The 285,876-nt window shown below is 41.6% G+C and overlaps 20 protein-coding genes and 1 long non-coding RNA gene across 62 annotated transcripts in view; 7 read left to right on the top strand and 14 right to left on the bottom strand.

Annotated features, from left to right (window-relative positions):
- Positions 1-888: 888 nt before the first annotated feature.
- LOC119017699 (protein mono-ADP-ribosyltransferase PARP6) lies at positions 889-27,284 on the bottom strand. Of its 12 annotated transcripts, XM_037094576.1 has the most exons (25): positions 27,099-27,284; positions 24,943-25,087; positions 23,202-23,297; positions 21,547-21,713; positions 20,944-21,021; positions 18,565-18,674; positions 18,224-18,284; positions 17,926-18,016; positions 17,686-17,752; positions 17,313-17,462; positions 14,918-15,068; positions 14,447-14,578; positions 13,956-14,051; positions 13,629-13,721; positions 13,271-13,396; positions 13,050-13,115; positions 12,591-12,658; positions 11,119-11,167; positions 10,861-10,973; positions 9,478-9,550; positions 7,075-7,144; positions 5,683-5,762; positions 5,297-5,360; positions 4,282-4,366; positions 889-3,467 (listed from the first exon to the last, which is right to left on the bottom strand). In XM_037094576.1, the coding sequence occupies exons 4-25, from the start codon at positions 21,547-21,549 to the stop codon at positions 3,365-3,367; spliced, it is 1,929 nt and encodes a 642-aa protein (XP_036950471.1). In that variant the 5' UTR covers positions 21,550-21,713; positions 23,202-23,297; positions 24,943-25,087; positions 27,099-27,284; the 3' UTR covers positions 889-3,364. The 12 variants fall into 12 exon arrangements, 9 of the variants coding, with proteins under 9 accessions (XP_036950471.1, XP_036950472.1, XP_036950476.1 ...); XM_037094577.1 differs by lacking the exons at positions 24,943-25,087; positions 27,099-27,284 and having other exon boundaries at positions 13,050-13,112; positions 23,202-23,518; XM_037094581.1 differs by lacking the exons at positions 24,943-25,087; positions 27,099-27,284 and having other exon boundaries at positions 14,447-14,500; positions 23,202-23,518.
- A 196-nt stretch (positions 27,285-27,480) lies between these two features.
- pkma (pyruvate kinase M1/2a) lies at positions 27,481-45,435 on the top strand. Of its 2 annotated transcripts, none has more exons than XM_037094584.1 (11): positions 27,481-27,635; positions 35,119-35,303; positions 35,581-35,672; positions 38,350-38,481; positions 38,594-38,780; positions 38,898-39,168; positions 39,353-39,503; positions 39,735-39,887; positions 42,290-42,456; positions 43,783-43,964; positions 44,125-45,435. In XM_037094584.1, the coding sequence occupies exons 2-11, from the start codon at positions 35,147-35,149 to the stop codon at positions 44,229-44,231; spliced, it is 1,599 nt and encodes a 532-aa protein (XP_036950479.1). In that variant the 5' UTR covers positions 27,481-27,635; positions 35,119-35,146; the 3' UTR covers positions 44,232-45,435. The 2 variants fall into 2 exon arrangements, with proteins under 2 accessions (XP_036950479.1, XP_036950478.1); XM_037094583.1 differs by lacking the exon at positions 42,290-42,456 and adding an exon at positions 41,740-41,906 and having other exon boundaries at positions 27,482-27,635.
- A 695-nt stretch (positions 45,436-46,130) lies between these two features.
- LOC119017706 (trans-1,2-dihydrobenzene-1,2-diol dehydrogenase-like) lies at positions 46,131-51,297 on the bottom strand. Its single transcript, XM_037094598.1, has 7 exons — positions 50,521-51,297; positions 49,918-50,029; positions 49,529-49,692; positions 47,619-47,871; positions 46,929-47,053; positions 46,576-46,726; positions 46,131-46,315 (listed from the first exon to the last, which is right to left on the bottom strand). The coding sequence occupies exons 1-7, from the start codon at positions 50,608-50,610 to the stop codon at positions 46,206-46,208; spliced, it is 1,005 nt and encodes a 334-aa protein (XP_036950493.1). The 5' UTR covers positions 50,611-51,297; the 3' UTR covers positions 46,131-46,205.
- A 146-nt stretch (positions 51,298-51,443) lies between these two features.
- Positions 51,444-56,944, bottom strand: LOC119017704 (trans-1,2-dihydrobenzene-1,2-diol dehydrogenase-like). The gene is made up of 7 exons (XM_037094597.1): positions 56,665-56,944; positions 55,185-55,296; positions 54,784-54,947; positions 53,280-53,532; positions 52,924-53,048; positions 52,558-52,708; positions 51,444-51,630 (listed from the first exon to the last, which is right to left on the bottom strand). The coding sequence occupies exons 1-7, from the start codon at positions 56,866-56,868 to the stop codon at positions 51,521-51,523; spliced, it is 1,119 nt and encodes a 372-aa protein (XP_036950492.1). The 5' UTR covers positions 56,869-56,944; the 3' UTR covers positions 51,444-51,520.
- Positions 56,945-58,362: 1,418 nt separating this feature from the next.
- On the bottom strand, positions 58,363-62,891 carry LOC119018266 (trans-1,2-dihydrobenzene-1,2-diol dehydrogenase-like). The gene is made up of 8 exons (XM_037095787.1): positions 62,796-62,891; positions 62,255-62,515; positions 62,008-62,119; positions 61,758-61,921; positions 60,500-60,752; positions 59,690-59,814; positions 59,332-59,482; positions 58,363-59,004 (listed from the first exon to the last, which is right to left on the bottom strand). The coding sequence occupies exons 2-8, from the start codon at positions 62,342-62,344 to the stop codon at positions 58,895-58,897; spliced, it is 1,005 nt and encodes a 334-aa protein (XP_036951682.1). The 5' UTR covers positions 62,345-62,515; positions 62,796-62,891; the 3' UTR covers positions 58,363-58,894.
- Positions 62,892-75,711: 12,820 nt separating this feature from the next.
- hcn4 (hyperpolarization activated cyclic nucleotide-gated potassium channel 4) lies at positions 75,712-152,915 on the bottom strand. Of its 5 annotated transcripts, XM_037095399.1 has the most exons (9): positions 152,786-152,915; positions 150,784-150,830; positions 126,638-127,061; positions 114,527-114,688; positions 110,817-111,035; positions 99,030-99,176; positions 98,481-98,721; positions 88,208-88,372; positions 78,190-86,325 (listed from the first exon to the last, which is right to left on the bottom strand). In XM_037095399.1, exons 3-9 carry the CDS (start codon positions 127,040-127,042, stop codon positions 84,014-84,016), a joined length of 3,651 nt encoding a protein of 1,216 aa, XP_036951294.1. In that variant the 5' UTR covers positions 127,043-127,061; positions 150,784-150,830; positions 152,786-152,915; the 3' UTR covers positions 78,190-84,013. The 5 variants fall into 5 exon arrangements, with proteins under 5 accessions (XP_036951296.1, XP_036951294.1, XP_036951292.1 ...); XM_037095401.1 differs by lacking the exons at positions 78,190-86,325; positions 150,784-150,830; positions 152,786-152,915 and adding exons at positions 75,712-75,806; positions 146,201-147,743; XM_037095397.1 differs by lacking the exons at positions 150,784-150,830; positions 152,786-152,915 and adding an exon at positions 146,201-147,743.
- Positions 152,634-211,779, top strand: rec114 (REC114 meiotic recombination protein). Of its 5 annotated transcripts, none has more exons than XM_037095418.1 (8): positions 152,634-153,032; positions 155,194-155,283; positions 155,845-155,907; positions 158,882-158,965; positions 159,345-159,518; positions 160,588-160,665; positions 160,905-161,099; positions 211,648-211,779. In XM_037095418.1, the coding sequence occupies exons 1-7, from the start codon at positions 152,949-152,951 to the stop codon at positions 161,067-161,069; spliced, it is 738 nt and encodes a 245-aa protein (XP_036951313.1). In that variant the 5' UTR covers positions 152,634-152,948; the 3' UTR covers positions 161,070-161,099; positions 211,648-211,779. The 5 variants fall into 5 exon arrangements, with proteins under 5 accessions (XP_036951313.1, XP_036951314.1, XP_036951312.1 ...); XM_037095419.1 differs by lacking the exon at positions 211,648-211,779 and adding an exon at positions 192,447-194,040; XM_037095417.1 differs by lacking the exon at positions 211,648-211,779 and having other exon boundaries at positions 152,638-153,032; positions 160,905-161,730.
- On the bottom strand, positions 161,295-192,410 carry nptnb (neuroplastin b). Of its 3 annotated transcripts, none has more exons than XM_037095415.1 (10): positions 190,007-192,410; positions 189,721-189,909; positions 178,823-179,170; positions 174,229-174,403; positions 172,996-173,090; positions 169,884-170,017; positions 169,431-169,704; positions 162,700-162,709; positions 162,520-162,593; positions 161,295-162,427 (listed from the first exon to the last, which is right to left on the bottom strand). In XM_037095415.1, the coding sequence occupies exons 2-9, from the start codon at positions 189,794-189,796 to the stop codon at positions 162,533-162,535; spliced, it is 1,173 nt and encodes a 390-aa protein (XP_036951310.1). In that variant the 5' UTR covers positions 189,797-189,909; positions 190,007-192,410; the 3' UTR covers positions 161,295-162,427; positions 162,520-162,532. The 3 variants fall into 3 exon arrangements, with proteins under 3 accessions (XP_036951310.1, XP_036951309.1, XP_036951311.1); XM_037095414.1 differs by having other exon boundaries at positions 162,700-162,721; positions 190,007-192,408; XM_037095416.1 differs by lacking the exon at positions 178,823-179,170 and having other exon boundaries at positions 162,700-162,721; positions 190,007-192,393.
- Positions 195,612-198,976, bottom strand: LOC119018063 (UDP-glucuronosyltransferase 2A1-like). The gene is made up of 2 exons (XM_037095408.1): positions 198,846-198,976; positions 195,612-198,554 (listed from the first exon to the last, which is right to left on the bottom strand). Exons 1-2 carry the CDS (start codon positions 198,929-198,931, stop codon positions 196,973-196,975), a joined length of 1,668 nt encoding a protein of 555 aa, XP_036951303.1. The 5' UTR covers positions 198,932-198,976; the 3' UTR covers positions 195,612-196,972.
- LOC119018064 (UDP-glucuronosyltransferase 2B15-like) lies at positions 200,135-202,957 on the bottom strand. 2 transcript variants are annotated; one of them, XM_037095409.1, is made up of 2 exons: positions 202,387-202,957; positions 200,135-202,038 (listed from the first exon to the last, which is right to left on the bottom strand). In XM_037095409.1, the coding sequence occupies exon 2, from the start codon at positions 202,029-202,031 to the stop codon at positions 200,457-200,459; it is 1,575 nt and encodes a 524-aa protein (XP_036951304.1). In that variant the 5' UTR covers positions 202,032-202,038; positions 202,387-202,957; the 3' UTR covers positions 200,135-200,456. The 2 variants fall into 2 exon arrangements, with proteins under 2 accessions (XP_036951304.1, XP_036951305.1); XM_037095410.1 differs by having other exon boundaries at positions 200,135-202,040; positions 202,390-202,957.
- Positions 203,107-206,737, bottom strand: LOC119018065 (UDP-glucuronosyltransferase 2A2-like). Of its 2 annotated transcripts, none has more exons than XM_037095412.1 (2): positions 206,626-206,737; positions 203,107-204,906 (listed from the first exon to the last, which is right to left on the bottom strand). In XM_037095412.1, exon 2 carries the CDS (start codon positions 204,877-204,879, stop codon positions 203,305-203,307), a length of 1,575 nt encoding a protein of 524 aa, XP_036951307.1. In that variant the 5' UTR covers positions 204,880-204,906; positions 206,626-206,737; the 3' UTR covers positions 203,107-203,304. The 2 variants fall into 2 exon arrangements, with proteins under 2 accessions (XP_036951307.1, XP_036951306.1); XM_037095411.1 differs by lacking the exon at positions 206,626-206,737 and adding an exon at positions 205,446-205,602.
- LOC119018062 (UDP-glucuronosyltransferase 2C1-like) lies at positions 207,181-213,310 on the bottom strand. 5 transcript variants are annotated; one of them, XM_037095405.1, is made up of 3 exons: positions 213,295-213,310; positions 210,451-210,615; positions 207,181-209,233 (listed from the first exon to the last, which is right to left on the bottom strand). In XM_037095405.1, exon 3 carries the CDS (start codon positions 209,231-209,233, stop codon positions 207,650-207,652), a length of 1,584 nt encoding a protein of 527 aa, XP_036951300.1. In that variant the 5' UTR covers positions 210,451-210,615; positions 213,295-213,310; the 3' UTR covers positions 207,181-207,649. The 5 variants fall into 5 exon arrangements, with proteins under 5 accessions (XP_036951300.1, XP_036951299.1, XP_036951297.1 ...); XM_037095404.1 differs by lacking the exon at positions 213,295-213,310 and adding an exon at positions 212,440-212,558; XM_037095402.1 differs by lacking the exons at positions 210,451-210,615; positions 213,295-213,310 and adding exons at positions 209,425-209,468; positions 209,690-210,379.
- On the top strand, positions 212,735-221,140 carry chrna5 (cholinergic receptor, nicotinic, alpha 5). Its single transcript, XM_037095413.1, has 8 exons — positions 212,735-212,954; positions 213,315-213,453; positions 217,475-217,626; positions 217,778-217,822; positions 219,101-219,210; positions 219,442-219,619; positions 219,700-220,386; positions 220,612-221,140. Exons 2-8 carry the CDS (start codon positions 213,363-213,365, stop codon positions 220,768-220,770), a joined length of 1,422 nt encoding a protein of 473 aa, XP_036951308.1. The 5' UTR covers positions 212,735-212,954; positions 213,315-213,362; the 3' UTR covers positions 220,771-221,140.
- A 1,981-nt stretch (positions 221,141-223,121) lies between these two features.
- LOC119018071 (UDP-glucuronosyltransferase 2B20-like) lies at positions 223,122-224,693 on the top strand. The gene has a single exon (XM_037095424.1). It carries the CDS (start codon positions 223,218-223,220, stop codon positions 224,691-224,693), a length of 1,476 nt encoding a protein of 491 aa, XP_036951319.1. The 5' UTR covers positions 223,122-223,217.
- Positions 224,694-225,685: 992 nt separating this feature from the next.
- LOC119017620 (UDP-glucuronosyltransferase 2C1-like) lies at positions 225,686-239,495 on the top strand. Of its 8 annotated transcripts, none has more exons than XR_005074494.1 (3): positions 225,686-225,755; positions 238,753-238,841; positions 239,359-239,495. XR_005074494.1 is itself a non-coding variant. In XM_037094398.1 (3 exons), exon 3 carries the CDS (start codon positions 227,798-227,800, stop codon positions 229,388-229,390), a length of 1,593 nt encoding a protein of 530 aa, XP_036950293.1. In that variant the 5' UTR covers positions 225,738-225,755; positions 226,365-226,489; positions 227,029-227,797; the 3' UTR covers positions 229,391-229,634. The 8 variants fall into 8 exon arrangements, 7 of the variants coding, with proteins under 7 accessions (XP_036950293.1, XP_036950298.1, XP_036950296.1 ...); XM_037094398.1 differs by lacking the exons at positions 238,753-238,841; positions 239,359-239,495 and adding exons at positions 226,365-226,489; positions 227,029-229,634 and having other exon boundaries at positions 225,738-225,755; XM_037094401.1 differs by lacking the exons at positions 225,686-225,755; positions 238,753-238,841; positions 239,359-239,495 and adding exons at positions 225,773-226,480; positions 227,029-227,112; positions 227,791-229,634.
- Positions 232,384-235,279, top strand: LOC119017624 (UDP-glucuronosyltransferase 2C1-like). Its single transcript, XM_037094406.1, has 2 exons — positions 232,384-232,874; positions 233,024-235,279. The coding sequence occupies exon 2, from the start codon at positions 233,025-233,027 to the stop codon at positions 234,615-234,617; it is 1,593 nt and encodes a 530-aa protein (XP_036950301.1). The 5' UTR covers positions 232,384-232,874; position 233,024; the 3' UTR covers positions 234,618-235,279.
- On the bottom strand, positions 235,344-238,395 carry LOC119017627. Its single transcript, XR_005074496.1, has 3 exons — positions 238,360-238,395; positions 237,223-237,293; positions 235,344-236,763 (listed from the first exon to the last, which is right to left on the bottom strand). It is a non-coding gene; the product is annotated as an uncharacterized LOC119017627 (long non-coding RNA).
- On the bottom strand, positions 238,705-240,350 carry LOC119017625. Of its 6 annotated transcripts, XM_037094412.1 has the most exons (6): positions 240,252-240,350; positions 240,119-240,151; positions 239,717-240,031; positions 239,322-239,642; positions 239,044-239,248; positions 238,705-238,819 (listed from the first exon to the last, which is right to left on the bottom strand). In XM_037094412.1, exons 1-6 carry the CDS (start codon positions 240,298-240,300, stop codon positions 238,720-238,722), a joined length of 1,023 nt encoding a protein of 340 aa, XP_036950307.1. In that variant the 5' UTR covers positions 240,301-240,350; the 3' UTR covers positions 238,705-238,719. The 6 variants fall into 6 exon arrangements, 5 of the variants coding, with proteins under 5 accessions (XP_036950307.1, XP_036950303.1, XP_036950306.1 ...); XM_037094408.1 differs by having other exon boundaries at positions 239,717-240,151; positions 240,252-240,336; XM_037094411.1 differs by having other exon boundaries at positions 239,044-239,068; positions 239,159-239,248; positions 239,717-240,262.
- A 3,980-nt stretch (positions 240,351-244,330) lies between these two features.
- Positions 244,331-253,040, bottom strand: chrna3 (cholinergic receptor, nicotinic, alpha 3). The gene is made up of 6 exons (XM_037094404.1): positions 252,296-253,040; positions 251,614-251,753; positions 249,158-249,202; positions 246,936-247,045; positions 245,410-246,610; positions 244,331-245,300 (listed from the first exon to the last, which is right to left on the bottom strand). Exons 1-6 carry the CDS (start codon positions 252,354-252,356, stop codon positions 245,172-245,174), a joined length of 1,686 nt encoding a protein of 561 aa, XP_036950299.1. The 5' UTR covers positions 252,357-253,040; the 3' UTR covers positions 244,331-245,171.
- A 3,098-nt stretch (positions 253,041-256,138) lies between these two features.
- chrnb4 (cholinergic receptor, nicotinic, beta 4 (neuronal)) lies at positions 256,139-265,714 on the bottom strand. The gene is given in 7 exon segments (XM_037094405.1): positions 256,139-256,309; positions 257,695-258,748; positions 259,903-260,012; positions 260,233-260,277; positions 261,002-261,147; positions 265,394-265,465; positions 265,468-265,714. Coding segments are annotated over 7 exon segments (1,650 nt in total). The 5' UTR covers positions 265,526-265,714; the 3' UTR covers positions 256,139-256,144.
- A 17,890-nt stretch (positions 265,715-283,604) lies between these two features.
- LOC119018021 (ubiquitin-conjugating enzyme E2 Q2-like) overlaps positions 283,605-285,876 on the top strand; it is a 13,554-nt gene continuing 11,282 nt past the window's right edge. The window contains exons 1-3 of one of the 2 annotated variants that reach the window (XM_037095347.1): positions 283,605-284,073; positions 284,174-284,357; positions 284,749-284,853. In XM_037095347.1, coding sequence (XP_036951242.1) covers positions 284,199-284,357; positions 284,749-284,853 — 264 coding nt within the window. In that variant the 5' untranslated portion in view covers positions 283,605-284,073; positions 284,174-284,198. Of the gene's footprint in view, positions 284,358-284,748; positions 284,854-285,876 lie in introns of both variants that reach the window. The other variant, XM_037095346.1, reaches the window with a different exon arrangement.

Genomic DNA, 285,876 nt, shown 5'->3' with positions numbered 1-285,876 from the left:
CGGTCCGCCCTGCACCGCTTCCCTCAGGAGGGAATCAATACGTTCTGAAATGAGAAATCTGTTTGACCTGTGGTGACATGTTTAAAAACTGAGGTGTGTTTTATCACGTGTCCTTAAAAAAAGATGTTTGGTGTGTTTGTGGTGTAGAGACAGACTAACCATCCGTTTTTCATGCATCGCTCAAGTTAGTAGATGAATGTATATTATGCACGTCAGTGTTTATATCCACTAGCTTCTCTCCTTATATTTGCACAGGATATATATTAACAATGTGGCGATAGCAGGGCAGACATTTTGTTTATCAGTCAGGCTGTGATTATTATTCACCCAACTTTTTTTCCCCTCCGTCTGTCTTCATGCATCGATGAATACTATTTTCAGGCGAGAATCACTAGAGCAGCATGTTCTGTCACGCGTGGCCAACATGCTTTGTGACAAACACAAACACCGGTGAATTATATCTCAGAAGCACGTTTCAATTAAAACCTTTTTTTTTTTAAATACGGGACATAATGCCTCTATGAATAGAAGTGCTGATTGCAGATAATTGATTTACGTCACTGTGTGAACTTCTGAGGAAATCTGATTCACGTGGAAAAAGAAAAGGTCCGCAGACTCAGAACATTATAATTCACTTATAATTGCATGAACTCTCGCAAGTAATTATACACGTGAGAGTTATGAATGCAAGAAGGAACAAAAAAAAAAAAAAAAAAAAAGGAGTCTGGTTTGAGTTTCAGTCTAGACATCAAATAGAATAGAGGACTCAGGTGGTTTCAGGGGTGTGTTGGTGGAGTAATGGTGCCCCCTTCTGCTCACAGACAGACAATTCAAACATTTAATGACCAAACTATTATCCACAGAGAAATCAAAGAAAAGGAGACTGTATATAAAACTGTGCAAAATCAGGCTTTATTCTTTTCGTCATCGTCATCATCATCATCATCATAATCACCACCATTGTCGTCAACATCGTCCTCGGAAAACAAACATTACTCACCGGAGACAGACAGCTGGGTGGGGGAGAATGGATTCTCAAAGTGAATCTTGCTGCTCAAATCTCTCGCCAAAAAAACAGGCATCAGCTATTAGCACAGACAATGCTCACACAATGAGTGAGCTGTACATGTCCGTCTTTCTTTCTGGGCAATGCATTTCATTTCAACAGAGTTTTTCCAATGTCCTTATTTACAATTCGCTCTCGCTTTCAGTGCCTCAAAAGTCCATTCAGTAGTCAGAATTTTTTTTAGTTCCAGGAGACAGGAGACTGAAAGCCCGTCTCGGCACAGACTTGGTTAAGATGTTGGATATTATAGTCTCACTGACTCCATAAATATATTTTTTTTTTCCTCTTCTTTTTTTCCTCCACTACTACTCGTCTGTCGCAGGTCTGAGGACAGCGCATCTTCTCCAGTTTAGGCAAACGTTGAATAAGTGCAATGTCTAGTATAATGTCAAGAAAATACAAACCCACACGTACATACATACATACAGTACATGACTAACTGATAAACTCGATTAGCTATACAAGGTTGCAAATCTCCGAGGGCTGAAACCGTAAGAGTTTGCACATTAATGCGGATCTATGTCATCCAGTGTCCATTAGTCAGAGCCTGGGAGGACGTGAGCTCCTTGACTGGATACTGTCAGTAGATAGTTTGGTGAAATTGTCCATGAATTATCTGTACAGTGGATTTTGTAGGTTGTGAATCCAATGTGTGGCGTTGCTCGTACACAAAGAGATTCGGGGTTTTTTTGAAAAATGAGATACTCACCACTTTAAGAAAAAAGTGATGAACAAAATATCCGCACAGGACAGATTGTGGTAGTTTTTTTTTTTAAGAACATAGAACAAAAAGCAACAGATATATAACGTGTCCACGGATGAAATCAAATCCACGGTTTTCTGTTTTTTTGTTTGCAGCCAGAGTAAGACGATGGTCATATGTGTGTAATTTAACTGTGATATTGTATCTGTATTGCTGTTGTTGAGAGTTAAACCAGTTTAAGATACGCCTGAAATATCCTCCATTGAGCAATTTCTTGAACAACTCTGGGGGCACCAAACTCACTGCGACCAGGTCTTGACGCACCGTTTTCATTTCTCAGCTCTCGTGAATATTTTACATTAACGCAGATTCGAAACGTTACGAGCCCTGCAGCTGACGGATACGACGACATTTTATCTGCGGTTACCGTCTTCAAAATGTCAAACTGCTCAAACCTTTCTGGCAAGTACGGAGAAAAAACATAGTACTCCAGTTCCATATTTCAGCTTTTCAGGCCAGACAAATTAAAGCATACCACTGCGAACACTAAAGAAAAATAAACTTAAAACATTGGTGAGTGCAAGAAGCTTCAGACGTGAGTGTTGATTCGCAGTGGGAGCCCTTTTGCCTCACAGAATATAATTTCATTAATGTTCACACCAGAAATATTGAGGAGGAGCTGTGAGGATATTGTACGACCCTGCCTTGTTACTCTTCTGTCCGCTCTCTTTGACCTTTTGGGGGTTGTGAGGTTTTTGAAAAGTGCATCGTCAATCAGAACCAATTTAAGTTCTGAAATAAAAATCATAACACTGTTAATAGCTGGATTTTTACACTTGATAATGTTATCAAAAAGTGCCTACAGTGTTAGGCAACTTGAGTTCAAGCCACACCTCGCTTTACTGGATTCTGGAAGCTCCGTCGAGTGAATCAGGGATAAGCGACGGAGCAGAGCTCGCCCCTCGGATAACAATATGATCATGTCACCGGCCTTAATTCATGTCATTTGTCAAAGAATATTAAATAAATGAATCAGAGATAATGCCTTTGCAAACACAATAAGAGAACAAACTTCAATGTGCATGTAAATCCATCACTTATTTTCCACAAAGGGATCTAATTATCACTTGGAATGATGTTGTTTTTTTTTACAATTCACAAAGAGAAATGATAAATAGAGATAATTAGTCCAAAGGATCAGTAAAAGTGCAGCAAGTACGAAGAAAGCCCAGCTGACCCTGGGTTTGACAGTGTGTCTTTGTCTGGTGGAGCCACACCGGTGACTTCCTTTGTCGTCATCAGTGTTTTACAGTTCTGATGGAAGGTGACGTGAACTGAGAAAAAGCAGACCGACTGACTTGAACCACGTGAGACCAAAACCGAAGGTCTAACGAACATATAATGCGTAAAACCACTTGGAGACGAGGAACAAAGGAGAGAGAGGAAAATGAGAGGACCAGAACAAAACGACTTTAGAAATAATGTGCTCTAGAGCGCCCGCGGCCTTCAGCATCAGGCCTGAGGTCAGCTCGCCCAAACATTCGCTGTCTGCCTGCCTGCGTGCCTCTGCCCCAGAGACGAATGGAGAACCTCCATTAGCTGGAGTAGATCTGGGTCCCAATCACACGCATGATCTCCTTCTGCACCTTAGGCTCCTGGGTGTTGATGTTGGCATCTCCTACTTGGCCGTCCTCATACCTGCACACACCAGAAACGTGAGTCGACATGAGGATATGATATCCCTTCTGTTTTCTTTTCATCCTCTCGTCAACAAAATAAAAACCTAGCATCTTTACGGTTTTCTCTGATGTGTGTTGCTGCTCGTTGGAATAAGGAACTAGGCTGAAGACTAAATAAGCAGACACACAGTTTAGCATTATCCTTATCTTATTAACAAAGCAAAATACTGGTGATAAAGAAGTTATTTTTATGTACAGAAGTGAGCCTCTGTGATTTATTTTTGTCGAGGAAGCAGAGAAATTGCGAGGTCTGACACGTGAAATCATCCTGTTGTTCTTCTATCCGATTCTTCAAACTGAAAAATACAACCGCACACTGAGCGCAAGTTCAGAACTCGATTATATTTAGCCGCGATTTAAATTTGATTGCGGGCCATCTCAAAATCCAATTTCCAACTCGGAAGACAGCAGTGGACATAATAATAGACTTGGCCATCTGGTGAATGAGCGCGTGTCCAAAAAGCTTGGACATCAGCGGCCATGTTTTTGATTTGCCGAGCCACAAAACACAGCGTTAAACATCCATATTGAAAGGCTATGACCTGAGAGGGACCCACTCGAGTGCAGTTCTAGCGCCGCACACCCATCAGCACAAATCATTCACTGCTCATTTTAAATGATAATGGGTGACATGGGACGACTGCAGCATATACAACCTTTTTTTTTTTTCATTTATGATTAACAATGCGTTATATAAGCGTGATAATGAACTTAAGATTTACTGGCTGCTATACAAACTCCTGCCTAATGTAATGATACTTGGAGACACTCACACAAAAAAGAAGCGAGTACAGACGTGGTCGGACACCGGACACACCCAGATGTTGCCGTGTTTCTGCAGATCCTTCGATGTGATAACTATTTAAAGGATAAAATACACACGTTACACCAACAGTATCAAACACGGTCTTATTGTACTTTCTTCTTCTATTGTTATTTTTATTTTCAGTTGCAGTAGTGCTGATATGCTGTTGTTTTTGGTATCATACACTAACTTAAATTAAAATACATGACACCTTAAGTGCTTAAACTCAATTCTTATCTTTAGTGTTGTGCTTTATTTCACCTCTTTGTTTGCATAATAATCATATTGGTCTATTTTTTAGAACTGGTATACATGTTTTTATTATATTCACACACACTCCTCAAATAACCCAGGTTTATTTTAAATTTTCTGATGCAATTTTAGGGTGTTTCCTTTTCGCCTTTTAAGTTTTTCAACTGTCTTCTTTTGCCCAATTTGATGAAAGAGACTTACTCATATAAATCATGTCTGAACAAGTAAACATTAAATTAAAATGATCAGAGACACAGGCTTCCGTGATATACCGTTATTGATGATAATCCTGATATTTAAAAACGAAATACTGATATTGTGCTAATAATACACATGTAATAATACTGTGTGGATACACATCGCCTCCTAAATCATTTCAGCCTTCTGTCCCTTCTTGTTATGTGACAGTAGGTGGCGGTGATGCACCTTAACTCCAGCTGCCACAGAACGGTAAATATGTTCTTTTGTAAAATTCTGTACATTTATTGTCACAGATTGTTTCTACACCTCCCCAGACTTGTAGTTTAATGTTATACATTTGCCAAACAACAGATAACACACTGAGTTAAAGATAAATTTGACTGAGCATATCTTTTTGTACATATTTTCTGTAGGTATTGTGAATTCTTTATGCTGCAATAAACACTCTGTGAGAATCTGATATTGTGACAGCCCTTATATCCATCATTATTTCAGCTTTCACATGTATTATACCCTCCGCTCGTTATTACCTTCGCACAGAGCGATGCAGTTCAGGTTTCGACTCTGAAGAAACCTCGATTGTATTGGACGGCTCTATTGAAAGAAAGAGGCAACAGTTAAATCCCGGCAAGCAGCTGCAGTAAAGACCGTGCTTCAACTCTAATGATCTCAAACACTGAAACAATCAGAACCGAGACACAGCGATTGTAAGAAACATTTCGTTTCAATATACAAAAAATTGTCCTCAACTGGAAACCAATATCTTTCAGCGCTTCTGTTCCTTCCTTCATTTTCTTCTTTGTGTATAATGGGAGTCAGGATTCACGGAGCCCAACTATCTTTTCAAAGGATAAAGTATTTCTATTATGTTGTAAATCCCGTACGTGCGAGGCTGTAATACATCCTGTTCACTCACCTGTGGGATGGTGTTCATTCGGTTGTAACGCTGCACCAGTTCATCTTTGGTGGGCATGCGGTGCTGTCCTTTCCCCATTCCTGCAAGAAGTAGCACACAGAGAGCAAACAGCCCTGAGTCAGAACGACCTTACCTCGAGTCACTCAAGCTGTGAAAAACCTTCCTCTAGTGGTCTTGAGCTCCTTGTACAGACAAATTATCACCCACGGTGCTAACCTTCATATGAAGGTTACTGTCCCAAATTACTGATGAATATTTCAACGTGAACTGCAACTTTCAGTACGGAGAGAAAGAAGGAGATACAGCAGGTAGCGCTGTTAGCATTTTCTGATAATTTGTCCCAATAACTTAAGTATTTATTTCTTGGTTTTCATTCAAAAGATTATTGGTCGTATGTCCAGCAGCTGATTTTTTTTTTTCCGTCTTTAGATTTCTACACCCATCTATAAAGGCAGGAACAGTGTCTGGTCAGATGCAACTTGTAAAGTCTGAGAGTGTTGGCGGTCTGAGGATTGGACGCCATTGGATACTCTGATTGGCGGTGTGCTAGTGAATCAGCGAGGTGTGTGGGAGGGGTGGAAGTGACGATGGTCTGCACTCTGTTCCGTCATTTCCTGTTTTCATGTTTTGGATTACTGGCACGAGACTGGTGCCACCCAATGTTAAGGAGACTCAATGCATCTCGCGCAAGCGCAGAAAGTACATGCTCCTGTGTAGCTGGCAGTAGTCGAGGTGGTATGTTTCAATGCAACTTTTCTGCTGAACGGGTCAGACGAGAGGCAATGGAGTGGTAAGATAAAGGCAGTTGGTTTGAGTCTGGGCGGTGTGTGGGTCCCTTAAGACTGGGAAGCCATTGCTCAGAGGCTTGTTTCTAGTTTGGTCCTTCTGGCAACTGGATGACCTCCTGTCCACATAACCAGCACCAAAACCAGACTACCATAGCAGGCTCCAAACCTAACCCCAACCCTAACCTCTGAAATTGTGTTTCAGCAGAAATATGCAAGGAGAAGTAAGGTGAGGTCTGTTTGATTTTTTACATGGTTCTACAGCCCCACCCCAAGAAAAGAAAACAATATCAAAAAAGCCAACAAAGTACAAAGCGACACACACAGATCCACTGACAGCCCCAATTTACACAGCCACAACATAATGCATGGTATGGTACGTGCCACGCAAGCTCAGGTAAAAGGCCCAAGGCCCCAGCACCCCAAAAATGGACACACAACACAGAGCAGGACGATAGCGTTTGCATGGAGAGCTCCCACAAGTGAAAATGAAGTATTCCACGGTGATAACCAGGCCATGTTACAAACACAGAGCGCACGCAGTCAACACGGTGGAAAAATTAAAAGAAAAAGGGGGGTTGGGCGGGCCGGAGGGATCGTTTCCTACCTGAGTATCCAAAAGATATGCTGGAGATGGGGCTCAGATAGATGCCCTTTCCGTACGCTGCCCCATGCAGCTTGGGTTTGAAAAGAGCAGGAAGGAAGTTAAGGGTCACTGAGCAGTTGCACAGGCCAACTTCACACACTCACACACACGTGGATGCACTCCCACATATAGTGCATACATACCAGTCGTACTGTAGATAAATCATGGAAAGACACGTATAAGTGGAGCTAGGCAATATATTATGTTGTTATCATTGTATCATACTTGTTTTGGATGTTGTTATATTGTGATATGCCAGAAGTGTTGTCTTGTCCTGCTTTTAAAGGCTACATTACAGTTAAGTGGTGTCATTTTCTGAACTTAAACGACTGTTCAACTTGCCTAATACTTGTCTTTACCCAGTCATTTTTTAAATGTAATGATGCTTGATTTTCCTCGACCAGTCCTAGCATTTATGTAGTGCTTTTGACATTCTACATTATCAAGATATTAATTTGAAAAGTTGCACTATGTAAGAATTAGAAACGTGGAGCTAGTTAACGAAGTTAGCTCTGTTAGCCGTGCAGTTAGTGGTCCGGGCTGGGAGCTCTGAGCACCTGGGACAGACCAGAGCTAGGTGATTAGCATGTTAAACATTGGAACACATAACATGGACGTCATAACATCCAAACTGTCTTTCCTCCACATTCTGTTGATCATTTTAGTTGAGTCTTTTCAACCATAATTCTTAAATAATGCACCTTTGAGGTCATATTGCCCAGCCCTAGTTAAAAGTCAGTGTTTTATATGTGTCTGTGACAGTTTACCAGTTAACCCAAGTGACTAAGCAGACTTAAAACACACACAGACACACACAACACACACACAATTAAATCCAAAGATGGTGGATGGTACAGAGCCAAAGAAAGAAAAGAGAGTTTTATTATTCCATTTATCTGGAAACAACTCCATTAATCTCCACAGGACCACCTTAAACTACCAATATATTTTCTTTCCACAATGAAGATTGTGTGATGCTCTAAAATCTGGTGTGAAAAATGTCCAGGTATTCAAGCAATGCTGATGAGAAATGAGACCATGTACGATGACTTTAAGGTAAAGATGATAAAGAAGCAAGAGGATGACTGATAATGATGATAAGCCTCCAAACATGAATGTCCAGAATGAGAGGAAAAAAACGAAAGGACCACAGGTGCAACGTGGACGAGTGTTCATGCGCCACAGTGAAACCAGAGGAGAAATGAGAGGAAGGAACAAAGAGCGACTTGAGAATTTGGGAACAAAATGTGAAGGAAGGTGGAGGTCAGGACGTGGCACATCTGGAAGAAATCAAAAGCAACACTAGACGAAGGGTTTTGTGTGATGGCTGAAGCTGGAGGCAAACTCCTCCTCCTGTGACACACAATGACAGAGGAAGGGGGTGGTGTCAATGCTCAAGGTGAAAAGGAGAGGAGAGTGAGAGAGAGAGACGAGCACTGAGGCGAGATCAAAGATGGAGAGTTCAAAAGTTGGAGAACAAAGGGGGGCGTAAATGAAACACATCAGCATGATAGAGCAATCACCGGCGGCGTCAAAGTCTCAAAGATCCTTGAGATTTCACATTTAAATATGTTTAATCCATTTCATGACACGGAGGTGTATCTCCAAGCACTCATTATCAGCCGTGTTGTGCAAAAGAGACAATCTGGCGCTCTCTAGTGCTCACTTTTTTCTTTTCTTGCTTGACTATTTATCTTTTTGCAGGCCTGGGTCACAAAGTGCAACAGCAACACTGGCAGAAAAATATAAAGATGCAGATGGATGCAGACCTGAGTCCAACAGGAATTCATTTTGCTTCGGCCTTGAAATGATCTCTATGGTTTGGTCTACTGCACCAATACAGTATCATTGAGATTTAAATGAACTTTAAATGACCGCACGCTACTATTTGACCCAGGTCTGAAAAGGGAATGAGTGGTGCCAGTTACTGACCTTTTCTGGATCAATCCTTTATCACCCACAGGACGTCTATACTCACTATCATGGAGCTTGTCCTTTGCATCCTTCAGCTTCAGACCTAACCTACTCAGTGCTCTAGGTGGTTAACCCCAACAGGGCACACAGGCAGCCTCCTGACATCACAGCCGACACCACAGCCCCCTCCCTTTGTCCTGCAACTGGAAGGGACGTGCTGTCCGCTGCTGCCGGCGGAGGAGGGAAATAGGTGCCCGGCATCGGCCAGGAGAATCTCCCAGTGTGCCCCGCTCGCTAAAATGCCAATTGCAAAGCTGACGAAAGGGAAGCTGGCATCCATTAACTGCAAAAATGAATCAGCCGGACAGCGAGCCTGCTCTGCCCGAGAGCAGGTTCACTGTCCGAGAGGAGATGCATCGTAAATTCCAGCCAACTGCCAGGGTTACGTACCTGCAGTTTGGTATAAGAGGCATTGACTAGTCCATTTCTCAGAACAGAGTGCCAGTTCTCTATATGGGAACCACTAGAGCAAGTGTAGAGAGAGGGAGAGATGGGAAAGAAGAGATATAACAAAGTGCTGTGTGAATACAAATGGTGTGGATCTCAGTGTGCAACCATTGACGTGTAGCGGCCAGATCCATAATGTTCAAGTCTTCAAAGTTGTGATAAGTGGAAATTCGCTATTAGTTCATTTATCTTTATATGATATACTGTTTTTGAAAATGCTTTTTACTACTAAAAAAAGTATTTTTGGAAAACTGAGATGACTCAAGAAGAGTTCTCTTCTGCCAACAACCACATCATCTATTTATAAAATTTGTTCGAGGATATTTTGGGACATTCTGTTATATGATCAAAGTCGTCTGTATTTATATCATTAAAAAAAAAAAAAAAGGTATTAAAAGTGTTAAAGATGAAGATGAAAGCAGACAGTCGTTCTCTGTGTTCTGCTGAATCCATCTCCAGGATCTGGACTGTCTTAAAATAAAATGCGGTGTCATGACTGCTGTTATTTTTAACTAGTTCCGAAGCAGTATGAACTTCTTGTTCCCACAGTCTGATAAACTGAACAGGGAAAAGTTTGTAATTTCACAAAGCGGCCGTTTATGGATTCCCTTCAAAATCTCACAGATTGTCATTAAACTGACTTTGAACCTGTATTTATAGTTCCTACAATTCTATTTATATCAACATAAAATGATGGCAGCCAAGCTGACATTAAGAATTTGGCATTAACTACTGAGTATTATGAAATTTTCAGCATTAACCAGCACAAAGAGAGACTGTTAGCACTGCTCACGAGTTAGTTGTACCCAGCGAGTGCCCAGATGGGCCGTGTGTATCTAAAATATTCAGCAAAGCCCCATCTGCTACAGTACAAATCTCTATCTCACAGATAGCGCTGGCTCCATGTGCTGGCTTAGCGAGGTGGTTTCTCCGTCCAAGAGAATGGCCACTGCTCTGTGCTGTTGTTTGTTATGGGTCCATAAAAATCTGCTAGAGTGGTTCCTTCCATCCGCAACATAATGACCAGGTGTTACACCGAGACGTGTTCGTGTTTGACAGAGTGTACCGCTGTAATGCTCAATTATGTATGCATTTTTAGTCACTATGCTTGATTTGAGATCAATTATTTACAGTAAGTGATTTCTCACGTTTCTCGTGTGCCCAACAGCCACAAGCTCGGCAATAAAATTACCTCAAATTATTATTCTGATATTTTTATAACAGTCTGAATGGTTTTAAGCCTCGAAGTAGCCATTCAATAAAAACACAAGAGTTTTGATTGCATGACTGCTGTGTCAGCTAATGAGAGGAACGGGGAGGACTCACTGGAAGGCGAAGGTGCTGCCGTACAGCTTCTTGGCAGTGCGAAAACGAGCCTCCTTGGCCGGGGGGCTGCTGAGCAGCAGGAACTGGTGGGAGGTGTGCATGAATTTCAGTTGCTATCAAAATGATACGTAAGAGACGAGTGAGAGCGAGAGAGAGACAAACAGACAGAGAATGAGTATGAGCCGTCAAATTACATCACGTAGCATTAAAAACTCATTTGACAGAGGACACTTGAGGGGATGACATTCTGGTTCCTACCCTACTCAGAGGCAGCTTGACGATATGGGACCTGTTACTGGAAATAATCCTGCGGAAAGACAAAGAGAGGATCAAAAGATAAATAACATAATGTGACACAGAATTTAGAGTACCAGCCATTTTGCTGCCACTTTGTTTGAACCACAATGGGCCTTTTTCACAGCAGGCGTTAAAACGGCACCAATTTTACACAATTTCTTTACAGGTCTTGAAAAAAGTAGCATAAAGCCATTTGTAGCTCCAGAGAAAGCTTTATGTAATATGACAAAATCCTGACTAATGCAAACTGCAACATTATGGATAATGAACCAGGTTGTGAAAAGGAAGATGAATGCATGGAACAGAGTGCTGTAGTAATAAGTCCTAAAACCCAGATATCAGGTAGCGTTTTTGCATTTCGGTTTTGTCGTCTCAAAGTCTGTGGCTTTTTTGAATAGGTTTTCAGTTCAACACCTCACATAAGGTCTGTGGTTTACATGTTTTGTTCTATGGCATTAAATGTCCCACAATTTAATTACAAAATGCTTATGTGTCTTAAAAATGTGGACATTAAATGCTGTCATGCCAGACACAGAGACTCATCTACTCTCTACTCTGTCTTTACAGGTCGACTACAGCTTGTAGATTGATTAGTTTAAAGAAAAAGTGTACAGTCATTTTTTTGTAAGACACTTAGTAGTGGTGATGTTTATATAATACGACCGCAGTGTAGTCTGTTTATATATATAACACTGGCTTTTTACTTGCAGTGTTTTAATTTACATTTCGGACAATCACAAAAGTGGAGCTGATCTGTGAAGATTATGTTGCTGAACAAAATGTGTAAGTATCATAAGCTTGTGCTTGCCAGAGAGCTTATTTTCAGCAGTAATCCAAAATCCAATAGGCTTTTAATCGAGGACATCAGGGCGATGCTAACTTCCGAAGGTGATGTCTCTGGTTCTGCTGAATTGATTGTGATGATTTGTTTTTAAACTGTCCATTATGGTTAATGGATAGTCTAGATTGATAATAATGGAAACTAACTGTGTTGCTGGAGTGCAAAGCTAGACCAGTGGACTAGGTTTCAAAACATGGCACCTACATCACCCACAATGAAACTGAACAATCACCGGAGGTAATTTATCTGATTACATATATTCCAATATACAGCAGTACTGCCAAACCTGTAAAAATGATGGAATTAACCTTAAAGAAGGCTCCGCTCAATTCACATGTCCCAGTAAAGCATGCCAGTGTGGTAACGCAGGACAATGAGTGAAAAGCAGCTAAATTAAACTGGGCCAACATCAAACATTTTTTTGTATCTTCCATGATAAAGCTCATTAAGCATTATAATGTTCTCCACAATCATTTGTTTACTCTCTGCAAATGAGCACTGCTGTATTTTAGATTCTGGAATCAAATCAAATCCTGTTAACGTTCAAAGCAGAAGTAAGCCCATATTTTCCGAGCCGCTCCCGTCTACTCACCACTGTAGCAGAGGGTGGGCCAGAGGGTCAAGTTTGTCCATCTGTTTCTTGATCTCTAGATATGAGCCCTGGGAAAGAAAAAAAAAACACAACCATGTGTTGTTTGCAGTGTGTTTCTGGTTTTCCACAGATTTCCTTTTTTTGTTTTTTTTGTTTTTTACATAGTCAAATGAGCAAGTGTTTGAAAACGCATCCATGATTCCTTTAATACATTGTACAAAAGCAGTCAAGCCACAGTGGAAAGAAGAGTGAGGAAGTATAGAGACGAAAAACTAATCTGCAATTGTCACTTAGATAAACAACGACCCCACCCATGCAGCTTGAACACCACAGTCCAAAGTAAATACTACACTGAGCTATATTAAACTAAATACAGTCACAGTGAAACATACAGGGTTGATGTCATATGGACATATGGAAAAAAAACGTCCTTCTCCCCCTCCCATCTCCTTCTTGTACCTGGGTCATTTCCCGGATGGACATGACGCTGTCCAACGCTTTCTGCAGTCTCTCATAATTCTTCTTCTGTGTTCATCGGTTGAGCCAAACATCCATTGTATGCAATGAGAGTGGGAGCAACATACAGATGTCTAAAATCACTTGTAGAGGTAACAATTAACAAATGTATGTGTCATCTATTGATTTAATTGGTAATCACAATGAGCAGTGAGGATGCAGACCTTTGGGTTGAAGGCAAGCGTCTTGGGGTCATTGGGGTCCACGACTGATGGGTAGGGCTCAAAGATGATGCTCTTGCGGGGAGACTCGAGAGCAGCTCGACACATAGCCACCAGCAGGTCCACCACCTGGGGAGAAAATAGATTTTATACTTTTATTTTAAGCCTTTACTGACTCATTTTCAGGGTAATATGACACAAGAACCTGCCTCAGTTTCAATATTAACTAATCAGAAGTGAACATCATCACAGCTACCGTTACAGTCTAATGTGTCAGTGCAAAAAGAAATCTTTGAGAAACGACAATGAATCACTGCAGGAGCAGAAAGATACAAATAATCTATTATATATCCGTTGTCACCTCCGCTCCGGTCGCCACTTCCTCAGCAGCTCCAGACATCACACCCAGAGTGTAGAAGGAGAACACACACAGCTCCCTGGTGCACACAGCCGGCTTCATAAAACATACAAGAAAACAAATGTGTCAGAAAAAAAGTACACACTCTTTCTCACTCTTAATCCTGCTCCCTTCACAGCTTCAACGGTGGGAAATTAATTTACCGATCACGTAACTGATTCAATTACAGAAAGAAAACTTTATGTACATGCTGCTCGTAACTTTTCCTGATGTCTTTTTAGTAAATCTATACTGTTTGTTTCTCCTCCTCCTCCTCCTCCTCACTGATACCTTCAGCATGGATCCATTCTGAAAGACGTGCTGCTCGTCACACACCACGCAGTACTCGTTGAGCGTGGGGATCCTCTGCTCTGAGTACTTCATTATCTGCGAGGAGAAAAGCACAGTGGTGTCCCCTGTTATCACTCCCACCTGCAGCACTGCCATATAAAGCCACTAGTTTTTGGCAGCAGAATTGTGACAAAATTACGAATGTGTACCGCAATTATGGCTGTCTTAACTTGTTTACGAGGTGCTAGCACAACAATGCACTGTGGGCCCAACCATTTGTCCCTGCCGGCTACCAGCAGACGCACAATCCCCCGCGAATAAACAGCTAATACAATACAGCCCTCACATCCAAACAGATTGTATGGTTGGCTTTTATTGTTGCTCACACGTGTACAGTACACGCAATTGTTTGTCATGTTTTGGACTGCAGAAATGACTCTGAACAGACAGGCTGTGTGAGTGGACTCCATTCTCCCCCCCGGAGGTCTAACCTGCACTAAGAAGCCGTACTCCAAGGTAGGGATGTTCTTGCAGTGGCCGCCGGCCTGGGATGAGAAAAACAATTCAATCAGCTGCCTCGTGGTAATCTGCGCTGGGGCCCTGGCCGCCGGGACAGCCACAGTCTGATGGGTCAAGTGAAGACAAAGCATTATGGGAAACGGCGCAGCAGCCATGTTACGGTAGGGGTAAGGAAAGGCTCAGGTGGGAACAGTGCAGGTGGCGGGTGACTGAGAAGAGGGTCACGGTGGATTAAAACAGAAGAGAATGATACAGCATCATTTATCATCAAGATTTTACAGAATTGTGGATGATTTTGAACTACTTATCAGAGTTTCTATATCAGCAGTGTTTCACGTATGGGTGAGGAGTGTAACTCTTCAAATCAGAAATGAACATGAAAGGTATCTGACTCCAAATCTGAGAGGTGTGCGGGTGCTGAAGCGTCCAGACTGGCTCCTCACCTGGCTGTTTGGTGGATAGCTGAAGAGTTCCCCTTTAGGGTTCTTCATGGTGCACGAGATAGAGCGATTCATCAGGCGGGTCACTCTCAGCTCAGGGACGCTCAGCTTCCCTTTTAAAACCGTGTCTTGGATCAGAGGAAAACTTGGAGACCTGGAGGGAAAAAAAGTGGGACACAATTCATGTGCATTACTTCACCAGCTGTTACTTTTCAATAATGAGAAAGTGCTTATGGCGTTTTTTTTTTTTGCAGAAATGCAGCTTATTATCTCACTGTTTCCAGAAAGACAATTTTATTTGCAACATAGCTCAGCGGTGTGTATTCTTGTATGAGGCGACACACTCACACTGCACTGATTTGATCTCAGATAACTGGAATCTGTTTGGGCAGCAGCTCGTGTCACTCACTGTTAATATACAAGAACCAGTGTTCACTTCCACCGTGACCCTCAGCGCGCTATCCGTGTACACTCTTGACATGAGACTCCTGTCAAGTTGTGAGGTTGTCAAGACAGCCTAGTAGTTAGTGAAGCTGACCTCCATCGAGCGGGCCGGGATTTCAATCCCCATGCACCCATAACTGTCAAAGAGTCCCAGGGAAAGACAGAGTCCGTGAAGAGTACTTCCCCCCTGGGGAAATTGGTTGAGTGTGTCAAATTTTGAGTTTAAGTCAATCTGCAGTCTGCTGTGTCAGAGCTTCCTCTCCCTCGCTTGTCTTCTTTGCTACAGTTCATCTCTCGCAGACACAACCTTCACAAAGTGTTTCTATCTTCCCAGCTTGACCAGATGGGTCGCATTTTTTTACCCTGATTCTGTACTGATTTGATCACGCCTGTTTCTACTATCTATAGCTGAGATGGAGTGATTACGCACCTGCCCATGAACTGACTTACAAGTGGCTAAAAATGTTGCTGCCAAGCTTCTGACCAACTCCTCTAAAAAGGCTCACATCACACCCATTCAAATGTCTTTTCACCTGCTTCCCATCAAAGCTCAATATCACATTCAAGATTCTCGTAATAACGCTCCGAGTCTTTCATGGTCAGGCATCTGTCCACATCGAAGAGCTCACTGCTGGCATATAATACCAGCAGGAATCTCAGGTCCTCTGATCAGAGATTTGATGGTTGATTCAGGCTGACGACAAAAGAAGACAGTGCTTTTAAGGTGACCCTAACCCTAAAAAGCAGCTCCAGACGTGCATGATCAGACTTGTTTTGTTTAATACGTGTTGTTTGTTTTTTGTCCTGCCTCGTGTTTTAGGTGGTTGTCTGACTTGAGTGTCCTTTGCATTGTCCCTTATTTGCTTTTTAGTCATTTCTTCCTCTGTGAAGCACCGAGTGATGTTTGCATTTGAAAGCTGCTTCGTAAATAAACATATTACTGTTACTATTTGTGTTATTATCCCTCACAAAATATTGTATCTCGTGTTTAAGTGTGTACGACAATAAAATTCATTTATATTGCATTTTTCTAGATCAAGAGTGAAGAAGAAAGGCAAAAGAAACATATTTAGTAGAGAAACAACCTAGAAGTAATTAATAAAACAGATAATACTGAATGAATTGAATCGAAAATACACATAATGATGTGTAAAACAGGATATTTCTTTGAAATCTCTAAGTATAGGGATGCACATTAAATTGTGAAACCTTATTTATTCTTTAAAATGAACCGTCCATAAGCAATAATAAGCCGTTTTCTAAATTACTATTACTAACCAACTGTAAATTAGTAAATGAATCTGCCATCTGTTATTTCCTTACTACACTTGTGACAACTGAAGAAAGCAGAATTCACCCTTTTCAATATTTATAAAAACCTGCCCTCACTTGAGTTACAGGAATACTTTCAAATCTACCTCCTGTGGAGAAATGCAAAACATTACTAAACATTATACCAACACAACACTAATTAAGTCATAATTGTTACAAATGTTTTTCTCTACTTAAGCAAATTTAATCAGTGAACTTCTCCTTCAGCGATTACAGACACTTGGAAACAGTGAAGTACCAATCAGGACAATAACAGTAACTAATAAAACTGTGTTCTTAAAAACATAATCATCGGGACAAGCGTAAAAAGTCACAGTCACAGGTGAACATAAACATCTGCATTTAGTGACCAAAGTAGCCTGCGTCAGTTGTCAAAAATATCAATGTCTTGCATCCCTTCAACTGTATCCTGTCGATATACAACACATGATACAAACACGCAACTTTGTTTAGGTGAAAATGTTACGAGTAATGATTTACTGGAGTGGACTGGAGTGTCGGTTACCACCCCAAAATGTGCCGCAGGCTGTGTATGAGACAAAGGCGCGGTTGTGCCGAAGCCTTGAAAGGGGATGCACAACATTAGAGAGAGTGAGAGTGTGTGAGAGAGAGAGAGACCAACTTGGGTATGGGGGAGAAGATGCTGAGCCCGGCACGGAACTTCTTGATGGTTCCTCCGGCTTTGAACCAGCTGTGCCGCTTCTCCTGCTGTGCCTTGAGGAACTCATTACTGAGGTGCTTCCACTGCTGTGAGGTGAACGTGCTCAGGATCCTGTCAGAGGGAAAAAAAAGGGGGAGAGTGAAGGAATGTCAGCGAACACGCTGGTGTGCATTATCATTTTGTGGGAGAGATCATTACAATTAAATGGTTATATTTCATGAATCTGTTTAGATAGGGATTTGTATTTCTGACGCTGCGTATTTGGTTATGCAAAATGTTTTGTTTTCAACTATACACAATTTCCCTATGAAACATTGGAGGTGACATGACTTACTTTTTGAGCTGCAGGCCCAGGCTGAAGCCTTCTTTATTGGAGGGCTGGAACACTTCCACTGACGGCTCTGAGTAAAGATGACTAACATTATTACACAGCGCACGGATACACACTCACGCTTTTCTTTCACTCTCCCTCTTGCATTGCACATATTGTACTCACCTCCTACGCTCAGTGAGTGGCACAAATACCTAAAGTCCCTCCCAGAAAACCAACATCCACACTGACATCTTTACTCACCAGGTCCATCGAGGTACTGAGAAAGAGAAAAGCGCAGTCTCAGAATAATGGGCTCTGTTCTGATAACTTTCCAAGCTGTCGCAACCTCCTCCTGAGTCAGACACACACACACATACACACATACACACAAATATACAGAGTTAGCATCCTAATTAGGGCCATTTCTCATTACATAAATAAGTTATGAGCAGCGCGATGCATTATAAATGATGTGTTACTTTGCAAAATGTCAACGTCGGAATAGTAAGAGGCGAAAGACGGAGGAGGTGTGTGCAGGGAGAGAGGACTGCTGACTCACATCTAAGAAACCGATGTTAATATGAAGATCGATGTCCACGTCATCAATTGTTCCATACTCCCTGTTTGGAGACACAACAACAGATAAAGTTAGTTTATCATAATTAATGGGATGCATTACACTCCAACCCCTTTCAACTGATTATCCCTTGAGGGAGAAAAATAAGGGTTGTTTTTTTGTTCTAATTTGCCAGACACCACCTCGCTGAAATTAGTACACAATGTATCTGAGTCATTCCTCTGTACAGTGTGTGCTAAATGAAGACGTACTGTACCGCACACAAAATAGATCCAAACAAATTGTATAACAGTTGCGTATGTGTGTGTGTGTCAGTACTGTACCTAACAGAGACAGCGCTGTCGGTGTAGATGTCTTTTACCGCCTCAATATCTGCGTCCAGTTGAGGATGGCGGTACAGGTCGGCGGCACAGCTCCCCTGTAACAAGCAGCACTGTTCACAGTTACAGCACATGAAAGGTTACGGAGCAGTGGTTCTGTTTCTTCATCTGAGCTAAACACACAACAAAATTAATTCAAGTTGCCTCAACACCACTCAGCATGTTTATATGAATTTTAAAAAGTATTTGGAAACAGATATTATTTAACACAGCTCACAATTTAAACTAGATTCTGAAACATATAATGTAATATAATTTCTAGTCAAGTTTGCGTTTGTAGTGCTATTTATCCATTACTTTTAGCTAACTATTTTAATTGTCTGTTACTTTTAGTTGTCAATTTTCATAATTTATCTAAGACTGGTAACAGTTTCAACCTTAACTATTATTATTTTTAGCTGAATGAAAAATCCATTAATCTTATTTTCTTATTTAAACTAATTATTTTCTACTTTTATGGACCTATTTCAAACACTCATCAATTTCCATAAGATAACTATTCTATCCAAATTATCCATTAATTTTATCTCACTATCATAAAAATATTTCAAATGTTCATCTATAGTCTTTAGTCTTATCCGCCATTCATCCTTTTAGTGTTTAGTTTTAGTTGTTTATTTACTAAGTTAAACTATCAATTTCCATCATTTGTCTATGACTGTTAGCTAATAATTTAACTATTATGAGCTATTCAAGCATGTATCTATTGTTTTCCACTATTTTAGCTAACAAGCTAGCTTGAGCTAGCTGACTATTTGAACCAGTTAACGATTATTTTAGCTTCTTATTTCAGACATGTATCCATTTCATTTCTCTAACTGTTACAACTCTTTATGCTGCACATTAAATAACAATTCATTTTAAAGCTATTTCCATCATTCACCCATTCATTCTATTACTGTTACTGGTTTTTAACACACTCAATCCCAACACATTTTTCAAATCACCTGAGCAGTTTCATACTTCACCTCTGCAACACACACTCCAGATCAGATCAGATCCGATCAGATCAGATCAGATAATCGCATCATGAAATACAATCCCAGTTGTTAAATGTCAGAACTGTCCAGGATCATTTAATCTGTATTTCCTAGCTGTGATCCAACAACAAGTTGTATCATCATTTCTTATTTGTGGTTACAGAATATGATGTTTGATAGAATCATTTTGTGAGCAACGACAATCTGTTTGAATGAGATGAGTTAGTGTTATCAAGATCTCAAACAGCAGGAGTGAATTTTCATGTCGCAATAACATTTTTTCAGAGATGGTTTCACATCCTCTCATTTCATATGTTCTGGGGTTACCTCACCAGATTTGTCATCCTCCGTACATGGCATTTTTATGTATTAATAATAATGGTTGACTTAAGTTTGTTTTACATATTCTTGGTGTCTAGACTTGAAGTCAGACTCTCCATCTCCTCAGCTCTGAGTGAGTAGAACAGATCATGTGCTTTCATCCTTATCTTCAATATGCTGCTTTCATGTTCTCTGACTGCATAGAAATGAGCTTTAAGTCCCCAGACTGGATTTACATTTCAATCACAGGACTTGGGGAGATAACGGTAAAAAAAGGATGAGTAACAGATTAAGATCGTCTATGGAATTGAAGCATTGGACATGAAATGGCAGCCACAGAAATGGATTTGCCCGTGTTGCTTTGTTACAAATGGCTGCAAAGGGTCAAAGTACTAAACCTGTTTAAAAAAAAATCACATTTGAGACCAAACTCCTTACATTTTAAAAGACTTTCCTGCTTCAGATGAATTTAAGTATGCCCTGCTAGCAGCGAGACATTAGGGTGTAAATGTCAGTGAGCCGGTCCATCTGTTCTGCACTACCAGAGAAAAGTCTCCACAATTATTCACCACATCGCCATGACATTTGGTCTAAATATTCATAATCCCCAACAGAATGATTCCTAAGATTTCTGGTGACCCTCTGGTTTATTGTCTGGCACCACAATCGGGTAGAACGAAATTCACCTTGACCAACAATATTTTAAAAAAATTGCTTGTAAATGTTCAAAATTGTGTGTTCCTCTTTTGCTGCCAACACATTTTAGCAGTAGATTGTGCAAGTCAGCAAAACACGTCCTTTCAGAAGCTCTTTTATTGTTGTTGGGGGAATAAAATATTCATACTGAGTCCCTAGGTTATTATGTTTTGTTAATTATGCTGTGGTGTTGTTTTGAAATTAAAACAATATATAAAACGATACTAACTAGCATCAGCACTTTAAGAACAACATTTCACTATCATGCAAACACCATATTAAACATATACATTCACTGTAGAAAGTGTAATAGAGTCTGCTCTACCTGAATACCATACAGGAACTGTTCCGACTCGTTCTCCCCGTCCGACTCCTCATCTGTCCAACACTGGCCTTTGATGTCCTGTGGGCCCACACATCGTGAAAAGGCCATTATAGTGAAGTGGAAAGAAAATGCAACCTCTTTCTATCGTCCTTTCATCTTGCATCCTTTCTCACATCTCCCTATTTAGCCTCTCGTTCAAGGGGCTTCAAAAACACTGCTTTATATAGCATCTCAAAGAGAGCGAGAGAGAGAGAAAGAGACGGAAAAAGGCTCTATTTAATTCCAACAGACAGGATGTTGTCTGAAGAATACTCGACAGACAACTAAACGGGATGTGCTAATAAAAATTTCTTTTTTTTCTTCTTTTTTTTTTTACAAAAATAACAATGTCAGCTCTTGTCACTTCGGGAAAAGCCTGAAGCCTGGAGATCCTGGTGCATAAACAGTACAGTATCTAACTTAGATAAAGCCCGTACAAGATTTAAGTTTCTATGTAAAGTCTACGTTAAGTTAAGCATTTTCTACATCGTTATAAAAACATGAATGACTGACAGAGCCTAATCGTATTCAGGGATTAAAGCAATAGGATCGTAGCTGTCTTACCATTGGGTCTGCTGTTCATAGAGCTCACTCAGACAGGTTTAGGCCTTTGAATACTGCCAACCATTGCAGCTTATTTCCAGTTGGAAGGAACGAAAACAGAAAAAAAACCAGAGCGGCCCTTTTCGACAGACCGCTTCTTTTCCTCGTACACTCCGGAACCGCGAAACCTTGAAAGAAAACAGAAATTTCGGTTCAGTGCGGGAAGAAAACATGAAACAAAGAGGCCATTTCCAGTGATGCCATGCTTTGTAAACGGTGCCCTCCTCCTCTTTTTCTTTAAATGGTCTGCACTTCACCTTGCCATGTATCCTAGCAACAGCCATCTCTGCCTCCATTCAGAGTGGCATTAATCACTGTGGAGAGAATGTGTGGGAGATATGTGCTGTACGTTCGGTACCCAGGATGTCTCCATTTCTTTGTTTTGTTTTTGTTTTTTTTACCCAGGAACTTCATCTATTAATATAAAAAGCACCAAAGGATGGCGCACCTTCATAGACGCACGGTGAAAAAACAGCCCATCTGCTGGTGTCAGTGCATTGTTGGACTGACGTTTTTCATTTGGAAAATAGAAGGAAGGATGTATTTGAAACGCCACGTAATTTCCTGGGTTAGCATGAGGAGAGCGCTCTGTGGCAACAGGGTGTTGAGTGAAGACATTTCTCAAGAATGTAACATAACAGAATTAAAGGGTTCCCATAAAAGTGGTATGACAAACATACAGAGAATTTATGACACAATCAGAGGAAAAGCCAGCAAGCGTAAACAACATGACTGACATCACAGAGGCAGCTACAGCACACTGTGTTTCATGGCAACCCATCACATTTTGTGTCAGGCATGTAAACAATGAGCATGGTGTCCTTTTAACAGGACTTGCACATCTGACACTGCGGTACCAGAAAACACATTAAAATGTACATAATGTGGTGCATAGTGAACTAAAATAATATAGGAATGAGAATTTCTGATATTTTTTCAGGACTAAATCCTGAGACGTGCAGATGAAGACGGGATGGAAACGAAGCTTTGGCACCACAAGATCTCCACAAAACCATCGGGCATGAAGGCATCTATGCTGTTTCTAGGTCAACAGAAGTAAATGAACACTGATTATTCATTTCTTTGTTGTTTCTCGCAAAGAACATAAGGCAGTTAGCTCGTCTCTATCTCAGACTGAGCCATTATCTGCATGTCAGTAATCTCAACACTGTGTTTTTCTCTTCCTGATTATCTCTCCTTTTTTTTTTATGTTAAGGTCTGGCTCCTCTTGAAAAACCCTTCCAGACATCAACTGCACCCTACTGAATGCAGATCTGTCCTCATTACCGCACCTTCCACTCCAGCTCCTCTGATTTTCTTTATGTGCTTGCTGCCCTGCCATGTCCTCAACACTGCTAGCATCTACACCCCTCTGCTTCCCCCCACTCCCCGCCATTCCCACAGCCTCTGTCGTCTCACATACCAACAGTCGCCGACAAAGTGCCCCCCCTCCCTCTGCCAAACCCCCCACCCCCACCCCCCACCACCACTACCACATCCACCATCAACGTCCCCATTCCACCTTCTGATAATATTCAACACAAACACAGATGCAGTCAGGCGGATTTTCCCCTCCCCCCACGCTCTGCACCCCTACCCCATCCATCCACACTTACCTCCACAGAGGATGGAGACTCGGATGCTGTCCTTGCCTCAGCTGCTCCCCCTCTTAAAGGGCACACCTGCCCCTCTCTCTCGGTGGCTGTTTTCCGCTGAAACGATAGATGACAATAAGCCCATTAAAATAAGAAATCAGAGAAGCCAGAGCCCACAATCCAGTTCTTCAGCGTCTTTCCTCTTAGTGCTAATGGTGTGTATGTGTGTGTGTATCTGCGAGCAATCCAGCCGGTGTGTGTTAGTCTGTGTGTTTATCTATTGCAGATCTCTCTGCTCCTACTGCTGTCTTATATTTTGCCTGACAACACTGAGGGGTCTGAGCATGCTCAGTGAGATCAGGCAAGCCAGTCATGTGACCTGCAGCTGACTGCACTGCTGCTGCTGCTGAGAAATCGAAGGAAAAAAATGGAGGAAAATGGCTCTGCCTGTGTATATGCGCCCGCCTGTGTATGTGTGTTTTGTGTTTGTCTGGCTGCCTAAGTCTGTGTCTATGTGCAATTCTGTGCTGGGAGCCACTTCTGGTTGATATTAAAGTGTCTAAATGTATTAATTTTTTGGAAATAGAATGAAAAAAAAGAGAGAAGGCACAAATATGCTTGCTCCATCTGACCACACTTAACCTGCAATGAATGATGTACAAAAGCAGCTAAACAGAAGCTGAATTGATCTAATATTCAAATTATAATTACACATTTCATTTACATTTCTGAAAAATTATATAACAGAAAAAATATCACATCTGCTGTGTCTGTGACACGCTGCCATTGTCTGCCTGTGTGAGATAATGGCCATTAGGCTTTCGAGCTAATCAGTCTTTACCCTAATTATCTCAGGTATCTATTTAAGAACTGACCTAAAGAATGGACGGATTAATGAACAGGTGCTCGGCAAACCGTCTGCTCCATGTGTGGCTGCAGTCAGGAAATGAAAAGAGGAACTGACGGCATCATATAAATATGGGAAAACGTCCTGGCATCATGCCATGGTTGCTTCGTCATGCAACAGCTAAACCGTCTGGTACTTCCCCTCAAATGATAAGGTGCTCCAGGTACAAAACAAGTGTTCACTATGGCAGCAGCCTGGTTATCATCTTCCACTTGTAGTCCAACTGTCCTTAACTGTACAACAACAGTCATACGTGTTATTTCTGCAGCTGAATATGCAGATTGTTAAATAATTCAGTCATCTGAATTACAACATCTTTCTTTTTTGTGAAATAAATTAACAGTTGAGTCTTAAAAAATGTAAATATGCTATGTATATAAGGTTTGCTCAGATAAGAACACACTTTATATACACTTTACTACCAACCAGTAAAGCAATAAGTCCTTTGTCTAATTTTTTTTTCTTGTTTCTTTTTGCACCATTGATGAATGTGTCCAGTATGAGACAGCAGGGGAGATTTCTTATGGATATTAACCATCACCAATGGCCCCCATTAATGTTATTGTTTGTCTTTTTGTTATATTACGATACATAATTAATTTGTAATTGTGCTGATGTGGTTATGGTATTGTATTGATTGTCTTCCCCTTTTAGTCCTTGCTGTACTCATGCACTAATAACACAATTAAAAGCATTAGGTCGTCCGTCCGGCTCATCTCTAAGATTTATCTGAGCATATTCCCACAGTGTCTTAACCGTACCTCGTGTTCCAGGGGTGATCAGCCATTAATACTGACTGACAGCCAGGGGCTTGGCCAGTGGACAGGGCGACTGGCTGTCAGGTCTGTCCCTCACCTGGACAGGTGTGACCATTGGCCTCAGGTTGTGGAGTGAAGTGGAGTGGAGTGGAGTGGGGTGGAGTGGATCCAGGCAGAGGCTGTCAGCAGCCGGTAAGACAGCATCATGGGCAGTGGAAGCAGCAGTGCTAACACCACCACAGCTGTGAACAGGTGAGAGCAAAGGGGGGGCACAGTGGGATGAGACACGGATGCTAGAAATTGAACCTTTACAGTAGGTCACTGGGAGTATAGGCAAAAAAAAAATGGCTGTTGCCTTTTCTCTTTGCATTTGCAATGTAATAATAATTGTAGGAGTATCTTTGCAAGATTGATTTGCGTAATCTCGGCTGCAGAGTTTGAATGTTTAGATTTGAATGTCTCTGTGGTTGAAGCAGTTGTGTCTGGGGAACGGATTTAGTTTGTCTGCCATCTCCTTGGCCGAGCTGATTATCATAACAGCAGAATGAATCCTCCCTGGGAACATCTGCGACATTAGCTGTCTGCAGTGGACAAACAAACATTATATCTGCAGTTACTGTCTGTGGTTATTATACCACAGCTGACTGGTTCTGTGATGACATTACACTAATCATGTTGAGGAAGTCCAGTAACACAGTGCACCTCCAACAAAGACTCTGGTGCTCATGCTGTGTGGAGATTACATAATAATCATTATGTTTTGATGTATAATACTGGTCCTGTTGTTTTTATTTCTACTTGTACAATGTTATGGTATCAGTGGGTCTGTAGCAACATTAGCTGAGCACTTGAAATGTGTCACTTTTGACTTATATGTTGTGAAAATGTAAAAATCAGTAAAATATAAATGATGTTGAAACTGAAACTACACCTAATATTCATGGTAACAGCATTTTTTATTCCTCTACATGAAGTACCTCAATGCACCTTAATTTATATCATTGGAGAAGATAAAAACCTCTTAAACCTGTAATCTTATTTTTCATCACTAGATGGAGGTATTGCCTCAAACACTGTACTTGAACACCAGGCGGGCCCTTGATTCATAACTCATTCTCATAGTCTAGTGGGAAGGCATCCATAATCTTGACATACAGAAGTATGTCTTCTATATTCTCTAAGGTCTCCCTCAAAGATAAAGGACTGTTTTATGAACATATTTCACTGAAAAAGCAGTTAAATTGAGAGATATTGTGAAAAACCCCATAAATAAAAGAAGTACAGTGGGAGATGGTGAACTTTAGTAATTTCAAGACCCAAGCTTTAACTGATCCCAAATGTGGTGTTTTTGAAAAAAAAAAAGTTTGAAATACAGAATGCAGTTCTTTATACAAAGAAGTACCACAAGAGGAAATATCAAATATGAAGCGTGTTGATGGACAAGCTGTGTGCAAGTCAAAGGTGCAGATAACAGAGAGAGAAACCTCAGAGGACCATGACAGTAACCAGGAAGAATACAATACGAGATACAAGACACATTTACAGTCACATTTTTGTCTTATCATCTAATGCGATGACAGATTTGTTTATCCCAATCTGTGCTATAACACAAATACCTTATTCATTAACATATTTAAACTTATATTATGCTAAAAAGAATAGATTAAAATGGATAACACTTTATAATTACTGTCAATCATGAATGGTGCATTTGTTTAGTAGCTTTAGTTCAGTAATTTCACTGTTTGGAATCAATGAAATGGTTCATAAAACATATTTTAAGCAATCCTTAAGGTTAAAAATATAACTCTCTAATAGCCATCAGATTATGTTGATAAATGAACTACACAGTATTTATTAACCATTTACATTAAAGTATTATTATAGTATATATGTCATGGCATTGTTAACAGGGAAATAACTGGTAACTAAAGTTAATTAAATACACATTTGTCAAGAGTTTATTCTTAATGATATGATTGCTAGTAGATATCAAAGACTGAGATATCCTCAATGATAGCTAGGGCTTTGATTATTACAGCTTGGGTTATGTAATTAAAATGACTGTTGAGGAAAAAACATGTACAATAATCAATTTAAATACGTGGGAGAACTCAAGTGTGTTATCATTAGCCTCTGCTCCGTTGATGCATTTGCACAGTACTGGTGTGTCATTACTGCATTACCAACTTTTAACATTTAAACATTGGAGGAGGGTGCACATTTTTTCTTAAAGCCTTTGAGACATTTTACCGTTTATCCCACGAATCATTTCGGCAGCAGGATAATGGAGCAGAAACAATGATGCACCGCTACTTATCTCAGTTTAAGGCCATTAAACTGGGCAAAGCGTTGAATTGTCACGGAAACCTGTGACACACTGCGTCTTTCAGGAAGCTCCTGTCCGCCATCCCCAGTCACATGTCAGACTCCACGAGCCACTGATGTATTCAAGCGCTCTGATTGGCTCCCAACTTTACCGAGCACTTCCACCGCGCACCCGCGTATCCTTCCGCGTCAAATTAATTTATTTGACTATTTTCCGATCCACTTTAATCATATTGAACAAAAAAAAAAAACATACATTTGAATACTCCGTGATGAGTGCTGTTGATGTAAACGAGCGACAGCCGCGTATTGGTTTGTAATCGATCTGTAGTCAGTCGGATGGATATGTCTCAGCATCCCTGCGAAGTAGTTCCCAGAGTAAAGGAGTAGAGAGATCACCTTGAGCTTGGTCTCACTGTGACGGCAGTTACATCGGTCCAAGCAGTAGCCCAGAGACGTAAGGTGGGTATCCTCAACGGGGACGGCAGGTTATCGATCCTATGAAGTGATACTGATAATTTGCGCTGCTACATTACTGCCTTTTACACCATTTTGTCTTCTATTTGTGTCTGTAAGTTAGTTATCGTTAACATCGTGCGAGCTGGTAAGTCCGGTAGTATGAGTCACTGGTAGCTTGTTTCCACGCTTTTACTCACTCATCTTTTTCTTTTTTAGTATCGTGATCACGTTTAAACATGCCAATGCACCTGGGCGGCGTATGTGAGGATGTTTGATAAAGCCATTTTTAGCCCTTCTGTGGGAGTTTTGGTAACTGGCTCATCAACGTTGTGTGTAAAAAAAAAAAAAAAAAAAATCGCTGATAGATTCGGGTTGGGATTTGTGCCTGCTTAGCGCACGTCGTTCTTATAAAAGCCGCGGACATCCTTTTATTAGAAAACACAGTTTTTACGTCTAAAACGATGGAATTAAAATGTGATGCGTGAAGTGTTGAGCGTTGAGGAGGAATCGCTTCCTGTTGCCTCCTGTTGTGGGTGTGGCCGCTGCGTCTTCTCGGCCTCCCATTGGCTCGTGTCCGTGATGTCTTCAGATCAGGAAAATGTGACGCAGGATGAGAACGTGACCTCTAGCGCATCGTCTGCTCACTGTATGAGTAAATTATGATAAAATACTAATGAGTTTTAACTAGTTACATGATTGAATCAAGCTTAAAAACTCCTATCTGTTATAAAAAAGTCGTGTGTAATCGTTGTATTCCTCCCTGTGGCAGCCGGTTGTATAAATTCAGCACGTCCATCCTTTTTTTTTTTTTTTTAATCATTCATATTGCCTTACGTAATTCCTCACTCAGCTTTGTTTGATCGTTATGCTGTCGGAAATAACCAACCTGCTATAAATAAGGTTTAAACGTGTGAAGATTACCTTATCAGCTTCACTGCAGTAGCTTGCTGCAGTGCTGCCATAGATAATAGGCCTTGTTGACACCTAATACATGGAAGAGAAGGGCAGGTCTCACCCTCCCTGTTTTGAATGAAAAGCTGCTATGTCTTTTAGCTCTCTGTCTACCAGAACTGTGTCCTTGGAATGTGATCACAACGTCTTGTTTTTAAAGACGTGGATTTGACAGAAGCAGGGTTATAAGTGTGCATTTTTGAATGTGCAACACTCTCATATCCTTTGTTAAATACATCTAACTTGACAGACTTGATACATGATATTACTTAGGCTGTGTGATATTGCTTGCATAGGCTTTATGTCATGAGAATTGATTGTCCTGTGTATAACGAAATTATGGAAGAGACATTCTGTCATTGCGATGTCCGTTCTTGGCAGAGGGCCCTCTTGACAAAATTGAGGTTTTTTTCTCAAGGGACCAGTCAGGCCTTACTGTCAGTGTCAAGAGAAGAGTTCCAAAAAAGGGAACTGCGCAGTGTCTTCCTATTATTTCAATGCAGGTTGCTGACCAGGAACAGAAGCCTTCAGAAAAATGTTGTATTAATACTTTGCTCAGGTGGTTAAATGTCTTATGTGATAAATGAACCCTTACACAATAACTGTTAACTTATTTGATAGCTCTCACGAGTTGATCCAAGTTTTTCATAGAGTCCAGACGCTGGAACTTACTCCTCCTCAGATATGAACAGCTAGTGAAACAAACAACAGCATGTAAGTATATACAATTAAGTGATAATTTTAGCTGTGGCTGTTGATGTTTTTTCTACTTTAAGAAGCACTTTGGCCAGGCAGGTAAGATGATGATGATCCAAGTCGAGCCCATCAGCTACTCAGCCATTAATGGGTGTCAAAACAGCCATTACATGTCCTTGACCTGCTGTTGTGGCGAAGTCGCTGAGCTGGTGGTCAGTGCAGCAAACTAGTCTGTTTGCGGCTGGCAATGCTCCCAGGCCGCAGCTCTCCACCACCCAATTTGCATGTTTGCTGACTAATGCTACGTTGAGCCATGACGTGGACACACTACCCATTATGGGTGTTCCTTTGGCATCGCACTACAACTAACTAACTACACAGAATACATTGAGTGTTATCAATGTACACAATTTGATGCAATGTGTAACTGACTGCATTAAATATGCAGAGTAGTCTGTACCTGTCCTCAACCTAAACCTGTGCAGTACCCCACCTCAGGTTTGTTTTGGAGTTTAAAAGCCTACATAGTGGAAATACCATCATACGCTGCTAGTATTGGATTACTACAAACAGACATGGTGTGTTATTATTAGCCTTTGCTCCATTTTAGACCTGGGGCGTAGTATGACCTATGCTAGTAGTAACATTAGTGTCATATGGAACTGGCGTTTTGTAGGAGAAGGCTCATGTATGCCTACTCTATCGGGGCATGGCGGATGCTTGGTCACAGCAGGCACTCGCCATGTCCTTTATCCTCATTGAAAGGATTTACTCTTGAGCTCCTGAAAGTGTGGTACGTTTGCACGCGCGCTGCAGCTGTCAGTTTTGCTGGGACTGCTGTTGCAGGGAGAAGATCGCTGACAGGCAGTAGAAGCTCCAGCACACTGGGGTTGTTGCAGAGGTCTTTGGTAGCGACCTGCCTGTTTGTCCCCAGGAGGAACAGGAAGATCTACTGGGGGTATGTAGTGCAACCTGCAAATGGTGCCTTGGTTGAGTCAATGTGACTGATAGAAACTGTCTCTGTGAGCCACCTAGGATTAGCCCAGTGTTACGTCACATCCATAGATAGTAGTAAATGTCATGTCAACCTGATAGCAATGACACTATCGCTGCTAATGATTGTGCAGGGAAGATAAGTGATGAAGAATGTGTTTGGAAAGACCGTAGATGATAGTTACTAAGTGTATGATTACAATAAGAGAGTATGTTACAAACGTAGAAGTTGTGAGAAGGGATTGAAGGGGATTATAAGCAGCCAGCTCTAAAGTTAGCCCTGCATCTGTGTCAGGGTTACTATGGCTGCTGTTAGCCTGTGGTGGCTGCTCACTGGCTGTCCCAGGGTCAGGCATGTCAGACCTGTCTTTCCACAACAAGCAGGAGCTGGCGAGCTGGATCCACCAGACCAAGAATATATACTGCACACGGGGAAGACTTCTAACTTATAGCAGGAGGATATGATTCTTTTACCGGCCATATTCCCCCTGATGGCTCCAAAAATAACATTTCACCTGAGGATACAGGCAGTATTTGAGGATGACAGGCTGTGACTTGTTCGCTAATGAAATGTGAGCCGTGAAGGTAATGCAAAGACATCTACGCATGTATCAAATTTGCTTAGGGAAGACATAAAACAATCACTCTTGTAATCCATTGGTAGGCCTTGATTCAAAGGGAAAAGGGGCAAAAAATGTTGGCATAAGAATTCTAGTATATATACCTTTCGACATGTCACTGTTCTGTAGCAGTGGTATTCAGAGTCAGCTAAGCGCTGATGTATTGCGAGTGAATTTACATATTTCTTAACATGTATCTGATTTGTAGTCCATGTATGGGTCCAAGTCGCAAAACGGCTTGTAAGTGGATCTGTCTGAAATTTCATGTCAAGAGAATAATCTCTTTTAGACAGATGTGCATCCGCTTTCAGTTTTGCAATTGCAAATGTCAGTGTTGCGTTGTCTTTAAAGTATGTTAAACCCATGACCACTATACTGGTCATGCTCCAGAAGTAGACCCATTAACAAAGATGCTTCACCAAATGGCAAACATAAGCATGTCTGGATAGTTCCTTGTCTTGGTTACTGTAGCCCAAAAATTATTAATGATGCAAAATATGCAACGGGACAGGGCAAAAACATGGGCTCTCTTTGAGAAGCTCTAGCAAGCGTCTGATATTTTTATTGGATAAAATGTAATACATCTGATTTGTTATATTTATCATCAGGTGTTTTTTCATCCTATCATTAAATTTTGTAAATACATGCCAATGAAGCATACGCTTTAAAAGTTTAATCCGAAAGAAAATAATGAATGAATAAAACAGGGAAACTATTTTGAAATAACACACACAACACTTCAGACTTAGACTCAGACTTTCCCCCCTATGCAGTCTTTCCAGTGGTTCAACCCACTCAGATGCCTGCCTTCTCCAGGCTGTGTGTGTGTGTTGCAGTAGTGGGATGTGACTGTGCTCACGTACAGCACTGGTCTGGCACTGGTCTGCCCCATTGACTCAAGTGTTACATCATCAGCAGCCCCCGTTGAAGGAGCGTGTTGGTATATTGGCTCTGCCTGGAATCCCCCACTATGATGCCTTTTGTATTTATGATGTGATGAGTAAGAGAAGGTCAGATGGCTGGTGTCAACATATTTTCCCCTGAGAGACTCTTAGAAGCCATCCATCTATAATTTGCTATCCCTGTGTTTAGTTTCTACCTCCCCCTTATACAGTAAGTACTACATTAGTCTTTGCAGCCTGTTATAAATGGAAGTACCTATTTTGTAATAGTAATGTGAAACCATCCTTGGTACCTTCAAGTTGTTCTTTATTTTTGTGGCTTAGGATGGAGAGAAGAGCTAACATAGGTACTAAACTTTTTGTTTATTTATCGTATATTGCATCTCCATCGCAGTATTTAACAAAGTTATCACACATTGCATTTTTTCCGCATATCCTGCAGGCCTACATGCTAGCTGAGTCGAGATGTACGTGCAGGGCACCACGCTGCAACCATTAGTCACAAGACCTATTCTTTCCAAAAGAAATGCATCATGCAGTTTACGTGGCCGAGATATAAAAAGAAAGGAACATCATGCTCATGGTGTGCTCCAGCATTTGCTGACTCGACCACACGCTTTTGAACATAAAACACGGGTAAAGCTCAGAAAAAGCACGCAGCATAAACTGTGCATTGAAAAGCACACTGATCGAATTACCGTTCCCATGCCAGCAGCATATGAAAGACAGGAATCTAGTAATGGTATTAAGTAGTAGCAGAAATGACAATGAAATGCAATACAACCTGTCACATCAACGAGGAAGTGCTACCATTTACCACATGTAAGACTCGCCTTGAATTGTTGAAAAGAACAACAGTAAAAGTGAATCTGACTTACAGCAATGACACAGCTTGTGCAGAGGTCACTGGAGTTTAAACCAAAAAAAGAATACCTCAGGACAGATAAAGCATTCCATTTATCCGTCCTTGGTAATTGATAATGATGACATTGATGTGTCAACCCAAGATTGCAAGATTGTCAAATCAAAGGTTGGTAGATATTCTTATGGGCTATGTTTAAGTCCAGCATGCGTTGAGGGGACCAGAAACAGTTGAGGAGTTGTTCCTTTTAGAGATATTCAAGTTTGTACCTGTTGTTCCACAAAAGAAGCCGGCAGTGAGAGTGTCGCATGTTGAATTGCATGTTAATTTATAATTTAAACTGTGGGAACCTGATCGCTCCGCTGGGTGGTTTGGACAGCGGCATTTGTTCTGAGTGGCCTGGTAGCCAGTCATTATAATTTTGAGGCAAATGAGTAAAATATATAAATACAGCCTGAACTTAAAAATGATTATATTAAACATTGTTGCACTGTGTTGATGGGAAATGATGATAATAATAAAGTACAAGTGGTTTGCACATCTAACCCCGAGTAGGTACAGGTAAAGAAGTCATTGTATTGCAGGTGTTTTGATCATTTTTAGAGTCACCTAAATGAATGAAGTGCTGTTTAATAAAGCAGAATACCTGCTTGTTGTGAAGCCCAGTTTATAGTGTTATAGTCAAGTTTGGCCAGTTTCCACCCATCTAATTATTGCTCAGGCCCACAGCTTGAATCTGACATGTTTATACTAGAGACTGTGCCATCAGATTGGCTGTTCAGCCAAGCGTTTCAGCCTCAGTCAGCCGTGTTGTAGTTATGTAACCACCACAGCCAGAGCTGTAGTAGAAGCTGCATTCCTTGTCGTTATAGTTTAGAAAGGGCACACTCTGCTCAAATAAACCTACCTTATTGACTGTATGCTGAAACATTCCAGATGTCAATGTATATGTGCAGTTTCACATAGTTCTCATAGTTCAGTGTTTCTCACATGTGGCCTATAATATTAAAGAAGACCATGTATGCTAAGATGGGGGAGGCTGCCCTGGTATATTTGTTGACCCAAGTATAGATAGACTGATGGAGAAAAAAAGAAGTGTCTCAGGCAAGCCACGTATCCCTGCACTTTGTTTGCACTTGACAGTATTGACCAATGTATAACCACTCAGGATTTGATGTAACATCACCTCAAGAGTTCACCTTTTTTGGCCAAAATAGGAGTAATGAAAGTGTCGTGATGAAAGCCTGGCAGTCCCAGCCCCGACGATGAGCTCGGTGATGGTGCTGTTGCCATGGGTGACTCAGGGAGAAGTGGGTGGGGGGGGGGACAGAATGTACAATATGGTGGAGCAGCTCAATAAGCTATACTGCTCTACTCTCAGTGTGAGTATGGAGGGCGGAACGACATGCAAAACAAATCATGTTGTGAGTATCCTGACAAATACTGCAATTGAGATTTGAGTCACAGTTTTACCTGGAATGGTAGTGAACTGAATTTCATTTTCACAGAAATGTTTTTTTTTTTTTTTTTTTAAATGATCTGATTTTTGCTGGAGTCTGTATCAAACAAGCATGTTCCTTTACGTTATCGAAGAATATGATTGTGACACATTTACCTTCATCCAGATATTGCAGATTCTGTGATTTACATTTTGAGCTTGACTGTATATTATATATTGTTCCATTTTATCATTCATTCATTCAGTGCATGCTCTTTTTTGCATTTTTTGGCTGATATTCATGTATTTGTTATCAGAATATAAGCAGCTGGAAGCTACCAGTAAGAGCAGGAGTGTTACTTCACAGTCAACATTAGCGTACATTTATCCACCATATAAGCTGCTGATTGTGCAATCTAAAAGGCAAATAGTAACTCAAGATAAGTCAGTGATGTGCAAAGTATGTCACAAGTCCCCATTATTTGAAAACAATGTCAGTGGTCATATTTCATAACTTAATCTTAGTCTTTATTGTCCTTAGTCATGGTTCGCTGAGGGTAGACGGAGATGGATGTGCTGCGAATGAATAACAGTTCTTTGTCTGGTTGTCCACTTGAACTGCAGCAGTCAACATAATTAATTGATTAACTCTCTTGGCAATTCTCATTCCCTTTGGCTTCACTACCACAAGGTCGGCTGCACAGCAGGACTGGTTACAGTATGCTGTTAAGAACACTCAGTGGATTTGGGGCCTTTCAATAGATTGCCAGTCTGACCTCAGTGGGACATAAATCCCCAACTCTACATCTCTCAACCCACCTAGTTATGGATGAATACAACCAGCCAAATACCATCACGCTTTGACTTTAGGTGTACCTGATCTTTTGAAAAGATCTTTTGAAAAGATCGAGGAAGTCAAGGAATCCTGGACAAAACTTACCAGTCAAAGAAAGCTGCCATTTGCCATCACTGTGTCCCCTGTTATACCTATGATTCCATGTTTTGTTGTTTTTTTTCCCTACAGGATTTCTACAGTTGCACCATCAAACACCATGCCTCAAACAAAGACTCAAGACATGGGCTCTGCCTTCATCCAGACACAGCAGCTTAATGCTGCCATGGCTGACACCTTCCTGGAACACATGTGCCTGCTGGACATCGACTCCGAGCCCACCACTGCACGCAACACTGGCATCATCTGCACCATCGGTTGGTCCTCACTATCAGTTAGCGTTTTAGTCACTGAGGGATATGGTTGCTTTTGATAGATACCTAACAGAGATGACCCATTACGGCATTTCTCTTCCGCATAAACTAGTGTGTCTTCGAAATGCAATCTGGATGTACATGCCAGTGAATGAAATAAAGAGAATCCCCACAGACAAAAAATAAGCATTCCACTATTGATCTAGTTCTCTTAATGACCAGCTAATATTTCTAAAGTTATGCTCTGTCTTAATCCTTTACTTTCAATGACTGCCTGCAGGGCCAGCCTCCCGGTCTGTGGAAATGCTGAAGGAGATGATCAAATCAGGAATGAACATCGCTCGCATGAACTTCTCCCATGGCTCGCATGAGGTGGGTTTTACCACAGTTTTGTGTACTGTGTAAATGTCTTGGACGGGTACAGCTAACCGATCACATTGTTAAGTCACGTTGTTAACTGTGCAGATAATTTTCATCAAACAAGGTTCTGTGCTTTATCACAGAATGGGTTTGTTTGGTACGTTGATCTTTGTGGCAGTCTTTGCTTATCTCGTCTAGCCTTTTTTCTTTTTGGTAACTCTGAATGAAACAGCTATGGTGAAAGTAAATGGTCAACAGTGCTTGCAGGAAACAAGCACGTAATTCATTATGAACTCCAAATCAGTTTTGACTTTAAACAATACTAGGCAAGCCAGCATGAATGGGAAAGCATAGTAATGCTAAGTTCAACTCAAATGATGTAGCCTGATTTAGGCTGTGTGTCACACAATGGCAAGAATTTGTACCTTCAGTTTTTTTGATAAGACACATGATTAAAGTAGCTTAGATCAGTTACAGATCTCATCTGAAAGTGCAATTGGATATAAGCCAGTGAACTTCAGTGGCACGATTTTTAAAGCAATATTCAAACGTAGCCTTCAACAACATGTACTTATTTTTTCCTAAAACAAACTGGATTTAAAAAAAGGGGGTTGGATTATGATTCTCATCTACCAGTACAAGTTCTCATTTAAAAGCCAGTTAAGTTATAAACTTTGATCTCTTGGCTTGTCCAATGAAAAGGAAAAAACGGTCAGGTGTTTTGCTCTTATGCCGCAACCCAGTTAAAGGAAGGACACAGAGGGAAGATACACTAACACAAGTGTTAGTCTCAAAAAGCATTTGTTTCACTTTTACCAACCCAAACAAACCCAAGAGGTGGAAGCCATGGGAGAAGGAGACTGACTGGCTGCCACCAGCGTAGTCAGTTTGTGTGACCTGAATCTCCCTGGCAACTCGACTCTCCTGCTGGGCGAAATAAGAGAATCCTGTCTCTTGGGTGGTCATACTTATCAACCTATTATTCAGTCCAAATCAAGAGACACACAAGAAGTGGTACTCTTCAAATACATTTGAAGCCTTTCATAGTGTCACATTCTTTGATGGTGCACTGTTTTTGGCATTTTAAAAAGACTTTGTTTGTATGGATACATAAAAATCACAAAGATTTAACCAGCCAGGATAAATGACATAAATGATCACATCTGACACCTTGAAGTCCTCCCCTATCAGTTTGTGTGGTTTGGTTTGTTACAGCAAGGTGCAAAGTTGGATTCTAGATTCGGAGAACTGCAAAAGTAACCAGGGCTTTGTTGGCTTGCGGTGCTATAAATACGTCATGTGTAGCTTCCTGCCCAGCCTTTATCTCCTCAGCAGGCAGCATGCCTAGACTCTTAGTGTCTGTGTGTGCACACAGAGCAACACCAAGGTCAGTCCACTTTTGACTAAAGTGGGAAGTGGAAAGTAGATTATGTTGCAAATCCAGAAAGTCACATTTCTTAAGGCCTCTCTTGATGTTAATTAAATCGAGTTTCACTAAACACTTAACTTGACAACATGGATTATAAATTCATTCACTCTGACCTATACATGGTCACCTGCTCTGCATTCACTGCCCTACCTAGGAGTGTCTACTGTGTCTCTGTCTATTACTCAAAGTCTGCCACACATCATCCTTATGATTGACTCTGGCCTCAAATCATGTAACTAAAACTTGCTGAAGCTAACTTTTCCAACACCATAGCCTCAGTGCTGGACTGTGTATGTGTTTTAGCTCTGTGTGAAAGGCAACTGATGTGATTACCTGCCACTTAAGCCATTACTGAAAGCTCTGCTCACCCATGTGGTCCACGTCAGCCATGTGCAGCAGACAGACGTTTTTTCAAAGCCACAACTGCCAGGCTACGTGTTCATTAGCCCGCACTAATGTGAAAAGACTGCTGCATCAGTCTTGTGACAGGACAGAACTTCTCAGCACTTCCTAAAGCATTGTGTAGCCGAGTTTGTCATTTCCTGGGCAAATGTGCACCTACCTTCATTGTTTCAGGTGGAATTTTAGGCTGTGGATGGTTTGAACAAAGTCAGACCCACAAGTCGTTTGGAAGTCTGTTTACATTACTAATTGTAATATGATTTAGATTTATTTGGTTTTGTCGTGTCTATTGTTCAACGCCGACTTTACTGAGGAATTTCTTCCTGAGGAGTGCTGCACTTCCTCAGCTCGCAGTTTCATAAAAGATTGTAATCCTTGCAAGTGGTAAAGAGAAACATGTGCTCAAGGATATTTGCTTACGATGACACTTTATATCTGTATATTGCTACTCTTACGGGCTACTGTATGATATGTAATCAAAGGACTTGGTTAATGAGGTTTTATTCAAAAGCCTTTTAAACTTGAGGGCTGATTCCTCAATAAAACTAAAAGAATGTCAGTAAGTGTGATAGAAAGAACTGTATGACCTCTTTGTGATGGTGACAGCATGACTCATGTTTATGACTGTGTGAGTTGTCAGACGCACCTTATCTTTTAATTACCGTGGCCTGATTAAACCTGTATCTCACTTCAACTATATTACCACTGCCTGCTGCCAAATTTCAGTCTTCTTTTTATTCAGTGTGTTTGACAGCAGCAGCATACTGTTTTGAAATCACTGCAGTTCAGTATCTTGCATAGTTTTCTCTTGATATGCATATTTGTTTATTTATGTTAAACTTCTCTTCCTTTCTTTAGTACCATGCAGAGACCATCAAGAATGTGCGTGAGGCATGCGAGAGCTTCGAGCCTGGCAGTATCCAGTACAGGCCTATTGGTATTGCCCTGGACACCAAGGGCCCAGAGATCAGGACTGGCCTCATCCAGGGAGTGAGTTCTTGCTTTGCTTGTTCTTATAATGGCTTTAATAGCCGCTATTGACAATCAAGAACATTTTCCATGAAGATGACCCACAAACGTATGTGTGTTAATGATTTGACAGAGCGGTACAGCTGAGGTGGAGCTGAAGAAGGGCAACATGATCAAGATCACTTTGGACGATGCAAATATGGAGAACTGCGGCGAGGAGCTCCTCTGGCTCGACTACAAAAACATCACCAAAGTGGTGGAAATTGGCAGCAAGATCTACATTGATGACGGACTCATATCTCTACAGGTCAAGGAGATTGGTGAGTGGAGAGCATAGCTGTTAAAATCTCTCACGATCCTTTAGAATATTTATAGAACACTGTTATGTATGTATATCACCGGATGAGCAATCAATTCGTATATATCTTGTTCTCCAGGTTCTGATTTCCTCATGTGCGAGATTGAGAACGGAGGCACCCTGGGCAGCAAGAAGGGAGTGAACCTCCCCGGTGCTGCCGTGGATCTGCCTGCTGTTTCAGAAAAGGACATCAAAGACCTGCAGTTCGGTGTGGAGCACGGAGTCGACATGGTCTTTGCCTCCTTCATCCGCAAAGCAGCCGATGTGCACGCTGTCAGAGCAGTGCTGGGAGAGAAAGGCAAAGACATCAAGATCATCAGCAAACTTGAGAACCACGAGGGTGTGCGTAGGTGTGTGTGTTTGTATGAAATGCTGTCATCTTCCTTGGTTAGCTTAGTAACAAGGCCAGATCATAAGCTGTGAAAAGCAGTGTTTCATGAACCCGTCCCTTTTACAAGGCCTTAAAACTCTTAACCATCGACAATGATTTCCAGTTTTATTTGATCAAACTTTCATTTTCTGTCTTCTGTGCAGATTTGACGAGATCATGGAGGCCAGTGATGGCATCATGGTTGCCCGTGGTGACCTGGGAATTGAGATCCCCACAGAAAAGGTCTTCCTAGCTCAGAAGATGATGATTGGCCGCTGCAACAGAGCTGGCAAGCCAATCACATGCGCCACTCAGGTTAGATTAAAGCACATGCTTTATTTCTTCACCTTTGTTTCCCCTAGGAGCTGAAGTATCTGGCAGCTTATAAGTGTCAGTATCCTCAGCCATGCACATGTGAATGAGGGCAGTAAAACCTCCATAAAACGCATTGTAAGCGCATTTGTTATGTTTGTACCACCCAAAAGATTACGAGATCTGTTTATTTGTGTGCGTTACCCTCTAACACGTCACATAAACCCCATTCAGATGTTGGAGAGCATGATCAAGAAGCCCAGACCCACACGTGCTGAGGGCAGCGACGTTGCCAACGCCGTGCTGGACGGAGCCGACTGCATCATGCTGAGCGGAGAGACTGCCAAGGGAGACTATCCCCTGGAGGCAGTACGCACACAGCACATGGTGAGTTAACGTACCCCAAATACAACAGCAGCACACGTTAGAAGAAGAGTTTCTGTGTTCTCCTCAGCACGTCTGTGGCTCACTCAGTTTCCCAATGAATCTTCTTTTTTCCCACTTGGCCTGTCAGCTGCTAAAGAAAGTTTCACTAAGACTGTTCTGCCAGCTGGAAACGCCTCCTCTATAGTCTTTTATCTATCCGCTTATTGCAGTTAAGATATGCTAATGAATAATCAGTTATTAACTGATTGATCACCATTAAACATTTTATCAGTTTAAGATAACGTAATTGATGGTGCACAAAGTTGGAACAACCTTATTCATGCATCCCTGAAGTATTCCAGCTGTGCAGATGATTTAAGTGGCCCGTGCATTGTTTCCATATAATAGTGGAAAGTGTAACTCTCCTTAGTGACATTTCGGGACATCTTAGTCCACCCAGACCGAGGTAAACGCATGTGGCCTCCTCCTCTTCATCTAACAAATTCACCACACTGTTCTTTACCATTTCTTATTTTTACCTGGTGTCCCCAACCATAGATACATTTATATTCTTAAATAACAAGCAGAAACAGCCACTTTAAGTGGTGCCACCCTCCAGAAATTAAACATTTCTACACATTGGGGCTTCAAATGGTGCATTTATTTAGGATAGATTGTGTTTATCTGTATTTTATAAGCTTTTAATGAATTATCAATTGATGATCATTGACAATGCTGATCAAGGTTTCAGAAAACTGCCTAAAATGTGTTTTTCTGTGATACTATAATTGTTTATTGCGTATTGCTAGTCAGGGACAGATACAGGTAGAACAACTTTTTGAAGTCTTAGACCCGTGACTAATCATTCAATCTTACATTAATGTCACAGTTGGTATCAGTCAGTTGCATGGATGGATAATGCAGTCAGTGCCGTCTTGCCTGTCCTTCGTTGCTCGGGCCTTTCTTGGCTAACCTCCACTGTTCTCGGCTACACTGTTTCTGCACTGCTATGCAGATGCAGGAGTGACTCAGCAGAGCTGCAGCTCCTGCCTTTGAGCTTGTCGCCCTCACACTGATGCTGCATGAGATGCCTCACAGTCCAAAGTAAACCACACTTACTGACCCAAAACCAGACCTCTTTACCAATTCTTATAAAATCATACTGACCAAATCTGCTCTAAGCTGCTTTTGCTCTCAGGCTGTCTTTGTTTTTTTTCTCATTGACTTTAATCTGTGTAATGCTTTTCTTGTGATTGCGCTGTTCTTTCCTTGACTGTCTGTAACCGTGTCTTCATACTTGTGTGTGCAGTGTGTGGCATTTCAGCTCCCAGCTCCCTTTATTAACCTCCAGTTGACTAAAAGGAAATTTCCCTGTAGTTCAAGTATATTACTGTCATTTTATATTATAAAGCTCAGCTCTGTTGATTTTATTTCCTGATTACTTGATTTGGATTATTTATTTACTTATTTATTTTTTAATCATGAAGTAAAATAATGCTTTTGAAAATGTTACTTTCAGTAGTTCAGTTGTCTTACACCAGATTAATATGGGTTGAATTGTGGTTTTTTGGTGTAATAGCTCATGTAAATTGCTGTGGTTAAATTTTAACTCTTGGATATGTTTTAATGATGGTGTTTCCCTGTTTCCCCGCACTAACTGCACACCTAACCACCTCCATTCACTGTTCCTCCTGTCCTTTCCTTCTGTCTGAACATTTCTTAAACTTCTGTTTGTCTCTCTAACATTGTCCCTCTCTTGTCCCATGACCCGGTCCTCTCTCCTTTTCTTCCACCCATTTTCCTCATATTCCATCTGTGTGTGCCTGGTGTGGGAATGCCTTTGCTTGATGCATCCTACCCTCACTTGTGTCAGATTGCTCGTGAAGCCGAGGCAGCCATGTTCCACCGGCAGGTGTTTGAGGACCTGCGCCGCTCCACGCCGCACTGCACAGACCACGCTGAGGCTATTGCAATCGGCGCTGTTGAGGCATCCTTTAAGAGCTTAGCCTCTGGGATCATTGTGCTCACTGGCTCTGGAAGGTAGGCAGGTTACCTGGTCCTGGCAGGTCAATGAGGACAATGATGGCGGTACTTGAGCAGTCTGAGAGGAAGGGTAGGGCCAGACAGGGACTGACTGTGGAGGTAACTGGGAGAGGCTGGCAAACACTGCAAGTAGACTGCTGGTTTCTTATCTGTGAACAAATTTAAAAAATGTTGTAAAAAAGCCTTAGACAAAAAGTTTTACATCCAAACTACCAGTTAGCTTGTCATTAAACCAACAGCTAACCTTTTTCAACCAGGAGTGTACCTATCCATTTGCCAGTCACTCCCAGTGGTGTGAATGACTCCGGCGTGCAGCAGCAGCCTTGTGTGTGATTGAGAGTAACCCCACGACCCTTCCCTCATGGTCCCTGTGGGCTCAGATAGCACGGGAGGCCGAGGCGGCCATCTTCCACAGGCAGCTGTTCGAGGAGCTGAGGAGACACTCCAAAGTGACCAGAGACCACTCTGAGGCTGTAGCTGTTGGCGCCGTCGAGTCATCCTTCAAATGCTGCGCTAGTGCCATCATTGTTCTCACCAAGACTGGGAGGTAAGACAGAGAAGCATAGAGGGGAATCTGATCTGGGTCCCTGAAGGTAAGCTGTTGCCAAATACGTGACAACCTGTTCCAACAAAGCTCCTGATTCCCCCTCCAACACCTAACGTGCTCTTATGCGCCCCCTCCTATTTGTGTGGATATTGTGTGTATGTGGGTGTGTGTCTGATGTGTGCTGTTACAGAGGGTGAGTGGAGATAGCAGGAGTGAGCGTGAGGGTTGTCATCAGCCTCATCCCAATGTCCATCCTTCACAGACTTAGATCTGTCACATCTCGTGATATTAAATAGAGTGCTACAGCTTCATGTAGTGTATGAAATCACTGGAAAGCATTACTTGCACACACAGTGCTGCTAAATGAGCTACTTGTGGATTATTTTGGGACACTTCTTTTGGCATCCCTGTTTTTAACATCGTACCGCTGTGGGTAAGCAAAGTCTGCCAACTGCAGTTCTGTCCCACAGAAGGTCAATTACACAGTGGAAAAGTCCTGAGGCCTCACTGGTTTAATGGGGATGCACATTAAACCAGTGATGCGCATGTGTGTGTTGGAGTGGACATTTGGACGGGGACACCGACTGTGACTTTAAGCCGAAGTGTTATCACCTGTTTCCCAGGATTGATTGGACGTATTTTTTTCAATTCAGTCATGTTGAGCTCTGCAAAATTCCAACAAGAATTCTAAATCAGCCAGACTGTCTGAAAACACCTGTATATGTGGGATGTGGTGTTTATAACCACACTCAACACTTTGTACATGCTGATTTCTTGCAGATGAGTTCTTGGTAGAATTGTATTATTGTTAATGGGTAATACAGTGCTAATAATGTTATTCAGTCTCAGGTTGTATACAATAACAATTTCAAATTCTGTTTTTCAGTGTATCTCTGAATACTCTATACACTTTATCTAAACAGTCCGACATGCTGACATGATATCTGAGCAGCTTAGGGTTAAACTTAAACCACTTCAGGTCAAGGAAGACCTGCTACTTTTTGGTTCCTATTTTCTAACCTCATGGTGGTAGAAAAGTGGCATTTGTGATATTAACACCAAGACTGAATTATTAATAGTTACGTAATGAACCTGTTCAGCTGTACACTTCCCTAATCATCATTTGTCCCCTGACGGCCATTAAAGGCACATGGAGTAGTTGTACACAGATGCCAACAAGTCAGATAGAATAAAATACACTAAATAAACTAATTATCAGGTCATACAGCTGTAATCATCATTAGTTTAAGGAAAAATACTCCACATGTGATTAAAGTGAGGTAATCCTGTTTGCTTAACTGAGCGTTTCTGTGCATGCGTGTGCAGGTCCGCCCACCTGATCTCCAGGTACAGGCCCCGGGCCCCCATCCTGGCCGTGACCCGTAACGCCCAGACAGCTCGCCAAGCCCACCTGTACCGCGGCATCTTCCCAGTCCTCTACACCAAGCCCGCCCACGATGTTTGGGCAGAGGATGTCGACATGCGCGTCAACTTTGCCATGGACGTGGGTAAGTGTCTGCAGCAGTTACGGTCGTATTGTGCAGCTGTTTAACGATGCAGAAGAACATGAAAATAGTGAGCTTTGAGCCAAGACACTGCTGAACACAATGTAACACAACAGATAAGCAATGTTAAGTAAATTGTGTCTTTTATTTGTTTAATTTCCAGGCAAGGCTAGAGGCTTCTTCAAAGTGGGAGATGTTGTCATCATCTTGACCGGCTGGCGTCCAGGCTCCGGTTACACCAACACCATGCGCGTGGTTCCAGTGGCTTGAACAGCCGACAGGGCTCCTCCGCTTCCTCCCTCCTTCATATATCTGTCATAGCTCTCCACCCCACAATGCACTCCAGCTCATAGCCCTTACTTATCCAACACCTGGGCTGACAGAGTCATCCTCTGAACAATTTAGGCAATAAGGCGGAAAGAAACTAAAAATATAAAGTATAGCCCTCATGGGAAAAAAAGAGCTGCTTTGGGTGGTAGTGGAGAGCTTGATCCATGCAATTCCACTTTACTTCTCCATTCCTTTCACATCGATTCTCTCAATCAAACCAGTCTGCAGGGCCTCAGATGTAATACACCCCGACCAGAAACTGCTGTATTTATTCACTCCAAAAAAAAGTTGTGTGTTTATTAAAAGTGAAGCAGTCTGAGAGTGAATGCATCCTGGTCCGTGTGCATGCGCATACTGGCTCTCGTTTAGGTGGGGCGGGCGGCGGGGCAGGCTGAGCTCGGCACAGAGCGCCTTGAGCACTGGCACAGCTTACTAATCGCACTCCTCTTCCAATAAATCGAACAAACTTGTGGCATCCTGAAAAGTCAAAGGGCTCCTCCCACAGCGCAGCCTCGCTTCCACCACTCCACCCAAACGGGTCCTTCTGTAGTGCTGTCTGTATGAAGTGTCCTCTCTTAGTGCCAGCTTTCATTGTATTTACTTGTAAGTGTTGCACTCCTAATCTACTCCACAATGTTTCATTCGATATTATACTTGACTTTTGTGAGTGGTGAAGTTGTGTTTCTGGGCATCCGATACTACTTATATTTTGTCTGACTATAGAGAAATGTTAGTTTTGGATGTCCGCTCCGGAGGTGTTTGAGCTAGTTACTGTATTCGTGTTGTTAGATGTGACATAAAAGCCTTTACATTTCTTTGCATTTGGATCATATCTAAGTTGGCACTTATGAATCATGTGTGGTTCACTAAAGTTAACTGATATGAATGAGCACTTTGAAGTTTTTTTTTTTCCACAGGGATCTGATGAGGGGGTGAAGCCCTGTCCCTGATGGACAGAGCTCCACTGCTCGTCGTCTTCTCTCATGTTAGTGAATCACTGTAGCTGTCTTCATATGTCTAACATGCTTTGGATTGTACCGCTAGAGTGTAAGAACTAAATGTAAAGGATTATTCTAATTTTAGCTGGTGTACTGAGCTGTCCTTAAAGGCTGGATTTCCATCAATAAAAGAGATGAGCACTTACCTACCGCTGTCTCGTAAATCATTTGTTTCAAAATGAATAATATTTGTTATACTTTAATTCTGTTGCATGGGAAGTCCTGAAAGTTAAGAGAGGTTAAAGTCTGCACCGAGAGAAGCTCCTCTCTCCCACAGAAAACTGTGCTCCGGAAACGCCTCATCAGTAGTCCCGCCTTTGACTCTTTGAGTTGATTCATACCTTTGGATAATTTGAGTCTGGTGTATGTGAGCTGACCAATCAGAACAGACTGGATATTCAGGAGGCAGGGCCTTAAAGACTTTTATGGGTGGCACCATAGGACATTTACATGAGGTGAAGCTTTCTAGTGAAGCATTGACACAAAACTAATAAATATAATTGAAAATACAGTACAGACCTTTGTAAGACTTCAGTGCAGCAGCCTTTTTGGCACCATCTTTGCTAAATGATGTAAAATCATTGTGAGGAGCATCAAAACTAAATAAATGCCTGGTCTTATGGTTGTAGTTGGTCCTCAATGAACTTTTTTAGTTTTGTCTGTAAACCCAGAACTAAACAAATACCTGCACAAAACTCTTCCACATACCTCTGGGAAACACTGCAGACTGTTTACATTACTTAAATCGTTCTACAATGTTGTTTATGATGAACTTAAAAATGTCAAGTCTTCATCTGGACACACTGAGATCATGACCAGCCACATCAGAAAAGAGAAGATGCAGTTTGAACACAAATGATGATTTATTCTCCACCATGAATGTGCTCCTCACAACAAGGGAATGTGACTCAGTGATTCAGTGGCTGTCTTGGCTGTACACCACCCCCATCTGCCTGCGGACCTCATCCTCCACCTCAGCCAGCAGCAGAGAGTCGGCGTGGGACATAACTGCGCTCTCCTTCAGCCCTACATGGGTAAATCATAGATATGTGAGAAGACATGCAGCGTACTGTGAAGTCTGCACGAACACAGTGAAAGAACCATGGAAGAGTTCAGTGTTTCTGATGCCACCCTGTGGTGTGTATGTGTATAACAAGTAATGGGAGGCCTCAAAATTCATAAATCTGACAGTATTATTGCACTTGTTTTGAATATTATATTAACAGGACAATACACACGTGTAGTGACAAGACATGCAGGTTAAAATGTGCTAAATGTCACAGTACCTTTGAGCAAACACTGTCGAACCTCCTCTGCCTCGTAGCGCATCCCTGTTCCGTTGATGAAGTTGAGAGGCAGATATGGTTCTGGAACTGGGTACTTGGTCTCCTTCCCATTAACCACCAGTGTCGTGGGGCACCACATGTTGCCAGGGATCTAAACACAGGATGCAACAAGATATTTTCACAGTAACAGTATGTGAATACTTCTTTGTGTTACACAACTTCCTAACTTCCCTCTTAAGTTGCTTCACACTGGAACTTGCATTACTGTATTATCATCACATGGTGTGAATGGGAACAGCATTTCAGGCTATTTGAATTGTATTTGAAAACGCGGCCCTGCAGTGTCGACCTACCCTGATGGTGCCCTTTGTGCCCACAATAACTGCATCGTTGGGCAGCTCAATATCCGAGCGACAGATAAACACTGCCATCCTGTTGTTGGAGAACTTCAGAGCGACAATGTCAATGTCATCCACTCCTGCAACAACACACAAATAAATGATTCACACTTGATGAAGAAACCAGAAAACTAATGACACTGTTGTAGTGTTTTCCATGTGTCGTCTGCAAATAAAAATAAGTCACTTATTTCTGATGTGTTTTGTATTGATGGAGATGCCTGTGTGTATGTATGAATGGTGGACAACACTATCAAACCTTAACCTTTAATGTGGCCAGGTAACGCATGAAGCAACAGAGATAAGAGTTGAGGTCTTATCAGACTCCCTCACACACTCCCTTTGTTAAAAATTCCCAAATCACACACAGTAGGAGAGCTGAAGTAAAGACTTAATAAGCTCCAACTTAAAACCTCCCATCTGCTGTCATCTTAGGAGCTGCAAACCGATGTATACAACTGAGGTCAATGGGTAACTGTGTGACCTGATCAAAGAGAGACCAGCGGTGGTGAGGAGGATGACTTAAACATTACAACAGGTCGCTTAGTGTACTTTTGAACCCAGAAAGAACCACTCCTCCACACATTACTGAAGTGACTTAAGAAATCATATCTGTGAGATTTTATTGGTCTCTTTTTCCATCACCTGTGTCCAGGCAGGTCCCGGTGGCCTGGATGCTCTCTGGCTTCTCTCCATTGTACACCATGCACGTGAGCTGCAGGCAGTAGACGCCGAGATCTAGCATTGTCCCTCCACCCAGCTCCTTTTGCATCACTCTCGGCACACCATGCAAGGGCATGCCAAACTCCGATCTCACCATCTTCACCTCGCCTATCTCCCCCTGGGCCAGCAGCCGCCTGATCTCCACCGAGACCGGGAAGAATCGGGTCCAGACGGCCTGAGAGCAAAGGACAGGAGCCACCATACAGTTTTATTTATAGGCACTAACCTACAGCTTAAATTATTAACAAGGGTTGGCATGAAAATCACATGAAGGCACAGCTTTTATTTACAGTGGGGATGCTGGGGACATCTCTCTACCACTTTTCAAAATGGATACATTTTCCCCCATCACAAAAAAAATGTAAAAAGGCTCTGAAGAAATAGTTTGCACCAAGAAATGTTAACTAACAAATCACAGCTGCACCTGAAACTGGCTGCTGCTGAATCATGACAGCACGTACAGGAACTTATTGGATAGTAGTTGTGAAAAAAAAAAAAAAAGTATATATATCGCAATATTTGTATTAGAGCACAAATAATAAAGATGCACATTTAGTTTGTATTCACTGTAACAAGAAAAAGGTTGACATGTGTTGACATGTTGCAAACTTGAGCCTCCAATGTATTTAAACTCCCTCATGTCATGTTTAGATGTTATTTAGCCCTTGATGGAAGTACTTATCAGGAATTTTAAAGGGAACATGAATAATAAATATGGTAAATGCTGTTAATAATTTCCAGAGTGACAGACTGTACTTTCTTGCAGTTCCTTTTCCTGGCAGACATTTGGAGGCATAATTGGTGGCTCCATTCTATCAAGCATCCTAGTTAGCATGCATTAATACCAGAGCCCTGAGACCAGCTCATCTAAATGGAACGTGGCCATCACTGATCGTACAAATTTCACTTTGCTGCATTTCTTACGTTGAAAAGTCAAAAAAATATCTGCTGTGAAAATGGTCTAAAAATTACATTTAAGTGGGATGAACTCCTCTTCGGCTTGTTATGTTCAACTTCTGCAAATATTAGAACAAGACACTTATTTGGTGTCCTGAGAAATTACAAGGAAACGGCTCCAGCCAGATGCTCAACCTACAGAGAACTGGTACAATATAATCCATGAAATCTTTGTAATGGAAAGAATTACCATTTCAATGAGGCTCCAGGAACATGAATTTGAGGAAATTTGGAAAAAGAGGAAAATATTTATTTCCCTGAAACACCCTTATTTTGTTTGTTTGTTTTTAAAAAGGAGAAAAGAAGTGTTTATTCATCTCTTCAGAGCTTGTCTATTTATCTCTTCAGAGCTTGTCTATTTTTTTTATTTATCTTCTCAAACTCAAGACAGCCCCTGTTCTGTTTGTTTTGTTTTTGTATTAAAAACTGTTTTACTCTATGTAAGGACATATCTAAAGATGAATATGGAATTGTCGTGAAGATGTGAAACCAAATAAAGGAGAAAATGTCAACTTTTTGACATTTTTGTCCCCATCATTTCATAAAGCATAATTTGTTCAAAATGTTATTCAAAAAAAGACGTTTTTATTTCGTCAGCATAAAGTCATTTTTGAATAAAATGTTACTGGTGAATGAAAAAAAGATTTATTTGGTTGTCATATTTTCAATTTAAAAATTGTAATAAAATAAGTGTCATTGTAAAAAAAAAATAGTGAAAAGCTCAACAGTTTGTTAATGATTTCCACAGTAACAGACTGTGTTTTCTTAGTTTCTCAGATGCATCACATAATAATACTGCAGTCATTGTTCAGTCACTCTTTTTCAACTAAGGTGCTGTTAGCTCCAGTAAGAGCTCTAACAAGCACCGTCTGTACCTCCATGAAGAAGACGTCATTCTTCTTGGCAGAGGCCAGGATCTGCTTGACCTCCTTGGTGTTCATGGCCAGCGGCTTCTCACACAGCACGTTCTTCTTGGCGTTCATAAAGAGCAGACAGGTGCTCAGGTGGTATGGATGGATAACTCCGATGTACACCACATCTGCAGACACACACACAAATAGCAGGGTGCACACTGTTGATGTGAAAACAGTCAAATATCAACAGGAGATTCAAACAGCTGTGGGTCAAACTGAGCTGGAAATCAGTGAAGATTCAACAGATGGCTGAGGGTTGGTGTTTACAGTGTGTTTTAGCTTTGACTCAAGTGCGCTGAGGCTGAAATATCCCAAACATCTGCTGCTCAAATGGTGTGACAGAAACTCACCTACGTCCGGATCTTTGGCCAGCTCCTCGTAGCCCCCATATGCTCGGGGGATGCTGTGCTTCTTGGCAAACTCCTGTGCATTCTCTAACTTGCGAGCTGCCACAGCCAAAACCTGCGAATACAGTTTGGAGACATGGAAAAGGCCCCAACTTACTATCCAAGCATTGCTTTAAATCATTACTAAACAACATAACTGGCACATGTTTAATTACATTTGTCTGATGAGTCAGTTAATGGTGCACCATCTGATGCTTCCTCTGGGTCATTTGGCTGCTGTGGCAAACAATTTCCTGTTCGTGGGGCAATAAAGGAATACTGATTCTGATAAAAAACAAATGGAGGTCAAAGTCTTCCACATGTTGCAGACTGCAGCCTCCATTGTATTCAAACTCCCTGATGTCATGTGTAGGTGTTATTTTGCTCCTCAGAGCCTCAGATTAAATGTCTCAATCGTTTCATTTAGGCCTGGTTTCGATGGTGTGAACTTCAGATCCTCTAACTTGCGAGCTTCCACAGCCACAACCTGTGAATACACTTTGTATACCTGGTTTATTCTGAAACATGAGGTGCATTACATGTCAGTGAGTCCACTCATACTGATACCTGGTGTTCTCCGGGAGGAAGAGATTTCAGGGCCACCGTGAAGTCGTGGCTGATCTTCCCCGCACTGCAGATCCCCCACCTGGTTGCCATGTTGGACTGACGCTGAGCACCTTGAGTACTGGCACAGCTTACTAATCACACTCCTCTGCCAATAAAACAAACAAACTTGTGGCAAAGTCAAAGGGCTCCTCCCACAGCGCAGCCTCGCTTCCACCCCTCCACCCAGTAGGTGATTTGTTAATTTCTAACAGGGGGGATGGCCCAGTGGGAGCACCACCCTGCCCCGACACACCTCTGTACACCTCCCATAGCACACTGTTGCAGGACACCTTAACCATAACTGTGACATTTCTAATTCTGCAATTCCATTTTATCCAGTTATCTTCCTTCTCCCCTTACTACTCTTCCGGATTTCCATCAGTAAAAGAGATGCGCATTTATCTTAACGCTGTCTTGTAAATCATTTGTTTGAAAATGAGTAGTATTTGTTATACTTTAATTCTGTTACATGGGAAATCTTGAAAGTTAAGAGAGGTTAAAATCTGCACCGAGAGAAGCTCCTCGCTCCCACAGAAAACTAATAAATATCATTGAAAGTACAAAACTTTCTAAGACTTCAGTGCAGCAGCTTTTTTGGCACCATCTTTGCTAAATGATGTAAAATCATTGTGAGAAGCATCAAAACTAAATAAATGCCTGGTCTTATGGTTGTAGTTGGTCCTCAATAAACTTCTTTAGTTTTGTCTGTAAACCCAGAACTAAACAAATACCTGCACAAAACTCTTCCACATACCTCTGGGAAACACTGCAGACTGTTTATATTACTTAAATCGTTCTACAATGTAGTTTATGATGAACTTAAAATGTCAAGTCTTCATCTGGACAGACTGAGATCATGACCAGCCACATCAGAAAAGAGAAGATGCAGTTTGAACACAAATGATGATTTATTCTCCACCATGAATGTGCTCCTCACAACAAGGGAATGTGACTCAGTGATTCACTGGCTGTCCTGGCTGTACACCACCCCCATCTGCCTGCGGACCTCGTCCTCCACCTCAGCCAGCAGCAGAGAGTCGGCGTGGGACATAACTGCGCTCTCCTTCAGCCCTACATGGGTAAATCATAGATATGTGAAAAGACATGCAGCGTACTGTGAAGTCTGCACGAACACAGTGAAAGAACCATGGAAGAGTTCAGTGTTTCTGATGCCACCCTGTGGTGTGTGTAGGGGTGGGAATCGAGAACTAGTTCCGACTCAGAACCGGTTCCAGCTGACCAGTTCCATTGGAATTGTACGCCTCTAACGTCATCGATTCTTCTTAACGATTCTCTCATTTCCCTGCCTGCACGAGGTTTTCCAGTTTTCCTGAAATTTTGCGTTGCGGTATATTTGCGTCACACTCTCTGCCAAGACTCAGACCTTCAACTGCGAGGCAGCATCATTGAGAGAGGGAAGTGATCTAAAGCCTGGCTGCATTTCACCAAACAAGATGATAATTCTGCCGTATGTAATCAGTGCAATGCTGTAATATTGTGTAAGGGTGCAAATACCACCAACGCACTAAAATATTTGTCTACCCAGCATGCTAAGTTAGCACTCGTACGCAGGTGGTCCAAATAATTTATTAACACTATATTTTCTTTGTACAGTAGATCTTGTCAGAGTGTTGTTCAGTATGTTGGAGTTGAATATGTTCATGATCACAGTTTTGTGCAGACATAATTTTGGGAAAAAATTAAAAGGTTGCTTTTGGTGCAGAAGACTGCGTAGAACTCCTTTTTTGCCACTCAGTGAACTACTCAGGAATCGATATGCAAATTGATAAGGAATGGGACTGATAGGCAGAGTCGATAGCGGCATTGATATTGATAAAAACTCATCAATTCCCACCTCTAGGTGTGTATGTGTAAAACAACAAACAGGAGGCCTCAAAATTCATAAATCTGACAATGTTGTTGTGTTTTTTTTAACAGGGCAATACACACGTGTAGTAATAATCCATGCAAGTTAAAATACGCTAAATGTCACAGTACCTTTGAGCAAACACTGTCGAACCTCCTCTGCCTCGTAGCGCATCCCTGTGCTGTTGATGAAGTTGAGAGGCAGATATGGTTCTGGAACTGGGTACTTGGTCTCCTTCCCATTAACCACCAGTGTCGTGGGGCACCACATGTGCTCAGGGATCTAAACACAGGATGCAACAAGATATTTTCACAGTAACGGCATGTGCAGTGAATACTTCTTCTTCTTCTTTGTGTTACACAACTTCCTAACTTCCCTCCTAAGTTGCTTCACACTGGAACTTGCATTACGGTATTATCATCACATGGTGTGAATGGAACAGCATTTCAGGCTATTTGAATTGTATTTGAAAAGGCGGCCCTGCAGTGACGACCTACCCTGATGGTGCCCTTTGTGCCCACAATAACTGCATCGTTGGGCAGCTCAATATCAGAAGAAGAGATAAACACTGCCATCCTGTTGTTGGAGAACTTCAGAGTGACAACGTCAGTGTCATCCACTCCTGCAACAACATACAAAGATAGAGACCAGAAAACTAATGACACGGCTGTTGCAGTGTTTTCCATGTGTCATCTGCAAATAAAAATGATGATAACTGTCGGTCTGTGTGACCTGATGAAAGAGAATACAGTGGTGGTGAGGAGGATGACTCAAACATTACAACAGGTCACTCCTCCACATGTTACTTAAGAAATCACATCTGTGAGACCTTACTAGTTTCTTTTTCCATCACCTGTGTCCAGGCAGGTCCCGGTGGCCTGGATGCTCTCTGGCTTCTCTCCATTGTACACCATGCACGTGAGCTGCAGGCAGTAGATGCCGAGATCTAGCATTGTTCCTCCACCCAGCTCCTTCTGAACTGCTCTCGGCACGTGATGCAACGGCACGCCAAACTCCGATCTCACCATCTTCACCTCGCCTATCTCCCCCTGGGCCAGCAGCCGCCTGATCTCCACCGAGGCCGGGAAGAATCGGGTCCAGACGGCCTGAGAGCAAAGGACAGGAGCCACCATACAGTTTTATTTATAGGCACTAACTTACAGCTTAAATTATTAACAAGGGTTTGCATGAAAATCACATGAAGGCAGTGTGGATGCTGGGGACGTCTCTCTACCACTCTTTGAAATGGATAATTTTGTCCTCATCACTTTATAAATGCATAATTTTTCCTTAAAAAATGTTCTGTGAAATGTTAACTAACAAATCACAGCTGCACCTGAAACTGGCTGCTGCTGAATCATGACAACATTTTAACTGACAACACTACAACAACTGTTATTGCTCATTTACTAGTAGTTGTGATTAGCATATACTGTAAAATCACAATGTAATTCATTAGGTTGATGAACTAGCATGACCTTAGATTTGTTAACATAGATCACTTCAACTTGTTTGCCAGATTGTGTGGAACATAATAAGATAGTGACTTACAATTCAGAGCTACTTGCTAAAGAACGCCTCTCCCTTTGTTCAAGTACAGACATTAAACAAGTAGACTTAAAAATACAAAATTAGATCAGAGAAAGACAGATAAAATTTAAAAAGGACTACACGCTCCGTGCATTATATACAGGAGGCAATGTGCATTGTATACAGATAGTAAATGTGCATTATATACATGTAAATAAAGTGTAAAAGTATTGCCTTGTTGAAGGCTGGATGCATAAATAAATACAGTGTCTGAAATAAACAGACTCAGTGTAAGAATATAAATATGTAAAAAAAATAAAATAGTATTATTGCACAGGATAACTGCACAAGATGGTGGAGGTAGAAGTCATTACATTAACAGAAGTATAACAATGCTGCCTTTTGGTGTAAGATTTATGAGTTAAGTTTAGTTTATTTCGAACATGTAAATGAAAAAATAAAAAAGAGAAAACCAACCACCATTATCAAACAAAATGAAAAGACATGCACCACTCAAAGAGAAATGAAGGAAAGAAAGGAAAGCGAGAAAAAACAAAAAACAAAAAACAAAACAATTCAGATATAGTTACTGTATTTGGGAAAAAAAAAACATTTAAGCGGGATGGACTCCTCTTTGGCCTTTGGAAAAGAGTGGTGAAAAAAAGTGAAAAGCTCTCCAAATTTTGTTCATGAGTTCCACAGCAAGACTGCGTTTTCTTAGTTTCTCAGATGCATCACATAATAATACTGCAGTCATTTTTCAGTCACTCTTTTTCAACTAAGGTGCTGTTAGCTCCAGTAAGAGCTCTAACAAGCACCGTCTGTACCTCCATGAAGAAGACGTCATTCTTCTTGGCAGAGGCCAGGATCTGCTTGACCTCCTTGGTGTTCATGGCCAGCGGCTTCTCACACAGCACGTTCTTCTTGGCGTTCATAAAGAGCAGACAGGTGCTCAGGTGGTATGGATGGATAACTCCGATGTACACCACATCTGCAGACACACACACAAATAGCAGAGAACACACTGTTAAAAGATATCATCATGTAAAAACAGTCAAATATCAACAGGAGATTCAAACAGCTGTGGGTCAAACTGAGCTGGAAATCAGTGAAGATTCAACAGATGGCTGAGGGTTGGTGTTTACAGTGTGTTTTAGCTTTGACTCAAGTGTGCTGAGGCTGAAATATCCCAAACATCTGCTGCTCAAATGGTGTGACAGAAACTCACCTATGTCCGGATCTTTGGCCAGCTCCTCGTAGCCCCCATATGCTCGGGGGATGCTGTGCTTCTTGGCAAACTCCTGTGCATTCTCTAACTTGCGAGCTGCCACAGCCACAACCTGCGAATACAGTTTGGAGACATGGAAAAGGCCCCAACTTACTATCCAAGCATTGCTTTAAATCATTACTAAACAACATAACTGGCACATGTTTAATTACATTTGTCTGATGAGTCAGTTAATGGTGCACCATCTAAGGCTTCCTCTTACTCTGTTAGCCTCAATTTATTCCTTGCTGCATTAATAATAAAAAAAAATAAAAAATCGATTTTTTAACACTGAGTTAGAGCACAAGAAACAACTGGATTCCCATTTAGTTGATATTAATGGTAAAAAACAAAAAATGTGTGTCTTGCTGGTATAGAACTCATCTTTAATAACTTTTAATTTATTTCTGAGTCATTTGGCTGCTGTGTAAAACACATTTCCCGTTTGTGAGTTAATAAAGGAATACTGATTCTGATAAAAAACAAATGGAGGTCAAAGTCTTCCACATGTTGCAGACTGCAGCCTCCATTGTATTCAAACTCCCTGATGTCATGTGTAGGTGTTATTGAGCTCCTCAGAGCCTCAGATTACATCTCTCCATCAATTCATTTCGGCCTGGTTTTGATGGTGTGAACTTCAGATCCTCTAACTTGCGAGCTGCCACAGCCACAACCTGTGAATACACTTTGTAGACCTGGTTTATTGAGGTGGTTTCGTTCCACCTTAATGAAAGACCCTAATGTGGTACTGAACCTGTTGTTAGTCTGTAAACTTGACCGGAGGCTGATGTGAGGGCTGTCTGACTGCAGATGATGTTCTCTTCCCCATATGACATCCATACTGACATATCACACTTTCTGCATGACTTAATTAATAAATGTGTGTATCGCTGAGATAGAACTCACCTTTAATAACTGCTTTAATTCATTGCTGAACACCTTAATTGTCACTTTCAACTACATTTGTGAATACATTTGTCTGCCAATTCCTTTTAGTGTGGTAAATCAGTTAATGGTGAATAATCTGAAGCTGCTTCAATTCATTCTTTGATGCATTAATAGTAAAAATAAAAACATTTGGTTGGTTGTGTAAGGGCGCATTAATAAACCAAAACTAGATGCCCATTTTTGTTCATCTTTACGGTAAAAAAAACAAAAGGCGGTCCAAGTGCTCGACATGTTGCAGACTTAAGCCTCCTTCGGATTTAAACTTCCTGATGTCACATTAAGTTGATATTTAACTCCTCAGAGCTCCAGCTTACAACATGTCCAGCGTTTCATTCCGGCCTGGTTTTGACGGTGTGAACTTCAGCGCGTCACAAACTGCTGACACCTGCGCCCGGGCGGGGCGGCTCGAACAAACCTCGACGTCTCTCTCCGACATCCCGCCTTCTGAAACATGAGGTGCATTACGTGTCGACGCGTCCACTCATACTGATACCTGGTGGTCCCCGGGAGGAAGAGTTTTCAGCGCCACCGTGAAGTCGTGGCTGATCTTCCCCGCGCTGCAGATCCCCCACCTGGTTGCCATGTTGGACTGACACTGATTGGGTGTCGGTGCCGGCCACAGCGGCCGCTCCCCGCCGCAAGGTGGCGCCACCGCATCAGTTTTGACTGTGTGACGTAGCACAAAAACAAACATCATGATGTGGCCATGATGATGATGATGATGGTTTGTGCTAACAGAAGCAGAAACGTGACCTCCAGATAATGATCATGAGACAAATATAACTTTTGTTCTATTTTATTTTGTTTTTCTTTGATTTGCACTTTCAGCTGCATTAGATGTATGAAAGTTGCTATTTGAATAAGATTTATTATTATTATTATTATTATTATTATTATTATTATTATTATTATTATTATTTAATCGTTTGTCTGCTATTAACCATTTTACAGTTATTTTTATTTTACTGTCATTTATATATTTGATAATAAATATTTTTTATGTCTTATGTTTTATGTTTTTGGTTTGTGTGAAGCACTTTGAGTCACATTATATGTATAAAAGGTGCTGTGTGAACAAAATTTTTTTATTATTATTATCCAGTAATTTCGTTATTTACTATTTACTATTTTACAGTTATTTATTTATTTATATTTATATATATTTTATATGATATGTTTTTCATGTGTTTTATGTTTTTGTTTTTGTCTGTGTGAAGCACTTTGAGCTGCATGTATGAGAGATACTGTATGAATAAGATGTATTATTATTATTATTATTATTATTATTATTATTATTATTATTATTTAATAATTGTAGTAGTATTAGTATTAGTATTGTATACTATCTGCTATTTTACAGTTATTATTTATTTATTTATTTATTTGTACCTCAGTCTGCATTTTATTTTTATGGTACTACTCACTAATAATGTGAATTGTTCTGTATCGTGCTTCACTGACAATTTCCTGTGTGTTAAGTGAAGTTACCTAATAATAAGAAGAACAAAAATAATAATAAATAACACACTGATATTTTTTACTCTGCACTGCATCTCTTGTGCTTCTTTTTTTCAGGGTGACATATTTTTTTTTTTTTTTTTCATGCAGTGACCAAAACTTGTTAGAGGTCAGCCACAAAACGGCCTTCCCAAAAGCAGACATGTAGAGGGACCTGTCACTTTGTCCGGGCTGATATTCATCATATTGCATAAGCCTGGATGGTCCGTGTATGAAACCCCTGTATTAAAATCAGTACATGTGATGGGGTAGAGTTGTGGCACAGAAACAGGACAACACGTATAGAGAAATATGTGCAGCATTCTGTAGTCATTCAGGAAAAAGAAATAAAATAGGCAAAAATAATGTTGATGAATTAAAATGTGCCATTTTGCATTCAAAGACTGCATCCTGCATGAACCCAGACAACCTCCATTTTTTTTAGGATCCCTGTGAGCCCAAAAGGTTGGGAACAAGTATTAAATGAGGCGTGCTCTTTGCTGACTCACAAAGGCCTTTCTCTCTGTCCTATCCTTGAAAAAGCGGACAGTGCAACCTATTTTTGTTTCGGAGAACATGAATCTATTTGTACACGGCTGCAGGGGTCAGACATGACAGAACACTTTGATTCAAATGTGCCACTCCGAGTCTCTTCTCTCCTCTCCAGCGGATGATATTTGGAATGAGACAAGGCTTTCACAATCAGTCCTTTATTGGATTCATCAATCACACACTGCACGGTGACAGCTGTGTTTGTCTTTAAAGGGCCCAGGACTTGATGACAGGGTGGTTACACATGGTTGCTCTATTTGTTTACATTGTGCGATTTATCTGGATTGTTTTCTACCACTTTTTATTTTATTTTTTTTCCCACTGACAGTGTTTGTGCTCTGTGTTACAAGGACCTACAAGGTGTTTACATGGTGGCTCTGATGTTGAATGACAATTTTGCAAAGATTTTTACAAAGAGGTCTGGGAAAAAAAAGAAGAGAAAAGAGATATGTTCAATTATTTGCCGATTGTATCTTTAATTCAGTGGCAGCTCGCTGTGTCATCCAAATCACAGTTGCCTCAGTGACGCCGCGTCTGCTCAGGCTTTTGTCACCCGGCGACATGAGTGATCTTCTTATACCAAAGACCCAAAGCCTGCCTCGAGCAGCTCCCTCCTTTTGTTCCATCTGAGTAGGTTTAGGTCAGGTGAAGCAGCCGGGACTTTTTGAGTGATGTCACTGGCTGTCCTGGCTGAAGGCAACTCCCACCTGCTTCCTGATTTCATCCATGATCTCTGTCAGTAAGACGGAGTCCGCCAGAGGCATCCGTGGGCTCTCTTTAAGTCCTGAAGGAGAGGAGGAGTTTCAAAATCACATTGACTGAAAAGTCTGTTTACAACCGCGGTTAAATTATGCACATATTTACAATACAAGCATAAATTATGTCAAAGCGGGGCTGTAAGGATTATGCTAATTAATATAGGAGGCACAACCATACGGAGTGTATAAGCTAGAGGACACACCAAGGACTCATAACAGCATTGATTGTGAATCAATCTGCAGCTTCAGGAAAGGAACCGTTTCGCCAAACTGCAGCGTCGCTCTTTCACAACACTAAAGTTTACCGTTGTGTCTGGAGATAAATACACAACTTCCCTCTCGTTATGACCCACCTTTAAGCAGGCACTGCCTCACTTCCTCCGCCTCAAAGCGAAGCCCGGTGCTGTTGGTGAAATTCAGAGGGAGGCTGGGTTCAGGCAGAGGATACTCCGTTTCCTTGTCGTTCACCACCAGCGTGGTGGGGCAGTGCATGGGGCCGAGAACCTGGAGGGGTCGAAGAGGAAATGCACTTTGCGTTAATCCAATCAGTCAACTCGTAAATCATCAAATGCAGAAGGGTATGGATCTTTGTCCCGCATACTTCAATTTAATTAAATGTGAAAGTAATTAGCAGTCAACTCAGTTTTTGCACGTCTCAATCATCTCCTAATTAAGTCAAATGTTCCTGTACAAGACTGTGGCATAGCCTACTTTAATGGAGCCCTTGGTGCCGCTGATGACGGCGTCGTTCGGGAGGCGAGTCGAGATCGAAAAGGCGCAGAAGGCCATTCGGTTCCTGGAGAACTTCATCGCCACGACCACTGACTCATCCACCCCTGACAAACGTTTAAGAAGAGCAGTAAGCAAATCAATGTAAAACCGGTGAGCAGCAGAAGGATGGATGAGTGAATGAATGCTAACAATGCTGCTGTTGATATCAGTCAATTCGGTTCACTTCGGGTCAAATCAATTTATTTTTTATCAGCTCAGAGTTAATTTAGGTAAAAGCAGCATTTCTATTCTGCTTTATTTGCACGACTTTGTGGTTAGAATAGACAAGGTCACAAATATTCGCATTCATTTTTTTGCCAGTTGTTAAATATGCTCCGTAAAGGTTAGTAAAAGATGAGAAAATGCTCATTAAATGCACTGCGTGATGTGATGGTCTTACACTGAAGGATATCTTGCTGTAAGACATGCACTTACATATTCCCCTGCCTCTTTTACTGTATTACTGTATTCTCAGGGGGGGGATTTGGATTAGTCTGACATTTTAAAGATAAGTCTGGGATTTTCTGTGTGAAGAATTCTTCCCTGAGGTGTTTACATTTTGGACAGTTAATAAAAAAAAAGTGATTTTCCGTCTAAGTTTGGCAACTCAGCAGGGATTCCTATTCTCGTCTCTTTCCTTTGTGGTAAGTAGTTTGGATTGGCGGTTAGTGATCACTGACTGACGCTCTGTGGTTAATGATACTTATTGACATCCCATCTCCGCTGCGTGATCCGCGTGCTGAATCACACCTGAGTCGAGCAGCACCCCTGTGGCCTGGATGGACTCTGGCCTCTCTCCGTTGAACACCATCAGCACAAACTGCAGACAGTACACACCGATGTCCAGCAGCGCGCCGCCGCCAAGCTCCTTCTCCACCGAGCGGGGGATGTGGAGCTGAGGGGAGCCGAAGTAGGCCTTTACCAGCTTCACGTCCCCCACCGCCTCCTCTGCCAGAAGCCTGCGCACCTCAGCGTGCACAGGGAAACAGCGGGACCAGATGGCCTGAGAGGGACAGAGCAGACAACCTAGCACCACTGCAACAGTAAACAGAGATTCACCCGAGCAGCAGTTTATTACCACGGTGCTTCACTCCCTCCACCTCCCATGATACTGTGGCAGATGTGCTGGTCAAACATGACATGACATGATGTTTTTCTGTACTGAGTCATAAAATATTCCCAGGACGTTCATGGTTTTTGCTTCCTACATGAATCTCCTGTGCTTAAAATATCTGCGCTCATGGCACTACAATGCAACCACTGACCTTAAACTTTAACACGTGTTGACTGCAAAGCCTTACAGCCAGCAATGGTGTTTGAAACAGTTTGGGAGTTATGCTTAATTGCTTTCTTGCCCGTAGTTTGGCGAGAAGATTGATGCTTTTCGATTGTCTGTGTTCGGTAAATTAACAACCAGCTGCTGGTTAGCTTATCTGAGAACAAAGACTGGAAATACAGAAACAGCCAGCCCTGTTCTTTCTGAAGGCAACAAAATCCATCAACAGGGACTCTATCGCTCCTTAATTACCACGAGAAATAATGTTTATCTAGTCCCCGCAAAAAACAAGTGTAAAACAGACGAGGTGCAGATGGGACTATTTATGGGACGGCAGGAGAGGAGGCTGAAGTTGTTTTTTTTTTCAATCTTTTATGACCCAAGGAACTTTTTGACCCAAACACTTCTTTCTGTCCAGTTTATATGGAAACAACCATACTCACTGAGGACAGTAGGCTACTGCTGCTGATGTCATGTTGCTGACAGACACAGATCCAACACGTACATCTACATACATCATTTAATCAACAGATAACAGATAGATAATAAAGGAATGGTTGGGCTAGCTGAAATTGCACCATGGTTTTATTAACATGACACAGAAATAAAGCTAGGCTAAGCTAAATCAACTGATCACTGGCTCTAATTTTGCTTGCACCTGTAATAAAACACCCACAGACAGCGAGTGGCCTCTGGGCAAAGGTCTACGCTTAGTATCCCCCTCAATCTTACCTCCATCAGGAAGACATTGTGTTTCTTGGCTGCGGCGACGAGGTCTTTAACCTGTCTGGAGTTCATGGCGAAAGGCTTCTCGCACAGCACGTTCTTCCCTGCCTTGAGGAACAGCAGACCAACTCGCCAGTGCTCCGTGTGCAGCACTCCCAGGTACACAATGTCTGCGTGGACACAGATGTTCCAGGCTCAGCTTCAAACAGCAGCACGCCATTATCTCTGCCTGTGCAGCTCATCGCTCTTTACTCACCAATGTCTGGGTTGTTGGCCAGCTCCTCATAGCTGCCGTAAGCCTTAGGAATACCATGCTTCTTGGCAAACTCTTTGGCACGCTCCAAGCTCCTCGATGCAATGACTGCTATCTGCACGCAGGAGAGAAAAAAAAAAATACACAAACACACTCATTACTGTGCTGCTCTGTCAGCAGCTCTGTTCACCGCGAGGGTTGACATCCTGCGTGACCATGAAGATGTAGTGGGTTTGTTTGGATAGAGTACCTGGTGGTCTCCAGGAGGCAGAGTCTTCATGGCCACGCTGAAGTCATGGCTGATCTTCCCCGCACCACAGATTCCCCACCGGGTTGCCATGTCAGACTGGATGGTAAGTGACAAATGAGCAGGTTGCTGCTTTAGTAAAGATCTGAGCTGCTGGCGAGTTGTGACCTTGGGAAAGGTTGCACGTTCGGGGGAAGAAACGCACTAAACTGTCATGCCTTGGAGCCAGCGGCGCTTGAGCGAGAAGGCTCCTGCATTTATATGCTGGGGAGGCAGGATGTGTCACCTTCCTTCTGCTCCCACCCTGAGGTAGAAGGTGCAACACAAATAACCCCCCCCCCCCCACACACACACACACACACACACATACACAGTGCTGTGTTGTTGTTGTGTTGTTGCTGACACGGACCTTTCAATACAGGCTGAGGTGGTTTGCACCAGTTGTCTCTAACAATCTGTAACAGGACCATCAGCGGGGCCCTCATCATTAACGCAAAGGAAGGGAAAAAATGCACAGTCTAATGAGTACAGGGCGAAGGCTCACCTTGCCCGTAGATCAGCACTCTCTCACACCAGTACAGGTCATGAATTGGAACCAGGCACTGCTTTGTTTCCTGCGGAGAGAGGCACTGATTAGCCTGTGATGGTTTGACAACTACACAGGAGCCAATGATTAAACCAGGGTCTTGTGGGGCTGGCTGGGATAAATAGATACACTGGGTTCACAGAACGCTCATCAGAGTCCACAGCAGGGCAATTTAACTGGCCAGTAAGCTGAGCCAGGATGACTATGGAAAAGCATCAGCTCAGTTGCCCTTGAGCTAAATATTATCCGTTTAGCAGGACAGGCGGGTGAGTAAACTTCCTGCCGCATGCTGCCAGCAGAGGACACTGTGTTGTCAGCGGAGTTTACTTTCTCTCTCAAGCTCTGAGGATTTGGCACATGGCTTGTTGTGAGGAATTATATAAAGGTTTGCAAAAAAAATCAGGTGAGCCAAGGAGGAGAGGCATGCACCTTGGAAAGTGTCTTCCAGAGGTCAAGGTGGAATTTGTATGATGAGTTTTTGTCAAGAAAAGAAAAAAAAAATGCAGATTGTCACGTCTGGATTGTAAGATACCAAGTGTTTCAAACATATTTTTAATGACTGTGAACATGCAGCAGATACAAACCCATTTAACATACCACTCAATCTGACCTACATTCATAATCATTATCTAATAAAGTATATGACTTTTTTTTTTCTCATTTCCTGCAGGTACTGTACGATGATTGGATTCACATGAGAACATAGTGTCAGTAACGTCTTCATTACAAATGAAAAGGAATTTTATCAATGACTCCTCGTTGGCTGCCTTCCTTTTGTGTTTCACTTCCAAATGAATTCTGGGAGCTGTGTGCCGTTGTCATAACAACAAGGTGCCAGCTGGGCAATTTGTATGCAAATGGCATTGGGCTTGGCCTGATATTCCTGCCTCTACCACAGGACCTGGTTGCCATGGGAATGCCCAACTCTTCCTCAAGTCATTTTTACTTTTATCCTCACCCCCCTTTCTTTTTTTTTTTTTTTTACTTTGTCGGGGGAAAGGACACGGCAGCGTTTCTCAGGCATTGCTGCACGGCGTCATCCCCACAGGTGTTAAGAAAAGAGGAAGAAGTGTGAGTGAGGAGGTACAACTGGATTTCTTGAATTGGTGTGAAGTGATGATTGGTTCTGTGCTGCCGGACTCGACGGACAGCAGACGGGGGCAGAGGCTCAGGTGGTCGGCGGAGGGGTGTTTTGGACAGGGTCAGCTGACAGCCTCTCACAGGGACCCCACCGCTCTCACCCATCAGCTGAGCCATGGATGCCTACTTCTCAGCGGAGACTGAAAACTCAAAATGTCCTGCTGGGAGCCGCCCTCCCCTGCATGAGCTCAAGGTCACGACGAGGATCGGCCTGTAAACTGAAGAGAAGGATATCACAGGGTGGCATTTGGGGGCCCTGACGTTCAGACAGTAGAGAAAAGGCTCCGGCAAGTGAGCGGTGATGAGCCGAGTCATTCAGAAACCTGGCATGCGGAAGGAAGCTGGTGCCTCATTAATTCAGCATGACCAGGACGATTGCCTTCCACTCCTATCACTTCGCACTGTCTTTATTTGATTATGAATTCATGCATCAACCCTTGTCTGCGTCCCCGCTCCACCAGGACATAAGGCAGAATGGCATCCGAGGGGTCACGTGCCCCGGTCACAACATTTTCCTCGGAGGGGGTGGATAATTCTGCCTGTGAAGGTGGTTGATCACAGCGGACAGTTTTGTTTCACACACTGTCACGTCATTTCATCTGTCAGAAAAAGAGTCTGCCCCCACTGTGTCATGGACGGCGGCGATGCATCAGTGTTACAATAAAGCCTCCGCGCTAACACTCTGTTAACGATCACGCCGATACATCAGCTCTGTTATTTTTACAACAATATAAATGTTGTTGTCTTTTTGAATTCGATTTATTTGTCGCAGATAGCAAAAGCTACATTGTATCCCTGCAACCCCAGTTACCATTCAACGGCTCTGGATTTCATCAGCAACTTCAAGTTAATGGGAAATAAAAAGGACCAGAGAGAGGCACCCTAATCCTATTTTGATTGATGCGGATATGCAGAGGGTTTTTTCCCCCCCTCTTCCAGCTGTCAGTGTAAGTGAGAGCCATCTTGCCGCTGTGTATTTTTTTTTTTTTGTTGGTGGGGGGGGGGAACTGTATTGCAGCAGTTATGGGAGCACCATCACTCCTTCATCTCCGTCTCAAGGTCACTGCAGAGGAAGGGTGACAGGCTAGACAAGCGCCAGGAGGTGCCAGCCATTTTGAGGGGAGGTTGGGAGCCTGATGAATCCAGGGAGGGAGAGGGGAAGTGTGCGGCGAGGAGTAATAAGTCATTTTGTCAATGCTACAGCATGTTCTGATGTGTGGGCCGGGTTATTTTTTTTCCATTAGAAGAAGTGTGATAGAGGGAGAGTTAGAGGAGCGAGCAGGAATGGGAGCCTTTGAGCCGCCCAGCATTGTGCCGGCCCTTTGAGAGTCCTATCTTTGTCCGCAGCACACACACACTGGGAGGCTGAGCTGTGGAGCAAGAGCAGGCTGGACCAGAGCTGACTTAGCAGCCCCTTCATCTGGATGTTACTGCCGATGGGGAGGGGGAGCGGGATGTTGATTGAGTACAGCCACACGTACAGTAGAGATACCACATCCAGTTACCGTTCTTCATTCTCAACGCACACTCGGGTTTTGTCAGCCAGATGCACATTCACCATGGTCACAGCGAGGCGAGTCCTCTCTGTATGCTTTAATGTGGCGGAAAACACCCATGTTCAGTGGACAGGGAAGCATCACATCAGCTGGTTGGGTATTGGTTTATTGTTTACTTATAGTCAATATTGTGCATTTACACACAATGCATATTGCCCATTGAAGGTCCAAATTTAACCATTTTAATGACTCAGTAAAGAATAAGCTAGCAGTGCACATTGATTCCCAAATGCACCTGAGAAATATGGACTTGGTTATGGATTAAGTCTCGCATTCATGTTTCCTTCACTTGGGTTACTTTTCCTTGCGTCTTCTTGTGCTTTAAAGTGCCGTTGGAATTATTGGAGAACACATTGCATGTGAATGCCCTCTGAAGGCAGAACAACAACATGGAATGTTGAAAAATGTCAGTACCAACTTTACGAGCTGACGCTGAAGCATGGCAGACGAAAGTAAACACCGAGTTGGTGAAACTTTTTCTGAGGTCGTTGTACTGTTTCCTCTGGTCTTCCTTGCGATTCAAATACTGGAAATAGCTGTAAATGTGTTGTCAAAACGCTCTGAGCAGTAAGATGCAAAAAAACACACCGTTCAGTCAGTGAACCGTCTTGTAACCTCTGGGCAAATCAGTCTGCTCCGACGTCATGAGGGAGCAGTTGTCTGGCGTTGCACAACAATTGCGGCACCCATGGGGAGGAGATAGGATGTATTTCTAGACAATAGTATTTGCACTAGTCTCGTGAATGCAATACCTAATTACATATCCCAATATAAAAGCGCTGTGAAATAAATATAATAGCGTCTGTTACCTCGTGTGTCATTATCACATCTGTAATTCATTTATATTTGCAAGGTGGCGGCTCTGCTGAGGGTTCAGTTGTGTGCACGTCTGCCAAAGACACATCATCTTGTTACGGTCAGCCAAGTTTTTGTTAACTTCTGGCACCGTGCAACTGGAATGCCTGGAGGTCAGGAGCTGGAAATGTCAACAAGGAAATTTCAACCTTTGACTTTGACTAGAAAGCAGCGTTAGTCCCTCCAACTGAGGATGCATGGAGAGACACAAGGAACCCAGCGCGAATAGGGAGGAAACGAGGAAGCGCTTCTTAAGAGTAATGAGACGTCTGCGTCATGTGAAGCAACATCTGCCATCTCGCCAGATGCAGGGGCAGCTGAAAGTCTTCCAAGAATCCTCGCTTTCTAAGGGATCTCCTTCTCGCTCCTCAGTGCGGGAATAAGAACTTTTTGGGAGCCTTAGGACTTACCCCCTGAGAACCAACGCTCAAAGCACATTTCAAGCTAAATTTACTTTAATGGAACCCTTCTAATGTCCTACTGAGGTTAAATCTTTATTTCTAAATAAGTAATAGCAGTTGTTATTGCTTAGGGCAACAGTTGCAGGCAGAAATACAAGGAGAATGGGTTTAGCATGGTGAGGTTTCATGGTTGTAAGCGTGCTAAAGTATGTCTCCTCTTTTTCCGTAATGTTTACATCTAATGGAGCTGAAAGAGGTTTTTCCAACCAACAAATAAACCCCTTTGAGGAGAGTTTTTGCCCCTGTGGTGACTGTTTATTTCTGTTTGAGTGCTAAACAAGGAGTGTAGTCTATCAGTGCTGTTGTTCCACTGGAGTAAGTACTATCTGTCTCCATTAACAGCTGCCTGAATCCAGGCAACATGGGACACACTCACTGTCGCTCCCTTTCTCCTTTTTCTTCCTCTGTCTCTCTCTCTCTCTCTCTCTCTCTCTCTCGCTCATGTACACGAAACCAAAAAGAAGTTGGGTCTCCATCCAAGTCCACAGTGGTGCCGCCTTGTATCAGCTGGCTGACGCTGTGTGAGGCGATATGGAGTCCATCACAGAGACCCCGACCTGAGGTGGACATACCAGGAGACAAGACAGGGGGCAGATACCAACATCTGTCACCCAGCTGATAGTTTCCATTTGAGTTTGAAGAACGTCCATTACAGAGTGTAGATGCATCATGTCTGGAGGGTGGAACAGCATCAGGGGGATGACGTCTGTGTGCAAAAGCTTCCTGTGATCTCAGATCACAATGTCTGTCCTCAATGTGGTAGTAACATGAAGTGACATTCACATTACATTATGACCTGACCGTCATATTGGGGGCCGGAGAGGACAGTTAAGTCAAGTTACAGGTGGGGAAGTTGGGGAGCTCTGAGTTTCAACATTTGTGTGAAACCTCTGGATATTTTTAAGGCGACCTCGGGACATTTTCCAGCTGCGTTTGTGGAGACCAGTATGTTTATTGGTTGCAACAATTTTCTCATTCCAAGTTTGTTTGTATAAAACTGTATTTAATTCTCCAGAATCGCTCGTCCGACCTTTGAGCTCACTCACATTTCCACTCTATGCAAGAGGCTCCCTCTTACATATCTTACATACTCATTTTATATATTAAATTCAGAGAGAAGAATATCCATGTCCATATATCAGCTCCATGAGGAGGATAAAATAGTGCATAAAACCATTCTTAACAACAGGGTTTATGAGTCTTAATTAACTGATGTATTATGATTGATAAATCATTTATTTATGCTCTACAGGTCAGCAGGCAGCGAGTCTGCAGTTGTAAATGTTATTAAGCTGTCGATAAGTGGATTGTGGTCTGTATGCAGCCTTATCACCCAGCGGAGAGGCTCAGATGACAGCGAAAGTTGTTCTTTTTAATGGATCATTACAAATCTTTAAGGCACTGATAAATTAACGTTTAACACACCCATTAGTTACAACTTGCCAACCATTTGTTAGGAGCTGGAGAAGACCTAAAATTACCGAGAAGGTTTAGAGGGAGAGCGGCAGCCGAAAGGATTTCTCACAACCTGGCAGCCCAAACATTGTTCTCATTAATTGCTTATTGCTGATGAATAAGAGATCACCAAACAATTCATGAACCATTAATGGAGCTACGATTTGAGAACCTATAAATTATGAGTTGTTTGAAAGCTGTAGTCAAACGATCCATATTTTATTCAAATATGTTTATGCACACTGATAATTAATCTCTTGTAATATGCAACTTGACTTAACAGTTTAATCCTATTTTCTCCACGGAAACATTTCCTCGGTGCGTGGTGAGACCTCCCGGAGCAACCCTCCGACCACGTGACAGGGAAACTGTTCACTGAGACCAATGTAACTGCTTCACCCACCTTCTGATTTCCCACTCCATCAGTGGTCTGTATCCCCCCTGTTGGCCAGCCACCCTAGCTCCTGCTCGGGGAGGCTGAAGCCATTAAGCAGCCAACACACTCCGCTGCTGCGTCTCCCTGTTTAATTGCCTGATAGGGCTTGTGATATTTTTATCAGCCGTCCTGCGGCGGATGGCTGCCGAGAGGGGAGCTGTGTACGTGTGTGTGCGTGCGTGTGTGTGTGTCTTTACGTGTCATGCCTCGGTACACCTCTGACAAGAGAGCTGCCTGCTTGCTGCAGGAAACCCTGCGCTTCTGTGCACCTGCATATCAAACTGCGTGACCCAGCCTCTCAGCCGTGACATAGCACAGAACGTCCATACCTAAATTGGGCTTTGGCTCTGACGCCTCATCATCACCGTGCCACAGATAATGAATCATGTCTTCAGCACTTTGGAGCTCGACACAAATACAAAACACTGAGAAATTATTTTCCCACGTACGGCAGACAGCTGTTACTCCGTGTGGCCCATAGGAGGACACTCACCACGTTTGAAAAAAGACGTCTCTGGAAAAAATATGGTGGATGGCTTTATCACTCCGAGCTGCTATCAGTATCAGATATGGTGCTCCTTCCTCCCCCGAGACTTCATATACAGATACAGTAGGTTAGTCTGGCCCTCTCTGTCTCACACACACACACATGCACATATGGGCAAGACTAGCACTTCCCTGCCGGCTGTTAGGTTTATTAACTGGATGTTTGTCCACAGTCAGAGTGATTTAGGGCTTTAGAGGGAGGTGAAGGGAGGTAGAAGTGTCAGTGGGGGAGCCACAGAGAGAAAGAGAGAAAGAGAAAGGTGGCACAGGATCCTTAATGGAGCTCCGGAGCCTTACTGCTGACCAACATGAGAACAGGAAAAAAAACCAATTCTCTCTTCTTTTCCAGCAGAGTCTTTTTTTTTTGGCAGGGGATTAGGAAGTGGATTTCACCTCGCTGGGATCTCTTTTGAGTGCGAGCTCTGTCTTATGTGGGAATTATTGAATTCGTTCAGCAACTCCCTTCATGCGGTTTAAGACATTTTTCACCGCAGTCACTCCACACGCTGATTGGATACAGCCAGTTAGTCACACCGCCTCACAAAGCAAGCGGGCGCAGTTTTCTCCTAAAAATAGACTCTGAAGTGTAAAAACTCTGAACCCTGAAATAAATAAATGAAGGAATTAAATATGCACCCGTCTTTCATTTTCTGTTTTCTTTTTTGGGGCAGCGGCATTAGAGCTCGCTCTCATTCACAGCAGTTACTGAAAAAATATAATCAATCAGAATCTGCTGCAATTTGAGAGGAAGTAGAACAAGAATGTTGATTAGCTAAAAGAACTGGAGCTCGATGCGCTTCAACATAAACTTTCCGCGCCTGGTCACGGCTGCTCGGCTGTGATTGGACAAAAGCAGCTCGGGGGGTAAAGGGTTAGCGAAAGGCCAAACGGAAACAGGAGGGCAACTACAGGGTCAACGAAGAACACCGCTGACTCTTCTTGTGATCGCAACAGAAAGGAGCACGACACCGGTCTCAATTTCTTTGTGGCTGACATATAAGAATCATGAAATATTCAGAGTTGAAGCGCCTCCTTTAATCCCGACGGCTGTGCCGGGATCAGAAAAAGGAGAGCACAGAAAAACACCGCCTCTCTCTCTTCCTGTCTGCCCGTCTCTTCCTCACACTCTTCGGCATCACACCCCCTCATCGCTCGGCCGCCGCCTCGCAGGTCTTTTCCCCTCGGCCCCCTTCCACGACCCTCTCACATCTTCCTCCTCTTCCTCCTCCTTCCCACACTGTCACTGCTCCGGGTGCTCTCCTTCACCCCCTCCTCCATCCCCCTCTTATCACACACAAAACACACACATTTGCACATACTGACATACTTACAGCTTCTGTGTCCTGGCACACACACACACACACACACACACACACACACACACACACAGATATATACACACTCATAGACGCACACACACACACACACACACACACACACAATACAATTTTCCCTTCTCCTCCCTCTTGTTGTTTTTTCTCTGTTTGGCTCTGGGGAAGTTGGCACCGTTACTGTAACCGTCTATTGTATTCATCGCTGAGAGCTATGTGGTTACACATTCACACACACACATACGCACACACGCAGACAATTACATGCAATATAAATCTTGCACATTTTTGCAAATAAAAAATGATTTCCCTGTGAAACACCTAAGGAGGAGAAAACATCAAAGGTAGAGCCGCTCAGAAGGATCCACTCCCGCTAATGAAAGTGAGTCATCCTTCACACAAATTAGCATCTGCTTTCTCCGCGTTATGTAAAGACTCTATAGCTTCTGTGAGGCCTCAGTTATAGATGGGTGCCGGTAATGATACAGGCAGGTGCTGTAGATCAAGTGCTGTAGGAGATCCCTGAATCTCCATCATGGCACGATAGAGACAAATGTAAAGCAACGTATCTTTACGTTTAAGTGACAAATCCCCCGAGCAGCTGCAGGAATTATTCTTCCTGTGTATCAATATTTATATAGGCATTGTCTTTATGCAGCCATAAAGCCTGTAGAGGGAGTTCCTGGTGGTTGAAAGGGTCATTTTCCATTTTAGTATATGATTAAATCTGCTAACGATTATTTTAGACATCGTCGTATTTTCAATTAAATTCAAAGGCGCTTTATTAACATGGAAATTATAAGAACAAAGTTGCCAAAAAAGGGGAAATTTATCCAAATATCCAGAACGTACACAATAAAATCAAAATAAACATTTAAAACCATCATTATTTTATAACCATTACACTGTGCAATAAATACTTAATGATGATAGGTTAAAGCATAAATATTGTTTATTGTCAATTTAAAATTGTTATAGTTTTTTACTCAAACCTTGGTGGAAAAGCGACAGGCAGAAGGAGAGATCAACAAATGCCTGAATGATCTGCGCACATCTTCTGTCTGAAGTCACATCGGCCGAAAAGCGAAGAAATCATTTCAAACTGCCCTTTGCCACGGCCGCCAAAAGAGGACCTGACCTGGTCAATACGGAGTGTCAATCAATACACAGGGGTTTTTTTTATAATTTAGATCATGTAGCCAGGAGTTGCACTTGATTAATTTACTTTTGAGGTCATCCTCTTCACCCACCTTTTATATTCTTCTGTCACCTTCCTCACCCGGCCCTCTCCTCCTCCTCCTCCTCCTCCTCCCTCCCTCCCTACACAGCCGATTGTTCAACAGCCCTTAAAGCCTTACGGTGAAATCTATTCCTGACTCCAAAGCAAACCAGAGATGGTCAGCGACGGGGAATTCCACTGTACTAAGCCCATCTGATCTCACTCGGCCGTGGCGTATGGAACGGCGCTGTATGCAACATTATTACATTACAGGCCAGAAGGAGGGTGATCACACATGTTTGGCTTTCACGCTCGGCCTTGTGCGTTCCGTCTGTTACCTGGACGATTAGGAAACATATTGTTTATGTATTCGGGGCATAAAAGAAAGAAAGCCGAGCGCCGGGATGCCTTTGCTTGTTTGTTGTCATCTGCAGCCCATTCGTGGAGTGGATTCCAGTCACATTCGGTTTGGGAATCCACTGCATAATTAGGCTGCACCCCCCCCCTCCGATCAGCAGCAAAGACATTCTTCTGCAGGTGAAGTGTGGAGGTTGGTGACATTCTCCACCACTCTGCTCTGCTGACTAGCTCTTCAGCAAAAAAAATAAAAATAAAATAACTACAGGATTCAGTAATGACACTCAGAAGATCTTAATTATCCTGAACAATGGCTCGTCCTGCACTGGTGTAATTAAGCCTTTAGATGCATACGTGGGGGATGATCATTTCGATCCCGGCTCCCCCAGCTCCCTCGTCGACATGATTTCATCTCTATCAACATACTGCGCTGTTAATATTTCTTTAGTTTTTTGCAGAGAAAAGAGAAAAAAAAATGTTAAAGGACCCTGTTGTCTTTTTCTGATCTCTGTCGAGGCTGGAAGAAGAGCCGTCGCAGGATCACAAGCCTACTGAGACAGCCAATCAAGACGCTCCGTCCTGAAGCCTGGCGATGGTTTAGCACAAGGCCATTTACTGTCAGAATTTAAACCCACATGATTTATGGTATGGCCGCACTGGTCTGTTTTCCTCTGCTTAGTTCAAAGGATGAGTCTGGCTGCAAAATGCTCAAGGGCACGGGCTAATATGATAAACAGGGAACAGAGGCTGCAGGCTGTTTGGATCTGGGGGGGGGGGGGTGCTCACTACAGTTTACCCTCACCCTTTGAGAGGCGAGCGATGGTGTGAGGGATGAAGCCAACGTGGGGGGGAGAGGGATGTGAGGAAGGGAGATCTTCCCCCCCACATCAGCTCTCACTGGGGGGAAGGAGGGAGTAGAGGAGGATGGCGTTGCAGGGATCACCAGTCATGGAGGATTATAATTGCTAAAAATAAGAAAATGGTATTTTCCTCTCTTTCAAATGAATTCCTCTGGGTTTCTTTTCTTTTTTTTTTTTTTTAATATGTATTATTTTAAGCAAAGATAGAGAGAGAGAGGGGGTGAAATATGCAGGAATCATCCACTGAACTATATAGCATGCTGATATATTGAAATGGTTTCTGTGTTTGTTGTCGAGGGGGGGAAAACTACATCAGCTTACTGCCGAGCATTTCAAAAACACATCACTCTCTTTTAAATTAATATCCCCCCCCAAAAAATATCCACTGGAATATTCGACTCTCATGCTAGCAATCAGTTAAAGCAGAGCAGGGGTCATATTTTGGAAAAAAACGGATATCACATTTCGGAATTAATCTCTGCAATTCAATCTGAAGGACTGATTCAATAAACAGTATTTAAACATTTTATGAGCACTGCAAGATGGATTTAACCCCCCCCCATCAGAAATAGGCAGCTAGCTGTATCCGCCTCAGAAGAGTTTGTCTGCAGGGGAGATTGTCCGTGCTTCGAAACGGACATTTAGGACGGACTGTAAGCAGATGGCGTGGTGACAACTTGAGCCGCTAGTTCTTGTGTTGACATATCACAGCGGGTCGCGGCTCGAGGCAGCTCCCATCATCGCATCAAAGTCTGTCTGTCCGAGTTCCGATTAACACTTGCAAAAACGACATGGGGATGACCCGAAAAGGGTTTTTTTTTTTTCAGTTTTTTTTTTTTAAAGTGGATGAAGTACATTACATGAGAACAGGATGAATATGGCAGTGGTGGAAGAAAAACTCGGATGCTTGACTAAGCAAATACCACAATGTAAGAATATTCAACACAACTAGACGTTGGAGCTGCTCTAAACAGAAATACAACATAATTAAAACACAGATGTAGGAGTATAAATTAAGACAGATAATTTAAATAAACACAAATGTCCTTAAAGTACACAATAAACTATTATAGCATGTTTCAAGAAGGCGACCTAAAGTGCGGGTTGTAAACATTAATTGTATCTTCCATCAGCTGAGCTGTAACATTAGCTATTTATGTAAGCTAGCCTCTTGTCCATGAGTAGATGCTAACTAAAAAAAGTTGCTGCACTCAACAAGGTCTGCCTTCCCTGAAGTAACCAGGTCATGATTTCCTGAAAGAGACACTGCTGTTGAGTTTTTCAAATGTTTTTATTTTTCTTTGTTGTACCATCTAGGTCCATTTTAGCCAGAAAAAGGCAGACATCTCTCTGGCTGATATATGAGAAACTTGTCAACTCACCCCAAAACTATCTAGATGGATTAACAGCACTTATTTTGGGTGAACTGTCCCTTTAACCCTCACAGACCTAGATGGCCACTGGCAGATTAAAGTAGCTAGCAATAGCTATTGACGGGCTAATGCTGTCGGTCAAGTCCAGTGGTAAATATTTTGGTCATAATTTAACAACCTTTCTATTAATGCTTGGTCAATATTATTTTGGAAGTATAAAACACCCAAGTAGAAAAAAAATCTTTTAAACTCATCTATACTCAGACGGCGTGGTTAAATGTCATAAATCTGGGATTTTAAATGCGTCTGACTGAATGTATAGTTACTGTCCACCACTAGAATACAGTGTTGTAAAAGCCCATGAGTTTATAATACACGGGGAAATCCAATTTGACAGACACGCATTCACCACTGAGGCTAATCCCATTTCACGTCTTCCCCTATTGATGGGAACTATCAGCGTGGCCCATGAGCTCATGTTATCAACTTTTATTTGAGTCACTCAGTTTTGTCAGCACTTCCCTCCACCTCTCTAAAGTAGGACACATATGGCCCATTTTTTCTGACCATCGTGATTTTTCAGCAAGGGGAGGGGAGGAGCGAGCAGGAGGGCCGGGGCTTTTGGCAACCTGTGGCCATCTTTCTGATGTTATCCATGCGTATGCTTTCATGAACCTAATCCCAGCAGGCACACACACACACACACACACACACACACACACACACACACACACACACACACACACACACACAAATGCAGAGTCACCCACGTGCATGGGCACACATATACACACTGACACACACAAAAACTTTCAGCCATGTGCATCAAAAAGCTGGAGCATCGCGAAGTTGGCATTTGGACAATATTTGCGAACAAACTGGCAGATGTCAAAAGGCTTTGACGGCAGGGTTTTAGAGGGGCGAGAGAGAGAAAAAAAAAAGCACTAATACGGATGTGCTGTAGTTACTGTGTGTGTTTTTGAGTGCTCTGAGCCCTGGGCTGCCAAAAAATATAGAGCCAGGCCTGCATGCTATTGAGCGTGAGAAGATATGGAAAATAAATAAATAAATAAAAGCATGCTCCTTAAAAAACAAAGATAACAGCTCTGTAAGACAGGAAGGAGAAGAAAAATGAAAAAAATGTCGAAAACGGGATAACAGCACATCTTTATGACCTGAATTCAAACAACCGTTCCACTTTTGATCTACTCTTTCTTTGTACAGATCTTTGAAACTTCAGGACACTCGAGTTTCATCCCGCTGGCCGACTGAAATCCTTCCAAATCCCTGCGTCCCTCTGAAATGTCGCTATAAACCCAGTCTAATGTATGCAGAAGTCGAGCCATGCCCCATCACCCGGGTGGAGTTTAAAGGGGCTATCTGGACAAGAGAGGAAAAAAAAAAAAAAAAAAAACTTGAGACGCGCACATATATACAGCACTTTAACCCTGAGGCCTGCAGGGTAATGGTAGGATTAATTACTGTTGAGTTTGACCCAAGGAGAACTAGAGCAGATTATCCCAGATGCTGCAGAGGAAGGCATTAGTGCTGGTCGTCCCTCCATGGCAGCCAGAGAGACAGCCACCTCAACTGCGACGATGTCACCATGACCTCGCTGATCTGGCCCGCTGCACAAAACCACACAGAGACAGCAGCATACAGGGGGTGGCTCACGTGGCAGCAGCGTCCGTGCACTATTCACACCATGACCCAGCTCGTTTTTTTTTTTTGTCGCCTTCAGATGCGGAGCGTGGCGGCTGAGAGCCGGCTCCTCTCCTCTCAGCAGGCAGGCAGGCAGGCATCAGAGGAGGAGAATAATGTGTAATTACAATAGACAATCTAAAACAAAGCCCTTCACTTTCAATGAGTTCCTCTTGGAGAAGGGAAGGTTACCTCAAGGGGGAATTCTAATGAAGCAGATGGCTGAGTGCTCACAGGGGCAGACGCTGACTGTCCTCCTTTTTTTTTTTTTTTTTTTTACAGTCTGCCAACAATTCCAGCGTTCTGAGGAGCTTCACCTGTCTCTTGACCGCTCTCTGCATGCATCTGGGGAGCGAATGTGTCTGCGTGATAGGCTTTTGCTTATTGACACCTTTCACAAGATGGAGGGGGGGCATAATGAGTAACAGCACAGAATCGCTGTTTCCTGCATCCCGCTGCACACAAAAAGCAGAACTAAAGTGGCGTATCATGCATATTGTACCGTGAAGTGCAACTGAGAGCGTGCAGCTTGTGAACATTCCCTTTTTTCTCTTACTTGTCCCTCTCCTTTACCCCCTTTCTCTCTCCCCACCCTCAACAAAAATAAACAAAGAAACACAAAAGGAAAAAAAGAAAAGAAGAGAAAAGATAAATGAATAAATACAATGAAAGAAAAACTTTCCCCCACATGGGCAGGCTCTCGTCCGTTTCCTCTCACTGCCAAGAAAACTCAGCCAAGTATTTATTTACTTTTATCTTTTCTTTATCATCCCACACACACACACATACACGCACACACACATACATGTCAATACCACCAACAGGGCACTTTATATCTCTACTATCTAATAGGGGACCTCTGTTTCTGCTCATTTTGAAAAAAACAAAAATAGTATAGAAAAACTTCTTTTAAGGTCTTTTACCATGATATTACCTCAAATGTGTTCTTTTAATATTTTTAAGAAATTGCCAAAAGAGAAACTTGCATCCACATTCATTGTATTCAATGTTTGTGTGTCCTGTCATAATGGACTTAACCTGTGATGTTTTCTAATGTGCCAATTTTTTCTTGTTTCGTCTCACTCGTAATGTCTTGCATCGCTGAAGTAAGTCCCTTTGCCCCCTCTCCCGACTCAAAAAAAGAAAGGAAAATGAAAACGAATCGAATACATAAATGTAAGAACTGGGAAAGGGCTTCTTCTCACATGGGCAGGCTCTCTCTCTCGTCTGCTTTCACTTCCCTGTTTGAATGTTTCCCATAAATACAGGCAATGAACACACAAACAAAAAAACACTCCAGGCAGGTGTTTCTTATATTTTATTCTATACCGTTTTATTTCAACCAGTATGTGTGCTTATCGAACAATGCAGTTTTTTTTTTGCCTCTCTCCATTCACAGCCACACAGACTTCGGAGCCACAGCTACTGTGTGTGTGTGTGTGTGTGTGGTTGTCACATGGATCGGCGCAATGTCCCCCGCAGGTAACACATCCAGTCACACCATACGTGTACAGTTTCCCTTATTGCTTTTTCCCCCCATAGTTCCTGTGTTTAAATGCAGAAAAAATAGATATCCGTTGATCAATAGCAAAGCGGTCAAAATACTGTCCTCCCCCAAAAAGTCGCATGTCCTCGTAAAGAAGTGTTGAACCAGTCACTGCCTTCATGGAACAAAAAAAGGTCGAGCCTTCAGGTAGAAAGTCTTGGTGCCAAGCATCGTGTAACGAAAAATGTCCCACTCCTGCGCCGCATCAAAGTAGAGAGATTATACAATGTAAATGACATGTTTCCTTAAAAATTATGGACATGTTATGAGCTCTGTACATACACACAGGTTGGTGAACATTGCTTATCATTATCTGTTATGGTGATGACATCACTTATTAAGAGATTCTAAAATAAATACAGAAATATAAATAGGTCCTATGGAAATATATAAATCTGTATAAGTAAGTACCTTGTTGAGGTTACGCTCCCAACATCAGATTAAGTGGAATTATAGTACATACTCCAGCAAATGAAAGACAGCTTCGAGAAGCAGGATTTCTTTTTTTTTTTTCTTTTTTTTTTTTTATGTAAACCCTCATCTCTCCAAATGCAGTATGAACATGACCTTACTGTTCCCACACACACGAACACACACATACACACACACTTTAATCCAGTGAAGAGCAGCCTCACCTTTGGCTTCAACTCAGGATTTTATGATCAGCTGCAACCAGTAGAGGAACAAATGAGACCGTGTATATTCAGAACCAAATCTATGCATCTAATTTGAGCGACGTGACGACTATATCGACAGCTAAGAGGGAGAATCCTGCCAGTTAGCCATACAGTGCCGTTACCCTGAAGGATTGTTGGGTGACACAGACTGAGGAGTGAATTTACCCCGCTGTTGCATGGCATTCTTAAACTGGGTCATATCCAGGTTACACTGTCCAACAGCCCACTTCGTGGTCAAAATAACATTAATGTCGTGTTATTCCATCTCACTAGAGCAGCAGCAAAAGAGGTCAGTTGTATTAGACGCTACGATAAACAGAACTTTTCACCACACATAGCAATCTTCATATCATATCCAATCACTCTGAGGTACGTTGTCATACGGAACACCTGATTCTGGTGCTTGTGTGCAAAATAAATTGAGCGTTTGCGGAAAGGGGACAGAGGAATTTGTGGTCATGAATGAATAAACGAGGGCTTTCGGGAAAACCACACACACGTGTGCCTTTTTTTCTCCCCCGAGAAATTGCAGGTTCGATTCCGCTGCTGCTACATCTAATCCTCAATCACAGCAAATGATTTCATTAGTGTGCATCGCTGATTCACGAACCCATATTCATGGGCGAGTAGGGCGGCACAAAGGGAGAGGGAGGCTAAGATTAGGCAGCGAAAATTGGAAGCACACCAAACAGAAATCTGAGAATGCTGCGTTATAGAAACAACCATGAATTGGAAATGGTACTGAGGTGCCCGCCAAAGCTCTGTGATGGCTGTCGCGCTGAGGCAATTTTACAAACCTGCTGGCTGCTTCACAACACATCTACCAGGGGTCAGAGCTGGGCAACACGGGTTTCATGGTAAAGACACGGCAGCCCCTGACCTAGATTCGATTCAGATAAAATAGAGCAACCAAGTCATTCCAATGCATGACATTAAAACGAAACAGAAGCACAACACACAAATACCAGGTGCTTTTCCACTATCTCCTCTGTACTGGTTTCCTAACTGACCACAATGGACACAACCCCCGGCAGCTGATGTACTCCTTCGACTGGCCCCTCATTTCCCCTCTTGCATACAGCTGTTTTCCTCCCATGTTTGGTGGGGTGATACGGGGAGACATAATGAAAATAGTGCCCTGCATGAGTCACAGTTGTTTTTCTTTATTCGCTTTTTCTCAGAAGACACAAAGTTTCAAAGCCTCCTTATCTAATTCCCAGCTGATTCCTCTGAAAAACACTGTCTATATACTACATTACGCTACAGATGAGGCTGCAGCAAATAGTCTGGGAGGATGGAAATAGCAAATCCCCTTGAAGAATAAACATTGCCGTCAGGTGAAAGTCTTGTTACTCCAATTTCTGTTATTTTCATGTCTTGGATTGTAGGATTACATGGTCTTCTGTGACTTGAGAAAATGAAAATGAAACCGCTTTTCTAAATACTCCACTACTGAAATTCAAAGCTGCAGGGTCAACAATCAAAAACGGCTTTTTTCTTGCATTAAAAACTCCCAGACAAGAGATTTTGACCATCACACAGATTGTATCTGCTCTCTAACTGACAGTGACAGATTCAGCTGATACCCTGTGCGCCCACCCAACCCTCGCCTAAACCACTAATCTGCGATGATGGACCAGACTTAGTACAGGCCAACTAATCAATCCCCGTCCAATGTCTGTCTCTCCCTAAGCTATGACCTGTGCCACTCTGTCCCACCCTCCTCCGATAGCGTCCAGCCCCTGCCATCGACCTTGCCAAGAAGTGTGGGAAACATAGTCACACACATACACAGCCAAACACTATCTGCTAGCTACATAGTTACACTCACAGCTCTCCCTCATATCCTTCCAATCAATACTGCACTGACAATCATCAACTACCACTCAGGGACAACCATGAGGAAGAGGGTGACATGCTGCTAGTCCCAGAGAAACAGCACTCTGTCACGCGAGTACACTATAGTCTATAATTCCGGCTACATCATCTCTCAGTGCATCAATGTTTCCTCACATTTCCACCTTTGTCTCGCCAACCGGCTGCAAATTGTTCCCCGACTCCACGCTTTAATAAGATCATATTGTGAGGGAAAAAGGGGGACTTTTTTCCTGATGTGCGAGGCACAGCAGTCTGTCTGCTTTTGTGCAGTGCAAGACTAGCATGTACAGGAAGACCGAGGTTTAAAAGCCTAGACAGCTGCAACTCCAGAGGTGAAACAGTTTAACTCCATTCCACTAACCTCTTCGCCTCTCTGGTTGTTGGTATTAAGAGTCCTTCTATGAGATATTCCCACTGACATACATCCGACCATTAGGTGTAAGGCCAATTTTAATGTTTTACTGCCTTTGAGATGACTGTTTACTGCAGAAATAGACAAGGTGTTAAATGTGGGATAGGCAAACAAAACATAGCTCTATCCATTAGCAAAGCCTACTCAGTGTGCGATGAAGACTATGTAAAAGGTCATGTGTATACAGATAAAAGCTATGACCCATTATTGATTTCACCTCTGTTATGTAATGACGAGTGAATCCGTAATGACATCTCAAATAATCAGAGCGTTCATGCTGTGTTCACTTCTCTTTCTGCCTCATCCTATTCTGGGTCCGACGTTTTTAATTTTAACATAGTAACTGCTGGTGACATTGATTATGCCTGGATGTATTGCATTCAGCTGTTGGTTTTATATGCCAATATTTGCATATCACTCTTGTCGAATTGTATTGTTTGAATTTGTTCTGTATTGGAGCAATCTTGACATCACAAAGGGAAGCCTGGATTTGACTAATAAACTAAACAAAGATAAGGAAATACATCACCAATCAACACAATGAACACTAATCTCTGGTCCTATCGGCTATCACCTGACAACTATTCAGCACCTGGGGACAAAATTTGGGACTTCCAGTGAAGCCAGGGGATATCAAGACAACTGATATCCATGTCAAGACTTCCCCATTCACCCTTGTTGTATAACGTCTGGTTGGCAACGTGAGGTGAGAAAATGGAGTTGGAGACACATTTGGGTAATCTCTGTAAACGGATATCTGCATATGAACACTGATATTATTCTTAAAAAAGGGATTCAAACTGTAAATTGGTTTGCGATGATACGCGCAAGCAACGGAAGCCGGCTCAAATGTGATAGGTCAATACTACTCGAACTACGGTAAAAACTAATATGAGAACAAAATATTGTTTGATGCTTTCCACTGGAAATCAGAAGTTGGAAGTTGGACATTCTCAGTCTGCACTTTCAACTGGACAGTCCCCTGAAGTCGAATTTGCGGCTTGGAAAGTCAGATGCACCTCACCAAACCTGATCTAAAAATTCAAGTTACAATGTTTATTTAAAATGAATGAAAAACAAAAACAAAACTGAAATTTGGTATTAAATCTTCTTCGGTGTATAGTTCATGCCAAAATTCACATATTAAATCCAGAATCAGCCATTGGCTTTATAAATTGGATATAACTGATCTGAATGCAAGAGTGGAAAATCAAATCAGTCATAGATTTGCCAACATAAAATGTGCATAAAAAACATGATTGCTGAATATTTTCTTATAGTTACCATGAGCAGTCATTACGTGCTGTTGTGGCTGTGTGCATGTCTGTAAATGTGCATTCGTGCAGCTCCGTGTCAGGTCATGTGTGTCGCTATACCTTATTATAGGGACTTCTGGGAGCTGTAATGAGAGGAGAGCATGGTCACTGTGCACCTCTGTGTGCGAGTCCATGATAGCCTGCGAGGGTCAAGGGATTACAGACATGTCTTGTTAAATTAGGCTGCTGAGGCTGAGTGCTGTGACTGAGTTAGGGACTCAGCTGTCTGAGTGGAACCCGGGTCTGTCTTGCTGATGAGCTACGGACAAACATGTAGAAGCATATCACTGCTCTTCTCCTCTGGGACTTTAGTGATACCGTCCTCCATGGTGTATTCAGTTTTCTTGACCACTGTATGGCTCTCTGACAGTGTTACCAGAATTTGAATGGATACACATACAGTATAGACCTATTCTTATTTGTTTGATTTTGATTGCAGACAGCTAAATCTATTTTAATGATGTCTAGTACATTTGAAAATCTTAATTTGGTTATTGTGAAGTGCAGCAGTACATAAATACTTCGTGGAGAATGTTTAGTAAGGAGTGGGCTGGTTCAGGCAACTTACTGAGTCATTGATCCAGATTGCCTCGCAACAATTTTGTCTGTATCGGTTCTGTGTCTTGCAAAAGGACACTTGGGCAGGAAAAATGGCTGCTGATGAAAACGCCAAAGATATTGAACCAATGACCTTTGCAGTTATGGAACAGTCTTGAGACCCCCCTTGGGGCAATGTGCCTTGGGTGCATCAACCATAGCTACAGTACTTACATTTAGCAACAACAAACACACATACATTCAGATCTCAAACACATCACTGGCCTTCAATGAGGACACAAATCTATGTTGACCATATAGCAGCTACAGCAGAAAAAAAGAAATACACAAATCGAGTCGCAAATGTTCATTTCCAGCACTTTTTGGATTATTCAGCATGCGTACTGTATTCACTGTATTTGCTTTTGGGGTTATTGTGTCTATGACTATTTTTCTTGAAAATGATCTGAGTGCTACACAATGCAACACACAAGCTGTGGATAATGGAAGTCCTAGTTTTTTTTATTGATCAGTCCAGGGAAGAGTCTTGCCTTGCATCCGACTGTTCCACTGAATCACATGCTTATCCTCTTCAACATTCACACATTAAGAGTTGCACACACTCAGGAAGAAAGAACAACGCATGCTTTCTACACAAAAGCGGCATGAGCTTGGAAGACAAAGTGAGCTTGTAAGGACATGGTTGAGGACTCTGCAGACAGCCAGTCGCTCACACACTGTTATATCTCAATATAGAGATGGAGGGTAGCTCGCTGGACCCCTCTCCCCCTGCCTCAAAAAACAGTATTTTTAGGATAAAGTGGTATAAAATAAGGATTGACGGGCCAAGAGGAGGTGAATCATTATTACCCCACAGGAAAAGTCTTTTTGGTTTCCTAAAATCTCTTCTCAATCTCTCATAAGGTTTTGAAAAGTTTATACAGTGGATAAATAAGTACAATCTAATAGATACATTTAAGGATCAGCAATATGTGATCCTGTATGAGATGGTACAAGAGTCTGCCTGTCTCAAAGCATGTTGATTTAGCTAAAAATGAAGATTTTTTTTTTAAACACACAAAAAGCCTTTATACATGCAGGTATTAGTGCATAGGTTCCTGCTGAAAAAGAGTATTACTGTGTAGTCCGAAGAGTTGTCTTCCCAAACATCACCAGATGAATTTGGCATAGTTATAGAAATAAAGAAAATGACTGTCCTTTAAATGGAGATAATTTTCACACCCTCCTAGTCCCTTGACTAACTTAGCATTTAAATATATCTCTATCTATATACAGTATGTATGAATAAAAAAGAGGACAAAGCATAAAACAAATATAGAGTATTCTAGAGCTCCGAGTTACCCGGTAAAGTGTCTTTTAAATCACAGTAAATGTAAGATCTTGGTAAAATGAAAGGTGGAACACAGTGAAGTCTGAAGACAGAAAGAAAACAATGCCACATATGGAGATAGTCTGTCTGTGTTTCAGTTTGGAGGAGCACAGGAGGGTGTGATCAATCCTCACAAATTAGAAGGGAGTTTAGAGCGGACAGTTTGAGGTTCTAGATCTGAAGAGTAAGCAGCAGAGCCCCTCCGTAGAGGTGAGCCCAGGGAGGCCCCAGGGGAATGAGTCTGGTGAGGGTGCCCTGGAGACATCTGGATTGGAGGAGTCATGCGCCCTGGCACTGAGCTACAGGGTTTGGGCACAAGAGTGGGTGAGGAAAAAGGTGAGGGGTAATATCCAGTTTCCACAGAAGCGCAAGGAGTTTGGTGGCCCAAGGCATGGGCCACCTCTTGTGGCAGGGATGGGTGAGAGCTGGATAAAAGTTTTAAGTCCTCAGAAAAGCGACCCAGTGGGGAATCTCTCCCCGTTGGGTTTGGCTGGCTGGGAAGCTGTGAAGGTATAGAAGATTGAGGCATGAGCAGAGAACTATGGGATCCTGTGGCACTGGAGGGGTCACTGTAGTGAAAAGTCCTGCCTGCCACTGGGCTTTGAATAGTAGGGCTGGGTGCCACTGGGGTAAGGCAGGGGGATGCGTTTGCTGAACCATACTGGGCCAGGGAGGCCAGGGCAGACCTCTCCAGGGACATCTGATGAGGCAGGAAGCCAGATTGGAGGCCTGCCAGGCTAAAATGGCCAAGGGAAGATGGGGAGCTCTCAGCAGGCTGCTGGCTGTGCTGTCTTCTACTAGACGATGGGGAGCCTGGTGGAGGGGAAGGGAAGAGGTTTAAGCCACTGGTAGTCCTGCCTCCTCCAGCAAACTGCTGCAAAGGAGCCACTTGAGGAGGTTTGGGAGATGGCTGGCTATGGAAAAGCTGAACAGGCATAGGACTGGACGAACCAGTAGATATAGGACTCTGACAACGGGAGGAACCAATAAGTCCAGCTGTAATTCCACCAGAAGTCCCCCCTACAGGACAAGCTGTTGAACCTCCAGTATGGCTCCCTACCGCCCCTGCTGCTGCTCTGCCAATATATCCTCCAATCACCCCTCCCCCTGACCCATTCGAACCTCCTCCTATATGGCTAGTTGTTGATCCAACAGAAGCCCTTCCCAACGATCCTCCAGGGTTAAGTGCCATTGAATCACCAGAAGTCCCACCAATTGGACCGACAGAGGCTCCTATTGTCAATCCCCCAGAAACCACTCCCATTGATCCACCAGAAGCCCTCCCTAACGATCCTCCAGTAGTCGTCACTACTATTGATTCCCCAGAAGCCCCTCCCACTGATCCCCCAGATGCTCTTCCCAGTGATCCTCTCGAAGTCCCTCTCAATGATCTCCTGGATGCATCTCCCATTGGCCCACATGCAATGCCCCCCACTGATACCCCTGATGCCCCACCTGCTACCTTACCACTAGCAGCACCCAATGACCCTTCAGATATTCCTGCCATTGAATCCCCTGAGATCTCTCCTACTGATCCACCAGTAGCTCCTCCCAACCCAAAGTGGCCCCCAGGAGCCAATTCTGTCATTCCAGTTGTAAAGTCATCTCCAGCCCAATTACTATCACCTCCAGTGGCTCCTTCCACAGACCCTCCAACGGCTCCACCTGAAGACCAACCTGTAGCACCACCACAAGCTCCAACGGCCCCACCGCTTATTCCTGACCCTGTGCTTCCACTTGTAGATCCTTGGTGGAAGAGGTTCGAGAGAGGTGGGGTGTTGGAGCGGAAGGGTTGCTGATGCTGTGGTTGTGGGTGTAGCTGGGCCATACTAGATGAGGGTGAACAAGAGGAAGAGAATGGTCCAAATGGGAAGGCAGTGGCCCCTCCTCCACTGGACCCAGACGCTGCCCCACTAGGTCCACGTTGGCCTTCGCCACCTAAGGCCTGTTTGTTAGAGCTGGTTGTCCCTGTAACTGACGTCATGTGCTGGGCCCGAAAAGAGGCCAGCAATGGCATGTCCACCCCACTGCGCAGTTTTGAGGGTGTACTAGACGGAGAGTCCCCAGCAGAGCCCGGTGCTGTGGATGGAGGAACAAATGTGTGGAACTTCTTAAGCCGACTAGAAGGGTCTTTTAGGGACCCCAAAACAGAAACTGGAGGCCTGAAGAGAGTTGGTGGAAGGTGAGGATGGTGTGTCAAGGCAATGGCTACTGAGGTGGTGGCAGCTGCTGCTTGAAGAGGAGCCTGGATGAGGGGTGCCCAGATGACAGGGGTAGGTGAGGGAGGTGTCTGGGGTGGGACATTCTGCAAGAGGTGGGCACAGTGGGCCATGTCCCTGTCATGCTGCACAATCTGCTGGATGATCTCATTCTCCTGGTAGTTAAGTACACCAGAGCTGAGGTCGTGTTGTACCTTGTGCTGCAGGATTGAGTTTTTCTTGCCTGTAAAAGCACACACACACACACAAACACAGAAACGTACAGAATGACAGGTGAGAGAAGAAAAGAGATAAAAGGAGAATGAGCATAAATCTCATAGGCAGTCAGGCAATCAGATTGACATTTCGATGTACTCGAGAAACCACCCAATTTTCCAACCACCTTTTCTGATAGAATATGCCAGCAAAGACTCTGCTTTGAAAGGAGAAAATAAAGCATGAATGTCTACCTGAGAAGACAAGTGGGAAAAGGGGGGGAAATAGATTTAAGAATGAGACAGGGAGATTGAGCAGAAGGGAAAAGAAAAAGGATGACAGAGAACAGAACAATAGAAACAGCAAAAGATAGGTGGGGGTTAACTACTCAGACACTTAAGCGCGTTGTGCACGACAGCCTATAAGGTGTAGGTGGTGTATGATTTACTAGTTCGTGATTCCCTCTGTGGCAGGGAGAAAACATAAAGCAAACATTGTACCACGAGGTGTGACCTGGGATAGTGTGAGCTGCATTGAGACAATGGCTCAGTGGGCCAAGAACTATCTTTTTACCATCATGTTTTCTTTCCTGTTATTGGCTGATGGATATCAAAAGAAAGCATTTTATAAAGCTGAATAAAAAAAAAACATAAAGACATATTTTTTCTGAGGGGGTAAGCCATTGAATTACCTAAAATACAGCAATCCTTTCTCCTTTTTGTTTGTGTTCCTTGCATTTCTCAGAAGTCCCTGTGAGCTGTGCACAAGGTCAAAGAGACAAGCTGGTGTTGCGTCACTGTGACAGGCATACAAACTGCTGACCCAACCTCTGACAGAAATGTGCGCTACTCTGACCGCAAAGTCTATTAGTCATTGTTGAATGGTCGCACTAGCAGTGACAGGGTTAATTCACATGGGTGCCATTTTCAATTTGGTGCTAACAAAAGGCTATGAAATTCAGAGATACTGTAAATGCAATTAGGCCTGGATCAATCTTTCCATTTTCTGTTATGACTGGTGGCAGATTAGTAGAGGTGTTGCATTGAGGTATCATCCAGCTCGACTGTGGCACTACCTGACCCTTTATCACCTGCACACCTCCAATCAGATTGTGCAAAGTCCATCAAGATAGTAATTAATTTGTGGATCATTGCCGTGTGAATGACTTTATTAGGGAGGAAGAATCTACATGAGTATCAAGCCCAGGAGAAAGGACATACGCAGGAGACCATCTCACAGAAACATCACTATCAACCCACCACATCTTTTCAAAGCAGCCATTTTCTACAAAGAGACCCCCTAAAGCAATTTCTCTATCTTCCATTCTAAACATAGCAGAGGATAAAACAGAGCATGCAGTGATGGCTGAGTGATGATACAGGCATGCCTTTCATTGTGAATTTTTCATCTGCTCAGGCTGAGCCTGGGAACAGTGATGGATATGGAGAGAATATCAATTGTATGCGTATGAGAAGTCACGCAAGGATTTCAAAACCAGAGCTCTATCTGCATGTTTATATGCAGATGACTTTGAAAGTAATTTCAGTCACTGAGTATCAGTGTGAACATTCTTTTTACAGACCTAAAGTTTTGTCGTTGGCTCTGGTTTGAAATACTTGTCTTTTTTCCTGTCAGTGTCAGTGCATACAAACTGAGTAAATAAAAGTAGAAAGAAAAACAGATCCTCGCCTTAGTCAGTGATGAACCTACTTATTGATGTGCTGGCTGGGTAAAACTACATAAAAATGAGCTTTATTTGCAAGTGCTAAAAACAATATTTTGATTATAGTTCATTTCTGACACAAACAGACACCATGTCCTGGTGTGGGGCTGCAAAATGCTGGAATCCTGCTAACAGTAGTTTATAAAACTCAAGGTCCAAAATCATTATCTAAATTTGAGTTTCTTACCAATGCGATCCAGCCTGTCCAGGGCAACAGTCTCAAAGGCCCTTCTCATCATAGGATACTCTTCCAGCACCTCATTGAAGTTGTCCACAGACAGTGAGTACAGACGACAGTACGTGTCCGCTCGGACACTGGCTGTCCTTCTGCCCCGCGTCAGCAAACAAATCTCTGCAAACAAAACACAGCACAAAACAGACATATAGTCATGTAGTGGTGTTTAACCAAGAAACATTTAAGTTCGACTGAGAGTAAAAGATGTTATACTAGTAATACCAAAAAAGATTATTTGTATTCTGTGGCAGACAAACCCTATACATAAAACGACTATGTTTTTTGTATATTATCAAAGCAAAAGTATCCCCCTATTTCGCTTCTTATATAGGCAACCAAGTTACCCCTGATAGTTTCATTAATAAGAGAGTAGTGCATATTAAGATCAACCATTTATCCACTGACTGTAACAGCTCTTTTAATTACCTTATTTCTTATAACATAACTTAAAGCATAGGACATTACTTTTTTTTTGTAATTATCTCCAGCAGATACTTCATCTTGTACGATGAGGTGAAAACACACTTTCTGAGCAAACTGTGAACTCTCGAGTTGTTTTGTTTGAACTTTTCTGTAATCCATTGGTGCTGCACTTAGTGCCATTTTCAGAGCTTAGAGGTCTGCCAGCCATCATCTGCTGCGGCCGCTCAGGAAAACATAATGCTCCATTTAAACAGCTGCACTGCTGTGGAGCTCGGGCACAGAGTCAGTGTGTGTGTGTGTGTGTGTGTGGGTACAAATGTGTCTCTACTGTATGCAGATGTCGGATGTGGCTGCATGCACTAGTCAAGCTGGATGTGTCTACTGTACGTGAGAGCCTGTGTCTGCACTCGATGTGTGTGTGTGTGTGTTTCAGTGTTTTATTCATGAGACCAGGCATTGTAGGAGAGTAAGTCCTGCTGAAATAGAGGATATATATATATATATATATATATATATATATATATATATATATATATATATATATATATATATATATATATATATATATATACTTTTTATATACTTAAAATATATATAAATAAACCTACATACAATTCTATATATTTGATATATATGTGTATTTATATAGACAGGGGTTGGGTGACTTTGACATACATATCAGTTATTGTGCCATGTGTTTGTACACATTCCCTCATGTCTTTTCCCTTCATCTCATCTGCTGCCCTCCCTTCCTATGTTTGTGATCACACTCCTTCTTTCTCAGAAACCCATTTCCACCTCATCCAACACACACGCACACGCACACACACGCACACAAACACTCAATTCTCCCACGTATTGCGAATTCCAAGTTCCCCCCCTCAGCTTACATCAAATTTTAAAGAATCCAACTTAGGAATCTCATGAAATATATGACTGTCTCTCCATTGTCCTCTGCTTCAGCTGTACCCTTCAAGATATTGCACATCTATAAAAATGTCTGTTTGTTTCCCTTACCTGCAGCCAGACACTCACACTAGGAGCATCCCTGCACAGTATGGGGCAATGTCTGCTTTAATCACGAACATGTGTACCCTTGTTTGTTGTCTATGTTTTTATATATGTGTGAGATGATGATCTTGAGCTGTCTGTGCCAGAGTCATTGAAAATGAGGCTGTCATTGAGCCGGGGTGTGTTCGGGGTTGGTACCAATCACCACCTTCACCTCTCCTTTAGAAGCAGCGCTCATGTTAAAGCTACACATTAATTTGAATGGCGTTTGCTTCAGTATGTCGATGATACAGTCATACTGAACCTGTATGAAAATGTTTATACTGAAGTCTTCACTTTTAATGTTGTTTTTACAAAGCAAATAAAATAACTTGGCAAAGGCAAGGAAAACATCACAGTCTTGAAAATCTGATTACTTTAGATGTGAAATTGTACCCTGTTATGTTGTTCATTATGTTGTATATATTTTGTTTATGAGCAATGGGCACCCTAGGATTTTTTTGTGGCCCCTTCTGCCCCCCCCCCCCAAAAACATTTCTGGCTGCACCCCTGCACAAGTTCACCCATGTAACACTTTTGCTGATGTTTACTGCATAAACTAGGAAGCTATGGAAGTGCAACGATAAAACTGTATAGTTTGATGTCAACAAGAGCGTATAAGTCGGTGTGCAAGTTTTAGTCAAACTAGCCATCTATAATGCACTACGCTCACATGGTGGAAAACTTTGTGTAAAGGATATCTGTATCAGGCAGCTGCATAAGCACTCAATTAAGTTAAAGGGAAAGTCTTACAGCTAATTAGCCACAGCATGCTAGCTGTTGTCGATGCTGATGCTGATGAGCACCAGATATTTAATCTTCACTCAGCCTCTCTGCAGAGGTGGGAAGCAAAAAAGTACAAATACTCTGTCACTGTACCTGTATCTATACTTTACTTGAGTGTGTATTTCATGACAACCTCTTTAATTTTTATCCCTACATTCCCTATTTCTATTCTGCATTAGCTTTCCACAGAAATGCACAGCAGGAATGTCCTTCAGGGGGGTACACGGTACTTTTATACTTTGAGTAAATTTCAGAACCTGTACTTTCTCACTTTTATTGAGTAAAGAAGTTGAATCAGTGCTTCTACTTTTACCAGAGTTTTTTTTTTTTTTTATTACAAGTATATCTACTTCTCCTTGAGTAAAGAATGTGTGTGCTTTTTCCACCTCTGCTTTCCTGGCATCACTGACAACTATCAGATTTTTTTTTGTCTGTGTAATTTGATACGTATGAGTTTAAGTTAAAGTTGAAGAAAGTGAAAAAGAAAGGTAAGAATTACATTAAGTAAAAGTGTAAAAATGTGACCTTGGAGGGATCTTTAGGGGAGGGCACTGTGTGCTGTGCAATGCCTTGGTCGCTGTCTCGGGTAATGGCATGAAATACTTCCATATATTGACTCCAAAATTGCATTGCGCTGCCCGATTGCCAATGACGCTCACCTATACTGCACTTACTCTCCTACTGGCATGGTACCAAAATATGCTCCATAGCAAGGGAAAAAAAAAACTATTAAAATGCCACCTCTACACATATGGGTTTGAGCTAAACTGGAGCAAATGCAGTTTTTAATTGCAACTTTTTTACTGTGGTGACTTATCTGGCAAATAACAACTACTGAAATTAGACCTCATGTTACAGTGTCAGTATTTCTGTGAAAGATACATCTTAGAATACATCCTCTGGGGGAACGAAGAATAGAACCATCTTTATATATACAACTTCAGGCTGTTTAGTTTTTGAAGAGACACCCAATTTACATCGATATATATAGAGTGACTTCAAAACACCTCTCGATATGATGAAAGTGAATAAAAAAATTGACCAATAAACAAGACCTGAAAAATGGCCATGAAGCTGAGTGAACACTGAATGTAGCATGTAGCGGTTGTATTGGTTTGCATTTGACTGCACAGGACTTGATATTTTTCTGGTCACTGAGTGTAAAGTGGTGATGAGTGTGTGATGGTTTGAAAAACTGAGATGGGAGAACAGATAGAGGGAGAATGCATGATTTGACGGTGGATGAGGACTATGTCCTCTATATATGAAGCATAAGAAGAACCTCATTTGCAGTGTGTTATGGTTTGTGTGTGCATCTGTGTGACACAGATCATGGCTGAATGGCCAAGTTAGCAGGAGAGCTGTGTGGATGTGGAAGTAAAAAGACCATGCTCTTCTGCCTGTGTGTGTGTGTGTGTGTGTTTGCTCTAAGTGTGTGCTAGCAGGGCAGCCCTGGCTGTGGCTGTGCTGGGGGTCCATTTCCCGCAGCACTGCTCCAGTAATCCCCTCTGGAGAGGAGCATCGCGGCTCTGTATTAAATCCTCTTGTCCCGTGGCTTTCTGGATGAAGTCAATACTGCCAAGATGAGGCGGTGAGCTGCAGTGAGCCCTGTGGCCTCATCTAACTGTCTTTTCAGAAAGCAAGCGAAGCCCAGACACTTAGCGGGGCCATCCAAACTATAAGTGCGAGGGGAGAAAAAAAAAAAAAACATGGCATGATTTGGGTCTGGCGCAACCTGCTCTGAGCTAAACAATAAGAGATTAGCGGACCTCTCTGAGTGCTGAGCGGCTAAATGCAGGCGGCTGCGCTGAAGCCCGACACTGTCCTGAACATCAGGAATTGAAATTAAGAGCTGGCATCAAAATAATGCGGTTTTCTATGAGTGGATTTACTTTAAGTATAAATTATACATGTTTACAATGACACACAAAATGTTAACTGCATTTTTGGAGAGAAATAGAAAATCAGCTTGAAAAAAAAAAGTTTGGTGGTCATCTGACAAAAAGTCAGTGGATCTACTCACCAAACTGTACAAAACATAAAATAAATAAAAAAATCTATATTTTTTTACTATTCACCTACTGCTGAAAAATTCATTTCAGGTTGTTGAGTTTCTCTCCAAAAGGTACATATTAATTTAATGCAAAGTTTCAAAATGTTCAATATCAAATATATAAATAATATCTAATAATAACTCCAGTTTGATTTTAGAGTGTATTTGTTTTAACTAGGTTTATTCATATGATTCCTTATTTAATATTTATTCACCTCATACTGAACACTGAAGACAGCCCATGCTGCTGTTAGCCTGCTGACCGCTAACTGAACTTATGCACTGAACCGACCAACTCTAGGTGTCTTTTGCCTTTGGGTCATGAGTTACAGTTTATCTATGAATGCTCGAATTCCACCGCTTACTCACATCTCCTCATGACTCATCGCGCTGCTCCCCAAATCCTGCATGAAATCATAGAAACAGGCTTAGTGGGTGTAGCCAGTGTAGCCTGTATTTTGTAAGGGGCGTGTGTTTTTCTCCTCACACTGACTGCCACTTCCATAATTATCCTTTTTCTGTGTGGTCTTCACTCACAATAAGATGATTCATAATAAGCCCAAAATTGGGGGCTTTGTCGGCTCAAATTAGCAAAGCTAATCATATCGTCATGACACAAGACAACCGACTGGCTGTGAATTAAACATGGCATTGTACTCTGATTCTAAAAACAGCATTTTTGGAAAAAAAAAAAAAGAAAAGAAAAAAAAGGATGTGTGATTATAAATATGCAACTCCCCCCCCACCCAAAAAAAAACAAACAAAAAAAGAATTCCAAAGGACTACTTGATAAATCTCCCGGTCTTGTTGTATATGACTGTTTACAAAACTGTTCTGGACACAAAGAGGCCTCAGCTTCCAGAACACAAACTACTTCTGTGCACTACGGGATGTTACTCTGCCATATCGCCCCAGTGTGTTTCATTTTCGCACTTAAGTGACAATGCGCTCATCAAACTTGAATGACAGCAATTAAAATTGGATGTTGCTCAGGGTAAGGAGGACTATCACGTCATGTGCTGTGACCTTGGTGGGAACACACATGACTGGTCTTTGGTTGCATGGTGCAGCCCACGTGTCCTGGGCTCTTACTGGAAAGATGCTTCCCTTGAGTCCCCTCTGCATCGGGCTCCCAAAGTGGAGAGTAGACTGCAAGCCATGCAAGATATCAGTGTGGGGGTGAGTAAGTAGTGGATGAGGGACGTCATGTGTACATTGCTGTCTTTGTATTTTTTTAAAACCATATGCTCAATAATCAATATTATCATAATCAATTTCTGTTATTAGAAATATCATGTAGAATTAATTAATCAATTAATTAATTAATGTAGATCATGAGAAAGACAAGATATGGCTTCACTGCTGTACTCAGACAAAACAGACAACTACCATAAGACCAAGACCAGGCTAATATTACTGCCTGATCCGGGATATGGGTCTGCTAATGTTACAGGCCAATTACTTTGTTTTAATGTAAATTATAATGACTAAATTCCAGGTGAAGTTTGCTGTTTCAGTGCACTGTCATTTTGGAAAATAAGGTTTATTGTTAAAATGTTAAATATCCTGCCTTTATGTTATGAGATATGAGGTAATATTTTTGGATGTATATCACAACCAAAACATAATCACAAAGATATTCTGCAAAAGTGTGTAGAAACATTGGAAACAAAGATGCTGCAGATTCAGCATTTAGAGCTCAACCTTTTTATCAGTTTGCCAGTATTACCGGTAAGTTTATTGTTTCTGAAGTCTAGTCCAACAACAAAGTTATATATTACATTCTAAAATATTCTCTCTCTGTTCTATACATATTTGTCACAATTTTGTGATAGCCACATTTGAAGGGTCACTGCCAAAAATGTGCATATATCGATATTGCTGAATTATTTTACCTCCTAAAATTGCTATTGTTCCCCAAAGTCGAGAATCAGTTGGGCTCTAACAGCAGGCTGTATGCGTACTTTTGCAAACGGCCCTTCCTACTTTCAAACTGCATGAAGTGAATGCAAATTTTGGCCTTTGGATGTGCTTTTACATAGATTTAAGTCTGAGTGTCTTATGTCTGTACGCTATTCTAAGTGTGTGCCCGCCTTCCTCTCTGCTTGCAAGTGTGCATGGTTGTGAATTAATGAGTTTGAGCAGCACTGCTTGGTCTGTGATAAAGTATCTGTGTCCTGCAGCCAGGTCTGGCAAAGCTCACCTGGACTCTGAGTCCTGCTGTCAGCTCCCATCTCCCTCCCCGACACTGCCCCCAGCTTACGAAGCGGACATTCTCTAACCTTTGAAACATCCGCAGTAGGCTGCCTGATTCCCCGTGACATGCCATGCTCACTCCCTCACAGCATTAGCATAGCCGCGCAAACACCTCCCATTTTGCTAGCATGCATAGACAGGTAGGGGATATCTGGTGGTTTTTTTCTGCACCGCGGCTGATGCCAGGGTCCCGTCACATCTCATCGTTTCTTTTTCACCCCCTGAATAGAGGCTGGTTGTGTTAGTGAGGGACAAAAGACACAATAACAAAACATCCATGGACCAGAACATGTTTGTGTATGTGTGCAGATGCAAATCCACAGGTTATCGTTTGAAATGCATCAACAACGGCTGGAAGCATTGCCACTATGTTTTTCCTCAAGATGAATTATAACAACTTTGGTGAGGGCTCTATTTTTCGTCTAGCGCCACCATCAGATCAAAATTTCTTTAGCTCACAACCAAATACCTGCAAAACTAATGACAGTCCCAATAGTCTCAGCTGTACTTAGTGTTTAGAGCTAATTAGCATGCTAACACAACAACATGCTAACGTGAAAATGTTAGACACTAAACCGGCTTAGGATACTAGCATTAGCATTTAGCTCTATGCACCGCTGCACTTAACAACAGTGGCCCAGAGTGATGGGTAATGCCAGGGCAGCATGGTGTTGAGATGGTTGGCGTTGTAAGAGAGAAAGATATATTGCTGTAAGTCACTCATCTCTGTGTTTAACAGGGAGCACAACTGATGATGACAACACACATCCAGGAAGGAGGCTGGTAAAGTCGCTTCCACTGTCATTATTGCTTTTATTGTATTGTATAATAACCTTGTCCTATCCAATAACACCGTGCAGGCATACTTGTACAGTATATGTGTATTATTAAGAATTATGCGTCACCACATCGTGTTCCCTCTCCAGTCATCTGCATTGCACCTTTAGTGTCTGGATGACACAGCCCCACAATGTTTCACCGTGTAACGTGCTGTCTCAAAACACAGTATTATATCGTATATCATCCTTTCCCATCCAAACTGTCATGTTATATAAGACCACTCTATATATCATCGTATCCCCCATTCTGTCACTGAGTCAACTGCTGCAGTGCTTCAATCTTCAGCTGATACTGCTCCAGTGTGAGAGGAGCAGGGGTGTTAACTGGGTTAAGGACCGGGAGGATTACCTGAGCCTTTGCCGCTGCCAGCCCCTCTCACTGACTGGCTCAGTCAGGGTGGCTATTTGGCTGCTCTACAGCACAGCCGGTCTGAGCCCGGAGAAGGGGAAAAGAAAAAGGAAATTGAGGGGAGATGGGAGGAGTATTACTCTGCGAACCCAGGACTTCACAAGACTACAGATTAAGAGAAGACCATTCAGAGAAAACCAAAAAGATGACACAGGAGATTGCAAACTGTGCAGTCAACTTCCTCCCCTCCTCAACCCCCCTCTCACTCTCTGACTCCGTCTCACTGTCTTTTTTTACCCCCACTCACAGAGCCGCTACAGGCCGCTCACTCACAGGCAAAGCGAGCCATCTTAGGGGCGCAATCACAGGCAGCTTTTGATAAGCACCTCTGACTGGCACGCCAGGCCACCGCAAGGTCACCGAGCTCTACTCCATCCGAGAGAGAGGCGCAGTCTGCACTGGCTACACATCAATTACTGTGGGCAACAAAGGATGAACTATAACAACACAATAACCTGCTCTGTCTGGGCACTGAGAGGGCAACAGAGATGCTGTTCAGATAAGTGTTTCAATACTGGACTATAAGGAGGGAAAGAGGGAAGTGGAGGCGGGGGGTGGAGGGTGCATGTTTTCTTTCTGAGCCCAGAGCAACGTCCAGAGAACGGGGCTTGGCAGAGATCCATGTGTCCCTTGGCGTTAGTACTGCAGTCACATTACATTTCCCCCTCTCTGCTGGATTGCTGTGTGCCCAGCCGACGCTCCCATCCAGGACATGTCGTGTCCACTTTAGACTTTTGGCTCTCTGGCTCGAGCTAATCCAGCAGCTAACAAACTGGAGCAGACTGCTGAGTATATAATTGTGTAAATAATTCAGGTCGTCTGTGAATGAAAGAGTTACGGTACATGGTTTTGCTGAGATGGTGATGAGCATATACACATGCCATTTGCTGTAGTGTAAACTGGAGCCTGCAGACACTGAGTGTGTTTGACAAAGACGGGAAGCGCTCAGACGACGGGACCTCCGCTGCTCTCCATGCTTTACACCGCCAACTACAGAGAGTGAAAACCTAGCTGTCCACGTGGAGCAGGTCTCCGTGTTCTGTACATAATTTTAAAAAAATGATTGCTTTCGACTTCCTGCTTGCTGCTAGTGACAGCCGCGCTGAGATCCACTTGTGCCACACACTCCCCGTACTGATCCTGCACCAATTAATTTCATGAATGACTAACTCGTGTTTGGTAACAAACTCCCAGTGGCTCTAGGCTTACCTCACTAGCCCCCACCCTTACAACCCCCTCCAGAGGAGTGCCACTGCCAGGAATAGTCACAGGATAATGGAGTCAAAAGCCCTGTGCCTATAATGTGCGAAAAAGGGGAAAATAATTACAGATCTAAGGCTTAAGATTAAAGTGAGCAGGCCAGTTTCTGTTTGTGGGTTTCACTACTCACGACTACTCAAGGCAAAAACAGGTCACATGCATCTATTCAAAGGCATTTAGATGACATTGTCGTCAAGAGTGCGCTCAGTTCAGCAACTCTGAGTGGCAGAATGTCACAAACTGTGCCATTACCGAGATGCATGTGCTAACAAAAAGCCTATACGCTCCCTTTGAATCCGAATTCTGCCTTGCTGAGGACATTTTTTGGACAACATTTGAGACAACATGGCCCTGGAGAGAGCCGGGGCCATGTTGTCTAAAATGTTGATTAGTTTTGGCATGTGTTGAGATAGATTGCCTGCCATCTTTTCATTATTTCCGCAGAACCCCCGGAGAGAGGGCATGGAGATGGACTTGAGCAGGCAAGGCGTAATTAAACTTCCACAGGCAGGTCATGTGCTGTTAAACGCTTTGCCACCATTTCTCATTACTTAACAGTGTAGTCTAAATGATACGCTGTCACTGGGCAAATTAATTGGTATTTGGTGAGGGCAGTATGGCGGCATTGTCTCCTACATGTGTCATAAGCTCTGTGGGACCATGAGAAGACTACGCATTATCTGACCCCGATTAAGAACATAACAAGAGTTAAGTACATAACAACTGTGGGTTATCGCACACGTCTAAAGCATTCACATAGTATGTAATTTCACAGCTATCTGACCCCTCTGACCTTTTGAGTGCATATTTCTTAATGTGTGCTAAATGCAAGTGCTGTTTTCTTAATTTGGATTTGCCCTACATTTGGGAGACAGCTCTCATGATGTGATTTAAGGGGAAAGTCCTGCATAAACCATGAAGCAGAATTTTAAGCGAGGTGACAAGCTCTGCACAACATACCACTTCATGCTCCTGACGAGCTAATATCAGAGCCAAATGCTGTGTTGCCTCGCACAATCAAAATTTTAAACCCGGACCGACCTCTAAAGGTGCTGAGCGTTATTAATAATAAAACAGAGCAGATTTAAGCGCCGCAGAAAGATGTGACCTTTGAGTTGGTAATTCTGGCGCAGCACCAGCTCGTCTTACCTCCAAAGTAGGAGCCATCTGAAAGCTTGGTCTCTTTATTGCCTTTGGTCAACACGCTGACAACTCCGTGCTGTATGAAGTACATCTTTTTGCCGATGGTGCCCTCTCTGATGATATAATCCCCGGGCTGGAACACCTCGAACCTCAGCTTGGTGAGCATAGAGGTGACGAAGTTGGGGTCGGCGTTGGCAAACAGAGGCATGGACGCCACCAGCTTTCGACAGTTAAAGTTGATGATTTCCTGCATGAGCACACAGAGAAAAGCAGTTAGCAAGAGTAGCAGAAAGGAGCGGGTGCTTTACAAAATGCATTGGCCTGTCACAATCTCAGACAAGAGGGATATTAGAGTAACAACAGGAAAAATGTCAGCCATGCAGGACTTTTTTTCTGAGCTCCTCTCAGTTTTACTCTTGTTCAGATATGGCCTCAAGAAAAGGGAGAAAAAAAAACAAAAAAACCCAAAACAAAACAAAGGAAATGTCAAGCAGTATACAAGCTTTTGAATGCATGTCCATGGGATTCAAACGCAGACAGGAACACTCAGCCCACCTCACGCAGCGGCTCGTTGAGCTCTCCCAGGATGCTCTCCTCGTCAAACATCTTGCCCTGGTAGCGGTGCTCGTAGTAGTCGTGGATTCTCTGTCTCATATCTGCCGGCAGCTTGTGGAAGGACATGTACTGCTCCACCTGTTTGTACTGCGGGGACATGGAGACACACAACAATCAGGTTACTCAAAGGCCATAGTGCTGTAGCACAGATACACAGCCACAGGGAACAGCTGGAACTGAGGTCAGACAAAAGAGGTAATGGAGACGGATACATGGAGGCCATCCAGTCTCTTGCAGGTTACCTTTTCATGATATGTGACTGAATATCATCTTTGATTTTGGTTAATGTTACATTGTGATAAGGCATAATGGTTGTCTTTAGGGATCTTAACTGGTCGTAACAACACACTCATCACTTAAATCTTCTTAACATTTTCTACCATACTGCAACAGGACCTTCTGTCACTCGCACACATTTCAAAATAAAGTGCTCTGTACAGATAACATCCAACTCCAGGTGTGCTTTATGTAACTTCTACATGCACAAGAACCTCTCCTTTAAATTCAAAATGAAATGAAGCATGAAATAGTAAAGAAATATACCAAAATACCAAAGCCACTCAAATGAAATCAAGATAAAAACTAATGAAAAAATCAAATAAATTTTGTGTGATAACCATGCTGTGATCTTACTGATGGGTCCTGTTGATAACTCAGGATAATATTTACACTGTGTATGCAAGTGCAGTGTTGCGATTATATAACAAACAAAGCCCTGTAGCTCTTCAAACACAACCTACATCAGTGTATTCAATGTATGGTTCACAGTGCAGACAGTGTGTGTGTGTGTCTGTATCCTTCAGTCTTTATGTTGTTTGTTTAAGATGGCCTTTCATTGATACTATGATATAGGAAGCAGAGCCGCACATCAAAGCACACTGAGACCACCTCGGGAATAATAGCAGGTAAAAATCCTTGACCCAAATAATGAAGGAAAAAAGAAGAAATTATCCATTCAAAGGGCCACGCCGGAGGTGCTCTTTGATCACCGTTTCTACGCTGCCTAACGGCCACTCAGTGACATGGCTGACCTCAGATGTCTCCCTCTTTGTTAACCGGCTCTCATACTCTAGTCACTACTGATCTCAGAGGAGATCATCAAAAGGGCAATCTTTTGAGAAATATAGCACAGTAAATAAGGACGGCTGTCTCATGCAAGTCAGATTATTTTTTTTTTGTAAGAGCAAGAAAGCTGTCAGGCTTCCTGACAGTCAGGAGGTGAAAAACACATACGAAAGTCTAGAATTTTAAAATATGATGACAGACGTAACTACAGTACAACCACTTTGGGACGACTCTGTTCAGATGCTAACAAGGATTTGCAGGTTGCGTCTTCTGACCCTCTGACATACTTGTTGTCTGTAATCCTCCTCTCTGCAGACCCCCGTGACACCCTCTACCATGCTCTGTTCTGCAATGATCTCTTTTGTTTCCTGTGCTCCCCTCTTTGCAGAATTTGGATGGACATTGGATTTCTGTGTTTGACAGGAGGCTGTGAGTCTGGAGTCAGTCTGTGTATGCCGATGATACAGCTCCCTTGACTGTGGCAAGGTAGCCACAAAGTGTTGCATGCCCTGGCTAATAATCAAGATTTTTAGATACATTGTTTTTGCCATAAACAAAACCATAAACACCACAGTGTATGCATGCATCTACAAGTCCAGGGAAATACTGCGTGCATTGTTTACAACAAAAAATGCTGCATGTGAGAGGGATTAGTTGAACTACTATATGATACGTCCAACACTAAGATTTTGCATCTTAAAAGATGCCTGAATGATGAAATATTTGACAATGTATGTGTGTAAAGTGACCTGGAAAATTAAATGCTTGCACAAGCAAGAATAAGACGAGGAAAGAAGCTTTTAGATATCCGGTCTCCGTGCATTGGAGATGGATGAGCTCTGTCATGGGGTAAGGGTTTGAGTCTTTATCCCCACAATCCCTTTGGCATAAAATTGAGCATTTACTGATCTGATGATGAAATAGAATCCTCGCACAGAGAGGAACTTTTAGCTCCTCTACTCCGAGTGACGGAAAGCTCCAGAAAACGATGGCAGATGTCTCCAGCTACAGTCCCATTGGCTGCCGAGCACCGCTTGTCTGCGTGTGATGCCACGGTGAAGATGACAGGTGTAACCCACATTCTGCATCTTGTCTAGTGTCTTTATGTCTCCGACATTAGACATGCCACAGCATGGCGCTGTGTTTCAAAGGCGTGAATTATCATCTCAGAATGTCTCCTGACGCCCCCCCCCCAACATACTTCTTTTTACATTCATAAAAATGAGATAATAAACACTGTCGACACGTTAAATAACCATTTATCCTCAGCTTTTCAGCAATTTGATTCTCCCAGCATGAAAAGGGGGCATTAAGTGAACAAATGCAAGATAATGTCCTGTTGCTTTTGCTTTGTGATGAGTACAACTGTACTTCATAGATGCTCCGTGTCCCACTCAAAGGCATTTCATATTTACTAATCGCTGCTGAGTCAGAGGAGGAGCTGACGGGGATGTAAAGACACCGACCATAGGGGGGTTACGGTCTGATAACACCCCCTGTGACAGGAAATTATCTTATTGCTGCACAGCTGCCATCATGCTGCCATCAGGAGGATCAACGCTCTCCTGCTTTGCTTGGCTAAATCAACTCATAGTCAGCGTTAAAGAGGAAATCATTCCACCATCAGCCTCTCTCACATGAGTAGCTGAGGAGAACCACAGTCTCGATTCATCTGTTCTTTCTTTCTTTAGTTTGACATATTGGGAAAGATAGAATTTGTTCAGATGAGAGGATTAAAACCACTTTCATTTCTGTAGGGTAACCGCAAGCATCTGGTTAGCTTGGAAAACAGCGTCTTTGGCTTTTTCCAGAGGTAAAAATCCACCTACAAACGTCTCTATAGCTCAGGCAACAGAGACTCCTCCTGCCAGTAATTAGCAAAGTCTGGCATCCTCTCGATGATGACAAGACTCCAGGATGTTACTGCGCCCACCCGTGAAAAAGTTACATAACCATGTTTTACTTACACTTTTTGTACTGAATAAGCAAATAAGATATAATGTGTTAATTAGCAGAGCTTTAGAGGGGCTGGTAGGTGGACTTTGTTATCCTTGGACAGAGTCAGGCTAGCTGTTTCTCCATGTTTCAAGCATTTGCTTTATGCTCAGCTAACTGGCTTTATAGCTTGATATTTATTGGACAGAGATGAGATTGGCATCAATCTTCCAGTCATGTAACTTTTGAGACAGGAAATAAGCAATAATCTAAGTCTGACAAACTTTAATCCAAACTTTGGTGGTTTTACATTTACAGTTCTGCTGTAGATTTTGATTTTTTGTGTATCTTTTCAAGCATGATAAAAGACAATTATACAATGTATGCTGCATTGTTCAGCCTCTTTGTTCAGAAAATAACTTTTCCTTTCCATGTCCATGGATGATGCAAATGGACTGTTCAGCTGGCTAGTACACAAACTATCCCTGTGACCCTCGTATGTGCTGATGATGATTTATGACCTGTCAAAAGTGAAGTGTGCATCTGTAAGTGTCTTACTGTAACTCGTTGTCTTCTAAGTACATAACAGTAAAGAGGTTTGTGTGTGGGCGAGCCTGTTAGCTCCCGGCCTTGGCAATTGTACAGTACTGTAATATTTAATTCCACAAATCCTTTTCCCTCTTCCTTTCTCAGTTTTGATCTTTTTCCAAATGGCAATTCTTGGTCACTTTCCCATTCATACTTTTTCTTTCTTCTCTCTTTTATCACGCTTTTTAATTTTTGTCAAATTCCCCTTCTCGCTCATGCAGCTCTCCAAGCAGATGCAAATGTTTCACGGAATAAAATATGAATAATTCATTTCCCAAAAGAAATGTCAGCCACTTAATTATACTTTCTAAACATTTATTTTTCTCCACTGTTCTCTGTTTCCTTGTCTATAACCTTGGGTTTCATGGTCAAAGGATTTGGGTCATATAAGTCAGTCTGACTTTAGTCACACAAGTAAATAAAATGGGCATCACAGAAAGGGAGTTATGGATAATTTAGTGATATATTATTTAGTGTAATGTCATCAGGCCACAGCTGGTCAAGAGAGAGTGTGATTGGTCAATGGTCAATGTGGTGCATTCTGGTTAAACAAGCATGGACATTCCCCTGTTCTTCACAAACACCACGCTGCCACTGCATAATAAAATGAGACAAGCTTGACATCAACCCAGCAAACACTGCAAAAAGCATAAATTTGCCCTGACATTAAATATAAAATGTATTGACAATGGCTGCATCTTTGATTTGGTCTTGGTTATGCACTCAGAGAGCGGGTATTTCATGGAGCACCTCTGGGGCATGTCAACAGTCCTTGACTCAGCAGTGAAAGTTGTGTGGCAGACAGGGAGGAAAAGGGAATGTAACAGGGTTTAGATTAATGCCATCAGTCAGGTTCCGACTAATGAGAACGGCTCTTACTGTAAGGCAGAATCAGACTTAAGCTCCTCAACTTGTTGACAGCTGTGTCCTTGGGTTGCCTGTATGGGAAACTCATGACTTAACCTCGACAAGGCGCCACAAAGTTTTTGCTATTGTTGGAAGGAACCTACATCTTTGTCGTGCTGAGGATTTTTTAAGGCCTTTTAGAATCAATCAACGCAGTATATTTAGCCCAAATAAGGAGAACACTTAAACTGCATGTTTTACTTGTTCCCTGACAGCATTAATACATTTCTTTCCCTCTTGGGAAGAAAGTCACAACTCTGTAAGTGCAAACATAGTCTCCCTCTGATGACTACTTACTGTATTTCCAAAGGTCTTGATTGGTGGATTGACGTGGGGGAACAAAAGATCTCTAGAGCCTCTACACCCTCAGAAAATCAGCTTTGGGCCTCTTATTAACTATTCCCCAAAGTGCCTTGTTTAATTGCCGAGTGTTAATTAGAGATTTAGAGGGGAGGGGCTGCAGCACCCCACTGCCATTTCCTTCTAAAGCCATTTGGGACAGGCATGCCACGACACGCGACTCATACACAAGTCCCTCCTGGGCATTCCTGATTTCATAACCAACTACCAACAACAAACAGAACAGCACTCAGACATCCCACGCTGAACAATATTCGTCATATGACTAAAAATTAAAATCTGAAAAACCTGAAAGGATCAGAGAGCTTCTATAAAGACAGATAGAGACATTATAGGCACATGTTAGTGACAATGAATGAGATTATGTCCTTTGTTTGGTGTTCTCATTCCCTTCTCTCTGTAATATATGCATTTCCACTGTAGAGGGCCATAGTGGCAGATAAGCAGCGGCTTACAGAGAGCTGGAGTGGCATGCATACCCTGTATGCACGGTCACATGTGCAGCCATCTTGTGGCCCCAATCTGGAGAGATGTAATTCTCTTTGTGTGATAATGGTTCTCAACATGCCCAAGACAAGAGGGAGGAATCCTTTGGGGAATTGGCAGATTTGGCAGATGCTTAACCCACTACAGCTCACAATGTTTTAGACACGGTAATACACGAGTTCAATGTGGGGATGAGAGACCCCAACAGATTATTGAATAATACCACAGGAGTCTATAATAAAGGAAAATACTGGATATCAAGTATTGAACCGAGGGAGATTACTGGTATTGAGAGAGTTACAGTAGATGTGTTGTAAAAGAAAAAGAAAAAAAAATTGCTGTTGAACTTACCAGAAGAAATGCATTAAGTTTTCTGTCATAGTTTACTAATTGATATCCAATGCTGACTTCAGTAGTTTGGGGTTTTGAACTTTTATTTGGACAAATGTTTTACAATCCTCCCATTTTACACATTAACTATTAATTGTTTAAATAGAAAAATAACTGACCAAATGATCTAAATGAGTCTTACAATCTGATTTATTTCACAGTGTTTGATTCGGGCAACATTTTTCTGTCTGAACCCGGTCGAGTAGTAACCGAACCTGACCTGAACGCGACAGGCGTTCTGTTTTTTTTTTTTATGTCTAAACCCGACTTGAGCCCAGTACCCACATGAACAGTGTGTAGATGACCATGAAGGTGATGTTTGATGCACACAGACATGAAATTAAAAAAACAAAAAACAAACATATATCATACGTCATTTGCCGTTACTGAACCCGAACCCAGATATAATTAATACATTTTTATTTGACTTATTTAGTCATTCACGTCCTGTCAGGTTCAGGTTGGGTATCCATGCTCTAGTCCAGGGTTGCCCTGCAGGCCAAAGACAGATGTAGGTGTGAAAAAACAAACAAAAAAAAAACAAATAATCATGTATATATGATTAATGCTTACTTTTGGTACATTTAGTTTTGGATTTGACCAAAAAGACTGGGCAACCCTGCTCCAGTCAGAGCACTTAAACTCAGCTCAACTAGCACTGATTACAGAGTTCAAAATAGAGCTATCAAAATCCGAAATGCTACTTGAAAATGTGACTGAAATCCCATATATAGAGCACTCTGAAACGGGCCCTTTGCACCTCTAGCACATGAGAGTCTCTGAGTAGAAAAAATGCAGCGCTCTCGCCACGTCCGGCTTTTAACTGTCTCTGTTCCATTCAGATCTGACAGGCACCCAAACGAATCCATGCAGTCTGATACATCGGGAACAAAAAAGGATTGCAAACGGGTGGAAAACGCACACATTTAATTTGCCTATTTACACCTACAGGCTCTGCTTACACACAGCAAAAGACAAGCATCAGGCATATATCTTCAACAGAGTGATAATGAATCTAATAAAGCTATTTTTCATCTCAGTGGGGCCCCACATCCAACCCCTGGTATTTAGTGTGATTGTTGCGCTCTCTACTTTGTGTAACAGTTAACAGGCTTCCTGATTCCTATTAAAGAGCTCATTTAAGTCTGCTTGCAGGCTTCTGACAGACCGGGCATTTATCACATGGTGCCACATTGTAATAGAATTCTATTCAGAAAAGATTATACTCTGGCTTTCTGATGATAATTTTCACCATCTTTGACAGCAGAGCCTCCCCCCACCCTTCCTTTCTTATTTCCCATCTGTACATTTCTAAGAGACCTTCATAGGCTAATTTTCAACATAGCCCCCTCCCCAGAGGGATTTCACTGTTTTGTTTCCCATCTAAATTTAACCTGTTACCTGGACATTATCACCTGTGCATGCCAACTGGACAGATGGCCTCTCATCTTGGCCATACATACCGCCATGCGTGTACGACAGATTCCACGCTCTACTTTTTACAGCTCATTTACTGCAGATGAATACAGAAGGCCGTGCCACATAATGACCAGCATGAGGCAGTTAAACGTGGTGATGGTGCAGCGCGGATCAACGCTGATCTTCCTTTTTGTATTCTTTAAGACACTAAACAATAATCAGTATCTACTCTCTGTCCCAATGTGACATTATGGGGTGTGAATTTGTGTTGATGACTACTGACTGTATGAGTACAAGCTGGATTGAGGCAACTGCAACATGCAACTGTAATACAGCTCCTAGGTAGTTAATGTTGAATCGTAACTATCAATGCACATACCTGTGATCTATGGAGTTGTATAGTATCCATATTACAGATGAGGAACTCACAATTCATGCTACTTCATAGACATCTGGTGTATGCAAATGCTGCAGTTTTGTAGTCTCGCTGACAGCATCTTTTGAATATCAACACGGAGGATATTTGGCTCCCGAACACAAAAACTCTAAACTGCAAAGTGCACAAATCTATTTCTCAGCTCGCCACCAGCCAACAGAACAAAGAATGGTGGTGGCATTTGCAGCACTGACTAATGACTCAAAATGTCTAATTCCTCATATTTCACAGGCTGCTACACATGTGTTGAGTCAGCACTGCAAATGAAGTATTGAAGGAGCATTTCTGAACACTGTGATGTTGTTTAGAAAGCAACAAAGACCAGAAATGAAAGAAATACAAAAAACATTTTAATTGTAGGTGAAGTTATTATTTTTCTCTTAATTTCTTGCGTGTTAAAAAACCAAACATGCAAGCATCTGATCTGCTCTTCAACATATACAAACTGCTTTTGATGAAAATTAAAGCTTCTCAATGCCCTCAGAGACTGAGTTTGTGCATTGAATTACACCCATTAAAGTGCTCTGACAGGGAACCACACATTAGTATCAACATGTGCAACATGTGATTTACTGTTTGCAATCAAATGTTGTATAATTACCTGATTTCTGTCATGTCACAATCCTCACATTGTGCATGTTTCATTGAAGGCTTACAGTAGGAGGGTTACAGTAGTGACAGTAAGCCCACCATCACATCTTCGCATCGCTGCCTCTTTAAGAAACTCTTTAAGATTTTACATTCACTGACTGTAACAAATGAGACACCAGGGAACTTCTCACTGTAGCAGACAGGCATGTAGAGTGTTGAGTGGTAACATATAAGGTGACTGGGAATATTATAAGAACACAACAAACAGAATAAACAATCTAGATTGCATTTGAAGAAATGTTTATTCAAATTAAAGTTAGCTTTATTATTTAATTTAATTTGTTTTGAAACAGCTTCCCACACAGCACACCTGTAGTTTATGCCAGTGAAAATGATGCAAATGCTGGATATGCACAATGATTTTTTTAATTTGCATTGACAATAATAATAATAATAATAATAATAATAATAATAATAATAATAATAATAATAATAATAATAATAATAATTGTGAAACTAAAATATCTGTGCCTTCTTTTTTATTTTTATTTTTTTGGTATGAACTGCAAATTTCTGCAAAATAATCCATTTGTTGTGTAATTTCTCTGCAGTAACTGACCACATTTTACAGTATTCTGACCCCACCCCAGGCGTATATAATGACTTGGTGTGTGATGTCGGGCAGGGCTGACTGGCTGCTGTGTTGCTGGTGTCTCACTTAGCAGATTTCTCCCCAGGCTGAGTCCCGGCGGACAGGAACAGCTGTCCCTGTCATGGCGGCCCAGTGGCCATCTGAAAACAGCCACCTGTCTTCGCAGAACTCCAGGGATTGACCGATGGATTGTCCACTTCTTGAGTGTGTGGATTATGGTATTAGTCTAACACGGAAAAGGCAGGAGTGAAATCTCCAGGAAGAAGATCCCATTGTCACACAACTGATGCGGGGGGCCAATGACAAAAAGGTTTATGTCTTTGAAGGAAATAACCCTGATAAGCAGAAGGGAGGAGTGGGTATAGAAACAGTGTGGTAGAAATGACTACTATCTGGCTCCCACAGCCAGATGAGCACGTATTGACAGTGCAGCCAGAGAGTGCCTTATCAGCGAGGCATGTGGGAAGATAAATGAGAGAATCCGCGCTCTTTAAAATTAATTGCAGTCTGCAGTAATAACCTTTCTGCAGGCTGGCATCGTGGGAAGCTGTGGGAGCACAGGGGAGCCTTTTTAGCTGGCTGGGGGATTCTTAAGGCGCCTTAGGGGGTGATCCCAGAAACGGCAGCAAATGCTTCGGTAGTGCCTGCTGACTGGTGCTGAGACGGGCCAGCTGTTCAGTCTACTTGGCAGCGAGGCATCTGTAAAGCTGTGCAGCAGACGAGTGGAGAGCTCTGAGCTGGGAGATGGTCTGCTCCCCTTTCATTAGGCGGCTACTCAGATCAGCAGCATTAGCCGTGCACCGACTTGAATGTTTTTACTTTTACAGAGTTTTCAGTTGGTGAGAATCTGGTGAACTAGTCTCTGCGTTACTCACCCCTAGATTTGTGAGGCGTTCATTTATCCACTGCAGCGTTTCTCCTTTTGAAGACCCATTACGTCAGCTAATCTGTTCCTCCGATCGTCTGCTGGGGCCTTTCTCTCTGCCCTCCTTCCCTCCCGCTCTCCCCTCCTTCGTTCTGGTAGGGTCTGTAGAGCCTCTCCCTTCATTCCCGCGAGGTCATCCTCCCTCGTCTCTTGCTCGCCACAGACAGTGGGCAATGTGGCAGCTTTGCAGCTCAGCTCATTATCACGCACGCTGGGCCCACAGAGGGCATGGCACTGTGGAACACGACTTGGCCTTTGCAGCCAGCTGTCAGGGCTTTCCTTTCACTGAACCGGGCATGTTGGGGTTCCTGTCTCTTTGTGGATGGTTCCACGGACAAAAACCCCATCCTGCCAAAGATAAATAGCCAGCTTGCAGGAGCTGAGGAAACGTGAACATGGAGCTCAGTATGTCCTATCTTTTAGTAATTGTGCTTTCTGTATCTGTTGTGGTCTATCTCTCTGAAAAAAAAGAGTAGTTATTTAAACTAATCACAGTCATCATGGAAAATAAGGTCAGGAGGAAGCTGTTTTTCGATGGCATGCACACAAGGAGGCCAGTTTTGCTTTAAAATGGCTAAATCCTTGCAAAAGAGGGGGTCACAGCTGCTAGCCTGTTTAGCGATCAGGTGTGTGTTTGGGTAACCTGCCATGTTCAGCATGTAGGCTGCAAAGCTCAGAGGTTCTTGCTGTTTCTACTGTACAGATGGCGATATTGAAAATGGTAACAAGCAGGTAGTAGACAGGAGACGAATGTTGACTAAAATAGTCCGCCAATTGCATTCTTGGATGGTTGTAGCTCAGAAGTAGAGCGGGGCGTCCAGTAATTGGAAGGTTGTTGGTTCCATTTCCTTCCAGCTGCATCTCGAAATATTCCAGAGCAAGATACTGAACCCCCAATGCTCCTAATGAGCAGGTCAGCACCTTGCATGACAGACTTTGCCATCACTGTATGAATGTCTGCATACATGGGTGATTGTGACAAGTGCTGTAAAGTGCTGTAGAAATGCAAGTCCATTTATCATTTATTCCGACAGTGTAAATCAGGTGAGTTAGACTAGTTGCAGTGGAAAGAAAATGATCGGTCAAGTGTTCCCTTGTCTTGAGAATGTCCCCGTTCTAAAGCTGTTGTAGATAAAGCAATTTTTAATGGTTTATCTAGAATAGCCCTGTGAGAAAACTGAAAAATGAACACCAGAAAAAAGGACAATTTGTTTTAGCATTCATGTGCTGCTGTGCTGAAACTTCCTCTCTTAGTGGGGAAAAAAAGTCCATAAATATGACAAGAAAAAATAAAAACAGATAATATTTTAAATTTCCCTTCAGAATTTGCCTGAGAATCATCCTGTTTTTAAGTTTTCTTTGGTACCAAAGCCACATGGTGATATTTGTTTATACATCCATGAGTTGATTAGAAACAGGAACTACTTTTTCAAGATACTTTCTTTTTAAAAAAAAAAAAAAAAAAAGATGTAAACAAATAGAGGCTGAAGTTGTAGCCATTGCAACATCATACTTCCTCTTTATGTCCCAAAAATGTTTGTGGGAACCATTAAAAAAAAAGAAAAAATAAAGCACTCCCATGACTATTTAATAGTGCCACAAAGACGTCTTCTTCAGTATACACATGTAAATGAAATGAAATTACCGATGACTGCATGTTTGACTATCACCAATTTAAAATAAACCAAATAATAAGAAGAATGATTTTTCCTTGTTGCACTAATCTACTATTTTTAGAAAACAGACTGAGTCTGATGGTGCTTGTTTTCCCTCTTTGGAAGAGTTATGATGTTAGTGTGTTTTTAGTGGTTGTAGAAAGCTTAAAGAAATTGAATTTTGGGCTGAACCAATAAATGACAAAATAAAAGCAAGCTCTAAGCTGATGGGCCAGCATCCTCCCCGTGCCACCACCGTCCTCTCTTCAACATAAATCACGCCAACAGCCGCTGTCAGCAGCGCGTCATCTTGACTCACCTTCTCCTGGTACTGCCGTCGAGACGAGTCTAGAGATTGGATTAGCGCGGTGGCGTGGCCCACAAACATGGCGTAGCAGGTAGCGCCCACAATCATGCTGAGGATGGTCAGCCACACGTCTGTCATGCCCACCGGGGGGTACATGCCATACCCAATACACAGCATGTGGCTCATAGCTTTGAAAAGTGCGTAGGAGTACTGCTGTCCCCATGTGTCATTCTGCATGAAACAGAGGAGATGGGGTGAGTCAGGGTGAGTCCATTGGAACACTTTCTATCTTGCTCACTCTCTCTCCCTCTCTCATCAGGGTGTTGATGGCACATTAAAGGTCAATGAGCACCCTGACAGCTCGCGCTCGCGCAAACACACACACACACACACACACACACACACACACACACACACACACACACACACACACACACACATCCAATTACTTAAGACAAAACTAATGGCAGATGTCCACTTCAAACTGTCTTGGTCGAATGCAGGGCAGCTGGCAGAGCAAAACATACTTTTCAATATGCAAACATTTGGAGCAGGCAGACATTTGGGCGAGAGCCTAAAACAGAGCCCTGAGAATGGGCGGATGGAGCGTGAGACACTGGAGGCTTGCATGACAGTAAGTAGGTCAGCTATTTAGAAAAATGTGATTTCTCTGTGAGTTTTCTCATTTGTAGATAAATTGCCCCCTTTTTTTCCTTTAGATCCCGGTGGTAGTTCATGGCAAATCAATATCAACTCTCTCCTGGGGGTGACATGTCCAAATTGCTTTCAAACTCATTTCCACGGCGGAAAAAGCCGAGAGAGATAGCAATTTTATTAGTGCCCTCCTGAAAAAAGGTAAGGAGCAATGACCCAGCGCTATAATGGGACAGCTACTGTAAAAGAAGACGAAAAATGTCCCGTAATGATTCTAATCAGAGCCGAACCAACCGTGACTGAGTCAATACTAACAAACTCTTCGTCTACCAGGTGATGTGGGCCGAACATGAGGCGCTTTCCAATCTGAGAGGTGCCTGCCTGCGAGGCTTGAATTAATTCAGAAAGATATATTTGTTATTCTGTCACACTGAGAGCCATTCTTCTACGTAATGCAATTAATTAGACAGTGTTTACTGTCGGAAACACAACAAACTCCATTTTGATGTTAATGAGAGGCTACATCCCTCACACAGGATTTGAAACTAAGTACATTATGAGTGCTCTTCCTCACTCTGCACTCCTAGATGCAAAAAAACGGCAGTCTTTTTTGGGGAGGTGGGGTGGGGGCAGAAATCTGCGGAGGCAACCTCTGTGGAAGTTTTGAACTGCATGAAATCATCCTGTGACAAGGCATTTGGCATGTGAGCGCATGTTGCAGAGGTATTAAAACATTTAAGAAAGGACGACTTTTTGTAAAGGTTTCAGCAGCAGATAGCGGAGGTAAAAGTAGGGTTGTTGTCGAGAGCATCGTGAAGGCAATAATTCAGGAAAATAGGCAAAATATGCAAATATTTAATTGCATTTTGGACTACTTAAATCTGACTCTTACTGGTTTGGCTTTGTGTATAATGCCGTATTATCCCTGCATCTGCAATGTGCTTAAGGTTCACGTACAGCTTGTTTTTCACAATAAATCACAAAGATTAGTACAGCAATCATGTCCTTCTTTTCACTGCTGTGGAATAAGACATCAAATCAAATCTTAATCTGTGCATATTGTATTGTACCTTAAGACAGAGTTTACATTATGTTGCCTGACAGATCAGCCTTATGTAACTTAAGATAATCCCCATGCAACTCGTCTCCATGCATATTGAACTAGTGGTAAAATGCATCTTTCATGGCCAAGAAGGGAATAGAAATTTAAAAATGGAAGAGGAAATGGTGACGTTCTAGAGTCCGTATCTTTAATCCATTTTAATTGGTTAAACTGGAAGATTGATCAACCAGTTGCGGTTTTGAGCTGCTGTCCCTGCGCAGGACCACATCGCCTGATGACTGTGCGTATCCGTGCACAGACAGGTATGGAAAACAAAGCTAAAATTAGCTAAAGTGTGAAACATCTCAAGGGACAGTGGTTTGCAACATCTGTCGTTTCTTATGATTAAATATAACAAGTGAGCATGTCAGGGAGGCAGCGAGGCATGATGAACCAAATACATCATACCTTGAGCGATGTGAGTACTCATGTGACATCCGCTCTGGCACGGAGAGCTGAACATACAGCTGACTGGAAGCTAGTTTATGTAAAAGACCTGAATATGTTGTTTTGTTGTCAGCTACCGTTTCTTTTCAATCTTTAACTACTCGCTTGTAATTGCTTTTGTTTTTATGGGCTTTTGAAGACAATTTTAATGTCTCTCTATGCTCCTGTAGCACACTTTGAATTGTTCTGTGTCTGAATGATGCTGCATAAACAAACTTGCCTAAATATTTATCTTTTTTTTTTTAATCGTTCAGCCTGTATTTTAAAGGTGCAAAATGTAAGAATTGTCCATCAGGTTAAATCATAACATCATCAGCATATTACCTGCTAACTGCTGCTAACTGGAGCTGCTAGTAAGTTCATGTATCTAGTGGATGATGGTGCACCGTGGGGGTTGCTGGTGTTGGGGGGCAGCTTAGCAGCCTCTGAGTGAACAGGCTGGACAGCATATCAGCATATCACCAAAGGAATCACCTTCTGCTCTGCTGTAGATACTAGCTGCTGTTGGCTCATTAGCTCAGTTAGCCATGCGGCTAGTGGCCCTAAGCTGACTCTGAATCTATACAAACAAGAAGCTTTGAGTAAGAAAACGGCTCAGCAGCCTCCTTCACTGACATGATATCAAAACTGAAATGTATTCACATCCTGATGATAATTTGTGTGAATGCATGAATCTTACATATGAATGCACCTTTAATTATCAATTTCTGATGATTTTTTTTTATTTACATTTTTCTACAAAGGGAACTGTGACAGAGATTTTTTTCAGTTTTTCACTGGAATGACTTGCCATTAAGCCCGACCATCACCCTATTGTCACTTAGGTTTACTGTATATTTACAGGCCGTCAGTTAGTGTACCACTCTCCACAGCTGCAGTCCTTAAGGGTTAAATAAATGTTGATTTATTGCTATGTTACACTGAGAAGAGAAACATTCTCTGGTGTCAGATCCCCCACCACAATCTCTGACGGTAACTCGTAATCCTCTTTTATAACGCACTAAGTTAACATGAGGCCATCAGCTGCGGGTGATTCAGACTCGCATCAGGTGTGACACAGTCCGCTTCCATAAGCAAATAAGAGAGATCTCTATAATGATTCAGGCTTTAACAGAGACTCTACTCTGGCAGCTGTTTTAACAATACAGCAAAATTAAAGCACAGCATGAGCGCTCGCTGGAAACTGTCAATATTCAACCGATATTGAATAAGGGCCGCCTGACGTCCTCAGGAAAATCAATGTTCTCTGCGCAGCCTAAGTGTCTCTCTCCTTTCACAATAAGGACAGATGTCAAGAGCTCCAAATAAATAAAAATAATGAGCAAATTGAATAAATGCGGGCAAATGCGGCAGATAAATATATTCGATTTAGGGCTCAAAATGACAGATACGCGAGGCAATCTTTCCCAGGATGCTAAAGGGTTTTAGTACAGTAATTACTGAGGCTGATGGATGAGATAAGACAGGGCATAATCTGATTCGAACAGGCAGGAGGGCTCTGTGCAGGAGAAGCACTTACCACCATCTTATTTTTGGACACCCAGCAGTCGGCGGGGAAGTCCTGCAGCATGGGCACCAGGAACTGCAGGCAGCCGTCCCAGTGACACAGCAGCAGCATCATGCCGATCAGGTTGACTATCCTCACCATGGCGCTGGCGAGGTCATAGGTCATGTGGAAGATCTGAGGGGTGGGAGAGGAAGTAAGCAGGAAACGTGGTTAGGGTGGGATGACTCAACGCGCTGGTGGTCAAATCCCTAAAATCTCTCTAGATTGCAAAACACAGACACACACACACATACACACACACACGTCCTCAGGGGAGATTTTCCGCCTCCACAAGCAGTTCAACGACTTCTTGGTCTTTTTCTTTGATCATGTCATGCACAAGCTTTCTGGTTTAGGAATTGGACAACAATCTACATGGCCTGTGGAAGCCTTAGCTTGTTTTTACATTGCCGACAGTTGAGCTGGTGGATGCAGATGTTGCTGTTCTGAGAACAGTCCGCTGGGGATGGTCAGCAGTCTGGGACCAGAGCTTTACCTCCCCGGCTGCTGATTCGCTCTTATCGCCAGCCACTCAGCCAAACACAATAATGGTACAAGGGTAGAGGTGGCTGCGCTCCTGGGGTGAGAGCGTTCGCAGGCTTGGTTTTTTAATCCTAATGATAAATATACTCATAAGGCGCTCCAGGACTTCTGGGCTGGTGTAGATTTTAATGGCCTCAACAATTCAAAGCCTCTTAATCCCATTGAAGACCACGGTGTGCACTGCTAACCACTCCTCGCCTTATTAAAATCCACTCAGTGCCTTTTAAGGGCCTGTGACTGAAAGGGGATATTCCATCTTTACTTTGTTTTTCAGCAGTAGGTGATGAGGAGGAAGATGAACATATTTGTCGCCCGCATCTTAAGTTCCTGATGCACTTGGCTTGTTTGTTTTTGTTTTTTCTTTTTCCATCTGAACGCACACAAGTGTGTATCTGTGTGTTTTTTTCCTGCGTGCGTGTTAAGGAGGAGGCTGGCAGGGACTAGAGCGGTGTTTGTCCAGGACAGTGTGGGTGCTGCTGCACCATCAAATCACATCAATTTCACTCCGTCAGCAGGCTAGCATGAAGCCAGAGGTATGCCTAGGAAAACGTGGCCGGGCCAGGAGCGGAGCCAGGCTCCGTCTCAGGGTGGATGGAGACATCCCGACTCACGCACTCTCTGTCCGTCCACACAAAGATTACACGCCGAAACTCAGCATGTCTCTCTCCCACTCTGTCCCTTCCCTTCTTTCTGTGGGCTCTTGTTCAAAATGTTTAGCCTTGGGCACTTTCACATCATCACCTAAGCTGAATCATTCGCCCAGCTGCACCTTTTCTTGCTCAACCCACCAAATCCCCCTAATTTCCTCCACGTCTGTTCACAGCAGCAAGTCAAATGTTGGGCTATGCGTCTTTTAGCAGCCCGTCTTTTTCTTTAAACACAGCGATAAATAAGTCACGGTATCTAATATGCAATGTTGTGTGATGTCGAAATTTCCGGCTGGAATCGTAATGGCGTTCCATAGCATTAAAGTGTTAAGTTCACTCTGTGGCGGATGAATAAATCATGAGGTGCCCCTTTCGATCTTGCACATTGAGCCTGATATATATTTTTCATTTGTGAAATCGTATTTCCAGACAGGAAAAGGGAAGATTTATAAAACAGAGGCTGCTTTTAAATCTAGGAAAACTTGCCAAATATAGCAATTTCTGAGACATTAAGGATGAACACAGATATGAAGCATAAGCGCAGATAGATTACTGTTTACATTTAAAATGATTTTTTCTAAATTAGTTCCTTGAGATGTTGGCATAATTGCCATCACAATTTTACATTCACCCGGAGGCTGTTTGCAAGACAAAGCTGCATATTTTGTCACATGAAAAGATAAAGCTGTACTCCTTCCTCCTCAAGCATGAAGCTACGTTAAAGAATAATTTAGGTTTAAAGGAAGAAAGTATGTTTTTTCAACAATTTGTTTTGTTTTCATTATACAGATTTTACTCATCAAAATTAGCTAACCTTTTAACATAAATGGTTCTTGGGAAACGTTTTTGTGCCTGAGAAAACAACATTATCATCATCTTGTCTCTTCCTGAAGCAGATCCAAAACATGACTTTAATCTTTATGTATATTTGTAAATTAAATACTGTATATATGTTCTGTTATGTAGATAACAGAACATATATAGCCGGAAGGAGTTTACAAACCTTACTCGTGTTGTATAATGACAAATAAATTACCTTGTGCCTTGTATCTGATGATTTCATGGTGGGAATTAACCAAGCAGAGGGGATCTCTGATGGGCTGCATTGTGGGAAATGTAGGACTTATCTTTGAGCATTTCAAAAGTCAGGATTTCCCACCTTCTACTGCATCGTTTTTCCTTTTCAACAAACACCATTTTCACTTTTGAGTTTAATAAACAGGTGTTACTTCACCATCCCAAATACTGCATGACACTGGCTCATTTTGCAATTAAACTCTTCTTATGGAGTATGAAATGATCTACTGCCTTCGGTGCATCATGCACCACACTATGTGGGCCGTCCTTGAACCTTTCAATACTCTGAATACTATAAAGCTCTCTACAGTGTCAGTATATTTCTGAAGCAGGCTAAACTCCTTTCTTTATCTCGTGGCGCCGCCTGAATGACTCATTACTGTTCAACAATAACTCCTGCTACGATCCTACTATAGATGTGCCCTCAAAAGACCTCCGGCACTTAAACACTGTGTGGAGAATAAAGCCTGCGAGAACTGTCACAGGTAATGCCATGCAAATCTCCAGTTTGTAACCCAAACTCTACTGTCACTGGAGGAAGGTGATTCCCCTATCTCCCCTTACAGCTGCAATCAATTCAAATACACCCCCCCGTGCCAGGCAGGAACAGACTTTCCAGTTACAAAAAATTGTTCCTGAGATTGCTTCTGTTAGAGGGTTGGATCATTATTAAAGGATCATTATACTGCGGCGCAGGAACGAGGCCTCTGTAGCTTCCCTGCTACTCTCGTAAATGATAAAATAGCCACATACGGCAGATCGTCTGTGCATGTTTAACAAAGAAACATACTGCGCAGTAAACATGGTCACATATTTAAACGCAAACACACACAGGCGCTCTGTTTGCGCACACGGCGTCCCACAACATGGCGTGTTACATGGGGGATGATGGATTGCTGACCACTTTCTGTTAATTGATAGGGACGCGGAGTGAGCCTGGCTGTATTAGCATCAGCATAAACACGAGAGCTGTGATTGATGAGGGCACGGAGACACAACACAACGCTTTCTTACAGGGTCTCGTTGTTACTCTCTCGTTACTACCCTCATTAGGCCTCTCCGTATGAGAGGCCATGCAGATATCTCCGCTGGCCTTTTTTTTATTAAAATCAAAAGCATTCATTAGATCACGTGACCTACGGGAAGTCAGTGCCGATGGAGTGGTTTCATAAACGTGACTAATGAAACAGCAGCGACATGGCTGTAAGCACTTGTGATGGATGCAGTCGTTTTTTTTTCTGTAAATGGTCGGCCCACTCGTGTGGAGAGCCACTTTATCCACAGTCAATATTAAAGGCACACAATATAATAGAAATTAAACATTGATGATGAACTTCTACCACTATCAGGGCTGATATCAGGGATATTTTTTTTATCAGATTGTCAATAACACAAGTGTTACTTTGGTGTCAGATGCAGCTTCCTCACACACAATGTCTCGCCCACAACAATAACGACTGGTTAAATGTCAATAACAGCCTATAAACACACAATAATTCTGATCTGCAAAGTGCTTATCAGATCCAAATATCGGTTATCAGTCTCCTTGATTTCTAATATATATATATGTGTGTGTGTGTGTGTGTGTGTGTGTGTGTGTGTATGTGTATATATATTGGCCCTGATAAAGTTCTCAGCATTTTACTATTAGAGCTGATGTTTTTGTGTTCATATAACTGTTGCATTCATGCGTATGTGGCATTTTACTGCTGTAGTTGTTTAAGGTTGAGCTAATTTCAGCTACTCACTTCAATGCCTCATATTCTTTGAGGTCATCATATGTTTGTTTCGAGAACCAGGGATCTATATATATGTCAATTCTTTTTTTTTGCAAACTACTATAAAACTTATTTTAAACGTTAATACAGAACCAGGCAACATCTGTGTGAAAGAACTAAATAACAAATAAGTTATTTTTATAGAGCAAGCATTAAAAGTGAAGCACACAATTTTCTCTAAATCTTTACTTCGGAACAACGTTAATTGCTTTAAAGTGATTTTTCTCTCCACAAACAACTTGCAACTCTGGCTGAGCATTTTCTGTATATTCTCCAAGTGCTGTGTTCACTTGCTCAGCTTTATACTTTGAGACAGTCTCAGACAGTTTGAGTGGTTTCTCCTCCTTCCCCACTGGTGAAGCTGAAGACGAGAAGAAGTGCCTCGAATTTCAGTACAGTACTTGATTAAATCGCCATTTCACCACTGACTTAAACTATGCTACTACTACATATACAGCCACTGCCACTTCACCGCTTTTTAACACAAACTGTCGTTTCCTACTATGACTAATACAAGTGGTAGATCAAAGACATTCGCTCACAGTGTCTCTCAGACAAATAAAACTAGTAAATACAGTCGAATAAACATGACAGGGGTCAAACACAGGCCTACGTTTCCTAATCTGTATCCTTGTGAGTTAGCGATCAGGCCCAGACAGGCACCGAGCGGATGAAGGCAGCTGCCGAGTCATCTCAAACAGATGGAGTGAGAAGAGCGTGATCCAGGTGAGAGAATAGATGCATATGTCCCACGGTGCTGATGGTAGCTGCCCAGACACAGTCCACGCAGCTCTATATACCGAGGCATCTGGTGTCTGCTGCTCGCGCCCGCTAATGATGATGAATGTTTGGCGTGACGGCGTCTCGACACATAAGAGAAAACAAAATTCGTCATTGCTGCTTTCTCCCCGATGCCATTTTTGCTGAGCGGATGACAACACTTGTCCCTTCACCTCAAATCTCTGCGTTTGCTTTTAGAGTTTCACTGCTACGCCCAACGTGGTACGCTTTATTTGAAAAATGTGTTTGATTTACTTCAATTGGTTCGCATTATTCACTTCATGATTCAACTGTAGAAGTTCTTTATTTAATATTTAAAACTGTGTTTAATGCTCTAATAGATTTAGTCATTCAGTGATAATCATTTAGTATTTTTGTGGATTCAGCATCAATTTTATTTTAAGTACCGAAAGACAGAGTTTCAATCACATATGCATCATAAAAATATCTAATTTTAAACACTGTCTCTGAGTTTTAGCTTCACTCTCGAAAATTGTAATTCTCCCACATTCAATCTTGTCATTTTACAAACACAAATCAAAGATTTATGATGGCTGTATTGGTAACGTAAATGTTTTCTGTCCTTACTCTATAAACTGTTTTTTTTTTGTTTTTTTTACTACATTTACTCATGTGTTAATTGCCTTGTGCATGCATCCTCCTCCTGTGTTCGGGTGAGACATGATCTCCCGGTGATGAGTAATGAAGTTTATCAACAGAATCAACGTGCGTGTCTCTGTGTTATTTTAATCATCCACGATGATGATGGCAGATTCCCGGAGCAGGTTGCGTGGGCAGGGGGTTAGATTTCTCACTATAAATGCCTTCGACCAAAATGTCATGCTCATGCATGCTGTCATGGTGGACGGAGCGCACGTGGAGAATGAGAAGTAGGCCTGGGAGGGGACCACTGGGAACACCCTTCCATCATCCGTCTGAACAGGCCTGGAGGGCTCGGATCACAAAAACCACTCTCGCTCTGCTCCCTACCAAGACGCGCCATTGGGTTTGTGCAGGATTACACATTTCTGTGTAATAGTTTTTTAAGCAAATCCACTGTGGGTATTGATATCACACAAGGCTTATTCAGAGTGTTGAGGACCTGTCACTGTTGCTGGCGAGCCTCATTGTGCACTCAATAATAGCCCATTAAATCTATTCTTCCTGCTTTTCTTATCTCTGAAAGACCAGTCCTCAACCAAGGTAATGGGTCAGTGAGTGGGGGGCTGATTAGCTGATTTACCTTATTTAAATATTTTTGTATAGATTTACTGGGTGGAAATGAAAGGCGCCTCGCTCCTTCTCGGGACCCGCGGGGCAGCCACGCTGCTAACTTTTATCACAGCACCTGAGCATTTCACTGACAGCACACAGCCACTTGGGCAGGCAGAGCCAAACATTTTAACAATCCAAGGTGCCAGTACTAAAGAGATAGACGTAATCAACAAACACAGGTGTCTGGCTTAGGTTCCTACACAACTTCACTCAGGTTCCTCCTCTTTGTTTTTCAAACTCCATGCCCCTACTTCAGTAAAACCTCAGCGCCCGTCTCATGAAGTCATCTCCATCCAAACTACAAAAGCGTCGTTTACTGGGCTGGCTAGTCGAGACGGTTGTGTTGGAAGCATCCTGCATGATGGGAGGAAGCCCTCAGAGCTTAGTCATTAGTGCATTGCCTTGAATCTGATTTAACAGGATGACTAATCTCATCCAAGTCACTGGTTCGTCAACAGGAGACAACTCCAATGAGGAGAATATCCGGTCACAGTCTTTTATCCAGATGAAAAGTGACAAGAGGAAGCTGACAAGAGGGAGATGGGGGAGACGCCATAGCGGCAGTCTGCTCCGTGTGTGTGTGTGTGTGTGTGGGTGTGATTGATATCTGCACACCATGTTGAATGTCATGATGCATGGCCATGTTACCATTGGCAGAAGGCCACCGCCACCAAAAACCTCCTTGTTTGTAAACAACATTCTGCCAACATGGCGGCGGGTTGTAAAAAAGAAACACTCTTAAAATTCAGAGTGTTTGGAGGGGAAATGGAAGCAATCAGTGCTAATTTATGACAGCTGTGATAAAAAAGGACAGAGGAGAAGGAGATTCATGAGCTGGTGGGGGATCGTTGGTTTAGTTCTGCAAATAGAAACTGATGGTGCTAGAGGAGTTCAGATTAGAGTATTTTAATTTTTTTTTTATAAAACAGCAGCTTTATTATACTGCTGTGTAGTTTAATTTACATCATAATGTATTTGTTGATTACATTTTGTGTTAATAATCTCAACCTGCAAAGTAGCAACTTACTATAGCTTTTAAATGAATGCAGTGGTGTAAATTGTTGTTCTTGGCCAGTCTGGTGTGAAGTTACATATCACTCCTGGAGCTGTACTCACATTCAAATCCACATCATTGAGTTGGAATATTTTTGATGCTGCTTTGACCCAAAATCCCCTTCGTTGTCCCCCGGGAAGCCCCGCTGGAGCAGTTTAGGGGTCAAGCATCACACTCAAGGACACTTCAACAATTTGTGGTCTTGCGGCAACATGTCTGAGACTCAGGCTACCGCAGCAGCACAGTGTGGTCGCATAAAGATGCTATAGTCCATGCAGACAAAGCCAGCATAAACATACATGTTACAACAAATGGACATATATTGATTGCAATCCAATCTGCTATGAGCTATTTGCCCTTGAATATGCATGTACATGTGTGCATGTGAGATTATGACCTACTTTCTCAACCTGTCGAACGGTTTCATAAAACCAAAGTGAAGGGAATTCTAAAGATATTTAATTTTTTTCACATCAGTAGATTCAGCACCTTTATGCCCTTCGGACACGTTGTTACTTCACTTATAAAATACTGACGCAAAGACTGACGGTGATGCTGCATGTGGGAGTTAGCTAACTGTCCCCAAAGGGATTATGAAATAGTTTTGTGACGTGTTGGACTGGCCTGCTGCTGTGAAAGTGCAGGTCACATGGGTGCATTTTTTTTTTTTTCCATTTTGAGCAAGGGTGTGAGGCAGCAAATGATTACCTTGCTCACCTTTTCACTAAGGTTTCTATATAGTCTCTGTGGTAAGTACGCCATTATGATTTCATGCATCTATTCTGGACAACTTCAAAACAGATATCGTCTCAAATCCTCACCTGTAGTCCCTCACTTTCATTCTTTTGGTATCATTTGCTTCTCCATCTCTTTTGTACACATGTTTTCTTCTTCTCATTCCGAAATTCCTAAAGAGCTTTATTCACTGCAGCGAGAACACGAGAAAAGATTCTAATTTTAAAATGTGCTCCCAACAGTATCGCTCCACGCGGCATTAAACCATGCAGCGCAGTTCACTGAGCTGAATTCAACACTCCCCGGAAGAAGTGTCCTCTGTGTGACTTCTTACTGGGGGAGGAAATTAAAACTCAAACAATAACAAACCAAATGAATTTGTGCAGCACTATTTATAGCTCGCAGATACTTGTGAAATATGAGTAAAATAAATCGGCTTTGCCTTTTTGGAGGACATCGGGACCTCACAGGTCTGCAGCTCCTGCCGTGTCAGAGCGCCATATTTAGAGTGGCAAGTGACGCTGAATGGCATTCAGTGGTGTTACAGGGGCTAAAAATTGCGCCGTGTCACGGATCACAAGGACCCTGCATACATGTGCCTGAATGTGCTGTGAAAACCAGCAGAAATAACCCCTTTTTAGTTTTATTTTACAGTGCAACACTGTAAAAATAATGTCAGAATACAACTTTATCATGGATTACAAGCTTAAGGAAAACGTGAATGGACCAAAGTAAGGTCAGTGTGAAGTGTTACCACGATATTCAAATGGCGATGAGATACATACATGTCGACTGAAGTGTAGCCGTCGATAGGAAAAGTCAAAAAGTCAGTCAGGTGGTGATATCCCTGCGACAAGTTATTCTGCAGTGACAGATGACATTTCTGTGAGGTTGCATCTGGAGTACTCTGGCGCTGAGGCAAAGCTGGCCTTTCACTCTGTCTGCCTAGCGAGCATTCATCAGCAAACCCGACACACACACACACACACACACCACCCGCATGGATATAAAACATGTAAATGGCAGCTGGCTTCACAAGTGTATTGTCCCTTCTCTTTGTCGTATTGTTTCGGTGGGTTTGAGAAGTTATATGCTCGTTCAGCAGGTCTTCTTTCCTTCGGTCCTTCCACTCATTTCATCATCTTCTCCCTTTGTCCCCTTTTCACACATGTGGCAGCTTTGCTGTCAGCATGTCCACTTCAAATGACGGCCGGCCTCATACACCGCATATCCCTGTATCCCTGCCTTCATTTTGGCCTCAGAAGTACAGCAGCAGACATGCATGGCGGCACAGGGTGGCAAAGGGAGTCTCCCCCAGTGAATCATTTGAACTTTTCCTCTCTGTGAAATGGCATCACAGAGGCCCTGCATGATTAATGTCAGCACACTTATATACACTGTTCTATCCAGCTGAATATTTGAAAACTTTTTGTGAATGCCCCTGGGCAGGTCTAGGGATGTTTGATTGGCAATCAGCTTGCTATTCAACCTTTGCAATTGTCCATGTAATGCCATGCACTCAGGTGAGCACACCCACCCACCATCTAACTGAGTGGCGCTGTGTCCAAACAAGCTAATTAATGGATATCAATGCAGTGTTCTAAGTATGTGAATGTCAAATTAGGGCAGAAGTTCACACTAAAAGAAGATGACCATGTACTCATCGTGCCACCTTGAGCAGTCCACAGTGTGTGCTCTCTAAAATACCCTAATTCAAAGCATATTACACACACAAACAATACAAAACACACAGCAGAGCCAAAGCCCTAATTTATGAAAATGTTCCTTATTCTCTGATCAAACAAAATTATGTGCCTTTCATAAATGGAATTAAAGGACTTTAATCAGTGGTGCCACAAAGAGAGACACATAACTAGAGACTCACATTGAAATTATTGTTTTGATCACTGTGATTGTTTTGATGAAGGCAAACGGCACTTTACTTCAGTAACATTGAAGCCGAATGAGGCTCTTTGGTACGGAGCTATATCAAAAAAAAAAACAAAACAAAACAAAAAAAAAAACCCACAATGAATAAATTTTCCCTGTGTGCCTTTGTTGATCCTATAAGGGTCTTTTTTCCTTGGCCACGGTGTGTCTAACCGTGCCATGCTGATTAGCGTTTCCATTACCGGTTTAACAGAGCTGTGCCACGCAGAGCCATGTGTGCTTCCAAGCTGGACTTGACGTCTCACAAGTACTTTCAGATACCTGCTTTATTTTCTTGTTTCATCGTGTTCACTTTTAGCTATTCCAGGAGTCAGGTAAAAGAGGAAAAAGACAAGTTTTCCTAACCTAGTGTAGCCAGGCGATATCACTGTGGGCATCATTGCTGCAAAGACAATTGGATTGTTTCCATTTTCCTCAAACTCGTCAGTTAACCTTCCTTTTCTTGGGTGACCATGTGTCCGGTGGCAAACACGGCTGTATAGTTATAGTGATGTTTAAAGGTAACCATTGTAAACCCTGACTGTTACATTACTATCTATCCATTACACTGTGCAAGCAACATTTGCTTCATAATAATACCTTGAAGCTGAAAACTTGTCCATTGCCAGTTTCCAATGACAGCACAATGTTTCCTGATGTGCTGCTTCAAAAGCTTTTTAAATAACTCAATAGGGAAGGACTTTAATTGGGAACAATTTCTAGGACATTAAACATTTATAACTGTACTAGAGGAGCTTGGTTAACAGCTATTGCTCAATAACAGTGCAGGGAAGTATTTACAGCCACACTGACAACCACTATTCAAGACAAGAATGTCATCAGTTAAAGTAACACCTTCAAGCAGGTGGCCCTGTTATAGCGAAACTGCGAATCCCTGCCATTGGGCTGACATGCCCAGTCAAACTGAGTCAAGCCAAGCCAGCACAGGTGTTTGGAAAAACCCCAATTGTAGACTGAGACTTATCTTTTTAAACTTGTTTTTCTGTAGTAAACATGTGAACCCTGTCACCATCACAAGTGAAATTGAATTGGAAAACATGAGGAAAGTATATTGTCAGGTATTTGTACTGTGTAGTACTGATTGGGTGAAATGTATCCGGACAGTACTGGGTAACAACAAGCTTAGACTTTAGTACATACGAATTTCAATGTGCTATGAGACGTACAAATTGTTCACAAGCAGTGCAAGGTCCGTCTATCCTACAAAATGTTTCTTCTGAGCCAGGAGGTACACAACTGACTCGTAACTGAAAATGTTGCTTTGATCCCTGACATCTACGACAGTATGAGCTGCAGCACCACACTTTAACATCTGTGTTATGACCACGCACACTGATTGTGTCCAAGTACTCTTCATAGAGACACTAAACCCCAAGCCAAAGCCTCAAACCCGCACTTCTGACGCCTCAAAGAAATACAAGCTTGTAAGGGGGCTTTGGTTGCTTTTAGGGAGGATATGTGGAATGACAAACAGCAGTTTATTACGAAGCACTGATCCTCCAAGAAGCACTCCTACTCGTGAGCTGCATTTGTTAAATTACCCAGCTCTCTGACCAACATGGTCGCCCCGACTGTCCCACATTATCCTCCGGTGGCGTGCCTTCTTGTTGACTCCACGCTGAGACTCTGATGCTTCACTTTGCACCTTTTACCTCCGGGACTGAACAGCAAGATCCATCCAGTGAGAGCGATGGAAACTTTTCTAATTATTGCCGCAATTATAATCATGCTTGTATTGCAGCAATGGCTCTCTGGGTTTTGTGGTCCCACTGCTAGCTGGATGCTCACACAGAGGGAAAAATGCTAATCAACAACCCCGGCTTCATCAACTTATCGGTGACTGGGGTACGGCGAAAGAGCCTCTTCACTCCTTTCAAGAGTGGATGTAATCAGAAGCAGCATCTATCCATATTTCCTTCCCAGGGGAAAGGGGGAAAGTGCAGAGCTCTGCAAACATACTTGCAGCAGCTCCCCAGCATGGGGATAACCATTTGGATTATAATTGGATTTAGGAAGTGAAGCTCTGCGTGTTTGACGAGCTTCATCAAATAGCATGCTTGTATGATTGTCAATAACTGATTTCCTTGGAATTGTCTCTATCTCTGCATCTTTGTGTGAATTCACTTGCTGACATTCAGGGAATCCAGTTTGCCAAGGACAACTAAAACCAGCATGCATTTTACACATCATACAAGACAGTGGGCGACAATCAGCACAGCAAACACATCGGGGAACATTTTCCTACCTCTTCCCACTGGTGGATGTAGCGAATAAGTCTCGACAGGCGCAGCAGTCGCAGCAAGCTTAGAATTTTTGTGAAGCGGACAATCCGCAAGGCGCGCGCCGTCTTGTAGAAATCCGAGTCGATGCGCGTCTCCACGATGAGGAAGATGTAGTCCACGGGGATGGAGGAGATGAAGTCCACCACAAACCAACTCCGCAAGTACTTGATCTTGATCTGTTGCGGGTCCAGGATGATCTCTGTGTTGTCCTCTTTGACGATGCCCGTCCTAAAGTTGAGGACCAGGTCCATGAGGAAGAAGGTGTCGGAGACCACGTTGAACACGATCCAGGGGGGCGTGTGCTCGTCCTTGAAGAACGTGATGCCCACGGGGATGATGATGAGGTTGCCCACCATCAGCAGCAGCATGGTCAAGTCCCAGTAAAACCTTGTTGGAGAGAGAAATGGAGACAGGCAGTGATAGGATGGTTAAAGACATGCTAAAGTTAGTACAAATGCTACGGCCAACTTTGAGCAACATACTGCCCAATTAGAGGCAGAGCTTCCCACACACATATTTTACTTGAGCAGTCTGCCCAGGTATGTTAATGGCCGCCCAAGTACAAGCACATCCATTTTAGCCTTTTTTGGCTATGTTTTGTGTGAAAGACCTGGGCTTGATGACTTCTTTCTTCCAGTGGTCTAAAGTTCTTGTGCTAGTAGCATTAAACACCAACACTAACCTGGTGGTCCAGCTGGCTGCAGCTGCTTAAAACCAACTTGTAGTTTGCTTGTTGAAGTACTGATACTCATAATAAGTGTAACCAAAAACCCAAACCCAAAACCAACACTCATTGCCACTGCTTGACACACATTGTAGAAGTAAATAAATGTCTATCTATCTATCAAGCCACAGATTTTCGGACGGATACTTTGTTTTCCTGTAAGAGCAACCAGTGATGTGATTCACTGTGTGTCTCATCACTATCCTGTTTTGACCTTAAATACCTCTGGGTGTTGTGTGAGCGTGGCGGAAGCGAGCTTATAATCACACGGTGTGTAAGGATAGCATAATAACCTATACGTACGTAACCTCCACACCGTGCCAGAAGGCAGCTTGACATGAAAGCTATTTGTGTTTGGACTGTAAATCACAGCTCAAAGGTCAATGAGGGTTAACTGTTAATTACAAACTGTACCGTGACCTCGTCCATCTTCCGTGCCTGAGAGTTTGGATATAAATTGTACTCTCTGCCGGCTTGGTAATTGAATCCAGATCGGCTCTTTTGTGTTAAGGGTGGTATCTCGTGGACAGATTGCACCATGAGGGGTTCGGGCCCAGTGAGCTTGGATGATTTACCCACTCACCTTTAACTGGGACACAAAGATCTGGTCTCTCTGCAAAACCAATTTCAAGAGCAGGATCATGGGAAATAAGCAAAAAAGGATACCAGGAAGAAAGGATACTAGGAAGCATTCTTGTTAGGCAAAAGTAATTACAGCTATTCACTTGCTTGTTGCCTCTGACATCTATAGATTTCATGGTGATTAACAGTATGTTAATAACAACATAAATAAAGACCTCTGGTCCTAGTCAGGTCAAGGTGAGTAAAAATGTACAGTTGCCTCACAGAACAGAAACATACAGATAAAAATAAAAAGGTGTCTTCAAGTTTTTCCTCCAAGATTTTCTTGGGCATCTTTTTTTTTGGCCCTGTCTTCATTTTTTATTTTTTTTTTATTTTGGGTGATGTACAGTTTTTCATTTCTTTGATGAAAGTGGCCTTTTCTTTCTAAAGTCCTTCGAGATGTGATGAAACGCTACCAAAGCATTCACTTTAAAAAAATGTTCTCGTATACTTTGATATCCCCATTGATGCTACTACAGTCACTGATGTTCAACATTGCTATCAAAGAAATCTTTCAAATGGTGCAGACTTTTTCAGATCTCATACTTTTAGTTTTTTTCTTCAGTGCTGGCAACGTTCTGTTTTTCTGCCAAAACTCCTTCACTGCTGCATTACGAAGCAATAAAGGGGACATCAGTAATGGCCAGCACTGTCTCCTCCTTGTCACTGTTTGTCACAGTTGCCTATTTGGAGAATCTACAGGATACATCTGTGGACATACTTCACATCACTTTAAATAAATAATACTGTACGATCTCGCAAAAAGTACATAGCGGCTGCTTGGTAGCAGACGCTTGAGGTGTAATGTGCTCAGATTACAGTTTACAAGAACGTCTCATGCTTACACATGCATACATAAATATACAGTATACACAGTCACACATATCAGTTTCACGTCTGCTGCACACACACACTGAGGAAACAGTGACAGTAATTGGAATTCTTCAAAGTAAAGGGGTATCTACTGTTCCAGCTTGTTGTCAAGTGGAGCTATATTTAGACAAACCTTGCCACCACTGTGTTTGCTCATGTTAAGACTGAAAGCCCAAGAGAACAAGAAAAACTTCAAAGGAAGAAAAGGCAAACATAGGTAATGACATTTGTTCTTTATACTGCCATGTTCCCTGATATTAAAAATATTGTTGGCCTGTGCGCTGGGAGCACACTTACATCCTATTAGTAAGCTGTGAAGCACATACAAACACTTGACAGGCTCTGCCAGCAAAGAGAGATTATTTGTTTCTTACAGCAACAACTGCAAATCCCTGCCTTTGTTTTACTCTTTGTATCAACACACATAATGCATCTTTTTAAGTTCATTACAAAACTTGAGTACACCAAAGCATTTAAGATTTTTATCAGCTTACGTTCAGTTCACAGTAGTAAAAAAAAATGTTTGAAGAGACTTAAAACTTCCTTGAGTTGAGTAATCCATGTGTTGAGGTCACATAATCATTGTGTGGAACTGTATATTCCCATGTCTCTATCACACCAAACCAATATAACTTTTTTCTGGGATTAAATTTTTATAATATTAGACAGTCTTTACAATCTTCCCTCCAAACCAATGCAGCTTTGGCAAATGTAGGCATATTGTATGTGATGCTTCTAAACATGATACAGAATACCACAGGTAACGAGAATGAAAAAAAAAAAAAAGCCTGTGTCGTACAAAGGACTCATAGGTCTGCCTCTACATACTAGTCCAGTTGAGGTGTAGCGTTGAATACTGGCCCCAACATTTATTTTTTTTTTACAGAATATTACGTAAAACGGTGAAGTTGACATGTGACCTTTCGGATATAAAATGTCTTCACTTCGTATTTTCATCCTATTTTTGTGTGGTCACAGTGACCTCAGTTCATCCTTCAGTCCTGTAGTAGTTAACATCAAGGAGTTCTTGAAATATCACATTCAGGAGAATAGGATGGATGGACGGACAACCCGAAAAAGTCATAAAAACTATAACCAGTGAGTCTACTAGCCAAGCTAACAGTTTAACAAGGCTGCTGGCTGGTTCTTTAAGTTAAATGCTAACATGAGCATCTTTACCATGTTAACATGCTCAAGTTAAGCATGCATGTTTACCATGTTCACTACTTTGATTTAGCACGTTAGCATGGTGACATTTACCAATAAGCACTAACCACAAAGTACAGCTGAGGCTGACGAGACTGTAATAGATTTTGAGATGGTCAAAAAGTTTAGAACAAACAGACTTTGATTTGACGATGCAGACAAACACTGACATGCCTGGAGCCATGACGCTAGCCTGGCTAATAAAAATAAATTGACTCTGAGTCCAATAACTGGGTATCTTTCAGCACAAGAAAAACAGTGTTGGGTTGAGGGCCAGACAAGGAAGTCTGGCTTGCAGAAAAAAACAAAAAACAAAAAAAACATCAAACCTTACAGGAAATATCTCAGCTTGTATGACACTGTACGAATGACAGAGAGAGGAAATGGAGTGAGGGAAATGGTAAAGTAGTGCCAGAGGAGAGCTCCTCAACATTTCTGCAGAAGGAATAACAAGACAGAATGCGGTTTAAGACCTTTGGACGTCAGTCTGGCAGAACACAGCTACTGCTGCCACCTGTTTGAGTAAGCCCAGCTTGTCTAAGGGATGTGAGGATTGGTAAGATTAACAGCAGCTGCTCTACGCTCATTGAGAAAGAAATGTGAAAAATAATGCAGCACATGTTCCAACAAAAAACAACAGAAAACAAGTCAGATCAGGGCACTTTTTTAATTGCACTATCTAATCATTAATTTGTTAAACCAATCAACTGGTGGAGGACTTCTCTGCATAAGAAAATACCTCAGTATGCAGAATTTCAGACAGCTCTATAGGGTTAGATAGAGTTTTTACATGCATGTGCTGTGTGTGTGTGTGTGTGTGTGTGTGTGTGTGTGTGTGTGTGTGTGTGTGTGTGTATGTGTGTGTGCATTCATGCATGTGTAGAGTAAACACTCATGATTTCTCCCTTTCACTCTTGCGGTTGCCTCCTAATGGAGGTCAGGCTACCTAAACATAGCAGGGATCCATTTACTGTGTTTTACTATGCACTGGGACCCTGACATAGAAGAACATTGTTCTATAAATACAGTTTGGCGAGTGCGTGATGTGAGGTGGACATTTCAAAGGCATTAAACAATCCCATATCTCTGTGTGCATCCCAAATCTCAGACTCACACACTGTGTGGTGCTATACCACCTGTCTAGAAATAAAAAGAAAGAAAAATGCAGCGACCCGAACCTGGTGAAATGAAGGTAATATTCCTGGGTGTTCAGTGAGAGCGAAATATCACATCTCAAACAAATATGAGCATATTCTTCAATGTTATTCGGGTCGACTAATCTAGTCCAAACTCAAGTGTACAAAAATATACTTTCTGTTAGAGGAGACCTATTATGCTTTATTCTACATAGGCTGATGGAGCATGTTAAAGGTCTTGAAAGTTAAAAAGGTCAAAGTCTGCACCAACAGAAGCTGCTCTCTCACACAAGAAACAAAACACCTTGTGAGTAGCCCCGGCTTTAATTCTGTGACATCACACTATGTCCTCATGTCCCACATTTGCATAATTTATGTCTTGCAGCTAGTTTGGAACGTAAGAATTGATTAAGAATACAACTCTGCTGTTGTTCATGTTGCTGGCTCAGGCATGTGTGTATTGTAAAAAGTCTTATTAAAGTTTTATTAAAGCTATTCTACATGAATCAATCTTTTTTTTTTTCTTCGTTTTAAGTTAAAAAAAAATAGATGTAACAATTTTTTGTAGGAAAAATTCAGATAATAAAATGTGATAGTAAAAAGATAAAACCACAAATCTGGCCAGAGCCCGTGCATGTGTTCATGTGATCAAAGCATGACGATGGAGTAAATGGCAGACCACAAAAACAAAAAAATCTGACCTGAGCCTAAGTGAAAGTAAAGGCCGACATGGCGATGGGTTTTCATGATAAGTGTGTAACAAACTTCATAAAAAATGAGGCCCAGCAAAGCAGCCAAACACTGGAAAACACTGAGGAAAATATGCGTCAAAAAAGCTCACACCTTAGTTGTTGTGGTGCTGAGAGTACAATGTACTGATGAAGGGAGCCCTGACATTTTGCTGTCAGTGGGGACGGAGCCACAGCCCACTCTGGTCCCTGCCGAGCTGACCGGGGACAGCAGGAACATGTTGTCACCCTCAGAGTGCATCTAACTACACGATAAGCCTCTCTCATTCTCCTCACCCTGCCAGCCGGGCTACCTGAAAGGGATTGTGAGAGCAGCCACAAACAGCCTGAGATGGACTCACTTAACTTTCAGAGATCCCTATATTCAAATCGAGGATCTATTTATAAAGTGAGTATATGTTTGTATTTGTGCTGGCATGCATACGTGACACTTGTTTACATTTCCCTTGTACAGATGTTTAATCTGCCGGCCTCCATGCTGGGAGAGCGATGGCAAAGCATGCAAGCAGATCATCTGTCATGTCAGGTACAAGTGGAAGACAGCATTTAACAGTGTCTGCCTTTATGCTGCGCCACACTGACTGAATGGGAACAGCAGCAAGAACAGTGGGTGCTCCCAGACTGCACTTCCATAAGGGCACCAGCTAAGTGTCTGTGCACTGTAAAAATGTGGTTTTGGCTGATTAAATGATTGAAATGTATCTGTTTTTGCATCAAAAAGCAGTTTCCCTTTTGAATAATGTATTAGTGTGCATGTGGGGGTGTGCTGGCTCCCATTTTTCCTCTGAAGATGTGGTTGTGTTATCAGGGGTCCTGCTCAGAAGTACTGACTCAATATATGCCTGAGAAATTCTGGCTCAGGTTAAATATCAACAGCACAAACGCCATGTTTCATTCTGAGCTACCTAGACATGGTTTCAATATTTTCTCTGCTTAGACAGTTTTCTAGACTGATCAGGGTTGTAACGTACTATCAATATCAATATAAATCTTGTAGCAGAGATGTTGATACACCAATAACACCAACAGCCATGACAAAGAATATAAAAATAGCTGCATTTCATTTGTCGATCTACATGCAGCGTACTTTGTGAGATTGACCGTTTGAGGGCTGAGGTAGCAGCTCATCAGCGATGGTCACTCAGCGCTGCATATCAACCATCGAAACCATGCACTTTCCCTCTTCTCTCCAAATGACCTCATAGGCGGACAGTGTACCACAACATAGGAGAGGAAGTGAGTTCATTTTTGAATGAATGATATCAGTGAAAAATAAGCATGCTTTTGTACGACATAAGCTTCACTTAGCTGCAAGAGGAAGCAATCTTTGATAAAGTCTGTCATGGCAAAACAACATCTGTAACGACCCAAAAAAAAAAGGCAACACTTCTTTGTTGCCCATAAAAGTGCAGCCCATTGGTTTAAAACAAGCCAGTTGGCAAACACAGTGAGAATTAAGTGTCTAAGAGGAGAAAAAAAAAACAGGTTAAAAGGGTTAATCCTATTTCTGTTGTCACCCGCTCCAATGAACTGTCATAACGACGCTGTCTTTGCTGAGCACAGCCAGCAGGCACACTGCAAGCACATCACTGACACTGGGGCTGTGCAGTTGCAGGTGGCTATATTTAGGTGAGGCATACTGCTTTTTCAAACCAAGGCTAAGAAGATTTCATCAGAGGGAGAGGCAAATCTCCCCAACCTTAGGCTATGAGAAAACAGAGGGATTTACTAAATACCTACAGAGAGGAGAGGAGAAACTAAATCAGCTGAAAGGAGTCAACCTTACCTAACACTGCTAAGAGAGATCCATAAATAAGATTACAAGTGGTTCTGTGGTAGGACATCAAGGGAAGGGGACAGCGTCTGATTTTTCATTCACCTCTAAAGCTGTCTAGGACTGTTACTCAACACAGCCAGGAGAAAGACAATGCGTAAGACAATGTCAAATCCGCTGCAGTGGAACATTTTCAAACAAATAGAGCTCTGACCCATTAAAGGGAAGAACTGACAAATGTAAAGGAAGGAGGAAGCATGAGGGTGGAGCGTGATATCACTCTGAAATGGATCAACGTTTTTTTGGAATCGCACAGTGAAACTGAATCTAGGATCAGTACTCAGTGGTCAGTAGTCATTTCTGTGAAATATGATCAACTGACAAACAGGTTTCTGGTGCCGTTAGCTACAGGTCCAACTCTGGACTATGTCTTTTAAGTGTGTCATTTACGCCCCATTTGCACCTGGCATTATCAAGTGATCTGTGTCTGGACACGATATCCTGATGAAAAACGATGGCTGCAAATCAGCCTCAGACTCTCTTAAAAAATCTGGGAGTTTTGTGGGCTGTTGAGTTTAGGGGAAACTTAAGAATCTTTGTGAAACAAGGTCTTTAACAAATTATTAATCACTTGTCCCCTCTAGTACATTCAGCATTTGTAAGACATTAAGTTATTCCTCTCTTTGTACTAAAATATCATATTAAGTTGCCCTGGTTTGTTGCAGAACTGGCACATAGGCTACTCTGTGACCAGATAAAATTTGATAGAGTTTTTAGTAACTGGAGCTTTAGTAACTTTCAGCTTTTCTGTTTGCTCTCTCTCTCATTTTTAACAATTTGTTATGGTGTGCACAGGTACCAGGACGTTGTACAGATTGTGTTTACACCTACATAAGATCCGAACTGTGTCCAGATGTGGTAATGCAAATCCGATCACATTCCTTCCATGACATATTTTAGGCTTGTATTAGCATGCATTTTTATCTATCTGCATGAAGTGTCCGGTTATAGATCAAATAGAACAACAGGTATTAATTGGGTGTCTGTATTAGGTGTATGTGATTGTTCATGATATAATTAGAGCTGCAACAAATTGTGTATGTATCAATTAATCAGAAAAAAAGAATATAATTAAAATATTTTGATGGTCAATTAATTGTTTCAGTAATTACACAAGTAAAAATGTTGACTATTTCCTGGTTCCGGTTTCCTAACTGGAAAGATTGGCTGCTTTTCGTTGTCATTCATGAAAATAAATGAAGAGTCTTTGGATTTTTGACTGTCAAGAAGGAATTTTAGGATCTGGGAAATTTTATAAAAACAAGTAGTACATGTATAAATACTGAAAATAATTGTAAGTTGCAGTTTAATTCGGTCAGATGATATTTTTTCTAATTTCCTTCAATTATGATTCTCTTTTATTGGTTTAACTGGAATCTAATCAGCAGCATAATACTGACTTAATTCCTTGTCTCATTTCACTACATGTTCATTTAAAATGATGCAGGCAGCTGTTCAGAGGTCCGAAACTGGGCAAACCATCTCAGTGAAAAGCTCTAAACTCCACAGCGTCAGTCCAAAACACTGAGGAATGTCCCAGATCCGCTCACTGAAATAAGTCCAGCCTAAACCTGCTCTGATGTGTGAATAGCTCAGAAGTGTGCACTTAAGAGCCCTGGCTAAATCAAGAAATCACCAGAGCCACTTTGCGATCTGACCAGACGTAATCAGGGAGCCCGTGGAGGAGAATGCTGCGAAGTAGCTAAGTCTGTGTCTCCTGTCCCCTTCTCATCTCAGTGGGGTTTTTTGGGGGGGGTTTGTTTCTGGTGCCTGGCGCCACCAGTGGCTACTCAGTATCCCTGTCCTTGTCTCTGCGGCCCTGTAGAGTCCTTCAGAGCTTCCCAGAGCGCGACCTGTTACCTATCTGCTCCGAGGAACAAAAACTGTACACGGTAGTCAGCAAATAAATGTGTCCTCTGTGGGGAAAAAAAAAACACAGACAGACCGTGAGTGGCAGGGCTGTACAGCAGAAGACACTGAAAGGACAGAAAGCTCTCCAGCCGGTGCCATCAGCATGCACTTATCCTACTAGCATATGCCAGTATCTGCACTCCAGCGTCATGGGCTGTCATCCTGCCACTAATTGCATCTGTGTTTTATCATGATGCCTTGTTATCTCCCACAAGGTCCTTGGGGTCATGTCAAAGGAGTCCCCTGACAGCCAGCCACAGAGACACTGGCCAGTTTCTCCCGACTGAACGTACTAACCTCCTCTGTTGGACAGAGGAGAGCCAGTAAAGAGAGAGAGAGAGACAGAGAGACAGAGAGAGAGAGAGAGATGTAGCGGTGGGCTTTCTCTTAACGTAGATGAAGTCCTGAGATAGTGTACTCTCTATAATATCAGGAGCCGGTCACACTGTACACCATCACCTTGTGCCCTTGCTCTGGGCTGCACCAGTACTGGGCCATTATCTTCACCAGTTCAGCTGCTGCAATCAGCAAATGGAGCAGCCACAGTGAAAGCCCTTTCTATCCATCTCTGAAAAACGGGGATCTGAGGTCAAAGGGCGACAAGGAGAGAAGGGCATTGAAATGAGAACATGAGGGGGGGAGAGAAAATGTGGAAACAGTGCAAGAAAATGAGATTCTGTACAACACATTAAGACTGAAGCGCAGGGACAACCATGGAGAGGGGAGTGTATGAGGAGATATCCATGTCAGGATGGGATCATCATTTTTTTCCTCCTGCACTGTTGTTTTGGAGCAACACTGCACAAAAACAGAGGTAAATAAACGCTAAATTAATGCAGCTTAAAGGCTGATGGAAAACCCTCACTTGAAAACTCGGAGCATGAAATCAAATCAAATTGGAGAGGAGACGCGGTTTATCTGATTTTTTTTTTTTTTTTTTTTGCTGGTCTGCGTGAGTAAGCAAAAGCAGAGGCTTATCTGACTGTTAAACCAAACAGGGCAGGGTTTATCATGTTTATTTGTTAGCTCTATCATTTCTTGATTGTATATGCTAAACAGGGTCAGGGTCGGATTTATACACAACAACTTGTGCTGCTGCTGCCTCCCTATTCAATCCAACGCTGGTTAACTTTGCTGTGCTGTGAGTAAAAAAGAGGACATGCTATCGACTATGGAAATGGTGAGGATGATTCAGGATCCCTCCCTCCTCCCCCCATGGCAGAGGAGAGAGAACAATCTGTCTCTCACCACTCCTTGTCTCATAATCCAGCCATTTGTCTGAGTCTTCTAGACACCCAGTGTGTGGCAGGGCCAGGCCAAACACATTGATCCAGGGAAGCATTTCCTGTGAATCACGCCAGCCACACACAGAGTTCTTTATTCAGCGCACTGGACTCTGGTCCTCTCTGAGTGGAAACCCCACTGTTTCCAAAGCGCTTCAGTCTGCTATACATTCTTACAGAGTAAACCGTGGAGAGGTCCTCGAAGGAAATGTCATCCCCCTGCCATGTCTGCTCTGCACGGATGTGAGATTAGCAAATGGACTAATTTGGCGCAGGTGAATTCTAAGCACCCGGTGTGTGAGGATCTTTATATCTAGAGCGCTCACTTTCCCTGATATCTCAACTCCACTACAAAGATTTTCCATACCGTCTCACAATTTTTTCTCTCATTTCGGTTTATGTAACTTCAAAATTACTTCAAAAAATGAGTGAATAAAATGAGATCACTTGTAAGATGTGGAATCTATTCACAACACATGAGGTGGTTCTAATCAATCACACATATAAAAATATCAAAATGATCTGAGCATGAAATGTTATACTTGATCTTGGGAACTGTTATTTGACTAAATCTTTTTAATTGAAGGTCAACTTACCATCTTTATTTTCTGTTTGATTTCTGTTCTCTTCATAAGCATAAATGTAGCTGTCATGGAGTTGGGTCAATCAAATAAACTTTTAGTAACTTTTCAACAGATTATAAAATGAGCACAGAGCAAAACTCTATTTTGCAGATGAAAATGTAAGTGTATGGTACTTAGTGAATTTAGGTCTCCTTGACTGAAGGTTTTCTGTAAAAGACTTAATGCTATACATGCTATTAACTGCAGTTAGTTAAACACAGATTTACACAGTAGATCATAAAAACTATACGATCTTATCACCGTGAGAGTTTTCTTACATTTCTCACATAATAAGAAAGACAGAAAGTAGTAAAAGAATTAAATGCAATGACAGTCTAGGCGCTGAGTAACTGTCACTATTACGTGGCGCATTTTCGTCCATCACCTGCAGGTGGAACTGATTATTGTTCCTGGCACATTCCACTAATTGGCTCTGAACTTTCCCGTGAAGCTGTCTTTGTAACGTCGAGCCTCTTACATTAAATATAAAGTGCTTTTTAATATGGTGTTTCTCATTTTTGTGTCCACCCCCTGGAGCAGCGTATCAGTGCCAGTTTGACATCTTGGCCATTTCCTATCTGGGCTGATAGGGGAAAAAAAGCAATCCAATTTCAGAGAGACAGGGGGTGTGAGAATCCACCTGGGACACCGGCAGGGCTGGAAAGGTCAACCTGTACTGGATATAGCAGAACGTGTGCGAGGAGGGACGGACAAGATGGGGCTGCAGCGTGCATACAGAGGTCAACACAAGGGGAGGAGCGAGATGGTTATTGTAATATCCAAACTATCCGTGACACGCTGGGTCATTTCTTGGGGAAAATAAAACACTTAGCAGTCTCTCAGCATACCACTTCTCTACAGCTGAAGGACAAATCAGGGTCAAAATATAGTTTGCAATTAATATGTGAGTCTATTTTAACCTGCATGAGGTACAAAAGGACTGGGGCTTTCATAAATCAGACCGGTTTGTGTTTCAGGTCAGAAACAGTAATGCACTGAGATTCCGTATAATGTGAGTGATTGTGTTTTGGACCCTCATTGCATTGTTAAAAATAGTAAATCCCACCGTCTGGCTCCTAACTAGGCAAGAAACAAACTGAAAAAAAAAAAAGTAGTTGCAAACATTATTCTCCCAAGGTCTGTGTGGAAAAACAGTGTGCCTGGACCTGAATAATAGACATCAGAGAGAATCGATAGCGAACAGGAGGTTTAACCCTGGCAATCTTAATTATTTATTCCCACCATGCTGACAATTCCCATAAAATACAGGCTTAATTGCTGGCAACCAAGTTATTTCTTGCTTTCAACATTTCTTATGTGCTATCAATTGTTCATCATCACACACGGATTACTAAAAAGCAATGCTGAAAGTGAATATCCCCAAGTCTGGTTGTCAATTTGTTGATGATGTAGAAGTGTGAATGACTTCCTGTAATCACAGTAAAGAATGCCCTCTTGGGTATCATTGGAAGATTACACCTACATAATCTGTGTTGATGTTGATTGCTTTTTTTCGACCAGCGCTGATTACGTGTCAGGTGTCAGATTTGAAATTAAAACTAAACGTGCAAAATGAGATTTACATCACCATTTAGATGGGAAACAATCGCCTCTGTGTCACAGTCGTAAAATAAGGAACCATACAGCAAGGCGTCGCTGCAAAAATTCGCTGCATGTCTCCACGGAATTACAATCAGCTGCACAATTCATATGTTAAGTGTCACTGTAACCTTCCTTGTCTGCTCAGATCTTCCCCACATGAGCAGAGTGGACAGGTGAAGTCAACAAGGGAAATGTGTCAGGTCGTTGCACGGAGAGAGAGAGAGGAGACACCTAATTTTTTTTTCCTTTCTCTCATTTTTTATTTTTTTTTGCACTCGTCTCTTTTCCAGAACAGGAAGTGGTACTAAAATAACGCCGTAGCACAGCCAGAAGCAGAATGTGTCAACAGGAATACAGAAAGGTCCACAGAGGTCTCAGTCACTCTAACGTCACACACAAGCCTCTTCGAAACGTGACTGGACTACGGGCCCATCGTTTGTTCAAAAATGCACATTTTCTCCATCAACCGACCTGAAACGTTGAGATAAGTGAAAGTGACATCTTTATCTCTGGTCAGTGGGACAACAATCACATCTGTCCAGCAGCAGGAGAAATACATTTGACACTGAAAATGTGCTAAAAAGAGGAGTAAAAAAAAAAAAACTCGAGAACGGTTCTTGGCTGACTAGTGCTGTGTATCCACCTGGAGAGATTATAAATTGATGTTGCAGTGCAGAGGATGCTGAAGCGGGAAGGACAACATTACATTTGTCAGGTGACCAAAAAATACATCAAGCATTTCCAGCTGGGTGACATGTGGCACTTAACAGAAAATGCTCTCAGCGGCAGGTTTTTTTTTTTTTTTTTCCATTTTCAAAATGTATATGATGTCCAATCAATCAATATAATCTCACCTCGAGATTATCATCACTTCGCCAAGGTTAAACTCAGCTCTCTGCCTAATACGTAAAGCTCAATTAAATGACATATCAGCAGGAGGAGGGGACACACACACACACACACACACACACACACACACACACACGTGGGGTGGAGAAAAGGGCCTTTGTTTTACAGTTGTGATCACATGCACGCCTATACAAGTGTGCCCGGCGAGGTCACACGGTGCCGTTCAATCATTCTGCCACTATGACAGGCAACCTTCCACCCACCGGCCACGCACATCCTCCCTGGGCTCCCTCCATTAAATAAATTGTGCTGTAATAATCTCTTGGCTCCTAATATTCGTGGATGAGCACAGCAGTCTATTTTGATTACCCCACTTTCAGGCCCAGCCAGAACCATCTGTAATCCCCATGTTTTACCCTCACTAAATTAAAGGAGGAATTATTTAATGGAGACCGAGAGGAATAGAGTGTCATTCATCCTATGTGGTGTCAGAACGCTTCTTCCTCCAACCTTCCCATGCAGATTAGCGCTGTAAGACAAGAAGACGTGGTCCGCAAGGGGCACGCGCTTACACTCTCCAGCCTGGACTCAATTCATGCATCTTTTATTTAAAAAGATTTTGATCTCATATGGTTCTCGCAATCATCATCATTAAGACTTGCTGGGCTGGAAAACTGTCAAGAACTATTTCAGTGAGGCTCTTAAAGTGTCAGCTATCGCATCCACAGCACCTCGCCTTGACCTTTGTGTAACTCTCACCCAGACTACGACTCCTGCCACCAGCCGCACAAAGGGGAATCACCCTCGCTGCGGCCGCGTATGTTTCTCCATCTCATTTTTCAATAAAATCCACCGATGGCAAGCCGGAGGCCCCCGCGAGACCCAAACAAATCAATAGCACAACGTACTCTCAAATCAACCGTAATCAACCTGACTGAAATAGAGAATGCTGTTATTTAATCTGATCCCATACACTCACGAACACAATACACAAAGACACGCACAAGTGCACTCAGGTACAGTAAGAGTAATGCATCTTTAACAGACAGCCTGCGGCTGGAAGTGGCTGTATATTCTTGATAAGGACCGTAAAAGCTAAGGTGCACATTTTGTGTAATAATATCTCTAAATTCATCACGGGAACAACAACCATGGGTTTAATTTCCCCCCAGACTTTTCACAAAATACAAGGGCAGTCTGAGAGCGGGTAGCTACAATTCTCCCTTTATTCTCATCAAGCACAAGATTTTGTCCTTATCAATTTAGTCGTCTGAAGACTGAGATGTGCAGATATGCAAAAAGTCAACATAGTTATGCTAATATTGTGTAAAGCTGTCCAAAAAACAATGTTGTTTTTTTTCCCAATTCAGATTAATGGAGGATGTTGAAAAAATGCTATGACTCACTTTAGTAACAGAATCAGAAACTGGCGAATTTAATAGGTAACATAAGCGCCTTCAGGAACTCAGTGCACATTTTCATTTAGTCAACACTTTGCCCAAAACTTACTTCCCCTTTAACTATAACACAGCCTTAAAGTGTACATCGGTGACTACATCTGCTCTACTTTTCTTTAATGTATTCTCTGCACAAGAAATAGAGAAAAAAAAATAACAGAAGCAAAATTGTAAGATGTCTTTTCAGAGGATTTATTTTTGCCACTGTCTAGGTAAGTGCCTTCTGGGAAACAGAACTGGGTGTGCGGGAGGAATAAAAGGCTGCTGAAAAAAGTGGACTTTGTGAGAGGGGATGGGAGGATACGCCTGACTGTTGCAAAGGGATTTAACTGATTGACAGAAACGGCAGGACAGCCGACCCCCCTCTCTGATAGTGTTGGCAACATGGTTCTCAAGGAGGAAGAGGGGTGGGTGGGGGGATTAATAGAGCCTTCAGTGCAAAGAAAAAAAAAAAGTTCTAATGTGCGACATCTTCTTTTCTATCTCTCCAGGGAAATGTAGAAGACTTTCCAACAGATGTGTCCTCCGGGCTCTGAATCACAAGATAATTAAAAGGCACTTGACGATCAGAGGGCTGCGTTCTGATATTGTGCCGCATCGTTTGTCTAGAACTTGGCACAATAGGTTTGCATTGATGAGGATCCCACTCAAAGGGCTCAATGCAAACAGGTAAAAAAAAATAAAGAATCACCTGGTTTTCATCATACCGAGATCCATTATGTGAGAGGGGCATCATTTTTTTGTCAATCAAGCACTGAATGATCTATCATCTGTGAAAGGGGCATAAACCCATGACTTTTAGACAGTCTCTATTTACGACCGAAGACTCGCGGCTTCGAGGGGTCTCAGTGTGGATTTCTGGTACAGGAAACATAAAGCACAGAGACAAGTAAGCGAGCAGAGCGCCACAGATGCATCCAGCGAGGAGCAGGGCAGAGAGAGGGGGCAGTAATCTCAGCATCAATTATATCGTTCAACAATCCTATCAAACCCCCACAGATACTTTACTGTCAAGGACAGTAATAATCGTCCTTATTTCTAAAAACTAGATGAATCTGTCGTATTGTAGGAATGTTCATCTCCTTTTTTGGTCGGCCCTGTAGATGTCAGTCGGTTAAATGACCACATATGCTCAGTGGGAAGAGCTTGTTCAGAATCGAAGGGAGGCTGCTCAGGCTTTGGATCTGGAAATGAGGCTGAAGATTGGATTATGATGCCATTTTTTAATCCGTCTTTTTCCCTCGCAAGATATTGCTCCTCCCTTTGCTTCTTAGCGTTATACAATACTTGACAAGAGGAGATTTTGCTGAATTCCGGCACAGTGATGACTATGTGATTTCTCGTGACACTCTAATTTGAGCTTACAGTGCCAAAGCTTTGATGCAGACATGGGAATAAAACTTTTTAGTCACAGAGACCTTCTTCTCTTCTCCGGGCCCATTAAAAGGTCCCCACTCGTGTCGTTGTGTGCTTTAATTACGGCCATCTTGTCCTGTCTCTGCTGCTGATTTTGGAGGAAGTATCACGTTGCTCCTTCGGTTCACTTGAAATAAAACAGTGGCTGTAAGTCATCTCAGCATGCTGTGTTAACTAACTGATATAATGTGCTATTTTGAATATTTTTATCCTGTGAATTAAGATGGTGTTTTGTCTTGTCTACAGAGAAATATACAAGAATCTTTTTCCAGAGATAGCTGAAGCACAGACTCATACTTTTTTTTTCTTTTTACTCCCCTGATTGAGTGCCACATCTGCGGTTTTAATTGTAGAGTTGAGTGATTACGTAATCATAGCTTGGAGTGATTGAACCACAAGCAAACTGCTCTCAGATCGCCAAAATGTTTAATTATGGTAATAAACAGTATCCCTCCTCAGACCCCGAACAAGTGGTTGGCTAACCTCATTTTTTTAGAGCACTTCTCGCTCGGCGCATTTCCATTTATCTGTTTATTTTGGTACATCTCGCTGAGAGAGACACTCGTGTGCATCTATTTCAGCAGAGGCCCCCCCTTGTTTTCGGCGTCTTGCTCAAAGACACTTCAAAACTGATAGCTGGTGCCAAGTCTCTGACCTTTCGGTATCAGGACAGTCTCCCCAAGCCCCAAATCACCCTTCCTCATGACATTTAACACAGTGAGTAAGAGAGCAGAGGGGGTCAGAGTAAACACAACCAGCTGGGAGGAGTGTAACAAAAATGGCAAACTGTCTAATACATGTCTCACTTGCTGATGATGACCTGCCTCAACCGTGTGTGGATTTAGAAATACGAATTTGCTAATCAGCGACGTGTTTCAGTACATCGTTTTCACAACTAAACACACACATTAAACAAACTCTCTTTGTTTCTGTGACCGAATTAACTGAATAAACAAACTGACCTTAAAGGACGACATAATTTCATACTGTTTCACTTTGTTTAGATGTGGCGGACCCCGCCAACTTTCTAGCTTCACACAGTGTTCTGGGGACCTTATCTTCTTCTTGGGACAGCTTGTTTATACAATTATGGAGAACAGTTTGTGTTACTATCTGATTAATACTGTAAATATCTAAGCTCTGAGTTTGAATTCCTTTCTCCAAAACTGCTTACTGCCCCTTCAACAACCTTGTGCTCCCTCCAAATGCCTGTGACAGGCCTGCACTTGTTTATGGGATTTGACTGAGCAGACAAAAAGTATTACATGGAGACAGACAGATTCTTAATGCAGAATAAACCAATCACAGACTGGAAAATGACAGAGCCCAACACCGGATATGGTTCTTCCTGAAATGTTGTTCATCCATCTCCGCTTTCTCCTTCTGTCTACCTCTCCCTCACATTCACACGATTAAAGATACTTTTTCCTGACAGCAAAAGACAGCTGACGTTTGAGTCCATCTTTAAAAAAAAAACAAAAAAACAAAACAAAACCCAAATTAGACTGACAACATCCAGTGGTGTTAGCCAGCACACTGTCTTTATCACTTCTCACGGGATAAAAAAGGCAGATAAATGTGTCTGTTAGAGTCTAATTCAGCCCTCTTTCCACTGGGCCTGTGAACAACTCGCACCGAAACTCACATGTCTCTCAGTCAAGTCAGACATCTTGTTCTTGAGGTAGAAAAAAGACACTTTCGTGGTAAGTGAATTTCTATATCACATGTCATTACCCGATCACAGCCAATCAAACACCCGGCAGGCTAGACAACATCCAATGTCACAGACAAGGAGAAATACAAGATGTGTAATGACGATCTCGCTATAGATCCTTTTAAAGCCTCCACATCATTTAAATGGTGGGAGACGCATATGTGAATTAAATGTCAAGGCTGCAACAGCTTGTGATGAAACACTCCTGTTACCTGTTTCATTAAGCTATAGGAGCATGTGATCAATTAAAAAAAACTGCAATAATGCAAGCTGTGAAGTAGACTAAATAAATGTCTTTGTGAATCTGATTTGACTGGATATGTTAAAAGAAGCAAATTATGCGAGCGCAATTCAACCAAAACCATCTCACTGTGTCTGGCCAATCTAATAATATCAACATCATACACATGCTTGTGGTTACTATAGTGTGTATAGTGGGCACAGAGTGATGTCTGAGCTACAGTAACACAGTTCTGACTGTAAATAACAAGTGTTCACCGGCACTTCTTAGAAACTGGTCACCCGAGATTATACAAAAAAGTCCAATATGCATGTATTAGAATTTAACGGTTTTATTTCACCAGTTGTTTAGAGGCATCCTACGACGCTGCTCTAAACGCCCCAAAGCGAGGATGAAGCACCTTATCTGGTCTTAGTCAGCAGTTAAGAGCCTCCATGTGGCCGTGAATCAGATGCATATGGCCAATAACAAACTCAAGGGCACTAACAACGGATAGGAATCTGTGGGCCAACAATAGAGCGCTCCTGGACTTTGTCTGCTCAGTTCTGCAGCTGTAGTTTGTCACAAGCGGCAGACAGCCCTATTAAATGCACACATCAAATGTGTTGATCACTTCAAACCTGCCCTGGAGCTTTAGCTATTGATCGGAATGAATTCAAATTAAAATGACTTAACCCTGTTACTTTTCAGAATACCGTGTAGCTACAAAAGGGGAGTAAGGAGGTCGACGTGTGAGCGTTAAAAGAGGATGCGAAGTGAAGGCCGCATGTCGCCTGTGCACAGCTTTATCAAATAAAGGAGAATAAAACCACTGGGGTGCTTCAGATATGCTTCCTTTTTGGACAGCATCTGCACAAGGAAGGTAAATTGGCCTGATTAACAAAAGGCTGTGTTATCCCATAACACAACACAGGCCTCCTGAGTAATATGTGCATACCCTGAAACTAATGAATATAATTCCTCTGCTGTATTATGGCACTGAAAAATCCCTTACTAATCTGTGAACTCATTAGTTAATTGTAAGATTCTTTATAAAGCATAAAAAGCAATTGATTACAATTATGACTTATGTTAAATGTCATCTCAAGAGTGAAGGGGGGGGTGAAATAAGTGATGAAGGAAACAATGAATGGGCAGCTGGTGAGCTGATGTTTTTTGCCCTAATAAACGATGAAGAGAGTGAGGAAAACATCTGGGCCTGTGCGAGGCATCGACGCTATGGTGACGCTTCACCCTGAACCCTTTCGTTGTTTGGCAGCGTGTGTGTGAGGTGTCTAAATTTACCTGAAATCACTGTAGGGGTGAATTATCCAAAATCCGGCGGATTTAACCCGCTCTTGCTCCCGTTCCACCGCCTTCTCACTCCCAAACATCCTCAGGGAGAACTTGTTGACCCCGGGTTGAAGCATCGCTCCAAACTGTCTGTGTATGAACCCAGCTTGATATAATCTCTCGTCGTCCGGCAGAATTTGGTCAATGCCATCCAACTTTATAAACCCTGACTGCTGGTCTGGGGAATCTTTTTGGCTCCCGCCGCCGCCGCCGCCGCCACCGCTGGCCCCCTGCGCGCCTTGATCCGGCGGCCCATCACCGATGGCTCCGGGGGGGCTCTCCTCGCTCGGGGTGACATCCCCGTCGGTGATGAGGCGCCTCTCCTCCGCCGAGTCAGAGTCGTGCACATGCCGACTTGTGATGGACGACAGGCTGCCTCGAAACCTCCGGCAATCTCCGTTCGAGCTGGTCTTCATCGGTCTCCCTATGTCCGTCTCCATGATCACAGACTCCCCACTTTTGGTCTCCCCTATGCCTTTGCAGCTTCCCCCAGAGGTCGGCGACGGCGACGGTAGAGGCTTCATCCTAATACTCTTCCTCCGGGTGTCCTTGTCTGCGTCTTCTCCTTCGCCCATTATAGATGCTTTCTGTCCAATGTGCTGAGGCAAACTGTAGAGCCTTTTACGCATGGAGGAGTGCAACCTGTCCATTATGACATTGAGACGCAGCGGAGAAAATGAAATAAATCCAGATTTTGTTTGGGCTGTATTGTAACGATTATTGCCACCAGCCCCGCGCTCCCTATCTGTTTGTGAGTGCGATCAGTCTGGAGCTAATCTGAATCCCTGAAAGCCTGCTACACATGACATGGACCGCCGTGGCTCCACTGAAACAGATGAGAGACACTCTTTTTCATCATTAGACTACCTGACAGTTTGCATATGTCCTCACACGCAGCCTGGGCGGTCCGCTTGGCCACTGCGTCCCCGATGAGCATCTTTGTGCCGCTCCGACATTGTGCGCAAAAGTGGAAAAAACTGCTTGAAAGTCACCTTAGCGTGACATGTGAGGGACGTGCCGACGGACCGTGATACGGAGACGAGGGAAAGGTCATGCACGACGAAGGATGCGCTTTTCACCAGATGTCTTTGCCAGCAGCCGTCAAACAACGCGACACAGCCATGCAAAAATACAGTAGAGCATGCCAGGGACCGCTGACATCACTGATCCATAGTCATGGTGCGTTTTGGCGAATTGTGAATATTCATGATGATGCTGATCTATTGGGTTGCCATAGGAGCGAGAACTGCAAATAAGCTCAGCCCACCTTGTTTAAAGGGGAATGCTCTTCCCATTCTTAAAACGCTCTCCGGTGCTCCCAAGTTAAGGCTACAGGTAGGCGATGCAAACCCCATTGTTCAGCCCCCCCACCCCACGGTGGGCTTCAGTTGGAAGGATCGAGGTAGCCTATTCGCCTATTGCAGTTTGAGCCACTGCGTAATTTGCGCGCACAGATACAGCTGAGGCTCGACAATAATTTGTAGCAAAAGGTGTTTTATCAAGCAGGCTGGTTCCTCAAATTACAATAAATACTACTTACATTAAAACAATATTTGTCTAGTTACTGATTTCTATTTTTATGGTGCTACCATACTTTGCTAGGACTGTTAGTTTGAATAAATAAACATAATTGGAAATATTTTGTTTGACTATCACGCTATCTTTGCCTTTCAGGATAATGATGAAAATGTGAGTAAAACGTCATGTAAGTCAGATTTTTAAAAACTGATGATGTTTCAGTTTGGTTTGGAGAATGATTTTTATATTCTATTACAGAGGAAAATGTCATCTTACATGCAATATAAATGCTTTGTCTGTGTCATTGAAAGCAAACTAAATCCAGAGGATATTTTGCTCATGTGAAAATACTTGAAAATAAATTATATAATATAATATAATATAATATAATATATATATATATATATATATATATATATATATATATATATATATATATATATATATATATATATACACATGTTTACTCCCCATTTAAAAATAAATAAATCAGATTATAGCGGCAGTTGCAACTGCATCAACCTAGTTCCCAGAGAAAAATGTTGGCATTTTACAAATTTGAGAACCCTGGATTCCTCGGTTCAAATCATATCATCATATCATGTTCACATTACATGTGTATTTGCCAACCTCCATGTCAGGAGGTTGATGACATAGTGGTTGAGTTACAGGTCAGGGGATTTCCTGCCAAGGAGTTTCATATGTAAGCTTGACACTACTCCACACTCTCCAGTTGTGTTAGTGGTGACAGCACCAGGAGAGTCTAAATGTGATGTTTTCCTAACCCCAACCACGTAGGTTTTGTGCCTCAACCCAACAAAAGTCTAAATCATAACCTGAGTTTTGTCACAAAAATAAAATTGAAACCTGAACCCTAAAGAAATGTAGAATTGCAACATAAAGATACGTAGTTTAAACATATAGGTGGTTAGCAGAAAAGCTTATTAGGAGTGGTTAATCAGTCCAATTTCCTGATTCGATTCTGATTATTGAAGTCTTGATTCGATTACCAATCGATTTTCGATTGTCGATTTGATTTTTGATTATTAACAATTATTGATCTTCCATTTAACATCAGTCAGCTGCTTAATTATTTTACTTCTCTTTTGAGTAACACCTCACAGCACCTTCAATATTGTATAATGTAACTGTAATATCAAAATTATTATTTTTTTATTTCGTTTTGAATGTAGTCTTTCACTGAAAGACTAAAGTTGCCAAGCTCAGCAGCCAGATTCATGTTGGAAGCATTGTCGGTGACGAGAACCAGGTCGTGTTTCTCTATTCCCCTCTCGTCTGCCATTGCTCTGAGAAACTCAAACATGTTCGTGCGTGTGTGGCCATCATCCACAGCTTTCATCTGAAGTACGTAGGACATTAGCTTCTATTAACTGCTGACATAATGAGCTTTAATGGTCACATATGAGACTGTCACGCATGAGACGGTTTGTATTACAATTTAAAAGAAAAAAAAAATCTTTCTTTTTAAAAATCGATCTTAAAATCGAAAGTTAATAATCGACTCATAATCGTCAATATTGTAATCGCGATTAATCAATAATCGTTTTTTTTTTCACCACCCCTAACGCTTACAGGCAAAATCTATTCTTGTGATTGGGTTGAATGCGTTATACATTGCACCAAGTAAAAGTTCTACCAGCTGTTTACAAATATACACATATTCTCAAGTGCCCCCTGTCCAGAGTTTTATTAACAAACCCTCTTGTCAGCTAGATACAATTTCACGGAGGAGAGAGATGAACACAAAAGTACAGAGGGAGTGCCAAACACAGCTTCGAGAAGCAAAAGTACAATTTGAGACAATTTTCTCTGGTGATACACCGTACACAAAGCCTACCCTGGGCTATATATTGGTCAGGCATAGAAATATTGGTATTGATATTAGGTTATTACAGATAAGCTTTTGTAGGCAAACCGCAGAAAAGCCCAAACATGGCGAAGGTAATTTAGAAACATCCATCTATACACCCATTAGCTGAACCTGCTTACCTGCAGCGAGAGGCTGGAGCCAATCTTGGCTGACATTGAGAGGCGGGGTACACCCCGGGCAGTTTAGCAGTCAATCACAAGTCTGACACATAGTGACATTTACAATCAGTGATTCCATTAAGGTTTGTCAATCAGAGAGCACTGACAAGTTGATTTCTGACAGTAAAATGCCATGTTTAGTGTATATCTTGGAAAAAAAAAAAATATTAGGAAAAAAAAAGGTTATGTGTCGTGTTCATGTTAAGCAAAAAAAGGCTACTTTGGATCTTTAAACCAGATGTCAGATTTCATATTGGTATCTGCTTCAGAAATCTAGTATTAGTCATGTTAGCCCAAAGAAAACTTGATGGTGAGCCACAGACCAAAAGCAAACACCTATTGTCCTGTAGTTTCACGATGCTAAAATAGTACCAGGAGGAAAGTTTCCCTAATTGACTGACTTCCTGCAGAAAATGTCACACTGCCATCATGCTCAGATAATTACAAATTGAAGTGGAACACTCAAGAGCACTTCATGTAAAAATAACATTCATTTAAAATGAAATATTAATTATTTAATTTGCTGCATTTTTGAGAAATTACAGATGTTAATTGGTGCCAGGGGGTCATTGCAAGACTTAGCATGTGGTAGCTGTTGCAAATGCTGTTTTCACACCTTTTCATTTAAGACAAAGAGAGAGAGAGGCCTGTGTAAGTCATTAAGATCACCACTACAACACACATCATTAAAAATAAAGGCTGTCCATATGCTCTTCCCATGCTTTGCATCCCTTTGGTCACAGTGCTAAACTGTCCGACATGCTATCAGTGTTTCGCTCCTCACACTGAACCTGCCTGACGGTTTATCCAGTAAGAATTTTTTTTAACACGTTACAGAATGCTGACGTCAATGTTCAGGGATGATACTGCAAAGAGCTGTTAAAAGGTAAGTGGTCACAATTTTAATTTATTCACTTTTGATTTATTTGCCATCCATTTTCTTTGCCATCTTTGGTCGTATGTCCTACCTGCGCTGCACTGTGTGTGTCTCATTAGCCACGTTAGGAGCTGGATCCTGGGGGGGGGGATACAGTGGAGAGATCAGACTGGATGTTGAGAAGCAAACCGATCTGAGCTGGACATGAGAGACTGCTGGAGTGCTGTGCCATTACATCGGTCATGTCAATATCATGGCTGATGTTTAAGCTTGATGATTGATAAGAGGAAATCACAGAATGCAAGATGCCAAGATTGAGCTGAACTTTAAAATATCCCACTGTATATATCTGCATCACGGCAAAAAAACAATAATAAAAATTCTGATGGATCTGCACTATTGCTATGTGTTTGTAGCATAACATTGTTGTTCTTTTCATTATTGATTACATTATAGACACGAGCAACACATCGTGGTTCTAGAGAGTAAACTTTAAAAAGACCACCAGGTCATTTAACAAAGCTTGAAAACACTCAGAGACTCCTCTGGAAACTCCAGCTGGCAACACACTATTCAGTTGATTCCCACACTCTCACAATAAAACAAAGTTAATTTAGTTAATTTGACCGGGCATTTTGATATTAACATACTTCATGCAAACTGGGATAAAATAAACACCCATACATATGGGCTGAAGAGGCATATTTTTTGTTTTCCTACATGAATCAGTCATTATGTAACTTTCTTAGAGTAACAGCTTCAAAATCATTTTGACGGTACAGTGTCTTGTAACACAGTGAATAGTGTCTCTCGTCTCAGCCCCTCTAAATTCCTGTCACTTGTTTCTGTAACCTCAGTGAGAGGGTTAGATTACTCTTTACATACTTGTTCACTTCCAGGTACAAGATTTCAAGACATAACATTGTATTGACATACTGAGTTTTGTTTGTAACTGGCACCTACATTAGATATAACAAATTGTAAGAGACCTAGGATTTGTATTTACAACTGTGGTGTTGCACTCCTGTCAATTTTGACATTATGGATCCATTTTTCTGTCCTTAGCTTTTACAGTACAAATAAAGAAAACATATTATATTAACAATTATTGCCATCAATTTGGCAATATTAATAACTTAAAATTCAAAGTACCACAGACGTACTCGTCCCCACAGTCACATAGAAAGAAATTGACATGTTTTTTTCTACCATTTACAATTCAGTCATGTATACAAAACTATTAAATATACATAAAAAGAAATTCAATTCCAATTAAATATTCAAATACATATCATGAAAGTAATCTATCTCCTGGAGCGTCGTCATTGGTGCCACAATTAAGTGTATTATTTTGAAATAAATATCCCATAGCTGACATCTACATCCCTTCTTTGACCTGTTTCCTGATGATCAAGGAAGAAAGGACATGGTTAAATCCAAAGTGTCATTGCAGTTACAACATATTTTCACATGCGTCTCAAGATATCATATGAAGCTTTTAGTTGATGTCACTGGTTTGTACTTTATTAGTGTTATTATAGTAAAAGAGTAGAATACAAATGGACTGAATTGCACGATTTGGTTTTACATGATTGAACGGTTTGATGCCCTGCAGCGGCCATTTTGTAAGATCCATTTTTCATGAATATTGTCACTTTTGTTACCTTCCTTATGGATAACACCAGTTTAAGGTCATTAAGCTATCATTTAAATGTAATTAGGGTTGAGGAGTCATGGACTGATGTGGAATAATCAAATTTAAATGTTACACAAGGAAGTCAACATTCAGACATACTCTTCCAAAAGTATGGGCTTCAGGTCACCAGAAGAAGAAAGACAGTGAATATGCCTTTTAAAATATTTTGTTTATTTTTTTTAATACTGAAAAATACACTATATAAATATAGATTTAGTGTTTGGCCTATATGCCTGAACTGTCAGTAAATACTGTAATGCATTTAAACAGGCTGTATGTGCTGTCTATCTCACGCACAAGTACATTAAAGTGGCATACAGGGCTGACTGCATACTAATATCTATACAACAGTGTGGGTTTTACCCTTACTGTGAATATTTTAAGTTTTTACACCTACTCTGCTTTCTCTTCAGCACTTGTTTCAGTCCAGTATCCGACCAGTAACGTTACAGTCAGCTCCTACTCGACTGTCCACAGCATCTTGAGGCCAGCACGGTTAGCAAGTGTTGGTTATCAACAACAACAACAACAACAAAAAACTTGGCCCAAAGTGACTGGAAATGGCCACCAGCCGGACATGGAAGTTAAAACGCTATGGGCGTTTCGTTCCCGGCTCCGCTGAGACTAGAGGGCAGCCGTGGAAGGTAACCGGTGGTTAATACTTTTGATACTGAGCTGCGTGCATCATGCTAGCTAGCTACGGTTAGGCTAACGTTAGCTTAAGTTAGCTATTCAGCTATTTAGTTGCTTAGTTTGCGTGAATTAGCTATAATGTTGTAGGTTACAGCTAACTTCATTACAGTTGTATTGGCTCATTATATCATTACTGTGTACATAGTATGAATTATATCGTATTATAATATATATATGTATACACTTTATATATTGTATTTGGGAGCTAGCATTGCCTATTAGCTAGGCTAACTACTGACGCAGTTTCTGGCCCCCATGTATGTCAGCCTTAACCTTAAAGCATGTCAGGACACCCAAGCTTGGAAAAAGGCTGGAGCAGATAAATGTGTTAGCAAAACTCAATTTTAAGGAATAAACTAATTTGAGAAGTCCTTAAGTTAGTTTAAAATGTGATGGCAGAAGTTGTATGATATGGAAAACCTGAATTCAGTCATATTGATACTGATTTATGGTGATGACCAAGAAAATCATTTATTCGGATGGACAGTCTCGAACAAAGCAAGGCATACTGTAAGCAACTATAATCTGCTGATAAATTCATTTACCGGTAGTTAGAAAGAAAGTAGAAAGTTATCCATTTACTGTAAGCACAACCACAATTGGATTGCTTTCATTTAAAGTAAATCTGTTCCTAAAAAATTATCAGGTTTGCTCACACAAATGATTCCTGGTTGAGAAGAAAAGTTAAAAGAGTGAATATTAATCTGTCTTCTTCTGTGTAATCTTGAGTAATCATTAAATAACTAAGCATATCAAATTTCAAACATAAGAAAACCAATCATGGTACTACAGTCAAATTGATGGTCTGAAGATGTTTATATTGTCTGAGCTACTGTTAGAAAAATCAAGAGGTATTCAGTTAACTATGATATAAATTTGCCTTTACTGCTTACAGATTTAATTTTAGAAGCTGTGAAAATAATTTAGAGCCATTTCCAGTTTATGCTGGAGAGAATTCATCTTGACTGATCAGAGTCTGTTTGTTGGAAGCTTTACTCTCAAGTAAAACAGTTCTGCAGTGATTCACAGCCCTGATTTAAATTCAGCTTTGGTCCTCACATGGAAGTTGAAAACAAGATTCTCACATGCACTTCAAGACAGAAAACCAGATCGCTAGAAATAAACTGAAATGTGGCAGAATAAATCAAATCAGTGTGAAAGGGATAAATATCTGTAAAATATCAGTAGCAGCAAACAAATCCAACAAATTAGGTCATAAATTAGATTTGTATGAAAATAAATACAGAATCCTGAGATTGTTGCTCTTTAAAGTAATATATATATGAATTATATAATATATTTGAATATACAATATACTGTAGGTCTGTCTTCAACTGATTATGATAATGTGAAAACAGATATTGTGTAAACTTGAATGGTCCCATATTAGGGCTCAAAACATGAGTTGCTTGATGGATTAGCTGATTAGCTGTCTTTTATGACAGCAGGCATTTTGACTGACAAAGTGGGAAAAGCACAGGTGTTACTAATAACAGTAATAATGGTTCTATTATATTCAAGTGGCCCATGGAGCCATGACATTGTGACAGTAAGCCAACATGCACCCATCACTAATCATTGATTTTATTATTTACACCTGTGCTTGACCTGTCGTGACATGTCCAAATGTATTTGACACAGGCCTGCAGTAATAAGATACCTTGTTACTTTTTGACATTTCAGACTATTTGATAATTTCTTGTGGTTATTTAACAGTTTTAGTTGTATTCTGTATAGTCTATATTTCCTGTTGATGACACGCAGTTTCACAATTGTCTCTCATATTATTCTTCTTCAATTTTCCATCTGTCAGGTTGCGTTTCAAAATATAAGTTTTGGGCTGTGAAGACTGAAATGTGGGGATACTGTTGTGTGCTGTGTTGCTCTTAGAATTGTGGTTTTGTCCTTCATTAACTGAATCAGACTCTAGGTGGCAAGCTGGAGCTGTATGTTTAGCTAAAGATAGGGATGCATGGCTGTTAAACCAGAGCCTACCTACATTACACAGTATACTGTGTAACAGCTCTGGGAATTAATATAAGATGGAAGAAACCCTTGAGTGAGTAATGCACTACAATTTTGCATGGGCCAATATTTTCTGCTCTTCACCAGATATTTGAGGCAACTGGCAAGAAACCGGAAATTGTCCTCACAGTTGTGGAATCTGGATACCTGCTGGTAGTTCAAGGACAGAAAAGCTTGGTAAGAAGGCTATGTGACTGTGCTGACTGTTTAAGTCTTCTGTTGTTGTGTTTTGTTTTTTTTTTTTTACATGAATTGTTTCTAATGATATGCACACAACAGCTTAATATTTAGCTTTACTTTTCGGGAATCTGGTAAACCGTGTATGCTTGGATCCAGCCCCATGGCTGTGCTTAGAGTGAGGTGCTGAGAAGGCTTGTTTTAAAATGTAACCCATTTCTTAACATCTTCCTTCCAGATGTGATTTTAAACCCATACATTTGATTAATGTCAATCTAATTCAAATTAACTGTCATCCACCTGAACTGTCTGTATTAATAGTAGCAAGAATAATCCTTAAAGGAATTGAAACAGAAGCGTTTTTGGTTTAACAAATGCTTTATTATTATCTCACAAAATGTTATGTCCTGACTTCTGAGCCCCAGATATGACACGGTCAAAAAAATAATAATTGTGGCCACAATATAGCTATAACGTGCGTAGAAAATACTAATTCGAGGCCACAAAATAAGTATAATGTGCAAAATACTAATTAATAATATTAATATTATTCCTGGACAGCTGGGTAAGCAAATCGAGTGCACCTTCTCTAGAAACTTCAATAGCCTACGTGATGTCCTTGAGGTGAGCGTCTTTTCTTATTCTGTTGTAGTCAGTATCTTGTTATCCTGCATTTAGGCCGTTATTTAATTAGACCCATACTTTGTTACAACAGGTAGCTTATCTGCTGACACCTCACCCGACTGACAAACTTTTTATCCTCATCCTGTTACTACACGTTGTTTTGTTGTGCTAATGTGTAGCCGTAAACTCATTTGTATGTACACCAGCTCCTGCACACACAAATTAGTTTAATGGCTATTGCAGTTTCTAGAGAAGGTGCGCTTGATTTGCTCACCCAGCTGTCCAGGAATGATATTGATATAATTAATTAGTATTTCCTGCTCACATCATATCTACTTCGTGGACACAAATTAGTATTTTGTGGCCATGAATTAGTATTTCATTTGCACGTCATATCGTATATATATTTTTATTAACACTAAAATGGTGGAATACTATACCGTATGTAAATGTATGACCATCAGGTTTCATACCACGGTATAGCTTGAAAGAGATGTATTGGTGCCTCCCTAGTCTCCCTCAAGATAGACTTTAATCTCATATATCCAGAGAAGTGATAAATATAATCATCAGTAATGTGAAGTAGATCATCATCACTTTGATTTTCACACAGACTTCTAGCTCATAAGACCTTGTCATTTTGACTTTAGACTGTAGCAGGTGTGCAAGTGATACTGTTGCATAGGTGTTGAAGTGTTCTTGTACTTGAAGCTCCGTCATTAAAAAATAAATTGTAGCTACAGAGGAATGTCTTGAAATCGTTTAATTCTGCAGCCTCAATAATCATTTTCTGACACTAGTCATCTGCAGTACACCACTGTTATTATTTGTTGTCCTCCCTTATGTGGAGGAAACATTGAATATGGATTAATTATTAGGAAGGCTGCCCCAGCCTTATATTACTGCATTGCCACTTTCTCCTAAAAAGTTTACATGCATCATGTCTGTCAACATCTGTTGTATCTTTTGTATTCATTTTTATGTATTGTTTTTTTTACCTGTTACTCTTTGTGAATAGACAGAATTTAACAATAATTACTTATTATTAATTATTTTAATATGACGACTGTATGAGCAGTATGTAGTGTCATTTTTCAATTAAACCTTACATAAAATGGCAAAATAAAGAGTGAGTGCCCGAATACCTCAGCATATATTCAGGGAGGTAACTCTGTAACAGGAATCTGCTTTCCAGATGAAAGGCTTCGATTAGGGCCGTCTGAAATATTCTGCTGAAGAGCTTGACTTTTCTGCTCAAATCCTGAGGCATTTGACTGGATTGTTTTCGTAAGGCCAAATGGCCCATCAGAACTTTTTAAAACACGTTAAAAATAAGTGAAAGAATATTATTGGGAAATATTTTGAGGTTCAGGCTCACATGAAGCTTAAACTCACTTCAAGCTTGATTCAGTCTTTGCGGTGGTTGATGTGAATTTGCATGCCTTGATTCAGTTTCTGTTTTATATGCCTCACAGAGCATGGACTTGACATTTGTTGCCCTGTTGTGCGTTGGTTTGGTGCCAGCCTTGGCACAGCAGAGTGACATCTTAATTCCTAAAGTAGGCCAGTACCAATTGTGGACAATCAGGGCAGGGGATTGTTAAAGTCTCAATTGTGTTAAACTATTTTTTTAAGCAGGTAACCCTTATCAAGGTGTGTCAGACTACTGCAGAAGCCTGGTGAAGCATGTAAGATAGAAAAAGGAGATCATGAATTTTGGGGCTTTAGCAGTTAATGTGGCCTTTGGACCAAAAAAGTGACCTTTCTGCCCTGCAGACAACAGAAATTTGAGGAACTACTCAATGTCTCATTAATGGAGTTCTGGCAGGTGACACAGCTATCTTGCTGCGCCAGGGTGCCGAGCCAGACAGATATTCAGGTCAGACTGCAGAGAGCTTTCACCGAGGATGATGGACTGGTCCATTATAGATTGGTGCAGTGAATGCCCGGGAACTTTCAATACAGAGAGCTTGGGCCTATAGGCTACATGATAAGCTCTGAAGGAAACTTTTGGAATTGGTTTTGAACAGTACTGACATTTTCTGTATCAGAGAGCAATAATTGTAGAGTTTATGTACTCTACTTGAAATATGGCTCATCTAGGGTTAACAAGCATCACTTAACAAAATAAAATCAGTCAACTGTAATTGTATATATTACGTTCGTTCATGTGAAACATGCAACAGATGGTGATGATTTAAAGGAAAAACCAGCATAAAGTGATTTAGGTAAGTGTTGCCCCACTATGAGCCGGCTCAACTCAGCTTTGCTTTAATGAATTGCCAACCGTACAGTTGATCACCTGAGTGAAAATGAGTGTCGAATAATGTGTTTAATTTGTATGCAATAAAGCTTTTGAATATCCCACACAGAGCAAGTTTATCGACAAAAATCACAAGCCTATCTCAATTATATATTTACTTATATATGGTCCAGCAAATATATGTATTTATGTATTTACTTTATCTAATTGCAGTGTAAATTTCCTGCAACTTCCAATTTCTAGCAATAGATCACTTGCTCCGTTATTCCCTGGTGCATTGCCATTTTTCTAAGGAAAACCCTGGTAATGTACCTTTGCTGTTATTTACAAAGTAAAAACAAATGCATGTGTAAAGCACATTTAATAAAACAGACTGAACACAATATTAAGCTATTGTTGTTTGATTCTTGTGTACAAAACCTATCATGAACCTCAAGGCTAAGGTTAACTGAGTAAACAGAGACCCCTGCAGACAGTTTAGGGAAACTCTTTTTTTCTGTCAGCTTGATAAAAATACTGTCTTTTATACATCAGTTTTATTCCGTAATTTGAATGAGTTGAGCGATTGAGTGGAAATCAGTTTGCTTTTACTTGGTGTAGTACAAAATAATTCGATTTTACATTCTGAAAAACACTTTTTTGTATATGTTTGGATTAACCGGTTCACTGTCCTGGCTACTATAGACATTTATCCTCTTGTCTTTTTCTCAGGACACAATCTCTTTGCTCTGCGGCGCTGATGCACTCAAAGTACAACAGAAATCTGATAACCTGATGTTTCGATTTACTGTGGAGGTGAGTCGTGACATGCATTGCAATCCCACAGTGAGCAGTGTTTTCTCAAGGTCTGTCTTAATTCCTTAATTCCCTTGCAAGATCAAGATTGTTATATATATCAGACTATAACAAACTAAAAGGAGAAACTAAAAATACTGTGCTGTGATGAATGGCCTCTTAATACTGTTATTATGATCTAGATAATTTGTTAATTTGTTAAATGTTAATGTTCAGCCAACAGTAGTCAGAACATCAAATTCACCAGTCTCCTCTTTGCATACCAAACCCGATTTTTAACTGAATGAGATGCCGATTTCACAAAAGCAACATTAAAACCACGGAGTTTGTTTTCATGGGTAAAGTTTAGATTGACAGATGCATTTGTGGATTTCCACAGGGAGAGGGCCGCATGATAAGGATGCAGTTTGATGGAAGTTGCAGGGCAGAGGCTATAAAGGAGTGTTCGAGTGCTGTGGAAAAACTGATGGAGTACATGCCTGTCACCACTCAGGATGACGCCCCGCTGCCCCCTAATCAGTCCCCTGCTGAGGTCTCAGCGCCAGTGTTACAGGTTGGCTGTGTTACAATTCAGTAAACACACTTTCTGTAATGTAATCACAACACACTGATCAGATTTTTATAGGTTTGAAATGTGCTGCCCATAGAAATTCCCTAAAGCAGACAGATTGCGTAAGTGCTAACTCAAAGCTGTGAGAGTCTGGTTTGTGGCTGTACACAGTGAAAGAGCTACTGCTTTTTTTTTCCTTCTGACATAGTTTGGTAGAATTTAAAAATTGATCTCCTATGCTTCCATACATTATACAGTCCTTTGTGCATTTTTTTTCTAGAGTTATAAAAATGACATCATATATATCATTATCATATAGTCATTACTCACTGCTTAATCAACAGTTTTGTAACAATGCTTTGATGAACAGTGGCCATATTATCCTCACTAGATGGTGCTATATACAGCATTGTCTTATTATTGGCAGTGACACAACATCTACAGTAGATGGACTCAGGAGTACATACTGCATGAGTCGTGAGCAAATCGCAATACACTATATGGTGTAGAAGACAGTACGCCCCATCCCAAACACACATACACAGAAGTAGAACAACAGTAGAATTACTGAATACATCAGATCAAACTGGTATAACCTTTAAACCAGTTACAAGATGAGTTTTGAATACGAAGGAAAATGTCGGTAATGAAAACAGATTTTTTTTTGTTCTAAAGCCAACAACAATGATATTACCCACTATAGCGATGAAGTTGTCAGGGCTATATCACTCTATTCTACTTCATTTCAGTTGTGACCTTTCATTTACTTTCAAACTTGGAAACACACAGCATATGGTTAATTAGAAATTAGATTCTGAGTAAAACTTGGATACTGCCATCTGGCTTACTACAATTACGACACTAAGGACTGAGGAAGGGCTGGACCCTGCCATGGGTTGAATGTGACCTTTAGCGAACAGATACTGAAGGAGTTCACAGTGAGGATGAAAGGGCTTTGAGGGGTGGATACTGTTCAATTAGTAATGGAGCCATTGATTGGTCTCTTAACCCTGTGGTGTCATGCCGTGTTGCTCAAATCTTTTTTCTTCTTTTGTGTGTAACCCTGTTTCAGCAGACTGGGCAGGGAAAAGCTACAGGAGTTGAGCCTGAAGTTATCCAGGGATCGGTGTCCATCAAGCGTCTCGCCCAGGTATTGATCTTTAAAAAGTCAAGGCTAACAACTAACAGAATTCAACATCCACTGTGCAACATATTCATTGTAATTCTTTTCAAGATTAAACTAAGAATCACAGTGTTTGCATTGATTTTCATGAGGGGCATGATGCTCAGATTAACATCCTTATATATGAACGCTTACATAGGCTTCTACATTAATTGGTTCCTCAATTCAGTTCAAGTTTGAAAATGTATTTGCTGGACCTTCCACAGCACTTCTTGGGAGAGACTGCCTTGGCTGTGCCTCAAGTATATCGTCACGGCTGTTTGGCACAAGGTGACTTGGAGCCCATCCTGCGTATTTGTCTGCTGGATCCCAGCTTTCATGCATTTGTTGAGAAGGTGGAGGGGGAGCTTAGGAAACTGCTTGAAGAGTGAAGAATCTCAACAACAGCTGAAGGCAGAAAGGTCAAGTCAGTGCCGCGTGTTTTTTCTTATACAGTGTGTGTAGGCAGTGCCTGGTGGTGGTGTTGGTGGAGTGTTTGTTGCTGTGCTGCCAATGTTGTTTAAATGATGCTAAACAGTAGTTGCTATGGTGTATGGCTCGAAGGGGATGCTTTGAATTTAGGTGGTTGAGATGAAGAAGTTGCAAAAGGCAAAACATTCATTTTCAAATTTTTTATTCAGAAAAAAAATATTGGTCTCACTCATATGTTAGATCGTGGCTATATACTCTGGTCCCTCTATTTCCCACCTTAATGCAGGTCCATTTCCACCTCAACACACATGGATACATTGTATTGAAACAGGAGTCATGCAGCTACAGCAGTGAATTTTGCTATGCCAGCTTCCAAGTGATCCCACAATGTTAAAGCTTCACTGAGTAAAACAAACTGCCCTCCATATATCTATTTAAGAATACATATTGCATAGGATTATAGCCATGCTATACAGTTAAAGAGAGGAAAATAAAAAATCAAAATCAAAAACTGAAATTGGGAAATATAAAAAAAATATTTTTTACAGATTTCCTATCATTTGAACACTCATACTTCAACATATACAAGACACCTAAGTTACTCTGGAAAGAAAATAAAAATAATACACGTATCATTTTTGTTTAGATAGTTAAACACACAGTAGTCATTTTCTGTAATCACTCTCATTTAAATTTGAATACTGCCAGTCATTGAAGCCCTTGCTTCACAATAAAAGATCTCTTAAAAGTGGACATCTTGTCACAAAATCAAACATAGTTAAATGACCATGATATGCTGTACAAATTTTCAAGAATAAAACTAACTATATATATATGTATATATAGATCATATATATGATATATATACATATGATATATATATATGATAAGGATGACTCCATAAAAAACATAGGTCATTTTCGATGCAAAAAAAGCCACACGAGGGATAACAACAGAAAATGTATATTCTGAGTATCCTATTGCGTAATTATCTTGCATGCATTGTACATGATATGTAATACAAAAGGGATCACCTCATTTGAGGATATGGTAAAATCAATAAAGGAGACACCAACAGCACATTAAAAATGTGTACACCTTTATGGTGGTTTTAGTCATTATTCATCATCCTGAAATCTCCATGTAAGACTGAATAAGGCATGCTTAAGACAGCCATTATGTTCTTTTTGTTGCCAGTGTTATGCTGATATTGTTTCTCATAAAATGAGACAAGATATGCTTTTTTCAAAACTGCCCGGAGCTCTATCCACCTCTGACACCGTCATGTAGTCACAAAAATGCAGTTTAGCCATCTCATCTGTGAAGAGAAAATCAAGAGAAGGCGTGACTACGGATAATCCTCACAGTGAGTTCTATATTTAGCCCCCTCCCCCTCCAACAGTGTCTTACTTGAGTAAATTTCTTATTTTGTATTCCTCTGGCGAATGTTTTTGTCCTTGTGGTTGTTTGTTGAATTTGTTTTCCTGGGAAAGAAGCAGTAATGATTTAGTGACCTAAAGGTAATTCCAATTCAAATCACAGTCCCCAGCTTTTCTGTTTGAATTATACGTGTAGCAAAAGCATACTTACATTTGTCCAACTGGTTCATCATCTTTGGCATGAGAAAGAGGGAGCATGGCAGAAACAGAACACAGAAGACAAATATAAGATAAAAAGAAAACACCTGTGTTGCATGTTTCAGCACATTTACTGCAAATTATTTGTACTTTACTTTGCTGACAGTTTTCCCATTTTTCATGTTTCCCTGGCAGCCATTAGTATGTCTATTAGACAGAAAGGTTACCAGATCTTTCGGTGAACATTATTATTGTGCGATGATGCAGCTGAAAGCACAGATTGCTTTGAATACTGGTGCGGTAGTCGTGTTCTGGTGGGAAGCTCTGACATCACACACATGGGAGTGAGCTGCTGAACAGCTTTGTATGCACAAGCTTTGTGTCTGATACACAGACTTCGAAGGAAAAAAACTCAGCAAACACAGGAGTGTGAATTCAACAGCTTCTTGCTCTGTGAAGGCTTTTGGGCTCTAAAGGCTGCCGAAGGCGCTTTGGAAGGTGGTAAAACCCATTCAGATAAACAGCTGTATGTTTGTGGAAAATGGTCAGCAGTGACATATTTGTAGTAGAAGGGCTGAAATGTGAAAACAAGCTGTGGTATAATCTGTTAAATAACCACATCTTTAACGCCAAGGATTGTAAACTTAACCTCACATGCCATGTGAATCTCAGGGGGTTCCTGTTCATTTCAGACTGAGCATATGCGTAGGAGGCTTACAGATGGCTCACTTAAAGCCATTTTTTAATTACACTCAGCAATTTCATAGTGATTTTGTAAAAGAGCTGAGGACATGAGAGTGATATTGTGACTGACTTGGCTTCAAAACATGATTCTCTTCAAAGCTTTCTCTCTTCAAAGCTTTCACTCAGCATCTAGAGGTTATATCAGTTCCCTGCAGTACACAGTGCTTATTATCTCTGTTCAGTGCTCATTCCATTCAGATTGAGGTTACACATTTTAAGTAATAATCTTTTCAGTGTGACCACATGTAAGAATGTCATTCTTTCTCATCATACAGCAGTGCAATAAAAACACACATTACAATATAGCAGTAAGAAACACTACAGGAAGAGGACGTGGTGAATAATAGTGGATATTGTTGCACTGAGTGACAAGTTAGTTCAACACCCCCACAGCCTTGGGGTAGACATGGTGGTTGGTGTTTGGCATACAAATGAAAATGTGTCAACAGGTAAGTAACCAGTCACAGTGAGGAAAATTACATGCAGCTTTAAGTCGGAGATAAGCAGCATTAGCAGCATTCCATGGTATTAATATGGAGCAGATTATGACAGTTATAATGTTAGACAAAAAAACATGGTTCTGTGATCACTTAGAGGAGGAACATCTGTCAGCATCTCCCACCATTTTCACACCTCATGTCTTAACACCACAAAAGCTATGTTTACTATAATGGGTTTGCAAGCACAGAACGAACAACAGACGGTTACTGTGTGAGATTGACAGTTGAAGATCGTTGATAATCAATATAGCATACAAGACCGATTGCAATGGTTATAGTGTAGTTTTTATGTAACATCAAAAAATACAGCATGTGGGTGGTAAGTTTTTTAGCTCAAAATTCATCTTTTACATAAAGGGAGCTGTTATTTTTCGCAAATCATCACACAGCAAAATCTGCAAATTTAGCAGCTGGGTTTTGAAACATGATAGAAATGTCAGCCTCTGCCTCAGAGCCCTTGCCTGTGAAGTATGAAAGTGTTCAAACACAGCTAAGCCATCAAGAGACCAGAATTCATAATGCAGGCAGACAGGGGCCAAAACCTCCGGGAATACGGGATGCTAAAAGGAGATTTTAGAGAGGCTGTGCCTCGTGAGCAGGGAGTCCTCATTCCTGATTTGAATGGCATAAACATGACAAATATAATCCACCTTAATCGCTTCATTTTTCCGGTAGATGAAACCAAACTAGAGGCCATGCACAGAGCTTAGTTGAGCTGCCTGGTTTCTCTACTGTATGTGTGCTGAAATTCGAAGCAAGTATAATAGTAAAGTGTTTTTTTTCCTAATTATCATGTAATAAACAATTTTAACAGGTCACAAATAAATGGTGTTATAAATGATCAACTGATATACTTCAAATTACTGAAATGTACGCTTTATATATTCCATTACTGATTATAGATAGATAAAGATATAAATGATTAGAGACACAGTTAACCATCATAGTGTATTACTGGTTCAGTAAGATTGACAAGATTGTAAAAAAAATCTGTCTCCCTCCCTTGATCCTTATAAAGCTGTTCCTCCAAAACACAAAAATGCGCACTGCTAACTACAAGCTCTCTTAGCTTTTCTTTATACTAATAACTGCATAAATAAGCAGCTCTGTTGAAGGCAACAACCAATTACACACGTAATTGTACCTTAGGCCGGCAGTTGCTGATCTGTCTTGTGGGTGTGTGCCAGTGCTAATTTTGGCAGCTATTTAAGATTTAGTCTTAGTCTTAAAATGAAAATGATCATTGTTTTGAGTCATGTTTTAGTCATTTTTATCCTTTGTAGTTTTAGTCTTGTTTTAGTCGATGCAAACTCAAAATGTTCATGTTGAATTTTATTGAAAGAAAAGTAATTTTGGAAACTTTTAGTCAAAATGTGTTCTCGCTTTAAACTCATAGGCGGATAAGCCTCTGCATAATCACAAGCTTCATGTTTGTCAAACATGTCAGACAGTTTGAGGCTGATGTGTAGGCTGTACTTACAAATACAACCATGAAAGTCACACTACTGCTGAAACAATTGGTCGATTAATATTCCTATCTGGCGTCAGCGCCAAGAAATCATACACAACACTGACTCTATCATGTTAGAACACTTTGACTCAATAATAACTGCAGTGCCATTTTTAGAGGCTTTTTTCATGTAAAGACAAGCGAAAATTGATCAGGCTGCTTGTCCAAATATCTACAGTACATAAATAAACTTACAGTTTTACAAGTTACTACATTAACACAGGATGCACATTTAGACAATGTTCCCTATTTGTTTTACTTGAGCAACTGGGCTGAAAACCTGAAAATGGAGATTGGTTTCCGGCCAGGCTGAGCCACCGTGGTTTGGAAGCAGATTTGCCAAAGTTGATGCAACTGATTGACTAGTAACACTGACTTAGGATCTGCAAATATGCTTAGTAAATATTGGGACCAAAAGGGAAGTTGTTTGTATTATTAGTTGTATTATTACTATAGACACAGGTTGTCTCACAGCCATCTTTCACTGTAGTGTGTTTTTCTTTTTGCCGAATTATAAATCCACTCCGTTTTGCCGTTTTTTGTCGGTTTAGGACAGCATTACCTGGGTCTCTGCACATCTCAGTCAATGACAAGGATGTATTTATTATATTTTTACCCTTGCACTTTGTCTGCTATTCTTGTGCGACTAGCTCGTGTAGCTTTAGCAATGTATCTGCACTATGCGGGCCGAGTCTTGTGGAAGATTTCTGGTCCTACACAGTGCACGTGAGCAGGCCGGTAGACTAGCAGGTTGGCAGTTGAAACATTTTATACAACGCTAATGAAATAACTGAATTGATTTATTAGTGGCATGTAACAGCCACAGCCTTTTTTTCTCTTTCAAAATTTGATATATTGATTGCTGTCAGGATCTTGAAGGATTTTCTACAAATATTTCCACAACAACCCTTTGAATAATTAACACATTTTATTCTTCACCTTACCCCTTACTGTGAGATTGCTAAAGGTGTGGATAAAACGTGCAGCGCAAAGTTAAGAGGAGAAAAATGGAAGAAAGAAACAGCACCACATCTAATGAACGCCTCAAGTTATTGAAGCCTAAAACAGGTGTATCTGCTTAACATTGCTTACACATTTGACTGACTAAATCTTATTTTGTTTGTAAGTAAATGAAAAGACATGCCCTGAAGCTCATTTGTTAAGTTTGTAAAACACTGTAGCGTGCAGCTGTTTCCCTTTTGAAATGATTCATAATAGTGAGGTGACCCTTGTGGTTTGTGTCCATGTTTTATTCGAAAATGCAAAGGTGATGAAGCCACGTGAGTTGAGGTCAGAGACAGGCTCTGGTCACTGGATGTGCCGGAGGCTTTTTAGACATTAGGATCTTGTCACATTGTTATCAATTGATTTTGACTGCCTCTGAAAGCTTAGCTTACTAAAACTATAACTTATTCAACTTCAAGAAAGTTGAATAAATGTAGAACAAGTCAACAAAGGAACAGAAGAATTGATTGAGAAATAATGAAATTAACAATATCTTTATCTGGAGTCATCATCATCTAGATCATACTTTGTTCCAACTTTGTTTATTGTTGTGGTTATCTGTCTCTGTCTTTAGATTTTGCATTTTTTGTTATCCACGTTAATGTGGTTTTTATATTTTGGCATAACATTCAGACCCAGATTGCAGATGCTTTGGTTTTAACCTCAGTTGGCAGAGTAGAGGCCCTTTAAGTTTTTTGTACACTTAACTCTCAAGTGGCTCTCTAATATCACAGCTGTGATGGCTAGATTATATTGAAAAAACAAGGGCCATCCAGTAATAGAGGACTAGACATTTAAGTATTAATAACAGTACAATAGATGTTGGATGGAGCAAGCACCAGTGTATTTCAAAGTGGTTCTAATAATATAGGTAAGTGCTATGTGTAGTTTAGAGTAGTTATTCTAAACTTGATGGGTCTACCTGGCACTTGAGTCCAAAAAGTGCCCAGTAAGTGCTTAGGATGGGAAGTGTGAACCAGTTCCACTTGAGAACCAGTTCAGAGTGTGGCTTCATTTTATGAAGAAATATAGCAATATTGCTAATTTTCATTGTCTGTAAAATGTATATTTAAGTAAGGGTGGAAAAACCTGCAACATGGCCTCAAATTCCAGGGATGCCATGTGCTTGACATTCTACTGAGCCACAGCTTCCAAATTCAGCTGCACAACTGTTACCATGAGAAAATAACCCATGTTGTAATAACATTCGCCAACCTAAGTAGGCATAACAGGTTTCTTCTCTGTCTACGAATTCCAGTATATAAACAAATGTACTGTGGAACTGGTTCCAGGTTAAACAGCAATTAAACAGTCAAGCCTTTACACACCTAAGTCAAATGCATGCCTTTTTTCTGTTCTGTCTCTACACAGATAGAAAAGTTAAGATGGCATATAATAAAGGGTCGATAAAGAACTGGACTGATAAGCAGAATCATATAACGGCACTGGTATCAATATCATGTTATCACTTATCTACTACAAGTAATGATAGTTTGTTCAAGGCAGTACTATAGAATGCTTGAACATGTTACATACAAAACAAATACAAATACATTTTTCTGTGGATTATCACAGTTAGAACTATTACAGTTTGAGAAAACTAGAAAGTTCAAAGAAAGATTTTATATGATTATTAAATTTTTTATTTTTTTTTTATCTTCACCTCCCTTCCATTTTTGTGTATATATCTTTATTTGATCAGTTACATTATCACACATATTTTTAATGTAATTAACAGTTTCGTTAACATAACAAAAATAGAAAGTGGTGTTCAGCAAGTAGGGGCCACATTTGGCAATAATAATTGATTTTCATAGCATTGGTTTTTGAATATGTGAAAGTACAATTTAATATTAAGGATTGTTCCTGCATGTGCCGATTATTTTAGCTGACATAGTCAATGTAGATTTTCAACTCCCAGACCTGAAGTTTTGAGGCTGTGACATTTAAGACTGCTAGCATAAATTGGGTGTGAATATTTACTCTGGATCATTTGAGGAAGACGTCGAAAGTTTAATCACAAGAAAATTCCTAATTGAGCTTTTCATATGTCAAGTGATTACGGCTCTTTGGAGATGCACAAGTTAATCAAAACAATTGACACCTTTGAAAACATATCAGACGTTATGGGTTCAATCCTAATGAACAAGAAATGAATGGAGACATTTTTCTTTCACCTAAAAAAAAAGCGTAATTTACTGTGTTAATATCTATGCAGTTATCGTAATGTTTGTGGATGGACTGTAAGCTCATAAAAACATATACATCGACAGAAAGGAGATAAAAAGAATCTCTGAAACCATGCAGGATCTCTCACTTACCACCCGTTAAGATTATGTTGCCATTAGGAAAGATGGGGGAGGGGAAAAGAATAGTAACCAATTAAGTTATATAGTCGGACTGATGCGTTGTACAGCTACAGGTTGATAATCCCACATGCTTAACACTGTTATTCTGTTGTCTACATGGGAAACAAATGTACTGTTACCATTGCCATTAGCACAGCAGCACACAAATAGGTTAGCTGTGGACCGTCTGTATGAAGGTCATACCCATATGAATCTTACAATGTCCTTTCTTCACCCTTTGGCCACAGAGGTCGAGAGTCTTTGACAGCTAATTGACCTACAGATCTCTGAGAGCACATGCAACCTTTTGGTTCAGTAGTCTACTTGCATCTGTAAACATTTATGTATCATACTCTCTGATGCTCTCCTTTTTTGGTGACATTTTACCTTACAGTTATTGTCCTTTTGGACAACTTCTGCGGAATTGTCTTACCTGACTGGTAACCTTCACTGATTTACCCTAATTTCAACTGTACAACTTTGTTCAATTTCAGATCAGTATGTACAGGATATAGGTTTTTTATATATATATATATATATATATATATATATATATATATATATATATATATATAACCTATATCCTATATATGTGTGAACCGTGCATACTGCTGGAAACAGAGAAAAGGTTTCTTACCATCAATAATGTCGTCTGGCGTCTTGCGTTTCTCATACACAACGATGATGACTACTAGGATTATAATTTCTGCGAGCACACCCAGGAAAGGCCAAAGCGGCGCAAGGTGGCTACGCACCCGTAGTATAGTGGTCTCAGCATTGTTTCCAATCACATTTGTGGCATTGCACTCGTATCTACCAGGATCTGTGGTTATATCCAGGTTTAGTATGTTGAGCTCTGTGTAGTTGTCTCTGTTAGTGATGAAGAAGCGTCCAGTGGAGTTGTCAATGTCCTGGAACACAATGACCATTGTTCAAAGTTAGTTACATTTAAAACATGTTAAAATGGTTTCTTTCAGAGTAGAAATATCTCATGCCCTTTATGGTATTGTGCAGATATATCTGTCTGTCTGTTTCCATCTCTCTATTGTAACTCTGTATATGTATACTTTATTTACATATGTACATGTACCGTGTAGGATGTTCCGTCGACTTTACGCCATGTCCAGGTTGGATGCGGGTAACCAACAGACTTGCAGTAAAGCATCGCATTTTCTCCTTCGTTTTTATTTTCACTTCGCTTGTGGCCAGTGATATCAGGTTTTGCTGGAAAGGTAAAATAAATAAATAAAGTTGATCATTAGCTGTGTTGGCAGAGGTACGACATTCAAAGGGACGTTTTAACTCCTACCAGATGGCATGAATAAGGAAAGCATGATTGGCTTCTCTGGCTTTGGTAATAATATGTGTTATTCAGATGTCTGTGTAAGAGAGAGGAGTGTAATTAAGACTCTCTATAGCAGCATTGATTCACTGAAGCAGCTCAATTTTCTTTAATATTTTCCTAATCTCAAACTGTTGCAGTCAAGAAGAAGCATAGCACGCTCTTTAAAATCACATGCATCACCTTGTCATGTAATCTGTATCTCACACAGGGGTCACTGAATTTGTGTTGTATCTTGTTTCCTACATGTCTATCATCTTTTCCATTTGATTCCACAAACTACTCATATGGTTTTGTTTTGTTTTGATGATTATTATAAGTACTTTTCACACCAAATCATTTTAACAAAAAGCTCTATATTGTTAGCAATTTTTATTGCTATCAAAACCTCTTGTTGCCTGCAGTATTTCAATGTTTCCAAAATAAATACCTGTTCAGCTTAACATATAGATAACATCATCATATCAGAACAATTTGTATATGTAAAACAGCATTGTAAAACAGAGTCTTGCGTGAGAGGCTACAAGAATAGAGTAGTAGAATAGAGGCTTGCCAAGGAGTAAAACTGGACTGCTGCTTTCAATAAAATGTACTATTTTGGGTGTGCAGATGTTTTGTGAGCACATCCTCCCAACACCAAACCCCAGCAGTGGGGAATATCACTCAGAAAGAGATAAAAACATTTCAGTACAATTCATAATGAGGTCATGGAAGAGGGGGGATCAGTATGATATGAAAGCCAGATGTTCCCATTCAACATAATTCCACAGTGAATTCCACAAAAGAGATGTTGAGCCAATGGAAAACGGTGTGAATTGGCCCTGATTAATGAATAAACTGGTAATAAAAATGCAGCACAAAGGTTATGAATTTAATAAATTCTGGCATATGTCATGTAACACTGCAACAAGTCAGACGGATCCATAGAACAGTATTCTCCAAAGGTGAGACTCTCCGTGTAACTTGTGCAGCACCAGGAAGATAGCTGTTCCTCCTTTTCCACTAATCCTCAAATTTACAATAATTCCTTCCATGCAATTAAGCAGAATAAGGAAGAGGCCTGGAGTGAGCATTTTTCAGCTGTGCGTGGATAATGGAGCGGGAGGGGTCTGAGCTCTTTGGTGACATCACCCCACTCTAATTATGGTGCACACGTGCTCCCTGCGCGAGGGAGTGGCCAAGCTCATTTGTGCTTCATCCTGACTGTATTATGTCAGTGACTGACAGCCCTGAGACAACCCTCTGAGTGGCGCTAAAATGGGCAGAAACCTCCATTTCACACTCCCAACTACGATTACTGTGACCATTAATCTGTGTGTGCTAGACAGAGGAAAAGTGACACATGAATGTGAGAGGCACATGCGTGGAGGAGCAAGGTCAAAGCTGTCAGAACGAATAGAAAGTAGCTAATTAAGATTACATGAGACGGGAGAGAGCCATTCAATCCAAATTCTTAATAAGAACTTTTCACAAATTTATTTATTAAGCAGCCACATTTTTTAATTTTGATGGATTTGTATAAAATACAAAACCATATTTTTTTTTTCTAGAGGAATGCATGGAAATCAGCATGCAGGGTAGACCATTTTCATACAGAAGCGTGCTAAACATTTACCAATATTTTAGAAATATAAGGTACCAAATATGTATCTGTGGTAAGCTTAGTATCACAGACAATAAACTCCACTCCTGCCACAGAGATGGCTGGGACCGGATTCAGAGCCTTAATCCTACAACATCACACAACCCTCCATCTGTTGCCTCTGAGCCGAGTCCTGCAAGGATGAGTGTGCCAAGGACACTGTAGGCGAGGGATCTCAGTGAACTGCTGCCAGAAGCGCAGTGCAAGGCTGGCTAGCATAACAGTGGGCCTGCTACCTGGGTCACAAAAGATCTCAAATGGCTCTAAAAAATCAGAAGAGCATTTAACAACTAAGGAAAATGTTTTGTTTAGATCCAGCAGATTGTACCTACTCTTGACGTCAAAACATATTTTTTTTTAGACCCAGAATGTAGGCCTCTTTAAAGGACAGAAACATGCATCATCAGTTTGGTTAAAAGACTGAATCTTTCTCCAGGGGACAGATAGCAAGCCGCAACAGTCACAGGCCTGCAGTCTACTGATGGCTAACACACTTCAGTTTGAATGGCGATGAGTCCCATCATCTCACAATCCAGTGAAAGCAGAACACACACGGTCATCACCCATGTTATGCAATCAGCCAGCGCTTTAAGACAGCCGCGGAATAAGAGACAGGGCATGCTCAGTATGCACCGTACCCATGCCACAGCAAATTGACTTAAGCTCTATACACGGGCAGCTTCTTTTGAACAGGGTTTCACTTGCCCTTTCTCAGAGAAGATTCCTTATTCAAGTAGATGGCTTTGGTGTCAGCTTGAATGATACCAATGCAATAGTTGGTTGGGCCTAGCCTGTTACATTAACAGTTTTCACTAACCTTCTTTACTTAAATCATTATTAGCTCTATCAGATATAAGATAAATACATGAATAACTGTTCTTAAGGATGCCTCCTATTGGTCTTTGTGTTTGCACGTTTTAGTGAGCACGTGCAGCGCCTGTCCATTTTGCTAGACTGTTGTCTCAGTGAAAGCCAAGAGTGACAACAGCCTCCGGATCCCCCCCGCACCCCTTCATCACCACTGCACTGGATGAATTCAAACATCTTTGTCAACAAGGACTCTCTTTACACAGCTTTGGGTGCTTCACTTTTCTAGGACACCTTTGTATGTTCATCTCTCTGCAGAAAACCACAGATCAGGCTCAATTTCAAGCCAAGATTTTTTTTTTTAGAATTTGAATACATCATGGAGGAAAAATATCACAGGAGGGATCTTACCTTTCACTTCAATTGTGGCATTTGCATTTGGTGCCATGACAAATGTGTAAACACACATGTATTCCCCAGAATCATCTGCCCGCGGTTTATTGATTCTACAAAAAAATTAAAGAACACTTATTTCATAACTTTTCATTCATCAGTCACGTACAGTGTGAGTAGGGAAGTAAATAAAGTCAACCAATTTCAGTTTAACTCCAGTAATTAGTTTGGACGACAACAGTGAAAGCTTGAGGGGCTGATGGAGCCATGGGAGACAAAATGTTGGCATTATGCTGTTATAACAGCAGCTCTGGGTTCTGCAGGGAAGGGCACCACAGGCATTTTAGCTGTAGTCTTCAGAGTATCACTGATGAAATGTGACAAGGAAGTGACCAATTGGTCTTATCTTGTGGCTACGGAGAGTCTGCGGTATGTCTATGGGGGCGACAGTAGCTTTTTGCTCCAGTGGTTACACTGTGTGACAGCAGGAACTAACAACTAGTTGGTACATTAGGCCCTGATGATTGCTTTTCTGGTTAGATGCATAGGTATAGTTCATTATTTGGATTAAGGTGTAATTACTGCACCATTTGTTCTAAATCAAAAGGGTGAGAAAGCCAGGAGTAGCATTAGCACTGATCACTGAGTCAAAGGCAGTCTGAAGATATTCGAATCGAACAGGGTGCCAAAATGCTACAGCTAAGGATTATTTTCAATAATGATTCTACCCATTATTTTCACAGTTAATATCTGTTGAGTCTATGAGATGTAAAAAGCATTGTGAAAAACGCTCAACACATTTCCCAGGGCTCAAAGTGATGTCTTCAAAATACTTCAAAATAAAAGACTTTTCATTTTGCATGATAAACTACTTGATAAATCAAAAAGCTAACAAGCCACAATGCTTCCATTTCGAAATTCCAATGCCTTGGTAACCGACCATATTCACACCCGGACTGTGATGGCTGTGGTGTGAATATGGTCTGATGTAGAGGATTGTAGAATGGGAATTCTCTGCCACACTGTGGTCTCTGGTTTGACCTGTTTACAAAGTACTTCCTTTGTTTCAGGGAGTTCCTGGTCCTTTACATGCAAAATTGCATTGACATTGTATTTTGCTCCTATAGATACTTCTATTTTACATGATACATGTAGACTCTAATGAATCTCATTGTCCTCCCTCCTAAAATACTGCAAATATTTTCTATCTTCCTCTATGTATTAACACATAGAGAGGAAGCTGTTTGTCACCTGTATGCTGTGTTCCTCTGCTCTGTCCGTGTATTGGCGATCTCCTGTCCGTTCTTCATCCAGAAGCTTTCAGTGTGGGGGGTTTGAGCAGTGGTGAGGTTACAAAGCAGGGTAACTGGTTTGCTAGTGCTGTCCGCTGACAGGATGATCTGATCAGAGGCATTGATCTTTGGTTCTGGAAGACAGAAACAGTCAAACTTTATCACAGAACTGAGGCTCAACACTGCTCAAATGCTTCCTCACATGCTGTAGTAGCTGTAGGCTATATGCTGTTTTTATACAATCTGTGTAGGAGGCTGTCTATGAAGTGAGGACCAAAGTACAAACTGCACATAAACAAAAGACATAATAAGTACATGAAACAGCCGGGATTCCTTGTGTCAAGCATTTATCTTTAGAGTAAATAAGAAGTAACTGTTTGATGTAGAAATGCCCTTAAGAGCACAAGAGAAATCTCCCTGGTATTTACACAAACATGTTGATCAAAATTGTATATTTTATATCCTTAATTTGACAGATAGTTATACTGTAGCTGATAACTGGAGTCATTTTAATATTTCATTGTAACAAAGATAAACTGTATGGGCTGTCAAACATGGCCTAGCCTTTGCCAGCTTGCATGCAATAGAATATCTAAGTAAAACAAGCCCATGTACTTGGGGATCTGGCCTGAAGATTTACACTGAACAGTCTTTTGACATTTTCCTTTAAGGCTGAATGACTACCTACATTACTTCACCCTCTAAATTGCTAAGCACACTGGTTACTAAACAATACCAGGGTCCATTTCTCAAGGACGTTCAGGGGAGTAGGAGGTGTCACATGAGAGCGAGGCACCCTTTGCTCTGCCTTGAGCAGTGAGCAGAAAGCCTCCCCTGCACCGGCCCCCTTCCCCCTCCTCTCCTCCTCTTCCTCCTCCTCCTCCTCCTCCTCCTCCTCCTCCTCCACCTCCTCCTCCTCCTCCAGGGCGGGCCAACCATGGCAACGATGGAGCCCCCGAGGGGAGGAGCAGAGAAGAGAAGCATCATAATCCTACTACTGGATGCTCCTGCAAGGCCACAGGGAGAGCAAAAGGGAGGAGAGGGCAAAGGAGAGCTACTGAGACTGGCAAGTGTCTGTTAGCATTCATTGCACTTTCTTCTTGCGATTCTGTATAGTCAATAGCTCAGAGGATGTCTCTCCCCTCCCCCCGACATCTCTCTCTCTCCCCCACCTAGCAGAACCACATGTGCTATTAATAGTATCTTCGAGACATGCATACACACACAAACATGAGGTACATAAATTAACATTTAGCAAACACGGCACTGTGGTCCACAGGCAATTTAACCAGAAGGTTGTTTGTAGGACACCTTGTCACAACTTAAAACTGCTGGACAATGTATTGCCATATCGAAATAAAACTAAATATAAAATGTCAAGATGATGTGAAACCTGATCCCCATTTCTTTTTGCTGGTACTCCCAATACAGCACTGCATGTATTGGTATTGTATCCAATAAACTGACAGACATAACATAGGGGCTTAATGTTATTGCATCATCAGCTTAATTATGTTTTTTCTTGATATTATCTGGTACTTATTAAAGTACTAGATTTTGACTGACTATGAAGAAGGGCCATGTTTTGTGGCATTTTATCAAGATGCATTGAATCAGTTCAGCTTAAGAGCTGAGATATCATTTGCATGGCCTAAATTAAGGTGAGCATTATGTCACTAATCACAGCCAAAGCAGGCTGAGCACATGACATTAGAAAAGATGAATCTGCAGAGAGATGTCCCAGTAACTGTCACACAGAGAATAGTGGGCCTCCTGAGCACGTGCTTGAGCTAAATGGTTTGAACCGCTCGTTCTTAATAAGGATACACAATTTTCAATACATTCTTGTTCCTTATTTGGAACAACACACATTTATGTTACTTTGCAATAAAAACAGTAAAACTTAACATACTATTATAACTGTTTTAAAAAAGCAAAATGTGACAAAAATGTGCTTTGCTTTTAAGTGTACGTGTCACTCAAAATCCATGGAGATCTAGTTTGTAATCAGATCAAGTGATACTACATACAAAATCTATTTGTTTGTATTTGAGTATGAAACACTCACCCCTTGTTGGCTTGACAAGTGGCTGAAAAAGATTTTCGGTTTACTTTTTCACCGAGAAAACCAGCTGTGTTCACTGAACTCATATGGGACACAATAAATACCAAATATGAAAAGTGAGAAAGAAAGAGAAATCATTCCCAGAAAACTCACAAACCACTCCTACAACATAATGTACTTGTCTGCAGTCCATTTATTTTTTGACAGCCATTTCACCAAAATATGGCTAAATAAACTACTTCAGCTCTGTTTCAAGAAAGGGCAATGGAAATGAAATACAACACAGAACCAGTTCAGTTAGCCATATTTTTGTGTGACAATCAACAATGCTGTAGGTGTGGTTGGAGACGTTTCTATGGATGTTTTGTCACCGTTCGAACAAATAGTAATCGAATGAGTTAAAGCTGACCACAGCTGCTGTTCTTTGGAGCAATAGTGCAACATTTTGGGAAACATGCTTACCAGTACTTACTTCCTTTCTCGGAACTAGATTAGATTAGATAAATATGCTTTCATTTCTGTACACTAAGTACAAAGCTACAGCCAGGAGCCTAGCACCTTATCTTAGCATTAAGACTGCAAACAGGGAAGAAACGGCTAGCCTGGCTTTAGGAAGTCACTACTCCCAGCCAAGAAGTGGTCCAGTACCTTGGTGTTTGTATGTATTTATCAAACAACATATAAAATGTTAATGAAAAGAGGCATATTATACCATTGTATCCAGTTCTTATGCTTAGCTTGACTGACTGCTGGTTGTAGCTTCATATTCATTGTATAGACATGAGAGTGATATGTTTGATCTAAAAATAAAAAAAAAATGAAGAAGAAGCAAAGCATATAAGCACATTTCCCAAAGTGACAAACTAGATATTTAATAAGAAACAACAAAAAAATGTTTTTGGGGGTTTCATAGAATATTTTGGTAAAGTATCACTTTAAGTACATGCCAAAAAAAAATCCATGTTAAAACGTTGTATCTCCTGTAGATATTATCCATTAGAGCGTCTCACAAAACTAAATCAACCGAAAGGCCAAAACAAGAAGACAGTCAGACTTCAGCATGTCTCCCCAGCTACAAACTATACATTCATATCAATGGGCTATTATGTATAGTCTGTTATATACATGCAATATCATGGATATCACGTGTATATACAGAGAACATTTATTCCTCAGTAATGACAGAATATATTTCATGAGGACTGTGTATTTGATAAGTAACATTGTGGCAGATAAGTAGGAAGAGTGTAAATGTGAGAAGTGACCAGCTGCTGTCCTTCATATCATCATTTGAATTGCATCAGCCCTTACACCTAATCAAATAGTGCTCGCACAGAAATCAAAATTTGTCAGTCTAATCAGAGTAGCCAGCGAGGATCAAACTCCTCTAAGCTCCTCAGAGAGCTTCACTATGACTAACAACATTCCACATCCCCCTGTGCTCCAGTGGGCAGAGCACTGAAGCATGTACAGATCGGAAGAGTCCAGTTGAAATTCAGTTTTGTTGAATGTTTGTGTGCATAGAGCATAGGGTTAAGGATATAATGTCATTACTGATTCACACTGACATGATTAATGGCTGAGAAGGCACAAGGTTATGCAGTGCACAGGCAAATCCAGAGAGACCGTTTTGTAGACGTAAAATCTCTGTCTCATCTGGAAGAGAAATGAGACACTCAAGGCCCTGAAGTGGTCTTATCCTTTATTGGATTACCACGCGTAAATTTGAAAGCAGAAAATGTTTGCTTTTATCAGGGAAGAGTTGACAGCAGGAATCACTCTTTTACACCTTATCGGATCCCTCCTTGTGTCTTCTTACAGTCCCATTTACACTGTGCCCAGAGTGAGAAGCCAAATCAAAAGCACTATTACTTCAAAGTGCCACTAGGTTTTCCACTGCATTTGGCATGCAGGGCTTTGAAGTACATAAAACAATTCAAGCAACGCAAGAGACATAACATAATGTTAAGGGAATAAGTATCACAAAGAAATCCAGGAATAGGAAATGGGGTGAAATTAGGATACAGAGAAAAAGTTCATGATTAGAATACTGTAAAAGGACACATGAGACAGTAAGAACAAAAGTTTGGTGTGGGGAGAAAGAAGGAAGTGTAGATAGAGACTGGGTAAAGTTTCCTGGGTTTGTGGTCATTGACAACAAGATGCTCATGGGATTTTGGAAGAGACAGGGATTTTACCGAGTCCAGTGAAACAAAACAGAAATATTTATCAAACCAAATGAACAAAACACAAAATACAACCAAGGGTAATGAAGGGTTTAGACAATTAGGATTTGGTTTCCATTAATTGTTAAAAGTGACTTTCTAAATGCAAATGAATACACAATATGACTTTGCTTTTGCCTAACCAGTGACTGCTGTGGTCTGGGTAGGCTCTTGAGAGGGTGTTTTGTACGGGTTGGAGTGGTTGGGACAGGGGATTGGTAGTTCATTTACCATCTAGGTACTACAGGACATAGACCACTCACTCTGTAGCACCGAAATGGTGGCCTGGGCGCGGATCCACGTGATGGCAGGGTTTTGTCGAAGGTCATTGCGCCGGGGGTCATTGCTGGCCCGGCACTCATAGGTCCCAGAGTCCTCCAGTGTGAGGCGCGTGATACCGAGCACACTGACCCCATTGGCGCCGTAGGCCGTGTTGATGGATACCCGCCGCTTGCGGGCTCCGTCCCACAGCTGCTTGAAGGAGTCAGCTCGGTTGATCTCAGCATACCACCACTGGATCTCCGGAGTGGGGTTACCAACCACGTCGCAGTACAGCTCAAAGGTGTCCCCCGTAAGCTTAGTCTCAGACATTGGCGACTTCACAAACCCAGCTGGAGAAGAAAAGTGTATTGGGATGGCAGGGAAGGAAAGGGTAGAAGAGGGTTAGAGCAGTAGGAAGGTGTGGAAAGGCCAAGGGATGCAGAAGGAAATTAAATAGGATTAGAGCACAAGAAATTAAAAGAGATGATAATCAAAACCGAATAAAGAGAAGCAAGCCTTAAATTAGTGATAGGTGGAAAAAGAAAATGTTAGTGATGGTCTAAATGCAGTCTGTTCAACGTAAGGTTCCCTGGCCCACTGAGGCCATACAACTGTCAGACGAAGTCAGAGTCAACAGTCTAAAGTCCATGCCAGCAAATAGTGCTGGTGTCTTGTGTATTTTATTTTTCCTTTCTCTTTGTCTGTTTCTCTCTCTCACATTTGACCTTATAACGATGAGTCTAAAATGATTTTTTAAGTGTACCTTTCATGTTCTCATGCTTGAGCAAACAACATTAGTTACAGCACACTGAGTGCAGCACATGTGAAGCAAACCTTACCTTCAAAATGTCACAAAACACTAAATATATTGTTAGAGAGAGAGCTATTTCTGTGTACTCACTCAGTGTAATCAGTCCTCTTAAATGTTTGTTTATCAGAGAGCCTTGTCAAGTAGCTGAACGATCACATAAACCTTTTCCACACTCGTTGTCTCGCTGCAATCAGTGCTATGACTCCTACTTGACCCAATTGACATAAAAACATACACGTGTGCAATACATTTGTCAGACCTGATGATGAATGCTGACGATCATGTGACTAGTCAAAATCAGTAGCTTGGTAGTTCCTCTTGAGCCTAAGTCCCACTGACACCAGTCTGTCAGTGAAATGAATGTCACTCAAGTTATTAAACCCGCTGGACTAAAAGGTACAGTGATATAGGTTCCTGGGTATAGTGATTGTTGTCAGTAGTAAATCCATCCACCAAAGTTGCAAGAAAGTTGTTAGAAGAATATCTCATAATAAAAGCAGAGATGGTTTAGAAACAAGACGGTGTGCTTAAGGAGCGAACATGAGGCCGACAGAATTTGACTGATTCCTTCACCCCATAGTCATGCAGCTAAATACTGGGCCCGTTTTGTACAAGCCGCATATCTTTCAAACACTGAAATAGGCTTTTTTTTTTTTTTTGACTGAGAAATCAGGGCAAATTAACTTTGACCTGTCTTTGTCTCTGCAACACACTAGCGATTCCTGAAGATCTGGAGCGATCATATTTACCTAGCAGATACGAGACAGACACGAGCAGCAAAATAAGGATAATGGACTTCCAGAACACTGCGCATTGTTGTGGATTCATCTGAGATTCTAGCATAACGGAAGATGCACATAACTTGTTGTTGAACATGTTTTCTATGTTATGTCATGTTAAAAAGCAGATTTTAAGCTATTTAGACATGGTCAAAACTTCATCTCAGTCTTCACCAAATTTCTAAATGTGGTCAATGCTGGATTGTATACACATTTATATGAGTTTGTGTGAGTTTCCCATATATTTTTGATATACTACACTTATTTCCTATAATCCAACAATCCATTTCTAAACCCGCTTATCCTGTTCAGGATCACAGAGTGCTGGAACCTATCCAAGCACACATTGGTTAGGAGGTAGGGCACACCCTGCTCATGCCGCCAGTCTGTCACAGGGTTATCACATACAGAGGGACAAACACATTCACACCTATGGGTGGTTCAGTGGTTCACATACTCGGCTAGTGATAATGTAGCATGTTTTTTTGTTTTGTTTTGTTTTGTTACATATTTTACATGACTGAAAATGCTCACTTCAGTTTTTAAAGCCTGCATCCTCCGTGGTCGTTATGCAAATATTTCACCTGCAGAATATCTTTACATTGAAAGATTGATGCCATGGTTCATCATGTGTTTGGAAAGCTTGAAATGCCTATCAAAAGCAATCAAGGAAACTGTCAGAAGTAGCAGAAATAGATGTAACTGGGTGAATGTATGTAAGTATGTATGTAGGTATAAACCTAATCTCTTCATCCATATCAGCTCTGGCTGGTAACGCCAGAAATTAGGTCAGCCGGCTTTCATTTTGGATAAGCTGGACTTGAAGAGCAGGTTTTCAAAATTCACATGCGGTCACAGCGGAATAAGATAGTTCAACCAGCTTCTCTGTAGTCACTGAATGATATTTTGTAATTAAATACAGTGGATCTGTGCTTTTAAATCAAAACTAACTTCAACATGTAGAAGCTAAATATACATCCATTTGAACTACTTACTGCCATGTAGAGAAAGAAACACATTTCAAATATGAAATGAAGGAAAATGTATGCTAAATGGTATCCATATGCATTACCACCACAACTGTGACTGTAAAATGCTGTGTATGCCCCTAATTTATGACCTTGTTTCACATCAGTAGTTAGCCCAACAATACACTGCCAGCTGTAATGAACCCCATCTAATGACAAATCACCTGGTCCACAGACACTGTTCTCTGCTGCCCCTGCAGCCTGTCAGCTGTAAACCATGTGTGCTTAAATAAATCTGGGGAAAAAAACAGAAAACACTGTCTTAACTCTGCCCTGAATTGTTGTAGAGGAAATGGGAACAAAGAGCCTTTGGTCTCTTGAGTGTGTTGTGCCTAAATACAAGAGCTTACAGGCCCTCCCAGATCTGTCTGCCCAGCTCAAAGTAATGTATCATAAGCACATGAACAGATAAGCCTGTGGAATCCTGAGGAAGGAGTGCAAACAACTGCATTATTCAGCTCACCCCCACAATGAAGCCATTAACATTTCATTCAAATAATTGTATCGGAATTTTAACTGCCAGGTGAAAATAAAATACCATTCACAAGGTTTACCTGTATTTTTTTTTTTTTTTTTTTTTTGCATAGTGATATAATGCGCAGTGTTTGCATATCTTAAGAATTATTCTCTCTGCAGTGGACTCAGACTGCACAGCCAAAATATTTCACATACTTAACAATACATAGATTTTAGTTAGTGCCATGGTAACAGGTCTGTTGCCCAACACCAGATTGTGACTCACAGTCATATGAAAATAAATTAGGTTATGGGAATGAGATTGTACTTAGCTTCCTGCAAGGAGATGTTTCGGTGGATATTTGGTGCTTACAACGTGTGTTTCTATGTGTTTTGCCTGGAGATATGCAGAGTAATTAGCATTTGTTTCTTTTCTCTGGAAACATCTGGGCCCATCAAGCTCACCACATAATGCCAGAGGGTGAATCCAAACCTAACCGCCTACACTGTTAAAGCAATATTTCAATTTGACAGATCTTTTACTATGGCAGTGTCTACTATGATTATGGCGATGACAGTAAATTGGCTTAGCACATGGCACAGATAACTATTGTAAGCAAAGCATAAAAGGTCATAATTACAGTATAGTGTCTGCTTCAAAAGAAAAAAGTTATGCATGTCCCCCAAGGTGATGGTAAATGAAATCAGAAAAAGGAACAGATGACTTCATTTGAATTGAGGCTCTGTGGAGAAATACGCGCAGAACAAACTAAACTACAGACAACACTCGGCCAATGAGCAGACCAATTTTGGTGCTGTTTAAACAAGGAGCTTACACTGGCAGTGAAAACAAAGCACAAAGCAGCCAGCCGGTACTCATTCATTTCGAAGGCATGCTGAGAGACATGAAGTGACAAAGAGAGGAGCAACGGATGGCGGACAGATCTCAGCAACTTGATTATGGAAGAAAGATGAGCAGAGTTCATCTGTTACCATCTTTTGCTCTACTGATAACACAATATCACATTATATGATGTGTTTATACGTATACTGGGTACATATTGCTGTCCATTTACAGTCTATAAGTCATACTTATAGATTGATGTATGATTATTATTTCAATATATTAGTCTAAGATGTATCATCTCACAGAGCGTAAGAGGATGTCTTTAAGTTGGCATTTCTGTCTGACCAGGATTCTAAACACTGATATATTTCATATTAAAATAACGAGTAATGCAGCAGATTTGCTCAGTCGGTGACTTTAACAATAATAATAATAATACTACAGCAATATTTTTGAACAAACAAGATAATCAGAAGATCAGAAAATGACACCACTAAAATTCAGCCTGTAAAATCAGGAGATGACACCATTTACGTTGTAGCACAATATTTCAGTGTACAAAATCTAATCAAGATTTACAAGATAACAAGATAATATCAATATACTGTATTGCCCGAGTGGGTGATCAGGTGATGGCTCTGCAGAGCCTGTAGAGGTATAGATCAGGCCTAAGTTCATTATTTACTCCACCCCAATCTCACTTTTGAGAATTAAATAGCTGCTGTCTGTAGGCTTAGGATAATTGCTAATGCTTGCTAAGCTAACACAGTGATGTTCAACTAATCCTTCCCACTGGTTTCACTGTATTGCAATGTTACATGTTATGTTGTTTTTACACATCTCTGAGACTAATAAAATGTACTGATAGCATAATCTAAACCAAAATATTAGCCTAGCAGACAACGCTTTGGTTTGGGTTTATTGCTGGTCGGTAAGTATCACAGTAAATTAGAGGATGCGTCTTCACCAAATGCAGTATTCAGAATATTAGAGGTTAGTTGAAATGAATGAGTGCTTCATGTCAAAAAGATACATGCCGTCTCTCTCTGTTTGAACTCACAATAAGGAATAACATCTACGATTGAATGGGCAGAGGTGAAGTTGCATGAATCTAATCTAACCAAGGAGGTGAGACACTTCTGTGAGTAGAATTATGAAAATAATTAAGTCATTAACTGTGCCATGTCTGGCTTCCACGCTTTAGCTCACATCGCTCCCATATGACATACGCACAATGGTATCGCAAAATAACCTGCAGTTTTCAGTGACAAGCTCTGTCCGCAGCTGCATGGAAGTCACAGTCATTACATCCTACATACGCCACTGATGTAGGTAGAAAGAAGAGAGCTCCCCTGAGGACTGACAGCAAGCCACACACCACCACCATGCAGCCTGAGAGTGAGTCAGCTGCCTTCCTACAACCTGGATCCCCATCCGCATCCCACAACACAGACAGAGAAAGCAGCGAGAAGGAAACCCCCTTGGGGCCACTGAGCTGGTTATGTTCTAGGCAGCTTGTGTGTGTGTGTGTGTGTGTGTGTCTGTGTGTGTGTGTGTGTGTGTACCTGCATGATATTGCGAAAGATGTGCGGCTTTATGGGTCATTAGTATGGCACACTAGATCCTAGCTGTGACAGTAGTTACATTTTAATATCTTTTACCCACTGCTGTTAGAGGAGGACAGTGGTCACAGTTGTGGTATATGTTAAGTGAAATTTAAAGGCTACCTATATCCACACAAGTGTTGTTTTTTTCATTCTGAAGTATCCTTGGAGTGCGCAAAGGTCACTCATCTCCAGATACCTAAAAGAATCATGAAGGTGTGACCTTGCCTAACAGGTTCCACAAAAGATAATACTGTGGGTGAAGGAGCTGTCAGTCCAGTTTGGTTTGTCCTCGCCCACACAGTTGGTAGAAAAGGTTGAATCATAATTGGCACTGTGTATGGAGTCTTATAGATGTTCTTTGTTTGTTTGTTTTTGTTCATCGTTTCTCATATTTCTTATCTAAGTGTAGTTCACAGGGTTTGAAGTTAAATTCACACCTTGATATCCTGCTTGGTGTGTCAAAAACGTAATCACTATGAAAGGGCCATATTGATGTTGCATGTTATATAGCCCATTAACTACAAGCCACATGTACTTCACATAACTACCGAGAAATTAAAACCCAGAAGCCAAACGATACTTTTGAACACTGAGTCTGTAGGATTCCTAGTTAAAATGGCTGTGGTTGGAAACATACAAATAAATGAATTGTTCACCATGGTGAATTACGCACATCAACCGAGTTTTTAAGTCCATGCAAGTCAGCATTCATGTACGCAAAAATGAATGTAAGCAGATTATTGCTAGATAATCAGCTGTAATATGAGGTAAAATGAACAGTGTAGGTCCAAATAATTAAGGAAACATGCTGTTCAGTGTGTAGAAGTTGTGAAGAATTCACAAACTGAAGACATACCACTACACCTGGAAGACAGGTGTGATATGTCGTGTGTAGTAATATGTGACAAAGAGGCTGTGATGATGTGCTGCAGTACATACGTTGGTTTTAGTTTTCCTCACTGATTTAATCACGTCAATAGTATACTTAATTTGATGTTGCTGCAATGGTGCAGAATTTTACCAATTTTTACAAAGTTGAATTCCCAAATAAAGGTGATGCTGGGCCCGTCATTTTCATTTTTCTGGTAAAACTTGAGTCTGTCATTCAGATCACAGAAGAGAGGCAACAGTGTAATGAGATTTAGTTCCCCAAAAACCCCTGTGCTGGGTAGAAATGCTCTAATCCCATCCTCTAATCACAACCGGAGAGCGCTTACTTTCTCTTTCAGAGGTCAATACAGGGGAATTCATACAATTTGATGTAAAACCAGAGAGGCGCGGAGACAGATGCGTCACGGGACACTGATTCTCATCATCGAAATAACACACAAAAAAATCTAAAAATAGAACAACCACAGCACCAGGAGAGTCTCTTCCACTACTAATTGTTTTCTGTGGGGGTGAGGTATCCTTTTTCTCCTGCCTTCTTCATAGCAAGAAAAGTATTATTTCTCAACTTTAACAACTGTGGTATTCTGAAAATCAGCAGGGAAAACAAAAGCAACCATGTCACTGCTAGGTCACGAGTTAAAATACCCAGACTGCTGGGAAAAATATCAAATGAAAGTAACATCTTGGAGCATCGTGTCTCTGAGCTGCCCCTGTGCAGCACAGCCGAGGTGTTCCAGCAGAGCAGCCAGTAGTACAGCGCTGAGGCTAAATTGGGGAACTTCCAGCTGTGAATGTGTGTAACTATATGAATGTGAAGCGTGGTGCTACTGAACACAAACAGCATGCACGCTCAGCAAAAAAAACCTTGCTACTTAAAAAATCATCGCTCACCTCGAGGTTGTGCATCAGTATATAGCTGCAGTGTGTTTTTATAGTGTGCGATGCTGCTCCTAATCAGTGCATTCCATATCAGATTTCACAGTGGGCAAGCAGTGACTCAGTGTAAGTGCTGGCTTGAGTCCTGCAGCATATTTTCCAGACTCACAAATGTACCTTTTGTCCATAGCCTGGACAACAACATCATAATGGACAAGTCGCTGCATCATGTACAGCAGATCTATTGATTGAACGGCACGTAGCTGTAAAATGCTCCTCTCAAAATGCAATGTTAGCCGCTGTTAGTGATAATGCATAGGTGACATTAAAAGAAAATACTTAAATGGCCATATATTGCCATAAAAACTGCATACTGTCATTGTACCACATGCCAGCACATATTTCTTTACATCGTGTCTCCATACTTTGTAACAAGAGTCAGTCCTTGCTGTTTACAGTCAGAAGCAACCAGTTAAATGAAAGAAAACAAACATTCATCTTTAGTAATTCTGTCAGCTCATTCTTCGAAAGGTTGTCCTGACGTGATCTGCACGTTTCGATTTCTACAGGTAGCGATAGTACAACAACAACCTTGGCAGCAGAAGCAGGCTGCATGCTGCACAGGGGGAAAATTACGTAAGACAAAATGCACTTCCCCTCGGTCAGCCCCGGCCACCTCCTCAAACACCCCTTTCTGCTCCGTGCATAAAGATCGCATCATCTCACGACTTAAATAGTTCACAGTCACCTAGTGAGCCTTTAGAAGGCTGTGCAGCTGTGCACAAGGAGGCCATCCATTAAGAGTTAATGAATTCACTTTCACAAAAGGACCTTAAAGCCACAGTTCTCAGTGCTGTGTCTCGGTGGTAAAAATAGAAACGAGGCAGAATGGACGGATGCTATTTACAGTCCTCCGAATATCTGTCGCAGAAAACCTGCCACCTATGGCAGGCCTACTTTTCCCTGAATACAAGGAAATAATGGCATCAATTCCCTCCGCTTCCAAGATACGGTGATTACATCTCATGCACTTATAATTATTATTCGCTCCGCGCCACTGCCTGAACTCTGTAATATCACAGGAAAAAAACTAGGATTGCATAAGAGGCCACGCGCCGATTACCCTTAATCTGAACTGTGAGGGAGAAATGAAATGGCTTTTGGAGCCGTCCGACGTGCCCCAACACCAGAATATCACCAACGGTGTTGAACACTAACTGTAGCTTATTACAACTGGGATCAAACTTGTAATGAGTGCAGGGTGTCTGTAGATTAGTAGAACAGATGAGGCTCAGACACATTTAGTGACTGGGTGGCACCAGTCTGTCTCCCACTGACCCCTGGCTGTAAGTGTGTGTGTGTGTCTGTGAGTGTGGCTGCGGTGTGTGAACGAGGCCTCAGTCAGTGGGCACCGGGCAGAGACCACAGGAAGTGCTCGGAATGCCTTTGCTTGAGCTTTATCAAACAATAGGCGGCTTATTGGGTATTGGATTTTTCCAGATAGCGAGATCAGAGGACGCCTTGCTGTGTACGCACACACTTCCAGCACCTTCGAGAAATTAACAAAGAAGAAAAGAAAAGGAATTCAGGGGATAATGTTACGTTACATAACTGCTGTGGTATTTCAGTTTTTTTTTTCTTTTTTTTTTGGGTCTCCTCACAGGCTGAAGACGTAGGCAGCATCTGTGCTTTCTTATAATATTATCTTTAATTTACTTCTTGTTTCTTTCTTTTCTCCATATTGTGTTTCACACAGTTTAACACAGAAATAGTACCAGCTGTTCTAGTATATTACACTCATTGGGTTATTCAGTCTAAACTAATTGTGAATGTTTTCCATTTCAGCTGTTTGCAAAAAATAAATCCTTTAAAAAGGTGCGCTTCTACACAACCCTCTCATCCCGTCATCAAAACGCATGTCTTATTATAAGTCTTGCACGGTGGGTGTCCGATCAGCCCACAGAAAAAAGACGAGGTGGACATTAAGCATTCAAATTATAAGTAGAGTAAATCTCTTCCTTCTGTCTCTCTAAAAGGGAATTGGATCGTGTTAGTGATATTAATTTGTCACCACATTGGTTGACACGTGGGTATAGAAGCGTCTAGAATTATACGAATAAAGGTTGTGATTATATTGTGAACACCAACTAAAATAGAACGATTCTGTGTGTATATAAAAGCACCAACATCTTCACAGTCACATCAGTGACCTAGGGTTATTTGTTTTTTTAAAAAAAGGGAAAATATAGATTCCGGCCTCCTTTTATGAATGGCTCCTGATTTGTGTGGCCCTCTGGGTGATGTGATTCAACAGAATTTGAAGTCAGGACGTGCTGTATCGCTGGAACACCCAACAGCATGTTACTGACATTTACTTAGACCAAATCATGTCAGTTTTTATTATGATTACGGCACAGTGAACCTTTGAAATTCTTAATCCCTAGCAAACCAAATCTCCTCAACCAGTTATTTAAATATCTGGAAAGACGCAGATCTGCAATGAAGACTCGAGTGGTCGTCGATTATTACCTTAACTGCAACTATTAGACCACTGATTAATCAGTTTGTGTAATTTTCTTAAGAATATTATGTTCTGGTTTCTCTCCTCCAATGATGACCATAAACTGAAAATCCTTTGTTTCTTTGGATACATTTGAGGACGTCACCTTTTGTTGGCGAAACATTGATCAACATTGTTCCCATTGTTCAACCATTACTTGATTAAACGTTAATAAACAGATTAATCCACTATGAAAATAATCATTAGTAATGACTTGAGAACATCTTGTGTTCGAACGTGAAAAAACAGAGAAGGAAATAAGGATGTTACTTGTGTATGTTTTTTTTTTTTTTTTTGTAGTTTTGTAGCTGCAGACTGAATGAGGAAAGATCCAGTTTGAGCTGACATGACAGGAACTGTGCTCTCACAGTGAAGAAATGGATGCACAGAGCCGGGAACTGTGGCACGGAAGGGCCTTACAGTGTTGACACAACAGGGCGAAGCCTTCAGTGTGTTTGGTGTTGATAACATTTCAATAGATCAGCATCCAGAGCAGGTTAGCCCTGCTTGACACACTCTAGCTACCCAACCCCCTTTTTAACTAACTGCACACTGGCAGCCTGAGGCTAGCCACAAGGCTACATCTATGTGTACATATGCAGAACTGATTCCATCAAGGTGCACATCTACAACACTCCACATTATCTATTTTTAAATAAAGAAAGTGGCAGACTGACACACCCTCACTGTACCCAGCTGACAGTAAATAACCTTGCAAAAAAAAAGAAGAAGAAAGATAAAAATGTCACAACAACGTCTGTTTCTTCCTGTTTTTTCTCTCTGCTAAGAGTTCCGTGAAGGTTACATCATGTGGTCAGATATTGGATCAGATGTGTTCGTGTCCTAACTCTGGCCTTGATGTCTATAGTAGGAGCTTTAACGCAGTCTTTCGCCAAAAATTAAAAAAATAAAATAAAATAAAAAAAAATAAAACCCTGTCTAGAAAACATTTCGCTCGGGCGTCTCTTCACACAAGTCAAGTCACTTTCCCCCTCAGTGCGATGTTTACAGTGATGCCACACGGTCACATCTGCTCGTCTCTTACCGTTTTGAGCCGAGATGAAAGGCAGCATCAAGTTCCCCAGAAGGACCACCGCCAGCATCACTGCGTTAGGATGCATCGTCGGGGGCTCGGACGAGAGTACCAGGGTCTCGGTCGGACGAATGTGGGAGGAGGAGAAATCGTGTATTAATCACAAGATCTAGAGAGACGGGCCCAGCATCGCATCCAGTTCTTTTGAGAGAGAGAGAAAAAAATCAGTCAGATGATGATTTAAAAAAAAAAAAAAAAGATTTTAAAAAATGATTGCAGCCGTCTCCCCTTGATTCACCTTTTTCGAGGACAGCGATGGGTGAAAGGTCCGTGACGAGGCCAGCGGGCTCAGGGATGCCGATGTGCGGCCATAGGCGGTGTGTGTGTGTGTGAGAGAGAGAGAGAGGGAGAGGGAGAGAGAGAGGAAGCCTCGTCGGATTGCGGAGGAGAGGTCTTCGGATGTCAGGGAGATCGTCCACAGAGTGGTTCTGAAGATTCAAAGATGCGCAGAGCGATGCGCATTTGCGCTCGCATCGGTCACGGTCCGCTGATTAAAATGAAAGTAAGAGCGCACAAATGATTTCCCGACGGGAAGTGATGTAGCCGAAACATAAATCTGTTCAACACCCCCCTCCCCCGTCCCCACACTTCTCTCTCCCCAAAAAAAGAAAAAAAAAACAAAACAACCGAACAGATGCTGGTAGGACACCGACGGCAGCGACGACAAGCTGCGCGTGCCCTCTGCGCTCACGACCGTGGATAAACACACGCACGCGCGCGCGTAAATTGGTGTTTTTGTGAGTGCACGCGGTTCCTCAGTCTTCATTTCCTCACGCTCCCATTTACATTATTTGTGTGTAATGAGGTGACAGGTGCCTCATTTTTATCATCTGCCATTTGCACGATACAGTATTTGCTCTAACAGTCTGGACTAGACGACCCCCCCTCACTCCTCTCTCTACAGCTCCTTGTAATAAAACATACTAAAATATTATAAATATTATAATTGTCAGCTCATCACCTAAACAAAACCAACCTATTGATTCAGGTAGTTCCAATTAATTCCAACCTTTGCTGTAGTTGTGCAAGATGAACTGAAATCAACCATTTTTTTTGTTTTTTGTTTGTTTTGTTTTTTTTATTCCAGCACTCACATCTCTCTCCAAGCTTATTTCACAGAGCCCTAAATACTTTCTCCTGTCAGGCTTTAATGTGAGGAGATTATAGTGATGCTCTTGAGCTGGCTGAGGTCATTTATAAATTATGTCATCACATCAGTGGCCTGGGTGTTCTCAAGCTGTATGCACCACGTCCCCTTGAAAGTTCAACATGGCCTCCTGTAATCCCCTCTGTCCTCAATCTGCGCTGCTACATGGGCGACCTCATGTGGCCGGTGGAGGTAAACTGAAGAGAGTCAGCTTGCATCTTATTCTTTTTTTCTTTTTATTGCAGACAACTACAAACAAATGAACCCCCCCCAAAAAACCACCTGAGTATTTCAAGACATTCAGAATTTGCCTCGTGGCATCATGAGGTGAATACAGACGTGTTGCTTTAGTTCATCGTGAGAGTACATTTTAAACATTCCTCTCTGTTGTTTAGTTTGAGTGAATATTCGGGGCTTGTAACTTGACTCTACAATGTAAGAAGCTCGCCTGTTGATGTATCCCTGCACCCTCTGTGCACTTTTTTTTTTTTTTTTTTGCCGGACTTCTGCTAATGGCCAGTCTGTGCTCAGCTGCAGAACAAACTTCCCTCCACTTTACAGCCCTCCCTCCAGTTTGTCCATGGGAGAGCACATTTAAAATGTAACCCCACCTGAAACTTCACACGGACCAATCAGCTCGAGCGGTGTCAGAGCAGACGGCACACCCTCCTTTGTTCGAAACCAATCAGAGTGGAAGTGTGGCATTTTGCCCGAGGGGAAAACTTACCCCTGGATGCGTTAATTACGCATCACTTAGCTGTTGCCAATGTGTTCACAACGGTGGACCCTCTTTTGGGCTTTTTACAACGACTGTCTTCATTTTTCGGTCAATCTAGTATGGAAAGTAGACAACAATGGCTTACCAGGCTGAAAAATGAACTTAGCAACAGTCCTCTGGTATCAAATGTGGCTTTTGGATTTATCCTCATGGGACTAGAGAAGCTGGTGGAGCTGGAGTTTGAGTGTCCTTGCAACCCTACATGGAACGGAGTGTTTTCATCAGCATTCTTCATCATTCCTGCCGTCATGGCCTTTACCTTGATGCTGATCATTCAAGGATGCAGATGTGATACGTGGTGCAGGAAAACTGTTTCCCTTTCCAGTTTCGTGCCTGCTATCGTGTGGCTGATTTTGTTGTTCCTCGATGGCCAATACTTTGCTTGTGCTATGACAGACTGGGAGGGTAGATTTGTACTAGTTGACAAGGCAGCTCCGCAGAAGTGGTGCGAGCCAATTAGTGAGGGAGATGTCACCCCACAAGAACTAATGCTCCGCTCGCAGCAGCTGTTTGTTTTTTCTCAGGTGAGTTGAATATTTTCTACTGCTTTTACTTAAGATTATGTAGGATGGTTGCGTGGAGACTCGTTTCTCACAGAGTATGTGCTGGAGAGAGTAGATATCCATGAAACGTAAAGTCATTACCAGGAAAACTACTAATATAGGCTCTCTTAATAGACTTTTTAAAATCAAAAATACACGTTATCTGTGGGTGTTTACTAAACGAAGTGTTGCTCTGCTCTTTGTACCCCAGGTTATAGGCATAGTCCTCCTCATTGTCATCTGTGTGGGTCTCGTAGTGTATGTAATCAGAGAAAGCTGCCAGCAAGAGGTGGAGATGCAGGATGCAGATGTAGCCGAGCTCACTGTGCTCAGGATGAGCTCTCTACGGACCAGGACATCATGAGAGGACTTACACCGCCCACCACACCTGCCATTAGCTGGCATGGACACTTTGTAAATACCTTGAACAGGCTCTACTAAGAGTCTTCATAACAATTGTCAATAAGTGCTGTTTCAGAGTTGTTTTTTTTCCTTCTCATACAAGTTGGTCATAGGTTTTAAACGGTCTGTATGAAGTTGCCGTTAATATGGACATTATTGCAAACAGGGTTTATATTTTTTTCTGTATTATCAGTGAATATGTAACCGTTGTTGTGTCAGTGTTGATCTCATACTTCAGTGCGCCATGGTGTCAGTTTTTAATCTCGTTAAAGGAATAATTCAGTATTTTGGGATATATGCTTGATTGTCTTTTTTGCCAAGAGCTTTATGTCAAGGTCGATAACACTCTTATGTCTGTCCAGTGAATATGAAGCTGCAGCCAGCAGCCTCTTAACTTAGCTTAGCTTAGCTTAGCATAACGACTTGGAATAGGGGAAAACAGTCAGCCTGGCTTTGTCCGAAGGCAACAGGATCAGCTTACCCCCTTCTCTAAAAGGACACTAAGTCATCTCTGATCTTTGTTTGTTTGATCCATACAAAAACCCAAATGTAAATATGATACTTTGATGTTGTATGGGTGGTTATGTGCAGAGCTATTTCTTATATGCAAGAAGTAGCCAGTCAACCAGCAGAAAACCCCAGGAAATTACTGCATGAAACAGGCTGGCATTTGTAACTCCTGTTGAAAGGTGAAAAATTGGTTTCCTCTCCCCGTCTGTTCAGTCTTTATGCTAAGTTTGGCCAACTGGCTGCTGAATCAAGCTTTATGTTTACTGGAGAGACATCCAGTGTTATCGATCTTCTCATATAACTCACAGCAAGAAGGCAAAGATGTCAAACTATTCCTTGAAAGTGATGGTTTCACTTTGGCACATTTTGTGTTTGTTTTTTTTTTATCGGAGATGAAATGGCCGCCAGCAGCTCTGGGAAATTCAGTCAGTACTGTTCTCTTACTCTCAACTTTTTATATCTTGAAAATAGTATTTCATTTTTCTAACCTGGAAACATTTTTTGTGCCTTTTGTATTAGCTATATCGACATAAGTGGAATCCTCCGGGCAGCTAATATTGATCTGACTAACACTAACTGACTTGTGCTATTGTTTGAGGTGTGCATGCCAAAAATGAAGTGATTTTTCACTAGAACTACTTTTTGTTGTCCTCACCCGGGTAGCATATGTCTCCAGACTCATGTAGGATCAAACCCCCATCGTGTCCTATTCTTCCGCTATGATCCGGACTGAACTGATATTCTTAATGATTTACCTGTTTGACAGCTAGAGGTGTAAAAACCATGTATGTGATGATTTGTATCATGGCTGCAAGCAGCCAATCATAGGATGTAGATGCAAATTCTATAATAGTATTTGCAGTATGTTTTTTTTTTTTTTTCAGGATTTTTTTTGTAATAAAAGAATTTATTTATTGAAGTAAAACTCTCAGGGATTTTGTAGAGTCATTTCATGATAGCGTGGTGCCGCGATCCCCCCAAAAAGTGACGGACTGGTGTGATCAACTCAGCTGTGAAACTGGATTTTGCTGTAACACCTCTCTAGCAAGTGGATTTTTATTTACCAACACACAAAACCTAATCATTAGAGTTACAAATACTGCCATTTTGACATTCACAGCTACATATGATAACATAGGGAATGTCCTTACGAGGTTTGGTGGTCTTGTGTGAAATGGCACTCATTCAGGACCTTAAAACAGGGACCCTTCATGAAAAAACAAACAGCAGAATAATCAGTGTAACATATAGTCGCTACAGATGAATACAAAAACTGTGTGTGGATCCTCAGGTGACCAACACCTCTCTGTTTTAGGCTTTATCCAGGAGAGACTGTGGCTCAGTGATTTTATTGGCAGATTCCTGCGATGTAGAGATTATCTGCAGGTCTGCCAAACCCTGACAGCAGTAGTGTGGTTCCAAACTTGTATTTCTTGTTATTTACAACATTGCCAGTGTGCCAGTTAAGCCTATTAGGTGTAGAAATTTGGGCAGATCCTGTATGTTTATCCTGTGGGAGGGCTTATTCAGGACTTTCCTGGATGGCCCTGAGGATGTTGTTGTCTTTATCCACTCAGCCACCCCCCTACGTTAAGGCTCAGCAGGGTGTCATATTCATCGGCAAACAAATGCAGACCCACTGCTGGGACTCAGAGGAGTCTTGAACTATTGTAGTGCTATTGACTATGATGATAAATTGTTCTTGGCCAGAATAGCTAATCTATCACTCTTATGACTTGTAATGAATTGTAATGTGAATTGAAAAGTAATTTGGCAAATGCTGCAGCTGTCTTGACTTTTTGTAGCAGGTCCCCAGATACATATCCTCACCTAAGTAAGGTATCAAGGGATCTTAAGGGACTATGGCTCAGGCAGACGGAAAGATAGTGGCATGTCTCTTAAGCCTACTGAATATTTACGATGCTCCCAGTCCAAAATATTGATCACAGATAGCTCTTTTTTTAATCTCCCGCGAAGAAGCTACAGCAAAACACCTTGATGGTGTGAGGACCAAGTCCTGTTATGCCAACAATGCTCAGGAGAGTGTACTGTTGTCCTTTGAAAATGTTTTAGAGTAGCTGATATTGTATCTCTAACAGCTAAGGAAGTCTTGTACATGTTCAAACATTATCTGCTGGCTGGCAAAGATAGCAACAAGTCCTATTTCAGCCAGGTTTAATTTATACTTTTATTTAAAAAAAACCAAAACTGACAGGTTTTTCTTTCAGCAGGACAAACCTATGCTGTTGGGAAAAAAAATAATTCTGCATTATATTTCTCAAGCTCAAAGTATTAAGGGACATCTTAAGGGACTATAGATCAAGCATGCCAAATAGCTCACCCTACGATTTCACTTGTTAATATAGATTGAAAAATATCTAATAGAATGATAGTAACATATAATATTATGCCTACCACACACAGGTTGAATAACGATCAGCATGTTTGCTGTCCTTTACACAATTAATGAATTCGACTCTAAGTGTGTTATAACTATTTTGCACATTTTATGACATGCTGCAGTCACCACAGACATGTACTCTCTCTATCAGGTGTTTCTTCATACATTATAAGAGGAAAGTTATCAAAAGTAAAACTGGTCTCTATTCTTAGCTAGAGGGAATTAGCAATACTGTATCCATGAATAGTGTTCATAACCATGTGAATATATTTTATTTAAAGTGCTTTAGTTTATTGTTTAAGTAATTCCTAGAATTCCAGCATTCAACACCTCAATATATATCTGAAACACTGAAATATTTTGATGATCAAACATTTCAAATTACTTGACTTTTGAATGAAATCTTGGCATCATCAGATCAACTCTGAAACTGATGTAATTTTATGTGTTGTATAAATAAAATTAAAAAAACCAATCAAGATTGAGATCTTAACAAATGGGCCCTGACTATCACTGCCATCTGTGTGTGTGTGTGTTAAAATAGATATAATAGATAGATATTAGATCCAAACGAGTTTACCCTTGGTTTGGATGACATGAGAGAATTCTTCAATATTGTGCAACATTAAGCAAATAATTTGAAATATAATGTTTAATATATTGTGCTACAGTGTGCGACTGAATTTGAATATTCTAAATAAAACAGAAAAGAGCAAAGAAATAAGCGTATGTTATTTCCACTGTGGGCTATTAAAAATGACAAACCAGATTGACAATCTTTTAGATTATTTGTATTTATATGATTATATGTGTATGAGCTAGTTTTCATGTTAGTTGGAGGGAGAGGAGATGGTGACGTAATGACAATTTCTAAGCGGGTTTGCCACGGGTTTGTGAACAACATAATGGTTAGGATTAGGCACAAAACACTCTTGGAATGAGTTAGAAAAAGACAATTTCTTGTCTGATTATGTTGCCACAAATACTGCTGTCTGAATACCAAAAGCAATGTTTGTGGCAACTTTTGAAAAACATGTCATGTTGACATATTGTCATATTGTCATGTCATTGGTAATAAATGTCCATATATCTGTGCTGTTATATATTTATTCTGGTGATTGGGTCAGAGATTACAAACATCTTGGGGTCACATATTCAAAGATATGTATAGAATATGTGATCTGAATGACAAATGAAGTTATTACACGTTAATTCATCCAAAGTATTGGATTTCTGAAATAACAGATAATTCAGAGGAATCAAATTGAACATCGTTCTTTTTTGTTGATAAAATCAATTACAAAGCATTAAATTATGTTGTAGGCAAGACAATAGGCACGGTAACATTTCCAGGTTTTACATATTGAAGGGATTTTTTCACAGCAAATGTATGGTTTGCATTTCATTTTGATTGCTTTTTCTTTTTAATCACGTTTACTTTTTTTTCTCACACACATGGAGCATAAGCACCGTATCAAGGCAGCAAACGTGGCTAGAATAATCAGCACAACTCCAACTAAGAATAGAATCACATCCACAGAGTGGTAGGAATACCAGGGCAGTCTGTAGGACTCTGTCCTCAGGTGAGCTGCACCTTTGTGTCTCATGACGAACTCTATCCAGAAGATGGCGGTATCCAGCGGCTTCATTGGTGTGTCTCTGTGCAGCCTGGACAGTCTCTGCATGTTCATCCTGTACGAGGGCTCATTCAAGACTTCCTGAATTCCCTGAAAGAAGATGTCTCCATTCATAGTAAAAATATCGATAATCTTCCCTGCACCTCTTGCTCCAATTCTAAGCAGATTATCATGCTGATCAAAAATCAGTGGCAGTCCAAGGATAGGAACTCCGTGGTAGATTGCTTCTTGAACGCCGTTTGTCCCTCCATGAGCGACAAACAGTTTTATCTTTGGATGTCCTAAAAGATCATTCTGTGGCATCCAGTCTACGAGTAATGTGTTGTTGCCCAGACTGGCTGGTCTCTCACCTTTATATCTCCAGATGACTTTCTGAGGCAATTTGGCAAAAGCTGCAGCGATCTCAACAGCTAGGTCATGAGGAAGGTCTGCAATCAAAGTTCCCAGAGACATGACGATGACGCCATGCTCGCCAGAACTCTGCACAAACTCCTCTAGGTGTTGTGGAAGAGGTTTTGCGGGTTTACACTGGAACCCTCCCATGTAGATAACATTAGGCATGGTGGGACGAGGAAACTCAAACACAAAGTCCACTCTCATGAGCCACAGGTCTGCGGCTTGAAACAGAGAGAAGTAGTCTATGTCTGGACCCAGATATTTTTCAATGAAGCCAGCATAATTTGGTACGACATACTGTGCAATTTGATATTCATTGATGCCATAAACTATTACATTCAGAAGTCTCTCAAAAAAGCTCATTTTATCTGAAAGCTCGGTCCCTGTCAGTGGAATATACGACAGAGGAGAAGGCGCAATTGAGAAATGGCCTTCACCGTGACTGGTCCACCTGACATTGTAAACAAGAGGCAAACCAAGGTAGTGGGCAAGAATAGGACCCCCTGGTGTGACAGGGTCCGTAAGGACAAGGTCATATTTGGCATCCTGTAGTGACTGAATCAGAGCTTTGTTTTCAAAAAGTACCTCAAGCATTTTGCATGTGTTATTATGCATCTGAAGGGCCTTTTCTGCTGTTTCCATTTCAAGTTTTAAACGCATCCAGAGAGACTTCCCTTCCCTCTGAATTTTCAGCAACTCGGCCACAAAGTCAGTTAAGAATTTTTCGTCAAATCCAGACTCTGCATCGACTGTAATTGAAGTGTAGAATGGGGAGGTTTCCTTGATGTACCAGTTGTCTGGTGACCGCACAACAGAAATCTGGTGGCCCCTTGAATGCAGTTCCTCAATAATGATCTTCATGTTCACCCAGTGGCTCCCGTCCATCGGATAAACAAGAACTTTCCCACAATTAACCACAGCAGGACACAGGGAGCAGAGGGTCATCCAGACCCAGGGCCAACGCATTTTTATTCTAAAGTTGGGAAGAAAGGATATCATATTTTATCAGATGCATTTTACAAGTAGCATTATTACCGCCGTTTACTAAAATGAAGAAGTTATAGTTGTATCAAGGATGTTTTGTATGTGTAAGTTTTTGCAAATCTGTTTAACAGTACAGTCAAAGTTAATAACTAACAAGAACTAACCATAACCCTGTACAGCATTGAAGAGAACCTCAACCTAAACAATGGTTCAAACTCCAAGATAACTATGAGTTAATTGTATTGGGAAAACATTAAAAAAAAAAAAAAGATAATGGTACCCTTTTCCAGCTCCAACGTATTGCTTTCCAATATGTCCCCTTTGCCAAAGAGCTAAATATGTGCAGGTCCTTCCAGGTTTAAACATGAGTGGGACTTTGGTCCTGCAATTTCATGTTAATAAATGCACAGCTGATAAGGAAGTACAAAGGGAAGCAAAGGTTATCCATAGTGTTTGTCTACATCAAATATCAGCATAGAAACAAAATTATTTGAAGAAAATACATTGTTTTCAAAACTGCAATATTATCTTTCTTTATTAAAAGCCATAAATCATCTAAAAAGGTTCAGTTTGGGATCACATTTCTGTTTGGTTTGCTCTTTTTATTGCAACCCCATGATCTAGTCTTCAACAGAGAAGCTACAGCAACATACCTTGATGGTGTGAGGAAGCAGTCCTGTTATGCCAACAGTGCTCAGAAGAGTGTACTGTTGTCCATGGAAATTGTTTTACAGTAGCTGATATTGTGCTTTAACAGCTGAGTAAATCTTGCACACGATTGAATGTTACCTTTGCCTTACCAGTAAAGATACCAATAAGTCTGTTTTGGCCAGGTTTTATTCATATGTCTTTTTTTGTTTTGTTTTTTAAACTGAAAGGTTTCTCTTTCAGCAGGACAAACCTATGCTGTTGGAAAAAAATAACTTGTGCATTATATTTCTCAAGCCTTACAGTCAAATATCGAAATTGTAGAGGCTGCAATTGTTTGATAGTGAAATGTCTGACACAACAGCATTATAATTAAGGAGGCCTATTGTAGTTCTTCAGAGATGCAGTGACCTACATATCTTCCGCAGACCCCAAGATGGCTACCAGTTATTTATATCGTTAAAAGATTCAAGTGCGCTAATGCTATCTTTTTTTTGTCGTCAACTGGTTTGTTCTAAACAGGACCTTTGTACAGCATTACCATGTTTATCAACGGCACAGGTGATAAGTAAGGACAAATGGGGGTGGAAGTTGTCCGTAGTAATTAGTTTTTAACCAAATGTCAGAAATGGGTTACATATTCAAAGTGTATTGAATATGTGATGTGAAACCATTACAAGTGATTTTTAAAAAAAAATGTGTAGCTACCAGTGAGAACAGAAACATCACATTTGAAAGGTGTGACATGTTTGTGTATTCAGAGTTCCAGGTTTATCCATCCATCCACAGTGTAAGGATAAAATGAGCCGATTAAAACTATTGTTAAACTTGCGTTCTTCATTGTTGATTAAATACATGACAAAGTACAAATTGATCTGGTTTATTATCTATGAACCAGAATCAGACCAGAATTCTGCAACCTACTGGAAAATGTTTTTTATTGTGTTATCTACATCAAATCACAGTATAAATAACCCCAACAACATGTTTGTGTTTTGCATATTTGAGGATGTATTATAAGAAAATATATGGTTTATATTTCATTTTGATTGCTACATTGTTTTTTTTTTTTTTTAATCAAAGCATTTAATGATTTGGTACATTGTCCAAAGTTTGTAAAACTTCATCTACAGTGAATCTTAGGCAGACAATCGGCACGATAACATTTTCAGGTTTTACATATTGAAAGATCTGTTCTCAGCAAATGTATGGTTTGCATTTCATTTTGATTGCTTTTTCTTTTTTAATCACGTTTATTTTTTTCTCTGAGACACACAGAGCATAAACACCGTATCAAGGCAGCAAACGTGGCTAGAATAATCAGCACAACTCCAACTAAGAATAGAATCACATCCACAGAGTGGTAGGAATACCAGGGCAGTCTGTAGGACTCTGTCCTCAGGTGAGCTGCACCTTTGTGTCTCATGACGAACTCTATCCAGAAGATGGCGGTATCCAGCGGCTTCATTGGTGTGTCTCTGTGCAGCCTGGACAGTCTCTGCATGTTCATCCTGTACGAGGGCTCATTCAGGACTTCCTGAATTCCCTGAAAGAAGATGTCTCCATTCATAGTAAAAATATCGATAATCTTCCCTGCACCTCTTGCTCCAATTCTAAGCAGATTATCATGCTGATCAAAAATCAGTGGCAGTCCAAGGATAGGAACTCCGTGGTAGATTGCTTCTTGAACGCCGTTTGTCCCTCCATGAGCGACAAACAGTTTTATCTTTGGATGTCCTAAAAGGTCATTCTGTGGCATCCAGTCTATGAGTAATGTGTTGTTGCCCAGACTGGCTGGTCTCTCACCTTTATATCTCCAGATGACTTTCTGAGGCAATTTGGCAAAAGCTGCAGCGATCTCAACAGCTAGGTCATGAGGAAGGTCTGCAATGAAAGTTCCCAGAGACATGACGATGACGCCATGCTCGCCAGAACTCTGCACAAACTCCTCTAGGTGTTGTGGAAGAGGTTTTGCAGGTTTACACTGGAACCCTCCCATGTAGATAACATTAGGCATGGTGGGACGAGGAAACTCAAACACAAAGTCCACTCTCATGAGCCACAGGTCTGCGGCTTGAAACAGAGAGAAGTAGTCTATGTCTGGACCCAGATATTTTTCAATGAAGCCAGCATAATTTGGTACGACATACTGTGCAATTTGATATTCATTGATGCCATAAACTATTACGTTTAGAAGTCTCTCAAAAAAACTCATTTTATCTGAAAGCTCGGTCCCTGTCAGTGGAATATATGACAGAGGAGAGGGCGCAATTGAAAAATGGCCTTCACCTTCACTGGTCCACCTTACATTGAAAACAAGAGGCAAACCAAGGTAGTGGGCAAGAATAGGACCCCCTGGTGTGAAAGGGTCTGCAAGGACAAGGTCATATTTGGCATCCTGTAGTGACTGAACCAGAGTTTTGTTTTCAAAAAGTACCTCAAGTAGTTTGCGTGTTTTATTATGCATCTCAAAGGCCTTTTCCATTATTTCCATTTCTAGTTTCATTCGCATCCAGAGAGACTTCCCTTCCTTCTGAATTTTCAGCAGTTCAGCCACAAAGTCAGTTATGAATCCTTCGTCAAATCCAGACTCTGCATCGACTGTAATTGAAGTGTAGAATGGGGAGGTTTCCTTGATGTACCAGTTGTCTGGTGACCGCACAACAGAAATCTGGTGGCCCTTTGAATGCAGTTCCTCAATAATGACTTTCATGTTCACCCAGGGGCTCCCGTCCATCGGATAAACAAGAACTTTCCCACAATTAACCACAGCAGGACACAGGGAGCAGAGGGTCATCCAGACCCAGGGCCAACGCATTTTTATTCTAAAGTTGGGAGGAAAACATCACATTTTATCAGATGCAGTTTGAATACAAGTAGCATTATTACCACCATTTATTTTTATATAAAAGGTACAGGTGAAATCACTGATCTTTTGTTTTATTTATGTATTTTTTTAATTGTCTGCCTGTTGTGCTGCAGTATGTGTAGCCTGTTGCAATTGGTTTTAGCGCAAAAATATAAATATGCAAGAGAACCTAAACCACTGCAACAAAAAGCAAATGAATTACGTGCCAGTTAAAAATTAACTTTTGGAACAACACTGTGGTTAAAACTCAGAGATCGCTATCGGTCATTTATGTCATCAAAACAGTCAAAAATTAAAGTGTTACCTTTTTTTTGGCTTTCAGTTTATTTCTTTCAATATTTAATCTCTGCCAGAGACAGGGAGATGAATGTGTGCTCGTACTTTCAAGGTTCCGTCCTGAGTGGGACTTTGATACTGCGATTCATGTTGACAACGAGTGTTAGACACACCTCCCCAATCCTGACCTGAGAATCCAAGATAGCTGCTTTAGCCCTACACCAGTGGTTTCTGTCTGATTTGTGTTCTGTGTAACTTAGTACTGTCCAATTTCTATCTGTGGACATGTTGCTTCTGTCTTTGTATGTGCAAGATATTTTGTAATGTGTTACCAACTGATATTGTCAGCAGTGGCTCATGATATCTAACCTTATAAGAACAGTTTTTTGGACTTGTACTGACACACAGTCAGGTCTGGTTTGACCGGCATTCCCAGTTCTGACTTCCAAGATAAATGGAACATGCCACAAAGTTCATCTGTTGTCAGAGATGGGTAGAGTTCTGAAACTCAAAAGAGTTACTCAAGTACATGTAACCTCAGCACATGTAGCTTAATCACTACCCACCTCTGTCCTTAGTGTGTAGTTCTCAGCAAATAAACGGCATGATTAGGTTCAGTCTTTTCCTATCACCCAGTCACCAACAAAGATGCTACAGAAAAATAGCTGATGTACTTTAATTGCCAGTAAAACAAAAAAATGTAAATGGTTAAACACCACCTGCTGGGTGTTAAAGACAGAGACGTCTCCTCCTTTGACAAGTTTATTTCTACATTTATTTAAACAAACTAATGTACGCATACATATCACATATCTATTAAAAACACAAATGACAAACAAATCTAAGTAATTTCGACATTCCAACAGGATTACAGCCTGCTCTGCAAATCACAGCGCTGTACTACAGCAAAACATTCATATGAAACTGATGAATCCTTCTTTCCTGGTTAGTCGGATTTCACTTTTCTTTTGAAACACATTCGATAGCATGACCACACTAACCCTGCAAAAAATAACATAACAAGCAGCACAATCATTAGAAGAAATAAAACCACATCAACAGAGTGGTAGGAATACCAGGGCATTCTGTAGGACTCTGTCCTCAGGTGAGCTGCACCTTTGTGTCTCATGACGAACTCTATCCAGAATGTGGCGGTATCCAGCGGCGTCATTGGTGTGTCTCTGTGCAGCCTGGACAGTCTCTGCATGTTCGTCCTGTACGAGGGCTCATTCAGAACATCCTCTATGGCCCGCTGAAAAGTTTTCCGATCCAATTCGGAAATGTCCATAACCTTTGCGACACCCTTTGCCCTCATTCTGGAGAGGTTGTCGGCTTGATCAAACACAATGGGAATTCCTACAATTGGAATTCCATGATAAATCGCCTCATATATTCCGTTTGTTCCTCCATGGCTTACAAAAAGTTTTATCTTTGGATGTCCTAGGAGGTCATTCTGTGGCATCCAGTCAACTATTAAGGTGTTGTTGCCCAGACTGGCTGGTCTGTCACCTTTATATCTCCAGATAACTTTCTGAGGCAATTTGGCAAATGTAGCAGCAATCTCATCAGCTAGGTCAAGAGGAAGCTCTGCAATCAAAGTCCCCAGAGACATGACGATGACCCCATGTTCCCCAGAACTCTGCACAAACTCCTCTAGGTGTTGTGGAAGAGGTTTTGCGGGTTTACACTGGAACCCTCCCATGTAAACAACATTAGGCATGGTGGGACGAGGAAACTCAAACACAAAGTCCACTCTCATGAGCCACAGGTCTGCGGCTTGAAACAGGGGAAAGTAGTCTGTTGAACCAAAGTAGCGACTGGACAATGCAGAATAATGTGGGCCAACTATCTGCTTGTACAGGTGCATCCTCGTGAAGTAAAAGACCATGTTTGTGACCCTGTCAAAGAAAGTCATTTGATCTGTCAATTCTGAAGGTGAAAGCGGGACATAGGAAAGCGGAGAAGGTGCAATAGCAAAATGGGCTTCGCCATGTGCAGTCCATCTAGCATTAAACACTAATGGCAATCCAAGATAGTGAGCCAGCATCACCCCGCCTCCGTTGGCAGGGTCCGTCAAAACCATATCATACTTGGCGTCTTGAAGGGACTTGACTAACTCTTTATTTTCAAGTATGTGCGTAACTACTTCGCTGACTCTCTTGTGCAGTTCAAAGAACTTGTTTTTCAACTCGAACTGTAAAGACAGTAGGGCCCAAGCAGACCCCTTGCTTCGTTTGATTCGAAAAACATCAGAGACAAATTGACGGAAAAAATCCTCCGTTCCACCACCAGCCATGTTCACTGTGATACTGGTGTAATGTGGAGACGTTTCACTTATGTACCAGCTGTCAGAATTCCGAATCACAGTCACAGCATGTCCTCTTGAATGCAGCTGCTCAACTAGTACCCTCATGTTCACCCAGTGGCTGCCCTCATGTGGAAACACCAGAACGTTTCCGCTGTGGGCAGATGAAGTAATGACAGCCAAAAGATAAAGGAAAGGAGCCAGTGACAGAAACATTTTTCAAATCTTCTCAGACAGTGGAGTCTGTAAAACAAGGAGAAAAGAAAAGCCGTTACTCAAGTATTTCAGGAAACATGCACAAATATGGATGGTATACCAGGATGCAAAAAAACTTTGCAATTGTCTCTGTCTGTGGGAAAAAAAACCCTCTCAATGCCTCACATTGTTGTAGCACATGGAGCCTCTTTCAGGAAATCAGAGTGCTGTTCAGTGCCAAGAGCTCTGGAGGCACTCAGTGTTGAGGCCCATTTCTCCCGAGCAGAAGTGTTTATACAACCATGACTGCGTTTATTCTCACTAAAAGATGTTTCCAACAAAAAAGAAAAAAAAAGAAAACACACAATCCTGCAACTATTTTCCTATTGATCAAAAGTGTAATTCTTCCACAATGGACTTGGTTCAATAAACTCTCCATACCACTTGGTAACATTACAGCTGGCAAACAAGCCAGAAAACAAATGCTCCGCTTTCAGCACTCACAAGCTGCTTACAACCCTCTAGACAAAAATCACTTACACATTTCTCATAAACTGAAAATAAAATCTTTAAATGTAAAAGCTTACAGTGAAAATCTTCCAGGCACTCCTGTCAAAGAAACTCTCTGTCCAGATGGTGAAGACCCAAACAAACAGATACCGGTGAAGAGTTAAAGTCAAACCACACTGACTGTAAAATGTTTCCTGGTTTCTGTCGTCACACCCACACGAATGTTGTTGCAAGAGATTGTCTCTTCCTGGGTAACAGTCTCAGTGTTCTTAACAGGAAGTAGCTGCTGTGTAGGATGGGCTTCTTGATATTGTTTACATTTCACAATGTCACATCACCATATAATAAAAAAAAAAATGCTGTGGGGCCTTTTGAACTGGAACTCCTGATACCTATCTCAAAAAGGCAAAGACATGAGGAAATAACTGATGTTTCTTTATGTTCATGCTGCAAGACTTGTGTCCCTTATAGAGCACTGGATATTCTGTTTGCACTACATCCAGTACTAATTCAGATGGTGCACAAACTGATATTTAACACCTTAAACACATTTGCAATGGGAAAATAAGTGTGACATTTTTGTGAAAAAAAAAAAATCATATTTCTCTAAACACCCCATAGAGCAGTGTGACTTAAATCTCCTGTATGCTTTATATATCAAACTGTCTTAGCCATGGTTCTGAAACAGGAACACAATTCATAGTTTCACAACATCTCTTTACCACATAACCCTCAAATGTGCAGCTCTGATTTGAGAAATTACAAGTCTATCCGTCAAAAGCTTTGAAACATGCCTACGATATTTACTTACAGTGGTTTGGCTTTAAATAACACGCCACATTCTAACAAAACACAAATCTATAAATAACAAAGCATACGGTAAAACCCTTCTTGGCTTTGCTAAACTTCTGCTTTAAGGCTGAATTCAAGCCAGCAGGCCTGACAACAACACTTCCTCTTTTACCTCGCCACTGTTCTGCTGAACGTATCAACAATAAACGTGTCACTTTGAGGGAAAGTCCAGTCAGTTTAGTGCAATAAGACAGAACTCAGAGTAATCTAAAGGAAAATGTTTCTTTACCCTGAGCACGGTGACATCTGAACATTTTAACAGAATCAGAATAATCTACATTAACATTAACAAGCTGTGTGACTCATAAACATGAAGATAACTGACTCAGCTGAAACGTCGGTCTATATTCAAAACAATGACATACAGGCAAGATCTAATGTGCCCTCTTGAGCTTTGGAATCTACCTGCAGAGACGCTTGCTTATCCTTGAAGTGGCGACTCCTCCTCTTGTAGAGAGATTAATTGTTCTCAAATGAGTCATGTAAAAGGAAGGGAAAGGTGCACCAATGAAAAACAGGTATGACAGAGTGTAGTCTCTTACTAAACCATTTTGAGGTGGTTGCTGTGCCCTCAACAAATGTCATGTTTGTACATAAACAGTTCAGATGCATTGCAAGTTTCTTTACAGCTCACCATGTGCTCTGACAGTATTATCAAATTTGTCCTTTGCCAGTGTTCCATGAAAAGTACAAACCACCAAACTGCACAAACAGAGGCTGTGGCTCTGGAAGGAAGAGCGTGCTCAATAGTTGTTTTTTTTTTCTTGCACAACACAACCTAGAAACACCTGAAGGTGACAGCATTTACCTCCCTCAGGATATCAACATCAGGTGTGTAAAAAAAGAAAGATGCACCACCAGGTGGATGGAGGCAAAAATACAAACAAACATAAACACACATACTGTATATCAGCCTGTAAACTTATGTGACAGACAGAACAGAAATGAACATAAACAGTCAAAGCTTTTAAAATCTTTATTTATACATTTTTCTCCACCAATTAAGGATAAAGTTTATAATTTACTAGTTTTAAACCCCAACTGTAGTCATTCTCTTCTCCCATGAGCCTCTGCTTTCTCATAACACCTACAGTAACAAGAAGCACTCCTGCCATTGCCATTAAAAAAAAGCACATAAAATATTCCCATTGGGACAACATAACTCCATTTACATTGATTTCAAGTATTTTTGTCATTAGGACAGTGTTAATGAAAGCATCCATTTAGTTCAAGTACTTTTAATGAAATACATCATCAAACAAATTATGAGTATGTGCAGCAAAATGCGATTTCATTTGTAAGAAATTGTGGAAATTTTGACCCTAACAGTTAAAACAAATATTACATAAATCTCAAGATTATCAAAATGTATCTATATATTGATTCATTTTTACAAACTGAATGTAAAGACTGGACATCCCTTGAATGATTAGTCACGTTTGGCTTTACGTTTACACATTGTAGTGTATAAACACCTGATCAAGAGCAAAATGGTACAAAGCACGAGCAGCACAGCTCCGGCCAGGAACAGAACTACATCCACAGAGTGGTAGGAATACCAGGGCAGCCTGTAGGACGCCGGTCTCAGGTGAGCTGCACCTTTGTGTCTCATGACGAACTCTATCCAGAAGAGGGCGGAATCTATCGGCTTCATCGGTGTGTCTCTGTGCAGCCTGGACAGTCTCTGCATGTTCATCCTGTACGAGGGCTCATTCAGGACTTCCTGTATGGCCTTCAGGAAGTTGTCGTCTTTGTCCACTGTAGTGATGGATAGAATCTTAGCTCCTCCTCTTTCTTTCAGGCGCAGCAGGTTGTCGTACTGGTCAAAAAACAAGGGCAGACCCACAACTGGGACTCCGTGATAAAGAGCTTCTTGAACACCATTTGTTCCTCCATGGGCCACAAATAGTTTTGTTTTTGGATGTCCTAAAAGATCATTCTGTGGCATCCAGTCGACTAGTAAAGTGTTGTTGCCCAGACTGGCTGGTCTGTCACCTGTATGCCTCCAGATGACTTTCTGAGGTAATCTGGCAAAAGCTGCAGCCATCTCATTTGTCAAGTCAGCAGGAAGTTCACTCACAAAAGTCCCCATGGACATGAGGATGACTCCATGTTCTCCTGAACTCTGCACAAACTCCTCCAGGTGTTCAGGTAAAGGTTCAGCAGGTTTACACTGGAACCCTCCCATGTACACAACATTAGGCATGGTGGGACGAGGGAACTCAAACACAAAGTCCACTCTCATGAGCCACAGGTCTGCTTCCAGCATTAACTGGTTAAAGTCAATACCAGGCTCTAGGTATTTGTCAGATATTTTCTGGTACACTTGCTTAGCTACCATGTAATTTTGTGTTTGACTTACAGTGTACAACAACACATTTTTAACTCTCTGGAAAAAGGACATCTTATCAGTGTTGCCAGATCCTGTTATAGGAATAAATGAAATGGGTGAAGGGGCAATAGCGAGATGAGCCTCTACAGCAATTAGCCAGCGAACATTATAGACCAAAGGAAGATTCAAATATTTGGCCAGAATGACTCCTCCACCCCAGCAGGGGTCGGCGAGCACCAGGTCAAACTTGCTGTCATTTAGTTTTCTCATCAAGTCTTGGTCATCAAGCATCGCTGTCACAAAGTCACTCACACTCTCATGTGCCTCGACAAATGTGCCGAACATTCCTACAGTCATCTGGAGAAAACTCATCAAAGGAAGAGCACCCCTTTCAAATTTAATGGCCTCAGTTACGAGTTCTGTGATGAACTTCTGATCTAGGGTCCTCTCCACTTGAATGGTATAGGAATCGTAATAAGAGGCTTCTTCCTTAATGTACCAACTTTTGCTGGACCGTATAATAGTTATCTGGTGTCCTCTCGCGTGCAAAGCTTGAAGTAGGATATCCATGTTTATCCAGTGACTGCCTTCGGCAGGAAACACCAAGATGTTGCCAGCTTGACAGGCTCTGGGGACGAGGACGAGCAGCAGCAAAGCACTGCAGCAGCAGATCAGCCTCATCTGAAATGAAACCATTTATAATCCATTTAGCAAAGGGAAAAAAAATCCCAGTACGCTGGAAATGTTCTGTGACCCAGTCAACACAAGCTGTGTATTTAGTATAGGAACTCTTCAAGGAGCTATTTGTGAAAACAATTACGAATTAACTTTAACACTCATCAGAGTTTGAATGGTAACAGTTGACGACCCACATCTAGTCTGCCCTCAGTGAGTGGATAAGGAAATGGCACACCACCTGGCAGCAAAGAAAGAAGTGACACATACTGATGCAAAATCTAACATTGCTGTTTCCACTGCTGGAGACAGTTCTTGCAGCATGTTTATTTTTATGTTATCATGTTTGCATATTCAAACATAAAGTTTCAGACAACTTGTATTACAAAACCCAATTATAGGTATCAAATCAACTGGGGAAGTTTCACTGTAATATATGTAAGCTAAAATATATTTTCTCACCCTGTTCAGCTGCAGTGTCTCCAGTTAAAGCTTCTTCTGAGTGCAGCACCATTGTCGTAAACACAAATCCCTCATCTGTAACAATTTGTCGGTCGTAATGAAGTGCTTACTACAAACTAAACTCATAACGTAATACATGTGTTGAGATGACCGGGTGTGTAACAATGTGATCCCACCCTCTCACTGATGTTACATAGTGCAGAAACAAGTGACAGAGACGTCATTCCCCGCTACACTGACACTATAGCATCAAAATGATTTTGACCCTATTATTTTAAAAAAGAAACGTAGTGTCGCTTTAAAGAAGCTCACAGTTAATTTCTTGCTGCATATTCACATGTAAATAGATGAATTAATGTTAAAAACACTCTAGCCAAAAAGACATGGACACTTTTTGAAGCACTCATCAAGATTTAGTAGTTGTTGTTTGTTTTAATAATACTATATATACACATATATATATGTTCATGATGCAAAACAGATCAGTCCTGGAAATACTCGCTTTGTATCGGTCCGTGTGTTCGGACATCGTGCAGCGCTGCACTACTTGTTGTCGACTGAAAGTTTAAGTGAACCTTTTGCTTTAACACATCTGTTGCCGATCACAGCGGTTCTGCTGGTCTCTGGACCCGCCCTGTCCTCTGGACCGGCATCTAAAGCTCATCTGTAAAGCCGTCTTGACTTCTTGTGTCGACATAGTGCAGCGACATGTAGCCGTTCTGTTTGTCATGAGGGAAAATCCGCTAACTCACATTACTTACTGTTGCTGTCTGTGTGTCTGTCGGTCCACTCCGCACGCAGTCTTAGAGAAACAGGAGGAATCCGGATCAGTGTAGGTCAGGATCATTAACGGTGAGATCTGTGCGTAATGACGGGCAACACCAGGACTGCACCCCGAGTTCTCCCCAAGTACTGACGGCTGCAGCCTGGGTGAAGGTCCAGCCCCGCAGTGTGTAGGTGGAAAGAGCAGCATAAGGAAGTGAATGACTGACAGGATCATAAGCCTACAGGAGTCTCAAAGTCTTATCTGGCTGACATGTTTTTTTTGTTTGTTTGTTTGTTTTATCATTCATCCATTCATTCATTATGATCCATGTGTCTGTTTAATAAAAATGCACAGCCCTACCCTCATTAGACCAGTCAGCCAGGGATCTTGTCCGCCTGTTGTAATTGTGTTATTTGGCATGAGTAAAAGAGATTACATAACAGGCTACATATGAAATGGACTCTAAATTGTGCTAATATTAGTCAGAGCTGGCTTTGTTCCAGTGGCACAGGCTTTTGTACTGACGGCTATAATTTTGGAGAGCACGTCCGCCCCAAATTGTCAGTGTAACTCAGGAGTTGGCAGCATTAAGAGCATTTGCATGATAATTCTTCTCGCCTTCAGTCAGCTCCCACGGCCTGCTGCGTGTAGGCTGAGCGTTTCATTGAGCGATTACAATGAAATGTAACACGCCACCACTGACAAACGCATCTTGTTACTGTTTTCTGTCTTACACACCGAAATGTGACAAGATATTTCAGTGTTTCAAACTATTTTGACTTTAAAAATAGACTAACTTGTTTCTGGAATTGTGTTATTTTGTTTATTATTGGTTCTGGTATGTGTTGAGTTTGCATGGGGACCGGTTCAGGGTGCACCGGGCCTGTTGTCGGCAGCTCTCAAAGAATAAGTGGTTCCTGATAATAAATACAGTACCTTGATTTATTTATTGTATTTAATATAGAATTCATAAAAAAAAAAAAACTTTTTTGCTACGTTTGAGAACAACATTATGAAAATTATTCTTAATTTTTCTGTGTATCCAGATAAAAGTGCTTTTCTTTTTAGGCTGTCTAAGATATTTCTGGTTTCCTTGACACTGGATCTTTTTTTTGCAAGTGAAATTGCTTTTCTTGTTCTGCTTGGATATGATTTAGCTCATTTGAGGTGGTACTCCTCCCATTTTATTTAGAGCTGACTTTGATAGTAGAAGGAGGACAGGATAAGAGGAGATACAAGGAGAGAGACTGTGGCAAGGACTCAGCTTCACCAGGTGAGCAAACCTTTTTTTTTTTTAAAGCTATATTCTTAACAAGGACATGTCATTTTGTGTTAATGATATTGATATTGTATGTATTTTTCTCAGTATTTCAGGTTTAATTGTGTGGATTTTTAGTTTGGTTTACTTTTATTATAGATTATTTTATCAATGCATCCCCTCGAAACAATTTTCCCATTTTATAAAATCTACAGGAGGGAAAATTGAACATTGTTTCATGAATGTATTATTGAAAAGTAAGCTTGTCACGCCAGTGCAACAGGATTTGGTTTTTGAAAGGCTCTTTCAGGAACAAATTGTCACAGAATGATATTTCCTTTCTTATCAGCAGTGTTCGGAGAAATCCTTCAAGGCTTATTCATGCACTTTAAGCCTCGCTGGTCCTTCTTAGCCTTTAGTTTAAAACCGAGCTCCCTCACATCACATCAGTTAATGCTAATTGTTATGTATAGGTGAAAAGATAAAATATACTGGATTCTTTAAAGAAGATCTCAATCATTGTTAGATTTTTGTTGTTGCAATAGTTTTTTTTTGTTTTTTTTACACTTACAAAGTAAAAAGGTAAAAATAAGATAATCTCAACTAGATATTCATTGGTGAATGTGCACATTGATTTCTCTACACAGTGGTTATTGATTCCCCCCCTCCACACAACATTTCTGGTCCCACAATGAGCTATTACCATAGCAACACAAAAACACTCACATTTTCAGAGAGACTGAGAGGAGCCAGAGGTACAAAATGTGGCATCGCATGTGGCTGTGGACACCAGATAACCTGGTAACAGTTATTGGAATATGAAGCAGAATCACAGTGGCGGAGATGCTCTTGCTGTTCCCTGCTGCTGCTGCTGCTGCTGCTGCTGCTGCGGAGAGGCTTGGAGGGGGCGACTATCCCTGTCTATGATTAGTGACCATGGAAATGCTATTGAAGAAGGGGGGGGCGGGGGGCTGGTGTTGGGGGAAACAGGGCGGGCTCTGAAGGAACAGGAGGAGGAGGAGGGGATGAGGATGCGTTGCCTGTGCACAATTGGAGGCAGCAGGGAGGGAAGCAGCATCTGTATGAGGCGAGAGAAGGAACCTGCATGGAATGGAGGAGCGCTAGAGCAGCTCTGTCGCTGTCGTCAAGACTCCCACCGCCTCCACCAACAACACCACCACCACCACCGTCGCCGCTGCCACTCTGGATTGTGTGTTTATGGAAGAGACTCAGAGGAGCGGGTATGTGTACATCATTTGCATGCTTGCTGTGTGAAATGTAATCATTGCCTCGAGGAGGGTCAGGTTAGCAAGGTGAGGTGAGGGTGCAGCGTTAGATTCTTGGCTCGTGCAGGATGCAGTTTACTGAGGGCGTATGATTAATGCAGTTTATTCAGTATGAACGCCATCAGGATGTTTTTCTTAGCTCTACACAGCCTGTTCACTGAAATCCATTGCTGTGTAGCCTAAAGGGAGCAGGCTACCTTGGGAATTTAACCCTTAACCCAAGGCATAATAAATACCAGCGGCTCAGCTGTTTGTCTGATGCACACAAAAGCTACTGATTTCAATAACCACTGACCTCCTGTGTTTATTTTCCAGCTCTGATGCCAGAGGGACCAGCTGCGTGGATCCAGTGCCGCCTCCAATATGATGCTGAGAGCAGGAGGGACAGCCACCTCTCTCGCACTGCTGCTGCTGCTGCCGTTGCTGTGCTGCTGCCACCTGTGCCACTCACTGCGTAAGTATCCCAAGGACCGGGGTTGCCTCATTAAATTATCACGGTGGAGCGTAAAAAGCCTCGGTATGACAGATGGCACAGTCGAAGATGAGCTGGACTCTAGCGGGTACGTAGAGGCAGGAAAAGACGGAGTAAAGCTTGGCAGATGCTCAGCGAAGATTGGGGGATTGCTTGCCAAGTTAAAGTCGTACAGAAAAGTGTCACTGTGACCACTTTTCATATCAAATTTTGCAGTTAGATTTTTTTTTTTTTTTTTTGAAAGTTAATGTTTTAAGCTGGATGGTAAACCTGATGACTGAGCTCAGAGTGTTGTACACAGTAAGAAAATGCACGGCTGTTTTACAAGCAGCACACTTCTAACAGCTTAATTTGTTACTTACCACCTCAGATTTTTCATTAAAAGAAGGAGATTTCTCCTAAAAACTAGAAACTTGATAACAATAAGACAGAAGGTGCCACAGTTTCACTGATTTCGTGTGGGTTTACTCCGGGTTTTCTTGTGACATAATGCTGAAAACCAAGGAAACATTTGCGGCACAGTTCAGGTCATGTCAGATTGACAGGAAAAGTTCATTTTACAACACCAGGGTTGCAAAACTAAACTAAGTTTGAGCACCTGAAAAAATGAATTTATAGAGCAGAGGGTGAAAGGTGAGTAAAGGAGTCTTCGTCTGAGGAATGAAGCTGCTCTGCAGTCTGGTGTCCGGTTGGGGTTTAAAGGGGAAAACTATGGAAGGGGAAGGTGGACCCAAACGCAGTTACACACAGGAGGCAAAGATAAGGAGAACAAAAGGCGAGCTTTAATAAAGCAAAAGCCGAAATGCAAAAAAAAAACCAAGGCAGACAAAACAGGACAAAAAAGCAAAGTAACAACCGAATCAGCCAGGTAAAGTAACAACTTAAAGGGCAAGACAAAGTAGCAACAGAAAACAGCTAGACAAAGTGCAAATCAAAAAATCAAAGTTCAACTCAAACATGGAAAATACAAAACCAAGACATACCAAACTGGACAGGAGCATGGACAGGAGCATGGACAGGAGCATGGACAGGAGCATGGACAGGAGCATGGACAGGAGCATGGAGAAAACAGAAAACAGCAAACAATGACCGGACCAGGAGTGAGGGGAACACAGAGACTAAATACACAGACACTAATGACATGACGAGGAACAGGTGAGGAGAGAGGAGGAAGGAAGCCAGGTGTGATAATGAGGGGGAGGAGCACAGAGGAACAGACCAGGAGGGAACAAGACAACAGACAGAGGGAGCCAGAGGGGAGGACACAGGAGAACTTAAAGGACACATGAGGGCATGGAAAAATCAGAACATGAGACACAAGACAAGGAAAAACCAAAACACAGAACACAACAAGACATAGAAAAAAAAGGACATGAATCAAAAACCAAAAACCAGATACAAGGACAACACAAACAGGAGTCATGACAGTCTGGTGTCAACGACAGTGTTGTCAGAGTTGTTTATGTGACTGTTAAAACTTGTGTGCTTTAACAACACAACACCACCTCCACTAAATCTGGAACACATTTAAATGAATGAGGCACTTCTGGCTGACGTGAGGCGCTCGTGTTTGTTTGTTTCAGAACACATACTGACCTTCCAGCTTGGGATGTTGAAGCGAGCGCTACATCCACCTCAGTCACAACCTTTTCCACTTACTCCAGTTTGACAATTTACACAGAAGTAGCCAAAGCTATTCACTCCACTGTGAATAATAGTTTTTCTTCTTGTGTGTGTGTGTGTGTCGTGTAAAAAACCTTGAACCTTGAAAGCACAAATTACTCCGATTTGACTTGAATGCGGACTAAAGGTCAAAGTTTGCAGGAGCAACAGAATACAATCTGAACAGCTGAAGTAATGAGGCAGCTGATTGTTGTCCTTGTGTGAACTTAAGTGTTGTTGGATTCACTGACGACTGGGTCGCAGGATGAGCCAAGTGGTGAACTCTGTAGTGACAGCCTGTGGGCAAGTAAAGGAATGGTTGGAGAGGTCAATACAGTGTGTATTAAATGCGTACTGTAGAAGAGCGGAACCACTGTTGCCATGACATTGTGTATTTATTTGTGTGTATTAATATCTATATAAACCTATACCTGGACGCATGTGTGCAGCTTATCCTTTGGAGTATATTTCTACATGCAGTATGTTCGTATAGGTGTTGGAGTTTATTTCTGTCATTGATGTTTTGCATATTTGTCCGGTTGCAGCAACGCGTCATCGTAGTTTCATCTCACTTTAATCCTCGTCATCTGTACGGCAGCACACACACAATATATCCCACGTTTCATTTATATTGATTTGCGTTATGCTCCCCGCCGCACATCGCAAAAGGAATCGACTCCAGCCTCATTGAAAATGCACCAACGAGTTACCATTAAATATTAATCTTAGTATGAGGTGTAAATGAGGATCTCCTTTTACTGTATAGCACATGCATTATTTTTCCATCAGTATATTCTTGACTCTACAAATGTATCATTCATGAAAACAGATCAATGATGGGCCCAGCAGACCATGCAGCTGGCTTTACAGGCGAGCAAGATGCTGGCGATAGTGGTGCGGAGGGCTGAAGAGATGATGAATTTGCTTATCACACAGTCATTGACTGAGGGTGCTGCAGCCTCCGTCCTTTATTGATCCGCACACACTGAGAGGGTGACACTACACATTTGTGGTCAGTCTTGTGGTAGATTTCCAGCCACATTCTCTGTCCATAAATTGAGTTTATAACCGTGGTGGCTGCTGAATGAGTTGAAGGGTGAGATGAGAGAAAGTGTCGTAATTCAGAATGTAATCGATATTTTCCACACTGTAGACGAGCTCTGGTTCAACCTAACAATGAAGATTTATATTTTTTCTATTTTAATGATTGTATGAACAGAAAAAAAGTATAATTCCTGCAGAAGATAAAAAGGAAGATGAAACTCAATAAGAAGGAAATATAAGTACATTTCTTTCTTATTTCAGTAATTGAAGTATATTTGAACTGAATAATACCAATTTTGAAAGGTCAGCGTAGACAACTGTAACACATCAGTCCGACATTCTGTGTATGCACACATTTGACGTGTTGCTCTTTACCTTTTTGAAGTAAAAAAAAGCACTCTTTTATATTATCCTATATTTACCTTTCATTACATTCACACTTATTCTCGAAAGATCCATTTAATGATTTCATAACAGCGCCCCTTGAATTGAGAGTGCCTGTATTATTTTCATTCACTGACGCACATGACTCACAGTGCGAAACAAGTAAATGGGCAGTTGTTTTTTTTCACTTTGGTGAATGAAGGAAGGATATGCAGTAGAAAGAAAGTGGGCCAGATATCATCACCACTTTCTCCAAGCATATTTAGAATCATTTCTGTGATTAAACCGTGTAACAATTAATTGTTTCTGAAGTACCTTTTCATGCAATAACTGCTTTGACAACATAAATACGAGGCTGGAAATCCTTTGATAGTATTTTGTTAGCCGGACGGAGTAAGATGCAACACTGAACACGCTGTGTTGTCTGTATAGCAGACAGGTGCCATCTGTTTTTTAAGGATTACAAACACGCTGGTTATCCAGAGTGTGTTTGGGTCAAAGCTTTGGCTTCTCTGTCTCTTGAAACCAAAACCTTTACCACAGAGGTCAGAAACAGAAACTCTGGACATCAACACTATGGTAAGGTCAGACAGGTGAATACAGGGAATAACACAAATATTTTTTTCTTCCCATAATTGATTAAACAAACTGGTCTCAGAAGATATAAAGCCCTTATAAACTTTGACGGTACAAAGGTGGCAGAGTCTGCCAAATATAAACAAAGTAAAGAGACAGGAGCTGAAACAGAGCAATTCTGGTTGGACAGTGTGAGAAAGCTGATTTTTTTTTTTTTTTTTTTAAGCACTAAACCCATTCTAGTCAGAACACAGAATAAATTACAAAGCGAAAATGAGCACAATATGTCTCCTTTAAATTATTCTATCTAACCATCTTGTCTCTTCACACCTTCCAGGGGTCCCTAAACTCTCCTCCTATGCAAAAGCAGAGGACAAGCTGTTCAAATACCTCTTTGGGAACTACCAGAAATGGGTTCGACCCGTGGAATTCCTAAACCAGACGATCCGTGTGAAATTTGGACTTGCCATCTCCCAGCTAGTTGATGTGGTGAGAACAGACGAGCATCGCTGCTGTTATTGATGTTATTGTATGAATGTGCGTCAGCCACAGGCAGAATGATATTTGAATTGTTACTCTAAAGAAAGAGCTGCCTTTTCAAATTGAATTTTATACTTTGATTCTCGTTTGAACGTTCTAGGATGAGAAGAATCAGCGGATGACGACTAATGTTTGGATGAAACAGGTTAGTAGAGGTGTCAGACAAGACAACTGCTGCAGTGTTACATTTTGTAATAAGGTACGCCATCAGCCTCAGGGTAAGGCTTATGGTGTTGGCCTGGAAAATGGCCGAGGACATATTCTAAAATAACCTCTGGCTTACATGGCATTCACAGACAGCCGGTCAGCCTCTTCACACCCCTCTTTTTTTTTTAATCTGACACAGTGACATTTCACCAACTGTCCTTATCTATGGCCTTATCCTTTGGTCTTGTGCCCACACACCTTTCTCCACAAGGCCTTCTCATTCTCCTGTCAGCCTTATTCATGGTCTTAGGTGTCCTGTCTGTCATGCATCTTATGAATTATCCCCATAGACCAGGCCTTGCCACTCAGGTCAGTTACCCCCTTTCATATTGATGGATTGCATCATGCAGAAACAGAGCAGGAAGGGCAGTGGCCCCTAGCAGTGACGGCCATCTATCATAGGTGTAATTTTGCAAAGTGGGAAAGAATGTCAGATTTTCTAATTGTATTTTATCTCTGTCATTTGGAGGTCACCTTACTGCTGAACTCACGCTTGTTTCACACACTAGTTTACCCTTCAGATTATTCTATCGCAAAGTGCTTTGCCAAGTCAGGTAGTAGCTGCCAAATCAAATAAATCTGCTTGCAACAGTCTAGTAACAATATATTGTGCTGTGTTTGCTAGAACACGTGTCCTCCTCTGGAGCTGGGAGAAACAGTGTGTACTAAAAAAATGAAAGCATAAACACTGAATACCAGTTTAAAGGAAATGTTTGCCATTTTGGAAAGTTTGCTTATTTGCTTTATTGGGTGTTACAAGTGAAGGATGCTGATACTTTCATGTCCATAGACAATATATGAGACCACTAGTTAGCTTAGTGCAACAACAGGAAATGGGGAAACAGCCAGCTCTGGTCAAAGGTAACACAATCGACCTACCAGCACCTGTAAAAGTCACTAATTAACCCATTAGATCTTGTTGGTACTGATATATCACCTCCACCAATCTGTGATTTTCTATTTTTAAACTTTGGCTTTTTATATTTGGTTTTACAACTTGTTTATTGGTTTGTTTGTTTGTTACCAAAGAGCAAAGCCAGTGATTGCTGTAGTTTCTACCTGTCCTTGTGCTAAGTTAGCTGGCTGGCTGCAGCTTCTCAGCATACAGACATGAGTGATATCAACATTTCCCTAAATGTCAAGCCCCAACCGTGTTTTTGTTGTTGTTGTTTTTTTAATGAGTATTAACTTATTTTCGAATATCTCTTTTATTTAGGAGTGGGTTGACATGAAACTCAGATGGAACCCTGACGACTATCTGGGCATCACAGTCATCCGAGTCCCTTCTGACAGGATCTGGCTGCCTGATGTTGTACTGTATGATAAGTATGTGTCAGTATATGAGAGGAAATGACAAGGATGTCATGACCATAGTGATATGCTGATAGTTCTGTATAATAAAGAATCAGTAATACTAAAAAGTATTAATCAAGTAATGTAACCATTGTACCTTTTAAAAACATCATGCAGCTCTGCTCAAAACATTCTAACGACTATAAATTAAGCTAGTTTAGCCATTAGGGGAGCTTTAACATGAAAGGTGTTTTCTTTCAACAGTTCAGATGGCCGTTTTGAGGGTACTGTCACCAAAGCAGTTGTTAAGTATGATGGAACCATATCATGGACACCACCAGCCAATTACAAGTCAGCCTGCACCATTGACGTCACCTTCTTCCCCTTTGACCTCCAGAACTGCTCGATGAAGTTTGGCTCCTGGACATACGATGGCTCCCAGGTGAGCGCCTACTTCATAGTTTGTGCACTGTTTGAGTCATGACCACTAATCGTCATGAGAATTCGCTCTGTATTCGACAGGTGGACATAACTCTGGAGGAGTTCCACGTGGACAAGCGGGATTATTTTGACAATGGTGAATGGGAGATAGTGAAGGCCACAGGCAGCCGTAGTTTGAGGACCGACGGCAGCTCCTCCTATCCCACCATCACCTACTTTTTCATCATCCGCAGGCTGCCTCTTTTCTACACCCTCTTCCTCATCATCCCCTGCATCGGCCTGTCCTTCCTCACCATCCTCGTCTTCTACCTGCCCTCCAACGGCGGCGAGAAGATCTCTCTCTGCACCTCAGTCCTGGTGTCGCTCACGGTTTTCCTCCTGGTCATCGAGGAGATTATCCCCTCCTCCTCGAAGGCTATCCCTCTCATCGGGGAGTATCTGGTCTTCACCATGATCTTCGTCACACTCTCCATCATCATCACCGTCTTTGCCATCAACATCCACCATCGCTCTTCTTCTACACATCACGGCATGGCCCCTTGGGTGAGGAGGATTTTTCTGCATCGACTGCCTAAGCTGCTGTGCATGCGTAGCCACGTGGATCGTTACGCCACAACCGGAGCTGCCAGAGCGGGAGGAGTGGGTATGATGAAGAACTCAGCCCCTGAACTGAAACCTCTCCTCTACACCAGACATAACCTACAAGCAGCTTTGGATTCTATCCGCTACATAACCATGCATGTGGTTAAAGAAAATGAGGTCAGGGAGGTGAGTGTGTTTGATTTTGTGTATCTTTACTACCATAGGTAATCATAAAATATTTGAGAACATTTTGTCCCACCAACAAATAGCGGCAAGGGCTGTGATAAACCTCACACAATATAATACTAAATGTTACTCACTCATCACAAAGATGATAGAAGTCTAGCTCGAGCATGTCTCTCTGAGTATATGTCCGGACATGTCTGACTCATGCGTCACAATTTCTTTCAGGTGGTACAAGACTGGAAGTTTGTAGCCCAGGTCCTGGATCGAATGTTTCTCTGGGCCTTCCTCCTGGTGTCCATCCTGGGCTCCGCTCTTCTCTTCATCCCAGTTATTTACAAATGGGCCAACATCATCGTCCCTAACCATGCCGGAAGCACCCTCTGAGAACTCCCACAGTTCATCTAACCGCAAATGGAGGCAAAGCACATTAACAGCTCGTTATGGGTCCTATTTGAGATTGGACAGACTAGAAATATTGAGATTATCACTCAGATATAGATCCGCTCTGCTTCTCCACAGTCACTCTGTAAGTCACAGCTGTGCCTGAGATCAAGATTTGGGACTTTGTTTGCTGAGTAAATCTCAAAGAGACATGGGGGTTTTTATTGTTTGTTTGTTTGTTTTAAAAAGATTGTATTTTTGATTTAAAAGATAAATGAGAATGTAGTTGATGTAGTACATATGATGAGAGAAGAAAACTCATTTTTGCCCACATCTCATACATCAATAAATTTCAGTACATTCATTTCACTTATGAGCTGGCATTACAGAGTGAAGATTTATCACTGGGTCTGGATTCACAGATGGGTCATGGCGAGAAAACATGTCCTCACAGGATCAATTACTATTGGTTCAAGGTCTCACTGACGGCCCTTTATGTTGATGCAGGGTTATCCAGTTCATGTCTGTCCTAATGAATGGTCAATGATGTGGCATCTCACAACAGCATGGGGGGCGCAGTAGTTAGCGCTGCTGCTAACAGCAAGAAGGTCCTGGGCTCGAGGCCCAGCTGGGGCAGGGTTTGTCACCCTACTGGGGCAAAACATCCAAGCGAGATTAATTAGATTTGGGGCATTTTTGGCTGCCATGCAAGGTGCCAACCGGCACATCAGGAGCAGCCACGTTATCCGTTGGGCATAATTCAAAACGAAGGTGATGATTCGTCTTTGTGTATCTGTAACTGCAGTGCCACAAATCAACCATACAGATCATCAGAATAGATCAGTTCGTAAAGCCTCTGGAGAAAATTCTCGTAGGTAAACATCTGAAACATGGTAAAAGAGCCAGAGCAAATAATAAAAGGCAAGTCTCCTGTGTACATCAAGAGGACCGCAGTAACATGAACCCAATCAATAGATCGTAATCACAGTGCAAACAGGTCAGACACTCCTCTTTAGGGACACACGAGGTTTAATAGTTCCCCTCTTCATTCCACTTAACAAAGTGTGGGGGCGGGAGAGGTGGATTTTCTTGCCAGGACTTGATTCTCAAAGGCAGCACTTTGTGTAAAGCCTGAGAACAAATCCCACATACTTTATGAGGCCTGTAAGACGATCCTAGGCAACAGATAAATCCAGGCATACAGCATCAGCCACTCTCTAGCTTGGACTGCACAAAGAACAAGCACCATCAGAAGTGAAAACCAGGTCTGAATCTTAATCTGTCCTGGGATCTGATTGATGTCGATAGTGGGACAAGGGTCAGTGGGATAACACGCCCCTATAAACATCTCTAAGAAGCAGGATGACTGCAGGGTCACTGTGCTCCAGCAGCAGAACAGCGCCCTCACATGGCCGTGTTGTCATATGACACTTGTAGCTTCACTCAGTGCAGAGACTGTAAAGATATGTTAAACAAACAAGCCCAGGTACAGAAAATATGTTTTTATATTTCAATATGAACCAAACAAATATGTATAATAACAACAACAGAAAAGGGGACGAGAGCAGTAGTAGTAAGTTTTATTCAAACCTTTATTTTTTCTTATCTTCTTCCATTCCCTCATAGCATCCGTCTTCATTTTCCCCTTGTCTTGTCTTCACCACTTTTATCTCATCAGTTTTTATAAGAGAAAATAGGTTTTTGCATCGTTGATTGGCTTATTTCTTGCTAATTATAAGTAAATCTACCCACAACTTTGATTTGTCTTAGAAAGCATAAAGGCACATTTATCAGTATATGACAGTCCTGACAGTCGCTATTTGATAAAACTGTTGGTTCGTCGGTAACCTTAGCTACTAATTTTGATGTGTGGCATTATTATTATTTACGGAAACCACCTTGACTCTTTAAAAGCACACAAATGATTTTCAATAGTAATGGGGGCTTTGTATGAGCATTGAAACATTTACATTCCCCATTCTAACATGGAGGTAAAGTAAGCAGCTGTAACACATTTTTCAACAAAGAGGCAGCATTGTTGCCCAGTCCAGAAGAAAAGGGCTCAAAAGCAGGCTTATCTGTAATCCACTTGTGTAATCTTTCCTGGAATTTGGGGTTATGTATTCAGTGGTAACTTGGGTCATTTGCTGCATCGTCTCAGCACATATATGGCCGGAGCTACTGCATGTGAAACAGGTACGTTATTCAGCTCAAGCCTGCCTGTGATTTAATGTCACTTACTTTCATCTGTTGGCATTTATAGATTGTTTGTATCCCCAACATGATTAATAATGATGTTTAATTTACAATTTTCTCCTTTCAGGTTAACGATGTCTCCACATGGAAGTGTAACTTTTCTTCTCTTCTTTTCCATCGTGTTTCTGTCATGGAGAATTGGTCATGGAGGGAAGATTTTGATTGTTCCTTTAGAGGGAAGCCACTGGGTGAACATGGACATCTTGATCAAAGCCCTCCACTCTCGAGGACACTCTGTTGATGTGGTACGAACCAACAAAAGCTGGTACATCAAGGACGACTCTCCGCACTACAAGACAATCACAGTTCCCGTCACTGAAGCCTTTAATCATGACTTCATTAACCCGATCCTGGAGAGGATCATTGACACAGAAAGGGGAGGAAGCTCACTTTTGAGCTTTGCCAGTTTGCAGGTTGAGATGTTTACTGCAATGTTTAACATACATGGAATAATGTGCAAAATGGCTACCAAGATGTTTGAAGATAAGGACTTAATGAATAGTTTAAAGGAGAGAGAGTATGATCTGGTCCTTACTGACCCAGCATGGGGGGCAGGTATAATGTTGGCTCACGCTCTTAAACTACCTCTGGTCTATAATGTGCGATGGGTAACTAGTGGAGAGGGGCATTTAGCTGTTGCACCGTCTCCTTTATCTTATACTCCAATGACTGGCTCCGGACTGTCAGACAAAATGACTTTTATGCAAAGAGTCAAAAATCTAATTTTCTATGTCATTTGGCAAGCTCAGGATGTATTTTTAATTGACCCTCAGTATCAAGCTGTTTGTGACAAGTTCTTTGGCCCAGAAGTCAGATATAGTGACCTTCTGAGGGGAGCAGACCTGTGGCTCATGAGAGTGGACTTTGTGTTTGAGTTCCCTCGTCCCACCATGCCTAATGTTGTGTACATGGGAGGGTTCCAGTGTAAACCTGCTGAACCTTTACCTGAACACCTGGAGGAGTTTGTGCAGAGTTCAGGAGAACATGGAGTCATCATCATGTCTTTGGGGACTTTTGTGAGTGAACTTCCTGCTGACATGACAAATGAGATCGCTGCAGCTTTTGCAAAATTGCCACAGAAAATCATCTGGAGATATAAAGGTGACAGACCAGCCAGTCTGGGCAACAACACCTTAATAGTCGACTGGATGCCACAGAATGATCTTTTAGGACATCCAAAGATAAAATTATTTGTGGCCCATGGAGGAACAAATGGACTTCAAGAAGCTATTTATCACGGAGTCCCAGTTGTGGGTCTGCCTATTTTTTTTGACCAGTACGACAACCTGCTACGTTTGAAAGAGAGAGGAGGAGCTAAGATTCTCACCCTCAACGCAGTGGACAAAGACGACAACTTCCTGAAGGCCATACAGGAAGTCCTGAATGAGCCCTCGTACAGGATGAACATGCAGAGACTGTCCAGGCTGCACAGAGACACACCGATGAAGCCGATGGATACCGCCATCTTCTGGATAGAGTTCATCATGAGACACAAAGGTGCAGCTCACCTGAGAACAGAGTCCTACAGGCTGCCCTGGTATTCCTACTACTCTGTGGATGTAGTTCTGTCTTTTTTGGCGACTGTTGCAGCGATTACTTTTCCCTCTCTGTTGTTTTTCAGATGTGTATGTCTTGAGAAATGTTCGAAAAGAAAAGTTAATAAAAAATGACAAGGCTCTTTTTCTTTCTTTCTTTCTTTCTTTCTTTCTTTCTTTCTTTCTTTTTTTTTTTTTTTTTTTACAAAAGTGCAATTAATAAATGGGCAAATTTGTGTCTCACTGTGGTGAATTAATGAAGGACATGCAGCATTTAGGCCAAATCTCTCCAATGCTGTCTGCAGTCATAGTTTGGATTAAATCTGTATGCAATGCATCTGATTCTGAAGTACATGTTTAATGAAACTTTGCAGATACACACAAAACATTACGGCATAAACTTAAGACTGGAAATGCTTCTAGACTCAATCTATGTATAAAGGTTGCTGGGCCGAGTACAGTCTACATGGAACCACTGAATAAATCAAAGGTGCTGCAGCATTTGATTAATTTATAAGTTAATATACATTTTTGCACATTGTTGTTATTTAATTTAATAGCTGAGAACTCTGCAAATTGCAGTCACATGTATTTTCACATTTGTCATATATTGCACACATGTTATATGTTTATTCAATTGTTATTTTATTCTTCACTACTTATTTTCCCTCTGTACTGCTGTGTTACCTGTGAATTTCTCCCAATTATCTTAAACTTTCCTCCGATTTATTTTATTATTATTTATTTTTTATTATTACAGGTTGTTAGAGTAAGGGTGACAGTGTTCCTCTTATGCTGGGGAAACATTCTGAAATGACCTCTGGTTTACATAGTTTTCAGATACAGACGGTCAGGCTCTCCACGCCCTCTTTTTAATCTGATCTGGTGACACTTCACCTGGAGCCCTTATATATATGAGCACTTTTCGTGCCCTGTGCCCTCCCACGCTTCTCCATAAAACAACCACCTCCTCCTCATGCTCCGTATTGTTGCAGAACAAAGTTGTATTGTACTCTGCTATAGTTTACGTGCGCCCCTTACGTTTTTGCTTCGCAATTGCTTCGTTATCGATAGTCAATCATTACATGCAGGCATTCTGAGAAGGCAGGTTGTGTGGTCCTCTTGGCTCTCCCCTCTGTCGCCGAAAGCACGCGTCACTTCCTGTGCGCCCGCTGCCCGCCGCGGCTGCTACTGCAGGTACGAACGGGTAGAAATACTACATCACGAATATTTTGGTACACACACTGAATACCGATTTCAAAGAAATGTGCTCGCAGTTTTTTTTAGAGTACACTAATGTAATAAGCCATGCTTTGTATCAAGTTAGGGGGAAAACAACTCATTAAATAATATGGACTTTATAGACGGTTAGCAAAGCCAGTTATACCATAAAAAACGTTAGTTCACAGTAAGTAATTTGTTTGAAATTAGGCAAAAACTCGACATAACACGTGACATGAAAGAAAGTCTCATAACGGTATAATAGGTGGGAAGAAAACTTGTTTAATTTTGCTGTACAGTTTTCTTGTAATATTTTACAAATTGCCCTCCAAGACAGTCTGATAAAGTGCTAACTCAAAGCTCTCAAGTCTCACGCATTTCAACCCGCTCACACGCCACACCTTGTTTTTCTTGTGCCGAGAAATTTCCATGATACTGCCCACCAAGTTTTTACAACAGTGGAACAGGTAGGAATCAAGTGGGTTCCCCGTAGACGTCAGAAGTCGCCTGTCACGTACCAGCAAATAAAAAAAAAAGATCATATCTAACCATCAGCCAATCAAAAAATAGCATTGCTTTATCCAGGTAAGATTTAGCTATGAAGGTTCAGACGCTCCATGAGGTAGCTACAGAAGGGGACACCTGTTGCATCGATTCACATCTAGCTACAGACTGATCGACATGGGAGAAGACCATATCCTGTGAGTACAGTAAGTCACCTCATCATTTGGTTTCGGTTGCTGGGTAATATTGTGTCCAGGAAGTTAGTAATCAGTAATGTTAGCTAACAGTTTGACCAGAGTGTGTGAACTATTCTAGCTAGCCAGTTGAATCCCTGCTAATTTCAGCAGCTATTCAGACACTTAAGTAATGTTTTTAAGTCTCACATAAGGAGATAAACTTGTATACTCATTTGCCTCAAATATGCGTTTTGGGAAGATTGTCGTTATGAGTTGGATGATATCTCTGATGTGATGGATAAAGGCATAAAATGTATGTAGGCATACAGTGTAGTCTGTGGGTAAAATAGCATGCTTACATAGAGGAATACCTTCATCCACTTGCACTTATTGTGCATATTTTGCTGAATGTATGTGCACTTACCGTTTATCTGTCTAGTTTTGAGTTAAAGTGCTGATTGCCAAGTCAAATTCATGTGTCTACCTGATGCATTTGGCAAATAAAAAGTGATTTTAATTCTGAAATATTGTTCAAACTACCTGTATTTAATTTGCTATGTCTCTTTCAGTTCTCCGTCTGGTAGGAGAAAAGCTTTACCACCAGAGTGACCCTCAACAGGCTCCTTGAGGCTGGAGGCATCGTACCTCAGGAGGTGCAGCCAGGCCTCAAAACCTGCCACCAACACCTACAATAAACAACACTAACCATTATATCTATCTCTCTCTCACTCACACACACACTCACACACACACATACATGCACTACAATATGTTAAATAAATATTTTTATTTGTACGAATTTATGTGTCATTTATGAGATCAGATCCCCGTCCCCACCCCTGCTGCTGCCGCCAAAGTCTCACTCTGAACTCAGTTCAAAACTTGACAGCCCGTGATTCATTATTTGGTAATAATGATAAAACAGCGTCTAATAAATGTATTTTTGATCTGATATTACATTGCATTTCATTTATAATGGCATGATCTTATAAAATAGTGTGTAATAGTCTATTAAAATCCCCTCTTTGGATTTAAATTCGAGTATAATTTGGGATAATACTGTATTTTAGGCCTAAGAAGGTATTATATGTGGTTTGCAATTACAGCATTACTTAAGTGTATGGTTTATAATTAGGGTGTTACTATGTGTTTACTGTAATTCCAGTTTAAATGTCAATTGAAATAAGACTTTGATTGTTATGTGTTATTCATTTAGTCAGTGTAGGGTATGACGTTGTTGTTTTCATGGTGTAATAAATACCATATTATTTCTAGTTTTTGCCTAATTTGACAAAAAATACAACATTATCTTTATGTTTTTTCCTCCTCAGGGTAAAGATGCCTCCACATAGAAATGTCACTTTTCTTCTCTTCTTTTCTATCTTGCTCTTGTTTTGGAGAATTTGTCATGGAGGTAAGATTCTGGTTGTCCCTGCTGAGGGAAGCCACTGGGTGAACATGGACATCTTGATCAAAGCCCTCCACTCTCGAGGACACTCTGTCGATGTGGTACGAGCCAATAAAAGCTGGTACATCAAGGACGACTCTCCGCACTACAAGACAATCACAGTTCCCGTCACTGAAGCCTTTAATCATGACTTTGTGAACCCGATCCTGAAAAGGATGATTGACATAGAGAGGGGTAAAACTTCACTTTTGACCATTGCCGGTTTGCTTTCTGAGCTTTCTTATACAATGATTAACTTACAGAGAATAATGTGCAAAATGGCGACCATCATTTTTGAAGATAAAGACTTAATGAATAGTTTAAAGGAGAGTGAGTATGATCTGGTCCTTACTGACCCAATGATTGGGGTTGGTATAATGTTGGCTCATGCTCTTAAACTACCTCTGGTCTATAACGTGCGGTGGGTAACTAGCGGAGAGGGGCATTTGGCTGTTGCACCGTCTCCTTTATCTTATATTCCAATGACTGGCTCCAAACTGTCAGACAAAATGACTTTCATGCAGAGAGTCTTAAATCAAATGGTCTATGTCATTTGGAAAGTTCAGGATGCATTATTAGTCGACCCTCAGTATCAAGCAGTTTGTGACAAGTTCTTTGGCCCAGAAGTCAGATATAGTGACCTTCTGAGGGGAGCAGATCTGTGGCTCATGAGAGTGGACTTTGTGTTTGAGTTCCCTCGTCCCACCATGCCTAATGTTGTGTACATGGGAGGGTTCCAGTGTAAACCTGCTGAACCTTTACCTGAACACCTGGAGGAGTTTGTGCAGAGTTCAGGAGAACATGGAGTCATCTTCATGTCCATGGGGACTTTTGTGAGTGAACTTCCTGCTGACTTGACAAATGAGATGGCTGCAGCTTTTGCCAGATTGCCTCAGAAAGTCATCTGGAGGCATACAGGTGACAGACCAGCCAGTCTGGGCAACAACACTTTACTAGTTGACTGGATGCCACAGAATGATCTTTTAGGACATCCAAAGATGAAGTTATTTGTGGCCCATGGAGGAACAAATGGACTTCTAGAGGCTATTTATCACGGAGTCCCAGTTTTGGGTCTGCCCTTGTTTTCTGACCAGTACGACAACCTGCTGCGTCTGAAAGAAAGAGGAGGAGCTAAGATTCTCACCCTCAACGCAGTGGACAAAGACGACAACTTCCTGAAGGCCATACAGGAAGTCCTGAATGAGCCCTCGTACAGGATGAACATGCAGAGACTGTCCAGGCTGCACAGAGACACACCGATTAAGCCGATGGATACCGCCCTCTTCTGGATAGAGTTCGTCATGAGACACAAAGGTGCAGCTCACCTGAGAACAGAGTCCTACAGGCTGCCCTGGTATTCCTACCACTCTGTGGATGTAGTTCTGTTCCTGGCCGGAGCTGTGCTGCTCATGCTTTGTACCATTTTCCTCTCAATCCGGTGTTTATACACTACAATGTGTAAACGTAAAGCCAAACGTGACTAATCATTCAATCATTTAATGTGCATCTTTTACATTAAAAGAATAAAAATCCACTGTCAATATATGGATGAATTTTGATAACCTTGAGAATTATATACTATTTGTCTTAAGTGTCCACTCTGTGGATGTAGTTCTGTCTTTTTTGGCGACCATTGCAATGATTACTTTTCCCTCTTTGTTCATAAGATGTGTATGTCTTGAGAAATGTTTGAAAAGAAAACTTAATAAAAAATGACAAGGCTCTGTTCTTGTTGTACAAAAGTATATAAACAAATAAATGGGCATATTTGTCTCTCACTGTGGTGAATTAATGAAGGACATGCAGTAAATACAGAGTTGGGCAAATCTTTCCGAAACTTTCTGCAGTCATATTTAGAATTGTTTAGTTAATCCTGAAAATTCCTATCAGATATTACTTTTGGTTTGTCAGCCACCTTGGTTACTGATTTTGATGTGAGGCACACAGTATTGTTTGTTACATTAGTATATGTTATATCAACCATCTTGACTCTCACAGACTTCGACGGATAAAGGCTTCCAATCCTGATGTAGACTTTGTATGAGCATACAAACCTTTGAAAAGGCACCTCTAAGAAGAGAATGTTATTCATTACCAACACTGAAGGGAGCATGCTACTTAGTGTTAATGTATTCAGAGCAGAAATCACACAAAGATCTAAATAAGTAGCTGCAACGATTTTTTTTTCCACACGGTGGAAGAACTCGAATAACAGCTAATCTTTAATCAACTTATGTAACCTTTCCTTGACTTTGTGGTTATTTATTCAGTGGTAGCTCTGGTGCTTCACTGCAACATTGAGACACATGCTTGGAGCACGTTCATGTAGTACAGGTATGTTATACAGCTCAGCTTGCCTGTGATTTAATATTACTGAATTTCCCATTATATTTAAAATGACTTTAATTTCATTTTATGGCATTTATACTTTGTAATATCTATAAGCTAACAATGTTTTTATTTATTGATTTTTTTTCCCTTCATGTTAAAGATGCCTCCACATGGGAATGTCACTTTTCTTCTCATATTCTCCATCATGTTCTTGTCATGGAGAATTTGTCACGGGGGGAAGATTCTGGTTGTGCCTGTTGAGGGAAGCCACTGGGTGAACATGGACATCTTGATCAAAGCCCTCCACTCTCGAGGACACTCTGTTGATGTGATACGAGCCAATGAAAGCTGGTACATCAAGGACGACTCTCCGCACTACAAGACAATCACATTTCCCGTCACTGAAGCCTTTAATCATGACTTTGTTATCCCGATCCTGAAAAGGATGATCGTTATAGTAAGAGAGAGCTCACTGTTGAGCTTTGTGAGTTTGCAGGTTGAATTTTCTAATACAAAGATTAACATGCATAGAATGATATCCAAAATGACAACTGACATGTTTGAAGATAAAGACTTCATGAATAGTTTAAAGGAGAGAGAGTACGATCTGGTCCTTACTGACCCAACATGGGGGGTAGGTATAATGTTGGCTCATGCTCTTAAACTACCTCTGGTCTATAATGTGCGGTGGATAACAGGCGCAGAGGGGCATTTGGTTGTTGCACCGTCTCCTTTATCTTATATTCCGATGTTTGGCTCTGGACTGTCAGACAAAATGACTTTTGTGCAGAGACTCAAAAATCTCATTTTCTTTGGCATTTGGAAAGTTCAGGATGCATTATTAGTCGACCCTCAGTATCAAGCAGTTTGTGACAAGTTCTTTGGCCCAGAAGTCAGATATAGTGACCTTCTGAAGGGAGCAGACCTGTGGCTCATGAGAGTGGACTTTGTGTTTGAGTTCCCTCGTCCCACCATGCCTAATGTTGTGTACATGGGAGGGTTCCAGTGTAAACCTGCCGAACCTTTACCTGAACACCTGGAGGAGTTTGTGCAGAGTTCAGGAGAACATGGAGTCATCATCATGTCCATGGGGACTTTTGTGAATGAACTTCCTGCTGACATGACAAATGAGATCGCTGCAGCTTTTGCCCGATTACCTCAGAAAGTCATCTGGAGGCATAAAGGTGACAGACCAGCCAGTCAGGGCAACAACACCTTAATAGTCGACTGGATGCCACAGAATGATCTTTTAGGACATCCAAAGACAAAACTATTTGTGGCCCATGGAGGAACAAATGGCGTTCAAGAAGCTCTTTTTCACGGAGTCCCAGTTGTGGGTCTGCCTGTTTTTTTCGACCAATACGACAACCTGCTGCGCCTGAAAGAGAGAGGAGGAGCTAAGATTCTCACCCTTAATGCAGTGGACAAAGACGACAACTTCCTGAAGGCCATACAGGAAGTCCTGAATGAGCCCTCGTACAGGATGAACATGCAGAGACTGTCCAGGCTGCACAGAGACACACCGATGAAGCCGATGGATACCGCCCTCTTCTGGATAGAGTTCGTCATGAGACACAAAGGTGCAGCTCACCTGAGACCGGCGTCCTACAGGCTGCCCTGGTATTCCTACCACTCTGTGGATGTAGTTCTGTTCCTGGCCGGAGCTGTGCTGCTCGTGCTTTGTACCATTTTTCTCTTGATCAGGTGTTTATACACTACAATGTGTAAACGTAAAGCCAAACGTGACTAATCATTCAAGGGATGTACATTTTTTACATTAAATGGATAAAAATGCACTAGTGTGTCAGTAGGAAGATGCATTTTGTTAATCTTGAGGATTATATACTATTTGTTTGAATTGTCCACTCTGTGGATGTAGTTCTGTCTTTTTTGGCGACTATTGCAGCAATTACTTTTCCTTCTCTGTTGCTTTTAAGATGTGTATGTCTTGAGAAATGTTTGAAAAGAAGATGTAATAAAAAATGACAAGGCTCTTGACACCATTCTGTTCTTTTTCTACAAAAGTATATGAACAAATAAATGGGCATATTAGTGTCCCAATGTGGACAATGAAGGGAGGACATGCAGTTAATACAAAGTAGGACAAATCTCTCCGATACTTTCCCCAGTCATATTTAGAATTGTTTAGTTAATCCTGAAAATTCCTATCAGATACCTACTTTTTGTTTGTCAGTAACCTTGGTTACTGATTTTGATGTGAGGCACACAATATTGTTTGTTACATTGCTATGAATTGACCATCTTGACTCTCACAGACTTCGAAGGATAAAGGCTTTCAATCCTGATGTAGACTTTGTATGAGCATACAAACCCCTTGAAAAGCCTCCTCTAAGAAGAGAATGTTATTCATTACAAACACTTAAGGGAGCATGCTACTTAGTGTTAATGTATTCAGAGCAGAAAGCACACAAGGCGGTACAAATAAGCTGCTGCAACATATTTTTTCCACACAGTGGAAGAACTGTCATCCATGCCAGAAGAAAAAAACTCAAATAACAGCTAATCTTTTATCAATTCATGTAATTTTCCTGGACTTTTTGGTAATTTATTCAACATACTGCTGGTGCTTCACTGCAACATTGAGGCACATGCTTGGAGCTCTTTCATATATTACAGGTATGTAATACAGCTCATCTTGCCTGTGATTTAATATGAATTTCCTTTTATATTTAAAATGGCTTTAATTGCATTTTATGGTTTTCATGGCTTGTAATAGCCATGAGCTGATAATGATTAATTTATTGATTTTCTCCCTTCATTTTAAGGATGCCTCCACATGGAAATGTCACTTTTCTTCTCTTATTTTCTGTGGTATTTGTGTTATGGAGAATTTGTCATGGAGGTAAGATTCTGGTCGTCCCTGCTGAGGGAAGCCACTGGGTGAACATGGACATCTTGATCAAAGCCCTCCACTCTCGAGGACACTCTGTTGATGTGATACGAACCAATAAAAGCTGGTACATCAAGGACGACTCTCTGCATTACAAGACAATCACAGTTCCCGTCACTGAAGCCTTTAATCATGAGTTTGTGAACCCGATCCTGAAAAGGATGATTGCTATAGGGAGGGGAGGAAGCTCACTTTTGAGCTTTGCAAATTTACAGGTTGAGATTTCTAATGCAATCATTAACGTACATAGAATAATGTGCAAAATGGCGACTGACATGTTTGAAGATAAAGACTTAATGAATATTTTAAAGGAGAGAGAGTACGATCTGGTCCTTATTGACCCAGCATGGGGGGCAGGTATAATGTTGGCTCATGCTCTTAAACTACCTCTGGTCTATAACGTGCGGTGGATAACAGGTGCAGAGGGGCATTTGGTTGTTGCACCGTCTCCTTTATCTCATATACCAATTACTGGCTCCAGACTGTCAGACAAAATGACTTTCATAGAAAGAGTCAAAAATCTAATGTTCTTTGTCATTTGGAAAGCTCAGGATGTATTTTTAATTGACCCTCAGTATCAAGCAGTTTGTGACAAGTTCTTTGGCCCAGAAGTCAGATATAGTGACCTTCTGAAGGGAGCAGACCTGTGGCTCATGAGAGTGGACTTTGTGTTTGAGTTCCCTCGTCCCACCATGCCTAATGTTGTGTACATGGGAGGGTTCCAGTGTAAACCTGCTGAACCTTTACCTGAACACCTGGAGGAGTTTGTGCAGAGTTCAGGAGAACATGGAGTCATCATCATGTCCATGGGGACTTTTGTGAGTGAACTTCCTGCTGACATGACAAATGAGATGGCTGCAGCTTTTGCCCGATTACCTCAGAAAGTCATCTGGAGGCATACAGGTGACAGACCAGCCAGTCTGGGCAACAACACTTTACTAGTTGACTGGATGCCACAGAATGATCTTTTAGGACATCCAAAGATGAAATTATTTGTGGCCCATGGAGGAACAAACAGCGTTCAAGAAGCTCTTTATCACGGAGTCCCAGTTGTGGGTCTGCCCTTGTTTTTTGACCAGTACGACAACCTGCTGCGCCTGAAAGAAAGAGGAGGAGCTAAGATTCTATCCATCGCTACAGTGGACAAAGACGACAACTTCCTGAAGGCCATACAGGAAGTCCTGAATGAGCCCTCGTACAGGATGAACATGCAGAGACTGTCCAGGCTGCACAGAGACACACCGATGAAGCCGATGGATACCGCTCTCTTCTGGATAGAGTTCGTCATGAGACACAAAGGTGCAGCTCACCTGAGAACAGAGTCCTACAGGCTGCCCTGGTATTCCTACCACTCTGTGGATGTAGTTCTGTTCCTGGCCGGAGCTGTGCTGCTCGTGCTTTGTACCATTTTTCTCTTGATCAGGTGTTTATACACTACAATGTGTAAACATAAAGCCAAACGTGACTAATCATTCAAGGGATGTACATTTTTACATTAAATGGATAAAAATGCACCACTATCAATATGAAGATGCATTAATCTTGAAAATTATATACTATTTGTTTGAGGTGTCCAATCTGTGGATGTAGTTCTGTCTTTTTTGGTGTGTTGCAGCGATTGCTGTTCCCCCCATTTTGTTTTCAGATGTGAAGGTCTTGAGAAAAGCCTGAAATGCAAAATGAATTATAGTTGACAAGACTGTCACGCCTGCGCTTTCTACTCCAGTATCATGTTTCAGATTTTTGCTCAATTAACAGAAAAGCGTCAAGTCTTGATCATTACATGTTGAACGCTAAATCTTTAGAGCAGTACTGCCATTGATCTGCTGATAGTAAAATGTAGTCATTATGATAATGCTGTATTGTTGTTAGGTTGTGGAGTATTGATGTGTTATTAATGTGAGCAATGTAGATGATCATGTGTATTTCATATTAGATCATGTGGAAACATACGTAGGTTCAATGTGTGCATGTATGCTGTATGATATGATGCGTGTATATCAACAATAATGTGCTTCATATTAATGAACTGTTGTATACTTGAATGTTTTTTTAATGTGGACTCTTTCAAGATTAGCCAATAAGCTAAAAGATATCAAAAATAAAAATCTAACTGTATATTAAAAGTGTCCTCTGTGGTATAATTTTTTTATTAAAAACAGGAAAACAACCCTAAAACAGATGTTTTATGGGTATACAGTTCCTTCCCTTGAGGTGCAGCAGGGGATTATGGTTAGGTTGCATACCAGAGCCCCCGCTGAATTTGCAGTGCAGTTTTCTTATCATGTGTAGCAAATAAACCCTAATAATAATATTATAATAATATAATAAACCAGAGCAAGCTTTTTAGAAATGCTCATTGCAAGTAAGGTGACCTCACATGTTCAGATTGGGAGATGACAGCGAAAATCTTTTTAAAAACAGTTTTAGCCCCAGTGAAGGTTTTTATTTTTATTTCTCTAATTTTATTTTACAGCAATGCACAGCTGCTCCCTCTCCCTCAAAGCGTTAACTTCATTCTGCTCTGCTGTATTTCCTAAAGGAGCTGCAGCAGTAAAGAATGTAGTGAATCATTACAGTCCTTTTCTCTTATCAGATAAGGTCACAGAAGACTTTGGTTAAACTTTCATAAGGGTACACTGGGACAATAAGTGCAGGCGGCTGCACAGTGTTCAATCATTATAAAACAATCAAATAAACAATGATGGCCCACATATGAAGTGCAAGTCATCATCCATGTGTAAACTTCACTCTTTCAGGACGTTTTGGCTAAAAAGTGCTGAAAAGCATCCAGATAAAATAGCACAACTACCTGTTTTAACAATGGCATCATTTAATATTTCCATATATAACTTGTTAGATAAAACAGCTTTTGTAGTTTAATTCTGTGCCTGTAGTCATCATCCACAGATCATGTTTGATTGGTGGAAATCTTAAATAAGTCAATTTTCTCCAAATTCAGGGAGAAATATTGTGCGTTTCACTCCACCATATTTACACATTTTCAGGGAACTTTGACGAGACGAAACACAGAAGAAACTACACAGTGCACATTTAATATGCAGATTAATATTATAGCAGTTGAAGCAACACATGATAAGCATGTACTCTACATAAACTCCTCAGATGGGATTATTTAAATAAGACTTGATGCCGAGAGAGGTAAAATTCTACTATGTTTCACAAATAATAGCAAAAAAGAAGAAAGAGGAAACAGGTTTGTGAAGTGGCTTTTTTGTCCTCTACAGCAAAAGTCAATGAATGACAACCAACAATGATTATAACTATCAGTCATTAACAACAATGAAATATGTATGAACACATTCACAGTGGACACTTGTGCCTCTTTATGCAGGACTTTTACTTGAAAAGCACATAATATCGTACTAAGCCAAGAATATGTGCTTTGGACAGCAGAAACAACAGAGAGCAGATGCGTCAGACTGAATGTGTTCAATACAAAGTACAATCCATCAATGCAACAACAACATCTGCACTGTTATCCATTAAACTGATGGTGAAATCAAGTTCACTCTGGATCCGGTGTTCTCTTCTTCTTCTTCTTGACGGACATGGTGTACAAGAACGCTGCAGGCGGGCTGCCAGGGGGGTCATCTGTGGAGAAAAGTTCACAGTTAGGCCGTGGGCTGCTTAATTCGACTCCTTTTTCTGGACCCTGTGGTCATGAGAGAATTAGCTCTTGTGAGTGAGAAAGGAGGCCACAAAATGCTATTCACATCCACCGTGCAGCTATGAATGTTACTGTGGTTTTCCTGCACCAACTGGAAACCTCACTGACAGAAAGACCTGCTCACCACAGCTCTTATTCGCTTCTAAGACGATGACTTTATCATGTCTTAATTCTCCCACTTTCTGTCCCCTGAGTATGAGAATACTGCATTTTAACTAGAGATTTTACAGTACCTTACACACTCAATATATGTCAGGTGGCACACACCAGATCAATGTCATCATAGTCTTTCTCCCTCTCATCTGCATGTCAGAAATCAAAAGGTTTATATAGGTGATAAAAAAAACTACTTGTGTAAGAGCAGAAAGTAGTTCATGACCTACCTGCAACACTGTACACTCCCTCCAAATTATCATAATCCTCCTCAGAGTCCTCAGCAGCATTGCTCCCAAACCTAAGAAATGGTTGGCAATAGTAATATTAATAGTAGAAGTATTAATGATAATAATAATAATAAAAATAAATGGCTGTTTATAGAAAAGGGTTGTTTTTTTTTAATCAGTATGACTTTAGATTGTGTTAAAGGTAAGATATTTTCACATTATTATGAAGTGCAAACTCGTCTTACTCCAAGAAACTTTTCCGCTTACTTCAGTTTATAATCATAATGTCTTGACTATCTCATTATAATGTGAAAGGTTTTGTGATACCTCAGATAACCTTTTGTTGTAATATAAAACATGTCACTACTATATCGTTACACAAAGAAAAGCTTCTGGGTACATTGTAATATGTTTGTGTGATGGATGAATGTAAAAATATCTTGTCATAACACCAAGAACAACTTATCATGATAGTGACCTATTAAGTTGTAACATCATACTGATGCGTTTTTTTTTTGTTTTTTTTTTTTTTTCTGGTTTGGTAGCAACACATTGAAAAATAATCATTGTTGTATAAAGTTCCCAAAAGTCATGCTTGAGTTAATTCAAAGACAACATGTTTACTTGAGTAAAAGGTGGAAAGGATCTGATACTGAAATTAAGTATCAAAAGTAATTTTTGAGCAATGAACATACTTCACTATTAAATGTATGAATAAATTACACATGGATTTACCTGTATATACTGTATATACACTGTACAATAGGGGTACAGATTATCAACTTGTTTGATTATCAGATCTGATCATTTTTTTCAATTGTGTTACTGATGAACTAATGTATCAAAAATGTGCTCCTTGATGCAGCATGCAATTTGCAAAGTAACTACTGACTGAAATAAATGTAGTGGAATAAATATTACAATAAAACATTTACCTTGGAATTATGGAATTATGCTATAAAATCATAACATTTCATAACATCAACCGTAGACATCTAATAATAACAGAAGTTAAATAAAATAGGTTAAGTAAGTGTAATTTATCACTCTGTTTATGAAATTAAACTATAGCACAATAAAGTAAACCTCCCCACATCTGAGGTAATTATTTGTATTAAAATTAAATTATAGTCTTACTCTTCTTCTTCCTCCTCCTCCACGCTGAAAGAATCTTCTGTTAATTGCAAAATACAATATTTTTAAAACATATAAAAGAGAGAAGAAAGAAATACATTTTTCTGTCATTATGAGGAACTCCTGTTCCTTTGGATGACCGTGTGATTATTTTTTCTCCTATATTTAACTCCACATAAGGAGTTAGTTGGGGGAAAGATTTTAATCAATTGAAGTAAATGTAAAAAAAAACAATCATCCCTGATGTTTCATACATCCTGAGAGGGTTTTTTCTTTACAGATCAGAATGTAGCTAGTGTTTTCTTTTTAAAGTCTTCATAGGTAATTTCGTTACATGCTCCCCAGAGCTTGCCTTCTCTGTAATCACTTTATCAACATACCATCTTGTGATTCCAGATCATCTCCCTCTGTCTGCTCCAGCTGCTCCTCTAACATCTCTGTATCTGCCGGCAGAGTCGCCACCCTGTGAGAAAACACAACTCGAGGTAAATACGCAAACACTCTGATCAACTCGGCTCTGTTTGATTCACACTCAGTTCACTGTAAACATTCTGCATGGCACAATAAGCATCCTGAAAATATCTCTGAGCACACATTACTGAGGAGTAAATGCCAGAAACTGTTTGTTTATGAGGTTTTATTTGATGATAGATCAGCCAGCATGAGTCAGACTGGATTAACGCTCACCGTGGTTTGCACAAAACTGAGCAGCCTGTTAAATGAGAAAGAAATAAAATCAGGAGAATCAAAATGGATGTTAACCACAAAATGATGACTGCAAAGTTGAGTCTGATCATCTGACCTGATTTGTTGATGCAACACAGACACAGGGTCAGTAATAAAATCAGGAATATCACTGAACTGAAGACCATCACTTGGAGGAACAAATAGTCTGGAAAGCAGACACGTCAGCCCAAACTGTAAAAATGTAAAACTTTAAAACTGCTATATCTATATGCACTCACATTTGACCTCGAGTAATACTGCGTTATTTCCTTGCAGTGTTATCTTGTGCTCCTGGATGCAGCTGGAGGGCAGCACCACACAGCTGTAATGACCCGAATCCCTCATGACGGCACAGTCGATGGTGAAAGCCACCTCCATCCGTGCGACGCTAAACTCTCCCACTTGGACGATGCTCTCATTCTTCATTAGGTAGGAGTGGATGAACTGACATTCATCAAGTGTTTGCAGGCTGGTAGAAACACTACATCTGAGCTCAACGTCCTCTCCCTCGCTGACAGTGGACGGCCCGGCCACTGAAATATCTGCAGGGACATAATTGGCTGTGCAGCAGGAGGATGAAATGAGTGCAGGGAACTAAGATTGACAAAGCTCTCAAAGGAATGAAAATCCTTACCTATTACCTGAATCTGAATGACGTTGTCGCCTCTCATGGCTACCTGGTGAGGCTCATACTCCGTACTGGAGAAAACACAGCTGTAATTTCCACTGTGATGAAGACCAACCCTTTTTATAATGAAGATGCTATCATCATTATCCTGCTTCTGCAGCTGTTTTCTGAGCCCAACATCATTCTGACATAAATAAACATAAACCTGGTTTTGTTTCTTGAACCCAACTGTGCTGCAGGTCACATACAGGTCATTATTCTCGCTTATAGTTTTTCGTTGGACCAGGATCTTTGCAGGTAGAATATCTGCTAATTGGTTAGCTGAAACAGAGACAGGCGCTTGGATTGATACATGACACAAAACAGTCACATTAAGATGCAGATGTTCGCTCACAATCAAAAACTCACCAGTAGTTGACCTGACCTGATTAGCAAGAGCACCTTGGAAGAAAAACAAGAAGTGAAGTTGAACCTTTCCCCACGTAACTGCACAATTATAAACACAAACAATAAGATAGTTAAACATATGAGTTGTACTTACACAGAAGAATGGTGATGGGATGCATGATTCCAAGCAGTGTGACAGCCATAGACTCTACACAGCACCATGTGAAACCCTGTAAAAAGGTGTCTGCCCACAACTCAGACAGCTCAAAGAGTAAATATGCAAATAATAACACTTCCTGTGCATTGTGTGGGGCCCTGTGACATTCAAACAAACAAAAGCAACATGGGTTCAAGCTTGTTCATGCATGCGTTTACTGAATGTCTGTACTTTTGTTCCTTATGTGCTTGTTTGTAACAAAGCTATTATAGTTTACTTAAATTAAACTAAAACGTTTGTGTCAACTGAAATGAAAATCAAAGCTACACAAATGTTACTGAGAGCATATTTGCACGCACATAACTAACTAAAAGGAAAATGCAAATACCACCCCAACTCATTTATTTGCGTAAATATATGCTGCATTTAATGGCAACGCATCATTTAATATCACTACATGGGCTCAGGAACACTACGTGAAATGGCTGTCAGTAAAAAGTGTGTTTGCTAATCAGTGAATTCTGTTTTTACTTTGGTTTCATACAGCGATCAAGTGTGTCGACACAGCAGGCACGAGGAGATAATGGTCCACGTGTTTATTGAGGTGTCTAACATGACTGCGAGTGAACTGCTCTCACAAAAATGTTGTGTTTGTATTAAGTTTCCTGTTCTGAACTTCTTATACCTCGAAAGAAACCCATATGTTTACCGTAAGATTTTCTGCAGACTAGTGATGTTTGATACCACCGATTTCCTTTCCGATCCGATACTGAGTAAAATTCAGGCTGGTATTGGCGATTCAGATCCGATACCAATAGTTTGTGCAAATACACCTAATGTGTCTGGTAAATCTAAAAAAAGAAGTGTATTTCAAATCATAGCTTCATAAAGAATACAAGACATCAGATTAATTATTTATTTAATCATTTTAAAATCACAGGGCAAAACAAAAGATGGAGCCACTCTGCACTGAATGCTTCATCCTATTTAGATTCAGCTATGTGTGCAGTCTCTCCAAATAGCCTACAATTTTTTTTACATTTTAAAATATTCATTTAACAGTTAAAGCAAATTAGACTGATGGTAAATAATAATAGACATATTTTATAGATAAAATGTTATTTTTTATCCATCTTTTCTAGTTCCTCGTCTATGTAATCCACTTTAAATAATCAATACTTTAGGAAACTTTACCTGTATAAATAAGACTTTTTTTTTTTTTTTTGCCTATGTGAGATTATCTCAGGGATACACATATTATTACTCCAAGCTGAACTCATGCAGCTTTTTGTTGAAGCATGTATTTATTTCGTTACCTATTTCATAACCATATGTTTTAATTGGTTACCAAGCTTACTGAGTCTGCTAGTTCATCTTGTTGTGGCGACAGATGAGGGCAGTGACCCAAACCACTTTATCGGCATCAGGCTAGCTTCTACCATGGCCCTGAGCTTGTCCCTAGCCAGGCCACTTGGCCCGAACTAAACATGTACACGTTGGGCATGTTTCTACCAACAAGGCCTCTGCAACCAGAATAAACTGTAAGATGGCGGGAACGCACAAGGGCTCGTAGGATACACTATGACTATGACTGCCATAGAAACCACAGCTTACAGCCTGAAAAACCCACTTGGCCATTTCCTTTGCCCCCCTCCATAATTGTCAATTGGTTTTCCTGGCCTTTTATTAGTTATTAGTTTTATTAGTATTTGTCTCACTTTAAAGTAACATGATTTTCATGGGGATTTTTTGGTTGTTTTTTACCTTATTCACCAGCTTTATGTATAGAACATTGCAAGTCAGATCTAAAGGTTTAAAGATTTAAAGGTTGTTGTACTTTTCAAACTTTAAATACACTGAGCTGAGATGCATTACTTAAATAAAGGATCTCAATAGAAGTCCACCTCACTGCCATCTACAAAAGTTCTCTGACGACTCTGCTATCGTCAGCCTCATCGGGGACAGGGACGACGGAGCCTTTAGAGAACTCATCAAGGACTTTGTGGACTGGTGCCACTGGAACCACCTCCAGCTCAACGCTGAGCTGACACCGAGATTTCAGCAGGCACAAAGAAACCTGCACACAGGTGAACATCCTGGGAACAGACATTGAGATGGTGACATCTTAGAAGTACCTGGGAGTCCACCTTAACAATAAACTGGATTGGACTGATCACACTGCAGCTACATATAAGAAAGGTCAGAGCAGACTGTATCTGCTGAGGAAGCTCAGGTCCTTTGGAGTGCAGAGATCACTCCCGACCACTTTCTATGACTCTGTGGTGGCATCAGCCATTTTCTATGGCGTAGTCTGCTGGAGCAGCAGCATCTCAGCAGCAGACATGAGGAAACTTGATAAAATTATCAAGAGTGTAGGTGGTGGGAGAAAGCAGAATGATGGACAAGCTGTCATCGCTGCTGGTGCAGGAGTCTCACCCCATGCAGGACACTATCACAGCACTGGGCAGCTCCTTCAGCAACAGACTGATACACCCTAAGTGTGTGAAGGAGAGGTATCACAGGTCCTTGCTCCCTGCTGCTGTCAGAGTGTACAACCAGCACTGCACCATATAGACCTCACCCTGTAGTCTGCACTGTGCAATAACTCTGTGCAAGCTAATTTCATCACACATATTTATTATACATATTTAAAATCTGTATATACAAAATAAATAATTGTAAATTATTGTTTTCAAAACAGCTGAGTAGCGCCCCCTAATGGCTTTTCTTGTTTTGTACATACAAACAAACTCCTACACACTCCAAAGTTTGTACAATCATCACGAGTCACAAACATTTACATCTGTTGGGTCTCAGACACAGAAACAAGACAGGCTGCCACGGTGGCACTGTGACACTTTAGAGAAAGAGTTAGCACAAAAATGAAGCGTAGTCACCAACTAATCCACCCCTATTCAGACTGGGAACACTTTCATAGTCTGCAAAAAACTATCCTGGAGGTAGATAATGACTGATTTTTCATTTTCTGGGAGAAATTATTCTAACATTCATGAAAATAATAACTAAACTATAAGCAGACCCCATCCAGAAACTAAATCAGAACAAACACAACTGAAAACAAAATTAAACATGATGACTAAAAAACTGTGGTTTGTAGTCTGTTTTTACACAATGTCACTTTTCATGCAGTCACATCACAGGCTACACTGATCCCATTAGAGGCTCATTCATTTTGGTGCATCACACAGTTATCTGTCAGTGAGATCTCTTGCCCTCCTGCAGATCAGCCAGCAGAGTTCTGAGTGAGCTTTAATTAAATTCATTGGCCAGGGGTTTTCTTATCAGATGTGGCAGAGAGCTAATACACTATCTGTCTGTGCTTCCCTGCCAGCATTCAATTAATATGGGCTGGATTTCCTTGTAATCACATCGCTCGCCATCTGCTCTGATTGTTAGCTGTATAATAAGAATCAGATGGTGACTTACTGACAGTCAGACCCCCATGCAGGACGCCTACGCTCTCTCAGCACGGACACTCACAGCTCATGCAGGCATCACACCGGTTCGACTTCCAGCTTGAAACTAAATTTAAGACGCATCATCCCCCTGCAAGTGTGTTTCTGTCATGTGACCAGGGCATCTTTAAGTGTTGGAGATTCTGCACTGTGGTAGCTTGTAGTGTCAAAGTGTAGTATTAAGCATGACATTTAAATTCTCAACTGGAGCAGAATAAAACAACCACAACTCTATGTGTTTTTAAATACACGTGAGAATGTGACCCTTTAGCCCTGATAGCATCAGACCTGTGGCGGTAAGCGCTGAGCTATTTAAGAGGCGGTGTGGTCAAGAGCAGAAAATTGTGTTCTGTGCAGGAAGAAAGGTAAGATGAAGAAAGGAGAGGAATCCAATAGGGTCCTTCATCATCAGCCCTCTCCTATTGATTGTGATCCAGTTAGCTGAGTTAGCTCCACAGGGGCACACAGAGGATTGTGGAACAGAGTAATAAACTGAGCCTCCTTGAAATTACATCTACATCCCACAGCTTTTGTTTTCCAGTCTCAGACACACTGGTCCTTCAAAGAAAAATAAAGGCACAGATACAATGGAGGTCCACTTTTATATTTTTAAGATTTATTTACAGAAAATGTGAGTTGAACAAAAATGCCTATTCTTTTTCCTCTTGTTCATCAAATGCTGCCAATATCCACTTCCATTTTCTCAGGTCAGAGTCCAGAAGGTGACCAGTAGTTCTCTCTATGCATTTAAGGTGTAAAGTATCAGTATAATCTTTCCTAAGGTTTTATCACTGAGAATATGATATGACAGAGATATGAAAAGCAAGACAACATATGCTTTTAACCAATCAGCCTTGTTACCATTTGCAGTAGCAAATAATTACCACATGATGTCACTATATGAACACAGACAATAACCTTGTCTTGTTCTCAGAAACACTGAAAAACTTATCACATATGTGACATCTTGTTATGGAATATAATGGAAATTCATAAACGGTGACTATATGTACATACTTGCTTAATGTGAGAAAAAGGGCTTTAAATTCCATTAATAATAACACAGTTTTGGTTGTGTTCTGGTTCTGCATGTGTGTACGCTGACTTGACATTACAGATTACATCGCTGTTTACTCCAGAACGATGTCGTACAAAATCAAAAGACTAACCACCACGTTTGTTAGCCACGTCCTCAGCACTGAAAAGTCCTTCAACCACTGTGTCAAATGAAAGGACCAAAAAGCACCAAGCCTATCTGTGGGAGAAAAAAAAAACAGTCAATAAACCATTTGCATCAACATTTGGCAGACAGTCATCTGTTCCTCTCAACTTTGGATCCCCTCTGTGTTTTCTCTCCGTCTGAGCCAATGCCGAGATTCATATTTATAACGGAATGCCTCACAGTTCAGCAGTCTGGAGTATGAGTTTTTGTCAAAGTGATTCAAATGTCCTCCCCAAGTAATAGAGGCTGGAGGAAGAGGCCAGCTGTACCCAGGATGCACACAAGGACGAAAACCCACAAGAAGATCCTGTCGATAACCATGGCGACGTATTTCCAGTCGTCCTGCACCTGTGAAAGGATCACAGAGAAAACCTTTTCAATGATGTGATCTCAGTTTCCTTGACAGCAGAATTCCAACTGAGATCTAAAAACTGTAGTTTAAAATACGAGAGCTCACCTCCTTTGCTTCATTCTGTAGTCTCATGTTCTCCGCTATGTATTTCACACTCTCAATGGCCTCAGTAACTTCAGGTGAGAGTGGCAACAGGGGCATTATTCCTCCATCCAGAGATTCAGAGCTTGAGCACTGACTCCCCCCTCCGACGCCAACAGCAGTGCCCCCAGTCAGTGCCCCCAGACTGCCCAGTCCTCCACTTCCTCCCCCAGAGTCTGAAGGCAATTTGCTGGTTTTCTGGTGCCAGCAGCAGTTGCAACGTCCCTCGCAGCACAGGAACGCAGAGCCTGCACCTTTGACCGAGTCGCCACTTAAGTTATTGAGGTTGGAGAGCTCTGTGTTGTTGAAAAGCCGCTGGCGGTTTGTCAGGCTGGACACCACGCTGGAGGCCAGGGCCTGAGGTTTGTGCTGCTTCTGCAAATTACCTGATGTGTGAACGGCACAGGGTCTTGAATTCACGGTTTGAACGTTGCCAGCGACTGTCACCTGCTCGGGGTCCCTCTCTGGTCTAGTCATGAACATCACCCGGGGCAAAAGTCCCAGGAACACAGTCCGCACCCAGCAGGGCATGGTGTGGGTCTTCGGTGTGCGATAATGTACGTTCAACACGAAAACAGTAATGACGATAGAGAGGGTGACGAAGATCATTGTAAAGAGGAGGTACTCGCCGATCAGCGGGATGACCAGCGAGGTGGAGGGGATGGTCTCTGTTATGACGAGGAGGAAGACGGTTAAAGACAGCAGGACGGAGATGCACAGAGTGACCTTCTCACCGCAATCAGACGGCAGGTAGAAGACGAGCACGGTGAGGAAGGAGATGAGGAGGCAGGGGATGATCATGTTGATGGTGTAGAAAAGTGGCAGACGGCGGATGTACAGAGAGTACGTGATGTCCGTGTAGATCTCTTCGCAGCAGTTGTACTTAATGTCATGTTTGTAACCAGGCGCGTCAATGATGATCCACTCTCCAGTTTCCCAGAAGTCCTTGAGGTTGATGGTTGAACCTATTAGCACCAGATCGATCTTGGCCTTGTCGTACGTCCAGGAACCGAACTTCATGGTGCAGTTTTGGTAGTCGAAGGGGAAGTAAGTGACGTCAATCTTGCAGGAGCTTTTGAATATGGCCGGAGGAATCCAGGTGACATCACCATTGTAACGGAGCAGGGCCTTTGTTTTGTCGTCAACCTGGAAATCTCCAACTGCACTGTAAGATGTAATGAGTTATAGAAGAAGACAGTGAAGACTGTGTCACTAATTGAGTCAGAGATTGAACTGTAGGTTTATAAATAACTGACCATTGTGCCAATGTGTGTGGAGATGTCAATCAAAAAAGAGGCCTCGTGATTTCATTAATATCTAAAACCTCCTTTGTTCTCTTTAAAGAAATGCAAAACAGAGAATGACCCAAGCAAAACGAGCAATGGAAGCTAATAAAGCTTTGTCATTTTCTGGAAGTCCTTAAAGGTAAATGTACCTAACAATCAATGAAGATGTTGAGCCAGGTTTTTAATTTGTTTTTTTACGCTCACTTGTTGTACAGCACAATGTCTGGCTTCCATATCCTGCTGGACGGCACTCGGATGAACTCGACGCCGCCAAAATCTCTTGGATTCCATCTGAGTTTGTAGTCATTCCAGATCTGAAAAAAAACAGAACAAGGTGAGTCATTCTCATTAAAAAACAAGACAGAGAAATTACAGTGTTATACAAAACTTAATTTAAGTTTATTTAGGATATTAATTAAGACCCGAAACGGTGAAACTGATGTTCCCACCTTCTGTATACACACTGAAATTGGCTTTGAATCTATCTTCTATAGAAATCTGATTTTAATTAGTTGGTTGATCCAGACCTTTAACCAGAATTTGACAGCTTAAATGCACTAAAATAACTGATATATATCCACATATATCCACTTCTGATTCCTAGACATCAAACATAAGATATACAGAATAAAAATACAGTCAAGATACGATCAATACAAAATATAATCAAAGCAGTAGTCCAGTCTGTGAGGCTGTGCTAGAGGTGCTTTCTTTTAAAGGCTAAAATAAGCATCTTAGTTTAGTTTAGAAATTATTTAGTCATAAACTAAATAGTATAAAGTATTGGACAAATAAAAATGTAGATGTTAAAAACTTAAAGCTTCTAGTAGTGACTTTCATTTTTGTTAATTCTGGCGGCCCCTGTGGACAAAGGCGTTATGAACACCACCTCCTCCTGTCAATAACATCTCACTCTGGCTAGTGTGCACATTGGTTATATAAATGAGTGCTGTTTTCTTTTTTTAAACACAGCTGTTTGCAGGATAGATAGAGATGAGGTAAAGAATCTATTTGTGGCCATGTGACATAGCTGTAATTGTATGACTTATCCAACCAAGGTCAGTCAGAACCTCATAGGCATTAAGAATAATTATAATAACTAATTATGTAGGTTATGTAGCGGCATCAGTATGAAACTGAGACTATTTCATAGTCAGTCAAAAGTTCTTTGTTGTACATTTCACTCAAAGCCACAAATAGTTACGGTTCACCAAAGTCATTAGGGTGCATCCTCTGGGGTTCAAGAACATCTGTATGAACTTTCATGCTAATACAAAGGGTTGGACTGACCGACAACCATTCCTAGAGCAAAATGTCCCCTCCAAGTAATCCCAACAGAAAGTGCCAGGATGCCACATCTGGTCTGCAAGCATAATTTTGTCATAAACAGCTTTATGAAGCAACAAAACAGATGTAAAAGCCAGAGGGTAGCAATTGATTCCTCCTGGTGATTATCGTTAGTCTGATTGATATTAAACGCATCCTCTTGTGAAATGTGCCTCGTAAAAACAATGAGAAGTCGTCGTCTCCAACAGTGGCATATAAACAGTGTAGCCTGAGAGGAGATATAATGGACCACTGAATACAGTGTGTTTTATGGACCTTTTGGCCGCTGCCTCTTGACCCTCTCTTACGGACAACCGGTGATCCTCATGTGACTTGGAAAGCAACAACAGTAAAGCAGTCTTAATCAGGAAACACTGCGTATCTGGAGTGTGTTCTCAGATTTGGATGGCCAGCAGGGGGATATGTACCTCAGCCTGTTGTTTGTGCATTGCTTAGGGAGACTCTACAACAACTGATGACATTAAATTAAGCGGAAGAGTGCTTCAACTCTCAGCACCGAAGAGAAATTACAACTCAACCCTTTAGCATGAACATGGCTCCGGCACAGATGAGTATTTGCTCAGTAATATGGGACCTGGAGACGGTCCCTGCCTCATTTGATTCCAAGCTGGTTCACTGCACTACGCATTATGGCGGCAGAGACATCTTCTGGGATTGAGTAAATGACAAAACCGTCAAGCCATGTATGGAAAGTGATTTGTTTTTGCTCTGTATGATTATAAAACGGAACTGGATTTAAATCAGTTTAATCTCTTAGGTTCAGTATCCTGCAGACGATCTGAGGTTTTCTGTCACTGTGTCAGAAGGAATATTATGGACTTTGGCTCGTATGATAAATTCCAGACAACTGTCAAATTATTTTAAAAGACATTATGAAATTGGCCATGAAATCTCAGTGCATTTGCTAGTTTTTTTTCCATAAAAGGACAAGAAGGATCAATGTGTTTAAAAAGCTCCCCTCCATGAATAATTCAACTTGTCAGTCCAGCCCTGAAGAATCATGTATGACAGAAGGCAGGGTCCATACTTCATGCCCTTGCTCAAGATTCCATTTGCACAGTCATGCACCATAAACTTACATGTCTCAGCCACAGATTTGTCTCCATGATCTGATTGACTTCATCCTGAGAACAGAGCAGAATTGATAATGAAGACGTTGAAGCAAAGAAAAGAAAAAAAAAAAGTAAACATTTAAAATTTAAAAGAGGAACAAACACCGTCACGGGCAGCCATCCAGATCACCACTGAGGATTTGTTTGTGTGCTGTCTGCATGGCCAGACCTCTGCGTATCCCAGACGAGAGGATTAAGAAGCACACCTGAGTCCTCCACGCCTGGAGCGTAACCCACATGACAGCTGGAGCCAGGGGGTCGCTGCACAGCCTTAACTTTTCATTCTGACTACTCAGTGTCAGGCCGGGAGGGGAGGGTCAGGTTTGTGTGTGTGACTTAGACCGTGAATGAACAAATCTCATGACCCAGTGCATAACATTAACCATTCATGTTATGATTTCACATAAAGGAGAGGCTGTACATGGCTGGTAAGCACAGGTGGACAGAAGGCGGCAGGACAACCTTAACTGGATTATCTTTGAGAAAGTGGTGATTTTACAGCACTTTGATGAGATGGCCGTACGTCAGGTATCTTAGCACCAAATCAGACAGCGACAAAGGTACAATATGTAAGGATTGCCCACCTCTCGAATACTCATAGTCCAAACAAATATGGGGCAGCATTTTAGCTGTAGCTGCTAACTTTAGCTGTGGCATCACGAGATAGCATGAGCTGCTGAAGTGATTTCTCAGCAACACAAAACATAGATGTCTTTAAGCCTAACCCTCAACCATTTGTCTGTCAGCCTGTGGATTACTTGTTTAAGATGTTTAATGTGGATTTCTTTGTTAAGGACTCAGATCAAACGTTATGTGATAGCCCAAAGGATGTGACCATATGCAGATTCTTGTGTCTCGTGTCAGTGACTCTCTCCACTCCGCTAACAGAGAGCAACAATAGCGAACTCCACAGAGCCCCCTTTATTCGACAGACATACGTCTGGTATCAATTTTCTGACTTTTGCAAGACAGTGAGTGAGCACAAAATGTTACGACTGTCTCTTTAAAGAACAATCTCCTCTGCCACTGTCCCACAGCACCACCTGCTCCAAAACCTTCAGGCAGACAGCCTCTGATATGAACCCTGATTGAGAGATGATGACTGAGCCAGCTCTGCCGATGAGCTATTGATGGGCTAAATGAGCTCATACAGCCCTGCTGTAATTGCTGTGGGCTGACCAATACCAATTGCATCTTGGTTAGAAGCACCAGGTGCGGGGAAGGAATAATAGTCATCCATCAGCACGGGGAGCTGCCCAGCGTGCTACATCGACTGAGTTAAGGAGAATCTAACAAAATATCCATTATATTTCTGTAGATCCAGACAGCTCCTCAATACTTATCTAGCTCTTCAGAGAGAGAAAGCAAAGGTCGGAGACGAGTGCTACAATGTGTCAGACCCCACATCATCCACTTTAATTACTAAACCTTGTTTAGCCGCTACCACTGAAAACATAGTGACTTAGTATTCTATTATTGTCTGAAAACATTATCAATCAGCCCATCCTTATTAGAAAAATGACCATATAGGTCAACTGTGCGACTATGCATATTTATTGTTAGGCCGCAACCTCTAGTGGCCAGAGTTAAAAATTACAGTGGCAAAGGAGGAACTCAGGTGATGCAGTATTAAGCGCAACAAAGTCTGCATAAGGAGGAGGTTTGGATGGAGGGATGGTTCAAACAAACACAGGACCTGGACCTGGACCTGGACCCAGAGACTGCTGAGTTATTTTACTAAAATTATGTCACATACATAACATACAGTAACATATACAAAACACGTAATGTGTTGTTTTGAATGCAATATTAAAATATAACTAAATAGTTTGTCATTTTGAGATAATCAACACACTGTTAAAAAAAAATAAAAATAAACAATTTTCAGTTATAAGCGGGGGTTGTATAAAGCGGATAGGTTTTTTTTAAATTATTATTTTATCTGTACAATATATCTAACGCTGTTCATTTTGTAAATGAGCTGTCCTCCCTGTCCAACACCAGCCTTTTTGCTTAATTAGCGTCACCCACTCTGGACCCGTCTGAGCCGAGCGAGAGAGTCGTCTGTCTGCCCCGCCAGTCTGCAGTCAACAAGCAAAACCTGACGCTAAATCCACAGCTGCTCATCTGAAGTGGCAGTGATTGAGGCTGCCGAAACTGAGAGGTACTCAGGCAGCTGACATTTCCCATCTTGTCTTGGCCAGACTCGCAGCCCCTCTGCCCATCTCCTCAGCACGATAAACCAGGGGCTTGAACAGGCAGGACCATCTCAGGTGTCTCAGATGATTGTCACTGTCTCTAAAATTTTGTCGTTCAAAGTCCACAAATCGACACAGGGACCCATTTCTTCTCACTCTTCTCAGACCCTTCACATTTCATGTCTTCCCATCACAGCACAAACAGTTTTGTTATAGGACACTTACCACTTTGACCAGCTGGGACATGGACACCTCGAATTGTACGATGACGGGGTCGGTCACATTTTCCACTGGTCGTATGTACTGGTTGTAGTTGGCGAATATGCCAGAGAAGAGCTTGTGCTCTGCATCCGAACAGAAGCCTCCTGGATAAGAGCAGAGGGTCAGACATGGATCTGTCACTGCAGTGTCAGTTATAGAGTTCAGGTTGGTGATTGTTAGTTCTCATCAATTCAGGGGAGCAGCGTATTTATATTTGACAATTCCAATATTTTGTGATCATGTTTACTTCAAGTCACCATGACTTATTCTGCTGTTTACTAATCATAAATAATAACAATAATAATAATGATAATAATAATAATAATAATAATAATAATAATAATAATAATAATAATAATAATAATTTGCACCAGTACCAATAAATGTCTTCCATGAATGGATTAATAACCATACCTTAACATTTATTACCTTTATTTACCAGAATGTTTAATTTAAGCTATATTAAATGTAGGTTTTTCATCTGATTACGCATGGCCTTTTGGTATATATTATAATACAATTTTTTCAGTGGCTTATTTCGTACGAGCCTACAACACAAATACCAAATCAATAACTGAGGCAATATTGTTAAACAACAACAACAACAACATTTATGTAACGCAACAAGTCAATAACAATATGTTACCTGACAGGAGAAACAGAAGAAGGGCCCATGCGCGCAAAACGAGGCAAAAAGCGGCGTCCATCCTGTCTCCAAATGTTTCCAAATGAATCCAGCAGGGTCAGCGTGGCAGCGGCGCTCCGTGGAGCAGACCGGAGGAGAAAGTGGGAAGAGTGAAAGCGCGTCGGCAGCGCCAGAGAGCCCCAGAGAGCGGAGGGAGGGAGGCAGAGCCACGCTGAGGCACAAACCTCACGGATAGGTGGCACACGCCACTTCAAGAAAAGATGCAACCTATAGCGACCTAATGTGATAAAACAAGGAAGAATCTGGTCAGCAGGATGTGTCAGCTTTGCGCTGCCACAATTTCCTCCTTGGAATTGGAACAAGGACACTTTGAACCGAGGATTGCGCATTTTACGCATTGCATTTAAAACCATAAATCCATCACCTGTATGTCTCCTTCAGCTTCTAACCATGAGTGAGGAGATCATCCACGAAACAACATTGTCTGCCGAAGTTTGTTTTACATGACATATCTCTCAGGTGATGTCACCCACATTACCTACCAATCAGCATCATGTCAATCAAAATCTGATGACCAAATCTGATCAGACCACGCCCACACGGTCTAGCTAAACGTGTCAGCGTTACATTTTTATCCTTATTTTCTTCAACTTCATTTTGGCAGCGAGGTCGTGCAGAGAAACCATTTCCTGTGTGCAGTGAGCAGGGACCCAGGTGGTGTCCGCACATGTTTTGCCCTCACAGTGTAGACTTCCACATTAAATTACCAAATGGCCCCTCAGTTCATCACACAAGACCAGTAGCCACTGTGTGCCACTGGGGCGTGATTAAGAACATGACAGAATTTGTCTTGACTGCTCCTTATTTATTTAGGTTTTCACATAATATCCTGTGTGTTCTGTTGTTCCAAAATTACGTCAATATCTGTTGGAAAAAGACCACTTGTAAGTGGGATAGAGCTCTGTATTTGACTCTTGCTTTTCTTCCTTCCTGTCATGATTGCAATCTCAGAGCAGTATGTTCTTCCCTTTTGCCGGCAGGGTGTCCCAGTGGTTTGACAGTTATGTCCTTCATGTGGATGAAAGGGCGTGGTGTGTGTGTGTGTGTGTGTGTGTGTGGGTGTGTGTGTGTGTGTGAGTGGGGTGGGTACAAATGCTTTTTAGCCCTGCTGAAGTGCCCTCAAACGACAAATAAATCCCCACCCAGCAGCACCAGAGATGCTCTTTGGTGTCTGACCCTGCACTCTCAACTCCTTAAAGTGGGACAGGTGAAAAGAGAACCGCCCCCATGGGGGTTTAATATGCGATTACATCACGTGGAAACGACCTTCGGGAAGTTTTCCCAGGACAGGTTAAAAAACTTAAGCTGTTTGTGCACCTTGCATCATTTGACAGGATCATCTTTACCGCCAAACAAATAATCTAATGTCCACTACATTGTCACATTTTAAAGGAGAATATTATGTGATACCTTTGTTGGTATAAGTGCTTGCTTATGTGGCAGTACAATTCTCAGAGCAATGTGTTTTTCCATGCATCTCTTATTGGAGGCTAATGACGAAAGGCTGCTGACATGAAGCTCGTGATTTATGGGACCTTCCACCGAGCGTTGACTGACGACGCCTCCCACTCTGTTTGGACTGAAACAGATGACGAGCTGTTGATGGGTACGCTCTGGCTCTGCGCCGTCTCGCTTCACTGATGACAGGAAGCTAACAGGTGAATGAAGAAGCCTCGAAAGAGCTTAAAAAACTGTGAGCAGAGATTAAAGTGAAGCGAGTCCAACCGTTAACACGGATGCTGATTGCTATCTCTTGATTTAAATGAAGGCCTCACAAAAGAACCAACAGTCTGCAGAATCTCTAACGAGCTCACTCAGCACTGTTTATTGAGCAGTAACTGTGTGTGTGTGTGTGTGTGTGTGTGTTTGTGTGTGTGTGGGTGAAGGTTCAGTTCAGCGTGTGTTTGTGTGCTTTGTGATGCGTCGTTAATGTGTGTGCCTGCATCTTCCCGTCTGTACAAATAAGCACTTAACAGAGATCATTTCTGGTGTAAAGGCACAAATGGGTGGTCATGAGATTACGGTGTCTGGAGCACATTTATTTTTCATTCCCTTCAGAGATTTAAAGGGCTACTCCACAATTTTCTCATACTTTAATGTGTGCTTACAAGTCTAAGGGAGCACAACTGCACATGTGGAAAAAGTAGCATAAACTGCTTTGTGGCTCCAGAGGAAGCTGCATCTAGTCTGATAGATCACCTCTAGTGATTTCGCTGCAGGCAACAGGTTTTGAAAAGCGGCCTACTATAACTGTGTTGAACTTATTTACAGCCAATTTCAGAGATATCACCTTTTTTTATTCAACAAATTATTCTTCCCTCTTTACAGGCCTGGTGCCTACATTTCCCACAATGCAATTAAGCCACTGATTGACATCACTGGAGGCAATTTTGTTTCCTCTGGAGCCACAAAAGAGTTTATACTGCTTTTTTCCACATATGTAGAAACACTCCCCAACACGTAAACACTCTTTAAAGTGATAATTCAGGTCTTCTGATGCGGGTATGTGTGAGGAACTTACTTAAAAATGTATGTATCTGTTATATTTTGAACATTTGTGGTGCTTGACATTGCTGTCAGACTGCCTTTTCCATTGGCACTACATTCCCTCAACCGTATTCCAGCTGCTCGCTGTATTACACTGTAGATCAGCTATTTCAGTGGCTGTCTGACGGCAATGTAAAGTGCCAGAAATGTTTGAACTATAGCATGCACTCAACAGATATGCATATAATGCTAGGTCCACCTTTTTTAAGGTGGCTAAATACATCTTGCTGTTGGTTCTGTTAACAGCAGTGCAATGCTCTGCTTCCCTGATGGTGCTACGTGCTGCTTCTCCACACGCTGACTAAGGTTAAGTACCTCATACAGCCCCACATTAAAAGACCCCAACTATCCCTTTAATGTGTAAAATTAGTGGAGTTACCCTTTAAGTCTTAATACAGATCTTTGTTAAAAGGATTTGTTCGTCGGGGGTCCAGGCCTATAACCACGGCAAAAGTACCAGTCCTCAGGGTCCGTCACCGGTTTTGTTGTATCAACATATTTTTTTGCCTGCTCGCACATTCTCACATTTCAAGTGAACAGCTGTCTTATCTATGTGATGAAATGCCTTAATTGGCACATCTTCAGCTGACGTATTGGCTCTGAGGATAAACTTTATCGCCGGCAACACAGATTAACTGAGCACTTTGGCAAGACCCTGACAACTTTAAGACTTTATTGGGGGTTTCATACCTTTAATCAAACTGAAAGAGGACACACATTTAGCTTTATTAATCGTTCTTTAATCACACATCACATTTCGGTAACATTAATACAAGTAAAGGAGTCGAACAGCGTCTGAGTGATGTCCTCCTCATACATCTGTCATATATTCCTGTAACAGTTCAGCTTACTTTAGCGCAGTGAAAGGTGTATTCAGTCCAGTCCTGCAGCTGTCCTTTGGAGACACGGAGGGAAATGATCTGCAGTGACGCCACATTAGGTCCCTGCGGACGCTCAATTTCCTCAAAATATTGTATTGCTGTCGACCACATGGTTTTGATTAGAAGGAGATGTTTTTATCTGTTTTCTATCTCGCACAAACATTATCTCTGTTTCGTGATGTGCATGGTGAGAGGTTGCACATATTCTTTTCTCTGGTTTAACCCTCTCAAGTGCCTCATTGGTGGGGTTTGGCACAGACTTTGCAAAGACTACTGGCCTGTATCTGCTTATGAGAAATGCATGTCCTAACAGCTCAATCACTGGAAATAATTAAAACCCCATGTTTTTACAGGTTAATCATCATATGCGAGGTGTTTCTGAGCTGGGCTGCTGGTTGGGAATGATCTGAGTCTGGAAGACAGGCTGGAGGAATAAGCCCAGGGTGCCCACCACACACACTATCACAAAGATCCACAGGAACATACGATCCACCACCATGGCCACGTACTTCCAGTCCTCGATCACCTGCAAGTATACCGAAAAAAGCAGATTTGAATTTGTCAGCGTGCATGTTTTTGTCACAACAACAGGCATTTATTGTCATACAACAACATCACTGCAGTGATCCTAGTTTCAGTGTGTTGTCTGTGGACGCTGCCACGTCTCTGAGCCGCCACTCGGGGGCAGAGAGTGCAGCTGAGTGAATGAACGAGTGTGAGAATGCTTTCTGATTCTAGGGACATTTGCATTAAAACAAACTATTAAAAAAACCTGATATCTTCCACACATCATTGTCTTTGAGAATGAGATAGAACAGTCAGAGCTTATTCTTTGGATAATAAAAATACAATACATTTTTAACAGGAACATCTAAGGACTGTTTCCATTTTGCTGAGACCTAAACTTAAAACAGCTATTGACCCTTTCACCCCATTTTCAGTGCTGCCATTGGTACTTTGTGCAACGACTAATTTCTCATTCCTGGTCTCCTCCTTCCTTTATTGATTTATAAGAGAAAACGATTGGTTTGGCTGAAATATGTCCTCAATTTTCTGGGTCACAGTCAGCCACAGTCACTACTTAAGGTTAGTGGTATTCCTTCCTGCACCTCATGGGTCAATGCAAACACTTTTGATCCAGTTTGTCCGGATCAGGACAGATGGAAGAGGAGGTGCTTTGACAGTGGAGCCTGGATATTTTTTTTTGTTTTGTCAGCAACTAATTAGCTGTATGGTCCTCCTCGGGTTGCATAAAGACAAGATGTAAAGACAGCGAGTGGGAAGAAACAGCTCGCTCATGACTTAAAAAATCCACCTACTATTATCTCTGAAACTCACAAACACATTTTTAGTTTCTTTACTCCAAACGTAAACAGAAATATATAAAAATGCGTGGAGAAGTTACAGACTGATCTTTGCACTCATACGTTTTTGTCCTTTTTGAACCACACATTCTTATTCCTGGCTTCAAACCTGGCACCTAAATTATCATCTTACCATCACACAGTAAAACGTGCTATGCATGATATTGTGATTAATTTATCAATTTTGCACTTCATATTTTTAAACGTGTGTAACTTAAATGTACAGACACTTTGTTCCTCAGACATACGATGAACAAGAGTTAAGAGTTAAACAGTGAACTGTAGTTTAATGTGACATAATACGTTTTACTATAATAAATGTACTTCAGCTGAGTACAGATTGGAGACAAATGTACTCTGAATGTCAAAACTTTTAGCTAACAACTCGAAGATATCAAGTAAAGAAACAACATTTTGATTTTTGGGAGGTTAACATTCACTTCTGGACTCTTAAATATGTTTTGCAGGATGGTGCCAGGACAGTGGTGACAAATGTTAGTCTGGTATAGCTGCAATGCAATAAAACATTGTGTGTGTGTATACGTACACTCTGATCGTCATCATCTCCCATCATGTGCTCAGCCACGAAGCGCACCCCGTTCACAGCCTCCTGGACGTCAGCAGCCCATTCTGAGGTGATTCTCTGCTGGAAGTCCTGAGTAGAATTCAGACCACTGGGGAGGTAATCGTTGGAGCGCAAGTCCCCTTTCCTGTTGGAGTAGCTGTGGTTTAGCGGAGGAGCTATATTTTTGTGTCCTGGGGTGGAGAAGGCCGAGTCGGAAGACAGCAGGGCAGAGGACGACATGGTGATACCTGCTTTGGACGCAACTGGGTAACCCAAGCCCAAAATGGCTCTCCTGGCCCGTAGACACCGCTGCTGGCGAAGTCTCTGGCGTGCAGAGTTATTGCTGGGGCGCCTCATGAAGAGTAGGGCAGGCAGTTTGACAAGAAATATCAGCTTGACCCATGAAGGCATGGTGTGGGTGCTGGGAGAGCGGTGATGCACGTTGAGCACACACACACTGGTGATGATGGAGAAGGTCACCAACACCATGGTGAACATCAGGTACTTGCCAATTAGTGGCACATCCAGCGAGGTGGGAGGGACAATCTTTGAGATCAAAAGCAGGAACACAGTGAGAGCCAAGAGGACGGAGATGCAGAGGGTCATCTTCTCCCCGCAGTCGGAAGGTAAGTAGAAGACCAGGATGGCCAGAGAGGTGATCAAAACACAGGGGATGATCAGGTTGATGGTGTAGAAAAGGGGCTTCCTCTTGATGATGAAGTCATACGTGAGGTCCACGTAGGTGGGATCCAGAGGGTTAACAGTCCGTCTGCCTGGCAGCGCCAAGATGTCCCACTCACCACTAGGAGTAAAATCATCCATGCTAGCCACATTTGACTTCAAGATCAGGTCGATCTCAGTGTGGTCGTACGTCCAGGAGCGGAACTTCAGGGTGCAGTTCTGCTGGTCGAAGGGAAAGTGCTTGACCTCAATCTTACAGGCGCTTTTGTAGATGGCCGGAGGAAGCCAGTTGATGCTGCCATTGAAAAGGACAATGGCGTTGGTGAAGACTGTGACCTCGTAGGTACCATCGGCACTACGAGGAAGGAAGACAGAGAAACATGAGGCTCTTGTTATCAAACTTGCAATCATAGATAAGAAGGAAAGCTACAGAGGTTTGTTTGCTTTTTGTACAAGGACAGTCAAATCAATATCAACATCAAAATCCCCAGAGGACAGACTGAAACCTTCATCATTTATACACTCCGCAGAGGCTTCAGAGAGTCTGTTGGGAAAGATGTTGAACAGAACAACAGTCATCCTAACTCTCAAATGTCTTGCTGCACAAGTTTCCTGTTCCCGTCCAAAGTATAGGTTGAACCTTCCAGAGAGAACATAGACAGGCTGTTTAAAAGAGTAACTGTCTGTTTAAATTTTCAACTAAAACATTAACAATTTCACACAGTACACACACAAAATGTTTTCACCCCCAACTCAAATACAGCAGCTTGATCAGCGTCCATAAGCTTCAAATTAAGACAGTACGTACCCCTGTAGCATCAGTTTTGCACAAGCAGGGCTCTGCACCCCATCCAAAGTAAAGGAACTGACAAACATTTTACATTTATTTTGATATTTTATAACTTTGGGACTGTAATTAATGTAAAGCCACTTAAAAAAAATAACTTGGTTAGAATAACAAACAATATAAGAGAGATCAATAGGGACAGGTTTTTTTTTTTATATATATATGTATGTAATTGTCATGATTATGGACTTTGTGTGTTGTATTCTTTGGTGCTTCGTGTTTCTGGTTCTGTTCATGTGATTCTCAAAGGTGCTTCACAGAGGCTGGGTGTGACTTTCCTGATGGCTGGAGCTCCCGCCTCTCACACACCTGCAGCTCATCTGATCATCAACCAGCCAGCCAGTTCAAACACTCTGGTCTTCTCTCCACTCCCTGCCAGACTGTTTCACGGTGCTCAACTGGAGGTTAACTGGCTCGGTCTCCAGTGCGGACGCTCTATGGGCAGCACAACATCATTTTCATACCCGCAAAGTCGAGCTTTTTCTGCTTCATGTGCTTTAGTATACATTCATGCCCCAGAAGCTGCCAGAAGTTACGCTACAGAGCCATACTAAGAAGCATATGGCCTCTGACCAAGTGTGCCGTATTTGATGCACTTGTGAGGGTGACAACCTGCTGACACACACATCTTTATGACAATAGGGCATTCCAGTGAGGCTTACTTGTTGTACAGGACAATATCTGGGAGCCAGATGTGTCTGGAGGGAATGCGCAATTTGTCGATACCTTCGTACTCTGCAGGGTTCCACGATAACCTGTAATCCACCCAGTGCTGGACAGACGAGAGAGAGGTGGCGTCATTCCCAATTACATGCTTCATTATCAGATGAATATGATCCCAATTACAGAGGCAGTTTGTTCCACATTGAGAGAAGGGGAATGGATATGGTTTAATTCAAGTTCAGGGGGGGAAAAGGACATTACACGACACAGAGGCTGAGTGTGTGTGTGTGTGTGTGTGTGTGTGTGACTCTGAGCTTCATCACACTTACCTGAGTGAGCCAGACGTTTGTAGTCATGATCTGCTCTCTTTCATTCTGGAAATGTACAAGCGAGTTGGAAATTACTTGTAGAACAGTTTTTAATGCACAAACACAACTGACTCAATGACTGTGACAGTGGGTGTGAACAGCGTTTAGATTAAGCTCCCAGGTTACTGTGATCTTTACTCTGGCATCCAGCTCTAACTCAGGTCAAAAATACCTGCAGTTAATTACTCCACAAATTGCCTGTTAACATGTTTGTTGGTGGCGTTGTGGTCCCACTGCAAGTGACATAACATGTCCACTAAAGCGATACCAAATGCCAATTACGCTGAAGGATACAATGCACGCTCATAAAGTGAAGGCCGTGAATGGGCCCTCGCTGCCTGAGTCTGCAGCTGGGAGGAGCCGCCGCTGTAAATCAGAGGGGAGCCTCTATCACTGTGGCTAAAACAGCTTTATGGCCCCTTTTAATCCAATGTGCTGAAGTTTCAATCTGGACATGACAGAGGCAGAGATCACAGCTGACCACATCTATCCTTATTCATCCATTCTCTCAGAGCTACGGCCGCTCTGCGCAGGCCGGTTTGTAATTAACTGCTTTCTCAAAGCTTTTGTGGCTCACTCCCCCTTGTCTTTTTCTCTCATCCACTTCCTGTTCCCCCTCTTTGTCTCCTCCTTGCACATATTGTTACCCTCAAACATAAATAAGTACACACACACACACACACACACACACATCATTCATGGTGGGCAGGAGTATATTTGGTCCCCTTACCACGCTGATGAGCTGAGCCAGAGACACCTGCAGCTTCACCGTGACCCTCTCGGTCCTGTTGACCGCCGGGCGGATGAGCGGGTTGTAGCGATGCGTTCCCAGCAGATAGTTCATGAGACGCTCCTCTGAGTCAGCACAGCTGCCACCTGGTGACACAGTTTAATTCACTGATTATTCCCATGCACAGGCATAGTACACCTAAAATGTGTAGTCATGACAAAACCTTTGGAACATTAAATTAGAGGTTCGGTGGAGACAGAAAATATGGACATGCTGTGTTTTTGATGCTGCAGACCATCAGTTCCAAGCTTCTTGTTTTCATTTAACATGCTGGTATTTCCCAAACTTTAATCCATTAGGGACTAACCGTTACAGACTGCCTCCACCTATTTTACATAACCGGTTTCTTAAAACTGCTGAGTCGGTTGTTTGAGGCTACTATATTCAGCTGTCACAATGAAGTATTTTTTAAAATTGAAGATGGAGCTGTCTGGAAAGCACTGACTGAGATTCCATTGACTGAATGAAGCCGCTGCAGTGGCTTTTTTCCACCATGGCCAGTCTGGGGATCAAGAGGTGAGGAACCATTACAGCAACGTAAAAACAAGGTGTACTCAAAGTTGCTGTAAGCGTTGTTGATTGAGCTGACTTCCTGTCCGTTTTGCAGTTAACAATCCTCTCCTTTTCCCCTTTGTCCTTATTTTTTCGAGCTAGCTTTCTTTGCCTCTTTCTTTTCTTCGAGTGTTTTTCATCACTTGGCCTGTTCGGTGGTCATCGGGAGCTCTGGAATTGGTAGATCACCTGTTCCGCCACTGCTGATGTAGGTACATGAACAGGAGGATCCTGCTCTCAGACTGGACCGCCTCTTTGTGATGTTCTCTCTCCTGATTGGATAAAGGTGGCTAGTCTACCAGAAAATGTGTTTTCTCTTTTTAGTACATGAGCAAGGGAGGAGAGACATTACTGACTCCACACTCTATAACAGTGATTACTGTTGGAACAAAGAGCGACGAAAATATATAATATTTACATCATTTTTTCAAACAAAATGTTATTTTGGTGTACTGTCATTATTGCCAGACAGAATGTTGATTGTGGACAATATTGTAAAACCCTCAAACTGCATTCAGTACTGATGTTGATGAACACCTACAGTATGATAAGGGCAAGTTTATGAACACAGTGACGTGGAAGTTGAAGGGTGTAATCACAAGAAATTATTTGTGATTGGAAAGTGGGTGTGGCTTAGCAAGTGGCGATAAAGAACTGTAGAGGACTACAGCCACATTTTGCTCCAGGGGAGGAGGATGAGTGAGAAATGAACTAATTATACTTCAGACACGCGCTTTTGAAAATCTTCTGACCCATGACATTACTCTACAAGCCCACTGGCCAAGGGTCACATGTGGGTTATCTTGTTGCCTCCACATCACATTTGATTGGAAGCGTTCGGCCCCTGGCTGGATTTTTGCCATACAACACCCGTAACTGAACAACTTACACACACAGAAAAAAACTGAATTAGTATTTCCTTTTTATGTCACTGTGTCATTAAGGTTAGGTGTTAACTGTTGGCTCATTACAACACGTGATCTTGTGGTCAACTACATAAAGACTGGAGACCACACGACTCCACCACACCCTCACTTTTGCCTCCATTACATAATTGGGTTCATGTGCTACTTCCTGCTTTATAGTGGTCTACATGTGGACAGGGACTGGTTTAGCTGTTTGTGGATGTACTGTTACAGAGCTTCTATTCCACCATCCTTCCATCCATGCAACAAAACAATCCATGCAAGTATTTTGAGAAGAGAGTGTAACGTTTCTTCTTTGGTTTTTCTCCATCACCCCCCACAGACACTCCCTGCAGACAAAGCACAGGTCTACCTCTCTTCTGCTAAAACTCCGAAAAAGAAGTGAACAAAGCTGTTCGACCCCACCCATGTTTAGAAAAGTACTGCTCCTCCTCTTATCTGTTCACCCAAATGTGTCAGACTGCTTCATATGAGCTGCACACACAACTTTTCCCATCATCCTGCAGGGAAACAGCTGCCTTACAATTAAGACAGCCAGCGACGTCTGTGTTGTGGAAATTATACTGAAATGTTATGAACGCCCCAAAGACATTTCCAAATAAGTAATTACATTTGGGATGAGGGCAGATATTTCCACAGCATGTTAATAATTCTGCTTTTGCCTTTAAGCTGAACCACTGGACGCATCTCCTAAATTGAGAGTAAGCTGTGAATGCAAACAGCCCACCTCCTTCCCCCTGCATCCGTGATAAACGACGCCCGTGTCAGGGGTGAAGACGGGCCTGATTGAAACTGATGATCGGCGCTTCTCAACTGGAGCGGAATGAATACATGTGGCGCCACCTCTTCCATTTTCTTTACATGCAAGCCGGTTATTAATGGCTTCCACATGGTCAGGAGTAGCTGAGTCGACTTACTCATGAGAAACGCGCCTACGAGGTGAGACTCTTACTGATGGGCCCGTTGGAGAAGAATCGCTGCTGTTGTCAATATTGTGCAGAGTGATATTCATGACTGCAGATTCGTCTCATGAAGCTGTGTGATGATGCTGTGTAGCCAGACTTTCAACTCCAGTGCCTCTCCTCTTGCTCAGAACCAAACTGTGTGCGTCATTATTGGCCTGCGGGCTCCTGGAGCTCTGCGGGCCGCGGCGAACCTGACGGTCGAGCCCCGTGGGTCGGTGCCGTGACTGTGCTTGTGACTGTCATTTGGCTGCAGTCCCAATCCAACGCGCTGGGACCCCCACAGCACTCATTAACAGATGGTGTGTTGTCAAAGCCCTCGGAGACCGGAGTCAAACAAGCTCTGCCCTCCCCAGAGGTGAAGGCCACCAGCACGCCGCCCGGACTTGTGATTTCCTGCTGTGAACCGCCACCGGTGGGTGTATGTGTGTGTGCAGATGAACGGCGTCTCTCACAAGTGTTGACATTATGCTGATTGATTGTGAGGTCAGGCGTGTTAATGCAATGCTACTCAGCCGTTGTGGAGTTGATAAGGTCACTCTGCATACTTCACACTGAAAAACACAACAATACCCAAATGCAATACAGGTGGAGACGTGGAAGCAGAGCGTGAATGAGCCGACACACAGGGCAAAGGTTGAATGAGAGGATTTCTTTCCTTCAAATTCCATTAGTTTCCCGTGTTTTCCTTTCCGCTCCCCCTTTAAATGGGCACTATGTCGATTTAGAGAAGAAATTCATAATATGAACAAGGTAATAATACAAACTCAGATATATTTATGTTTTCCATAACCGAATACACAAGCTGTTAAGACAAATAAGGTTCCCAGAACACTGTTTGATGCCAGAAAGGTGGCAGGGTCCGCCACATATAAACAAAATAAAATGGTAAAAAGGAAAAAAAAACAATCAATCGTTCTTCTCAAAAACTACACAGTGCACCAAAAAAAAGATGAAGAAGAAGCTCAGTTTCTGTGTCACGTGTGACGATTCATGTCACAACTGACTGGCGAAATACTCACATCCAGGGGCACAAAGAAATGTGATATCAGCTCTGGAGGGGACAATTGAAACATGACATTTTCTCAAGAGCAGCTGCTGGGGGGGGGGGGGGGGGTAGTGCTGTGACGCTGCCAACAAACATCTCACAAACACGCTGCCAACTGAGGAACACTTCATTTCACTGCGGCTTCTCTCATTAACTCAAATTAAAACAGCTTGCAAACACTGTTGTTACTTTTAAAAATGTTAAAGCTACATAATTGTGCTTACTTTGATATATTGGAGGGTGACAGGGGTCCATAGCCCATTTTCTCGGTATGGGTGGGGTTGTGTCCCCCAAACCCCCCCTCTGATTTATGCCTATGCTATGAATATACTTCACTTTCCTGTGTAAACTTTGAGTCTCACTGAGTTTCCTATATGTTTCTCTATTCTGGCTGTGACCCCACACTAAATACCTCAAACCTCCACATGAGTGCTGATTGCTTGATTTGGTGACATTGGGCCACATCTGATAGCAGGACTGACTCATCAAACTGCAATGACACCGTGTTAAAACACAGTGGTATCATATCTCAGCTGAACTTGGAATTGCATGCCATGAACGCATGTGTTTTTAAATTTCATCCAAAATGTAATACTTTGTTTTTAAAAATGAAACATTACTGTATTGATCAGAAACTAAAGGAAGGAGTTGAGGGGTTTTGATTATTTTTAAATTATCATTTGAGCCAATGAGCCACTAAAAGCTGCAGCTGCACTCCGACTTTGGTACACTAAAGACAATCAAGGCACTTTTACGCAATTAAATCTAGAGTTAAAACGCAGATAAGAGCACATGCCAGAGCAACAATCAGTGGGTCACAGAATGGAAATAAAGACACACTTACAGTGGACCAGAGAGAGAAAGTAAGCGAGGATGCGGAGAGCCCGAGTCATTTTTTCGGCACCATCTGATCCGCGGGAGTTGCCAGTGAAGAAGCCTCGGAGCTGCGGTGTTCAGCGCTCTTCCTCTCGGACATGCCGGACTTTACGCGCTAGCGGATTTGGACACTTTAACCAGCACTGTGCTGATGCCTGAAGAACAGATCATTAAGGCTACCGACTTGCGAGATCTGTCGCCTCATGGTGGGGTTACTTTGCAACAATCCGCCCTGTAAAATCCCCCCGGTCTCCTCTGGGTAAACGGCTCTTTACGCCCCAACAACGCAGAGCAGCAGCCTGTCCTGACGCGCTGCTCTCTCCGTCCCCAGCAAGTCCTGCAGGTCCTGTGCCCGGTCTGACATCAGCTGCTGCAACTTTACACTCAGTAGCTGCTTTTAGATGTTATGATAGAAACACCACTGAACGGATTATTTTGATTTATTTAAAGAAAATTTAGCTTTAAATGGAGGAAGGGGGGTTGTTCTTTCCAAAACATATCATTTTTCATATGGATTCGGTGAGGACACGCCTTTTTGTTGTTAGGGAAGTAAAGGCAGCCAGTGCACCTAGTATGACCTATATTCATCTCTCTGACCTCTCTTGACCCCCCACATATTAATATGTGAATTCAGCATCTCCATGCAAGCCTGAAAAGAAGCGCTATGAATGCACTCAAAGGGGGAGTCCATGTGATTGTCATGTCCCATGTTGCATCCTCAGTAAGACAACCCCATGATGTTGATATACACACATGTGCACGAGCCTAATTGTCTTCCAACCAAAGCAAACAGTAGTCGACTGTCCCGGCCATTTGCTGACTTCACGCTGCCCGGCTCAAAAGAGGACCATAAATTATTCTCCGGTCCTGGATGTGAGATTTAGTGAGGTGTGGGTCCAGTCAGACCAGAGCAATCTTAGCGTAGCAGATTTACAGTCGCCACGCTGCTTAACGCCTCATTATAAAGGCCAGCAAAGGAACTGTGTCAGGCGTGAGAGGCGGCCCCAAGGACTCACCTGCAGGGTTATAAATTTAACCTCCAAAGACTTTTATTCTGGATCATTGAGAGCAGATCAATGAGGGCTGATTAGGTTTTGACCTGGCTTGTGTGTATGTGTGCGTATGTGTGTTTTAAATCAGGTTTAAGGTTAAATGGACTCCACAGTTTGTATTTCAAAAGTGTCAGACTTATTGTTCAGGCAGAAGACAAATGTTTTCTTAAATATCACTCATCTAAAGCAACATTTGTATTTTAAAATCAAGATGGAGAAAACGACAGGACCAAACGGTTTTAGCCGACTTACATCAGATAAGTTCTCAAAGCATTTGACAGGGATGCATGTGTTTCTATCTCTCTATTTTGGTTCATCTCTGTAAGATATCCACTTGCAGAGACTTTAAACTTTTATGACTCAGTCAACATTACGTCACTGCTCGTCTTTCACTTTTAAGTTAGTTACCTCCTGGTCATGTGTCCTTAAGTGGAGACTTCAGAAGTGAGTCTGAGTGAATTGGCACTTTTTTTTGAAAGTGGGAGTGGGAGAACAGTGGGAGCAGACATGATGGTCATCGTGGGAGGGTACCTGCAGTAGACTCAGCACGTCTCGAGTGTCCTCAAATTTATTTTTCACATTGGAGGGAAATGAATGAAAGCAAAGGCTATTTCCTTTGACATATCATCTACAAAATGTGCATTGCCGTCAACAGAAATCACTTTATTATCTGAGCGTTTGACTTCTGGGCACAAGATGCCTCATACTTCACCGAAAAGTCCTTCGTCAGCATCTGTGTGCTGGAGCTTCAACAGGACACAACATTTGCATATTGGACGCTAACTGGCCTAAATCTAATACACGATACTCATTGTTACCGATCAAACTCTGGCAAAAATGCTCAAATCAGCCTTGACCGTATTCTATGAATATACAATGAACTGCAGTACAGCCATGAGTGGTGAAACATGACTGCTCAGAAATGAACCATGTGCCAGTTCATTTCCTAAATGGTCGCCTACTTCATCATATTACACGTTGACGACAATTTACAGAGACACATGCTGTGAGATATTCAATGTCTACAGTGTGATTTCTAATTGGAGAGCAAGAAGGTTATTTGGACTCTGGATTAAAGCCAACGATCCCATCCCTAATAGGATCCTGCCCCTAATATCCTGCTGCATAGACGTATAAATACTCCAGTAATTCCAAAGAAAAGGTCTCTGGCACCATTCTGTTGTTTCTTTTTTTAAACCTCTTATTTGACAAAGACAAAAATCTTGTTGGCTCAGTATCCCAGGTGTGAATACTATACAGCAGTAACAAACAAAACATTTGATGAGATCATTTTGTGCTTGGACTAACATCCCACAATAAATAATGGTTAAAATATGTCCTTTTAAAAATTGTGTGATGCTGTAAACTGATTTTATGTTTCAATTGCCTGATCCCAGGCTGCTCCCCTGCCTGATAATGTCTTCTAAATGGTTGTATACATTCACACATATTACATTTTATGGTTAGTGGGCACACAAACTATTTGAGGGGAATCAAGTGAGATGTTGGCGGCTCCTTTTTTTTTTTTTTTTTTATTAACCCAGGTAACGAGGCCCTGGGGGGAAATTCTCTCCAGCAGCACTGAATCATGAAGTGCAAGCTTTCCTTTTTTGATCAGGGGAAGGTGCCGCATTTTAAAGGTTTAAGTGCCAATATGTAAAAGGCCAGACACAAAAAGGCGAAGCTTTGTCTCCACAAAATTCAATGCCTTAGCACTTTAATGCCTTTAATACAAAGCATATTGAAATACTTAAGCAATTTTTCGGTCACATCTGGTGTTATTAACTGCACTAGCGGCTTGCTCATCACACTGTCCTTCGGTCAGTTCAACACTTTAGTCAACACTAAAATATCTTTACAACCGCCGGATAGATTGCCATGGAAATTGGTGCCGACATGTAAATCCCCTGCAGGATGAAGTGTGATCAATTCTGACTCTTTATCCAGCACCAACATCGGGTCAACACTCCAAGACGTCCAGCAACTGGGTTTATAACTCTAAAATTATTAACACTCCCATAAGGTTATTGTTAATTAGCAAATATTAGCATACTAGCACACAAAGCTAAGATGATTCTCTTAGCCACTTTTTAAATTTTGCAATAAAGTACTTCTAAAAACAACTTCCTTATTCTATCACTGCAGTATAATGCACAATACAGTGTTACAAAGAAGAGTTAATGTGCGGTAGTTAAACTTTTGAAACTACAATTATTTAATAGATTAAATAGAAGCGAAAGGAGTGTTTAATATTCGTTAACATGTTTGGAGCATCTTCAAGCACAACAGGATGAATTGGGTTATTGCTGGATACATAAATAAAAAATGTGGAAAGCATAACATATTGTCAATCAGCTCAACTGAAGGGCAGCTTCACTAATTTTACACTTTTAAGTGTGTTTACATGTCTTGGAAAGTACCACTGCATGTGTGAAAAAAGTCGTATGCATGCAATCTCTGATGTCACTCAGTGGTTGAGTTGCATCGTGGGTAATGTAGGCACCAGGTTTTGAAAAGCAGTCTACTATCCGTTGATGGATAGTTTAAAAACTAATGATCACAATTGTTACAGCAGAACCAGAGATATCACCTTCATATTCAAAATGCGGTGCCTACATTTGCTTATGGATTTGGTGAGGACACGCCATAATGCAACTTCCACATTTTAACACTAACACTTTAAATTGTAAAGTTGGTGATATATTAGTATATTTGTATGCTTCACTAAATGGACGACTCTCAGATCATTATAGTCAACAGTCCCGAATGGAATGTGTGTTTTCTGTCTCTCTAACCCAGCGCAAATTATAATAATTAAACCAGTTAAATCAAATTAAGTGATATATCTGTGTTTCAGCAATATTGCAAAGCAGTTCAAAGGTCAAAGCATGCTATATATCATCTGAAGGAGATGCTGACTAGATGGCTTACCTTTACCTTTTTGTTTTGTTACTGTTTTGTTCTGTAATCAGCCTGAACAGCCTTTTTCTCACATCCCCGAATGATCTAAATCAACTTCACTCAAGTGGGAAGCCTGTTTGGATTCTCAGTGGACACAATAAAAAACAGGAAACAGCCGTATGGATCCAAACATATCGTGCAGACTGACAACCTCTGCATAACATTTCAGGGGAGTTACAAGGGAAGCGTTACATTTTGGTTATACATTGATGATTCAGACAGTTAAGTGAGGAATTTCTCTAAGAGAAAATCTACCAAACTCTCAGTTTGTCTCTACGTAAAAATCCTCTTTCTCTATTTTTTTAAATGAATTTTTGTATTTGTCCATACAGCAATACACGATACAGAAGGAGACCATTTCAATGAAATTATTTAGTAAAGAAGTGGTTTATCTAAAACATCACATCTCATGATAAATGTCTAGGATGCACTTAACAACCCAAAATCAAGATACACCTTCCAACATAGTCATTATGATATATAATGATTAATGATCTGATATTGATCTGGTTTGACTTCTGCGGTGTGAAGGCTTGTATGAACATCCAGCAGTTTGACTTTCGGATATGTTTGTGCATTGACGGACATTTAGGGCATGTGGGAGAGAGAGAGAAGGATTCCTCTGCGTGCCAGGGAAGCGTGATGGAAGAGAAATGGCTAATCAAAGAACTGCTGCTGTTGCAGTACCATGTTGCACCACTGCAATCCCACCCTGTGAGGGGTATATATCACGCAGGCAGTTCATTACCTGGAGTGCTTGGCTCCCGTAGCAGAGAGTCGCAGCCTCATGTGAAGTCATCGATCGCCCACCTTCCTCGCTGCCTGCAGGGGGGATCAGCCCGTCTCACCGGCTCATGCAAGATGTTTCAGTGCTGTGGTGATGATCTGTGGATACTGCTGAGATACTGAAATATTGTTCCGTACTTTCTAGCTGACAGCTATAATTACCAGTTACTTTGCAGATGCATATGGTCATTTTAGTGAGTCATTAAAAACAGCCAGTGATGGAATGTAGCCACATTTACTCAAGTAACTGTACTTTCCTTCTGCTTCCATTCCACATCATCCAACTTTTTAGAGTGCTTTTTACTCCACTACATTTATATCATAAGTTCAGTCACTACTTTTTTTTTAAGGATTGCCTGGTGCATCAGAACCAAGGTGACACATTTCAAAATAAAAGTGCGAGCATCGAATATTATAAACAATGATCATTTAATTTGTATTTGGTTTAAGAATAATAAAGACTGATTTTGATAATTGGAAACATGCTGAACACTGGACTATAACTGAGCAACTTTAGTTTATGACATATGACAGTAAGCAGTATTTTAGAGCCCAAGTGGCCATTTTTTATGCATGTTACATTTACTAATAATTTTGGGCTTTTATTTACATTTTGAACACAAGCATGCGTCTGTTTGTTTTATTGTTACTTGTAAGTATCTGACTGTAAACAGTGCAAATGGTGCCTCGATAGAGATCCAGATGTGGTGCCCTGAGCTTTAACGCACAACGTAACCTACAATGTTAACTTCATGCAAATATAGTTGAGGCGCTCATTAGAAGTCAGCCGTCTGATGATCAGCTCTTCCACTTCTCCACATTATTTTGACACAGTCTTTGCAGTGTTTCTGAGGGATGGATCGTGCTGTTGAGGAACATTTTGGGGGAAGATTTTCTCTCAAACTTCTTTTTCAGTAAAGGAAATTAGAAGGAAGAGCAAAATGAACCCAGAATGTGATAGTCGACCGGTGGGAGGTTTTATCTCAGCGGTCCATATCTGTTGCGTCAGACTGAGCGGTCGGTAATTGATAGTCTCTGGAGAAGATAGATTAGCCTGTTCATTAATATATTCAGCTGATAGACAGGAAGGTGAGACCAGCTCCCAAGTGTGGTGTCCAATATGTCATACAGCAAGAGGGAGGAAGATAAATGGTCTTATGTGACACCTACAGATAGAGCAGGACTTAACCTGAATGTACTCTGCAGGGCCATTCTTTACAGCTCAGGGTGGAGTATTAAACCATGCCTGTCTCGAGGCGCAGCCCTACAAATCCTCCTCTTCCAACCCAGAAGTCTGATTTAGAGGTGGCCTTCTCTTAACATCCACAGCCAAGGAGCTCGTCTGGCCATCAAAGCCTTCAAGGTGGTGGATTGAAAGTTGAAAGGCTGGTTTACCAAAACTGTACGTCACAGATTAGGAACTGAGAGGATGACCAACCAGGAACTGGAATAAAGAGCTGTCATACTTTGCTGGTTGTTAAATTGAAAGAAATTGAAAAGAAAGCTCTGGAAACAGAATGAATAGAAATGATTTCAGAAGGAAGACACGAAAAACTAAAGGTATGTGTGCACATACATGTGTTTGTGCGGGCAAAAGTCTTTGCATGTGTGTCATTTAAATGACAAAATGGTCCTGCGTTAAGAGAACTGTATGGCTGATCACGCTTGTCACCGTGAGGTCTCTTACATAAACACTATTTACTGACAATCCCCACAATCACAGCTGACCGGAATCAATTCTTTCTGCCCTAGATGAGATCTTAATGTGCTTAGAAAGGTGTGTCTAAGAGCTCCTAGACAAGAGCCCGATCGAAGCAGAGCCATGCAATCTGTGTCTATCTGTAAATCTTCTCTTTCTGCTTCTTTGCTCATGGCGAGGACGAGCTAGACGCCGGCGACAAAACGAGACGCAGACAAAGAACGCAACCGCTTACAAAACAAACATGAAAGCAGGTAGGCTGCTGGAACGATCGAACGATGGTGCTTCTAAAAGACGCCGGGTCATCACTGCGTAACCTCAGCTGTCTCACGAGCTGCCTCGTAAAATCCACATGATTTAAAATCCTCACTGTCAATGTTCTCAGACATTGTGGGTTGAAAAGCAAATCACGGCGAGAGCAAATGTCTGACACCTTGAGAGAGAAGGCTCTCTTGATTATGAGATAAGGACAAATCTGGAGGGGTGTAAATTACAGATCTTAACAGCTGTGCTTGAAAATGTTAGTGCAATATTCCTCATCAAGTCAGTGTGGAGAGATATAAGGTCATATTGAAAACAATTTTCTGTAGATAAATCACTCCCAAAAACATCTGCAGAGTTTGTAGAAAGGTGCAGAATTATCTATTTTCATTAAAAACATTATTATGATAGCGAATAAATCATTTTACACTGTCGGGTCCAAAATGATTCTTTTGTTTGTGTCTGTGTAATAATTGTAACAGTTGGCTCCAGCTACTAAGAAGGTTTGGGAGCCAATAGTATAACAGTGTTGGTATCACGTGGTGCCCGAGTTCAACAGAATCTTATGAAGCCAGCAGTACTACTCTAACGTTAGCTAGCTAGCAAAAGCAACGTGAAGCTAGAAATAGAAAAGCAAAGACCTTTAGTCCACAGGGGATGGTTTGTAACAGGTTTAGCAAACTTTACTGGCCTTTTATTGGCTTCTATGTGGCAGGCGGGGAAATAAAGAAGTTGGTTAGCGAGTAGGTCGGAGAAATTTGAGTGAGATGTTGATTGATTCAGAATATTGATTGTTTCTCACTTTATGCACAAAAATTGACAAAAGTGTTAAAAAGCCTTCACCCCAAATTGCAGAGGTAGTTTATGACTAACCATAAATATCACGTGTTAGCAATACTGGTGAGTAGTAAAGATTAAAATAGCTCACTCAAAAAAAGATGACTAATAGAATATTAAAAAAATGTAACCCATCATTTTGCTGTTTGGCATTTATCATATCTTATCTTTTAGATGTATTACCCAGTTTTACAAAGCTACATAAAATCCCATCTTGCAATATTTTTGTCTTAAAAAGGAACCCAGTAATGTACTGAAACAATCATGTTCATTTTGGAAATCTAATTTCCGCTGTCTGCAGCATTAAAAATCCTAATGCTACATTCGGTCCACTGAGCTCATTTGTGTCGACCAGGAAGAACGAGAGACATCGGTCCCGGCTGGACATAATTATGATAGAGTAGGACTGACAGTGAAACCCTGTTGTTATTGGACCTTGGATGCTGAACTCGTCTCCTGGGGCTCATAGTGGGGTCAGAGCTGTGCAGATCCAATCAATGCCTATCAACACTGGACATGGGAATGACCCACCTGGGCCAGACCGGGGAGTGTAAGATGGGTAATACACACCACTGGGCAGATGCATCTTTAGGAGTGCAAAATTGAGTTCTGATTTATATTCACATAATTGGAAAAAAGCAAATATAATTTGAGCCTTGCTGGTAGAAAGATACGCTAGTTTTATTATCATGAGTTTCATGTTAGCTGTAAAACCACGTGAATCCTTTAGTGTGATACAACATGACAGTTGAAGTAATAAGGAGTAACCTGAAGCTTCATTCTGGAATAAACAGTTGTGTGATTGATGTCTCTGACCTGTGTGTGACTGGAGCTACCATGACGCAACTATGTCCTCTTAGCCGTGGCTCGGTGGATACGGTGTCTTGGGTTAATGATGTCTGTACATTCGGCCGGGATTACGTCTCCATGATTCAATTCGGTGTCTGTGTTACCATCAAACCAACTCTCTAGGGAGACTGAAGGAGAAGATGAAAAGCCTTTCTGGCATCCATGGCACCCAGGAGACCACATAGGCCCTCATCATAGCAAGAGCGCTCATCCTGAGATCCTGGGTTTCAGATGGTGAAGTGACTGATTGCTGTGTGTCTGACCGGCTGCTAATGATGCAGGGTCGGGATAATCAACCAACCACAGGCAGCGTGGCTGGTAGTTACTCCAAAATAAGTGAAACAGATTGGATGCGAAGCTACATTTCCCACACGGAAATCCAAACATCCATCAATTAGCTAGAAAGCAAACACCCTCAGGCAGCCGAGGATAGTTTGTTACAGGTTTAGGGATGCTGTGTCCGTCTTACATATCACACCAGATAATGCGATCTTGAATTGTGGGGTTATATCATTATTGGCAAAGTGAAACTGAAAAAAAGGAATTACAGAGATTGTGACAAGTAAATATTCTTGCAATCCCAACCCACCCATCCATCCAGCACTACAAATCCACTTGTCATCACCAGCCATTTTGTGCAAATATTCAGTGTAAATTCTACCACTACTTTTGGTGCATGCAAGCTACTGCTGGGGTGTTTTTGTTTTTTAACAGGTTAAAGTGGCAATAGAAAACATTTTTGCTGTGAATTACCACATTGCGCAGCAGAAAAATGACCGCATCTGCATAGATTGAGCAGAGCTGGATTATTCCTGGTTAAACAGAGGCCAATTTGGGAAAAGTTGTCAATGTCCGCTTCAAGCTCTCTGGATGTTTAATGTAAATGTGTGAGTTTTGGTAGGCCGGCTACTTACCCATTTCCAGATGAGGTGCTAAGCTAAGCTAACCAGCTGCTGGCTGTAGCTTCTTACCTTACGCACATGAAGGTGACATCAAGTTTTCCATGTAACTCTACCAGAGAGCGAACTATTATTTAAAACGTAAATGTCTGCAGCTTAAACCAAATAACCATACAAGTAGCAGTGCTGGACTGTCATCATATCAACAACAACTGTAGAGGAAACAATGAGGGATCTCGTGCCCTTGAGTGTTAACTAGACATTTGAAACATTTAATGTAATTTTCGGCTGATTTATTTCCTCGATGTGGCAGTTTATTGCTTTCATTGCCTTTTTTGTCTATGATAATGACATTTGTTCAACCAAAGCTAAATGATTTATCAGACAGCAATTTCCCTGCTATAAAGTTTGACTTATGACTTTTCATCCCAAGCTAAATGATGAAGTGACGTGATTGCATGAATGTAAGAGCCTTTCAGTGGCATTTGACCGGAGACCGAGGTGAGGGCAATGTAATGTCCTTGGCTTGATTATGTGTGTGTTGCAATCCTAGCATTGCATATATTAGACGGGACTGCTAACCTTTAAATGAATTATGTCTCTGTTTATTTACAGCGTTTGAGCTGATGTGGAGGACGTCCGAAGGAAAAGTCTGGCTCGGCCTCCGGTTAACAAGACCCTTAGCATACAGGAATGAAATGAAAGATGAAAATTTATATTGAGGCGTCGTGGTTTTCTGAATCGTTAACTCAGTTGATTTTGCAAAGCAGACAGCCAGCAAGCTATGCAAAAAAAAATGGCTAGCTTAAAACTGCTCTGCTCTCCTGTAGAGAGCAATTTGACCAGTCCCAAAAGTATGTCGTGTCAGGTCAGACTACATCTAATCTCTGCGGCTGTTGGCCTGGAGAGCACTACAGAGAGGTTACTGACTGGTCCACAGGTAGAGGTAAATTGGATGTGTCACAGCTCGCAGGATTCCAGATGGTATGTTGCTCCCTTTGAGACCCTCTCCTTCTCGAGGTCTCGACTGTGATCAGAATCACTGGCGGAAAATGTTATCTGCCACATACAGCTTCTCAGCACAGCCACCATATGTCCCCACCTTTTCTCATTGTATGATAGCCCTCCCTATTCTCCACACCCGCTCACACTCACAGGACAACATGGGCAGACGGTTGGACAGGTGGAAGAAAAACTTTCTAGATTGTCTTGCTCCTCAGTCACGATCCTCCTGTGAGAGAAAGTGACAGGATCAAGCTGCCTGTCTCACGAAGCAGAAGTTGTTGGTTAAGTAAGTTAACTTTAGCTCAGTCAGTGTCACAAAGCCGACCAATTACAGCGAGGGTAGGGAATCAAACTCGGTACTTTGAAAGGTACAGTCCAGTTTACCAACATGCTGTTTAATAAAACATCAGTGTCCACATTTTAGTCGAGTTATACAGGGCGAGTAAAGTTCAAGGTGTAAAAACAGTCCAGGTCGATGAACAGCTTCCTCCTGAAGATGTGCTGATGTTCAACCTGATTTGGCATCTTACATTCTACAAACTGATATTACATTTTTGAAGGGAAGAAAGTACTGGATAAAGGTACATTTTGGTTTTGGTACAGAAAGCAGGGGGCCAGTATCAGTATTTGCAATTCAAATTTACTGTAAAGGTCTCCATGAGGGAGTTTTTTTAAGAATCCAAGCAGTAACAGCCATCTCCAGCCTCAGCTCATCAACATGCACATAAAGGACTAGTGAGTGTTATAAACTGTCCGGGAAAGAAGTCTTGGTGCTGGACTTGGTGGAACAAAAGAAAAGAGAAATAGTTGCAGCAATATGATGCTTTGAATAGTCACAAAAAGTGTCATAATTCCGCTGTGAGAAACACACTTTGAAGCAAACTGAAGTCTTCAACGTCATCCAGATGTAAATCTGTCTTAGTGTCACGGTGTCAGAGGGTTTAATGGACGCACTGTACACTCACTCTAATGCAGCAGAAATGACCAGTGTCTTGATTAATGAGCCAAATGATTTATTCAAAGTGTGATCTCCAGTCTGACTTTTGGTGCCTGCTCGGTCCCGAGCCAGTCGAAACAGTAAGCGTATGCTTTACTGTCAGCACCTCAATCACAACTGTGGCCGTGACTGAGCTCAAGTGCTTCTCTATGCCTGCATGTGCCTTCCATTTCAGGCCGGTTGCCCAGGGCCAGGCAGCGTATGATTTAGATGATATTTGTCCTCTTAGCTAATTGATTTAAGCCGGGCCTCCTTCCCCCATTGTCAGCCTGTCAGGGTCTCTCACTGGCCCTGTAAACTGTATTAGCATTAGGACGGATAGATTGGCAACGGTGCACCCATTTACGAGACCCCCTCCACCAGCCCATTTTGCCTCTTGCCAGAGAAGCAGTGCCCCAGAAAGTAAATAGACTTTGGCTTGAATGTGATTAGGCTGCAGTTTACTTGGTTAGGCCACATGAGGAACAACAGATCCCGCTGCACAGTGATGCCCCACAGATAACCTTTATCCAATTAGATTGGCACAACACAGTCCATTTATCCATTACACTGTGAAACTTATGAAATATATACGACTTTAGAAAATATTACGACCCTATTTCTTTCTGTCCTTTTATGCTTTGAAATTGCTGTGTCACAATAAAGTTCCTTTATAACCTGCATGTGTATGATGGCTCTAATCTGCAGTCATGCTTTTCTTATAGAAATAGCTCCACACACTCCTGACCTCTGTCATCCTCCTTTAACAGCTGTGTGCTTCTCCTTTAACTTCATCTCAAGCTTTAACTTTTTTTTTTTTTTCTCAGGACTGCTGAGACACTTCTGGTGAAATGAACTGCAGTTCAAGGTGACATTTGCTCTTTATTCAGTACTATTTTAGTGTAATGGCCCTCTGTGGGCTCATTGGAGAAACACTTAAGTCGACTAAGACCCATGGAAATGACAAGTGCCTTTTTAATCTAATTATGTTTTGGAAGACACTGGTGTAGAAAGGGTATGAAACTGATCTGTATAATACACTGTATACCTTAACTGCAGGATAGCTAATGTTTTAATGTAACTTCTTCAGCCTGAACAGGGTTTTTAGTAATAGATTTTCATGGATCTTTGGCCTAAAATGATCACTTCTGTTTAGCTCTGTGCATTATTCCACACTGCTCATCATCACAGTGTTGCAGTTCACTTTCTCCCCAGTGTTCTGGGTGCATTGGTCTTGCAGGGTCTTGACATAACCTCAGTGAAGCACTATCATGATCCTCTGGGGGACTATTTCCCAAGATGCTTGTCAGTATCAGGAGAACGCCCCCCATTAGACAGTGGAAATAAGGTCCGAGCACAGGTGCAACTCGCTGGTCTAATCACTCCTAAAGAGTGGAGAGTGAGAAGACTGCAGCTGATGCTGTCGGCCTTTACTCAATATTATGGGTGTAAGTTCATGGCAAGACTGTATTTTATGTATTGATCAATTGGTGGTGCAATGTTGTGTTATGTTTCTGCTTTACTACCACCCAAACATGCTCAGCTGTCCTGATATACTGTCGCCTATCTTGATATTAACATATAGATGTCATCACTTCATCAGCAGACTTTAAAGGTGACACATTTTATTGGGTTGCTACCAGGATAGGTATATATGCTTTAATGCTTAAAAATCATATTAGTTTAGCTCCTCCTCCTGAATGACTAGTCTGCTGTGATTGGTCACCACACACATGCCTGAGCCAGCACTGTTCACGGTGCATCACTGGTTGGCTCCATCGCACTAGTTTCACTTCTACAATGAATATAGGCATAATTTATGCAAATGTGTGACATGGTGACATAGTGTGATGTCAAGAAGATACGGAATTACAAGCCAGACTACTGACGAGGCTTTTGGGAGCAGTGTTTTCTGTGGGAGAGAGCAGCTCCTGTTGGCACGGATTTTGGGCTTTTCTACTTTTAAGACCTCTTACATGCACAGGGAGCCACATAACACACAGAAGGAAAGGGAAAAAATAAAAAGCATAAGAATCCTTATGGAACAAACATAGCATCACATATCCTGAATATTACAGCAGCTCCAGCTGTCCAGATTTTCAAGGAAATAGCAAGGCGTCATCATTCCATCTCTCAAAAATGTGGCTCTTCTTACAGTTTCCTGTTTGCTTCCCTCACAGAATAAGTGGAATCCAGCCATTAACATTTACAGACTGTGCACAGTGAAGTACAGCGGTGAGGAGGTCCAGTGTAGCTCTCTTAGTCTCTTGGTCTCAAGGACAGTTCTCACATTACTGAATGTATGTACGTCATCGTCACTCCTCGCCACATGAACACTGAAAAACCAACAGAAAAGATTATTTTGAGAGAGGATTTACTGACTGAATGAAGCCTTCTGTGGCTGCTGTCCAATACTGTGAGATACAGATTCTCTGTAAATGAGCTTCAGTTGTGTGGACGGTGCAAGGACACATGCTACACTCACTGTGGGGGCTCTGTGTCCCAGATTTTGGAGCCATCCTCTCTGTGTCTGCTCATATACTCACTGTTGCCCTGAAGAAAATTGAGTATCACTGCTCCTCGTTGGGAATGGCGCAGTCAGTTCTGATAAACGGCCCTGCCGTATGTGGTGAATCAGCACTAGGGGCGGTTGAGGAATGGCCTCAGATATCCAAAGCTAAACATCTAAACACCTCCGAAATCCCTGCAAAGCATCGGTTTAACACCACAGTGCACTGAGAATTGGTCGTCCCAGTTTCACCTCCGCTGTACAATTAATTCTATGTGCATAAACAAGCCAGGCATTTGAACGTTTAATTAGGAAAGTGCTACTTTCACTTGCAACAATTTGTGCAAGAGTATCTTAACTGGATGGTGAAAATAAAACATGCTAGCAGCCAGTTTACATCTCAGATCGAGGTCCATGCTGAGAGACGGAAGGCATGTAGAGCCTTCACTCTGCCCATCTCGACTTCAGCGCTTGTTCATGAAGAAATAATAAAAGGTTGTAAATGGCGGGAGATGATTTGCTCTCGCTGTCTGGGATGGAATGAGGAGACATGGCGGGGTTTTAATTAACTTTTTCGTCTAGTGCAGATGGAGGGCAGAGGAGAGGGATAAATCACCGAGGACAACAGCAATCTGCCTCTTTATTAGTGCGTACACAGGCTCGCTGTGACAAACTGCCCGTCAGCCGCTCAATCATAAAACAAGGCTCGAGAAGACGATCAGGATTGAGGCAAAGACATTTGTTTGAGTTTGTTCTGACCCTTTAGCACTTGCCTTTGAGACATCCCTGAAGATTTGCTCCACCGGGAATGTTTTATGTACAACTCGTATAATAAGCTAAGCATAATTCCAGCATGGAGGAGTACGATTCATTTCTCGGAGGTGCACCTCGTCCCCTCCATTTGCATGTCCTCCTCATGAGTGAAATGGATGTCATACTGTAAGTGCAATCAATAACAATGCATATACAATATCTTTGCACGATGGATATGAAAAACAACATGAAATATGATCATGTTTATACCAAGTGAATATGTGTGTGTGTGTGTGTGTGTGTGTGTGTGTGTGTGTGTAAAATTCAAGGGGACATATTCTGGTATAATTAAAGTCTTACAGTACGAAGTCAATCTCTGTGGCTGTTTTTTGCTGGAGGATGCAAATGTTCAGTGTGCAGGGTTAATTGCTTCTGGTGGGATGTTATACAACGGCTGTCTTCACCCTGACAGCAGACACATGTAGAGGACAACCCCCTCAGCACGGCCTCCTCAATAAGCAATCAATGCAGAGTAATGACACGCCGCACAAGAATGCATACTAACTGATTTAACCTGCTTGTGAAAAGGCAACATGGGTAACGCAGGTTGGTCTGGTGGAAGGGCTGAGGGTACGTACGTGAAAGCAAACCTTAAAACGCACCACCTGCGTCTCTTTATTTGATTTCTATTCATACTCAATGATCACGTCACTCTGTGTTTTACAAAACATATTATTATTTTCAGATCCAGTGGCGTCTTTTGTTGAGAAGTGTTATTTTTGCAGCTCGTTCAACCAGCCTGTCTTCATATCTGGAAGTAGACTGTGCTATTATTTGAGCACCAAACTAAATAATATCCCTCCATTATTCCTCAAACCGTTGTGACCTACCCGGAATAAATTACCATCATCATAAATTACCATCATCATAAATTACTATTATTATCATAGTCTGGCATTGAATTTCTGAACAACAATAATTCATTGTACAAGTGAACGCACATGCAGCTGCTAGCTCTCACTCATTAATACAGATGCACACATAACCGAACAAAAACACAACGATTGGGGTCTGAGAGAGAAAAGCTAACCCTTTGCCACAGTTTGCGTTCTGCACATTTACCCTTGTTGATTTTGCACCACTGCCTCCACTCTCACTGCCCAACAACTCCCGCCCCCCCCACCCCCCCAAAAAAATGAATTACAGTGTTTGGCAGACTGGAACCTTGACCTTTCCTGAGGAGCCGTTACATTAACAAAACCCCTGACCTCGCTGCACATTCAGTGAGTCCAGGTATATTGTGAGAGTTTATTGCACACAATTGCACTATTGTATGCAGTTAACTAAAGGAGTTTTTCAGCTCGTATCATGCAGATGTTGAAGTGAAACTCTCGCCAAAATGCAACCTAGGGTCTTTTTGTGAATGTACCTGAGTCAAACGTTTGTTTAAAAGCATAATAACGATGAAAGCGCCACTTTTAAGATTGACCATACTTTCGTTTTTGGGTCCAAAATCATTTTCAGGACCGCCTCTTTATGTACTTCCCTGTCCTGAGTAGAGGGAGGAGAGACATGGGTTACTGACCAGTGAATACTATTGGAATACAGAGCTATTTAACTCTTATTTTAATACAGTTTGCAGCAGATTTAACGTGTTAAATCTTCAGAGACCCGGGCCCAACACTCTGTGGTCACCTCTGCTCACACTAGGCTGATATGCAGCTGCAGGTCCAAACACTTCAACAGTGACGAACGCAGCTTCAGACAACCTTGTCAACCACTTCCGCCCTTTCAGTTTATGGGCCTGTAAAATGTCAAATCGATATCTTGTTCCTCAACACTGAAACCTCAAACTGCAACATAGCTCAAAAACTGATGTGCACTGAAACGTCTTACTCGGCTACATTTGCTCCGTCCACAGTCAGAGATCTGAGGTCTACTAACATATGACTGAATTAGACACTAAACACCGAACTTCTGCCAGTGATGTACGATTGAGTTGCGCCTGTCCTTCACTGTCTGTCGCGATGGAATACTAATTTGGAGGGGGCAAAAATAAAAGAGAGGTTATGTCCGATGAAAGGGAGGCCTTGTGATAGCATAATTAAAGGCGACAGCAGAACACAGTTCTGGGCCAGTCAGCTACTCCAAATATCTCTCCCTGATAACGGGCTCAGTCACAAAGGGAATGGCTTTTAAAGTTTGCTTCTAAGGTCCCCCCACCCCCGAAAGCAACCTCTGTCAGGCAAATTGAATTCGAAGACTACAAAGGACTGCTTCCTGAAGGTTTCCTGACATCGTCCGAGTATTTAGCCTGTCTGGCTTAATGACCCAAAAGTCAAATATTATCCATATTTTAATTCTCTATAGAGACAGCGACCACAGAGATTTTTCCTGACGTAGAGGGGAATAATCCGGGCATGTTTGGCATTTGTTGAACCCTTTTTTGCAACACACACACACACACACATATGGACAGATTAGATTTGTGTAGGCAGTGACCACAACTGAGTAGAGTGCAGGACCAACAGCAGCTTACCCTACTTTAAATCCAAACCCACTTGTTCAAACTTTGAGCCAACACCGCCCCCTAGTGGGCAACAGGTACTACTACAGACATCATTTTGATACAGGAGTACACTGTTGATGGGTTTCTATCAGGGAGAAGAAATCCAGAGAGCATGTGAAGAGGATATATATATATATATATATATATATATATATATATATATATATATATATATATATATATATATATATATATATGTATGAGCAGGTAGAAATGAATTAAACTGTATATTCACACCTGCAAATCATTCAGACCAATACTTCTTTTGCACACCTCTTTGGACATTATCCTTATTGTACATATTTGTTTATATAATGACATTTGACCCCTTCACATACATTCACACTTTCCATCATTTTTCGGTGTTGTTGTTGTTGTTGTTGTTGTTGTTGTTGTTGTTGTTGTCCAGGTCACTAACTAAAAACCTGACACAGACACATTTCTTGTAACCAGTTTGTTAAGACACTTAAGGCCGAAATCAATCTGAATTATATAGCTTCTGTCAGGTTGAAGCGGATGAATGTGATGTATTCTAAATAACACAGCAAGTGTGTGCTGTGCAATATTGATGCAGGACATACATTGTGACACAACCTATACACAGCAGCAGTCTTTTTTTCACACACATGTCCTCAAACGCCACACCATGATAATGTACAGATTACTGAACACTAATGCTGAGTCATGAGGGAATTTTTGAGTGACACTCTATCCAAACAATTATATAAATAATAAATAATTTTCAGCCATCTTTGTGGCATCATGGCAGCATGTTTCAGGGGAAAAAGGGGCCAGTTCATATACAAGTTTTGTGCACCACTTTAACTCTGTGGTGGCCTCTGTGCTGTGTGAAGCAGGAAAGAAATTCTCTCTTTTTTTTTTTTCTTTCTTTTTTTTTTTTTTAAGAAAATGAAATAAAATATTTGCCCCCCATAAATATTTTCTGGGCTAAATAATACTTTAAAAAATATATATATATTACTGCTGTAAACTTTGCTTGATTTTCTCGCCTGAAATAAACTGAGTACGCGCTGAATGCTGGGATTCTGCGGGAACGGAGAGATTGCAGTACGCCATCTTTAAACCCCACAAGAGGCCAGCTACAGTTTGTACACCGGGATGAAAAACACTGTCCCTTCCGCGGGATTTAAGTTCAGATCGCGGGGCTGGCATGATTGTTCTCCGGTGAAATAACCTTTGAGGACCTGTCCGATGGGACTGTGAGGAGACGGTCACGGGACACCGCGCAGAGCCTTAAACTGTCGTAATCGTAGGCAGACAACAACAATAGACGGAAAGACAACAACAACGGACTAGCTCGCTAACTCGCTAGCTAGCATCTTTGCCAAAGCGCTGCGCTGTTTTCAAATGCTAACCGAAGCTAGCTAACGTTAGCTGCTAACTACATCAGCAAATCTGTCCGGTTGCGCTGGAATTTGACCGGACGCTGACTTCAGCTGGTACTCGGTGCCCAGCTACATCTACCGGGGCAGTCCGTCATCTCTTTGCTACTCTTTCGTCCATTTTGTACTGAATTCGTGTTGTGGCTTTAGCTAGCTAAAGGCTAAGTCCCGACTTCTCCCCCTCCCCAGCGGCCCAGCCGGAGATGCGTGGAAGATGTCGGTGTCGGGGCTGAAGGCCGAACTGAAGTTTTTGGAGTCCATTTTTGATCCAAACCACGAACGCTTCAGGATCATTGACTGGAAGCCTGACGAGCTGAGCTGCCAGTTTAATGTGACTGGAGAAAAGCTGTTAATAATCCACTGTAACATAACGGTAAGGGGACAGAAACACAAGTGCCGGGATTTATACACTTCCCTTGTTGGTAGGTTAGCGAGCTAAAGTTAGCCGGATAACCTGCTAGCCAGGTAGCAGGCTACCTCCACAACTGTCCAATCTGACGCTATGCGGGACAGTTTTTTTTGCGTAGTTTCATAAGCCAGTGTCAGTGGGAGATTAACAGGCTCGGTGGGGGCTTGTTGTTCTGGCGATCCAACATTAAAACTGCGCTGATATGCTATCCTAGCTGTAGGCTAACGCTGCACTGTGAATGCTAATGTTGTCAACCCCAGATTTAACGTTATTCGTTCACTCTGTTTAACGCTGCCACACGCTTGTAAATGGGTCAGATGTGTTGATGTAACTGTATTTTTATTGTCACCTTCAGGAATCTTATCCATCTACGCCGCCAATATGGTTTGTGGACTCTGACGACCCGAGCTTGGCGCAAGTTTTGGAGAGGTTGGAAGATGTGAGAAAAGGCAGCACCCTGGTGGGTATCCTTAACTGTGTTGCTTCACTGTGTCACCGAGGGGATCGTGTCGATTTGGATATACTTTGTGATAATCTGCTGTCGATTAATTATAAACTGCGACGGTGAGCCTTTAAAAAAACCTCTTGTCATCGGAGGTACTGCCCTCGACGTTCACACCAGGGTTTTGTGGTGGTGTGAATGATCACGACAAGACAGAGATGATCTTGTGATGCAGCAATCAAAGTCAGCAGAAAATGACTGAGGAGATCATTTTACTGCCCGGCTGTGTTGAAACAGAGCTGGGCTGCAGCAGCTAGGCTTTCACAATGTGTTATAGAATTATGACTGATTGAGAAGACTTCATTTTAATTGACTTGAGTAACATGTTTGGGGTATTGACCAGGGCGCCTCTCAGCAGGAGAGCTTCCTTTGCATTAATGTGAGGCCTCCTGTGTTGAGCCTCATCAGCTGGACGCAGATAATTTCCCCTCATTTTGGACTTTGATTTTTTTTTTTTTTGCCTGCTGCTATTTAGATGTGTTAATCACTTTGTTCAGTCAGGAATTGATTTTATAATGGTATTATAGACAATATTTGACTAAATGTTTTTTTTAATCATTCTGGTAGGATTTGCATTATGTTTAATTAGTTCAGCAGGGTGTTTTTGCCATTTTAGTGTTAAACAAGCTTTAAGTGTCTTATCAGCCTTCAAGTGTAAACAAGCAGCTTGCATGTGCTGCGTAAGAGAGTGTGACTTTGCATGCTGGGAGTCAGATGAATGTTGGTAACTGGCACGTACAGACACACAGGTTTTCGGCAGACCAAATGGTCATGCCATTAGCTTATTGGGACGACCTTTGGGGGCAAAATGTCTGTGACTGGCAGATTCTTTTGTAAAACTATGTGCGGTGTGACACCCTGGGCTTAGTTAGCCTACTTTTTCATGCAGCTCTGTTTGTAGGACACTCAAAAAAATGCTTTTTATAGAGGTGCTGTCAGCTTTTTTGGACAGAAGACTTTTTCTTATTTGCACCATGACCT

The sequence above is a fragment of the Acanthopagrus latus genome, chromosome 4, assembly GCF_904848185.1.
Source record: "Acanthopagrus latus isolate v.2019 chromosome 4, fAcaLat1.1, whole genome shotgun sequence".
Taxonomy (NCBI): domain Eukaryota; kingdom Metazoa; phylum Chordata; class Actinopteri; order Spariformes; family Sparidae; genus Acanthopagrus; species Acanthopagrus latus.
The sequence above is the reverse complement of the archived record's forward strand: the minus strand, read 5'-3'. Positions and strand labels throughout refer to the sequence as shown.

Coding starts and splice junctions, on each gene's coding strand:
- LOC119018266 (XM_037095787.1), bottom strand. CDS start 62,344: ATGGCAACCCGGTGGGGAATCTGTGGTGCGGGGAAGATCAGCCATGAC. Junction 61,922..62,007: donor GGCCAACAACCCAGACATTG/GTGAGTAAAGAG, acceptor GTGTCCACGCAG/ACATTGTGTACCTGGGAGTG. Junction 59,815..60,499: donor AGGGGTGCTGCTCGACTCAG/GTGTGATTCAGC, acceptor AACGTTTGTCAG/GGGTGGATGAGTCAGTGGTC.
- hcn4 (XM_037095397.1), bottom strand. CDS start 146,898: ATGGACAGGTTGCACTCCTCCATGCGTAAAAGGCTCTACAGTTTGCCT. Junction 114,689..126,637: donor ACATCCACCAGTGGGAAGAG/GTAGGAAAATGT, acceptor CCCACCCCTCAG/ATCTTCCACATGACCTATGA. Junction 98,722..99,029: donor TCAACGAGCCGCTGCGTGAG/GTGGGCTGAGTG, acceptor GTGCTCATGCAG/GAAATCATCAACTTTAACTG.
- nptnb (XM_037095414.1), bottom strand. CDS start 189,796: ATGCATCCTAACGCAGTGATGCTGGCGGTGGTCCTTCTGGGGAACTTG. Junction 174,404..178,822: donor CACCATTTCGGTGCTACAGA/GTGAGTGGTCTA, acceptor TCTGTCTTCCAG/AACCAAAGATCAATGCCTCT. Junction 169,705..169,883: donor TCGACGGAACATCCTACACG/GTACATGTACAT, acceptor ATTGTGTTCCAG/GACATTGACAACTCCACTGG.
- LOC119017704 (XM_037094597.1), bottom strand. CDS start 56,868: ATGATGTTTGTTTTTGTGCTACGTCACACAGTCAAAACTGATGCGGTG. Junction 53,533..54,783: donor ATGACGTCTTCTTCATGGAG/GTACAGACGGTG, acceptor CTTTGCTCTCAG/GCCGTCTGGACCCGATTCTT. Junction 53,049..53,279: donor CGGGACCTGCCTGGACACAG/GTGATGGAAAAA, acceptor ATGTTGTTGCAG/GAGTGGATGACACTGACGTT.
- LOC119018063 (XM_037095408.1), bottom strand. CDS start 198,931: ATGTTTAAACCTGGAAGGACCTGCACATATTTAGCTCTTTGGCAAAGG. Junction 198,555..198,845: donor TACGTTGGAGCTGGAAAAGG/GTACCATTATCT, acceptor TCCCAACTTTAG/AATAAAAATGCGTTGGCCCT.
- LOC119017625 (XM_037094407.1), bottom strand. CDS start 240,236: ATGTTTAACTATCTTATTGTTTGTGTTTATAATTGTGCAGTTACGTGG. Junction 239,643..239,716: donor CATTCAGATTCAGGTAATAG/GTAAGGATTTTC, acceptor CCTGCTGCACAG/CCAATTATGTCCCTGCAGAT. Junction 238,820..239,043: donor TCAGTTTTGTGCAAACCACG/GTGAGCGTTAAT, acceptor GTTTTCTCACAG/GGTGGCGACTCTGCCGGCAG.
- LOC119017620 (XM_037094397.1), top strand. CDS start 227,798: ATGCCTCCACATAGAAATGTCACTTTTCTTCTCTTCTTTTCTATCTTG. Junction 229,345..231,941: donor ACCATTTTCCTCTCAATCCG/GTGTTTATACAC, acceptor TCTCTTGATCAG/GTGTTTATACACTACAATGT.
- LOC119017699 (XM_037094572.1), bottom strand. CDS start 21,051: ATGGCCTTTTCACGATGTGTGGGCCCACAGGACATCAAAGGCCAGTGT. Junction 7,145..9,477: donor CCTCTTATACCAAACTGCAG/GTACGTAACCCT, acceptor TTCAAACCCAAG/CTGCATGGGGCAGCGTACGG. Junction 4,367..5,296: donor CTGCATCGCTCTGTGCGAAG/GTAATAACGAGC, acceptor TCCTTTAAATAG/TTATCACATCGAAGGATCTG.
- LOC119018062 (XM_037095402.1), bottom strand. CDS start 209,741: ATGGTGCTGCACTCAGAAGAAGCTTTAACTGGAGACACTGCAGCTGAA. Junction 209,469..209,689: donor AGACACTGCAGCTGAACAGG/GTGAGAAAATAT, acceptor CTTTGCTGCCAG/GTGGTGTGCCATTTCCTTAT. Junction 209,234..209,424: donor TCACTGAGGGCAGACTAGAT/GTGGGTCGTCAA, acceptor GTTTCATTTCAG/ATGAGGCTGATCTGCTGCTG.
- rec114 (XM_037095418.1), top strand. CDS start 152,949: ATGGCCACCAGCCGGACATGGAAGTTAAAACGCTATGGGCGTTTCGTT. Junction 153,033..155,193: donor CTAGAGGGCAGCCGTGGAAG/GTAACCGGTGGT, acceptor GCTCTTCACCAG/ATATTTGAGGCAACTGGCAA. Junction 160,666..160,904: donor CCATCAAGCGTCTCGCCCAG/GTATTGATCTTT, acceptor GACCTTCCACAG/CACTTCTTGGGAGAGACTGC.
- LOC119017624 (XM_037094406.1), top strand. CDS start 233,025: ATGCCTCCACATGGAAATGTCACTTTTCTTCTCTTATTTTCTGTGGTA.
- LOC119018064 (XM_037095409.1), bottom strand. CDS start 202,031: ATGCGTTGGCCCTGGGTCTGGATGACCCTCTGCTCCCTGTGTCCTGCT.
- chrna3 (XM_037094404.1), bottom strand. CDS start 252,356: ATGGACGCCGCTTTTTGCCTCGTTTTGCGCGCATGGGCCCTTCTTCTG. Junction 246,611..246,935: donor GACATTGTGCTGTACAACAA/GTGAGCGTAAAA, acceptor TACATCTTACAG/TGCAGTTGGAGATTTCCAGG. Junction 245,301..245,409: donor TACAGAATGAAGCAAAGGAG/GTGAGCTCTCGT, acceptor ATCCTTTCACAG/GTGCAGGACGACTGGAAATA.
- pkma (XM_037094584.1), top strand. CDS start 35,147: ATGCCTCAAACAAAGACTCAAGACATGGGCTCTGCCTTCATCCAGACA. Junction 35,304..35,580: donor TGGCATCATCTGCACCATCG/GTTGGTCCTCAC, acceptor GACTGCCTGCAG/GGCCAGCCTCCCGGTCTGTG. Junction 39,504..39,734: donor CAATCACATGCGCCACTCAG/GTTAGATTAAAG, acceptor AACCCCATTCAG/ATGTTGGAGAGCATGATCAA.
- LOC119017706 (XM_037094598.1), bottom strand. CDS start 50,610: ATGGCAACCAGGTGGGGGATCTGCAGTGCGGGGAAGATCAGCCACGAC. Junction 47,872..49,528: donor ATGACGTCTTCTTCATGGAG/GTACAGACGGTG, acceptor CTTTGCTCTCAG/GCCGTCTGGACCCGATTCTT. Junction 46,316..46,575: donor TCGACAGTGTTTGCTCAAAG/GTACTGTGACAT, acceptor TTACCCATGTAG/GGCTGAAGGAGAGCGCAGTT.
- LOC119018065 (XM_037095412.1), bottom strand. CDS start 204,879: ATGTTTCTGTCACTGGCTCCTTTCCTTTATCTTTTGGCTGTCATTACT.
- LOC119018071 (XM_037095424.1), top strand. CDS start 223,218: ATGGACATCTTGATCAAAGCCCTCCACTCTCGAGGACACTCTGTTGAT.
- chrna5 (XM_037095413.1), top strand. CDS start 213,363: ATGATGCTGAGAGCAGGAGGGACAGCCACCTCTCTCGCACTGCTGCTG. Junction 217,627..217,777: donor TCTCCCAGCTAGTTGATGTG/GTGAGAACAGAC, acceptor TGAACGTTCTAG/GATGAGAAGAATCAGCGGAT. Junction 219,211..219,441: donor GATGTTGTACTGTATGATAA/GTATGTGTCAGT, acceptor TTCTTTCAACAG/TTCAGATGGCCGTTTTGAGG.